Source organism: Triturus cristatus, chromosome 2_2, assembly GCF_964204655.1.
Source record: "Triturus cristatus chromosome 2_2, aTriCri1.1, whole genome shotgun sequence".
Taxonomy (NCBI): Eukaryota; Metazoa; Chordata; class Amphibia; order Caudata; family Salamandridae; genus Triturus; species Triturus cristatus.
In genome coordinates, this window is record NC_140582.1 from 203,919,063 (window position 1) to 204,207,420 (window position 288,358).

Here is a 288,358-nt window from a genome sequence, read left to right on the forward strand (position 1 = left end):
TCCTGCTCCCCCTCCCAATCCTCTTCCTCCTTCACCGACCCTTTAAGAACAGCATGGAGTCGTACGGCTCAGTCGTTGCCGGTCTCAGCATCGGAGGACGCCCGACCGGCTCTGTGTCGTCGGGAATAAGGACTAGGGAGGTGCCGCTGTGAGATGTCGGTGACGCCGAGGACCTCATCGTTGGGCACGATGCCGGGGAAAGTTGCTGTGGAGGTGCGACCGGCATTGGTCCGGACCTGAGGAATGGGTCCAATCGGAGGCCGTGGCGCCTGTGCCAGAGCCGCAGGCATGGGAACCACAGGGGCCACTCCATCCTCTGAGCCTGCAGGGCCTGAAGGGGTGCCAGCAGGGTCAGGCCACCCAAATATGGCACACATGGCAACATAGATCTCCTTCAGTTGGGCGGGGGTCGCTCCCGGACCCAAAAAGGCAGAGTGGGGCCTAGAATGCCGAGGTTTATCCACTGGGTCGTGAGTCGGGTGGGGCGAAGTCGAGGCACGCTTCAACTTATTGTATTTTTTGTGGTGCCTCTTACCGGACTTCGACTCACCGGAGCGGTGCTCGGAACTTCCTCTCGACTGAGACATGGACCAGGATCGAGACTGATGTGGCGACCTCTGCGATGCCGAACGCCGGGCCGCGAGTAACTTTAGGGACCACTCCCTTAAAGCCTTCGGCATCATGGTCCAGCAGTCGGAGCAAGACTTCGAGTCGTGGTCTCACTCCAGGCACCAGAGACACACTAAATGAGGGTCCGTGACCAGCTTTGCATGGAGACAGGCACCACATAGCTTGAACCCCAAAGTCTTCTTATTCGACATATCCTAAACACACTAAGTCGACAAAAGGTCGAAAAAGTCTTCAACGGATCGGCGCTGGCTGGCGTGGAAAGAAAAGAACTGACGTCAACGTGCTATATTACCGATGCGAATGTCACGATGACAATGAACACGACGCCGGCGATGTCACGCAGAGTCGACCGACCCCACCAACAGGCGGGCCGGGGTACTGCTAAGAAAAATCTTCCTGATCCAGCTTGATGCCTGGAAGTTCATAGGTAAGGAATCTGCAGCTAGATATCTCTATCAAATTTGCTGCATACTGGGGGGAAGGTAATGGGAAAATACTTTGAACATGTCATTACCTGTGCTGTTGACTTCATCTACAGATCTACTGGTGATTGTGGTCATTAAAAGTAAATACGAAATCAAAAAGTATTTTGTGCGCTGTTGGTGAAGCGCAGGGGGGCCAATCATTGGCTGAGTACAAAGTTCCTGGAGGTCCGCAGCTGGATACAGATTCTGACAGAATGGACAACAGCGAGTGGTAATCAGAATGGCACAATTTAGAACAGATAAAGCACTGGATGATTTTGAACTATGGAAAGCACTGTCACGTGCACTACTGATTCCCCCCACCCCGACGAACACCCTCCTTGAAACTCTGTATGCTTCATGTCATTGCACTCTTAAGCAATGAAGATCACTGTTTACCGACTGTAACTGTGCAATATGATGTATTCACTTTGTCCCGCAGAAGGCAATATCGTCAGTATCATAATCTATGTTGAGTTGCAATGTTACTTGGCAACAGCAAGATGTGTGTATTTTATGCTCAAAACCCAATAAAGAGATTAAAAAAAACAGTAAATATCTAAGGGAGCCTCAGTTGGTGGAGTAAAAGCCCACATGAGGAAGTTGCAGGTTTTAAGGAGTTGAGCAAGAGGCAATGAAGGCTAACATCAATAATCTGCATTTACCGGCAGACTGAGATCATCTCACTACACTTCTCTTGCAGTGCCATTCTGTTGAAGAAATGGAAATCCTGAAAAAAATAGTTTTCCTAAATCTTTGTTCATAATAACCCAGAGGGCTTTGAGGAGGAGTTTCCTCAGGTGTCCAAGGCAAATTCTAGGTTGGCTAAAACATCAGCTTCCACCTCGTCGGCTTGAGAAGAAGTTTTCTTGAAGAATCCAGTCTATAATAAAGTGGAGAGTTTTCTGACAAGATTCCTTGAAGCCTCGAAATTCACCTGAAGAGAAGGTGAATATGCTGCTTATGAGGCTTAAATACTGTAAAACGGCTTTCAGGTCCTCTTGTATGTCATGAAGAGAGGTAATGCTCTCTGTGATGCCTTAAAGATTCTCACACTTTACACAGATTACGGTGGGAGAAGTACTGGCAAGCTTGTGGTTTCTTTTTTATATGTGCATCATCCATGTTTCCAAAAGATATGTACTGAAGTCCAAGTTGCAACTGTGGAGATGTTTGACAGCAATGTTTTCGATTAAGGCGGTTGTTGCCTACTTGGCATGTGATATAATTTTTCACACAGTTATAGGTGGTACCGTCTTTTATTCTCTATAGTAAAAATATTTCGATTTCAGTATTGTTGAGATCTTCTGGCCTCTATGCATATTTTAATCAGCTTGTGGTACACAAACTACTGCTTTACTTAGCTAAGCTGCTAACATCAATGACCCTGGATTCACTGGGGCTGTGATTCTTCTGTTCCACAGCAAGCAGCCTGAAATGTATTTGCAACTTTTTGCTACACCATATGTCAGAAATAGGTCTGTCCAGTCCATGTTGGTTACAACATCGACCTTGCAATCGTTGGTGGTTGCGTCTTCTCACTGACCTCATGTAGAAGTATAATTGTCAGAAGATAGGACTGAAATGCCTTGTACCGGCAAAACCCACAGGACGTTGTCTACTGATCCGTTTTATCAGTACTAATATACGTACTTTTACCAGTTTTGATTTTTGTTGCAAAATAGTTATATATGCAGTGTTCCACACTGACAAAATAGTTACATATTTACATGTTTGTGTCCATTTTTCATGTGTTTATCTTTTTAAAGTTGCAGCTTGGAGAATCTTCCACCTTGTTTTCTATCCTTGGGACAGGTTGTGCTGTCAGACTGATCTGTCTTTGCAAAGCCCAGAGTTATATTGTGTGTTGTGATCGCTGGGTTAACACATCCTGTTTTCTACCAGAAAGTAATGTATTGATCTAAACCAATTTGTTCTAGGAGTGCCTGAAACAAACATCTGTGCTGAACTCAGCCTTCAGTTCCTGAACATTTATGTGCAAATGAGTCTTCAGCAATCTGTGCTCCGTTAGTCCCACTGTGTGTGCTCCCCATCCTTTTAGGATTGCATCTGTCATGATGGTCACTTTAGGCTCAGGATCTGTGAATGACTTCCCCTGTGCGGAGACTTCCAAAAGTGCCATTTTTGGAAATTCAGCATGTTCTGTGAATCAACCACTTGATCCCAGAGCAATCTCTGACTGTGATGATCAGTTTTGTCACCCCTGGTACCGTAACATCATATGAAATCAGGATTGGAGAAGTAGGTGGATGCATAACATCATCCCCTGAAACTTCTTCACCTCCCTCACAGCCAGAGATTGTTAGATTTGATAGAAAGAAACATTGTTCAGGAAGGAAGCTATCTTTTATATGGGAACCACCACCAACTGCTCAGTTGTCTATAAAGACTCACAGGAGGGTCTGCAGTTGTCCTGGTGTGAAATGAGATTTATTTATTACACTCTAAACGCCTGATGATGTAATAACTGCACCATCTGTGTATTTCCAGCATTTCTCTGACCAGCCAATCCTCAAAGTAGGAACGAACATGAACACACACTAATCCGAAATGAGCTATCGCGGACGAACATTTCGTGAACACTCTTGGTGAACACGCAATGCAAAAGGATAAAGGTATGACCAAACACGGTTTCAAATTGACACTGAACTGTGGAAGATCTTCAGCTCCTGTATACTGGCTTATGAAAGAATTATGGAGCAACTTCCTGTTAACTGAACTTGCTCTTAAAAAAATCATAATACTGTTCTTATGAGTAACTTCATGTCAATCTTTTTTTGCAGAACAAATCTGTCCTTATGTAAAGTGCTCTGACAGGCACTGGGGGCCTCATTTACACGCCCATTGCGCACCACTGTTTTTGATACATCGTCGGTGCAATGGGCTTGCTCATATTTACATGGCCACGTAAAGTCACCCTGCATGACTTTTCATGGACTTGCAAGTATGGGACGCTTTCCAGCATTACAGTGCGTGAAAGAGGCGTTCCATGGGTGTTGCTATGGGTGTTCCCATGCAAAATCCATGGAACCTGACATATTCCCAGATTTCCCGAAGGGAGGCGTAGGAGTGGCACAACGAGGATACTTTTTATTTCTCCTTGTTTTTTCCTCTTTCTATGCGCAAGAGGAAAATACTCTCAAAGATTGTTTTTGTGCAGGGACAACTTCCTGCACAAAAAAAAAAAAATCAGCACCACAACGCAGGCACCCTTGCAACATAGCACAAGGGTGTCTGCATTGGCGCACAGCTGCTGTTTGTGCGCCGGCGCAGGTGAGAAAGATAGGAATGAGCCATATCTTCTACATACCACACATTCCTGCCCATTTATTTTGACGCAAGGAGGCGCAGCAGGAAGGCTTGCTGCGCTTCCGTGGGTCAAAATATAGTGAATGAGCCCCCCTGGTATTTTCAGTCAAAGTTCTCTGGGGTTCGAGCTCCTCAAAGGTTTCCTCGATGAAACTTACAACATCCCTTCTATATAAGGTACACTATGTAGCTCAGTATCTTCTGTGTTTCCAAAGCCAGAGCTTCCTTCTGAAATATGATCTACCAGGCCCAATACGGAGCTTGAACTGTATTGGCCCAGAGGTTGCTGTAAGCCTCATATGCGTCCTCCGGATAATTCCTGGTGGGCAGTGAATACCATGTGCTCATTTGTCTCAGAAACATTGGATTATACGTGGAAAATTTTTCATTTCTTTCATAGACTTCAGTCACAATGCAGTTCCTAAACATTGCATGCATTCTCATATGTACTCTTCCTGGTCAACTTAAAAATAAAATTAAGCATGGCGCTGTCACTTGGTGTGAACGTTAACACAGCAGATTAATTTCCTTTTCTTTTTGTTTCTTGTCCTTCTTTACTTTGAGTTCCCTTCACTCTTATGTAGCTGTTACCCACCAAAAGGGAAAACTGTTTTCAGCAAAAACAAAGGCAAAGGGATATCCTTGTTACAATAGACCATTTTTGTAGACACTCCTTGGCTGAAGCCCACTTCGAACTTATGTTTTTTTTTTAATTTAATTTTTTAAATAAAAGCAATTAAAGAATCCCAGAACAAACAACTGACCTCTAAACAAAGCAGGTTTGTGAATCAATAGCAGGTTTGTGAATCAATACCAGATTCGAAACACTAACTTGACTACGAGGAATGCAAGAAACTGAGAACAGTTGTTATACCCATGTACTGCATCTGTGTATGTTGAGGATCAAAAGTGTAGCAAGTCAATTCCATTTATTTTTATTAAGCTACTCATATAATGCTACTCTACACATAGGGCGTTTGAGAACTTTAAAGAATAACAACCATTACCTGTAACCATGTGTACAATTTAAAAAAGACTTGTGTTAAAAATGTCACTAAACAACCAGTTTATCTTAAGGAAGATTTAATCTGGGGCTGAGGAGGTTGGGGATAGATGTCCAGAATAAGTGATGAGGAGTGAAACTAAAGAGACTGGGTAAAGTCCAAGTGCCTGCGCTCATTTATTTTTTTATAATATTATTAACAATTGTTATGTTTGATATACTGACATACGTGTACAGCACATACTGTTAATGCCGTGAATCACTCAAAATGACGGTCTATTACACCACAGCGTTTCAACACGTACAATCTGTCAGCTCGATCTGTAATGCTTACAGGCATGTACACAACACAACCCCACACAGACTGTAAATAAGGTCACATAATATAACATATATACAATTCTTAATTTACATGTTTGCAATCTTTATTAGGAAGTCAAGTGCTCCGTATAACAGAACTATAAACCATTGTTCATCATGGAAAACTCAAGCAGTTACATACTTCTTAATAAGAATGACAAAGCAAAATGCTACATAGGTGGTGGATACAATGAAAATGATTGCGTCGTCCCTATGCATTACAGTGCAGCAGTGCTATAGAAGTCTAGGTGTGTACACATTCCTTAATGAAACTTTACTCGTGTGACCCTGCACTTTGCAGGACACATTTGTCACCACATGGTATACTCCATGTATCATAATTGCACTTCAAGATGAAGTTTGTTTAAAAAACACACAGTAACGACACGTTACAGACATAGAAAAAATATACCTAAGGATATATATGTATTGGTTTCTTTTGCTATGGAGATTATGGTGTTAAAACAGCAAGCAGTGTGCACAGCAAATCAAGGTGATCAGCAAAGGCAAACAAAACAAGTAACTGGACCTGTTTAGATGGCATAAAACAACCAAAACTGTAAGTGGAAGCAGAAACAGTTGGCTAACAGCTTGCGTAGCTTAAAGAATGTGTTACAATTGACAATACTGGATTATGTGGTGAAAAGTGCAAAATAAGAGTGCTGATTAAGCAAAGAAACCCAGAGACCTAGTAGTATATTTTTATTGAGTCCATTCATGATGAGGGAGACTGGATGGGCTCAGTGGTACTTCTGCAGCCTGCATTTTTGAGCTTTGATGTTTCTAACCCCTTTTGCCTGTACTAAAACATGGATTTAATATTCTATATCTCACAGCAAACCTACTTATGTGGCTTGGTGATTCTCAACCTGAAAGTTTATGTTTCAAATTAAAATACAAAATCTTCGAAGGGACTCCCTCCCCCACACGTCTTTGTGACTTGACCTTTTTACTTTGTACGTATGGGCTAAAAAAAAAAAACGGAGTATTTTTGGCTGAAGAGGCAGGAATGGCTGATGGTGGTACACATAGCACTAAACCTCTTGGCAGCAATGAAAGCATCTTGTGTGCAAGTCACATTTGTCCTCTGTAAGATTATACATTCTGTATTTATGTACTCTACCTCCAAGCAATCTCTTCACTTAAAAAAAAAAAAAAGTATCATCCCCATTTTTAGTACAAGATATTACAACTGATTTTCTTCATATGACAAGGAAGGTACAAACACAGGGTACCTTCATGACTCATTTCCAAAAGAGCCAATCCTTGCATTTCACTTAGTACAGTGGGAGGAGAGACACAAAAACCACAAGACCAAATGCAATCGTAGAGATTAGATCGCTTGCTATGGTGAAGTTGGCAATGCTAATTATGTTTATCATTCATGAAGACCGTACGAAATGATCATGCATGATTATCAGTTTTGATGTATGTAGTTTAGGGTATCAAAACACGCGAAATCGGCTTAGCTGTGAATGGCGTATTTAACACTCCTATAAGGCCACATTATATAATGTAGAAACTACAACCATGTCATGGGAACTTAAATGTCACCTGTGCACTGTAGCACATATTGTTCCATTCACTAATGTGACAAGGAAAACATGGCTTCAGGCTTACCCTTGAAGTCTGACTTGTCAAAATAAACATTTTAACAAGGGAAACACCTTCCTTTTGAAAAAATAAGTGATGTCTATGTAAGCCTTTTAGTAGACAAGCTAGGGTGCACAGTATTTGAAAGTGGACAGGTAAAAATATCTTTTCATGACGGCCCTACAGTGACATGACCCCAGAAGCTGTTTTGACGGTGGAAGGCCCTGGATGTCCTGTGAGAAAACTACAGTACAGGTTAACATTATCGTGTAGGGTTTAGGACCAGCTAGCAAAACAATACAACCACTCTTTTTAGTATTTATTAAAAACCTAATTCAATAGTGACATTAATTGGTTTATAAGTATATAGGAAAAATAACTTTAAGAAAGTTACCTTTTACCTGCTTGATAATCTTGAAGGTTAATCTGCATTTGCTTTCAAGCAGCTCTCAATCAAGCGCATGCCATTAATGAAACATGAAAACTGCTCACATAGCTGAGACGATACCTGGGAGTGTGGAGGTGTTTTCTTTCCCTGGAAGTACGACCAGTTGGTGTGGGCCCAGGAACTTAATTAACTTCAAAGGGTCCTGCCTTGCCACAAGTAAAGGCCAATTCACACCTGGAAAGGTTCCAGCCTTTGTACCCCAGAGTCAGGCTGGCCCCAAAGTCAGTAGCATGAAAGCTACCCCAGAACCAGTTTTTAGTGACCACAAAGGAGTGGACTACTTATTAAACTGGTCATGCCTCTGGGTGGGCACACAGGCACCGCATATGGGGGAAGGGTTCCCCATTTTGGAAATAAGGTGCACTATGGGATTATTTGCAGTAGGGCAAACAGGAACCGATGCAAAAGGGGTAGAGTTGGCCCTGAGAACTTTCACACTATTGGTTAGGGAAGAGACAGGAGTTACCCTTAACCACTAGCTAGTGCCAAGCATAAGTGTGGCACCCAAGGCATCCTCTTCAGACACTCTCTGGACCTGTTGGAGAACAGATGAAGGACTGCACCTTCTGTTTGAGACCAGTGGGGCAGACCTGAATGGCTTGACCTCTCCCTCTTGTACCCAGGATAAAGAAGTGGATTACAAGGCTCAGTTGGCAGACCTCCTGTGTAGCTACAGGAATGCAAGAAGCTTTAAGAGACCTTTCTGAAGTGGCCAGCTGACCAACAGCAATTGGATACGGACTAGACCCTGCTGTTGGACTCCTGCTGACACTATGCAAATCTATAAGTGCATCTCCTGCAGTCCTGGGGTCCTTAGAAGTGCACTCTTGTGGTTGTTTGGGCACCAGAAGAAAGTATGGAAACTTTTGAAAGCATTTCCTTTAGGGGTTCAACGGGAATCGCCAGAAAAAGTATCTGACTTCCAAGGCGTTGGATTCGATTTCAGCTACATCCTTTCAAAAATCTCGGCAACTCCGAAAAAACAACTAAGTCTGCATTGGAACTTAGAACATTTTCAGTGATAAATCTCCAAAGCATCAGCAGGACCAATCTGCTTCAGGTATCCAGACTTCGGGTCCATGGAGGTGGAAGGATTTTCCTTCTCAAAAAGTCCTTTTCTGAAGTGGGACTCAGAAACTTTTTACAACCAATTAATTTTCAGACTTCCACCAGGACAATTTCATTTAGTGTATCTGACCCAGACTCCATTGTGGTGAGCACGAAATTACACCTTGGTACTGGTCTACTGTGACCATTGACTTACATTTGACACATTATTTTTCTTGCCATTTTTTGCTTAGAACTTCAAGAACTCAAATCTCCGGTTCCCCTTTTTGTATTTTTGTCAGTTTGGTGTAATTTTGCTAATTAAATTCGTCTTTCTCTCTATATATAAATTAGGGTGGGATTTTTATTGTGTTGTGTCTTTGACTTAAACTATTTTGGTACTTATAAAAGATTTGCACATTTTTCCAAGTTAAGTCAGCCTGCTCTGTGCTATAGCTATAGGGGTTGAACTCCAGGTTATATTACTGAAACCTTTTACAGGGCCCAACACGTTATTGAATTTCTTACTTAATAATTCACTTTGGTGCATATTTATAAACTTTTAAAAAAGTTAAAACATGCAGAATTCTGATGCTGAGATAGTACTCTTTTTCATATAGTGGACAGAGGAAATCTTTTAAAAAAAGGGGCTAGTAGGGGGGTGTGCATAAATCAATATCCTAAATTAGTCTTTGTGAGATATCTGTGGGGGAGCCATTCAATTGCAATGAATACCTAGCTGGTGATTGGTTCATTTCACTATCATGAGTACTACTGAGCCCAGAACAGAGATACTGACATTCTGATTGTTTCAAGACTTTACTACTCTCAGGCTGTGTCCTGGATAGATATAAACTGTTTTACCTCCTGCAGTACCCATATGACATGGTTAGACCTCTACCAGTGAAGTGTGTCCTTTACAAAGTTGTTTTAGGAATAATAAGTTGGTAAATATTATGTGCCAGTTACTTGTAACACTGATAAACATGGATATGCATATATAAAGGAAAAATATTGAGTTATAAGGGAGGCATATTATCTGATAAAACTGAAATGCATGTTAATACTATCAACTCTCAAGGTCCCAGTGCATAAAATGATGTCTCCTTATCTTTTGTCTAAGACTTTATTTTCATCACTATCATAATTTTCTTTATTTGCCTTGACTAGGAATGGGTGATGTTTTTTTCAACAAAATGTTTAACAAAGGGGAACTGTGAACTGCAGAAAACCGAGATCTGAGGCCACAGTTTTGTAATTGAATAGAATTTGTGTACCTCTATAAACAAAGTTATTGTCTCTGCAAATACAAACCATGATCATCAATGCGTTTTTACCCCTTTGAGCTAGGTCTTTGTCTGAACCTTTGTGGAACATGAATCCAAATATGAATTTGTGAATTCTCTCAACAACAAAGGTTACAAATTAATCATGTACACTTATGACGAAACACTGGCATAAACATAGTGAAGTGTATTTCATCTATAACCTGTCCGATTCTCTTTTGGGCACATTATCTAAGCACAGTTTGTTGATGGGATAAATATTCATGATCGCTGGGCAGGGAAAATGGAAAACAAAAATAAATTACATCTGAAAAGACTACAGACAACTGATGTTTGGTCACTGCAACCAGAAGACTGATTTGGACACATAAATAGGGTATTTACAGCTTACGTTCAGCACTTTCCTTTGTTATCATAATATGTAAGAGCCATTGGCTACACATGGCTGCCTCCCCCATTTCCTCCAGCATTCCCGCCTCCGCCTGCCCCTATTCCATCAATGCCTTCTGTGGACTGAGGTGAGGGAGGGCGTGAGCTCCTTGGACGGGGCTGGCCATTGATTCCAAGCGGTGTCCCCAAGCGATGACTCATCTGGGAGGCAGTGTCATCAGATTCCCAGCGCTCTAACTCCTCCCTCACCAACCGCTCCATTTGGTCACGGTGGATTTCATTGTCACGGCCAAGCCTTTCATCCTGAAATTCAGAGACATACACATGTTTACATACAAAAGGGCCCTTTGAGAATCTGGATATTATAAAGTACTATTACCACATAAACATGCACAACTAATATCTTCACATAAGTGTTCAAAGCAACATTTTTACAATACGTGACACAGCATATATACAAATTAATTTGGATGAAGAATCCTTCTTACATACATTTTTTTTTAAAGTGTATTGTAAGTGGTTTCAATTTCTCCATCTCTAGAAGCACTCTACAATGATACCACATATTGCTTTCTTCTATTTGTGCTACCTGGAGACCGCCCCTTAATAGTCTACTTTTTAAATGAGGACACCCCTCATAATGAATGTAGATGCCACAATTAATGTTTCTGTGTTTGCAAATGATGTGACTTTATGTAACACTTCTTCGGCAGTGGTTCATCTCCTAAAGAATGAGTAGTTTTGCGATTAGGAGGAAGAGTCTAGGTGTAATTTCAACACCGATTCATATCAAGGAAATAGCCCTAGACAATGCCAAAGGTGTAGCTCTTGTAGAATAGTAAGAGACCAACATTGCAAGAACATTTTGGGCTCTTAGGTTAATTGCAAGACACATTAAGCCTGAGAAAGTGGCTATAGATATTTAAGAAATGTACCACTTAAAATTATTGGCAGGATTTATCTGATAAAAGGACAAAGTGAGGGCTTCATTGAACAGAAGCTTGGGATCCGATAAGGCTGGCCCAGCTTACAAAACGTCCTTGTAGACATTTGTCTTGAGTTAACCACAAGGCAGTTGAAGGTCTAGGACCTCCGTCGCTGATTGTATTACCACAGCAAATGGGGAACACTCTTCTTCGTTAGAGGCCCAAAAGGTGATGTCATCCCTTTATCAGGGAAAATATCAAGCCCATCGCCCTCCTCAAAGTCCATGTAAAGCCAGTCATTATTATGAAAGGAAAGGGCGGGGGCAAGGTAAATCATCCCCATCCTCACCATCGTCATTTCCAATTGGTGATAAGCTCTGGTTAGGATTGGAACAAAAAGACAATGGAGCCTCTGAGAGTGTCTCTGCGGTAGTGGAAGTGTAGGGTTAGACTCGGGTAGTGTGGGGACTGGGTGCACGTAGCGAATTTGTAGCACAACCATAGACAGGGGTCGAAGTGCTGGTGTTCTCTGATTCTTCCTCCGTGTCAGCTCCGGTGTTAGACAGAAAGCTGCAAATCGTTCATAAACTTTCTGTGAACCAGGAGGGACAGACGTGGATTTCGCAACACGTATTGAAGTCTGCACCAGAGTCAGTGATGAACTGGCAGTGGGTCCAAAGGGTTCAGACCGCACAGAAGATGGATCAAACGGTGATAATCCAACTGCATTTCCTGGTATGCAGCAGTCGCCAACTGTATAGGGAACTTGGGACACATTGAGATCAGCTGTGGAATTGTCAGATATAGAATGGAGGGATGGCTGTCTAATCCCGCTTCGCCAGCTTATGTTTCTGCATGAACTTAGATATACTGCAAGACTTCGACCATGAAGAAGACTTCTACGGAAGGGGCCTAGGGAGCATGGATGGGTCTGGGCTATTGACCCAGAGCAACAGCAAGACTTACGCACGGCCCGTGACTACTTTCTGTGGTTTGTGATGTACAGCTGTGCGATTCAACATCGCCTATGAGTGCAAGAGGGCACACTCTTCCCAGGACTTGGAGTAATGCCAAAAGCCCAAACACCAAAGACACCTGGTGCGGGTCAGTGATTGACATCTGTTTTCTGCAGTCAGAACATGGTTCTAAGCCTGTAGTTTCTGGAGAGAACATTGTTCCCTTGCTCATTCGATTTTGTTTTTATACCCATCAAAAGAGTGATGAAAGAGGGAGCTTAGCTTCAATTCTGTATTTGAAGTCTCAGTAAGAAGGGAACACACGTTAGCATGCAGGAGATGAACTTATATGCAGCACATGGGAGCATTGCTATGAAATAATTCCGGACCCAGGCGCCTGGAAAATTTTCTAAAGGTGAGGACTCCGCAGTTAGCAGTATCCATCAGAACAGGCAGTTTCAAGCAGATTTTGTACTTCAAATATTTTGTGCTGTGCAACAGCTGAACACTTTGCTGGGTCTTTGTTTAGCATTGCACCTTCATTTTTGCCAGGTTTTCTGTACAAAAATCTTTGCAAGGCATGAGTAAAAGGATGTGTGCCCTCGGGATTAAGAAATAACGTGCATAAAACACCGCACAATAAATATTTTTCTTCTTTTATTGGTTTTTCTGCACAGACTCCTTCAGCCAGCCATGCTAAACGCACTTTACGAAAAATTGATGTTTGGCTCAAGGCATTAAATATGATTCGGTAGTGCTCGGCTGTTAATGGCTACTAAAAGCATCACTAAAAAGTAAGTACATGCAAAAATATTTTTAAACACTGGCTAAAAAGTGCTGCATAACCAGTCATGTTTTTCACCAGTATTTTTTTTTTTTTTTTTACACAGTGCGACAAACGTCCGATGTCAGTAAGTTTAAAATATTCTTGTTTTGTTCACGCCCAGCAAGTCAATTAAATGGAAAATTGTCGGAACATGTGGTAAAACAAATGTAACATTCATGTAGGTTGAAAAGTACAAATAATTTACAATATGCCCCAGAGAGCACGCAACCTCTGTGCAACATTTGCCTGCCAAGGAGAATATCACTGCAAGTTTATACAGTTTAAAGATATAAAACAGAGAAAATTAAATGTTCACTAACTATAATAGGCATGTCTGTCAGTTAGCCGCTTATGGCCAACATACTGTGTAACTCTGAGCCACAGACCTTCATCTGAAAATGGACAAATGATCAGGTCTGTTACATTTGCAGAGCAAGTACCTGCCCTTCAGCAAAGGTCAGTGATGGGAGATAGGTCACTGGAAGAGTATGTTGTGTGGCGAGTCACGTGGTATACAGTGAACAGTATGCTAAGCTGAAAGGGAGTGTAAAAGTCAACTGATTGACTGAAAATGTATGCACAGTTCGCAGCTGTCTGTTCAACACCTGGACACTTGTTTCTCAAGGTGACGCGCTCCATACCGTTGTCGTGGTCACCTCATGAACCTTTTTTTAAGGAGTCTTTGAAACAGATAAACATATTTGTATGTATAGATCTGCGTTTCCACTACATGAACTGAAACTCTTACCTCTGTCACCCCATCAAGCAGTCTGCCCAGTACATCTCTCCTTTTCAGCTTGGCCCTCTCCATTGCTTCCAATTTTACAATCACTGCATCTATTTTGGAGACGATACTTCCAATAGAGTGCTCCATGCGATCCACCCGTCTGACGAGACTGCAAGGTAAAAAAAACCAAATCAAAACAAAGACCTGCTTCAAAATAAATACTTGTTGTGCCTCTTAAATGAGATAAGTGCAAACCTTGTAGCAACAATTTTCAGTATATATACACAACTATCATAAATAAAGCAAAGTACTTGGGTTAAGGAATTGAGTGTTAATTCTACAAAAAAAGTACACTAAGGTGTTAAAATTTAACAATGTTCCAAAATGACCCATTTCCAGCCATTGAGAGTACTGTGGTTTCATAAACAAATATGGATAAAAACCCCATATCTGCAAAACATGCTAACATACCACTAAAACCTTTGTCTAACAGGTTACAATGCAAAAACGAGGAGAGATGTGCCTGCGATAATCTGATCGGAGTTGCTTTGTAAGTGTATCATTCAAAATGGAGATAGAAAGGTGCATGCACAGCTTGAATTTGTGGGTTGTGCGATGCAGTACAAATCACAAACGGCCACTAGTTTTGATAGCTGCCCACTATGGACAAAACCCACCACACAGAAACAGCTACCTATAATGTTTTTTTCTGGTGGATACCCTATCCAACTGGATATTCCTCACCTTGTACAATCATGCCAGACAGAATGTGGAAACTCTTGCAATACCTCCTAAGCACCACCAGGCGCATCCTTTGGCCTCTTGCAATTCCGTCTCACCTCCGGACATGACAACATGAAACTGCATATAGGTTCGGTGCCTACGGACTGATGTTAGTTTTTTATTGTTTTTTCTGCACCCTCAAGCACAGAGTGTGGAAGAAAGATTAAAATGAGCTGACACTGAGCAAGTTTAACTTGGAACTTTACTAATTTCCAAAAGGCCACACTAGAGTGAGGGGGAAGGTGAATGCTGACGAATCTGCGGTTAGGTACAGTGCCAAGCAGAAAGAGATACAGTACCAAACAGAAAGAGTGTTACCAAATGCTAGGATTTTGTTCTTCTGATGGATACTTTTGACCACAGATTGTCCCCTGTGTGAATCACTACAGATGTTTCAGAAAACGAGATTGATCAAGGCTTAGACAAGGCGACCATGACGGACTCAGTCAGGGTAGTGTTAAAAGGCAACAAGGGTTCTGAAGTCAAAGGACCTGGCTGCAAAATTTCAATTATCTAGGTATCAGTTGTAAATTCAGTGCATCTGCTGCCCTATGTACCACCATTGCAAAATAAGCACTGTATTGTGCTAGGAGGCCTAAAGGGGAATCCTATTCAGTCTCTCTGGAAGCATCCAGGCCACTGGTATTTTGTACATCAAGGTATAAGTCAGCATTAGTAGGATGAGGAGGGATCAAGTAATGAGCCTCCTCAATCAATCAATCAGGGGTTTATAAAGTGCACTACTCACCCGTGAGGGTCTCAAGGCGCAGGGGGGGGGGGGTTAGGCAGCTCTGGATCGGTCGATGAGCAAGGTCTTGAGGTCCTTCCTGAAGATGTGCAGGTTAGGGGATCGTCTGATGCTGACCAGGAGTTCGTTCCAGGTTTTGGCTGCGAGGTAGTAGAAGGCCCTTCCGCCTGTTCTGCTTCTGTGGATGCGTGGAGAGTTCTTTTGGGTGTGTGGAAACTGACTCTCGTTGAGGTATTTGGGTCCAATGTTGTGGAGGGATCATCATCATCTTCATTAGGGGGAACATGCTCAAGGTCACCAGAATCGGAGCAAGAAAGAGCGTCCATTCTTCGGAAATATTGCAGGCGAGGGGTACTGAAGAAGAATCATTCTCAACTGGAGGTGAGGCTTTGAAATGACATAGGGTCAGTCTTTGCCGAAGCCAGTTCCAAAACCGGTATTGGAACTGGCACAGGTTTTGCTCGAGTTGGGGGGTGGCACTGAAAAAAAAAGATCCGGTAAAGGCTTTAGCACTGGAGTAGAGGCATTACCCAACACTGAAGGAGGGGTGGGCTGACTGCGTAGAGGGTCAAATCGGCGCTGGGGCAGGACCCACCCGTAGAAGCCTGAATGAAGGCCCTGACAGACTAGTGGTACATTAAGGCACTCTAGAGGGATCCTGAACCTTGAGATCTATAATTTGCATCAGAGTTAGCGATGGCCCAAGAATTCGGGGAAACGTTGGCTTGGAATCAGCAATGGATCCGAGTCAGAGTTAGAAGCCGCTGTCGGGTTCCTCGAATGACGACCTCTGCTTGCAGAAGGAGTAACTAGACATTGTAGAGTTTAGCTTGTTACTCTTCTTGTGCTTTTCTTTCAATTTGTCTCTCAACTTCCATTTGGATTTACTTATGCAGGGTGAACCAGACTTGGAGTGCCCTCTTAACCTAGAGTGCAGTGTTTCATTTGTAAAAAAGTAAGTGCCGAACCCTCGTCAGAAGGCCACTGCGGTTTGCACCACACATTACCACTGTACTCACCCAACTACCTACCATTTCACTGAAGTGGGATAATTCAGATTGTTTGAGGCCACCAAAGCTTTAAGAATGGCTTGGATGGCAGGTATTAGTAGCTTTTAATGTAAATTGGATTAACAAAAAACTGTCTTTCTGCTCATTTTTAAATAGTACAAACACCGTCACCATGTGGCAGCTGTCATACGTGCAGGTTCCGGCAATTAAGTGTTGGTACTTAAGTACCAGTTGAGAGAACCGGAAACTACTGGCTCAAATTAAGCACTGATTGAGACTGACCCAGTTTCTTGTGCTCAATTACTTAGTTTGACTTGCTGCTCCTTGATAGCCTTCAGATGCATCAGGGAGCATTTGTCGCAGAACTTAGCATCATGCTTGGTACCACTATGTCTAATGCTTATGTACGGTCACATTATCTAAAATATGTTGTATATTCTTGATAAAAAAAAAAAATAGAAACGTTTCTAATCAATACCTCATACAGCTATATATATGCTTATTTATATTGGGTCCATTTGTTTACCTTTACTTAAAAATTAATGTAATAGTTTAACTTAAAGATCTTAAGTACTGTCTATTTAAAATCCCCCTCTTGCCAGGTTTAGCTATCAGGTTTTCTCATTCATGGAGGATGGAAACTGAAGCACCTGTTTCCTTGGGCTTGATCTCAGGAAAACCTTATGATTAAGGCAGAATGTAAATTCTGCTTGGATTGCATTGAGCTCCAACAGTGCAGTTTGTTGGTTTAATGGCTGTGTATTTTTAACAGCACCTGGTAAACAGGAGAGACCACAACCCAAGAGGATCCTAGGGCCACATGTGCAAAATGTAGGAATTGATATTTCCTAATTACGATTCTTAGCTAATCGTAATTAGGAAATCATAATTCATAATGTAAGAAAACGTAATAAGTTTCAATAGCAGTTCTTAAGGGTCGTAAATCGACCTACCTATTGAATATTAATGAGGTGGGTCGCAATTTGAGCCCCATTAGAAGTAATAGCCATCACAGGGACAGTGGCCTGCTGGGGGCCTGCTGCGGGACTGCTGCTTAATAAAGCAAACTTTATTTTTTAAACGCAGCCTGTTTTCCTTAAAGGAAAATGGGAGGTGTTTAAAAAAAAAAAAATGAAACTTTTAAGTTTCATTATTTAGGAGTAGGCAATGATCTGTGGGACCACTACTGCTTGCTCTTAAACATATTTTTTAACATTCTTAAAAGCGAAGGCGTCCTTTGAGGACTCCTTCCCATTTGCAAATAGTTACCACTACCTTTTAGTAGTCAATAAAAAAAATTGATGTTTTGCAACTATAATTCAGTCGCAAAACATTCATAAATAGCACTGGAATTCAGTATTTGGAAGAAACCCCCTAAACTTGCCCCTTCCAAATAGCAAATCGCTATGCCAAATTGCGATTTGGTAACAAGTAACCGAATCATAATTTGTACATATGAAAAAGCATTTTTGCAGTCGGAAACGGCTTGATCTGGCCTAGTCTCCTGCTTTTCATCAGATGAAGATGATGGAATCTTTAAGCGCATGCCTTACACTATTTTGAGATCTTACACCACATAAACATCTCATTAACTCGATGACATTGTTCTCCCGTTTGTTTTCTCGATGTATGTTTTGTTAATATATAATTTCACTCTTGTAAAATAATGGATTATCTAGAAATCTTTACCTTACCTCACATGTATATCATGTTGATTGTCCTTGATCGCATGTACATACTATGGTTTCTCACTTGCATGAATTAGAACAACTTCTTATTTCTTAGCTTAAACTCAAGAAAGGTTCTCCAAGACTCCTAATGAGGTGCACAATATCAATTACATAAATAAATAAGCTATTCCCTAAGTGTTTTCAGTGGGCTCCACTATTAGACGAGAAAAATCAATTCCATCTTTGATTTCCTAGGTTATCTCTACATGTTTCCCGCCCACTTTCTTCATGTTTTTCCTTTTGGGATTCAAAAGGTTCTTTCTGAATAATTAAGCTTCATCATTTTTAGTTTCATCATTAATGAATTTGGGGGTGAGTTGTATAGCCTGGAGCCAGCAGTGCGCCTTGAAGTCTCCAGTTGTGACCCTCTAGTCATCATCTACTGGTGTTTGATATCTATACACACGGGTCCTGTGGGCATGTTTGCCAATTAAATCAATAGTGGATTCCTGTAAAGTCCAGAGTAAATCTAATGTTGTCAACAGGCACTGGATTACCTTCCCCCCCCACCCCCCCCCATTACCAGTTGTCCAGACGTGAGCAAATCCACACAAGTCTTGCCTCAAAGAACTCCCTCATTCTTCTCGCCAGAATGCATAAATGCTGATTTGAAGGGCCATCAGTTACTGTTCCATCCTCTGATTGTTTACCATGCTCGATTTTTGTACCCTTTGGGGGTTGCTAATATACTCATTACTCATTACATCAAACAAGTTCACTTATTTGCCAGTACTGTGGTGTGGAGGTAGCTTTTGCTAGGTGGTTTTGAAATGTTCTTATTGGCTACTCTTGCACCTACTGCAGGAGTCCTGGCGGTCGCATTTGGCATTCACCCCCTTCTTTATATCACTTAGTTACATTGTGCGGGGATGGGGAGAGATGCACAATAAGAAGAAGTTACAGTTGTCAGCCCAGATACCAGCATAAGAAGGCATGGGTTAAAAGCACTTTAGATCACAGAATGAGCTGACAACATAGCCTTACATTCACTTTTCACCCCTTCCTCTTCCAAGTTCCGCAGTAGTCTCATGACACCCTCTACTGATCTCCGGGATAGAAGAGAAGACTAAAATCTTAAACATCCAAGATTGCACCCTTTAAGCCAACTGTGGTGCTTGCAGTATTTCTCAGTGCTCAAATAGTATCCATTTAACTAGCTTGCTGGGCTCTATGTGCTGAGCTCTATGGATCTTCAAAAGACCATAATTTGCTTCAAACCGTCTCCTCCGTCACTCCCAGTGGCTCAAGGGCCTTGGGTCACAGCTGACAACTGGTCTTGGTTCAGTCACTAACTTGTAAATTAAGGCTCACGGAAAAAGTGTGTGGGGGATTTCAGGGTTATATATATCACTAGAAAGAAGACGACGTATTGGGGCAGTTCACAGAATGAGCTGGCAATACTCAATTCATAAAATTCAAACCTCAACAATATTAATGAACTTACACTTGAAATTCTTCATAAGAAACTCCACTGGAGCTGCTACCTCTTCTTCGGGAACTGTGCCCACTGTCCTCGTCATCATCCTCTTCAGAGTCATCCAGACTGCGAGGGAAACTGCGGCCACTCATTGGTCGTGGTAGCGAGGTGCGGTCTAGCTCAAGATCCTCCTTGAGTGAATTTGAGAAAAACAGCTTACTGCCGACAAGTACTATGGACAGTAAAGATTAATGCCCTATGCAAACTAAACGAAGAGACAAAACAACTGATGTTACTTTCGTCAGACAGGGATAACTACGAAAACACATTGCAACTGATCTTGTTCAATGACTATTCATCCTGCGATCATTAAAGCGCTCACTTTGGTGTAATACGCAATACCCATTGAATCTGCCCCATCTCCCACCTGGGCAGTGCAGCACAGTTTCTTTCACAGGTATTTGAGTGGCAATGATGCATAACTTATTTTGAGGAAGCACATGTCTGTTACTAGTAACGCTACTAATGATATTCAAAAGTTAATGTGTCAAAAAAATACCCTTTAAAACCCATTTGCTGCTGTTTTGATACTTTCCTGGAAACAATTCATGCCTTGTGACTCCACACCTGGTGAAGCGAATTCCTGTTACTCAAATACCTGAAAGGAAATGACCACCGATTCATTCTGTATTTTGGAATACTAAAGAGCTTTTGAGTCAGTGATTGGGGCATCATTCTTATCAATGGAGTAAGTAGCAAGTCATTTAGATACATATAACAATATGCGTCCCTAACCTCAGATTGTCCAAACCACTGTGACGACCTTGGTATATGTCTCTTAACAGATCCAAAGCCCTACTTAAAGAGTTGGACCAGATAATGGATTTGCAAGCTAGAAACCATGATAAATAGCTCTCGGGCTGGTACTAAACTGAAATGCAATCAGATCTGGGAACAAACATGAAAACTGATTTGGCTTCAAACTCCCAGGAAGGGGTCTCTCTCTAGGATAAATTAATGCACTTAAAATAATGTGACGGGATTTGCACCCATTCAAGGACATTCCCACTCAAGCAAAATAAAGTAAAACTGCAGCACTCTCAGACACACACAATACACACAGCATGGTGTCCTTTAACAAATTCCCTGTGTTCATTTTTGGGGTTTCAACAAACTGTATTGCAGTGTAGGACTCAAACCAGTCGTCTGTATGCAAGTAGTAGTAAAAAACAAAAAAAAAAAACATTCATGATGTTTTTTGGGCAGCACGTCCTCTGACACCACCTGGCATATGACACCACTGGAATTCAATAAACCCATTCCAGAGATGCGTCATTGGACCAACTTTCAGGAATGTCCAAACATCATGGTTCAATGTGGAGCCATAAGAACTGAGTGTTTCTTTACAAAGCGTACTACTGAGAGATACTCTAGTGAGAGCTACCTCTTGTGAGCATGCATGCAGTGAAGTGCCTGGACAGAGTGCTTATTTGCAACACCTACTTTTACAGCTTCGAATCTCCTAATACAATTATAAACCTAACAGCTTTGCTTTTATTCAGACATATCGTCAGGAGTGATGTTCCACACCAAAGCCATATTAACTAATGGTTCAACTTAGCTGCAGGTGCTCTAGTTGAGCTAGCTAGTGCTGATCAACCTATTCCTGTCACTGGCTACAACTTCCTCCAACCTTCTCCGTACACAGTCAATGTAGGAAAGAGCCCCTTTTTGATATGGTCAACCCCACTTTTTGCCTGATGCAATTCTGACAGAAGTGCACTGGGTTCCTGCTAACCAGATCCCCAGTACCAGATCTATTTCCCTAAAACTGGACAATTGTTCCCCAATTGGTAATTGTAGGAAGCTATCACTTTATACAGTATACCAAAAAGAGGTATGATGTGTAAAGAGTCCAGGTATCCCTTATAAGTGGACATGATGAATTCGAAAGCGAGGTGTCCTATCCTTTCAACTTTGGGAGTCTGTAGAGAAGTGTTAGACCTGTCAGCCCTAGGATGGTCTTTCCCTGTTTTTTTCGCCCTTGCCTCATTTTTCCCACCCTCTTTTTCATTGGCCTTGGTCTCCGAGCGCCTTCCCATTGCTAATCAATGCTAAGGTGCAGTTGCTCTCTTCTTCCAACATGGCTGCCACAGGCCCCTGCTACTGCAGAGTGGTCTTTTTAGTAGCGCCCTAGTTGCCAGGAGCTGGCTGGGACCCTAAAACATTGTTGCCACACCAGCCGCCTTTTTCGCCCCTAGTTAGAATAGGGAACCTTCCAGAACAGGGGAGGGGTCTGCTTTTTGCCGCCTGAGAGTGTAGTCACCTGACCTGGGCATATATAAGGGAAGGCGGGAAACTTTTTAGTCAGTTGGGGCAACGCTGACCTGGGGGAACCTACGGGGACTTAGGCGGTAGGGCCTAGTCAGGGACCTATACCACTGGGAGGGACAGGGCTTAGGTGCTGCCTTCCAAGCTGTGTGAGGAACACTGGACTAGCCCACTGATCTGGCCCGGCGGGAGGGGAACCCAGGGATCATCTGCAGTGACCTCCCATCCTGCCTTCAGCTACCAACTCAACCCCCCCGCCCCCTCAAGAAATCCTCCACTAAGGGCGCAGGAACCATCAAGCGCCAAGAAGACCCACTAATTACACACAGGACTACTGGGGATCAACCAGGTATTGGCGCTGTGATACCCCTGCGCACCCTGGCTCCATCTGGGTCCCCGCTGCTGAGTTGCCACTGTCGCGTGACCTGTCCTGCCTAGAACTGAACTGCCCTGCTCTGCTTCTCAGCGCTCCCCCGCTGGGCCTGGAGAAGCGCTGGGTTACCGGCGATACTACTAGAACTGCTGACCGGGTACCGGAGCCCCCCCCCCCCCCTCCCGAGGCGCTGCTGGAGCACTCACCGACTTGGCTCTGCATCGCGTGGGCAGAGCGCCGCTGACATTCCCGGGGCCCACTGAAGGGATTGGGGCCCCCGCCATCGCTGGCGCAACCTGGGCACTTCCTCCGCCGGGGAGGGCCCGGCCGCTGATCGACCCTCGCGGCGGCCCTCAGTCACGAGAGGGCCCCCAGAATCCAGAGTGGGCCGCGCTAGGCCCGGAGGCCGCCATCTCACCTCACGTGACGGGGGGTCCTCCCAGACTCCGCCCCCACCACGCACCCATTGGTCCTCGCGGCCGCGCCCCGAAGACCGCGCTGCCATTGGCTGCTGCGGGTGCACCTTCCTAAAGGCCTGCTGGAATTGGTTCCCGGGCCCCAGGGACCAACGGAGGGCCTGGAGCCGGCTCCCTGCCAGCGCGGGGCTCCCCGGCTGAATCCGAACCTGCCGGGGGCCCCCGCGTACTCCCCGCATATCCCAGACACCGCCGGGAAGCCCACACTGCAGGCGGGAGGGGCTCCAAGGAGAGTGAGCCCCCCGCCCTGCCTGAACCCCGCCCCAAGGGCCTCGAGGAGGCCGAAGGAACAGGTAACCCCCGGGGAGGAGGGCGGAAGGCCGGAGGGAGGCCCTGAGCTCGCCCCTCCCCCGGGAGGACTATCGTTGGGCCCTGTTGGCCCCCACTTACCCCAGGAACGGGAACGGGGAATAATCCGGCCCAAGGCCATGTTGACTCCTGCTCCATGAAGGGCTGATCGTTTGCCTGATGTACGGGATATTTTTGGCCTAAGGAAATACTGTTTGCGGGTGCTACCCAGGTTAAATGATAGGTTTATTCCTGCCTGATGGTAGGCTATATTCTTGCCTAATGAAATATTGAGTAATTGCCTTAAATGACATGTTTATCCTTGATGAAATGCTCTGATGAACTGGCATGTTTATCCATGATGAAATGATCTGATGAACTGACATGTGTATCCTTGATGAAATGCTCTGATGAAATAGAGATACCGTGAGTATTGATTGCCCTGATTCTGATATAGATAAAAGCCATTTGATTTTTACTCAAATTCACGGGCGTGGTGTCAATCATTGCGTGCGTTTCCTGTCTCAGCGGATGTGTGTGCTGTATGGTCACTTTACACCTAAGCTTTCGGGTGCCTGCCTGCTCGCGCCAAGCTACCCCCTGGGGAACTGGTGACCCCAGTTCCTACAAGAAGTATTTTCTCTTTTTCCCTTTCACCTGACACTATATTCATATTTGTCTTGTTTCAGTCTAGGCACTTTACGCTGTCTGTAAAAACCCCATCCAGGTATATTGGCACAGACTGACTAACATTGGAAAAGATATGAAGATAACCAATAGATGAATTTCCTAAGCATAGAATTGTACTCTTATCTTGTGCGGGCCGAGAAATAGTGTATTTCAAATTCAGAAAGCATCAACAGATAAGGTACAAGCCCCCTGCCCCTGCCCCCAAGGGCCTTTCTAAATCGAGGGTTTATCGCTTAGATTAGGAAGAAAATACAAAAGCAACATAAAGCCTATTACATAGGCTCTGTGGGCAAAGCACCTTATAATGGATCCTTCTAGAAACTGGCAACCAGTGCAGGTTACAGTGAACATGGTATTCCCCCAGATTTTGGCCTTCACTACCTTATTTTTGCAGAACGCATTTTTGTTGGCATTAGGCCTCTGCACACTTATTTACTCCTGCTAACCAGTGGTAAAGCCCTTGTTCTCTCCCTTTCAAACATGGTAAAATTGGTATACACCTAATTGGTACCTTTCATTTACTTACAAGTACCTTATAGATGGCACTACATGCACCCAGGGCCTGTACATTAAATGCCACTAGTGGGCTGCCGCACCCGCTATGCCACCAAATAATTTAGCACTGTTAAACATAACTCAGGCCTGCCACTGCAGCCTGTGTGTGCAGTCTTAAAACTGTCATTTTGCTCTGGCAAAATAATACTTTTGCCAGACCTAAACCTTACTTTTTATTAGTCACCCTAAGGTAGGCCCTAAAGGCCATTAGGGCAGGGTGCATGGTATTTCAAATGTAGGGCATATATACCTCAGGTTTACATGTCCAAGCAGTAAAAAAAAAAAAAAAAAGAGTCCTCTTTCACTATGGCAAGGCTAGGCTCTCATAGCCTAACACTGGGTAACCTTATTACAATTAATAAGTGGCAACTTCAGTTTGGGAAGAGCTAAAGAAATACTTCTTCCACTCATTTGAATTGTAATTTAAAATTCCCTTTCAAGGCAAATTCAGATTTTAAATTCAGATTTTGAAAATGTCACTTTTAGAGACTTGCCGTTTCTTCTGCCATAACCAAATGTACCTTTCTGCCAGTGTCACATGGCTGCTACTGCTCGCGTGTATTCCTTCCAGACAGTGGACAAAAGTGCCTTGGGATTGGGAATGGGGTGTTCTTCTCCTGAGCAGGACAGGTTGGTGTTATACCCAGCCCTTCCTGAGCATCAAAGGGGTAGCAAGGGGGCAGTACCCAGCTCCTTCCTGACTGCCGAAGATGCCTACCCTGCCACTAGCAAAGTGCAGCCCACACAACTGGTCCCGTTATCCCTTTGTTTCTCTTGCCAGGCTTAAGCTAGACCTGGGAAATGGGAAGAACTGATCAGAACCAGTTTAGGGTTCGACAAAGGAGGTGCCCGGACTATGTAGGGCCACAAATAGCAGCACCGTGTAGCCCCTGATCGGCAGCTTTATCAAATCCGACATAGAGCCACACATCGCAGAATCGCGCAATTCTTGATCAGGTACTACATGGACCCAATGCGGTGCGACGCAGAACCTTGCATCGCAGCACTGTGTAGCCTCTCACCACAAACAAAAGGCATAACTCCCAACGGAACAAACCTGTTCCTGTGCCCGAACAGCCATCCATCGCAGTCGGTCTGAACTTGCTAGCACCTTGCGCCTTTTGGCACTATTTTTACATTAAACTTTACAAACTCAAACTCCATTTCTACTGATTGAAGTTTTGTTGTTTTGGGGTCATTTGATTTGTTAAAATATTCTCTATTTTTCTAAATTGGTTTGGGATTCTTTTTGTGTTGTGTTTTCACTTTATTATTACTTAAATGATGCATAAATACTTTTCACATTACCTCGAAGTAAGCCTGACTGCTTTTGTGCTAAGCTACCAGATGGTTAATCATAGGTTTATTTTGTGACGTTTGTGTTTCACCCGGATTGTGAATATTACTTGAAGTAGGTTCTCACCACATTCATATACACAAAAAGGAGCATGAGAGGGAAATAACAATCAGGTTGCCCTCCAGTCATTAAATCAAAATGTACCACACCACATTCAACCAATAATCCAATTTCGTATAGGGAGATGAAGCACTCTTTTGCCCTCTAATAGAGGAACTTGCCCAGTGGCTGCAATGAAATTGCCTAACAGTACCTCTGTTCTACTCGAACACCATTTCAGGCATGCAGGCACCAGCCGGAACAATGTCCCATGTGTTGGTGAATGGAAGCTTGAGAGTAAAAAGAGAAAAGAAAGACACCAGGGTACTCGGTAATAGACCACAGCCACTGACAAAACGTGTATCACACATTTTGCTCCTTACATCATTGATATAATATACCCAGTGTTTGTGAAATGCTAAACTATTCATTGCAGTGCACTGGCAAAACAGCTTATGCCAACACAGGTCAACACAAGCATTACTTACCCTTTCCTTCTCAAGATCATCTCTCATCTGCTGGTGCTCATGCTCAGTCAGTTCCTGGTCCCCGTCCTGGTCATACTTGGCAAAGATTGCCTCGATCTCTGCATCAGTGTGGCCTTTTCTTTAATACCACAATTGAAACAAAAAGCCTTTATTTGACTTTTACTAATAAAAACACATGCATGATATGCTTCCTAAAAAAGTTTTTGTTATCAGTAATCAAGAGAACACAAAGCTTAAAACTCAGATAAAATCAACAGGTTGTGGAGAATAAATCCCTTATCCAAGGTTACTAGACACTTTCGTGAAGGAAAAATCTAGATTATAGCTTGCATTTTTGAAGGCATTCATTTTTGGGAGACAATTCTAAATAGACTTAGATTTTATTTATTTACTTGATTTAGAATAGGCGAATTAGTAAAAATGCTTTAACCACTAATATATTTTCTCATAGACCAAGGTTAAATCTCCCTGTTATGCAATAAACATCTGATTTAACACAATGTTTTATGACTGCAGACACATGCAAAACACACTGCTACAGCGCAGCAGAATAGAGGTCAATGGCAAAATAGAAATATGGACATTTTAGAAAGGCGGATTACTGAACGAGATCAAAATATTAAACAAGCTCATTGACTGTGACAATCAAACAATCCTCTCAGCAAGCTTTGTTAGGATGATCAGCTGCACACATACCCTTTAAGATCCTGCCGCAGTTCATCAAAGTTTAACTTCCCTCCACCCTGGCGCAGACTTTCCGATATGTCATCCACTGTTGTCTTTTTCAGTTTCAGTTTGATCATGGCCTTGCTGCAGCCCTAAAGAGTCAACATCCAATTGTGTAATTACTACATCATCTTTGGTCATAGTTGATGAAATGGCAAGGTGTGGAATTATTAGTTGAGTACTTCACAGATTTCCTTTTGCATTAATAAACCTGAAGATTCCAGCTATTCCCTATCTAGAGTGCACATTTGCGACAATTCACAAAGGCAGTTAAAGTATGTGGAATATTACTTCAGCAGTACTACTTCAGTTATTACTAAAAACAAATTGACTAAGGTGCAGCTGGAGATTTCTGCCTATGGCTGTCTTATAGTATGGGCCCAAATCTAAAAAGGCTTGACGTACAATGATTTACTCAATTAGTACTTATAAATTCCAGAAGTACGTCAAGAGTACATGAAGCTGTACTACTGGGTCATTGCCTGATGTACTCAAAATTGTCTTTGTGACCTGGTGCCTAAAACCAATAAAAGGTTGTCAGTTTCAATTAATTATGTACACCATGTTTACTCTACTCATCTACAGCAGAAATAGGCTCAAAACTACTTTAGCCGATTCTTGGACTAAGTCACCACACAACATATGGCCACTCAAAGGTACAGCAAGGGGATCACATACAAATCAAGAGAGGCAAATAATACTACCAACGACTAAAACAATAAAAATGAATAAAAGAAAAAAATGGTCATACTTGCAGACACCATGGATACATTGTAGTAAAAATGTAAAATAAAATGTATTATAAAATAGTAATACATTTCAACAATGCATCCATGCATGTTCATCACACGGCACAAATATTGAAAATAAAGCAGTATAACTAATAAAACACAAATATTTCAAAAATGAAATAAATGTACAAAAGTTATTACTGCAAACCCTGCAGACACATACACAACCCACAATATAAAAAGTAAATGTAACAGATGCAAATACATAGAAAATTACAAATACAAAATTGTTAATGCATTTTTTTAAAAACATGATTCATCTCACACCTAATGCTACTCTTCACACACACCCAGACAAATCATAACACATTGCATGTGCCAAGCAAACACACAGTTTGAATTGTTTCTCTTAACTCCTCTAAAACTCTCACTTTTTGATTTCCATGAATTAGCTTCATCATACTAATTATTGTAACCATAGTTTGTTGAGCTGTGAAAGAATAAACATGCTCCAAATATCCTCCAGGGCAGAGGTTCTTAACCAGTGGTCTGATGACCCGTTGGGGTCCACGAGGCCTACTCAGGTTTCTGCAACTGTTTTACAAAATTAAATCATTTTAGAATGAATACATTTAAATTAATAAAGTACATACAAATAAAGAAGTACAATGAACAACTTTCTATATTTGAGCATTTGTTTGGTGTGTACTTGTTTTTGTGTTTTGTTTTGAGGTTCAAATCTTATAAATTGGTTAGGCTGGGGACCTGCCACTTCCAATAATGACTCAATAGGGGTGGGGGGATGTCCCTGAATTCCAGTAATGATTAAGTGGACATACACAAGTCAAAAGGTTAAGAACCGCTGGTCCAGGACATTTTCAGTTCATGAGAGGGCCAGGTCTTACCTTTCTTATCAGGTCAGTAAGTTCCATTTCATTCTTCTGTTGCGCCATGTCTGTTTTGACCTCCGAATAGGTGTCATTAATAATGGCCAAGAACATGTTCTGGTCATAAAAATAAACAATTTCTGCTTTAGTCATACATAGACAATGTATAAAAAAATATAGGGCAGCAACGAGATACAATGTTTTTCATTTGAGAGAGACATAAACAAAGCTTTGGGGCACACCACGTATATCACTAACATTGTTGAGGACTGTTAAGCAATTAATAAATCAAGGGTTCAAGGTAAAAGTGTGGGGGATAAAACTACATTCTCAGCAAAATGGGGGTTACTGACTAGAGGGAAAGGCTTCTTGATAAATGAATCACAAAGCGGCAGTCACAAGCCAACATCTGGGCAAAGTACTTGGCCAGGCTCTTCGCTTCTGAGATGTACAAATGAGGCCAGATATTTATGAAAAGCAATATGAATACATTTTAATAAGAGCCTGATAAGTGCCAGTGCTTTTGACCTCATCCACCAAGGACGGAGTTGTTTCTTCTACAGATTGGTGATATCACAAATTAACATCAAATCTATTGTTTGCCACTGAACCCTAAACAGAGATCTACAAAATAGGTGACTGATCAAAATATCAAACTGCATGTGCACCTTTGATTGAAGGACTTCTGTTAGGCTCTCAGCAGATCACTTATCGCTATCTTTTTAGCCGGAAGTAAAGATAGACTAAATATTGTCATGACCAGTCCCCACTTTTTTATTGTCACTTGTCCCGGACCATTAACATACGTGTCCAATTGGTCACTGGTTATACTGTTCAACTAATATTATGAACTATGTCAGTTAATAGTCTGGACTTCTCGGGTATCTAACATTCAGAACTCAAGGATCCTACCATTGTAAAAGACATTGTAATGACACACAGGTAGAATTGTATTTTCCTGCTCCATAGTCTCAGCACTGGCTGCCAAGAACCGGCTTATGCATGTACTACTTTCGGTCCCAACAATGGCCTCCCATCGCATCAAAATACTGAATAGCTCAAAAATAAGACTATATACAGGCCACAATGATGAACATGATGCATATATTTAATAACCAGTAACCAAAACTTTACAGCCTCCAGCCAAGCATGATTTAATGAAGAGCCTGAAATGGAAGCAATAGTAAGTATTGCACTTTGATAATATTAGAAGAAAGCTAAAGATTTTAATGTTTCCATAATCGAAAATTAATACAGTTGCAAAACTCCACTCACTTCTGATACTGTTGCCACATACATTTATAAATTACATGCTAATGTTTATTGGACACATGTCTCAACATGAAAGGCACATGTAGACCTTATGTACACCACAGACTTGCTTTGAAAATAAAACCAAACAGTAAGGCTGAGACGCTGCATCAGAGTCAAAAGTGTACTGGATAGTTAATGAAATGGATGTAAAATTAAAAAAAATGAACAAAGTACATACCAAAAGAATGAAGAACATAAAGAACACAAAAGAAGTGAAATAAATTGGTCCCAAAATTCGATTGGCTTCTTCAACTTCAGTAAAATTGAAATCCCCCAAAATGATGCGGAACTGAGTAAAACTAAAAGAGAAAGTGGAAAAAATAAATTCACATAAAATGAAGCATGGAATGGTACACCTGTATTTACAGTAATTTTGCAGGGAGACCAAGTTACCAACAGACACAATCTACTTCGAGAGGGAAGATGAAAACAGTTGTGGCATTCTTCTACCTCAGTTCTTTAATATGCTTCACATTTGAGTAACCTAACAAAGGAGCATTTGTCCTATGCTTACAATATCACAAAAACATAATACTCTTCTTAATCCCCCAAGCTACTGTTGTAGAATTATCCGCAAAAGAAAAATATTGAACTGTAATGCAGTTATACAATGAAAGACTCGAGAATTATTTGGGACACCATCTGACACTAAGGTAATCAGAACTCAAGTATATACCCGACCCAACAACATTTTGTTCTACTGCAACATTGCTTACATGCAATCCTGGAAAGTGCTGAAGTCATCTATCTGAGTTCCAAACACGAGGAAGGCCAGCTGGGCGTACGCTAAGAAAATAATGAAAAACATAATGGCAAAGCCGAGAATGTCTTTGGCACAGCGCGACATGGTGGTAGACAGCTGGCTCATCGTTCTGTTGAAATTGATGAATTTGAAGAGCTGGCAGAGAAACAAGTTACATTTAGCAAAAATGTTTCTGGAACCTCAGATTTATATTCAAGTGGGAGAACAGGCCTGCAAGTTATTACAAAAGCAGAATGATCTACAGTCTCTTCTTAAGGGCATGGGACACACTGTCTCAATACAATTGTTACACGTGTACAAAAGACAATTCACTCTGTGTGGACTAACGTTATGCTCAGATACTGGTATAGTTGTTCCTTCACACTTTAGGCCCACACAGCTGCTTTACCAATCTTTCCTATTGGTACCCAAATAACCTAATAAAAGTTTTCAAAGATAACACACAATATATTGCTTTTTGACCATCTTGTGTAGGTGTCCCCTTGGTGGACTGTTATTTGTCATAACAGATGACGACAGATTTAATCCAAAACGACTGAGCCGAGATCAGTATCAGATTTCAATAAAGGCCACTCTAAGGAGCTTCCGGTTAAGTATCTTAGGATCAAGGAGCCACTTTTGTTGAGGTAATTGCTAAGGGTCTTATATCTTGGGACTGGAGATGGAAATTCCTAGAGGGTATGACAAAAATGGAGGAGCTGACAAAGTAGTCTAGGTATGAAATGGCCATATTAAGTCATTCAACAACTTATGATGTAGAAGCGGACAAAAACTGGGATGGAGGTGGATTTTACAGGCATTTACAATGAGACTAGAATAACCCGTCCTACTACCTTCAGTGATAATTATGGGCCCAATTCACAAAAGTAATCGGAGACAAAATCCTAACTTTACGACTTTCGGTATTCACAAAGGGCATTTAGGATAGTAAAGTTAGAAATCCTATTTTTACGACTCCTAAAAAGTTAGGATCCCTAACTTTACTACTCCTAAATGCCCTTTGTGACTGCATATTTCATTTCCTACCATTTCTACTGGGTAATGCACTATAGAATGTAAACAAATGTAAAAAAATTATAATACAACTATTGCCGATTAATTTACAGTCGAACAGCAGTCGCAAATGGGTCACCCAAAAGCAGAAAACAATGAATTTTACATGACGACACAATTTGGGAACATCTAAACTAGATATTGTTACAAAGAAAATCCATACCTTAACCCATGCAAAGAAAACAGTAACTGCTGCAACATTGTTGAATTGAATTTGCCAATATGCCAGTGGTTCAAAATTAGGGAAGGTGGTCTGCTCCTCCAACAGATTTTTCAGAAGTCCACTGATAGTCGACACTCGGTGGATGTTGATTGCTATGGATACTACGGAGAGCTGAGGTACAAGGAAACATTTACAGAGAAGGATTTAAAGAATGTTTTATATGTTATCCGAGTAGGCGTGTCATGGTTAGATAACTAAGGGACACGTAATAAAAGACTTTTGAAAAATTGGAAGCAAAATACACACAGAAGTCTTGTGAATAGCCTCTAATTTTGCATTGTGACATGTATTAATAGGTCTCACTGCAAAATCGCAGGTCGCAGAACCACTAGCATAATGAATATTAAATAGGCAGGGCACTATTTGAAACCTTATGTGATTGGCAACAAACACAGGAACTGCAGCCTGCAAGGAACAGCATACCACCATTTCTGTGTTTCAATTCCCAAACAGTAAACTTTTATTATTTTTATTTCATGTTTTCTTTATAGGTACAGGTGCTGCTGTGAAAAAAAAATGGAAACAAAAGTTTCCTGTTTTGCAAAACTAGGGGGGCTGGTAAGGAGTCAACAAGGTAGAAAAAAAGTTAATCGGTTTATTCAGTCTCAAGCTCTTCTCACACAGAGGAAAAAAGCCATTGGGCAACGTTCCAAACTGAATAGAACATACCATGTGGGTAGACAACGGGGAAGAGGGAGATGAGGACATACAATTATATTGGAACAATAAGGTTAAAAAGAGGGGGAGGAGCCTAGCGCGCATCCAAGATGGTCGCGTGAGCACAGGGCTCCCCGGACCCTTTCTGCTCCTCGGAATTTATCCTGAGAATATCCTGATGTGGTTTATGGAATCTGGGAGATGAAGACCAGCTGAGCACATATCTCTTTTCAAAAATCAACTCGGACCTGGGAATCCTGAGTTGTCGTCGTCGGAACTTTTGGGACCCACCCGACGGAGGTGACCGGGGTGAAGGTGACCCGTGGGGCCGGGCTGCGATTGAACAACAGCGGCTTCAGCGCGGTGCCAGTTGCCGATCCACCACTTTCGGTTTCGGTTTTGGACTTCAGGAGACCAGCTGGCGGGTGCGCTCGGGGTGGCGAGGTGCTTCCTGGGCCTCTGCACGAGGTTTTCCTCCACCTGCCACTAGAGTGCCTATCGCCTCGGACCCCCTATACCGACATTTTGAGGTCTTCTTGCTGGTGCCCTTACACCTCTTGATTGGAGGTCCCCTTGAGTGACCGTGTTCACATGGGGGGCAAAGGGGGTCCCGAGGGGCGCAAGACCAAGGCCTCCCTCCGCGGGGGAGCGGTCCAGAGCAACAACATGGACCGCTACACCCAGGGCAGAGGGTCCCCTGGCGCTGCTGGCCTCCCCCCGGACGCTGCAGGGGGAGGCACGAACGTCTCTACGGAACTTTCCCTGCAGGACATTATGGGCGCCATTGCTGGCATCAAGGAAACCATCGCCACGCAATACGAGGCCCTGGCCCGTAAGATCGACACCGTCGCGATTGATGTCACCCTGATCCGGGCCGACCTCTCCAAAGCTAACGAGAGGGTCCAGGCCCTCGATGCGCGGACCTCCACCCTCGGTGCGGAGGTGTCGGATCTGCGGGCCGCGCTTGGAGACATCAGGGTGGTCAACGATCATATGGCCCGGCGGCTTGAGGACTTCGAGGGACGGGCCCGACGCAACAACATCCGCGTCATAGGTGTACCGGAGTCCTCCGACGGCCGCCCGGTTGACCTCGTGGTCGAGGAACTTATCCTGCAACAGTTGTCCCCGGCTGGCCTAAGTAAGTTCTTTGCCGTGGAGCGGGCCCATCGAGTTCCGGGCGGTCGGCCACGGCCGGGGGCCCCCCCCGACGCCTATCGTGGCCAAACTATTCCACTACAGGGACCGCGACGCTATTCTGCAGGCCTCACGGACCCACGGCCCGGTTCGTCACGAGAACTCGACCATCAATTTTTACCCGGACTTCACGCAACTGGTCCAGAAACAGCGGATGGGATTCCAAGGGGTGAAGCGTCGTCTCCGCGAGCTGGGCCTAAAGTATTCGATGCTCTACCCTGCAAAACTCCGAGTGGAACATGGGGATCGGACAGCCTTTTTTGACTCTCCTGTGGCCGCAAGTGACTGGCTGGACTCGCTGCCGGACGGAGGTGGCCGTCCCGGACCCTCTGCGGGCACCGCAGGTGACGGGTCCCCTTTAGAATGACTTTTGGTCCTTGATTTTGACGTTTTGCACTGTTCAGTTGGGTCTTACTTCTTTTGTATATTGTGTTTCACCAGGACCTGTGAGGGGGGCGGGCGGGGACGGGTCCCTTTCCTCCTCCGGGGTCTTTTCGTAGAATGGGGTTAGTGGGGCGACAGGCACACTGCAAGTTGGGGGGGTTTTTTGGCCCGCAGGGGTGCAGGGTGGGGGGAGTTGGACTTGGGGTGGGGTTGGGGGGGAGGAGGGGTTGTTTTGTTGTGTGTTTTTTGTTTACAGGGCGAGGTATTGATTTTTGTTCACATCTGGGAACTGTGCTGCAGGCTGGGGGACCCTTGATCTATTGGAGGGGATGGGGGGGGACGGGTTGAGGCTTATGTCATGGAACGTCAATGGGTTGGGGGACCGTATCAAGCGGGGTGTAGTGCTGCAATATTTGCGTCGTTTGACTCCTGATGTGGTGTTTCTCCAGGAGACGCATCTGGTTGGTAATGTTTGTCATGCAATGAACAGGGGGGGATACCGCCTCGTAGCCCATTCTGGTTTCACAACTGGTTCCAGGGGGGTGGGCATTCTCCTGCGAACCTCCCTTCCGGTGGAGATCACTAAGATAGTCTCGGATGACAGAGGGCGCTATGTGTGTTTGATTGGGAGGTGGGAGGGGCAGCCCCTTACCCTGGTTTCAGTCTACGTCCCCCCCGGGCCTCCAGAACTCCAACTTCACTGACTTGGGTCGAATGCTGCTTGACCTTCCGGACAGCCTCCTGCTCATGGGCGGGGACTTTAATTCTGTGGTTTCGGGTGAACTGGATCGTCACCCGCCAAGGACCCTCCCCGCTGCCCAGGCATGGCTGGGTGGGATGTTGGAGACCTTCGGCCTGGTGGATAGCTGGAGATTAATGCATCCGACCCAATGTCAGTTCACCTTTCACTCGGGGGCGCATGGGAGTCTCTCTAGGTTAGACTACTTCCTTATGCCCGCGGCGCAGACTGGTCGGATTAGAGAGGTCAGGCACCTGGCGCGGGGTATCTCCGACCATTCTCCGCTGTGGCTTCTTTTTGACACCGGGTCGCGGTCTGCAGGGCGGATCGCTCCCATTAACCCATGGTACCTGCGAGACCCTACGACTCGCGACAGCCTGGTTAAGGCTATGGACCAATACTTCCTTGATAACGAGGGGTCGGTGTCATCTGCAATGTCCCTGTGGGAAGCCTTTAAAACCGTGATCCGCGGACACGCCCTCTCCCAGATAGTGGTGGCTAAGAAGGTCAAGAGTGAGGCAGTGGTGAGGCTGGAGACTGACATCTCGGGGCTGGAGTCGGCCTTGGAGGCGAATGTCACTCCGGACGGGCTCCATGCCCTTAGCCTGAAACAGTTTGAATATAGGTCCCTGGTCACTGACGCGGCCAAAACTATGTATAGGGAGCAGCAGGGTCGACTGTACGACGCCGGGGACAAGGCGGGAAAGTTGATTGCGTGGCTGGACAAAAAGGAGAGAGTGAATCGTGTGGTCCCGGAGTTGCGTGCTGCGGAAGGTGTGTGTGTGACTGAGCCGGATGAGATTGTGGAATGTTTCGCCGACCACCTCCGGGCTGTGTACTCCCCAGTGACTGACAGAGATGAGGACGACTCTCGCCTTCTACTGAGGGATATTGCCTTGCCCGGCCTGTCCGTTGAGGACCGTGAGCGGCTGGACGCCCCCTTGTCGGCGGATGAAATAGCGACCGCGATCCGCTCCCTTCGCTCGGGCAAGGCTATGGGTCCCAACGGGCTGCCCATTGAGCTATATAAATTGCGCCCTGATAAGCTTGCGCCCTTCCTCAGTCGCATGTTCCGTGAGTCTCTTGCGGCGGGTTCCCTTCCGGCTGACCAGCGTTTGGCCACGATAGTCGTGATCCCCAAGGAGGGCAAGCCGCGAGACCGCTGTACTTCTTACCGGCCTATTTCACTGCTAAATGCAGAGCCTAAAATCCTGGCGAAAGTCCTTGCCAATCGTTTGTTGAGCGTCGTGTGCGATCTTATTCATCCGGACCAATGCGGCTTCATCCCGCACCGCAACACCGCTCTTAACTTGCGGCGTCTTCACGGCGCCCTGGCCAGGGCGGAGCTCCTCTCCGAACCGGCCGTGCTGGTTTCTTTGGATGCCACGATGGCTTTTGACACCATCGAGTGGCCATTCCTCTGGGCTGTCTTGGCTAAATTTGGCTTTGGGGAAGGATTTATTGGCTGGGTGAAGCTTCTTTACACGGGACCCATGGCTCAGGTGGTGGTGAATGGGCGCGTCTCTCGGCCCTTTGCCCTCGGCAGGGGCACGAGGCAGGGGTGCCCGTTGTCCCCTTTGCTCTTTGCTCTCGCCCTGGAGCCACTCGCTGCTTGGCTCCGCTGGGAGCCCTCGCTTAGGGGGATCCGGTGGGCCCCGGGCTTCGAAGATCGGGTCTCGCTGTATGCGGACGATATTCTCCTGTATCTCACCTCACCGCGGCAGTCGCTTAACGTCCTCTTTGACGTTCTGACTTCCTTTGGGAACAATTCGGGTCTCACGATCAATTGGTCTAAATCCTGCGTCTATCCCATCTCTGGTGGTCCTCCTCTCCTGCCGCCTCGGCTTCCGATCCAAATATCCCTGAGCGGCTTTAAGTACCTGGGGATATACGTTTCGCTGGACCCGGTGGCTCGCTATGAGCAGAATCTCCTGCGTCCACTCCGGCGATTGCGAGAGGACACGGCCCGGTGGTGCAGGCTGCCCCTGTCCCCGCTGGGTCGGGCCGCGCTGTTCAAAATGATGTCCCTTCCCAGGTTCCTCTATGCACTCCAGAACTCCTTCGACGTTATCCCGGTGGCCTACTTTCGGGAGGTGGAGAGCCTGCAGAGGAGACTGGTGTGGGACGGGCGGGCGCGTATTGCTCTTGCTAAGCTTACTCTCCCCTGGTACGACGGGGGCATCGCGCTTCCTGACATTCGCAGGTACTATTGGGCCTCGCAGCTATCGGCCATTAACCATGCCACGTATGCGCCTGGCTTGAATCCGGCGTATGAGATGGACAAGTTCCTGCTTCCCGGCGGGAACTATAACAGGGCACTTTACTCCCGCTCGGCTGGCCGGACCCTTACGGGTCCTACTAAGATTGCGGTGCGGACCTGGAGGGCTGCCACTGCGGCCACGGGCTGGAGTGAGCGACTAACATGTGCTACTCCTTTGTTTGCCTCCGACCGCCTGGGCAGCCTCTGGACTACGAAGGGGTTTGACCAGTGGGATACGATTGGTATCAGCAAAGTGGGAGACCTGTGGCATAAGGGCACGGTTAAGACTTTCGCGGCGCTCCAGGCCGAATACGAGCTTACGGACAGGGAGTTCTTCCGCTATGCCCAGGTTCGACACGCCCTGCTCTCGGTCTTTGGGGAGGGGACCAAGATCCCGGTTTCCTCGCCCCTCGAGGACCGCATACTTGACGGACATGTCCCTGACAGTACCATTTCTTTAACTTATAAAAAACTGATTAATCATCGGGCTGACCTCTTTGTGCGCCTCCGGGAGGCTTGGATGGGGGATGGGGTGGAATTGGACGACGAGGACTGGCAGTCTGCACTGTCGTCCCCCAAGGAGGTCGCCATTCCAGCCCGTCTCCGGTTGGTACAGCTCAAGATTCTTCACCGGGTCTATGTGACGGGTCCTCGCTTGGTCTCGATGGGATTCTCCGACGACGGGCTCTGTAAGCGGGGTTGTGGGCTCAGCGCCACCTTTCTCCATATCCTGTGGGAGTGCCGCGAGGTGGCGGACTACTGGCGCCGGGTCCATACGGTTATGGGACAGGTCACTGGGGTTGTGCTGCTGCCGGAGGTGCGTCGCTGTGTCCTGAATGTGTGGGAGCCCAATGATTACAGCGCGGCTCAGACTCGGTGGGCGGCCCTGGGGAACATGATTGCCAAGAGAGATATAGCGCAGCTTTGGGGCGCCCAACGGCCGCCCACCGTGTCAGTATGGAAGGAGAATATGGACTGGTGTATGTTCAGGGAGAAGACTGTGTATGTGGCCCGTGGTAAGCCGGGGGCGTGGGGTAGAATCTGGGGGCAATGGAATGCGTATCGCGGGGGTATCTGTACGCCCCCCCTGGTGGACACTAATATCGCCATGTCCCCCTGACCCTTGATGGTTCCTGGCACCTTTTGGAATAACTACATATGGACGTTCATCTCCCTTGACCCCCCCCCCCCCGTCCCCAGCCTCCCGGTACTCCTTCCTTTTGCCGGCTGCTTAATGGTCTGCACTGGAGTTCCCCGGAGGAAGCCTGACCCGCACTGTTTGCCCTTATGCCTCGCCTTTTGTTTTTCTTTTAGTTTTTGTGTCTGTTGGACTTAAGTCTCCTGTTCCTTTAGAACTATCCGGAGCCACTACGGGGCTGCGCCCCGGGACTTGACTGCAGCCTTGATAAATGTATATTTCATTCTGTACCTAGCGGCCGGCCCTGGTGGTTGTAGGCCCGTGCTTGTAACCGAATTATTGTTCAATAAAAATTTTATAAAAAAAAAAAAAAAAAAAAAAAAATAAGGTTAAAAAGAAATCATACATTTAAGGGGAAAACACAATTTTAGACTGAGTATAACAGCTGGACCAATGGCTGCTCCCTCAGAGGCTGCAGACACAATTCACAAATGGAAAGGTTTTCTGAGTGGGACACCATCCTCTATGCGGATCAGATAAACCTCTCCTTTGAGGTCTCGGCAACTGATCAATGGTTTATGACCTCAAATGAGTTGCAAACCATGGATTCATTCCATAATGAATCAACCCTTTTACTCCTCCCTTCTAAGTGCGAATCGGTATCCATCGGTAAACCCATTTTGCGAGTTTGAAATGCTTTTAAGACTCACAAAATAGATTTACTATTTACTGCAAAGCTGCAAAGCCATTTTGTGGTCACTAACAAGGTGGCTTTGTGAGTCGCACACATTGAAACTGTAAATGGCTTTGTACATGTGGTTCTAAGCTCTAAAAACAGTGTCATACCATTAACAGGACTTCCGAGATCACAAATACCTAATGCAAATGAGAACACATTTCCTAATTGTTCTCTCCTGCTTCGAAACTACACTGGAACAAGATGCAAAAGAGTTGGGGCATAAAATGGGTGCCAGAAGCCCCTGTGGCGGCAGGAACCACGACCATCTAGCCTGGCCATCCTTCAAGATATCCACCCACATTCTTCTTGGAAGACCTTTTACAATCTGAAAGGTACAGGACTCTTATGGACGGGTCACTACATTTGGCGGGGACAGGGGGAGGTCTGACAATTTTTATTATACCATGTGAAGCTGATCACCGGCAAACATTAATATGGCAAATATTTTGTAGAAATTCATTTAAATTAATATACATCAGAAAAATTAAGCTGCAAATTTGCAAGGCATTTTATCACAACATGTTCCAGCACTAAACTTAAGTGTTCTCCACAAATGCCCTCTGTGGAGCAAATGAAAAAAATAATGCTTCAGTTTTGGTCCAAATTCATGCCTTTGGAAATTCTACCAATAATAAGCCTATAGAAATATTAATACTTGCCATTTCTAGTCCAAGAGATACTACAGCCCAATAATACGGATGGTGAATATTTACTGTGCACACCACGTCGGTATCCTGGTTGGAAAAACACTGTGGACTAAAGGAAACCTTCTTACAATAGGCTACAAAAAGAAACCCTCAAAATGACTAGTTTCTTCCAATCTTCCCCGTCTCTTCACCCTTGCTGTGTGTCCACTCCAGATCAGGGGAGCAGTGGTGGACAGGATTACGTGATCCAAGAAAGTATTTAAAGAATTGCAGCAAAGCATCAGTGTAAGCTACTGCCAAACAGAGAAGTACAACACACACAGTTGATGTACAAGTATTACAATCGTCCTTCCTCAACATTACCCCCGCCCGCCGTCGTTCTATGGGATAATTTATGTTGATCAGCTACACTCGACAGACTGCCTAACCTCAGACTGCATGCATGCTACATGGCTTGCATATGTAAGTATATATCCAATTCCAGTACAGTGTGTCCCTGTGCTTTAGGGAAACACTCACATGAACATAGATAAATAAATAAAATTATCTTCCATCACACAATTGAAGCAGTGTAACATACTTCTCAACATGCCATCAGCTGCAAATTGAACTTTTCAGGATTATATGAGTGAGAATAAATATTTCCCCTCAAGGATACATCGCGGTCAAAGGTTTTACACAAGCCTTACATGGCAGACAAAAATATTACTTTTTACAGGGAAGAATAGAAAAACATCCCGTAATATATTTTATTACTACTCAACATCATGAATTCAAAAAGGCTGGACGGCAAAGTCCAACAGTTAGGCTTGTGAAAAATAAATTAAATAGTCTTCTTCCTTGGGCCCTTAAAAAGTAACCATAGAAATAAAAGCACAATGATTTTTACAGAGATGCTATCACATCAGCAGCCATTTATACAGTAGATCCAGACGGACCATATCCCAAGCAATGTAGGCCAATTGCGAGTTCTCAAACTGCAAAAGACATCATCAAGGAAACTGTAAAGATGTACTATCATTTAATTCCTCAATGCATAAATGCCTTGCAAATCAAATCTTCAAATGAGGGGGATCCCATTTCAGGGCTCACGAGATACCAAGACCTTTACCCAATGATCATCTCTTGGTTTGTTGGTTTCCACAACACAATAAACAGAGCAATGTTTTTAAAACAAGAGGGAAGTCCAGGTCCATTCTTACTATGCGGACTAAGTAGGATGCAAAAGCTATATGTATTTATATTCATATTCACTGTGTAGGGTACCTATTCTCACAATACCAATGTAGAGTACCTATCCTCACAATACCCGTGTATAGTAACTATCACTTTGTCATGGCAGAAGCAGATCAGCCTTTATTTATTTAGCTTGAGTATTTCCTATGTGGTGTGTTGTGATTCTGTATCAGTGGGCCAACCACACTGAGGTGATTGTTCTTTATCAGACTGCCGCAAATACTCACCACAATGATGACAATATCCAGACAATTCCACACGCCCCGGAAGTAATGCAACTGGTGGGTGCGGATTTCCAGAATTTCTTCCACTATGTAGTATGCAACGAAGAGGCAGAAAGCGATTTCGCAGATTGCAAGGACAATATCGAAAGGGGAGATGTAATGGATCAGCTTGACCGTCTGAAACTGCCAGGATGTGAGCAGGCCACCGGTGGCTGGGAACTCAACCAACAACCTGTGGAGAAGACAACACAATTCTAAATCACAGCAAGAAGTGTTAATAATTGGTTCCAAGCAATAGAAAGACGCATCCAAATTACCACACTCTTAGAACCTATTTTGCAAGACAGCGATTTAAGCACTTGCCCATGTACATGTCCTGTCGAACCTCAATCACCCAGTAGGCTATTTCTGGAGGATCCAGCTGTTGAATGCCGACCACAGAGTGTTTGCTTCCAATAATTAGGGCTTCGGCCAAACATTTTCTTAACTTATTCATAGCTTCCAAGTGGCACCGTGCCAACTGTGACAGCTCCAGCCACCTCCTACACATGCTAAGAACTGTAGCCCAATACTTATAGTCCCAGAGAGCATAGTGTTGTAGGTAAAAAAGACAGCATTGCTTAGAGATGTGACAAACAGCATGGTCTCAACTGGCCTTATAAATATAAAGCTCTAACTATGCAGGCTAGACATTCTGTTTGGCTCCAGGGTTAGGTTCAGTTATGTCTATATCTCATTGCAGAGGCACACTAATGTGGTGCAAGGCAGAAGTGTAACACGAAAAATAACCAAGAAATACTTTTGTGAAATTAAATGTTTTATCCTTATATGCTAAAGACGCCCTGATACTGATGGAGCGGGTAAAATGTTTCTTTTTCATATACCCGATCCATTTATACAAGTCTATATTAAAACGAATAATAACTAAGTGTAATGAATAATTGAGTGATGTGATGAAATTACACCAAGCTTATTAACCAAGAGAATACACGTGGGAATGCATTTGCATGGCTAAAATAATAAGTGAACTAAGTTTGTACGCATATTAAAGTTGTATGTTTTGCTTAAGCTGTGTTAATGTGATTTGCGCTTAAATAAACCAGCATGAACGGCTTTGGATGTTGCATATGGCTAGCTAAATACATACACATAAGGGTATTAGCAAGGGAATAACACTGTTTTAATCATTTCTATGTATTAATTACGATTTTGTGTTTCTTTGCTTAAAGTTGACTATTTTGCCCTACCAAAAGATGACTGCGAGGTGCCAATGTCCCTGAACGTGAAGCAATTGTTGCCATTTGGGAAAAATGAACTACCAAAAGCCACCTATTCACAATAGACTGATACTTTCTTGACCTGGGAACAGTCTTTCCCATGCGCCTAGTTTATTCATCATCCACATGTGAAATTTTGAGAATGTTTCTTAATGTATTGGGACGTGGCTGAATTCAGCCAATCAGGGGCCTGTGAATAAAGAAAATGTTACTGTTATATGTAAATTTTAGTATAAATATTAGTAGTCTAGAGAGGAATATACACACCCCCTATCCTACATCGCTGCTACTCAGAGATGCTACTCTATGCGACACTTCATGCTGCTCTGCGCTAGAGATCCTTAAGCTGACGGAAGAGGACGAGGACTTTAGGATTCTGATTAACTTTCTGAGGACCGGTTCTGACTTAGAAAATGACAAATAGCCAGAATAGGTAAATATGACAAAAGATAATATGGCATTGTTAGGATTTAACCTGCAATTTAATTAGATAAAGAAAAATCATTATTTGAAGAACTGTGTCGGGTGATTATTTCTTCAAATGTTTATTGAATAATTTGAGAATTAAAGAGTCATCAAATTCTATTACAACTAAATGATCTAGTCGATCTCCGGATGGAGGAACGGGTAGGGTGAGTCAATAGATGAGGTTTCCTCTATCTAAGTGAATAACTGTAGTTCGAGATCAGATATCTCCTCTGTAAGGCACGGCTAGTTTGAAGAGAATGAATGTTGATGTTATGGGCCCCACCAGCGTGTGATGTGTGTATGTGCGTGTGACTGAGAAATCATTCTGTCCGTGGAAGCAGGGGGAGATTTTGTGTCCTGAACTGCACCAATACAACCTCAAAAACATGGCTAGCAACTTGCGGTTACTGATGGACTCTTTGGATGAGGTTGCAAGGATTTTGGGGCTTAAAATAAAGTGGGACAAATCTTGTATGCTTCCACGAACAAAACTCTCTAATGCACAACCTCACATACGTATTACCCATGGGAGGCATGAAATGGCGGGTTCAAAAGCACAAAGCATTTGGGAGGGAACATTATCCATGAAGAAAAACGCCTACTCGATAGCAGCTTTAGGCAAATGATAGCAGAAGCTAGGCAATCACTCCAGTTTTCGGCTTTGCTTCCTCTGCCACCCATGGGTCGTGTTCCAACATCCAAAATGTTGATATTGTCTAGAATACTATATTTCTTCCCTGCCCTGCTGATTGTTCTTATACAGGCCTTTTTCAAGGATTTGCACTCCATCCTAATTTCTCTGATATGGGACGCAAGAAGACGTGGAGTATGCATCACAAAGGCGTATGCCCCCTTAGCTGGGGATGGACTAGGGACCCCCAACTGTGAGTTATATTATGTGGCAGCCCATCTTCAGTGGCTAGTGAGGCGGATGTTTCAAGAACCTAGTCCGGTACGAGACGATGTAATGATGGGCCTGGGAGACATTTCTATAGAAGACTGGCTGATGGACAAGGACAAGAGATACTCCTCAGGAAACATGCTAATGAGGGTAGCACAATAGTGCTGGGACACCAATGTGCAATCGGAAAGTAGACCAAACCAACTCTGCTCCTGAATTGCCATTGTGGTCATTGCCGAGTTGCATCAGGTTAAAAAATAACCACAACGTTCGTCCATGGTTGGAGGCGGGTATACTGAGATGGGATAACCTTTTTGATAAAGGAGTTCTTCATTCGTTGGATGACTTATCTGGGGTGTATTATTTAAGGCAAGATAATTTTCTGTCATGTAATGATGTTATACACCAGCTGACCCACATTTGGGGGAATACACATGAGATGCCCACTACATCACTATTATACATTGCACTAACACATGGAAATAACCACAAAGCCATCACAAACCTATATGTTGCACTGTTGCAACAATGGAACAAGTTAATAAGACCACTCAAAACATGGTGGAGCACCTAACGAAGTAATGTCCTGCCTACTGGGTCTTTCGAACAGCATACAAAAGACTAAATATATAAATGCTTTTGTGGACCTAGCATTGGTGCTAGCGAAATGTCGTATTGAAATGAACCGGATAGCTCAAGCAGTCCTTTAGATATCAGACTGAATGCGAGACATAAAAAAAAAATCAGCATACACTGAAATGGATGTCTCAACTAAATCACAAGTAGTAGGTATGAAAATAAGCGTTCCAAACGGTGTAATAACTACCTAGAGAAAGTAGAGGAAAAATCCTATGTGCATCAGCCATAAACTACTAAATCAGAATTAAATGGCGCACAGGCGTGCAGCATGGTGATCATGGAGGGTGAAGGGAGTATGTTGGTATAGGCTAGGAGACGAGTAGGAGTGTGCTGCTGGATATATTAATCATATTAAACGATTTGGGGAAATGAATATATGCTAATGATGATTGATTGCTCTGAAACCGATGAACAATACAACATGTGCAAGAAGTCTGACGTTCAAATGACTGTATATGGAGGCTGTAGAAGCAACATATGTACACCGAATCACCTGTATGTACCAAGGGCATTTGGCTGAGATCTCAGTTCTTTCTTTATTCTCTATGCTGCTGCATCTTTATTCTGTGTAACTCTGTTTTAAATACGGAAATCAACCAAGATAAACGAAGAAAAATAAATACTTTTGTGAATGCCTAGAATGCAGAATTAGATTCTAACATACAATAGTCCATAGACTATCCGCGCTAGGCTACGCGATTTCAAGGTTTAAGAGAGAAGCATTTTGTTATCAAATGCTTCATTGATAGAAATAGCTGAACTTTAACAGAAATGTAATAACTTGCATGTTTTGGCTCATGTTAGTGTTTTGCTTTCACAACAACAAAACATCTGGAGGAACAACGATTACCTCCACCCCCTTGTAAGTCCAAATAACCTACTATCTCTGGAAATATGCCACAACTTAAAATCAAAACAGCCTACTACCTTTGGCAAAAACCACAGCCTGGCCTGCTCCTCTGCTCTCAGTTGGTCAGTGTTCCGCTTGCTTTACCTGATGATACAGAAGAGGTTGATGTTGGCATTGTACACTGAGAAATCCAAGAAGACTGCTCTGGTCCCCCGGTCCAGCCACAGGTTCTTCTTCAGGGCGTCGATCTGGGCTGCCGTCGTCTCTCTGGTTTTGGAAAGGTCCAGGTAGTAACCAGCCCCACTATATGTCGCGATGAAACCCCAGTGACTGCTTCCATTCAGCTGCTTTTCAGTAGCATACATCCAGCTGTTGGTGCAGAAAACAATATTAAAGCATTAGTCAGGAGAGTGGATAATTATCAATAGAAGCAAACAATATATACGGATTCATACTTCAAATTAAAATTTTAAAATGCTAATATCAATGGTTCTGTTCATGTATAGATATATATTACAGTTTATTCAGTTAATTATTTACTAAATTTTAAGGTAGTCCACTTTAACAAAAGCCATAAATTAGGCAAATAACATGTTTGAAAGGACTGGAAGCAGGTTTTCAATGGAGAAACAATTCTAGCATTTCAGCACATTTCAGTTCAGAATTGCAGCTACGAATTAAAAAAATATAACAAAAGTGACAATCAATAACATGGCATAACAGAAACAAACATTGGCAAAGACAAACGGTCTGACCTTAGCAATTCTGAGTTTTTTATTTTTATGTTTTGCATACACATGCAATAAACATTAAAAGTGTAAAAATAAATAGACAGTAAAAATGTGATTTACAATGCCAATAGCTAAAAGCGAGACCTATTGCATTGCAAATGCTTGTTATATACATTGCTAACATTAGTAGCCGCTTATTTTGAGCTCTGTCCAAGAGACAGATTAAGCTGGCTGACTCTTGAACAGAGCTTAAAATAAGCGGCTACAAATGTAAGCAAATGCCCAGTGTAAGAAGTCAGCAAAACTGTTAAAAGCTAAGCTTGAGCACGTCCCTGGTTCACAGGGTAGCAGTCAACTAAACACTAAAAAAGGCATTGTGGGTAGAACGCAATGCCTCAAATCCCAATCTACTGGGAAGGTGGTACAGTGCTTGAAATTGAAATATAGACATGTAGGTGCTCACTATGGCCAATTTGTTTCCCAAATATGTGGTACTCTGATTTTAAGCACTGCAGTTGTGCTGAGAAGTAGTGTACTCTCTCGTTCAAATCAAAGAAGAGTACGTAGGAGTACTCGACAGACCTGCCCATTTAAGGCACTGCTCTGACACAATAATCTAGACCCAGGATGTTATGGGGTGTTATAGGAGAAACTGTTTGTTCGCCTTTTACTGAGGATTAAAGGACACGGAGAGCGATGGGGTACAAAATAAGTTGCAGCGTTACCTAGAGTGGAGCAGGGTATTTTGGCAAGAACAGTGACAGACCCAATACTGCAATGGACCAGACTCTGCAGATGAGCAAAAACAATGCAGTTCACATGCTGCAGATTATAGAGCACAATCTCTACAAAGAGGCTGGCCTCTGCAAAACCAATGTGACACCAGTACTGGCCCAGCGTGACATCTAATAAACAGAGCCTGCATCCAAGGAGCAGCCTGTTATATGCTAGTGACATCCCAGATCACCTGCACAAGCCGTCTCCTAAATGTAGGATAAAGGATACCAACATCAAGGTTTGAGCTGCTTGCTTCTTCCTGGGTTTTCACTCTGTGTGCTGACATCTGAACGTTACAGCAGAAGCCAACACCAAAGGCAGGTGAACCCACCGAGAACAGAGTCACAACATTCTGAACTTTGGCCAGAGTTTCTGCCCAATGCCAGAGCAGAAGAATGTAGGGAGTACCAAACATTTCGCTCCCAATATGAACCTGAACCTGACTGTGACAATCATTTAGGCTTGAAAATTACATCTTAGATTTAGCCTCGGAAAGCATCATGTATCGTCTGAGTGGCTCACAGCCGTTCACAAAGCCTCTAGAAGCTGTTCCTCATGTCTCAACTAAACTGTGGCTACACAATGCAGTACACAGCAAGCATCAGCATGGCAAGGTTGCAGTGTCATGAGCTGCCAGGCCCTCTTACAATGAATTATTATTACTAATAATAATAAATACATTTTTCAACAAGCGGCCGTGCTGCCGCGAAAGTGATCACGATCGCGATCAAACTTCAAAGCGGCCGTGCACGGCCGCGAAAGTGAAAGTAATCGCGCCGCGCGCGCGCACATGCACTGTAGCTCTAGGCTGGCCTGGTAGCACTTTTTGGAGCCCTCTCAATAAGTCTCGCCAGACCAGCGCATGCGCTGGGTCAGGCGAGACCTAAAAAGGCACTGCCCGAAAACAAATGAAAAACATGGAATGAAAATTGAAGCTTGCCTAGGGCCCCTAGGACTGAAGTGGACTACATTTTAGGTGAATGTGTACACGTGCAAAAACAAAATGCCTTCACACACAGTGATGAGAGCCAATGGCTGAAGTGGGCTGACCCAATGCCATATGCTGTGACGGGCGAAGCAAAATGTGAATAACACTAGACCAAACCAGTGGATGAAGATGTGGGACCGAAAGTTCCTCTAAGTACATGTAGGTGTGTGTATTTTTAGGAACTTTTGGGAAAATGTGAGCCTGCGAGACAGCAAGCTGTCTCTGGTCCATACCTTAAAAAGAGCCAAAGCAATAGCAAAACAAGCATTGGCAAAGCCAATAGGTCTCACCTATGCGAGAGCTATTGGCTTTGGCAAAGTGTTTTAGCAATGTTGTACACCAGTGTGGCTGCCGTGCAGCATGGCTAAACGTTAGTGGTGTGGTGTTGGGTGGAGTAAATTTGGGTAGAGTGGACTGGGATAGAATGGAGTAGTGTGAAGTGGGCTAGAAAGGGGGAGTATGGAGTGGGGTTGGTTGGTTTGGAGTAGAGTGGGGTAGATTGGAGTAGCATGGAGTGGGGCAGACTGGTTTACAGTAGAGTGGGGTGGATTGGGGTAGCGTGGAGTGGGATGGACTGGTTTAGAGTGGAGTAGATTGTAGTGGGGTATATTGGGGTAGAGTGAGGTAGAATGGAGTGGAATAGATTGAGTAGAGAAGAGTGTGGTATATTAGAGTGGAGTAGAGTGGAGTGGGGCAGATTGAAGTGGGGTGGGGTAGAGTGGGGCAGGGGGGATTGGATTAGGGTAGGGTAGAGTGGGTCAGATTGTAGTGGAGTGGGGTAGATTGGAGTAAAATGGAGTGGGGTATATTGGGTGGAATGGGGTGAGGTACACTGAAGTGGAGTGGGGGTAGATTTGGGTGGATTGCAGTAGATACAAGTACATTTAGGTGGATTGCGGCCAATAGGAGTTCAGTAGATCAGAGTGGAGTGAGGTATATTGGGGTAGATCGGAATGGGGTAAATTGGGAAAAGTGGAGAGGGATGGAATGGGGTAGAGTGGGATGGGTGGGTGGAGTGGGGCAGATTGGAGTGGGATAGTTTGAAGTGAGGTAGACTGGGTGGATTAGAGTAGGGTAGATTGGAATAGAGTGGGGTAGGTTGGAGAGGGTAGGGTAGATTGGAGTGAAGCAGAGTACTTGTAGCGGGGTAGATTGGGTGGATTAGAGTAGGGTAGTTTGGAATGGAGTGGGGTGGATTGGGGTAGAGTGGAATGAAGTAGCCTGGGGTAGATTGGAGTGGGGTAGTTTGTAGTGCAGTACATTGGGGTGGAGTAGGTTAGGTTGTGGTGGAGTGGGGTACAGGGAGTACAGTAGATTGGAGTGAAGTTTATTATAGTGCTCTATATTGGGCTAGAGTCAAGTGGGGTAGATTGGAGTGCAGTGGAGTAGGTTAGGTTGTGGTGGAGTGGGGGTACAGGCACAGTGGAGTACAGTAGATTGAAGTGAAGTTGATTATAGTGCACTACATTGGGCTAGAGTCAAGTGGGGTAGATTGGGGTGGAGTAGGTTAGGTTGTGGTGGAGTGGGGGTACAGGCACAGTGGAGTACAGTAGTTTGAAGTGAAGTAGATTATAGTGCACTACATTGGGCTAGAGTCAAGTGGGGTAGATTGGGGTGGAGTAGGTTAGATTGGAGTTGCGTGTGATAGATTGAAGTATTATAGATTTGAATGAAGTGGAGTGGGGTAGATTGGGGTAGAGTGGGGTAGATTAGAGTAGAGTAGAGTGGGGTAGATTGGGTGGACTGGAGTAGAGTACAATGGAGTGTGGTAGATTGGGTGGATTGGAGTGGTGGGATTGGGGGAGAGTGGAGTACAGTGGGGTACACTGGAGTAGAGTGGAGGTAGATTAGCGTGGAGTAGATTGGATGGATTAGAATATGGTAGATTGGAATGGTAGATTGTAGTGGAGTGGAGTAGATTGTAGTGAAGTGGAGTGGGGTAGATTGTAATGAAGTAGAGTGAGGTATATTGTAATGAGGTAGATTGGGTTGGGGTACATTGGAGTGGAGTGGGGTAGGCGGGGCATATAGAGAAAGGGTGTGGAGTGGAGTGGCGAACCATGTCGTAGAGTGTCTTATTGTGGAGTGGAGTGGCATGGCAGAGTGGAGCAGTGTTGTAGAGTGAAGTGTTTTAGAAAGGAGTAGTGTAAAGTGGAGTGGAGTATGGATGGTGTGGAGTATGTATTGATTTGTTTTTATCATATTAAAATATTTGTTTCCACCACACTTCAGAATTACAAAATCAAAATGTGCTTCATGTCTACTGTTCTCATTCTGATGTATTCTGAAATATTGGCACAGTCCATTTTTGTTGTATGCTAGAAAAGATAACATCCTACACCCTGTCCTCTCCCATGGGTACTTTGCAGGATGGATGGTCACATACATTCTCTCACTTTGAAGTTAGCAAAAGAAATGTAAACACCAAGTTACCTTGGAATACAAAGCCTGACATTTGACCTCGGTCTTTGAATGAACAGCAAATGAGACAAGAACAAGATTTAAAGGCCTGTGTGCAGATAGTGAGTACTACTGGGAGAGACAAAGTCAAGCTGGACAGCCTAAAACAACAAGTAAATGACAGAGCCAGCTAGGAAAGATGCACTCTGTTGAGTGGCTCAACAAAAAGAAAAAGATAGGTCCCAAAAGTGCGAGCAGTGTAAGGACACACGTACTTGAGCCATGCTCTATGGGAGAGATCACATGCAAGAAATGGGAAGTGCCGACAGCATAAATAACCAGCAGTAAGCAAGCAACTGAGAGTGGCTTTGAAGCCCACCAATGGTAACTAATGGGAGGGCTCCAAGCCCACTAACAGTAAACAAAATATTTCAAAGAGACAGCGCATGCGCTGCTTACGTGAGACCTAAAAAGACATAATGGCAGGAATGGTTGCAAATGCAGAAGAAAAAAAAGAGGAGAGCAAAATAGACAGTAAATAAAAAAGTAAAATAAATAAAAAAAAGCAAAATAAAAACAAAAAAGTAAAGGGTAAGAAGGCAAGAAAAAAACCATAATGACCATGATAAAAAAGAAAACAATCAAGTATAATAAGAAGGAAAAAGGAAAAGACAGAAAAGAGAAAGTGGTAAAAAATAAACAAAACAAATTTGCTAAATTATCAAAATGTGATGGAGGAATAGAAATTTTAGGAAAAACGAAGTGAAAAAAATAATGATCAAAAATGTCCTATAAAAGAAGAAATACTAAAGATACAAGAAAACACTAACAATTGAAAACAAATTAAACATAAAAGGAATACAAAATATTTTAAATGAAAGGAACAGAAATGAGAACAAGCACTGCCAAAGCCAATATGTCTTACCTTTGTGAGCCATTGGCATTTTTGAACTATGTTGTGCAGCAGAGTGGTTGCTATGCAAAAAATTATTTTTAAAAAGTGCCCCGACACATGGCAACACGGGAGGGGCCGCAGGCGAGAGGACACTTGAGAGATAATGGGGAGGCACATGACAACAAAGGATGGGGCGGTAGTGGCTGGAGAGGCAAACAAACAATGCAAGGTGGGAGGGGGTGGGATCAAATGGACAATAGATGATAGGCAAAGGGGTTTGGGGAGGTAAACAGACAACAGGCAGCGGTAGGGAATGGGGAAGCAAGATGACAATGGAGCGTGGGCGGGAGGGGCTGGGGGCGCAAGCTGACAATGGAGGGCGGGCAGGAGAGGCTAGGAGAGCGAGGGGCAATGGAGAGCAGGACAGAGGGCCTTGGAGAGAAAGCCGAAAGCGAGTGTAGGAGGGGATGAAGCAAGCTGACAACAGAGGGCTGCCACGAAGGAATGGGGAGGCACACTGAATGGAGAGCAGGTAAGAGTAACAGTAAAGTGTATTTGCTACTAAAGAATGCAAATACTAAATACTAAAGAATGCAAGACAAAGTCAAATTCAACTTTGGGCGCATAACGTAGAGATCTGTCTTATTCCAATCAATTTCAATATTGTACCACACTGAAAATTGAATAGCACAACCATTGACCATACAGAAATACTGCAACAGATCTCCTGGTCATCCACAAAAGGTGAGGTAATACCGCACACGGAATTACCACTGTATAGGATATGGTAAGACCTGGGTGCTGTATTAGTGAAGAAGTTTGAATTTTAACCCTCTCAATGAGACTTAACCATGGGCACCTGGGTTTGCAGACTGATTTCTGCAAGTTTTTCCATCATTGGATCCCTTTTCCCTTAAAAAACACATAGTGATTGCTTGTTATAAGTGAAATATGTCCCGTCACTTCATTTTCATTCCTATTAAAGCATGCCAGCTACATCACCCTGACAGGGCGAAAGGCATCAAGTTTTTAATATCTTTGACAGATGTCTGCCAGTTTTAAAAATACATGTTCCTGCTTAGACTTACTGAAGCAAAAACAGTGACTATATTCTTGAATGGAAGTTTGTTCACAAGCAACTTCTGCAAGTCTCTAGGGTATGCAGTATATCACTTGATGAGGGACTGGAGCCAGTTATTTTGATCAAACGTGTCCAGAAAAATGTATACTGTTTTACTTTACAATTATTGCCCACATTAGGGGGTTTGCACTATCTGTAGGTATATATATATATCCATCTAATGGCCAATTCTGTATTTTTTACCCACTACTACTATGTTATTGCAGTTAGGCATACATGAGATCCAGACCCATTAGGTACGTCTACATGTGTGTTTGTTTCCAACTGGATAGCTGCACTGGTGAGACAGTCCAGTGATATTGGTCTATCTCCGTTGCTCAGTGGAATATCTGTTAGTGAGTCTTTAGTGCCTAGGCAGCTTATGGCTTAAACAGGGGTTATATAAAATATTCAATATGACATTCCAGATGTCTTCCCAATATGCCTATACGTGACTGTATTTGTATAGCTTGTGGGGTAAATCACCCACAGCCTATTGACAATTTTAGCAAGCAGGTGTCGATGGTTTTAATCTGTGCATTTTCTCAGGGATCAGTAGTACTCTTTGTAAATGTAAATGTCCAGTATTTGTAAAGCCCGAACAATTACCCGAAGGTTTCAAGGTGCTGGGGTCCGTCGAGAAGATTAAGCGAGCTATTGCCCAGAGTCACATGGTGCTGGGCTGATTTGCCACTGCTGCCGGCAATCGAACAGAGAGCCCCCGGGTTCCGGAGTAAGTCGCCCAGGCTGCTGCTCCACACCTCTTCCTTTCTGGCTAATACTGCTGTTTAGAAGTGAGAAGCAATCTCCAAATACGTGACTGTTTTTTGTCACTTGTTGCTCTTTTTTTTTTTTGATTAAGTGATAAATTTGGATGTGGTGTTCTCAAAGGTATTGAAGTTTTGCAATTTTGTCTGGGGTGACGAAGAACAAGTTACTTACCTTTGGTAATGATCTTTTGGTGGAGATTTTATCTAATCGTAGATTCCTCACTTTGTCAATTTCCCTAGTTGCCAGACATGGTCCAAAAAAACTTAAAGCACAAGTTACTACTTGTGTAACGATATATCTGTAAGAGACGTTAGTTAGTGATAGATTCCTTACCTTAGAATATCCACAGGCGTCAGACTGGATCCGGAAAGTCTTTTCATAGCAGTACCCCTGCGTGTCAGTAGGTGGCATCGTGCGGCTCCGCGTCCGTCACTGGCATCGTATGCGCCGAGATTACGTCACTGAGACTTCTTAGGCGCCACCCATGCGTGCTGATGTTAGTTCTGTACACGACTTTCCGCACCAGGAACGCAGAGCCATGCAAGAAACTGAACACTGGTGCCATGAAACTAGGGCCCTGAAAGGGATGACCTTAACCCTAGGAATCAGTTCGCAGTACGGGGAGGATGGGTGGGGCGGTAAGGAATCTATCACTAACTAATGTCTCTTACAGATATATCGTTACACAAGTAGTAACTTGTGCATCTGAAAGAGACACGTTTGTGAAAGATTTCTTACCTTAGAATAGATACCCCAGCAATACCAACCCCGGAGGTGAGTCTGTGAAAATAGATTACACCAGAAAGTCACGGAGAACAGAACGGCCAAAGAAGCAGTCACTCCGGACCTGACTGTCAAGGCAGTAATGCTTGGTAAACGTGTGCAGCGAGGCCCACGTAGCTGCCTGACAAATGTCCTGCAAGGGGACGCCGCGTCCCAAGGCAGTAGTGGCTGCCGTCGCCCTGGTAGAATGGGCACACAGCCCCACAGGAGGCTCCTTCTTAGCCAATGAGTAACAGGCCTTGATGCAGAAAACGACCCACCGAGAGATGGTCCCCTTGTGCACAGCCCGACCTCTTTTGGCGCCCACGTAGCCAACAAAGAGCTGGTCATCCACCCGGAACTGTTGTGTGCGCTTCAGTTAGAACGAGAGCGCACGTTTTTGGTCCAGACGGTGGAGCCTCTCTTCCTCTTTGGAAGGATGCGGAGGCGGAAAGAAGGTAGGCAAAGTGATGGTTTGCCCGATGTGGAAGGGCGTGACAACCTTTGGCAAGAAAGAAGGACGGGTCCGCAAAACCACCTGTCCGATGAACAGAAAGGAAAGGAGGTTTAGAAGAAAGAGCCTGGAGCTCACTCCCTCTTCTGGCAGAGGTGATAGCTACCAGGAAAGCCGCATTGAGAGTGAGAAGACGCAAAGGACAGGTATGAAGGGGCTCGAAGGGAGCACACATCAGATATGTCAAGACAAGGTTTAAGTCCCATTGAGGCATTATGAACAGCACGGGGTGAAACGTGTGCGTAATGCCTTTTAGGAAACGGTTAACAACCGTCTCCGCTCAATCTCCACTCATGGAGGTGGAGGCTGGACAGGTTCGGGTGGAGGACCGTCCCCTGCTGCTGCGACAGAAGATCCTCCCGAAGAGGCAGTCGGATCGGGGGATCGATCATCATGCTGAGTAGCTCGGGATACCAGTATCTTCGTACCCAATCCGGAGCCACAAGGATGACTTGGGCCCGGTCGCGCCGAATCTTCTTCAGCACTCTGGGCAGAAGTGGTATAGGCGGAAAGGCGTATATCAGACCGCAACTCCACTCGCGACGAAAAGCGACGCCTAGCGAGTGCCACCTTGGAAATTCCAACGCGCAGAACTGATGACATTGCGCGTTCTCTTCGGTGCCGAATAGATCTAACCTAGGCTCTCCCCACTGCTGAAAGAGACCTTGCGCCACGTCCAAGTGCAGACGCCATTTGTGATCCGTCAAGCACCGGCGGCTGAGTTCGTCCGCCCTGGCATTCAGAGAACCTGTGAGGTGTTGACTTGATGTTCCAGCCATGTCCAGAGGCGCAAAGCCTCCTGACACTGGAACTTCAGGTCCCACTGCAGAGCCCGCATATGCCATCTGGCATGTTGCACTAGCAGGATGCAGGAGGCCATCAGGCCCAGGAGCCGGAGGGTCATCCTGACTGAAACCTGGGACAGAGGCTGAAAGATCGGAATCATAGCCTGAATATGCCGGACTCGCTGCTCGGGAGGATAAACTCGAATCAGTATCGAATCCAGAACCGCTCCAATGAAGGGGAGCTTCTGACAGGGACTCGGTGCGACTTCGGTACGTTGATGGAGAACCCCAGCAAATGCAGGAGGTCGGCTGTAGTCTGAAGGTGGTCGACGACTGCCTGGGGCAAGCCCGCCTTCAGCAACCAGTCGTCGAGGTAAGGGAAGACTGACACCCCCGACCTGCGAAGGTGAGCTGCGACCACCTCCATAACCTTCGTGAACACCCGAGGGGCGCTGGTAAGGCCGAAGGGAGCACGGCAAATTGAAAATGCTCCTGGCCTACCGTGAACCGCAGGTAACGCCGGTGGGCCGGCAGGACGGGGATGTGAAAATATGCGTCCTGCAAGTCCAACGCTACCATCCAGTCTCCAGGGTCGAGGGCAGGCAGGACCTGAGCCAGAGTTTGAACTTCTCCTTCTGGAGGAAGCGATTGACATTCCGGAGGTCCAAGATGGGGTGCAGGCCCCCTTTGTCCTTCTTGGGGACCAGAAAGTAGTGGGAATAACAACCACTCCCTACTTCCGGTCCAGGAATGCACTCAAAGGCCCCCTTGGCCAAGAGGGCCGTAAATTCCTGCTGGAGAAGTACCAAGTGATCCCCCGACATGCGGTGGCACTGAGGTGGCATGGCCGGAGGGGAGGATTGAAAGGGAAGGGAGTAACCCCTGCGGATGATCTGCAACACCCACTTGTCCGATGTGATATCGCGCCAGTTGGGGAGGTGGTGGCGGATTCTGTCACCCACCGGCATGGGGTGTGCCACAAAGCTCGGATTAGGGCGGTTAGAGGTAGAAGCAGCGGGGGCGGAGGTGGACTGACCCCCATGCGGATTCCCAGACCCGCCCCTGTGGAAGCCGCGTCCGCGCAGAGGCTGGTTCTGCACAGGCTTGCTGAAGGAACGTGCCTGGGTGCCTCTGCCATGGCCACGAAAGGAAGGAAACCCAGGAGTGGCCGGGCTTTTTGCGGAAAGATCTTTATGGGGCCATGTGTTTGGCCCCATAAAGATAAGAAACCTTTTGCGACGAACGCAAAGCAAGCAAGGCCATCCAAATGGGACGGACGAAAAAAAACGAGCCAGTACGTCACAAGGAGCTCTTTTTCAATGGCTGGCCACCGTTTAGCATAAACGGTGACGCCAGCCAATGGAAAAGAGGGGCGGGGCTTAATGCCCTTTACAGAAAATACCCCATATCATTAAGTCTCGCCAGCAAGACTGCGCATGCACGCAGCCTACGCTAGCCAAGACCTAAAAAGAGGGAGACAAAAGTCTCAAAAGTGTAGTCAAAAAGTGACTAAGGTACGTGCTCTAACCAGATCTGCGCTTGTCTGGCGCGGAAAAAGAAAGAACTGATGTCAGCGCGCATGGGTGGCACCTAAGTAGTCTCCGTGACGTCTTCTCGGTGCATACGACGCCAGTGACGGACGCGGAGCCGCACAACGCCACCTACTGATGTGCAGGGGTACTGCTATGAAAAGACTTTCCGGATCCAGTCTGACGCCTGGGGATATTCTAAGGTAAGGAATCTATCACTAACGTGTCTCTTTCAGATAGCAGTGCTCCTGCACGTTGGTAGCTCAGTGCTACCCTGCATTGACCATTCCGCTCCTGAAGTGAAGAACTGACCATTGTATAAGCACCACCCATGTGCGCTGTCAGTTTCTTTCATGAACTCTTCTGTGCCCTCGGATGAAGGACCTGTAGGTGAATATAACAGACCAGTAAGCAGATTTCTAAATTGGGATTTCTTTAGGTGGGAGAGACCATACCACAGAATAGGGAGGTGGGAGGGCGATGAGAAATTTACGGTTAGATTAGAGTATCCACCAGAAAGAGCATTACCGAAGGTCTGCATCTTATTCTTCTGTTTGATACTTCTAACTACAGACTCCTCAACTTGTTTATAGCTACCAAGCAGTACCTTCCATGGTATGGACCTCATCCAGGTGTGGCGTCAAAACAACACACTAGCTCCCATAGTCCCATCCAGACATCCGTGGTGTCCAGGCCCGAGTGGATGACCAATCTTGCCACATCCCGACCATCTTGAACGGTTTGGGCTAAGGGAGCCCATAAGTCTTCTGGGACTGCAGGTAAGATCTCACCCACCATGTCCCATTGTGTGGGTGTAGGGACTTAGTAAACAGCTTTTGTTAACAGACCTCAAGGCTAGGATGAGTGAGGAGAACATGCACCTGCCAAATGTATTTACACGTTTTGGTTGGAAAGGCATTAGGGTTCACTCTACTGGTGAACGCCTGTACCACCAGACTTTTAGCAGATGGATGCTGTGTTAAGAAGTTCAGGTCTCCTGGAGCAGGTCAACAGTGGCCAGCGACATGTCAGTTCACTCGGGGGCAAGAACAGACTTTAGCCCAAGTGTTCAGCAGTGTGTAAGTGAGGGCTTTATTGAAGGGCAAAAGAGGTTCGGTGAGTATCTGGCTAGGCTCTTTTACCTCTCTCAATACATTTGTCTATACCTCCATAGTGGGGATGGGGAGGTCAATATTCTCAGCAGCCCTCTCAACCACTGTGTGCTTTCCTCTGTTGCAGAGCTGGGTGCGGAGGGGTAGGGGGTTGGAGAGGGTAAGGTGTAATGTCCGTGCGCGGCTGCGCAGCAGTAGAATCTTGTCTGAGTCAGATGGATTCAGTTGAGTCTGAGGCGCATCAAGATCTGGACGTGGCCTCTGTTGAGGGTGCCATGATGCCGGCTCAGAGTCAGACATGGGTCCTGCTTCTTTTTCCGGCACCAATGGTGTTGCTGCAGGCGGCAAAGCTTGAGGGACCGCTGCAAATTTTCGTCGACAGCCCCAACACCGATACAGAACCCAAAGGAGGTTTAAGGAGGCCTGACTGCACTGTGGGCGAACCAGCCAGCGGTCATCAGATTGGAAGTTCCTGCAGATCGTTGGGGCCCAAAAGCACACCAAAGGGAGCCAAAAGTTTGGCAAAGATTGACAGCATGGATTCTCAAAAAGTTTCGACCTTCTGCAATGCCACTGATGGACCTGGGAATTCTGGGTGCCTCAGGACCAGGGATAGAATGGTTTCCTCTGTGGAACAGGAGCCTGGAGGCTCGGTGACAACTTGTGCCTTTTTAGGAAAAGAAGAGGGGCAGGAAGGGGCAGAGTGCCGCATGGATTCTTTTGTTTCTTCTTTGACTAACCCAAAGGCTTTGACAGGGAGGAAGATATGCCTAAGGAATGACTTTCAGAAAACAAGAACAGGAGCATTGCCTTGCTTTTGAATTTGAACAGGAGAATGACTGATGTGGGGTGTTTCTGTGTTTCATCACTTAGAGCTTCGCCTCACATTTTTGGATGACTATAGATTTCATACAGGCACATCTGTTGAAGGCTTTGGAGTCTTGCAATCAACCTGAGTAGAAGAGGCACACCTCACAGACTTTTGCTTGCGACATTCCCTACATGGCGTAAACACTGTCATGTTAGAGGTGCCGCCCCTTGCATACTGGGAAACGTTTGGATGAAAATCTCTTCTCAGAGTGAAGGAAGAAGGAGAAGAGCTCCTGATTCATATCCGATGCATAGAAATAAAGGAACTGATGTCAGCGTGCATGTGTGGCGCTTATAGGCTCAGTCTGGCACTTTCAAGGCTGACTCCATTAACGCGTAGTCGAATGGCAAGATATTCCGATGCGCAGGAGCACTGCTTTTGAGTTTTTTTGGATCCAGCCTGCCATCTGGGGAAATTCACATGGTGAAGAATATGAGGATAGAACAACAAATTAATTACCTTTGGTAATGCTCTTTCTGGTAAAGACTATTTAACCGCAGATTCCTCACCTTTTGACTATTCCCCAGATGTCAGACGGGAATAAGAAACGTTTCCATAGTACCTCTGCACACCAGAAGATGGCAAAGTGTGGTTTTGTATTAACGTCATTCCAGTGACGATTGTGGCTTTTATAGGTGCCCTTTCCGTGCTGACGTCCGTTGATGGCGAGACTGCACTTCCAGACATGCAAATTGGTAGACAGTGTGCGGATTGCTAGATTTGGAATCTTATTATATGGTAGGGTCAAACCAGAGAATGGAAGGCTCAGTGAGATATCTGTGGCTAAATAGAGTCTTTACCAGAAAAGTGTTAGCAAAGATAAGTAACTTGTTCTTCTGATCAGACTTCTAGCCACAGATTATTCAGCTTTTGTATAGATACCAAAGAGGTACCCAATGGGAAGAGACCTGTGGATGAGCTCAAAACAAAGTCCTGTAAGACCGAGTGAGCAAAGTGCCCCTCAGCGAGCTTGGCTGTCCAGACATTAGTGCTTTGATGAACGTATGGAGGGATGCCCACATAGCTGTCTGGAAGATCTCTAGGACAGGGGCTCCGCATGCTAACGCAGTGGTAACAGCTTTGGCCCCGGTGGAATGTGCTTGGAGTCCTTCTGGAGGCTGCTTACCTGCCAATGTGTAGCAGATCTTAATGAGGAGCACAATCCAGTGTGAGATGGTAGACTTCTGTACTGCCCTGCCTTTTTTTGCCTTGCGACCCCAACATATAGAGTGTATCATACACCTGGTGTTCCTTGGTGCGATTGAAAGAAGCAGAGTGCTCTTTTGGGGTCAAAATGATGGAGCCTCTTTAGAGGGGTGAGGTGGAGCATAGAATGCCGGCATAGTGATGGTTTGACTGACATGGAACAGTGTCATCATTTTCAGGGGAAAGGATAACCTAGTTTGCAGAACCAGCTTTTCGGGGAAGAAGGTGGTGTATGATGGATGGAAACACAGCACCTGAAGCTCAATGACACAGCGTGCCAAGGTGATGGCAATTAGAAACATGGTTTTGATGATGAGGAGCTGAAAGGGACAGCTGTGAAGCAGTTCAAACAGGGTCAAAGTCAAATAAGCAAGGGTGAGATTGAGGTCCCATTGGGTCATCACAAAAGGGGGAAGGAGATGTTGCAGTCCTTTCAAAAACCTGTCAAAACTGGCAATTTAAACAACAAAAGCTGAACAGGCAAGAAGGCTGAAAGAGAACCTTTAACAGTTCACAAAGCAAGCCTTTCTGGGCAAGAGACAAAACAAACAGGAGAACGTCAAACACCATGGCCTGAAGGGAGTCAATCTGGTGTGAGCCGCACTAAAGTACAATTTTGTCCCAACAACAGGCGTATACAGTTTTCGGCAAGATGACATCAATCACCTCAAGGAAGGTCGAAGGTGCTTAACTGTCGTCGCTCAATTTCCAATAAAGAGAGGAGATTGCGAAAGAACAGGTGCTGGACCATGCCCAGTTGCTGCAACACGAAGAGGGGTCTGCCGCTGAGTGGTTCAGTAGCCACCACTGCAGATATTTTGCACTCTCCACTGAAATCTGGAAATGGTCTGAGAGGTCCCCTTGATGTTGCGTCCACTGGAACTTCAGATCCTACTGCAGAGTTTACATGGGCAATCTGGCGTGCTCAACCAGCAGGATGGTGTGCTCAACCAGCAGGATGTGGGAAGCTATCAGTCCCAGCAACCTCAGAGTCAACGTCACTGAAATCCAGGACCAAGGCTGAAAGATCGGAATCATAGCCTGTATGTCCTGGACTCTCTTTCCTTGGGTACAGGCATGAAACCGAACCATGTCCATGAGAAGGAGTCAGGTGTGACTTCGGCATGTTGATAGTGAGCCCCAAAGATGACAGGAGGGTCGCTGCAGTCTGGAGGTCCCTGATGGCTGCCTGGGGCGAGTCCGCCTTCAACAGTGAGTCATTTAGGTAGGAGAAGACTGGCACTCCCGACCACCGAAGGTGTGCTGCCACCGCTGCCATCACTTTCGTGAACACCAGGAGGGATGCCAGTGAGATCAAAGGGGAGCACAGCATACCGAATATGCTACACTCCCACCGCAAGCTGCAGGTAGCGCTGATGGGCTTAAAAGAACAGGATTATGAAAATAGGTGCCCTGCAGGTCCAGAGCCACCATCCAGTCTCCAGTATCTAGGGCAGACAAGACCGGAGACTAGGTGAAAATTTTTAATTTGTCCTTCTGGAGGAAGTCATTAAGTGGGCACATTTCTAGAATAGGTTGAAGACCTACACCCTTCTTGGGCAACAGAAAGTAGCAGGAGTAACAGCCACGTCCTCCTTCTGGCACTGGCACCCTCTCCAAATCCCCTTTGGTCAAAAGGGCTTGCTCTTGCTGCAGCAAAAAGGAGAGTGGTCTTTGGTCAGTCACTGGGTGGATGGTGCAAGGTGCAGCAGGGAGGACAGGAAGTGTAAGACACAACCATTGCAGACAATATACAGAATCCACCTGTCCTATGTGATGACTTGCCAACCCAAATAGAAATTGGTGGATTCTGCCTCCCACCGGGTGGCTGTGACCTTCTAAAGGTACACTATATAGATTTGGCAGGCGGAGCTCCGAGGACGGGGGGGGGGCGGGGGGGGGGGGGACTGAGCGGCACGCTGACCTAGGCCACTGGGGCAGTGGGCACCATGAACTCTCTCAAAACACTGCTGGGTTCCTTGATGGGGCTGGGCAGATTGGCGGTAAGGAATGCCCAGTCCAAAGTCACAAAAGGAACAGGGGAATTGGTGTGGCTGGTGAGGCTAGGCAGAGAGGCCCGACGACTGAGCATTAGCCCTACTCTCCTTAAAATGTTCAAGGGCATAGTTAGTTAGTTAGTTAGTTCCCTAAACAAGCAAGTCCCATTGAATGGCATGTCCGTCAGTGAGGACTGGATGTTGCCTTAGAACACAATCAATCGCAGCCACACATGGCAATGAATGGCAATGTTGGGGCCTATAGCCCACCCAGCAGAGTCGGTGGTGTCCAAACCAAAACAAACTGTGAACTTGGCAGCATCATGATCATCTTGGATCACCTGCAACAGAACACAGCAAAGTTCTGCCAGTTCACCAGGAAGGACTTGTGGCACCGAGTCCCAAAGGGCAGGAGTGTAAAGGCCTAACAAAAAGGAGGCATTGATTGAGTACAGAGCCAAACTGGTGGATGAGAATAGGCATTTTTGGGGCTGGGCCGGCTGTTGGGAGGCCTGCATCACGGGGGTCTCTGGAGAAAGGTGTTGCAACAAAAAAGCCAGGTCACATGGAGCAGTACGATGCCTTGTGATCTGCCTGTTAACTGGCGGGCCAGTAAAAGGCTTGACCCAAGCCCCTAGGAGGGTATCGGTCAGGGCTCACTGAAGGGAAGGAGGGGCTCAGAAGCACTCTGGCTTGGCTGTAGGACCTCCATCAGAGCGTTCTTTTCACGTCCATGGTGGGGAGGTGGAGGTCAAGGACTTCAGCTGCCCTACACACAAGTATAACATTCTTCCGTGGCAGGGCCCGGAGGGGAGAAATGGGCCATCTCAGGAAAGGTATTAAGTCCACTAACATCTTGCAAAACCTCATACCAATTGTTCTCGGCATAGGGTTGATCAAACACATCACCCTGGTCATGTTCATTATCAGAGTCAGTCCAAAAAAGGGAATTTAAAGAAAGTTGCAAGCCCAGTGGTAAGCAAATGCCGAAATGGATGCCTTGGCCAGATTCGGGCACCACATTGGTCGCATTCGAACTGATTAGAATCTGCATCAGAGATGACAATCAGGGCCACCACTTCAGGCGGCGAGGTCGGCATAGTCATCGACATACCCAGGTCTGGTGTGGTTGTGGGCATCGGGGGCAGTGTCAGAATTGCCACTGAAGTTCGAAAGTAGGGGGACAGAAGGTCCAGCTGGCACCGAGGGCGAACCTGCTGTCTTAGAGGCATGCCCAACCACAGACATCCAGGCAAACCTGGTGGGGATCAGCAAAAAACATCTGCTTGTGATAGTCATTACAGGGTTTAAAACCTGTCGTCTTAGGCGGTGACATCCCTTATACACTGAGAAAAATGTTATGGAGAAAAAATAAAAAAATAAAAAGCTGGAGAAACGTTCACTGATAGAAGCACTGTAGCCACATCAGGAGGCATGGAAAAAATGCACTGTTGTGAGCACGCTAGAGTAGTGCCTATACAGGTCCTGCACATTATTTCCAGAGTGGAACGCCGTTAGTATGGAGCCACATGACACCACTTTCTGGCATGCAGAGGAACTATGGAAAAGTTTAAGGATCTAGTCTGACGCCTGAGGAATATTCAAAAGGTGAGGAAGCTGCGTCTAGAAATCTCTATCAGAAGTATCTATCAAAAGAGCATACATTTTTACTGACAGCAACCAACACCACAATAAAAGTCAACAGTTTGGAGCTTATACTCCAGCGTTACCTGTCTAAAGATTTGGGGTACATTTTGTCAAGAAGCAGACTTTACCACCTAGATTCTTCCCAGTCTGTCCCAGCAATAAATTTCCCATCGTTTTTAAGCCTCTCATTATTCTTCATGGAAATACATTTGGAATTAGGTATCTTGTACTTTGATTAGACATCTGCACCTGCCAGGTTTCTAAAATTACAGAAATGTGGGTTTTACTGTTCATTGGATTGTGTTAAACTTTTTTTCTTCTCACTATAGATACAGCCATGGTACACCTCATCTACATACTTCTTCTCCAGTGAGCAATGTCTTTTCTCACAGATTCCTTTTCACACTTTCTCAGTTCACACAGTCTGCATTACAACGTCCAGCAGCTTACAATGTTTACTGTCTGTTTTTGGTCGAGCCTAACAGACAGCACAGCTGTTTGGTTGCAAAAGATAGATTGCGGGCTTACCAACAATAGAGGGGCTTGCAGCCAACCCATTGCTTGCCATTGGTTGGCTTTACTGTCACTCATTTGCAAACTTCTAATTCAGTGGCTTGCCTTGACCATCTTGGGTCTATCCTTCCCCCAGCAGCATGTCCAGTTTACTTGTGACCTTCCCCTGCTCACCTTTATTGAAGCACATTTTTCTTTTGTCTTTAGCAATTAGAGTGCATGCGTCTTTCACCTGCTCCCTAGTGTGCTTTTGACAACCTGTGATCTGTGTTGTTCTCTCTGGCTCGTGTGCTTCTCCCCTCACCCCGTTGGTGACGCACTTGCAGGTTTCTCCCCCTGCATTACTTTCTTGCATGTTTGCTTCTCCCCACCAGTTCCATGCTGCTCTTTCTCCTATCAATTTGCTTTTTTCCACCTCCCATGGCCAGACTGGGAACCGAAACTGACCTTGGAAAACAGCTCGGCCGGTCCCCGAGGGTAGGCGAGTTGGAAGCACCACTCCCGTCTCACCGCTCCCGCTTTTGGTACAATGGGACGATTTTGCAGCTATGCTGCAAAACTGGATCCCTAATAACAAAAACGGCCCCACAGGGGTCCACAACCAGCCCCCATCCTGGTGGCCCACCAGGGACATGCCCGGTGCCCGCTACAGCCAGTCCGGACCTGATCCCATCCGAGCCCGCTTGTTGCTTCTCCCATCAGCACCCTCTGTACTGCTTGCCCCACCTGAACCCCTGCGTTGCTTCCCCTCACTTGCACCCCCATGTTGTTTCCACCACGGGCCCAAGTGTTGCTTCCACTCACCAGCTTAAAAGCTTTCACCCTTTCTTTTCGGTTTATTTACCGATCCAACTTGAATCGGTAAACAAAAAGAAAAAAAGTTCCTGCGTCATTGTCAAAGGATTTTTTTTTTTATTCTTCTTAAGACATGTGTACATCAACACTAAAAACCAGTGGCAAACCCAACTGGTCCCAAAGGTAAGACCTATCAGTTTTGCCAATGCTCATGAACATGACCTGTTCCTCTAGAAATTAACTGGACCAGATGAGATTGTATTAAAAAATAACCAGTTCAGTTTGAACAACTGTCTCCTGCCTTACAAGCTTTTTCACCTTTTCACTACGATTTGTTTTCCTTTGCAACAGTTTCTGATCACAAAAAAACTGATATTTCGGTTTGCTGAATATTTGGAGAGATGAATTGAGCACACAATATTATACACAGCAAGCTGGAAATCACAAGATCAGCCAAGTTAGATAGCCAAAGCGACTAAACATAATTATAACTTTAGAACATGTTGATCTGCTCCACAACACCTTCCAATATGTTCAAAGCATTACGTACGCTGTTCCTGTCTGCAACCCAAATGGAGCGGTGTCTTCATTGCCGGGCGAGTACACATCGTAACACTCTTTGATATCATCTTGAAGGTCTTCAGGGATGGAACAAGAACCATTCCTCACTTTCAATTGTCTCATCCGAGGCACCCCTAGCAGCAGGTTCTCGTAGTAGATAAAACTCTGATTTTCCGCCATGGTCTTGTTGTTGTACCACACGTCCCAGTAGAGGCCATCTAAAAGCGGGCCCTCTGTGTACTACCAATAAAAAGACACATTTGAAGATCTGAAAATAGTTATGCTGTTAGCATTCAAGCTAGAAACAAATGAAACCAGAACATAGAAACAAATAAACCACATCTTTTAAACTGCGATTGGCTGACACTACCTTCCTCTACAAGCCTACATTCATTGCCGGGACCTGTTGCATCATATGCAGTGCCATAATAAATGGTGTACCACCCTACTTGTGGAAAACATTCCATGAAATTTGATGAATGGAAAATAAGGACCCATGTTACAAAGCAAAATCCGTAAAGGACAGACACCAGAAGCTATGTCTTTTTAATTTATGGGGGTAGAATATGGGAAAATACCCCTCCGCACTTAAATATGGTAATGTTCCGCCCTCAGGTCAAATAGAACCTTAAGAACCATCTCCTCCAGTGGCACAACATAGGTGATCATTAATATAATTAATTTTCCTACTACTGTGCCCTATAGGGCTCTCCTCCAACCTCATTAAATGTTATGTTAAATCACTTCCTAGTTTCCCACATTAGGCGCAGAGATCTCACACTTTATTGTGGCCTTCTTCTGGATACTCCTGCTTGGAGCTAGCATCACTCGTGCTTGCTGCGAGGGCCATCACCTTGCACAAAGGCTGTGTCCGAGAAGCAGACAGAAAATCACATTTAAAAGAGAACCAACTCAGACTGGTTCAGAACCCTGAGACAGTAGATACATGTCCCCTGTCTGGGAGTTCGTTGTGATTTACTGTACTAAAAAGACATGCACTGGGCTGAACACTGCGCTATTTTATCTGCTGGTTGAGCGTGTAGCTCTTGCCCCCCGCCCCCCTCCCCCCCACACACACACACACACACACTACATCCCTGAGACGCATATGACTGCTCGCCCTCACTACCCTGTGGCCCTCATGAGAGGGGCTGGCAGTTGGAGTAGGGCTGGGTTAGGCATGGTTAATGTGCCGGTCAGCCTCTTCTGGGTGAAGGGTTAGTGCATACAGTGGGCACTCGTTGCAGGCATGGAAAAACACCTTATGACAAGGATAAACATTCATTAAAACAATAATATGTCGAGTGCAATCCGCAGTCCGGTCATTGAAACAGCAGGACAATCTCCTCTCTCAATTCTTTTGAACAAAGACTATTTTGCTGCACTCGGGTAACAAGGACAGCAAAAAATGTAATTACACTGCCACCAAGTGGCAATTTGAGGGAATAACACCTCTTTCAACCCGTTGCGGCGAAAGGCTGCCAAAAACAAACACCTTAGCAGCACTGATTAACCTCAGAGATTCTGTAAGCCGAGAAACACTCCCTCCTGTTTCGAGCTGTTCACGTGTTTCCATACTTGACAGACCACAAGGCACTGCAGAAACACAACCGTTTTACTGTTTCTTAGCAACCAGACCCCGTGTGGTAAAGTGGGGGTATCCGACTACATTCCAAAGCGGTGAACTCAATGACTGGGCCGCTTCCTCGTAGTTTGAGGTAGGCTGCAATGCAACGGTCTAGTGGGGAAGTGCTCGTCCGTGCGTTTTTAGGAAGGAGAGGACGACAAATATTTGGGGGGAAACGGAGTGAGATGGAGGGGTGGGTACACCCTCACTGGATGGACTCCGTGTTATTGGTGCACACAAACGAGCACATCCCCGGCACGCTCGCCAGGCAGCACTTGTGTTTAATAAGGAAAAGTGAGAACTGCGCGGTTGCAGAAATGCGAAAGTAATGCGGTGTCGACCCCAGGCTTTAAGTTGGACGGGTCCCGCCAGGACTTTAAAACGGGTTATGTTTTCCACACAAGCAAAAACATGATGTTTCTTGTAACCCATGTCGATGAATCAATATACCTGGTTACAATGTAAATGTTTTACTTTTGTGTTTAGTCATTCCCTAAGAGCATTTGCTTTTTCTAGACATTGTGGTTGTGTTGTTTTGTTTTTCATGCACCATACGTCTATTGTATTCTGCATACAGTAAACTGAGTCGCCTCCAGATATTTGGTTGAGTTCAGGTTTAGGGTGGGTGTTCATGCCATGGCCTGATTGAAAGCTCTGGTGTTGAGACTCGAGGCAGTGCGAGATGTTGAAATATTGTCAGCACCATTAAACAAGCATTGGCATAGCCAACAGGTCTCCCCTCTAGGACCTTATAAGTGTTTAGGCGGATCTATTGGCTTTGCTAATGTTTAAGCCAAAAGTGAAACTACAGTTTGTGAAAGGACTAGAAATCAGAGATGAAGGGCTGAGGCAAGACAGTGAGAATTAAAGAAGAGCACTGAATGGACAGCAGAGGAAAGAAGGTAAAAATTAGGGAAGAAGAGCTCAGGCAAAACAACAAGCCTCTGAGACAGCTTACAAATGGAATAAAACTGCAAAACGACACGATGGGAGTAACTCTAAGCAGGCGAAATCACAGGAGTAACTCCTAAGCAGGAAAAGCCAACAACGTTGAAAGCATCCTACGTAAGAGCACGCCACCCATTTGCAAACTGCTTCTACGTATAGTCGGATAGAAAGCAACAAGCAGTCCGTCTTTATGTCACTGATGTAAGAATTTGAAAGGAGTGCACAGAGGAGGTAAAAAAGTTCAGACACGAGTGCCTCAGAGGCTGACACAGCACTACAAACGGTTTTGAAAGTTTTTTGAAGCACTTTTTTTTGGAACTGGGCAGACTGAGTCGTGAGTTAACCCTGGTGTGAACACCAATCCGAAAACGTGGTAAAAGCTCTCAATATGGGCCACACTGCATTAATGGTATTTGGGGGTGCTCGCGCCGCTACCTCTCACCCACTGCAGGGCTCCTCACGACCTTACAAGCTTAGCGGTGACAAGATCAGCCTGAGGATCCGCAACCTCTTTGAGTATAAGCAGGATCACCCCTGCCTAACTCACTACGAAACAGCAGTGGACTCGAGGCACTTACCACTATGTGCGCCTCAGCCAGCTTCAGCGGCTTGGGGCTGATGAGCGGGGACACCATGTAGAGCAGCAGCACGAAGGCCACGGTGAAGGCAGCTACCAACAGCAGCATGGTGGGAGCAGGCACCTCTGGGCCACCAGTAGGCAGATAGCACGCACGGCCGGTTGTTTACCTCCACCCCCTCTACATGCAGGGAGCTGCATGTGTGTCCCAGCTGCAGCAGAAGAGCGCTGGGGCAAAGCAGGAATAAAAGCGTGTGTCCCAGCTGCAGCAGAAGAACGCTTGGGCAAAGCAGGAATAAAAAAATAAAAAAACAAGCACGGCGGCAAAATAATGTGCTTACCCGGTGAAGGCAGCTACCAACAGCAGCATGGCGGAAGCGGGCACCTCTGGGCCACCGGTAGGCAGATAGCATGCACAACCAGTTGTTTACCTCCACCCCCTCAACATGCAGGGAGCTGCGCTTGTGTCCCAGCTGCAGCAGAAGAGCGCTCTGGCAAAGCAGGAATAAAAGCGTGTGTCCCAGCTTCAGCAGAAGAGCGCATCGGCAAAGCAGGAATTAAAAAAACAAGTATTGTTAAATAAAAAACATTATTAGTTAAACGTCTCCCAAGAGTAAACGGGAGGAAGAGGGCAGGTAAAGCATAACGAGGAACGTGCCCCGAGACTCTGACTCCACCCTGTGTGATGGTAATCTTTCCACCTCTGTGTGTGCGAGCAACGGGGCAGAGAAAAGCAAGGGGCGCTTCCAGCAACTCCATGATGAACAATGAACAGTGCAACTCTGGTGAGTTTGCTTTTGGATGGGGGGAGGGGAGGGAGGAGCTGCTAGAATTTCCAATAACGAGCCAGCGTTTCCCTTAAACAAAGCTACCAGCACACCCTCCTAGGTAGTGCCAAACCAAGATGACGTCGGCCTGTCCAGATGGCCAGTCCTTAAAGTAGACAAGGCGGTAACCCAAAAGCCCGACTTTCAATCACGCGCCAGTGTTTAACATAAACGTTGACGCGAGCCAATTGAAAACAAAGGCGTGGCTTAAAGTCACTTCCGAATCTGTATCGATTCCAAAAGGCCCTCGCAGAGCGTGCAGCACATGTGCGCTGCAACGCCAGGCGAGACCTAAAAAGACAAGTATGTGTTTACAGGTGAGGAGAGGGTGTGTGGTGAATGAGAGGGAAAGAAAATGCAATAGGGGAAGGTGACGAGAGGAAGTGTACACAGATGGAAAGAGTGAAAGGAGATGAAGTGTGAATCATGCCGATGAAGGTATTTCAAAAAGAAATGTGGAAAGAAAAAGGTTATGCTTTACAGAGACGAGAGAGGAATGGGATGTGCCAGTGAGATCAGGAGTGAGTCAGACACCCTGAAGACCACTTCCCCCTTCCACTAGAGACTAATATCTAAATAAAGGTCTAATATTTTCTGATTTTAAACATTTTAGACCAAATTGCTCACAACTATAACGGTGCTGTTACTCCTTTATCTGATACTTAAAACAAAAAAATCGGTGCTGACAAGCACTGGCAAAGCCTAGGTCTGTCTTGATTTAGGGGTATTTGTTACGAGATATATATAGAGATGTAGCAACAGAACACTCACAGAGAAAAGTCCAAATACTTGCCAGGTGGGAAGCTGTAGCCAGCATGACTTACTTGACGTTTTGTGCAATTTTGTTAATTACAGAGGCTACACCATGCATAAAGAACTGTTTGTTATGCCTCTTTGGGCACACCTCTTTAACAGACCACCCTCCGTTTTTGTGGCGCACTCGCAAATGTTTTACCATTTCTTCACAAAGATGGATGGCAGCTTTGGCCCTATGAAATCAAAAGAGCAAAAATAAAATGCTCTAGCGCACCACAAGTTTACAAGCACTAGAGACCGGCAAGTCAGAGAATTCATGGGAAAAGCGGAGCCGGTGGTTCCACTTGGCTCCCAGAGCATAAGTACGAGGGTTTTAAAGGGACTCAAGAATCAAGCAATCAAACATTTTGTCATACCGAGATTTATTAAAAATACATCAAAATCAAGTGAATATGTGGAGGGTCAAGTTCAATGGAGAATAAAAGAAATATTAGCTTGCATTCATTGGAGGTGGGGTGATCAGTGGAGTGGAGGGGGCATTAGAAAAGGGAAATAAGCCTAAACCACGCCACCTAAACAACGCATGGCTAAACAACGCAGGCGGAACCACGCACGTCTAAACCATGCATATGCCTTTACCACGCATACGAGTGGTTTAGACGTTAGTGGTAGTTAGCGCTCTAGACTTGGGCGGAGGTGACTTCCAGACAGACAAGGAACGGCTTAGTGAGTATGATTTTTGTAATTATATATATATATATATATATATATATATATATATATATATATATATTGGCCAATAAATACTAGAACAGGACCAAGGGGAAGTAAGTGTTCACACTTCTGATCAGTACGCTACGAGACCGTGGCTACTGAATTGAGAATTCACTTCCTGAGCCTTCCCAGAATGTTGAAGTTTATGGTTCTTTTTGGCCTCTATTGTATTCAATTAACCTCGAACAGTTTGCCTTCACTGCTTTAATTGCTTGCATACAGTTGTATATAACCGTGTTGCAATATTGTTCCCCTGTAACAATTTCTACTTATTGAACCAGTGAATTGTACTTTTACAATGCTTTTTCTGTACTCCTTTGTTGGCTGCTACGTGGCCTCCATGCATATATTTCCTCTTGAATTGTATTTCTGTGTCATCTTTGTTATTGGATGGTATATTACAGCTGGCCAATATCTGCTATGTAAAACGCTCTAATGCCATGTGACTTGGGCCTTCTTGGCGCTATATTAAACTAAAACAGTAAATACAATACCTTTGCAGCCGCTGCAGTGCTTAAATGCCTAGCACTCAGAGGTTTGTGTAGTGTGCCTTTAGAAAGACAGATGGATGCTTCAGTTTCTGTGCTCTTGGGGGAAGGAAATATTTAAGTTCTTAGAGTAGTCAGAGAACACTGAGTAGCAGACTGTGTCTGTGATTAAAAAGTAAAGTGGATGACAATAGATTTCCAAACATTTCCTGTGGGCTAATGAATGGGGATAGCAAAAATTAGCAATTTGCAAGAGCGCCTTAGTCAGTGTGAATTCAGGCTTGGCATAATTGACCAGCCTGGATACCCTCACAGGTGAGAAGTAGCGCTCTACAAATCTGTTTGCGGTCTAGTGCGTTGAAAGCCAACAATATTTCAAGAATCACAAGAACAACCATTCAACCTTTCTTAGAGGCCATGAGCCCAGATATGTCAGATTGCCAGAGAGAAATATTTTTTTTTGATTTGTTAAAATCGTAAAAGGGTGGAACATACCACCATGTGGTAAACAAAAACATTTAGAATAAAACATGCCCCCGTGTGCTGGGCAGCATTGCACAAATATAAATGATAAGTAAAAACAGGGAGAGCGCTTTTAAATATACTTGAAGAATAAAAACAGGAGTAGCACTTTATAAGGCAATGGCCCTCTCATTAGAAGATTGGGGCCAGCAAATGACTGTTATTACAAGGGATGCAGCACACGTTAGGGCTTATATTTAATTGAATGAGTCTGTCCCCCCTGTCTCAAGTAAAGTTCTTGCAGTGTCTTGGAATAAAAGGGAAGAGGGGAGGAGAGTAGGCTGTGAAGTGCATCAAGGAGGATCTGGGTCTGGCTGCAAAATGTCCATATGTCCCAGTTCCTGTTTTGCTGCTGCCTTTTTTTCGAGGTCTTGAGCCGCGAATGTCAGGAATTTTATCGTTTTGCAGGAAAGTTGTATCGAAGACCCACAGGCATTTTATCACAGCCGCCCTGCAGGTCCTGATTTGTGTTTCTCTTAGGGTTGGCCTCAGGAGGAACTTCCTTAGATTGTGTAAGGCCTGGCAAATACATAATAGATGTAGTAATGACTCTACTACCTTGTTACAGAGGCGACAATCCAGAGATGGCCATGTCTGTAACCATTTTGGGGTAAGGTCTTTGATCGGAAACCACCCCAATCTCAGTAAGCTTAGTTTCTTCTTATAGTGATCCCTGAAGCATTCTTGTAAATAGGATTGTTGTTTCAGTTGTTTATAGGTTGGCATCACAACCCAGGCATGACTTTTGCCAGCCACTAATGCTTTGTCTATTTGCAATGATGCGTGTTTAATGGCTTTGTTAGAGATTTGTTTAAAAGCAAGATATGACATTGGTGAATGCCAAGCTTTTTCCGAGTTTAGCGATAGAAGCGCTTGCCTAAGGATCTTGCATGTAGACTTGGTCTGCCTAGCCTGTTTTTCGACGTCTTCCCAACAATGATGGGCTACCGTGTTGTCTACAGCGGCCCTCATTCGCCAGTAATATTTGACCAGGGCCCCTTGTCTGGCCGGTGTCTGGTTTGGTAACCCGTATTCCAGGCGTATTTGCGCTTGGGAAATATGGCGCGGAATTAAGAACAGTTTTTTTAACAATCTTGAATGGGCAAGATTTTGCATTTTAGAGTCCTTGGTGTCCATCATTTCCGAGCCATATGTGATTGAGGGCAGAAATTTTGCTGCTACAACCTTTAGTAAGTGACTGGTTGAGCTTCCACTTTTTTTTGTATAGTTTTGAAAGTGAATTGTAGTTGTTTTGATTTTGTTTTCCCAAGGTCTAAATCATGTTTATAGTTTAATTGGCGATCTAGTAGAATGCCCAAATATTTGTGTTCATCCACTTCGTTTAGAGTACAAGAATTTATCCTCCAAACAAATTTTGATTTATTTTGCGAGCCCTAGAGAAGCATAGGACGTTATATGTTTTTAGGTTTATTATTAAATGTGCGTTTGAGATGTACAGCGCGAGTTGCGTACTCAGCCGTTGTAAGCCAAGTGGAGTTTGAGAGAGAAGCACAATATGGTCTGCATATTGCAGGTTCGCTATGGTGGTTTGTCCCAATTTTGGTGGGTCACCCTGGATTGTGCGTAGGTTGCTCTCTAAGTCGGCAGTATAGATGTTGAATAGGCTAGGGGCCAGCACACATCCTTGCTTTAGCCCATTTATTGTTGGAAATTTCTTTGTTAGGCGCCGACCGTCCCCTTTTTTTATTTGGACCCAGGTATGCAAATATAAGTTGATGATTGCTCCCAATAGGTTAGGAGGGGCGCCCCAAGCTTTCATTTTAGCCCATAGTTTGGCTCTTGGCACTTTATCAAAAGCTGCTTTGAGGTCTAGAAAGCATTTATATAGGATGTTAGAGCTGTCATTTGCTTTCTTAGCTAGAAGAGTTAGTGCTGACAAGTTTGTTAGGGTGCCCATGCCGGCCCAGAATCCTGATTGTGTCTTTGGGATCAGGTTTTTGCTTCTGAACCAAGTCTCCAGGTCTGCCAGTAGGTTGGATGCATAGATCTTGGCCTCAACGTCTATTAGGGCTATTAACTTATAGTTGTTTGGGTCTGAGCGAGTCCCTGATTTGTGAATCGGTTGAAGGATGCTGCCCCTCCAGGAGTCTGGAATATTCCCGGTCCTTAAGCTGTTGCAAAACAAGGGGGATAAGAAGCTGGACCAAAACGTAGGATCTTGCCTAAATAGGCCATTTGGTCCGGGAGCCCCGTCCGTTCTCAAGTGGTTTATTGTCCACAGAACCTGCTTTGGAGTTATCTGGTCTGTTTCTTCCCTGTGCTCAAGAATGGCTAGCTTACTGCTTTCTTTATAGGTTTCTCTATTTGTCATTTGTGAATTGATTCTGAATGGCTTTTTTGGATCCGCGGCGGAGGCTTCCACTGATACCAGACTGAGGGTGTGAGGTAAAGCTTTTTGCTTGCTGGGATTCCCGGCTTCTGGTGTTGTTCTCGAACTGAGAGTCTGTTTGAGCTCTGTTGAAATGTCAGTTATGCTGTCTATGCGCATGTCCAGTGTGGTATTGTATGTTGCATCGATGTGAGCGCTCCATATTTGATCTGTCATGTCCGAGTTGAACTGCTGATGCTTGCCGTTAAGCATGAGATTTATATTTGCCCAAAACTGTTTAGAATTTCGCAGCTTCCTGGCATGGAGTATGATGGTTTCGAGGTTTTCCTTATATTTTTGCTTGGCCGCCGTGGTTTCACGTTTTAGCTCCTTTTTAAAAAATTTCCATTGAAATGAGAGTTTCTTGTGATAGTTGGGGGTCCTTTGTTCGAAATGACCTTAGGTGTGTATTCAGCCGCATTTTTATTGAACACATTTTTGGCGTATACCACTTCCCGCCTCCGTTTCTTGTTGTTTTGTGTCCTCTGTACTTGTTTTGGTATCTTTTGTTGATGTTGACTACGAAGGACTTCCAAGCCTTTACTGTATTTTGAGCTTCTACTGGCAGTGATAGGAATGAGCGGCATGTCTCCATTAGACTGGTGAGGTTATTTTCATTACAGTTTAATCGTTGTAAGTAGAAGAGTTGCGTGTTCAGTGTTAGAGGATTCGCCTGCTCCGACCCTTTTGGGGTAATAGATAATGTGAAGATCTGGGGGTAGTGGTCGCTTTCAACCCGTTCCAGGATATGGAAATCTTTTATTTGAGGAAATAGATCAGGGTCTGCTAACGTAAAGTCTATTGTTGAGCCTGTATTCCTGGTGACCCTCGTTAAGGCAGCTGGTCTGTTCAAGGGGTCCCTGCCATTTAGCATGTGCAGAAAGAGGTCTTCCAATTTTGCTGCGCATTTCTTCCCCATGGCATCTTGTCTACTTTGATTGCCATGTCTTGGCTGTATAAAACTCGCTTAATTTCCCTCCTGTCCTTGGATTAGGTTCATATTGAAGTCGCCTGCTATTATCATGTTGTCACTTGGATAGGTGCTTTTCAGCGTTGTAATTGCTGCTATTAGTTGCTTAATTCTTTGCCATTTAGGTTTTCCCATTGGGCATATATAGATAGATTCAGAATTAATAGGCCCATGGAAGGTGAGATATCGACTTTAATGCATTGCATCCATGTTGAATCTAAGTCAATGCAAACATCTCTCCAGAGAAAGTCAGTGGGTATGAAGGTCGATAGCCCTCCTTTTGCCTTACCGTGCTGTGTCTCCCTTTGTGCTGGGATAAAATATTCTTTGTAGCCCACGAGTGGCGAGTTTTTTGTCTGCCAGGTCTCCTGAAAGAGAAGTATTTTGTGTTTGTAAAGAACTCTATAAAATCGTCTTCTTCTAACTTTGAGCTTAGCCCGTTAACGTTCCAAGAACAGATCTTACAACTCTGCTCTTTTCCTGATGTTTGTCTTGGGTTAATTCATTCTACACCCCTCTGTTTTAAAGCCAAGAGAGCTTGTGGGTGCCCCTAAAGTTTGACTTCTTCATGTTGGGCAATTTTGATTGTAATTTGCCTAGGGAGGAGGACTTCCTCTGCCATGGTGCTCCTTTGGTCTGGACCTTTCGCGCCTTTTAGGAGGCTCCGTTTCGGACTTTGTTTCGGGAGCGGACTGGTGTATCGTGCGCGCTCCACCTTTATTAACTCTATGCCCCAGTTGGAGAATTCCTCCCTATGCTGCAGAATTTGTTCTGTAAAGCTGTGTTCAGTCCATGTTATAATTGTGGAGTCTGGGCCTCTTTGGTGAGGTTTTGGTTTGAATTCAATGGATTCCAAATCGCCTGATTTTATATAATGCAGAGCTGGTAATTCTTTTAAGAGTTTTAAAATGGACTGTCTATTCAAGATGTTGTGTGGCCCCCTTGAGCTGTATCGCGGAATTAGTTCAACTTTTTTGCTTGGGATGAGTCGTGTTGGTTCTATGTAGCATTTTTTCCCCCATTGCTTGATGTGGCTGTGCCTGCCCGGGTAGCATCCGGGTCTGAAGGGGCAGTTAGTTTGATGATGGAAGCAGTTTCTCTCAAAGCTGCTGGTGTTCACAACTGGTGGGACGTCTGTTACTCCGGGCGGCTGTGCCAGTTTCTTTCTTCCGTTGGGCTTCGTACTCCTCTATAATTCCACTTGGCTACTATTGGGGGTCGCTTGTATGGTGGAGGAGTTAGTGTTTACTATATTACCATGCGCTGTATCTGTGATTTTTAATATTGCCGGGCTCAATGGTTTAAGTTCTTCTTTCCCTACCGGGATGTTGAATATACTGAACATTTTCCTTGCTTGCTGGATTGTGCTGATTCGTTGGTTTGGGCAGTCTGGAGTTGTGGCCTCCTTTGTTGAGGAGTTGTCAGTTGGAATTGTCCCAAGTACAGGCTTTGTTTTATTTTGAGAGGAGTCTCCCTCTGTCAGGACCTTGTCGTTGGTATCATTAGAATCGATATTGGTTTTTTGAGGATGTATCGCCGGCGGCCCTCGGGTGTTTGATTTGGTTTTTCTTGCTTTTCTCAAGCGCTTTCTTTTTCTCTTTGTGAGAGAGATTGTCAACTTAGATTGTTTAGGGCTTGTTTGGTCTATTTTTTGTGGATCCTGGTTTGGTGGTGCATCCTCTTCCACCTCAGAATGAGCTCGTTCATCTAAGTTGGTTGGCGTTTTGATGTCATCTGGAGTGGAAGAGCTTGACTGCTCTGGTACTACGGGTCTCTCTTCATTGCTCAGGACACCACTTGCCCTGCCACTTCACTCCTGGCTGTCTTATTCATCTCTTTCCAGCCTGGTAGTTTTGCTAATTTCTTTAGGGGAGTCCTTGACGACCCCTAGTATCTGTGACATCAAAGTTGGTACGGTTGCCTATTTGTCAATTATTTGGGGGCAGTACCAAGTATGAAATGTGGTGTCCTTGTCGAGTTGCACCTTCTTTATCATGGTGTTAAGATCATGTAAGTTTGCTTCTATCCCCTGGACGTGGATAGCCAGGATGTTAAGCAGATCAACTTGCATATCTAGTTTGTCTGCATGGTATGAGATTACTCTGCCTGAGGTTTCCATGGTATTCAATAGTTGCGGCCATATGGTGGCCTTTGTAGTGCTCTTCGGCGTTTCCCCCTGTATTTGGGTTAGTAGGGGTGAGTATTCAAGATGCTTGAGGTGCTCTGTGTAGATGTTGTACTCACGCAGTTGTTCACTCCTCTGGGGGGTCTTGTTTGGAGAGCCCTCTTCCTTTTCTGAGCTTAGCTCGTTCGTTTCTAGGGACAAGCACCTGCTTTGTTTGATGTCTACCATTTCATTTACTTTTTGTGGATTGACGGTTTTTATGTTTTTGATATCTAACGCTGAGAGAGGATTACTGTGGTTTTCCGCCATATTATCTTGTTCCAATGGAAATTGCTCTATCATTAAACTGGGAAAATGAACCATTGAGAATGAGCTCGGGGTTTGCTCCACTTGGTCTTGGGTAAAGTTTTCGTTGTGCGGAGTACCTCTTTCTGTTTCTTTAATTGTCGTTTTCTGGTCTGTCCAGTGTCTTTGTTGCGAGGGAACAAGGTCGCTGCATGTGTCGGGATCCCAGTGGACGAGGGCACAAGCCATTTGAGGGTGGATTGCTTGTTGAGCCCGTTATTGGTCGCTTTCTGAGATATCGGCCTTTGGAGGCTCTTGCCGCTGCCCGTGGCCGTTCCTACATCTGCCTCTTTGTTTGTGCTAGGTGGGCCCCCTCTTCCTTTTGTTGTCTTCCCCGGAGGTTTTTCTAAGCCACCTCAAGGCTTCCCTGATCTCATGGTCCGTTATCGGAGGGTTGTTTCTTAGTTGTTGGTTCTTGGTCCCAAGAAATTCCGGCGACCCCCCTAGGCGATGTTTTTCCTGGTTAAGGCTGGGGGTCTTTGGAGCACACTGTGGAGATCCTCTTTTTATTTTGTTAAGGCTCTTGACAGGGCAGGGGACGGATGTCAGATTGACATTGACTTGGTGCATTGCTGGGGTGCTTTATCACATCTGACAAGGGCCCAGAAGCTTACTAGAAAGTATAAGTTGTTTAATTATTTTTTTAAAAGGCCATGTGTTACATTCTGCCTATGCCTTTTGCTTCATCGTTATCTCGTGCAGTTCCCTGTTGGAGCATGGAACACATGCCTGCGTGCTATGACTTGTGTTCTATGTTCCAGAGGCGACAGTTGAAGGAAATACTTGACCTGTTAGGATGCACTGTGTCTCTACTCGAGGAATTTAAATAAATTTCGTTAAATCATCCTCTTGCTTCAGCATCAATACTTTACAAATTTGGCGACGATCTACAAGGAATCCACCAGCTGCTTCTACTTACAGAGACACAGGTGCGGTAGGATTTCTTCGAATTCACCTCTACGTCTCTCTCGGTCTACCGGCAACGTCCATGTTCCAAGGATCGTAGATTCCCGCGATTCCGGAACTTCCACGACGAGTGGTGGCAAAGCTGCTGAATTTCAACTGGTTTCACGGAAAAGATTACGAACGGCTTCACCATCTTGTACGCGTGCGCGTCTCCGAACGCGAAGAGCAAGTAAGCAACGTCATTGGCTACGCGTGACGACATCACGCTGGCGGCCATCTTGTGTAAGTAATTACTACACAAAGTCTACAGTACTTGTTTTGACTGATTTTTCCAGCTGTTCGAAGAGCGGAGGATGTGCGATAACGCGTTTATGCTGCGACTGACATTTCCAGTTGTTTGAAGAGCGGAGGTTGTGTGATAACCCTCATTCTGGTATTTATACATTCTGGGCAAAATTATTTTGACTCCATTTTTTTCAACACAGCATGCGTATTTAACTGATACTTCAGTTCTCACTCGTGTATGAGATAATACATACTTTTTTAATTCTCTCGTCTATGGGAATATATATATATCTTCATCTGCTAATATTTCATGTGATGGGGTTGAGTTACAAACACTTCATCTGGTAATATTACTACATTTACAGTTATTCTGTACCAGCACTCATTTTATTAAATAAAAAAATGCAGTTTGATCCACCTTCCAAGTTCTTACAAAACAAAGGAGAGCCGCCTATTCCCTGGTCAAGGTGGAAAGAAGAGTTCTTCACTTTTTTGAAGGCCATCGATGGGGAACGCATGTCAGCGGAGAGGAAAAAGAATATTTTTTTACACTCTCTTGGTTCTGAAGGACAATTGGTATACAGAACACTTCCTCCTGTAAGGTCCGGTGGGGATTACAATGTTTATGACGAGGCTATTCTACGCATAGAGGGAAGGTTTAAGCCTACTACTAGTGTTGCACTCAATAGATTTAAGTTCTATACGAGAGCCCAAGATGAAAATGAGAGTTTCGACGAATTTCTTACTGCCTTACGTGCTTTATCGCTACACTGTAATTTTGGTCTTATGACTGATGAAATGATCAGAGATCAAATCATAGTCCATGTTAAAAGCAAAAAAGTTCAAGAACAACTATGGATTTTGGGAGATCCTAACTTGGAGGTAGCGATTAGTACAGCAAAAGCATTGGAACAATCAGATAAGTGGATCAAAGCTCTTGACAAGGACACAAAACCCACTAGTTCAGGAGAGGTAAATGTGGTCAATCCCAGCACGTCAAAGGGATACACTACTGCGAAAGGAGATGTCAAATCAAAACAATTTTATTGTTATAGATGTGGCTGTCCTGAACACATAGCTTCATTTCCACAATGTCCAGCTGTGGGCAAAGAGTGTAACAAATGTGGACGTTCTGGTCATTTTTCTAAAATGTGTAGGAATGTTGTCAAATTCAAACCTGATACTAGGAAAAATCTTTCAACTTCTTCTAATGGAGGAAAGGGAAAGATTTCTTATGTTGCAGGTGATGATTCTGCTAATGATCATTCCTTTGGTTGTACAGAGTCTGGTGTTGTAGTTTCCATTCAAGAATATTTTGATATTTCAGAGACTGACAAGATTGGTTCGCCCAAATGTGTGGTTAATGTGATGGGAAGAGAATTGGAACTTATGGCAGACTCTGGATCTCCTTGGACGATCATTACCAAGGAGTATTGTTCACAATGTTTGGGAGAACTTGTTAATTTCACTTCACTATGTAAGCCAGATATTGTTGCTTTTAATTTTGATGGTTCCAAAATTGATTTTATTGGTTTCAGAGAGGTAAGTATTGAGTTTAAAGGTAATTCGGCTACTATTAAATTGTATGTAGCAATTAAAGGAGTCAATGTTTTAGGCTGGCGTGACCAAGCTAAGCTTGGCATTATGTTGAATCCTAGGTCCAAAGAACCTGTTTCTGTACTTGCGTTGTCATTGTCTGGTTTAGACTTCTCACACCAATTCCCTCATGTGTTTTCGGATAACTTGGGAAAACTTAAAGGGTTCAGCCACAGAATAAAGGTTAAGGTTGGTTCGGTACCTGTAAAACAAAAGTTAAGAGGGGTCCCTATTAGTATCAGAACAGAATTAAGGGACATGTTGGACACCATGGTTAAAGATGGTGTGATTGAAGAGATTGAGTTGTCAGAGTGGGTTTCTCCCATTGTTTTAGCTCTTAAGGCTGATAAGAGTATTAGGCTATGTGTGGATTTGAGGGCACTTAATTCAAATTTGGTTGTCGATTGTCATCCCCTCCCGAACATCAATGAGATGTTGTGTATGTTGGATGGTGCTTCTGTGTTTTCCACTCTTGATCTTCGATCGGCCTACCATCAAATTGAACTTACTGATGATTCAAAACATTACACAGCTTTTATAACACCTCATGGTCTCTTTCAGTTTAAGAGAATGCCTTTTGGCCTGGCTTCGGCTGCATCTGTGTTCCAAAGAGCCATGTATCATATTTTTAAAGATTTGGGCTCATTTGTCAAATGCTTCCAAGATGATATTCTTGTGTTTTCTAAAAATAAGGATGAACATTCTCATCATCTTAGGGAAGTGTGTGTTAAGTTAAGTGATTTTGGTCTAACACTGAAAGCTAGCAAATGCAAGTTCTTTTGTGATTCTGTGGAATACTTAGGACACACACTTTCCGGGGAGGGTGTGGTTCCTAAGAAGACCTTGGTGGATGCTATTGTCAATGCACCGGCTCCGGATAATAGGGAAAAACTCTTTTCTTTCAATGGGCTATGTGAGTATTACAGTAAGTTTATACAAAATTTTGCCACAAAAATGGAACCTCTCAGGGAGCTTATGAGAAAATCCTCTGAATTTGTCTGGACTGGTAAACAGGAAGCAGCTTTTAGGCAAATCAAGGAGGAAATTGTCAATGCTCCTACCTTGAAGTCGTTTTGTCTCAATAAAAGGTGTATTATCACTGTTGATGCTAGCCTGTATGGTTTGGGTGGTGTCCTTAGTCAAACTGCTGGCAAGGATGAGTGGTGTGTTGCGTTTGCATCACGGACACTCTCAGAAACGGAAAGAAGATATGCTGTCATTGAGAAGGAGCTATTAGCCTGTATTTGGGCGGTTGAGCATTTTCGTAATTATGTTTGGGGAAGTAGGTTTACGCTTAGAACTGATCATAAACCTCTTGTTGGGATTTTATCCCCTGGGGGTGGTTGGAATTCTACAGCCCGTATTGCTCGCCTTACTTCTCGTCTCCAAGAGTATGATTTTGAAGTGATATATGTACCTGGTAAGAGCAATGTTACTGCTGATTTTCTGTCAAGGTTACCATGCAAGGATGTGAACGTATCTTGTGTTGAACAAGACATGGATGTTGTTGCTTCTATCAAAGATTTTGTTTCTGATGAGTTTTTGAAATTATCTGAGGATGATTGGATGGTGGAAATGAGTAATGATTCATTATGCCAAAAAATACTTGATTGTGTCAAAAATGGTTGGCCTAAAGAGAAATTTGCTTCTCCTGATCTTGCCCCGTTTTGTCGCATATCTTCTGATATAGAGGAAAGTGATGGCTTGCTTTTCAAAGGGGGCAAGATTATTCCTCCTGGGTCTATGCAGAAGAAAATTTTGCTTCTTACTCAGACTCATTTAGGTATGTCCTCTATGAAGCGTCTTATCAGGGCAAATTTTTGGTGGCCTAGTCTTGATAAAATGGTGGATAAGTCTGTCAGGGAGTGTCAGGAATGCATCAACAGTGATCGAATGCTTCATACTTTGTCTGCTCCTCTCAAACCTGTTTCATGGCCGGATTTTCCTTGGCAAAAAGTGGCGTTTGACATCTCTGGGCCCTTTAGAGATTTACCTCCAAATGCTCGTTTTGCATTGGTCATGATTGACTATCACTCTAAGTGGCCAGAAGTCAAGTTTGTGGCTAATGCTTCATCCCAAGTAATTATCACTTTCTTTAAGGAAATTTTTGCACATGAAGGTTATCCTGAAGAAATTGTGACTGATAATGGAGTACAACTTACATCACATGAAATGGAATTGTTTTTTAAAATGTGTAATGTCAAACATTTAACTACTTCTTTATATGAGCCTAGAGAAAATGGTCAGGTAGAATGATTTAATCGTGTTCTTAAGGAAGCTGTTCATTTGGCTCTTAGTTCTACTGAGCCTTGGTTAGAGATTGTTAGGAAGAGTTTGTGGATGTATCGTATTACACCACATTCAGTTACCGGTGTGAGTCCTTTCAGATTGTTGAAAGGGAGAGAACCTTCATCTGACATTTGTCCATGGTGGATAAAGAAAATCAATAGAACCAATGACACCACTGATGTTAAGGGGGTTGCCAAACGGGTTGAGGTTAAACAACTGGCTATGAAAAAGAGGTTTGACTCTGGAATGAAGGTCAGAGTTCCTGATTTTGTGGTAGGGGAGTGGGTCAGAATCAGAAAACCTGGTTTCTTGGTTAAAGGCTATTCCAAATTTTATCATCCTATCAAGGTAGTGAAGGTTTGCAAGAATAGTGTCATTACCCAGGATGGTAGAGTCTGGAATGTAAGAAGAGTTGCTAAATGTAATAATGTACATAGTGATAAATCTATCGTTTCTCAGAGGGCTTGTGATGTTTTAAATGATGTTTCTTATCCTTCACAATCTGTAGCATCCAGAGTTAAGAGCAATGTCAGGGAAAGGAAATTACCTTTAAAGTTGCTATGTTAATTTTCCTTTTGTTTGTGTAGGAGGGGAAATGTGTTACATTCTGCCTATGCCTTTTGCTTCATAGTTATCTCGTGCAGTTCCCTGTTGGAGCATGGAACACATGCCTGCGTGCTATGAATTGTGTTCTATGTTCCAGAGGCGACAGTTGAAGGAAATACTTGACCTGTTAGGATGCACTGTGTCTCTACTCGAGGAATTTAAATAAATTTCGTTAAATCATCCTCTTGCTTCAGCATCAATACTTTACACCATGCTTTTTATGAATTCCTCCACGAAGTGAAGAATTAAGTTTGAAATAGTAGCTAGAGCAAGTTTAGGTTCCTTATATCCAGAATAATGTGTACTTAGAGACAGAAGTTTCTCTATTTTATATAAGTGCCCTTGGTCGCTCACACTCTACTATCTGTTCAAGTTCGTACATTTCCCAGCTGCTGCTGATGTGCTGCAAGAAAATGGAAGAGTAGCACATTTCTTTCATGTTTGGAGGACTAGGGCACAACCGCTTAGATTAGACAATAAAAATTGATCAAGATTCCAAAAATTGTTTATCAGAGTAAATCAGCTCCTAAATTAGTGACATCACATGTAAATAAAACAAACAGCATTCAGGACTTTAACGTTTTATGGCAAATGTCTTCTATCAAAAAGTAGAGCGGCCTGACCCAGATGTTTAATCAGTATGACAGTGAACAAATGTGTACATTTAAAGACATCTTGCAAAAAAAACCCGGCCATTTGTTTTTTTGTTATGGGACAAAAACAGCTTCAGTGAGCTAGCGTGATGCTGGTCATACGTATTTTCTACTGTCCACCCCCAACTGCTCTACAAAATAAAAAGGCAGAAAGGCAAATACGGATACCTTCCAAAAGTCCTCCATAGTCGACAAAGTTTTGAAGTTGGTCGCCTCTCGCTTGGATATGGGGGTTTCCAAGAACAGTTGTGACATCACTTTTGTATAGTAGTACGTGTTCGAACTCGCCATTCCGTAGGTCACTGTGAAAAAAAGATGTAGACAAATACTGGTGTTAAAGCTGTGGAAACAGGTCTTCCTCAAAACTTGTGAGAGTGTGTAAAGAGCGGGCACCTGGTCAGTTTCAGGGCATGTGTTAAAGACAAAGTGCACATGATGTCAAGGACACACGGGAAAGGCTGTTGAGAAACTATCAGCCAAAGTTGAGACACTAGTGGTGAATAGTTTTTACCGTTGAGTTAGTCGGTAAGAAGCAAAAAAGTTAGTCGCACTTGGTGACTGAATTTAGCAGGTGTCTTCATCCGAACAACACAAAACTTTATTGGAATCAGCAATCCTTCAACCCACTGGAGTCACCTAGGTGCGAGAGTGCCATTTCTATGCCAGGTGTTGAGGATAATCATGGACAATGTAATGGATTTGTTGATTTTGACTACATTTATTTGCCTTATATGGATATCCCAAACACTGCATGGATCTGTCGCGTGGAGATGCACAGACCACACAGGCTTCCGCAAAAGCCCAAGGTGAAACCACGTTTCAATGCTCTGCCCAGGCTCGTTAAACATCACACACTGTAGTTAAGGAAAACAGTGGTTCCTTCGGGAGGTACCCTTACATGCACTTACAGGGTAATAAAAGAATCACTGAGTTATTGGGTGGCATTCAATAGGAAATATTTACGTGTAATACAAGAGACACTTAAAAACAGAGGTCACAGTATATAGCCTGAAAAATCTGACTGTCTCTCTCCCAATAACTCGACCACCACACAACTGTATTGATGCATAACGACACAAGGGCTCTTCCCGCTGTCTCAGGCAGCCATTTTGATATTGTATCGATCAGTTTTTGCACACCTCTCTGCACTATGCGGTTTAGTTAATTCAGCTTCATAACACCTTGCTTTACCAGTTTATTTTAACAACAATACATGATTTGTAGGTTTATAACAAGAAGAATACATTTGTAACCATACATACTGTGGCCTCTGTATTAAAGGGATGCTCGTATGGTACCTAAATATTCATTAGCGCACGGTTTCATGTCTCTCAATGAGTCGTCAGCTACCCTACAAGTGTATGTATGGGTACCTTTCGAAGGAACCACTGTTCTTTTCATTGCTTTATTGCACGGGCTTAATGTGCCAACCCCATCGGTGTGTGTTGTTCAACATACACAATAAACACCAATTGCAGTAGCACGATGACCAAGAAGCAGCAGCTGACGTTAGCGGGGAGGGAGGATTTGATGATGGACAGAACCTCTCATTCAGAAACAATCCAGTTCCCTAACTATGTTGAGGAATCATTAAGAGCAAGATACCCACTCCAATGACTACTTCCGGTAGAGCGTATTTCCACTTCCTCCAGACTTATGGGGTACCCTGGCTGAAGTAAAGGACATCTTTTACACTGCAAGGGTTTTTGTGGGCGCAAGGGAGAACGTGCATTAGTAAGTCCCACCCCTTTATGCAGTTAGTTGCTCTACACAAGTGCTTTCTTGTCTTTCAGTCTTCAATTTAGACTTTTGCGTTACCTATATCTTGAGAGAAAAACATGTTTTTGGAAGCCAAGACAAACATTAACTTCAATGTACACGCTTTAACATATTAAACAGTAAGTATGTTACTTTAGATAAGGTTCTAGCTAGTTATTTTCTATCTAGGGAATACTTTTCCGGTCAATGTTTTGGGAGAGGATGTGGCCTAATGGCTAGAGCGGTCGACCTCGAAGCTGGGAAACGGGGTTCGAGTCTTAGCAGAGATGCTCAACATCCTGCGATTATGGACAAATCACTTAATCTCCCCGTGCCAAACAAAAAAAATGAATGTGTTAGTCTGTAACGCAACTGGTGTTCATGTAAAGCCTTCTGATCCCTTCGAGATGGGTTTGTGCTATATAATACACTACCCCCCAAAAAAACCTTTACAAATAAAGTGAAAATGATTTAAAGCTGATGATTGATTCCAGTGCCGAACCCGCATGATGGAGATATATTCCAGACATTTGCCAGTTAGGAACCAACAATTTAGCTTCTAATGCAGAATGCAAAACTCTGAGGGCAAGTCAAGTTGAAGCATTTTGCAAGGCAGTGAAAAGTAAGTCAACGAGGAACCTTTCAAAGAATGGAGAGCTCTTATTTTAATCTTGATGGATATTCAAGGCCAACCCAGACTTCTTCACGGACACCAAACATGGCCACAGCTAGATAGCCTTTATAGGCCTACTATGGAATGCTTGGAGCCTTACAATGAAGTACTTTGAAATATCCAAATCAGTAGCCACTCCGTAAAACAGCTTGTACAAGCGCTTACCTCTGTTTAAGGCCCAACAGAGGACACATCTTGGAGAGGTTGTCAAGATAGTAAGGAGCCGTTTTCTCTACTGTTAGGACGTGTCAGTAAAAGACAGCTCAAAGTCAGAAATGTATTTCTACTGAAAAGATCCCTGCAAGAGTTTGCAGATTGCATTAGCCACGACTAAATTCCAAACTTCGTTTTTTCCAGCATTTTGACACATTTGTTTGCCATCGGCTTCTTGGCAGGGAATGAGTGCATTGATATGGTGCTCCTAGCTGAAACTTCATGACTCGGGTTGAAAAAAACAGATATTGTTAGCATAAATGTGGCAGCGATAACCTTGAACCAGAAGGATGCACTCCTCGGGAACAATGTAGGTGTTAGACAAGAATGAAGATAAGCCTGTGGCCTGGGGTGCCAGATAGAGACCCGTCTCGGCACCTGCTTTTTAGAGCTGCCGGGGCTGAGCACCGGCAGGACCCGGCCCACTTAAAGCCCTTGTCGTGTCAACTAAGCAGTGTGTCTGTTTAACGTTCTGTTGTAGCCCATAAGAATTTCAGAGTTCGTTTCTTTGCTTATAAAACTAAATAAAGAAGAAATCTGCAAAAAAGACAAGTCAGACTCCAACATTAATTGGACCTCAAGAGCGTCGCTAGCGCCGATAAACATCACGCTGCCTGCACTGTGCCGTGTTATTTTACAGCGTGGCAGGTGGCCAAATGCCACTGTGGTGGCAGGCAATGGGACACAGGTGGGCACCCTACATAAACAGACAAAGAAACAAAAATGCAGAGGCGCCTCCCGTGAATTAAAAAATAAATAACTAAACGCAGGGCAAGAGGGGAAGGTTGGCATTTAGCGTGCATCGGTGTTTGCAATTGCCCTGTGGTTTAATATCCAGAAATTGACTTCATCGTGGAAATAAAATCCCGAGGCAGGTTCAGGCGCAGGCACGAAAGAGACTTCACGAGGAATTATTCAAGCGACTAATCGGTTAATACTGGCAGCTCCTACCACTCCAGGGAAAACTTTGTGGGGGAGTAAAGAGAAGACCCGTGCTGCGAGGAAAAACATCTCCCCCGCGCTGATGTGCTCAACCATCATTATATGCTTGCCGCTTCGGGCCTTAATGAGAAAAACCTATACTGGAACCAAGAAACTTTCCTGTATCACCGTATAACAGAAATAATCCTTTAAAGGGAAATCTAGTCAATGAGTTGTACCCAACCCACCCGAAACACACAGGAATTATAAAAATAGAAAAATAAATAGAATTCTCCCATGGCAAAGATATGCGATAGCTACAAACTGGTGCCGGTCTGCTAAAAAAGAACTGGCAATACAGGAAAGAGGTGATGAGGTTCTGATTGGAAACTGGCTATCGACACTTTTAAAAGGGGTCAGATATGCGGGGTCTAGACATAAAGGGAACAGGACATGTCTGTCACTGGATACAGCGGAAATCGGGTACTCATTTTATTTACCACAACGTCATCTGGAAGTTTGCTTTAATGGCGAACGTGCCAACCTGTAATGTGAGCAACAGGCATAATGAAAACGACCACTGGTCATTCGCAATAGTGGAAAGTGGACATGGGCATTACGAGGCCAAAAGGAAACCTTACTAGGCACTATAGACACTGGCAGGGTGCTTTACTGGATAGAATGACAGACATCAAAGTTCATCACAGGCCGCGATGGAAACTAGGACTGCACCCCCCTTTCAGGTTATGAAACTCTGGTCAGCCTGGGTTTCATGTGGCTGTTTCCCTGCACTGGTGTCTGCCTCCTCGGTGTCCTGCCTCTCCTCTGTGCTGTACGCACAGGAGGGCTGGGTGCAAAGCCTGTTCCTCCTTAACTGCTAACTTTGGGAGCCCCTAGAATGTATTTAGCTAAGCAGATGCCCCATTAAAAAAAATACGTTCGTTTATGGTTTAATAAACTATAACACTGCTCAATAGATAATATTTTTTTATTGACCAATTACGTAAGCCACACCAGAACTGTCACGGTCTATTGCTCCTGGCAAAGTCGTAGGGGTGTTCTTTCGGAAACATTTCTACGCTTTATTTGGAAACGATAATATTATTGTCCATCCCTTCAGGCCCTGCTCTTGTCCCTCACCAGCCTATAAAGAGTTATCTAATCCCATTAAAATAAAATACGACTTCGGTCAGGACCCAGACCATTTCTGTGGATCTCCGTCATTGCGTTCTTCTTCACTTAAACTACCTTCCTCCCACAGGCCTTAAGGGACCGCACAGATGCGAACAGCAGCACCTACCTAAATATTTCAATAACCCTAGTCAACCCGCTGACCACCACCATAACACCTGGGCCTAATAAATATTTCTGCTTGCTCTAGACTCTAGAGTAACTCCAGGGTGGTCCATCACCACATAGACATATAGGAGGCGGGTCCATCAACCATCCAATAACCGGATATCTAACTTAGGAGTCTGATGAGCCCCTAATACTTTGTTCGTAGAGGCCAATGTGGGAGTCACCCAACATGTGTAGGGCATGAAATCTTTTGGCCAGTTTAGTTGCCGGAAATCTTAGGCCAGGTTGGCAATCAATGAGCTCCATTGTTTCCGAAAGACCTCATCATTCCCTTGGCTGTTTTTGCCAATTTTCCACACACATTGTCCACCATATTCTACCCATCCACATGATGTCTGTGGGATTAAAGTCGCCCCTAAGAGGAAAGTATTGATTGTTTTGCTACTAGGTGTAAAATGGATACAATTTTCTCGTTCTCTCCTTAAAAAAGCTAAATCTCAGTCAATCGGCTACTAGAAGAATTACTTCAGGGCACTCAGCAAAGCGGGGGCCTGTAGCCATCCTTAAGGTGTCTAACACGTCTCTCCAGAAATCCTTTAACATAGGGCATGTCCATAAATGTGTGCCAGGAAACCAATCAACCCACAACCTCTCCAGCATGATGACACCCCCCTATGGCTCACGGCTCCTAATTTAGCTGGAGTGCAAGGCCACAGGTAAAATATTTTAGGAAGTGGGACCATCCTGCCTGCTTCAGCTGCAAAGTTATTAGCTGTCAGGCTATCCTTTCACTGACGGGCATCTAATGTAATCCCTAGTTGCCTCGCCTTCTGGAATGGAATTTTGTGTTCGAGAAGTCTCCGAGTAATCAGTGGAAAAATGGCATGGCCCTCGACATTATACGAGATGAGGAACTTTTCAAAGAGAGACAGTTCCCAGTTTGTTTGATCGTTTCTACATGTGGTTGTAAAAGCCAATGGCAAACCTAGTGGTAGTTAAATCGTTCTCTCTTATGCAAATCGAACTCCGCTCAAAGCTGGTTTAATGACTTCACCGACCCATCCTTACACACGTCTCTTAAGGTTTTGCAACCTCCTTCCCAATAGCTACAAAAGCAATATCTATCCTTTCCAGTGCAGAAGTCCACTTAACACCATAGTGGGCTAAACAGGGAGAGAAGTTAGGTCAACCCCATCCGCTGACCAAACCTATCCCATTCTCATAGTATCACTCTTACTACTGGGGAAAAGTAAAACTTGGTGTCCCTCTGCGACGACCTGGGGGCCCAAGGAACCTCACAAAGGGGTCCACCACTCAAGGCGTGGCAGTTCATACACCAGCCTTTGTCTCTCTCTCTCTCTCCTCATCCAGTCAACCAGGTATAAAATATGAGTTGCATAGTCATAGCTTGATAGGTTGGGAACTCTTAGTATTCCCTGCATGGTGCAAGTCAATCGTTGGTTCCTACCGATCCTTTCCCTATTACCTTGAAAATGTATTCAATACAGCAAGTCATTAGCCATCTCTTTAACATGGAATGGCATTGCCTGAAATAGATACAGAATTCTGTGTAAGAAGGGCATCTTTACAGCTACGTGCCCCCACCATGAGAGTAGCTTGTGTTTCCAGCCTTGTAACTCTGCTCCCACGGCCCTCTTTCACTTCTATGGGTTTGCCTCCCTGGTTCTAGTAAGAGTAAAGTCTAATTCAACTCCCAAGTATGTGAGGATGGAGGAGGATGACTGAAGGGCAAACGCAGATTGGAAAAGGAGAAGGGATTTTTTGGGGAGTTGAAATATTCAGCCCTCGAGACTTGCTCAAGTTTATTTTGAAACTGCAAATTGTCTGGTATTCTCCAAGTTTACCCATGAGGGGTGAGTGAAACTGATTAGGTCCACCAACAGAGTAATATGCTGTAGGCAAACATGTTTATTTTAAACACATCGACCCCGATTTTTATACACTTGGAAAGGCGTCAGTGAAAGGCAGTGGCTCCAGCTTGGGAGCAAACAGCAGGGGCGAGCGAGGATGCTCTTTTCCCATTAAATATGCAGCCATTGCAAGAGTTGTCCGTTCAGCAGCACCCGAGTCCTCAGAGTGAGGTAGGCAGCCATCACCGACTGCTGAAACCTGCACCCAAGCCAAGTTCCCTCAGGATGCCGTCCATAAAGTCCCAGTCTACCCCGTCAAATGCTTTTTCAGCATCCAGGGAGAAGAACGGCCTTCCTACTACCCTAACTCACAATATCTATAGGGTGAAGGGCTTTCTTTGTATTATCTCCCATGATAAACCCTGCCTGATCAGAGTGGACAATGAACTCAATCAACTCCTGCAGCCGGAGGGCAGCAACCTTTGTTAAGATTTTAGCATCAGTATGAGCAATAAAATCAGTCTGCAGGAGGCACATATGTCTGGTGGATTTTCTGGATTTAAAAAATAAGGAAATGTGGAGTTGGCCATTATGGGCATTACAGGACTGTAATCTGCTATTTCATGGAAGACCCGAGTAATAAGAGCAGCAGCTGATGCCCAAAGGCTTTATAAAACATGGTTCTCAGTCCGTAAAGGCCCGGTGCTCCTGAGAGGTAGAGGCTAGTGATGGCCTTAATGATCTGTTATTTCGTAAGTGGTTGTAATAGTGCATCCCCATCTTTGGATGATATTTTGGGAATGGAGGCACATAATAGATAGGATCTCAGAAGGATGGAGTCCGTAAGTTCCTACGCTTAGGCATCTTTGTAGAATTTGTGTATGCATCTAGCCTTGTCCTCCTCTCAACAACGCACCAGACCTTGATTTCTTTTAACTTCAACTATTTGTTTTTTTGCCTGTTTTGCTCTGGAGAGGTTTGCCAGTAGTTTTTCAGGTTAATTGCTAGCTTCATAATATCTGTTATCCAATTTCGCTAAAAGGTAGTTCGCTTTTTCTGTCTCAATTTCCTTGATTTTACCTGCGACAGGTAGGATCTTCCTCCATGTTTTCTGGGACTGCGTACACTTAGGACTATCCTCTGTCTCACCAAGTACTGATCTCATTCAAAGAAGTTGAGTCTCTCGTAGCTTTTTTAGAAGAGCAGCTTAAACATCCCTGGAGCATGGCTTTTAAGGCATCCCATGCCAATGAGGTAGTAACCTCCCCAACATTATTTTCTACAATGTAGGACTTAACGCTTTGGTATATATTCACGAAGACAACTAGATCATTTAATAGCAGATCAGTTAAACTCCAGGATCCCCTCTTTCCCTCTGAGGTCTGCCTCGGTCTCGCTAAGGCATAAAGAACATATGATGGAGCAGGTTCGGGACTGTGATCTGAACATGTTATGGGTTCTTGAGAAACATCCTTTACCCCAGGAAGCAACCTCCAATATAGTAGTATGTAGTCTAATTATCCGTACCTCTTGTGGGCTGCTGAATAGTGAAACTATTCTTTTCCCAGTGGGGGCCTGTACCATCAGCTATTAACCAAGCCCAATTCTTAAAGTTGGGCTTTTCCCAAAGCCGATAATTCTGACGTGCCCCCAGTATATCCGCTGTGTTTTTACATCCTGCTGCACATAACTTGATTGAGAGCCTAGGACCGACCGCCCACTCTATTAGGATAAGCACTGTTTGATGCACAAACTGTTTTCGTCCCTAATTAGGACTATAAATGGAGGCTAGATTCGGGACTGCCATTCAAATGCTTTCTAACTGTCACCCATCTGCTTCTTTATTCTTTTTTATGATCTACAGCTCTATACCCTGATTTGAGTCCAATGAGACTTCCGGCCCCTGTTACTTTCGTGTCTGCAAAGGAAAATAAGTGCCGTGGGAACCCTTTATCCCAGCGGCTTTTAGTCTACTTTTGTTAGGTGGATCTCCTGTAGGAGACCCAAGTCATTGTTGAGTAGGGTAAGTTCCCGAAAGGATAATGCTACTTACCAGTATGCATCTGTTCTTGGGATGTAGAGCTGCAGATTCGCATACTTTTGCATAGATCGCCATCTGGTGTTGGGCTCGGATGTTTGCACTTTGTTTTTGTTTTGGAAGAAGCCTTTGTAGTCACAAGGTAGGTGACATCTCCCTAGGACAATAGTGCGCATTGACTCCATCCTTAGATTGTTTTTGCCACGAAGGGTTACGATGGAGTAGTAAGAAGTAGAAAGAGATGTCCATGTGTAATGTATCTAAGTAAGATAGCACTGGAACAGATAGAGGAATCCGGGGAGGCGGGTGGGCGAATACGAATCTGCAGCTCTACATGCCAAGAACAGATGCATACTGGTAAGTAGCATTTTCCGTTCGAGGCATATGAGCTGCAGATTGTATACTTTTGCATAGACTATACAGCAGTCACCTCCTTAGTGGTGGCTACCTGTATCTGTTGCAGTGGAGTGTTCTTAATACAGCCTGGCCCACACTGGCCTGTTTTGCCTGCACATCTACACAACAGTGCTTTGTGAAGGTGTGTGGTGTAGCCCAAATTGCTCCTTTGCAGATATCATACAGAGGAATGTTCCCTAAGAATGCCATGGAAGACCCTAGTTTGCGTGTGGAATGAGCTCTAGGGGGAATGGTTAGTGTGCGTTTGGCTTTGATATAGCATATTTGGATGCATTTAACATAACATAACATTTGTATTTGTAAAGCGCATGTTCACCCAGAGGTCGCTTGGTGCTGAACAGATGTTCATTGTTACCCAACTCAAATGGTACTCATTTTATCGACCTCAGATGGATGAAAGGCTGAGTGGACCCGCCGGGGTTCGAACCTGTGACTATGAGGTTGAACACAGGCCCCTGCAATGGACGCATTAGTCCACTGAGCCACCAGACCCGGCTAATTTAACAATCCACTTTGCAATTCCTGCCTTTGAGATAGGATTGCCTTTATGAGGTGGGGAGGAAACCACAAAGAGTTGTTTGGTCTTTCTAAAGGATTTTGTCCTTTCAATGTAGTAGAGTATTGCTCTTTTAACGTCCAACGTGTGAAGAGCTCGTTCTGCCACTGACTCTAGTTGAGGGAAAAACACTGGGAGTTCAACAGACTGGTTGAGATGGAAGGCAGACACAACGTTGGGTAAAAATTTAGGGTTAGTCCTAAGAACCACTTTGTGATGATGGACTTGTAAAAATGGTTCTTGTATGGTTAATACCTGGAGGTGATAGCAACCAAAAAAGCTACCTTCCAAGTGAGGAATTGTAGTTCGCATTTGTGTAGAGGTTCAAAAGGGGGACCCATGAGTCTGGTAAGGACGACATTTAGGTTCCACACTGGAGAGGGCGGGACTCTGGGTGGAATTATCCTCTTAAGTTCTTCCATAAAAGCTTTGAAAGCAGGCACTCGGAACAAAGACAGATGTCTGTTTTGGAGATAGGCTGCTATGGCAGCTAGATGTACCCTAATAGTTGTATATGCTAGGTTACATTGTTGTAGATGCAAGAGGTAGCAGATAATGTTCTGAATAGAAGCATCTAGTGGATTGATTTTATTGTTTGCACAATAAATGACAAATCGTTTCCATTTTGCTGCATAGCATGCTCTGGTGGTAGGGCGTCTAGCTTCTTTAATGATATTTATACAGTCTGGTGGGAGATTTAGGTAGCCAAACTCAAAGAACTCAGGTGCCAGATCGCAAGGTTGAGTTGATTGGGATCTGGATGTCTTATCTCTCCAGGGTTCTGAGTGAGAAGCTTGGGTGAGACGTAGTTTTTGATGAGGAACTACTGATAGCTACAATAGGGTTGTGAACCATGGTTGTCTGGGCCATGTTGGAGCAACTAGGATCATTGTGAGGGAATGCTGCTTGTGTTTCCGAACCACTAACGGAATGAGTGGGAGAGGCAGAAAAGGGTAAGCAAATTTGCCTGACCAGCTCATCCATAGCGCATTGCCTTTGGACAATGGGTGTGGATACCTGGACACGAAGGTTGGGCATTTTGGTGTTTGGGGAACAGATCTATTTCTGGATGGCCCCACATGTGGAAAAATGGAATAAGAACTTGAGGATGAAGTTCTCATTCGTGGGTCTGCTGTGTTTGACAACTGAGCAGATCTCCTATTTGATTGTGTACAACTGGGAGGTGTTCTGCAAGGAAATATATGTTTTGCGGAATGGCCCATCTCCATACGCTTTGACCTAGGTGTGAAAGCTGCAGAGTGTATTCCCCATGTTTCTGTATGAAGTACATTGCTGTCATGTTGTCTGTACAGACCAGGACAGCTTTGCCTTGGAGGTGGAGTTGAAAAGATTTTAACACTAGGTAAATTGCTAATAATTCAGGTAGTTTATGTGGAATTGTCTTTGGGGGGTCCACATGCCCAGGATGGTATGAGTTTGAAGATGAGATCCCCAGCCGGTGAGCGATGCGTCTGCCGTTAGCACTGTCTGTGGAACCGTGTCGAGGAACGGCCGCCCTTTGGAAAGGTTTTGTGTGTTCCACCACTGCAGAGAGCGATGGGTGCAGGCGTCCACAAACACCAGATCCATCAGCTGACCTTGAGCCTGGTTCCACTGACGTACCAAACATTCCTGTAAGGGACGCCTTTGGAGTCTTGCATAAGGGACGAGGAGAATGCAGGAGGCCATCTTCCTGATTACACTCATGCTGGTAGTGAGTGTTGAGGCTGAAATGTTTGGATTAGAACTGGTATGGCGTTTATCCTGACTGGATTGGGATATGCTAGAGCTTTTGAAGGGTTTATTGTAGCCCCTAGGTATTCTTGTATCCTCAACGGTTGAAGATGGGATTTGGCAAGGTTTACTGTGAATCCCAAGCTGTGAAGCAGCTGAATTGTTTGTATATGTGTTGCACTCAGCTGCTGTGTGATTTGGCTTTTATGAGCCAGTCGTCCAGATAAGGGAAGACATGAATATGTTGTCTCCTTAAGTGGGCTGCAACTACTGCGAGGCATTTGGTGAAGACTGAGTGCTGTAGTGACTCCGAATGGGAGGACTTTGAATTGGTAGTTTTGACCATCTCCTAAAAACCTGAGATATTTCCTGTGAGCGGGGTGAATGAGAATATGGAAGTAGGCGTCCTTTCAATCCAGAGTGGAGAGAAAGTCACCCTGTTGAAGTAGTGGGAGCACCTGTTGGAGAGTGACCATGTGAAAGTGGTCTGACTGAATGTAGAGATTCAGTGGTCTGAGGCCCAGTATGGGTCTGTGGGAGCCGTCCTTCTTTGGGATTAGGAAATACAGGGAGTAAACCCCTTGGCTTTGATGAGGCAATGGAACTGGTTCTATTGCATGTTTTTGTAATAGAGAGAGAACCTCTTGTTTCAGAAGTGTTAGATGTTCCGAGGACATGGGACGCTGTCTGGGTGGAATGTTGGGGGGGGGGGGGGGGGTAGAAGTGAGTTCCTGGCAATAACCATACTGGATAATTTGTCTTACCCACGTGTCTGTTGTGATGGAATTCCCGATAGGTAGGAACTGTGAAAGACGTCCCCCGACAGGAGTGGAATGATCGAGCGGAAGTGCAGGGAAGTCACTGTTTAGTGGAATGGGGGATTTGGCTATTGTTGTCACAACCTCTTCCTTTATTATTGTTGCCTCTGTATCCTCTGCGAAAGTATGTTTTTGGGGATGTTTGTAGGAGGAGGAGGAGGGATGTTCTGAACCCATGGTTTTGGAGCCAGCTCTGTAGAAGAAGCGGCGAAAAGGGCCTCTAGGGATAGGAAACTTTAAGGCCCCCATGGACTTAGCAGTTTCTGTATCCTTTTTTATCTTTTCTAGGGATGTGTCAACTGCAGGGCCAAAAAGATGTTCCTGATCAAACGGTTGATTTAAAATAGCAGTTTGAACCTCCTGCTTGAATCCGGAAACCCGGAGCCAAGTGTGTCTACGCAACACAATGCTAGTGTTAATTACGCGAGATGCAGTATCGGCTGAATCGAGCGCACATTTTATTGAGGTGTTGGAATGAGTTTGCCCTCCTGGATAATGTCGCTTGCTTTTTGTTTGTATTGATCAGGAAGGTGTTCCATGAGCTTTTCAAGCTCATCGTAGTAAGCCCCGTCATATCTGGCCAATAAAGCTTGGGCACTGGCTATCCGCCAATGGTTTGCAGCCTGCGATGCAATAAGTTTTCCGGATGCGTCAATTAATTTGGATTCCTTATCGGAAGGGGGGGGGGGGGGGTCTCCTGTACTATGAGTTTGCACGCTTGCGTGCATTAGTTACCACAAGGGAATCTGACCTTTAATGTAAATTGGGTCGTTGGGAGTGGCCTTGTATTTTTTATCCACCCTGGGATTGAGAACCTTGGTTCTAACTGGGTCCTTAAAAACTTCTGGGGCATGTTTTAGCAAGACGTTTAACATTGGTAGGGTGCTTGTTGATTTTTGCGAGGGTGCAAAGGTTTCCAGTAAAAATCTTCATCTACTGGGTCGGAATGTAAGGGGACCCTGTGGTATTGAATAGCCCCGTTGATTAGTTGCACGAACCCAGTGTTGTCATCTGGTGGTGACGGCTTAGATGGATAGAGATCTGGATCGTTATGTGGGTCGGGATCTGTATTGTAATCACCCCAAGTGTCTACGTCATGTGGGATGTTGTGTGAATCATCACCCCCACGTGGATTTATATCTCTACCTGTGTCATCCTCACTACCTGATGGTTGAGGTGAAAATATAAGTTGTGGAGAGTGTGGTGGAGAAATCAATAGATGTGGATAAACTTGAGGGGGAGGAGGAGGTGGGGACGTGTTAGTGCCCATGTCCTGTCATTTGAGAGGTATAGCAGGTTCTTCTGCAGTGTCCAGTTTCCTCTCTTTTTGGAGGCTTGGTGACTAGTTTGACTGTGTTTGGATCAATAAACAGAGTTTTCTGCTTCGGATCTGCCAAGTCAGGTGCAGGCTGTGTGGGCAAAATGTCTTTGTTCGGTGTCGAAGATTTTGGGTCCGAACCTTCTTTGGAGGGAGTTTGTGAGGCCTTCTGTGGGGTCTTAGACACTTTAGGTTTTTGCGGCTCCGAAACGTTTTTCGGCATCGACGATTTTTTGGAGTCGGAAGCCTTTTTCGGCTCTGCAGATTTCTTCGGTTTCGAGTGTTTGTCCTTGTTGTGCTTCGATACCGAGGGCTCTGGCGTCGAGGCTGTCTTCGGCGCGGACAAGTGTTTGACTTGTTGCTTCGGTGCTGAGGAGGACTTTCTGGCGCCGGAATGGGATTGGATAGCCAGGCCCGAGGGCGGGGCGTCTGAATCACATTGTCGATGTCGACCCAAGTCGGAGGGCGAGGGTGATACCAGAGCTTTCGGTTCATTTTTCAGGAGGGGGGGTTTCGGTACTCACGGACAGCTGAGCAGGGGTGACTGTCCCCTCTTCGTCGTCGGAGTCGTCGGCTTCGGAGACGAGTTCTTCATCACCCGATTGTTCCGGCTTGATATTGGTGTCTGCTTCGAAGATGTCCGGAAACGAACTGCTTCCGCAAGACATTTCCTGACGTGGAGCCCGATGATCACGGATGGTTTTCTTCGACCTGAACGATGCACAGGCCTTGCAGTTTTTATCTTTGTGCTCCGGGGAGAGGCAGAGATTGCACACCTCGTGCAAGTCTGTGTGTGGGAATTTAGCACCACACCTGGGGCATTTTTTTAAGGGAGTTCTTTCCATTGACTGCAGGCGTGGACGGCACGGAGAGGCCCAACGACCCGCGTCAAAAATCAAGGTCGACAAGTTTGTTTTAAGATGCGCATCGAAAAAGGAAACGAGATTGAGACAATACCATTGAGTGGAGAGGGATTGCGCGTCGACGGGGGATTCGAAACAGATATCGAACCGGAGCGCAGCAATTCACATCCGAACCCGATAGCGGAAAAAAACAATCTGAGGCCCATGCGCACTATCGTCTTAGGGAGGAGTCACCTACCCCGTGACTACAAAGACTTCTTTCAAGACAAAAACAAAGTGCAAACATCCGAGCCCAACACCAGATGGCGACCTATGCAAAAGTATACAATCTGCAGCTCATATGCCTCGAACAAATAGTTTTGCTTTTTGCTGGGTTCTTCAGTGCCCCAACATTATAAGACGCAACTATAAAGGATGTCATCTCAGACACTTGGACAGGATCAGCACTAATACTCCAGCAGAATAATGCAAAGGAGTCAAGTGTGTAAGTATAGTGTGGGTGGTCATGAAATACCTGTGCCCATTCCCTACCCCAACTATCCAAGAACAAACCACCATTTTCATCCTTCTAAATAAAAAAATCCTATAAAGCCAGCTCACAACAACTAAGTGTGCTTATAGAGAACCTAAAGGCTCATTATACGTGAAGGCTTCGTGACCCTAGATATATAAATTTGGATTTCCTTTATTTTCTCGAAAACTACTGAATGGATTTACACCAAATAAAGAATACTTTCTGGACCAAAAGCTACCTTTTTGTCAAATTTGGGGTAATTCCATCCAGCAGTTCGGGCTGTAGGCGTGTCTAAAAGAGGTGATCTACAGAGCTCTGATTGGCTGCCCACACTTCAACCAGGAAATGTTGGGAGTCATTTTGGGACTCTGCTTCTGTCGATGATCATCTGCTATGAATATTTGGATGACCGCTACAATATATGCGTTTAGCCCATTCTAGCGTGTCGTTGCCATTATCTCCTCATTGTCCACATAGTGATGCGAGCATATCACTAGATCTAGTGGGCAGGGGGAGAGGGGTATGGGGAGCTGTTAGATCCTGGCACGCTCATTAGGGGCCTATGCGCATCTGAACAGGGCTTTCCTTGTTCTGTCTAGCAACGTCATTAGGAACTCCTGTACATATTTGGTGTTGGGGCTTTTTTTTAACCTGCCAGCAACCCCCTGATGCGGATGTTGCAGCACCTCATAGTGTTCTGGAAGTCCTCCTGCTTTTCCTGCAGAATGAATAATTGTTCATCCAATATAACAATGTGGGTCTGTTGTTTCTAGTATGTTAACTACTCCCCAGGTCATCAATAACCTATCTGACATTTTTCAGGCCCTCTTTGACCTGCCCACAGAGGGTCTCTATTTCCGTCTTTATCTTTTGACAAAATTGCATTTTAAAGCTGGATCCCGCAATTGCCTCACCCTCCTCTTCTCTATTGTAGCGTGCTGGTCCATCAATTTTCTTGGTTGTGCCCTGTTGGAATAAGTACTTTCTGTTGCAGTCTTTCTTGGACCTGCTTCCAGCCATGAAGCCAAGTGAGGTATAATTGGGGTCTCTATTGTTTCATGTGTCCAACACCTCAAACACAGCCCATCGGGCTCAGTAAATACTCTCCCAGAGTGGGATTTTCCTTGGTACTCAGAAGGGACTGGAGCATGTCCCCCCCCCCCTCCCAAACGTCTTCCACAGAACACAAGGTTAATTTAACTCTTTAGGGCCAGTGCTGCAATATTTCCAAATTCGGTGGCTCCCGGCTAGCAGGCTCCACTTTCACCTTCACCCCAGTCCCAGCCAAGCAAGTGTTACCACTCAATCACCACTCTCTAATGGGAGCTTGCTCCACTTTCCATGTTCTATTCTGCCACAGTTATGATCTCTCACTGGTCAGTCTCTACCTCCGCTCACACAGGCTACAGCCCTGTCCTGTTACTCTGTTTTCAACACTGCATCTTGCATGGCCATCACCAACCCATGCCCCTTTGGCGTCTCAGTTCAAGGTGAACTTCAGATTGCCATCAGTAGTCACACCACTCCCCCCCCCCCCCCACCATCTCACGGCCAGTATTGCACCTCGTAGGTGCATCTACTTCGTGCCAGTATGGGACGCTGCATTCCCTTTGGCTACAGCAGAGCCCACAAACTTTGCACCCTTCGGCTAGGCTTCGTCCCAGGGCTTGCTGTCAGAACAGAAGAAATCAAGGTAGAACGTTGGCTGTAGCACAATGAAGAGCAGTATCTACACCTTTATGTTTAGTATTCTGAAAAGAAACAACCTATAGTGCAGCAAATCTCTCCTTGACCAACACAGAGTAAATTCAACATAATGAGAAATGATGGCCAAACACCAGGTCCAGTAAGTTGGTGGATAATATGAATGGCCCAAGGTCAGCTGATAAGAAACATCTCTTTATTACTAACAAATTTGTCAACATAAGGACAAGCTAAATAATTTAAATAAACGAATGTGGCTAATAATTTGAATGGCGTTACTGGGAAAGAAGTAATTGTGATGGGTTTAAGCATCTTGCATCCACAAGCATCATATGCAATGCTGATGTTTACATAAGGACAAACAATACCTTTGATTTTAACCCCTTCGCTGCTGCGGACATTCCGCTGCAGCGCTGGGGGGGGCAGGGGGGCAGCGCGGTGGGCCTGTGCTCATGACGGAGCCGCTCCGTCATGAGCCACGGTTGAGCTGTGCTCATGACGGAACGGTTCCGTCATGACTCCGCCCATTTGCGTTGTCCCCCCGCACAGGCGGGGAAACAGCGCCGCGTAGGCGGAGCGGCCGCCAACGGTCGTGTCATGACGGAACCGTTCCGTCATGAGCACACGGCAACCGTGGCTCATGACGGAACGGTTCCGTCATGAGCGGGGAAGGGGTTAAAGAAATCGTCTACAATGTTCAATACACCAACAATTATGACTTTAGGTAAAAAAATATTGAGTATGAATCCAAAGTCATTCTCTTTTTGATCTATGCAAGAGGTAAAGGCTTAGCATGAACAGGGTGATTTGGTATTCTGATGAAAGGACTATGGTGCACCTGTTCGTCGTACTATAAATGGGGATTGCGGACTTAACCTTGAATCCAGTTTTTTGTGATCGAAGAAGTGGAACTACAAATGTCACCAACAGTCTACCCCCTACATATGATTTTGTAACAAAAAGCTCTTCTAAACTGACATGTTGTGCATTATTCTTGTGGCAGCGACTGCCTTCACAGCACTGAAGGTTTGGCGAGTGAGCACCATGTTGACAGCAACAACTTTGCAAAATTATTTTATACTGAGACAATTAACTCCCAAAACGGCCCAAACATGCATGGGGTTTCTTCCTGATTTGGTGGGGTTATTCTACATTTTCCCAGTTTGTGTTTGTTAAGCGATGCAGAACAAGGAAAATGAGTTTTGCCACACTCGAGATCTGGAAATCAACACTGCAAAACCCAAACTTATGTTTTATAACCAGCACAAATCACACAAAGGGAGACTAGTATCTGGGGGGGAGTTCACTTAGAGAAGGTGGACTCCATTGCCTACCTGGGAGTTACTCTTTCAGTTACTATGTCATGGAAGCCACATATTAGTAAGGCGGTTGTTCTGTACACACAGATAGTTGGATTCATATCCAAAGAGCATCGAGCCTCCTTCAGTAAACATGTAGTACCTGCCCTTCAGATTTATGAGATAAAGGCACTGGGGTCTGCTCTCTACGAGGTGGAGCTCAGGGGCTCTGCTAACATCTGATTAGATCTGAGAATACAGTTGAGAACTATTGCCCTCCTACCCCCCAGCACTCCATTTTACCCCTCGTCATTCCACATGGGTGTAAAAGGGAAAGAAGGTAAAACTAGATTGCGTCCAATGCTATATTGGAGGAGGTTGTTGTCTACCCCAGAGCTATCTCATTATGCCACTGCCTTACAGGATATCATTAAGTCAGGTTGTTTAACAACATCCCCTGGCTCCAACACATCAAAACTTCTCTCCATTGTCCTTGACGACTTATTCGAGAAATTGTTGAATGGCTCCATTTCTTCAACTGAGTCTCTGAAAAAGCTATATTGGCCAAAAACAATGTCCGATGATGCCCTTAAAGCCAAGAGTGCCACCTTGTCAGGTGAGTTTCTTGATTTTAAGCTCTCCTGCGTCTTTGAGCAGTTTTGGGACATTATCACCGTGCAAATAGACAGGAAGTTGCACTTTCAATTTAGAGAGGGAACTTTACAGCTGAAATAATTTACCTCTAAATGGCTGGAACCGGAATTTCTGGTTGCAACTTTCTAAGGAAACTGTTCCCCACACCCATTTTGCTTGCCCTTCTTATGCCTGTGTTTGCTCCCGTTGGCTATCACCTATTTATAGGGAGCTAGGTACACGAAGGCATAGCATTGCCCTGCACATACTTAGAACTGACTGCCGGCCGTTATACGCCTGTGCAGTTGCCAAATATCTGGGGGCAATGTGGCTGGTCCGAAGGAAGGCTCATGCCCTTCACGCGTGACAACTTGATCCTTTATATCCACTTTATTGCACTGTTCATTATACATGCTTGCTGTGATAGAATGGACTTTCTGCAACCATATGCCCAATTTTATTTCAATGGCTACTCATGTGAAAAACTGAATTTATATATAAACTAGTTTTACTGTGAATATTCTTTGCTTTAGTTATTTATTATACATTTTAATGTATCTCATGTATACTTTTATGGCCCGGACTGACAAAATAAAGTTATTTTGACGTGACTTGAGTCAAAAGCACACCACCCTCAATAGGACTGGACGACTGTCATTGTGACCTGGCAGTCTCCTGACAAACTGGAGGCTAGGTCTGAGGTTTACACTGTTGGAGCCATACGATGTCCCAATGTATAAACTCAGCAATTCTCTCAATTCTAAACAGCGCGTAGGAACCACAAATGTGCTACATCTGGAGCACTGCTGATTTACGGTGGCGTTTCCACTCTGCCAAACTCTAAATGATGCCCTTAGTACCTACAAATAAGTTTAAAAGTAACCACATTTTAGGGACGCTCCCGATTCACAAAAGAATGGAATTACATTTACTATGGAGTACATCACACTGAGCATACATGGCTAGTATGAAGTTGGCCTAAAAAAATAGACTCCCACTGGTATTTCACTCCTGCACAAATTCACATATGGAATAAGAGGCGCTCAGAGAAATGTTGGCGGGACTGTGGTCATTGCCCCAAATTGGCAAGATTCTGGGAGCAGTTCTTAGATCACATTGACTTAGCATTCGACACGGCTATACCGCGCTTACCCGCGTATACTCTATTAGGGTTGCCTAACCCTCTGACTTTCCCCCTGTGATCGCTCCGGGGTCGGCTGATGGCTCTAGCATTAAATGCAGCTTGCCAAGTGATCCTTTCGCACTGAGGGTCCGAGACAATCCCGGACCATGTTTCATGGTTACACACACTATGGTTTTCTTCAACAATGGAGCGTATGTCTCTCACTGCCGAGAAAAGGGTGGCCAACTACCCTGATTTGTGGGCCCCATTTATCCGAATCCTCTCTGTAGAATTTAGGGAAGTGACCTGCCCGAAATTCCTGCCGATATTGCGCTTGCTCCCCCGAGATGTGCAGAAGTTGCATAGACCTTCCTCTTAGTGTTGGACACAGATAAGTGGCCCCTAGGAGCATAATTAACTGTATATAAGGCATGTCCTCACACGCCAATCAGACGTACAGCCTTGTAGCAAAGTCTTTATTTTAACAATAAACCAATGTTCATCCAGTAATCTGAATTTAACCCATATCTTTGTTTATATTTTCAGCTTCATCCATATTTTATCCAATCACTTAAAAGGCAGCGTTATTGCACATTTTTTCAAATGCCACTGGCATGCCCATCCAGACCTTATCAGTAGCACGTAGGGATTAACAATTCCTCGTGGTTGGCCTCATATATTATCACCCAATGCATTTCGGCCTCTTACAGCCCTTCATCAGGGGTCAGTAAAATAATAGGAATCAACCTTTTACTCAGTTACCATAAAAGTAGACTCATCAAAATAACATTAAAAACACGTACTGTCAGATAAATATTAATCACTGTGTTTTAACCAAACGAATTCTGACATAAATTAATTCTCATATTCCCCCACCCATTTACATAAACTATCATACGCAAAATTAGATTAATTAAATTTAAAATCAATGCGTTTACATCATCTTAACCCAGTAACCAACAACATAAAACCTATAAAGCTGTACCTTACAAGCTGTGACTGTCAACATAATCACCTCCTGCACGCACCCTGTAACACCAACTTGCTCCTTCACCTTGATTTTGCCATCTGACACGTTACACCTGAAAACCCTCTATTTCAAACTACCATGGAGGCGTGGCTCACCCACGTAACAACATCGGCTCAAACTATGAACCTTAAAGAAATATGTACCTCACCCCTCTGCTGAACAATCCACCCCTCACTAACATTGTATACACAAGATCAATCTGAGCAAAAAATATAAATACCCTCTTCGTTCCATTTTCAAACCCTCCAAAGATCGGAGTGAAAACAAAATGAAATAAACATTTTTAACCTGAACGTATAAATCATTGCATTTGTGAGTCCAGAGATAGTATAAACAAAATGTAAATGTTCTTCGTAGCATATTTGTACACATCCTTTCAAACAGTTCACAAGTAACCATATGGGGCTCCCTGTTGAAAACTCAATGTAATCTTGCTGCCTACAAAGTGACTCTGCTACAAAGCTGTGTGTGTGTCTGTTTGGCGCGTGAGGACGTGCCTTATATACAGTAAATTATGCTTGCGTGCTATTTGGGACAGAGCACGTAATCGGTCAGCACTCCTCAATGTTGCCACGAGCAGCCAGAACAGTCACGAGTTGAAGAAGGGGTGCAAGCCATCATTCTCGTTTGCCCCCAGAAGCATACCACGGCTCTATGTGCAACTATTGCATGAATTGGGTGCGGAGGAATTGGGTTGTAGAGGGAGGGTTATATTATTTTCTTCATATGGTTTCTCTTGCTCTCTTCATCTTTTAATGTTTAAAATGGTCCATGCATTGCGGACGGCCCCCAGGTTGTAGGCGTGCAGCTGTGTACTACTTGTCTTATGCGATTTCTGCTGCCGGCCTTTGGTTGAAGGCAGAAAGCTGCGTCACCTACATTGTGGACTCCAATAAACAGAACTGTTCCATAAAAGTATCCACGTTTTAAACAAAAATATATTTTCATCTGGATAAAATGTGCTTTTGACAACCACCTTCTGAAATCAGAGATGAAATACCCCAACTCAAATATCCTGTCTAGAGAACTAACAATAACTACACACTTTCTATAATAAAATACTTGTACCTGTCCAACAACAAGAGTAACCAAGCATTAGAAACTCGCCTGTGAAATGTTGATGGCTTAAAGTGTGACATCAACATTGAACAAAAAGGTCGACAAGTAACGTTTTGGATGCGGTTGGGTATTCTTGGGGCATAGATCTCTGGTGGGGATGCCAAAGATGGTGGCGAATTGTGACCTTGTCCAAAAATGGAGGTCAGAGGCAACACCCACCCTAAGGGAAAGGCAGAGAGGAATGGACTGGTGAGTGGAACAGGAAAAGCACATCTACGTGGCCAAGGGATGCCTGCAGAAACACTCCCAGATATGGTGCAAATAGCTGGACATTTGGGTTTTATAGGTTTGATCTCACCAAGATCTATTGGTGTATGAAGGACATTTCACATAGGGTACCGGTGAACTTGTTGCACTGTTATTGTGTTTTGTTGATTATTTAAATATCAATAAAATTGTTTAATAAAAAAATAAAAGATCCGCAAGTACAATTCTCAAGTGTGCAAGCGAGTACTACCCACATTTGCAAGATTTGAATGGCTAAGACTGTTGGCACATTTGAGGAGAATGGAAGACATACTTACAAATACACACGACCAGAAGAAAAAATAAATATGTGATCAACTCTCGTAAAACCGTTTTCAGGTATTTTTCTCTGCTGGTAGTGTTGCCCTGTATTAGCCGAGTACTCCACAGACCTGAAGCAAAGGAAGGAAGGTAAATAAGTACATTTTGCCTCAAAAACTTGGTGGACATGGAACAAGAGTAATCACTCAACTCAGCTTCCATCAGTGATCTGTGATCATATTTAAAAATACAATTAATGACAAACAATGTTAAAAACAGAACAAAATTAGGGATTCACAAATATGCTAATACATTTTCTTACCAAAAGCCGTAGGTTATCATTAGATGCATGCAATCTAAAAATTAAAAAAAGAACCTTTAGAGGCAGACCTTCTACAGACTAAATTTAATATGAATAAGCACCTTTTTGGCCATGTGCTTTCCACTAAACCGATCTCCATGCATTAATTTTTCCTTTCACATAGCACACCTTATAAGTGGGGTGGCTGTACTACTTAGGTGCTTCTGGGAATCAAAAGTGTGTTAAAGAGCGGAGTGGTCCAGCCGCAAATGGGAGTTTCCGGGCCCTCAAATAAATAATTTAAAAAAATGAGATTTAATTCCACGTCTAGCCACTGGGGTCTATACTCAAGCTTATCCATGAACTAGGCAGCTCCCTGTTTGCAGAGGTAAGCTGTTTGGTAGTTCTTAAAGTTTGGTAGGCCTACTGCTCCTTTATTCTTGGCAAGTCTGAGTTTTCCTATGGAAATCCTTGCTTTTTTCCCTTGCCATAAAAACTTACTGATTACTGTATCTATTTTTTTTAGGAAGATATCTAAAAGCATCATGGGTAACATACTGATAAGGTAGTTTATAAGCAGCGTTATCATTTTGATTCTTTCTATTCTACCCCACCATGTTAGGAATTTAAGATGACCACACATCTAATAGATCTGTGATTTTTTTTATGGATAATAGTTTTGTTTTCCTCTAGAGTAGAAATAAGGTTGCTTGAGAATTCTATGCCTAGATACTTAATCGTACCCGTCTGCCACGTCAGTCCAGAGTACCCCAAAACCTCTCTGGAACCACACAGGTTAAATAGCTTTACCTCTGTCTTGCCTTTTTTGAGGGTGTAGCCCGATACTTCTGTGTAGTTGCAAATAGATTTCATGAGAGCCGGAATGGCTGTGGCAGCTTCTTTTGATACCACCAGTATATCATCTGCTACCTTGAATGTAGTTTTGGTCTTCGAACACATCACCCAGACATTCAACATCTCCCAGTTAAAGAGATATTGTATATCTTATTTGGTTTCCAGGACCCGGATCTAAAGGGGGATGATGACCGCTTTCTGCTTGACTTAATGCGGACTTTGGCAGGTAAAATAGTCCTGTGTAACTGGAAAAGTTTTGATTACATTTCATGCAAAAAAATTGCAAGAATGGCTAACATTCATGAGAGGTGCGGATAATATTGCCCTACAAATCTCCCAATGGAAACTGAAATCTCTTGACGCCGCCTCTATGGTTTCTAAGTCCTATTGAAAGCCATTTTGCGGCTCGGCTCAAAGGAGCTTACAAGCCTCACAGCAAGGATTGGACTACGGCCGGCCTCCCTACCAAACCGCCAAGACGATAAAGAGTTACGGACTATATACAGACAGTGTGAATACCCCTGGACCCCGAATTGGTTCCTTTTATTTATTTAATTATATTTATTTACTTACGCACTTATTCCCTATCAATTTATTTATTTATGGTTGCTTACTTTCCTTATACAGCCATAGGAGGATATGTGATAGAGGTGTTATATACTGTCCCAACTAGCACTTTTGATCACCCTGGAAACTACCTAGACCTATCCAACAGGGGTACATCCATCTGTTTTGGGATGTTATTTCTGCCGTCCCAACTGTTTTGTTTGCAATTCCCAGTGCCAAATAGCATTATCACAACTATTACCTTCTATTCATTCTGACCAATGACGAGAACTTTATTGTATTTTGTTTCGCTATCTTGCCTTGTTTTCTTGGTATTGTTTTTTGTAAAAATCAATAAAAATGTATTGAAATAAAAAAAATGAAAACAAGTTTCAAAGACACCAAGGGGGAGCAGAGTAACAGAGGTGGGTGGATGAAAGAGAAACAACCGGTGAGGGGGAATTCAAAGAGGTGGAGCAGCACATGACAGAGACAGAAACCACACAAACTCTCATGGAATGTGTAATGAGAACCAAAAAAGTAGTTCCCAAAATGCGACTAGTAGAAGGATGCAAGTAAGATAATGAAAAGGATACGAACGACGTGTTAACTGCAGGGACAAACAAAGGAGGAAGGAAAGCCACTTAATAAGAAACGAGCTAATGAGAATGCCAATAATGTCAACCAATGGTAAGCATTGGGCGGGCTTTAAGTCCACTGTAAGGTTTTGCTTTATTTTACACGAGGCATTTGCCTAAACGACACCAACAAAGGATAGCACAGGTAGCAGTTTTACTACAGTAGAAGTTGTATGATGATCCATTTTGTACCAAAACTGCCACAAACCAGGGTAAAATATCACCATTCCATACACTTGCACCAGCCGCGTGAATCAACCCAACTTTCCTGAATGGGTCAAAGACAAACAGTAAACAAGCATTGGCAAAGCCAATAGGTCTCACCTTAAATATGCCTGTTTATTATTTTATTAGCATAAGTTGTTTTTAATGTAAACGTTAAAGGCTACAAATGTGAATTGTAGTTGTTATTTTAATTTGTACTGAAAACATGTATGGCTGAATGAGTGGGTAATTAAGTGTATGTGCAGAGTAATGTTTTAATATAACTGCATGCAGATAGTGAGTTTGTGTTGTGAAAATATAAAACATTGGTGCATATCTGGCTTGTACGTACTGAAGATCATTTGTAATTTAAATCAATTATAATTAGGGCTCTCGGTTTATGGTATTTTGTTTTTTTACACTTCTTTCTGTATTTATCCATATTTATTTTTTGCCAATTTTATCTGCATTTACCCATATTTATTATGGAGTTGGTGAAAAAAATACAGCTGAAACTGGTATGTTTCCACGTTTATTTAACCAATAAATATGCAGTTATGCTTGAATGCCTGCCAGGTTTCAGTGATATGAACAGCTGCAGAAGATAAATCAATGCACTCATATGAAAATATGCACATTTCAGTATCAGCTTTGAGCATATCTACTGCTGTTTGAGCCTCTTTACTAAAATGTACCTATCAATCTACACAGTTGTTGGCCTGGCAGTCATTGCAGAACATATTAAGAATCACTCAAAAAGCACCCAATTTTCAGTTTTTATCCACATTCAGAAATAAAGACTAGAAAATAAATGGTTTTTCTGCCTGTATTTATCTGTAAAAATAAGTAAAAATGGAAATCCATGTTTTCCGTTTTTACTGATTTTTACAGATCAATACAGGCAAAAAACAATGTTTCCTGTCTGCATTTATTTTGAAAAGTAGATAAATACAGAAAATTGTGCTTCTTTTAAGTGACTCTCCGTGCTGTCTTTCATGAATTATAGGATAGCAGCTGAACAGATGGACAGCATGGGAAATTTAAAAACTGTATGAAATTTCATTAAGTAACGGCATATCTCAACATACATTTATGGTGTAATGCTAGTATTTATCAGTGGATGTATTGTTTTGTAATATTTGGCAGCTTAAATAGCTGAAACACGACAGACATCAAAGTAGGAGTGCGCGCTAATCAGTTAAATAGATATGGAAATGTACAGTTTTACAACTTCATTTACACGCAAAACACAATAATTATGGATAAATACAGATAAAATGGCCACTATTATATATGGATACAGACGGAAATGGCCCAAAAATAAATACCATAAAACCGGAAGCCCTAATTATAATGCAATGTGAAGTGTAGAAGTTCATTATCCTAGGTGCTAAGAAACATAAATTAACCTCACATGGGTAATTGTAATGAGAGATGTGAAATTAGCACTGGCACACATACTTCATGTGGCCGAGCGGTCGTCTACTTGGTGCAAACTTGTGCTGTAAAACGTAATATCAGCGCAGGAGCAAACGGAGGGCATATAGCACAGAGGATGCCTACAATTAAGAAAGATCTGGAGGTGCCCAATTTGATATTTTAAAAGGAAGAAGAAAATAGACATGAAATTTCACACCCTGTCCCAAATAACTGAGAAGAAGTGTCAGTTTACACAGGGAACCATACAGGTATATGTAAAGTTGCTCCCACTGGGAAACGAGTTTGAAAGAGGTGCTGGATGTACTGCATTAAAAATCCTTAGCGAAAGTATGATTCTTGGTGCAGTCTTGCAGTTTTGGTGACAAAGTGAGACTTGCAGTAACTTAGGAACGCGTATGGGAGCGGACTTTGGCGTAGACATCTTGCAGAGGGGTCTGGTGTTGGGCGGTCACGGCGTTTGCCGAGTTCCGGACTGGATGTGGCAGAGTCAGGACAGGACGTCTGCTCCAAGGGGAAAATCAGCACGCTGAAGGCTCCCACGTCTTGCATTCTAGGCGTTGTGGAGTGAAGGGCATTCGGTCCCAGCGGTGAAGGTACCGGAGACAAGGAGGAGTGAAGGACAGTATTGGAGCCGGTACAAGGTACAACTGGGGTTGATGGAAAACAATCTCCCCCTACAGTTACCATTTCTCCCTATGAGTTCAGTGAATGAAAAGCTTGGGGCTGAATGTGTTGGAGGAAACTCTGTGCAGGCCACTAGGGAGAGGGATAAAATGAATAATACCCCCTCTGATAGAGAGTTACAAACCCCACATTCAAAGAATGTGCGGGCCTAAGGAAGTTTGGTTACCCTCAAAACCACCCGACCTCAGGTCAAACTTTAAAATCATGGAGCATGTTACTGCTTCTGCACAGGGGAGGGGGAATAATGTAACCCAGTCCCCCCCCACAAGCAGAGCCGTTGTCGCTTGAAAATCGTTTTTCCCTGTAGGTGTGGCTCAAAACGACCAAGATGCCCAAAGTTCCCAAGATGCCCAAAAGGGTTTAAATGCACAGAATGAGGGGGCCCTGAATCAAAGTTCGAGGCAGATCCAAGACAAAAACAGGACTTTTGAGATTGATAATTTGCGCCAAGTGGAGTCCTCCCCGGGGAATCTGTTTGAGAAATTGCCTCTCAATTTGAGGCAAAACATTCTTACGAAGTTCAAAATTTCTGAGGGAAACTAAAGAGGCATTCAGGAAAAGTGTGAGATACTTGAAGAAAAATTAGATTGAATTGCTCTACGTACTACAGTCGTGGAAGGGGAGGTAAAATCCTGGTCAGTAGCTTGATCTGTGAACGCAACAGATATTGCTGATCTTAAAGCACAAAACAAGCAGCTACAGGAGGATATGGAGAGGCTGGAAATACAGACCAGGCGTAACAACCGGAGACTTCTCAATATCCCAGAAGGCTCTGAAAAGAAGGACATAAAAGGCTCCATATGCAAACTTTTGGGCGAAGGTTTATTCCAGGACAGGCCGGATATTGACTTTGATAAAGAGATTCAAAGAGTTCCTAGGAGACCCATACAGGTTAAATCCTGCCTGGAAAACACCCAGGAAAATGTTTATACATTTTCTCATGTATGCTGTTAAGGAGTTAGTCCTGGGGCATGCCTTGAAGGAACGTTCACTGAAATTTGGGGACTTCAGTTATCAAGTTTGATCAGATATTGGCAAGAGAACCACGCAGAGGCAATGGGAGCTAGGCTCTAGGACAAGTGATTTACAGAGTAAGGGAGCCCAGGTCCAGATGAAGTAACCTGCGATGCTTTAGATAATGTGGCGCAATAAAATGCACAATATTAGTAACCCGGAAGAGGTGGATACTTTTTTGGCCCAGATGGAGGGATCAGAACAGTAGAGGCCTGGAGGGTTCCGTCTGTGCTCTGCTGAGTTGAAGTCACCTAAAAGGCAGCAATTTAATCTTAATACAGTTAGGTTTTTCTTTCTTTCTTCTTTTCTTTTTCTTTGTCTTTATAATTTGGATTTCCTCTCTCCACCTGGGGGGTCGCGAAGGGCGGATTTCCTCTCTCCACCTGGGGGGTCGCGAAGGGCGGATTCTATCGCCCAGGGATAGGAAAGGGGGTTCCCATAGGGGTGCACAGGGTGGTGGGAGCAGGGGGGGGGGGGGGGGGGGGGGAAAGAAAAATATCTCCGAGTTTGCCATATGTTCGTATGACCATAGTCCAGTTAATTTAGGATGGCATCAGGCAAGGAGTCTCCATTATGATAAGACGTGGAAGAAGGTTCATGGGAGAATAGGGTGGAATTTTAACGATGAGTAAATCGAATTCTGGACACCTGTAATCTTGGAATGCTAATGGTTTGAGGTCCAGGAAGAAGTTTGTTCGGGTGATTGAATATCTTAAGAATAGTGAGGCGAATATTATCTTGCTTCAAGAGTCATTTGGAACGGTAGGAGTGTAGGTCATCCTTTAATAAATTAGGGTGGGTCCAGGAAATGGTCTGTTCGGACCAGAGAGGCTGCACCAGAGGTGTTGCCTTAATTATTAAAAATAATTCTGGTATAAGGCTGGTAAAATACGAATCGGACCGCTCAGGGAGATGGTTGGTGCCTAACCTGATGATACAGGGGATTTCACTAGTATGTGCTATCTATTATGGTCCAAATAATGACTCCCCAGAAGCCTTAATGAAACTGGAATCGTGCCTTCTGGAAGCCACTGCCCCAATAATACTATGCGGGGAATTTAACATTGTTCAAAATAAGGATCTAGACAGTACCTCAAAAGCTAAATACATGAGTCCCCCTAGAAAATCTGCAATCTTGAAAAATATGATGCTGGAGCTCAACTTGGTTGATGTTTGCCGTAGCAAGGGGGAGGGGGTGAGGGACTTCACTTTTTATAGTAAAAAGTATAGGCACCATTCTCGCATTGACTATTGTTTGGAAGACCAGGAATTATTAGTCGATGTGGAAGAGGTTAAACTTGTTCCTGCCATTCTCTCAGATCATTCAGCAGTTTTTCTGTCCCTAAATCACCATCAAAAATCTGGTGTGGAAAGGTGGGCAGGACCATCCTATTAGATGAGGGGGTGGTATCAAATATCATAGATAAAACTGTTGCCTTTTTTCAGGCTAATAGAGGTTCAGCGGAAATTCAAACTGTGTGGGACGCATTTAAAGCGTATTTAAGGGCAATACTTAGTTTGATTATGGTGGGTAAGAGGCGTACTCTGAAACAGGAAGATGAGGACCGAATCAAAGAGATCCAGCGTAAGGAAAGTGACCTTCAGAAGGCATCACTGGAGGGCACTGGTAGAGTCCCTGCCCTTAGTAAAGAATTAGAACTCTTACAAGCAGAATATCAAGGGCAATTGGATAAAAGACTATTAGATAGGTGGAAAGTAAGCAAGTTGAAACATATCTCATATGGAGAGAAGTGTAGCTCGCTTCTGGCTTAGAAAGCAAAAATAGGTAAGGCTAGGAACTGAATTCGAAATCTGAGAGATGCAGAATCAGGAGCATTGTTGAACACTGATCTGGAAATATGTGCCTAGGCTCAGAGATATAGGAGTACTTTGTATAGAGAAGATCTCTCTCCCAGGAAAGAGAGCATAGAGGCCTGGTTAGATAAGACGGAGCTCCCGCGATTAACTAAAGAGCAAAAGAGGCTATTAGAGGCCGAGCTTATGGAGGAAGAGATCAAGATACAAATTAGGAAGATGGCAGGGGGAAAGGCAGCAGGGCCTGATAACCTTCCTGTCGAGATTTACTCTCAACTACTGGATAATATATCTCCAGACTTGAAAGTCTTATTTATTTTAATATATATAGATAGCGAAATAGTTCCACGGTCATGGGCTGAGGCCACTGTAATGCTAATTTTGAAACTAAATAAAGACCCATTGGAAGTAGACTCATATAGGCCAATTTCACTTTTGAATTCCGACTACAAGATCTTTTCAGGGATCGTAGCCTCTAAGCTAGGGTTGCCCAGGTCATCAAGGGAGTTCTTCGAGACCAGAGAGGTTTTATCCCTGGGAGGCAGCTTAATGAGCTTACTTTTCTGATACTGGGGGTTATAGATTTGGCAAAAACCCAAAATGTACCTGTGACAGCAGTAGCTGTAGATGCTGCAAAGGCTTTTGACCAAGTACACTGGGCCTATCTTTGGGATGCCTTAAAGTGCTTTGGATTTCCGCAGAACACTGAGGGCGGTTCAAAATCTGTGTTACCAGCCCAGAGCTAGGGTGCTGGTGAATGGGAAGCTGTCAGAGTGGTTTGACATCACTCTCCGCTTTTGTTTAATCTCTATATAGAAGCTGTTTGTATCCCTGATTAGAGCAGATTCACCATCTCCCCCTTTAAATTTGCGGGTTTGGTGGTAAAACCGGCTTTGTATGCGGGCAATCTCATTCTTTATACCACTAACCCAGAGGCGGCAATTCCCAACTTAATGGCCAAGGCGCAAACTTTGGTAAGATTTCGGGCTATAAGGTGAATATTGAAAAAAACGAAATCCCGGAATGGAACCATGCCAAGCACAGTTTGGGAGCAAAGGTCCAAATGCGGTATTTGGGTATCTACATAACACAGAAGCTAGATGATGTGCCCAAAACTAACTGGAAAAAAGTCAGTCAGGAGGTGGGGAGCCTATTGGCCAGGTGGGCTAATCTACCCTTAAATATCTATGGCTGTGTCAATCTTATTAAGATGATCGTCCTTCCAAAGATCACTTCTCTCTTTAACTCAATTCTTTTAGCCTTTTATAAAGAATATTTAGCTAAGCTCCAGGTGAAGATAGGCAGTTTCATTTGGTTCTCGAAGAGGTCCAGGATATCCTGGAAAAAGTGGAGGAGAAGGCTGGAGAAGGGAGGGGTTAGCTCTTCCAGATCTCCTGGCATACTGCCATGCATTTCATTTTAAGAACTTTCGTATGCTTATCAACAAAGTTGATCAGTCTCCCCTGGGATTACTTTTTGGGGAAATGTAAGAGATGTGAGTCAAGGGCAGAGCCATTTTCTATTTAAATATGGAGACCCAAAGTTTTTTTTAAAGGTGAGACTGAAGATCTTGACGGGGGCCTTAAGAACCTGGATGTACTTCCGAAAAAAACTAGTAGTACCTTACTATTCGTCCCGGGCCCTTATCTGGGATTCACCAGGAACCCCCGTATGCTTGAGAGACCAGCACAGTCGGCCATTAAAATCTACGAGGTTACTTACCTGGGGAGATCTCAAAACGGCATCTAATCAAGCGAGCTAGGAAGTGTTGCGTAATTGCACTAAGGGGCAATTAACAAGGTTTCATATTACCAAGTCAGTTCCTGCTGGACTACACAGGCCTGGGTAGAGGAGAAAGAGGACTCCTGGCTTGACCAGGCATTGAGCGTAGGTTCCCTGAAAAAGGAAGTCTCCATGTGGTATTGGGTCTTGGTGGAGGCAGAGGAGGACTTTATTGCGGATATCAACAAGCTTTGGGCAGAAGAACTGGAGGGTGGAAATCCTAAGCAAGTTTGGCTCGAATCATTCTTCATTTTACGAGCTGTGGTGAAAGCTGCTGCATTGAAGCGTAACCATCTTTTCACTACCTATAGAGTTTATTGGTCTCCAGCCAAGTTGTCAAGAGCTACAGGAAATCAGTATGTATGCCCAAGATGTATGCTCTTATCGGCAGATGATATCCAGATGTTTATGACGTGTCATAGGATTGCATGTTATTGGACTGAGATATGTAATTTCCTTGCGGAGGTAACAGGTAAACAAATCAAGGTAAGCCCTAAACTTACATTCTTTGTGCTCTATCAAGATGGTCCAGCTCGAATAAATACTGTTTGTTATAAATGTGTTTACTATGCTATACTCCTTGTGAGACAGGAGATTTGTAGACTTTGGAAATCCGGAAGTCCACCTTGCTTCTCTGACTGCCTCAAAAATATAATCTCTACAAGTCAGTCGGATATGGCCTGTGTCCCTAGAAGTCGGGAGAGAGTGTGGATAATGATGGTGGAGTGGAGTCAGCGCTACAGTAGGTCCAATGATTAAGCCAGACCTGCGGTCGGATCTGGCTCCCTCTGTTTCTGGCCTATCTGAGAAGGGAAGGAAGTAGAAACAGCAGTATTCTTGTGTGGTAAAGCGCTTCCCCTCGCCAAATGCAATTACAGTAACATCAGCAAGAGAGTTGGCAGAATAAGGACACACACAAAAAAAAGAAGACTTGATAGTAAGAAGTGCAAATGTCAATCGTAAATCAGCGAAGCGTTAAGATGAAGGGTGAATGTAGACCAGAATGACAGAAAATAATGGTGAACGTCAGTTGTAACCCAGACCTTTGTGAAGCCTGCACGTGGAAGGAATAACAATGTAAAAAAGTTATTATGATGGTTCAAATCAGGATAACTTGTGCATGTGTGTGCAGTTAAAGTTTGGGACAAATGTTTAGTACACAAAAATGGAAACTGCAATGAGAGAAATGCAAAATTACAGCAACCAAAGCAGGCTGTAAATTATGGAAAAAAATGCCACCGTACAGGGATGCAGGTCAATGGAATATGTAAAGCGGAGTGTGTGAGTGAGGGAGCGGCGCCGAACAGGCGTGAGTGGAAACAAGCACCGGAGAGAGAAAAAGTCAATGTGAAGCCCAGAAGGGGAGGCACACTGGATATATTTGTTAAGTGAAATGTTTAAAAAATTGCGGAAAAGCATTCAGTGGGCATGAAGCACATCGGTGAATACATTTATAAATAAACTGTAAAACATGCAAAGGTGCAACATTGTATGGAGCAGGAAACCTGCGAATTGACACAGGACACATAGGGAAAAAAAGCTAAGGAGAGAGCAGCAGGCACGGGGAGTAGGAGGTCGGAAGAAATAGTACCTCAATCACGTCAGGAGCAGCGGATGGGCACTCACAAAGTTAAATCAATCTGTGCTTGGTACGTGCTCAACAGAAATGATCGTAAGTGACGATTGGCCTGCACTGACCAATTAAGGAGGCTGCAAAGAAGAGTGACAAGGAGCCAACAAATGGTAAATAATGGGCGGGCTCTAAGCCCTTTTTGTTAATAATAGTGTCTCACAATCAAGAGTGCATGCTCTTGCAGGCTTTACCCTAAAAAACATTTTTTTTTAAAGTACATCTCTTCTTGGAGTGCTACGCTGGACATCACTGTCACGTGGTTTTAACCAAGCCCAGCATCACTCGCCAAGGCCTTCTGGGATGCATATTATGGCCATGGTGGATAGGTGCAGAGTTTTTAATTGATATTCTTGTAAAGTTATGATGTAAAGAGAAGAAACAAAACATGCTGTAAAGTGCAATGGGAGCGAAAGACCGCCTGTGATCAGTCATGGACCAACGCATCGAGTCAGTCAATGATTACGGGTAATGGCTTCATCTGACCTGTACAGGGGAAGCTTGAAAATAAGAAACCAGTCATTTATGTCACCTTTCAAATATAGTAATATATGATTGGGCTCGGTTTAGCTCATACTTTTTGAAGAACTGTGGTGGGCGACAAAGCGCCTAATTCCTGAAACCCTTGACTCCTGTAGATCCCGAATATACAAGGCCTACATACTGTTCCATGTTGTTTCTACGCATCATTTACTCAGACAGAGGAAAGTTAGAGACAGAGTGAAGAGGCGAGATTGGGATGCCCGCTTTCTGAAAATAACCTCTCCTCTTCTGAGAATTCCTACAGGGCATGTTTTTAAGTGAATGATGTTGCTGACATTAGCATTTTGTAATAAATCCTTCTCGAAATCAGATGAACACTAATGGGAGTCCACCCCGGAGCAACAGAAGCCCAACCATCCCGACACTTAAGCCACAAGAAGGGTTTCAGGTGAACAACAATGCAATTCAAGTAATGCAAATTATGGATTTATTTACTGCATGCAAGGAACGTTTGTGGTTTGGATGGAGGTAGCGGTAAGAGGAATATGTTGGTTTAACAGAATAAGATGGGTAGGGGCAAGTCATTACATTCTGAATATCACATATAAGTGCCAGCACGACCAAGCATGGACCTACGACAGACATGTTCCAACTCAGCTCCCTAGCCCGAGGATGAAAATCCTGATCCTCGGCCCCTGACATCGCACTAACACACTTGATCCCACCACTGGGTGGTAGAGGAGGAGCCTTTGGGAGTTGTGTGGTAAACTTCAGAGTTACTGAGAGTGGGCGAATGGGCCCAAATAGCCCAGCTGCCTGCCCTCATTGTTGGTCAGCCTCGGTGGTGCAGACTAGGGAAAAAATAAGAAAAGTGAGGTGGGAAGCAGGGAGTGGTGGTGTGGGGGTTCAGTGACCTTTGGGAAGAGCGCGATACAGATACATGTGCAAGAAACAGGGGGTGTAAATGCACCTCAGCCAAAGACATGACGACCCAAGCCATGAAAAACATATCCTCATCATGTACTAATATTTGTGGTAATAATAAGAACAGTTCACTTTGAGGCAAAAACACTAGCAAACTGGTCAGGCTGACCAGCACAACATGTGGCGCTCCATCGCAAAGGATGAATTAGGACTCAAAAGATACCATAGGTGACGGAATTAGACAGCAATTCATTTGGCCATCATGGATATGGCTAGTGAAAACGCGCTGGAACAGATAGCGTTCATGTGGAATCTTACAAGTAATATGCGGAACGCCTGGTGACAACTGGTAGAGCTGTTGCGTCAGAGCAGCAATGTAGATGGGAACTTTCCATTTGGCGGTGGTCATGGCTGGCAGTTTTTGCCGCACTTGCCTGTGTGAGTGCCTTCGTTTCAAGGGCAGGTGCCAGCGGTTTTTGACCTGACTTGGGTGCACTTCGGACCTCTCTCCTCCAGGCTGGTGGTTATGTCTTGCCTCCCAGACCTTTGGCGTGCACGCTCACAATTGCCTCGGGTGTTGGCGGGCTAGTCTTCATTGTGCAAAAGCAATTTCCAGAATGGTGTGGGCTCTCACTGGAGGTGGCTCTGAGGCTGCTCAGTCTTCTCGTGACACAAACAAAGAATGTTCTCCACAACATATTGTTTTATTCCAGGAACCACTGTCGGTAAGACCAATCCAAGAAGGAGAAGGCTTCCTGGTTTCTGGCATGCAAAACGTTCCAATCCAAGATGGACGATTTCGTTTCCAGTTCCCGTTGCTTATTTAAGTGTCAAAATCAGCCTTCACTGTATCACAACCCACTTGAAGTATTTTTCGGTAACATCAGTGTCTCTCGTGCCATTATTTTTGACCCTGTCTTTTTCTTATGATCTCCAGCGTTTGTCTCTTTTGGAATTGGGTTCACTTCAGCTAGGTTGTCACACTGTAATGAATGGTCTCGAGTTCCTCCAAGCCTTTTCTGATTCTTTAACCTTTTATAGCATTACTGGCTTTAACCTTTTATTGCTTTACTGGAGTTATTTTCTGCAGTTTGGCTTTTTCTCCAGAATCTGTGGCCCTTCGCTAACCACCGATTCCTCATGTATGCAGTTTCTTTGTGTGAAGGGCACAGTGGCCATACATCGGGCTAGCCCTTTCATGGCCTAAGAAGTTCTCTTGCCATCCAGCGCTTAACAAGTGCTTTACAAGGAGGTTTTTACTTATGTGAATGATCCCACCGACCATGCATGACGCACTTGTAACAGCGATATGTAATGCATCTCTTATCAGTGTTGAAACACATTACAAAGGCAACAACTTCGACCTGACTATATCTGCTTTGTCTTACCCATCATGCCAAGACAAGCTTCCCCCAGATTGGGATGACCAACTTGTAATTTCTATTCATATAGGTACCCCAGGCCCCTACGCAACAGACAAGCCAAACCCTCTAGAACACCTCGATGTTCATTAAAAAAATTCCCATTCAGCATTATTGCATAATGATTTCACGCCCGTCCAAAACCACGGCTGGCCTGGGTACCCCACTCCCTGCAATGATCAATGCACATAAGGATTTAGTGGACACCTATGATTCCTTTGCGTTCGAGAAAGGTCAGATCACATCCCTCTGTACCCTCGTACAGTGAAGGACTGAACTCCAATGGAAGAAACATCCCCAAACAAGTAATGGGGTTTGGTTAATTTATTCTTGTAGGGACAGGGAGGGGGGGGACGTGGTAAGCTGGACTCCTTGTGATATGCACTATGTGATATCCTTATATGCCAGTAAAGTTATTTTAAAAAAAATACCAAAACATGAAAAGGCTTAGTGCAAATGGACAGCACCAGCAACCCACACCCTCCACTAAGAAGAAAGCAACGCACAGGGGGGGGGGGGGGGAATGACAGTCAAAAGGAAATTACTACCTGGAAATCACTGTCAAGGCCAGCAAACAGAGCAAGGCATTATTCAAAAAAGAAAAATACAATTTCAACCCGCTTCCATCTCTACCCATTTCCTACTCCGTTAAGATCTATTACAAGCTATGGGTGAAATGCGCGTTTCGTGGCTGGTTGTTGAGAATTCTGCTGCTCTTAATATAGGACAAGGAGCTCGGGACATATGGGGGTAGGCTGACGGGGTAATCCTGTGCCCATCGAATATTTGCTAGCCAGCCCCTGACACACGAAACATTACTGAAGCGGCAGCCTGTGTGTGGTTCTGCAAGGGGAGGGGGGGGGGTGCCCACCCAGTGCGGAGGAGGGGGCGAGCTCCCGAGGCCCCCCCTCCGCCACTGGCAGGTCCCTGGCATGAGAGCTCAGGACTGGGTACAGAGCATGTAAAAGGGGGGGGGGGGGGGCAGGCTCTGCATGTACTTTGCAGGGGGGGTTCAACTTTCGTTACGCCACTGTCACGCGCATCTGTGAGAAGCAGCAGGCTCTGGGCGCGTTCAGGAGGAGTCAGCTCAGTTCTGTTTGACAGCATTACTCTCTGCAAAAAGTATTTCTCATAAAAAAAATAACAACGGAATGGGCACCTGAGTAAAAGCACAAAACACTGGTTTTGCACTCGAACACAAAAATGTTTATTCTGTGGCATAGGTCAGACCCGCCGTTCTATGAACACGTTTCCATCAAAACCACCTTCTAAAACAATGAACACCAAATGCGCGCAAATAAAAGCGAATGAGCAGGGTGCTAAATATATTTGCAGTTGCAACCTCATCACTGCAATTAAGTTGGCGTTTAATTTACATGTTTAAATGCTTAAATAATCTTTACCACAAACTCCAAATCGACCCCTACAAATTAAAGTTGAGAAGTTAAGTAAAAATATGGAAGTCTTACTGAAAGTTGTATTTTTAAAAAACACACAGTCGAAAAATAGTGACCTTGACTCATCGCTGCGTGGTTCACAAATGAAAAGTTCAGAAACACAAACGCACCGGACAATGGCTTTAAGATTTTTCGTGTTCTAAGTGAATAACATTAACTGATGTCCCTCTTTCAGTGGGTCAATGACACAGTCACTGGCAAACAAGACGGAGACAAAAGGCCAGCCACTGGGCGCGCAGCTCGCCTCAACCATTCTTTCCCCTGACAGGGTCACTCACACACCAAGGCTTCTTCGGATGGTTAGAAAACACCGTCTAGGAAGGGAGGGCCAACCCCCTCGAAGCACAATGAGGCGATTATGACACGGAGTAAATCTGGCAACCTATAAATGTCACAATTGCCTGACCCTCCAACAGTTCACTTATCGACCCATCCGTGGCAGACAAGACAAGGGGCTTTAAATGCGGCCACCTGCTATGGGACTCGCACCCAGTCAGCCGACATGGATTCTGCTACACAAACATACATGTAACTTGGGCTGAGAAAAGAAAAAAAACTATTTTATATATTATCTACTGGCGGTCGCCAGTAGATAGTTATAGTTAGGACCCTGTTTCCATAGGAAATCCGCAACATTCTATTTGGAATAACTTTGGCGCCGGTCGACGAATCCTCGCGAAATTTTCAAAACTAATGGGGCGCTAAGCTCCGCTCCTACCCTGAAAGTCTCGGGGTGATTCGTCAAGCGGGGGCTGAGAAAAAAGGGGGGTCCCAAAACGCGTTTTCCCCATGCATTTTTCCATAGGACCTTTAGACACAGCTACAGCCCGAACGGCTGAACAGAATTACTTGTAATTTGGCAGAGAGGTAGTCCGCAGGTCAAGGAAGTGCCTTTTGTAGGTCTGGTGTAAATCTGTTCAGTAGTTTCTGAGAAAATAGCATTTAAATCAATATATATATCTGTAAGCGCGCTCCGTGCGCTTACGGTAAGCTTACCGTACGCGTATGGTGACGTGCGCGAGCGCGATTCTGATTGGTTGTTAGATCAAAGTAAACATTCGAATCGGTCGAAACCAGGAAGTATCGGCCGCCATTTTCTGTCTCTCGCACTGAAAAACAAAGGTTGATAACATGAAAAGGGGGCAACGAAGAGAGTTGCAGACCCCCTAGCGTTCGTCAGGGGGTTCACAAAGGACCAAAAAGTATGAAAAATAAATTTAATAATTTTTAAAAAAAATCGCGGAGTGCGCGTACGGTAAGCTTACCGTACGCGTACGGTAAAAAAAAAAAAAAAAAAAAAAAAAAAAAAAAATTAACAATCACATTTAATATATAAATCTAAGGACCCCCGAGGGAGAAAAAAACAATTGATATTTTTTTAAAAATGGCGTGGCGTGCACAAAAATTAACAATAAATAGATAACTTAGCATTTAAAAAACCATACAAATTCACAGAAAAAAACCATAGGTTTCACACACGTTATAGTTAGGAATTAGCATTTAAAAAACCTTGCAAATTCACTTAAAAAACCATAGGTTTCACACAAGTTATAGTTAGCTGTACATTTCACTCGTAAAAAACCAATGAATTTCCACGTTATAGTTAGATCAGCTAACTATAACTTGCGCGACCGCAATCCACTGCTGATGACGTCACATATTACATCACTCATGACATGATCAGTGACATCACTCATCACATCAATGATGACATCTGAAATTACACATTGTGGATTGCGGTCGCGCAAGTTATAGTTACCTGATCTAACTATAACGTGGAATTTCATTGGTTTTTTACGAGTGAAATGTACAGCTAACTATAACTTGTGTGAAACCTATGGTTTTTTAAGTGAATATATATATATGTACACACACACACATATACATACATACATACACACATATACATGCATATCTCCAGTTGAACATCTTGTTCCACGTACATATATCTATACACACACACACACACCCCACCCCTGCTTCAGTTCATGTCGATATGACACTGACATCTCAGACTAGTCGCACTACGCTCACCTCTGCAACTGCAAAAATACCCATCTAAAAGAGCCGGTCCTTATTTGCACTGACCCTTTATCTGTAATCCGCCTTCAGAAAGAGTTAGCTCCAGTACTAATTGTACAGTGGTGGCCACTATTTACGGGGGGGGGGAGCCTTTTGTTCCGGGGAAGCTGAAACCAGAAGTACCAAGGCTCCTGACTCCCCTAACCAATCATAAAGCTGCAAAGCAGCGTTGTGATTGGTCTGAGTGCCGTGGTTTGGCGCTCAGATGCGGAATGGGGGGCTGGGCATGTTCTGCACCCAGGCTGTAATGCAGCAGAATATGCAAAGTGCACATGACTGTTACTGTTAGCACGAGAGGGCCGCCCACACAGTCATGCGCACTTTAGAGTGGGCAACCACTTCTCCTCTTGGACTCTGCCCGGGTAGTACAGCCCCGCCCACACCAAGAAACAGAAAACTAAAAATGTTAATAACACTGGTTATTATCATTTTACTTTTCCTTTAACTACTGCTCGCAGAGCAGTGGGGCGACGCTCCAGTAGGGTTCCCCAACCTTTCCTATAATAAGGGCTACTTCTGATCAATGATCATAGGCTACTAGGAAATATGAATAGTGTCACAACAGTGACCATAGTAGCAGAGATTGCAACAGGGACCATCCACAGAATTAGCGACTGTCCCAGCACATCAAACACAGTAACTGAAAACCGTGTCATTAAAAGTTCCATTAACGTTAAATGCCTGCACACAAGTAATGCAATAGCCAAAGTGGCAAGGAAAACATTACAATATCTCACATAACCCCGTACAAATCATCATTCAAATACAAGTTTTAAATATATGTTGGTAATGGTATCATATTGCCTCCTAGTATCAGCCTACCGCCGGTTACTAAAAACAAACACATATTGGGGTATGCATGCCCAATCCTCCCAAAGGCAAGCGACTAAAAAAACAAAACTTTTTGTCTCGAGTTAATTATCATTCATGCTGGGGAAATACAGGTCTGGTCCCCAAACACCACTTTGCCAATTACATCATGTTCTGCCAGGGATAGTTGTGTGCCCATGTATTGCTATCAGATGCCAGGGATAGTCAAAGCCGTGGGGAGCAGTGCTTTATAACTAGGGCTCCCGGTTTTATGTTTTTTTTTTTAACATTTCCATCTGTATTTATCCATATTTATTTTTGGGCCAATCTTTTGTTTTTTATCTATATTTATTTTGTGTTTTGAGAATAAATGGAGTTGTACGATGGTATATGTCCTCATCTATTTAACGGAAAAACATGCACTCATACTTTGATGCATGTCGCATTTTGGCAAATTAAGCCACCAAACATGACAAAAACACTAAAATCCACAAGTCAATATTAGCATTATACACAAATGTATGTTAACATAACCCTGTATTTAAGAATATCTCATCCTGTCTTTTACTCCCCATGCTGTCTATCTGTTCAGCTGTTGTCCTAGGATTCATGAAAGATAGCATGGAGAGTCATTAACAAGAGACGCAATTTTCTGTATTTTTCCACTTTTAAAAATAAATGCAGGCAGGAAATTACATTGTTTTCTGTCTCTATTTATCTGTAAAAATCAGTAAAAACAGAAAACTGGGAGCTTACTTATAAACCTCCCCAAAGCCTGCCGCCATGAATGCGGCTTCACCCTATTGGGGGTTGAAAAGTCTCCTGGCCCCCCATTGGCCAGGTGCTTCGGCACCTCTTTGGCGTGCTTACTTCTGTGAGGGGAAGCCCCCTCTTTCCCCTGGACGCTCTATAGCGGCCTAAACTGGATATTTCCAGGGCCCTGGCGGCTGTTGTGGCGCCAGCCCTCTAGGCCCCCTTTGGGGGCGGCCTATGCAAAATATATGAAACACAGAGAGATTGAGAGAGAGAGAGTGTGTTTTAGCATCATGATTAAAGGAGGTCAAAGCGCTCAATACAGAAGTACTGTCAATCACTTCTTGAACAGACATCTGTGCAGAGGATGGCCACATTTAGCAGAGATGACCCTCGTCCTTCTGAAAAAGCACAGGGTTTGCTGTGTACCAAACCCTGTTATTAGGTGGTTATGTCCAGCAGGTGCGGACCTCACATGCTCACACTGGGGAACATAAACAGGGTGTTTGTGTTTTTGGGAAGAAGGTCTGCATTGACCTACCTTTTGGATCTAGTTTAATGTCACTTGACATATACTCACATATGAGGATTCAAATGCACTCTGGCCCTACTAGCCACAATACTTTCTCAGTGGGATCAGAACAATACCTGTGCACGCTGCATCATTCCTCATGATGGCTCTCATAAATTGGTTCCTAACTGAAGCTAATCTCTGATTTAGAAAAAAGTGAGGAGCCTTATCAAGGTTCAATAGCACAGGCCTGTGGGTCTATAATAAAATCAGTTTTTCCCCCATTCCCTCCCTAGGAAATTTTTGAAAAAGTTAACTGCCATGACTCTAATGCTAGGAACCTATTTCCATAAGTCTCCTGAAAGAAAGCCAAACGAGGGCCAGCAAAGACCCATGACTTAAGTAGGGAACTGCACCGTTTTAACTCACAGGGCTTGGTTTGCTAACCCAGGATACCATGATGCTTACTCACTTACCGGTGTTATCCTGGATTCCAATGAATTGAGAGCAAATCAACCTGATACTAGTCTTTTCTGACGGGCTGCTCAGTACCTCTTGTGGTCAACTCAGGGAGTAAGTTCAACTAATTCACCATTTTACCCTCCCCAGAAGCGGACAACTTTGGAAAGGACAGTCACACTCTAGGACCTTGGAAAGTATTTACTCAGAACAGCACTTGTTAATATGGGTCCCATGTGTATCAGTAAGGGTTCTTGCTACCGACCCAAAACAAGACACAGCACACGGGCAGTTTTAGTTTGAAAGGATTAGTCACTACTCTAGGAAAGTAGTATCTGCTTCCTATGGTTACCCCCACTTTTTGCTGATGTCACACTGTTTTTGGCCTAGTCTGACTGGAATCCTGCTATCCAGGACCCCAGTCTATCTGCTTTCTCCCTTAAATTTCTATGTATGTACTTTCAGTACACTCCAGATTGGATACTGAGGTACCCTTATCAGTCCCTAGTATATGGTACACCATGTACCCAGGGCATAGGTACCCAAGGGGCCTCCCATGGGCTGAAGCATGTATTATGCCACCCATGAGAGGCCATTCAAAATGACACCACAGGTCTGCTACAGCAGCCTGTGTAAGCTGGTGCCTGCACCACTTACTTAGATATAGGTTAATCTATATCTATCTAAATCACTACACTTAAAAACCAGTCACCCCTATGGCAGGCCTTATCAATCCTGAAGGCACGGTGCAGAGTTTTACTTGAGAGGGTGCCACTGCACGAGCAGAGCCCCTATGCAGCCTTCAAAGACCATTTTACGGGGTCGTCTGAGATACAGCCAGACATATAGGTCCAAGTGCATTATAAGCTCGCGGTAAATGCTAACCTTAAAACGGCTGTTTTGAAACATGCAGTGTTTGGAAGTGTGGAATCAAACCTCCCACACCAGTTACTGGTGTGGAGGTATGATTCTAAGGTGTTTGACACCAAAGGGGACTTGTGTGGTTCACCAGTCTACCAGCTTTGTCGACCTCGGCAGCACAAAATGGATGCTGCCAGCCACAGACACGATTCTGGTCTCCTGCTACTGAGCCAAGCTCGAGCAGAGAAAGGCATGAAACTAGGCACCCTGTCACAGGGAGGTGTGACCACCTCCCAGACAGGGTTTAGTGTATTGGAGCTGGGTGGGTGCACTCAGAGTGCCAGAAAGTCTGCACTGGGGGCACATTTGGTGACCCTGTGCATAGTCCAGCTCAAACCAGTTCTGGGAGCCGTTGGCTCCTGCTCTGGCGCGAAACTCGACAAAGGACATGGGTTTAGGCACCCCTCTGTCCTGCCCGTCCCATAGGAGGGTCCCCTGAATCTGTCCAACCCTTTCCCGTGGGTATAAAGTGGGTTACCTGACTATAGGACTTTAGATTTTACCTTGACACGCTTCTGCTAAGAAAAAACCAAGTACTTCGACTGTCTACACGACGCTGGATGACTGAAGAATCTCCCTAGGAGGAAAGGAGTTACTCCCCTGCAGAAGCAGGCACCTAAACGCAACTGACCGGTTTGCTTCTCCCGAGCTCCTAAGGACTCAGAAGATTTCAGCAACACAGGAGGTAGGTTTCCGAAGGTCCCTCAGGTAGATCTGACCTCTCAGAGATTCTGAGACCAGAAACCCTCGTGGGGCCCATGCAACCCAAACCCCAGTGCACCGCGTACATTTGCAAGTGCATATGCTTGTTGGCAATTCCTGAGCTTGTGCATTGGACTCCGTGTAGTCCAGACCCCGAGCAGCATTTTCACAGAAGATATCTGTCCTCCACTCACCGAGTGCTCTGTGGGCTGGTGCTCTGTAATTTCGCCCGAGGTCTCCTCGCGATCCCTGGTCCGTGGGCCTGTGGGTCCTGGCGAGAGTCACCTTGTTTGTTCTTGGGCTTACCTGGTTGTACCAGACGTGCCCTGACTCCATTGCTTGGGGAGTCCCCTGGACCTTGCTAGTCCACACCGTAACCTGTTTACTCTGACAGCGTGGGTTGCATTTGCCAAGACTTATTGGTGCTCAAGCCGCACATCGACCCTTCAGCTCTCCACATCCTTCGTGGGACAGCTCACCTCCGGATCCTGGCCGTCCTCGACTTCTCCTGGTTCCAGTGGCTGCAGAGTCAAGCAACCCTTCTTCACACATGAAGCACCAGACATCGGTGGGCATTAGACTACAGAGCCCCATGTCACCTGAAGTGACCCAGACTCTGTCCTCTCTGCTTTCAGGTTCTTCTCACCTAGAATCCAGGCTTGGATTCCTCCGGACACTCTTCGCCTTCCTGGCAGCAGTATGTCTTTGCAACTCTCCATTGAAAATGACGAAGGTTTCCGACACCCCTTGACCCCTATGCACCAGGCTCCTCTGGGAAAGGTAACACGCGTACCTCAGTACTCACTGGTGTGTTGGCCTTAGAACCTCCTAAGTTCCAAAGGGTTTGCTCAAAGTCCTCGTAGAAGTGTCCTTTAAACTTTAACTTTGCAACCGCGTCTTTCCCATAGAGTTGTACGGAGCACGCAGTTGCGTTTCCTCACTGCACCCGTCCTCCGTGGGCTCCGTGTGTCACTCCTCTGGGTGGTTCCTTGGGGTCCCATCGATTCTACGTGCTCAAGGCACTGTATCTAGTGAAGTTGTGATTGTTATACCATTTTCTTTAGTATATGGTACTGTCTGCCCCTGGAGCCCGCTGTGTATTGTGCTACTTACGAATGTCTATTGATTCAGTATTGTGTGCTTTATGTTCCAATCTCAGGTAGAGATTAATAGACATTGTTTTGTTATATAACTACTGTGTGGTTCTCTTTTCATTTAGTCATTCAGGAGGTGATATTCTGGTTAAACAAGCTGCTTTACATTCCTTCAAGATTAAGCCTGAAGGCTGCTCTCCACAGCTACCACTAGGATAGCTTTCTAAAGGTTATCTTTGACCTCATACATCATAAGGGTCGTGTGGACTGGTACAAGGTGCCCACTTTAATTAGTGGGCAGCATATACCAGGCCACCTTCTCACAACTACCACTGTACTGACGAATTTTTAGCCCCTATTAGGGCTAGCAGAGGCAGAAAATATTGTCCACTGGACTACTAGGACCAACACCCCGCAGCACAAACCGATTGCCAGGGTACACTACCACAGCAGGAATTGTGAATAAGGATTTTATACAACTATAGCAAGATATGATTTCATATGTTACGTTCAAACTTGTATGTATGGTTCATTAATATAAAAACTTTACCATGAAGTTTAGTGCTCTAAGGAAATGCAGTAAGGTGTGAGATCAGTGGCTCCAGTATAAAGGTTTGCTCAGATGTCTGCACAGTTTAGCAATTTGAGACTACTTATAATGCTCCCGGATTATATGCAAATATATGAAGATGCCTGAAAGCAAGAGTGGCTATTGATTGCTTTGAAAATAACGTGTTCACAAAAATTTGTAACGCAAAAATGTTTTATTACTAAACTACTGTGCACCTTTAAATACTATTCCTCTGAGTAACTATTTAAAACGTGCTTAATGCAAGCCAACATTTCAAACTAAATAAATAGATTAGTAATGGAGAATCAGTATAAAACCACAGTGGGCAACATTGTGGTCAATATGACAATACAATTGTGTCCCAAGCCTCAAAGGTCTAAGAAGGTACATGTTCTTGTATCGATGCAGTGTAGATTTACGACTTTCAGGAATATACAAGAATTTACAGAAGTGGGCCCGCAGACTCTACTTTTAGCAAACCTCTCTGTAAATCCCATTTTGACACGAGAAAATATACACATGTATAAATTGGTCATGCGAAAATCTGCTAAACAGCAAAAAAATCACCTTCCCTGCACCCTTTTTTCGAACCTTGGGAAACCTTTATTTCTGCCCCTTTCAGGAGTAAATTTCAAAGTTTAAAAAAAATGTGAAAATAGATTGGATAGGAGTTAGACTTGTCAGTTTGTGGTCCTGAACAGATTCACAAGGAATTCCAACTCTTGAATTCATATTTCCTGTACTTCCAGCCCCTGTAAATAGATTAATAGAAAGGAGGCAAAATCAGAATCACAGTAGAATCCAAACCCTGATGTATTATGAGCCCTGGCATAATCAGCGATAGTATTAGCTGAGCTCTGATATATTGAGAACCCCGCCATAATTGGTTTCCTCACTGCCTGATAAACAAATTTCTGATACATTCTGTGGCTGGGACAAGTAGATACTATATTAAATTCCACAACCTTGGTTGTGGATGCTTGTAAATCTTATAATGAGAGAGGGTAGGAGCAGTAGGAACCTCCATCATTTGCCTCTTGTGCAGCCCTGCACAATGCGGCCATGACCTGGGCCTGTATTACACAGAGACACAATGGCCTAGTCTGTGCCTCCGCAACCTTTACATTAGGTGCAACGGCTGCAGGCTAGCATAGTGTGACCTATTACAGCAATATGGTTTGCCCCCACATCCTAGACGTCCTTCTTCCCACAAGCAACAGCATCCATCGAGTGGACCACGCACACAAGAAGGGCGGAGGCCTCACGGTCATCCGTAAGCATTCTGATCCTGCACGCTAGGCTAGGAAGTAACACTCAATTCCATAGGACTGCTGATATGCCATTTTCTACTCTCTGTAATTCATACTACCACTTTCCATCTCACCTACAGGCCTCCAAGGCAGCATAATAATGTTATTGATTAATTGTCAGATCTCCTCACCACCTGATCCCTCTGATATGCTCCTACCACACTCTTGGGATGACAACACAAGATTAAAAAAAAACACAAGAGACACACTCTTCAACATCAACACACTCAACGTGGTACATCAGGTGACGTACTAACGCACTTCAAAGACCTAACCCATAACCTTATCTCCTCAACATTACAAACAATCCAAGGCAAATCACCAACACCCTCGAATTAGACCGACCACTTTGCTATCCCTATCTCCCTGCTCAGTTTCTTACCTAAAAAAGCAAGGTAAACACACAAATGAAAGAAGGTCAAACCTTCAGATCCTTCTAATACTTCTCAATAGACAACCTAATGCTTGAACTCATCTCCCACCCTATCACATCCAGGTCTGAAGCCAAGACTCTTCTAAACAACTACAACATATTTTTGGGAAACGATGTGAACATCCACTCCCCCATTAAAACAAACAAGCATTTACAATGCAATGGTCTCGGCAATATTATAGGTAGAGCTATTGGTCTTGCTCATTTTTTTTATCATTTTTGTATCCCTAAATAAATGGCATTGTCATTTCTATTGGCATTAGCTTTTTTTTTGCATATGTGATACCTATTGCATTAGCAGATTTTACTATTTTACAGGCAGACACAATTACAATTATCTTGCTGTAAAAGGTGCTTGATTGGAATGGTGCAGCAGGTGCAGTGGCACCGGGGACAGAAGCACTAGGGACCCCACTAAACACCAAATATTGCTAGAACTAACTACGTAGCAAGCAGTCACAAGTGCAGTTACCTTACAGACAATGGGGCCATGATTTGAATGGTGCAGCAGGTGCAGGGGCACCGGGGCCAAATGTTGTCATGACTCCTCTGAACACCAAATATTGCTGTATTTTACTACGAAACAGGCAGTCACAGGTGCAGTTATCTTACAGGCACTAGGAGCATGATGTGAATGGTGCAGCAAGTGCAGTGGCACATAGCCCAAAAGTTGTCAAAACTCCTCTAAATACATAATATAGCTATTACATCAATTAATTCCATTATTTTCCCCTTTCATTTTTCAAAATGTTGCTATTACTTACCCGCACTATACCACTAGTAACAGCACAATATATTGCCTTTTTGTAAATAGCACTTTGAGAGACGTTCTGTAACTTATATTGTACAACTATTCAGCAAGCTACAACTTACAGCAAAAAAACAGCATATTATTAATCCCTTAGGCGAAGCCTAATGTATTTACCAAAGCTTGTTAAATACTGCTGGGTCAGAGACCCTTAAAACCCTGAAGTACACTTTCTAAATGACACAACATAACAATGATTAACAATCCAATTCAGAAAAGGTATATTCATGTTAAGTTAGCACAGCGACCCTACGCAAGGTCAAACCCTGCATGCAAACACCCTTGACCTAGCAGACCTGCTCTCACCGAATCCCATATAGTTTTGACTAAAAATCAGGGGCACACCCTCTCCTCCACTCCCCTTACCTCCCCCTCTCTTTTCTCCCTCCTCTAGCTCTTCCTCACTTGCACAACTCTACAATCACCTTATATACTTGAATAGCTCGCACCTGAGCCCAACATCTTTGAAGTTGCCCCATGTGCTTCCTATAGTAGGCCTGTAACTACCACCTTTGTTATTATTAAAGCAACCTGCAAAACCAGACCTCATGAAAAGCAATGTCACTCTACAACGATCTCAGGTAACGCACAATGGAACTAATTAATGCAAGGTACTGTAATGAATTGTCGAACTAAAATGTGCCATATATCATACCTTGTAATGTGCAAGCGTCCTTTACTTTGTATCTGTTTAATGCTTATCTGCCTCTTTTTTCTATGCCTTGACAATAATACAATAAAATGTTTGAATACAAAAAAAGTTCGTACAGTGAATTAAAGTACCTGCTTCATAGCTCTTCCTGCATGGCACAAGTTTGAATCCTTGATCTGGCTGACTCAGACTGTTATCCTAAAACGATCACCACCGTGTTACCCAATAATAGCATTGCAAATCACTGTGCCTAACCATGAGCATGCGTTATATTTTTCGGTTTTCTTTCAAGTCATTACGCAGAAGGTGTGAAGCAGTGGCACAGATGGAGAATCAGTGGATCGGGATTCTAATCCTCAATTCATGCCTTCCCCACATAGTGTGCTCCTGGGAGAATGGTCTATCTTCATGTGTATAGCTTCCTTTCTTCTTTTTTTTGCAGTTTTAATTCGAACTCGACCCTTCATTTTAGGGACGGGGAGACTAAAGAGTCTGCTGGAAATACAGGCTGTTGACAGGACGCCGAGACTCGAACCTGGGTCTCTAATTCTAAAGTAAGCAGCTCTGGCCATCACGCCACATCCTTCACTTGTGGTGTATACATCAATAACAGCGGATGCCCTGGGACATCAGCAGAACAAAAACAATCTCGTTCATTATTATCACAACGGAGCTGGCATTTAATGTCGCTTGCTTCTATCTATTGTGACTTTTGTTGTATATGTGGCCGCTGCTGGAGTCTTACACTGTGAATCCAAGCGGATCTATTCTCTCTATCGCTCGCTCTCTCCCTCCACAGAAAGGGACATCTGTGGCACATGAAAGGTTTTTCCCCCATACCAACACAGTACAGACACCACAAACCTGTGCGATGTCATTTAAGACCTGTGAAAGGACATTAAAAGGAGGAAAACATTAACATACCGTTTTACAGCTGACATCCATTTGTTATCGTCTTCCACGCTCTGTCCCATTCTCTGCGCCTTTAACCCCTTGTGTGCCCCGCCCTTTCCCCGCCCTGTGCCGGGCGTTGAATTAGCGGGCGGGGTTCATGACGAGATAGTCTCGTCATGGGCACAGCGAAACCGCGGCCCATGACGAGACTATCTCGTCATGGGCACTCAAGGGGTTAATCACTCCAGGACCCTCCTTTCCCATCCATGTAAGATATCCATCGATCTGCGCGTAACTCCCTTTGATGTCACATTTACCCGTGCAGCCATGGTAGCGGGGGGTGCGAGGTGCATGTTTACATTCCTGACTGAGCTGCCGTCGTCCGTCCGCTCGCGGGATGTACACGGAGTCTCGCCCGAGACTTTGAAGTGCAGGGCACGAGACTATGCTGCTATATGATCAATGGAGCGTGCGCCCTGGAGAAATGTGAAGAATGCCTCCTTGCTGCTGCTGGGGGTTGGTTGAGCTGCTGCAGGGAAGGATAGTGTGCCGTTTCCCCTATTGGTAGAGGGGCACGCCACAGCTGCTGCTGGGAGGGTGTCCGTGCAGTGTCCCCTACAGCCACTAACACTGGCTGTGTCCCCGCTGAAAGAGGGTGTGTTTCCAATGTCCACTGAGGCCTCGCCATGGTACCTCTGAGGTGCGCGTGCAGAGCTCTAATGTTTCCTATGTTCATGCGTGAGCAGATCAGCTAGTCCAGGTTTTTTCACGTTGCATTCCGGGACTTGTAGGCCTGTTTTAGGTTATTAAAAATTATGACCACAAATCCTAGAAAGCAAAGCAAACAAGAACTAAGGGCTGTACTCCGTGGCCTTCGGTGTCCTTGATCATACGAGATTCTAATCCCGAACCATCGGCTGCTGCCTGCCTGCCTTAGTGGTTACACGGATGGATCCTCACGGCCAGACAACAGCAAACAAGCTCATTGCGTGACAACACCGCACGGCTTCATTAGCACCTTCAAACCGAGGGGCAGGGGGAGAGGACAAGCACACCACTGCCTTTCTCCGAGGTGAAGCAGAAATGCCTCTGAGAAACGCAGTGGCGTTTTCAGATTCGGGGGCGTGTTTATTTTTCTCTCCTCTTGCCATTGGCTGGAGGAGAGAAAAACACGCCTGAGAAAAGGCGTGGCTAGAAAGTAGAAAGAACAGCAAGGAACACGCCCCCGAATCTGGAAAAGACGGAGCCTATTTGGAGGGACGGCTCTCTCCTCCAATGGCTGGCCTCCGTTTAGGAAGCCAGTCAATGGAGGAGAGGCAAAAAGAGAGGCAGGCTAAGGAGCCACTCTCAAAAACATTAAATCTCCGACTTCCGGTTCTGCCTTCGGCAGACCGGATAGTCCTCGACCTAAAAAGTGCAAACTAAAGCCTTCAGTAGCATGGTACTTTAAAGACCTTGCGGATAATAAATGGTCAATCTGCAGTCAGAAAAGAAAAACAGAACTCCTGATGAACTTGTGATGCTGAAGTCCTGTCTCACAGCACGTGGACAGCTCATCACAACAGCCAGAGGGCACCAGGGTATAAAAATGGGACCTTGAGATTAACTCTTCAATTCACTACTGGACCTGCTGAGGGACGCTCAGAGGACTGCCTGCTGCTGTGACCTGCTGTGCACCACACCAGACTGCTGCTGTACCTGGAAAGATTGCTCTGCTGCCTGGAGCCTGCCTTGAACCCTCAGAGGGCAGACCAGCTGTTAAGCCCTGCATATTCACCTACACTGAGGATTGCCAAACGTGAATCCAAGGGTTAGTTTGCTGGCATCCTGTTCAGAGCCACAGGGATTTAAAAGGCTCCCACCATCTTGAACCTGCACCTGGACCAAGCCCAGAACCCCCAACAGGTGTCCCACTAGTCCTGGCTGTGGTGCTACAGGTGCCCAGGTGGCCAATTTTCAGAACTGAGGACGTAGAAACATTTTGGCCAAAAACTTGTCTGAGAACCAGGAGGAGACCAAGAGCAACCTGTTCGCCAATCCGCCCGCGGTACATCGTCCGTCCGATTGACTTCACGGCTTCTTCCACTTCGTTCTTCTGCACAGCAGCAAATCACTTTCAGTGGTTCTTCGCTAAAGGGGTACCCGAACTTGTGGGACTGTCTTCGGCCACAGCCCTCTGCCTTGTCCCACTGGAGATGTAAACATCCATTTCAGTAACTAAGTTCAAATGTAGAAATCTTCACCACGGCTTCAATCTAAGGCCATCTGACAATGGCATTCCCTCCTCGGACACCTCCTGTGGCCTAGCCCCGCTGAACTTTACCTTCTCAGAATTTCTTCTAAGTCCGAAGGTAGGAGTTGAAAGGGCCCAATCCACTTGGTGTATCCGAACCGCGCTTGAAGTCGGATATATTTTTCTACTTTGCCCGGTCTCCCATGACTAGATGCTCGCTGTCTTTTAGCCACTAGTTTTCACTAAAATTAAAACCAGAAAGGAAACAGCACAACCCAACGCACACTGAGTTGATACATCGCCTACTACTCGAAACACCACGCCGCCGGCACAACAGCCAATTAAGAAGATATCGCCGCAAGGTTAGAAATTACACCAAGCACTTCAGTACGATAGGCACAATAGCCTTTATATTCAACTTGTGGTTTTGGACGTAAAGTGGCGGCGCTGGGCGAGCTCTTAGCTGAACTATCCCGAGTTATGCGTCTCCAGACTTAAAAACAACTGGCATCAGAATAATCGCCCTGACGAAGTTCTTTCTAAAAAGAACGAAACGCATTGACTGCCCGTTGCTTTGCTTCAAACTAAAAAGAAAAATAAAGAAATTTGAACATTGTTATTACTGGATGGACATTTATAAATTACTGTTTTTTTGGATATTTGAACTGGGTGGTGCAACCTACAGTGGGTAAAAGTTTTCACTAAAAGCTTTTTAAATTCATAACTCTGGATCTACTGATTGGACTTTTGCTGATTTGGTGTCAAATAATCCATTACAATTTACTTTATTTTCCTAAATTGGTTTGGGATTATTCTTGTGTTGTGTTTTCACTTTATAATTCTTTGTGTGATGCATAAATATTTTAAACATTGCCTCCAAGTTAAGCTCAACTGCTTTTTGTGCCAACCTACAAAGGGTTAAGCACAGTTTAATTTAGTGACTTTTTGTGGTTCACCCTGCCAGGGATTGTGGCTGTTGCTTGACCAGGGCTCATACCCCAGTCAACCAACAACCCAATTTCTAACACAGTCCCTACCAGTATACAACTAGAATTATATTTTGTGCTGGATTGGTGACCCTATACAATTTGTAAATCGTTCAGCTTAACCGTTTTGTCCCTGAGCTTTTCAGACAGACATTTATAGGTCTTGTTTCTCAGTGCCTCTCTTCCTTCTTTTTCAGTCATTGTAGGAAAATTACAGATGGCAAAATTCCTTGGGTCTTTTATCCACTTTGTTACATGTCGTAACCTCTAATCTTCAGGCAGGAGAAGACATGCAGATTGTCTGTTAGTGGACAGTATCTGCTCATTTTGTATTAATTCCCTCAGTTACTTCCTTAGATTAGTGATTTCGCCAAGGAGTTTATTCATTAGGACCCGCAGCCCAGTGCAATTGTCTCTTCCTACTGACCTTTCCTGAGATGGGACTATTAAATAGTCTTGAGTTCCACAAAACATTTGATGGTCAGGGCCAAGAATTGTGTTGGTTGTCACTATGGCTTCCGGCTTTTTCGGGTCATCTGGGTTCATTGTGTTTCTCTGCTGTGAAGTCTCTCTGTCTAGACTCAAATGGACTCTCTTATTTAGTCTTTTTTTCTTACAAAGGATTGTGGCCATTACTTTAGTCAAGGGGTTAGAGTTCCCTGTAGTTTGTGCCCCTGTTGGAACAGCTGGGTAGGAGACCTTTGCTTGATCCTTGAGGGGGGGGGGCTTTTTGCACTTGTCAATGAAGATGTTGAGTTAAGTGTTGGGAAGATTTGTTTAGCTGTAAATGGAAGAAAAGTCTTAGATTGGGGGTTCAGTTTGAACAGCCCTCGTTGGGTGAAGATATGGTAGGCCAACTGACTCAATTTCTAGGCGCATTGTTGCTTCTGACAATTGTGACGCCCTTGTGAGCCTCAATAAACAAAAAGACGAGATGCAGGGAGCACAAAAGAGCAAAGGGGCAGTTGAATCTGGTCAAACAAACTGAGGGCAATACTGGGTAGCGAGAGTGTGCCAGTTTGCGAGGGTATGTTGGTCACAAGTCAATGTAGGGCTAGACGGGAGGAAATTTGTTATTAGGTTATTTGCAAAAGCTTACTGGGCTCTTCTCATGTCGAGCAAGCATTCGGAGCTACAGGCTGCTGAACTAAACAAAGCCTGGGCTGGTCCCCGTCCTGCTCAACTCTGCTCTGATCAGCTCTTTATTCAAGGACAAGGACCAACATGACCAAGTGGAGTCAATAGCGCTCTAGTGCTAATGGGGACAATCAGGAATTGACAACCCCCCCTTCAGGCTCACACTGTGGAAAATAAAGATTTGAGCTACAGGCGCACAGCAATGCCAACAATCATTAGCGCTGCACTTTCCCCTGAATGCAACACCCATAAGACAGGAGGCAGACATCATTCAGCGGCAAAGGATTACCTCACGCTCCTGGGAAGGTCCTTTAAGAAGTGAGCAACAAGCACAACAACTGCTGAGCAACAATAGGGGCAGGACAGGTCCAACATCAAGCTCCACATCACCTGCTGAACCCATCGTTGACAGAGTCGTTCCACCCACTTACGGTTGTCAACAGTCCGGACTGTGCTCAAGCACAGTGCCAAGTATCCAATGGCCAGGCAAGAACTCCAATACTGGCATAGGAGGCTAAACTGCAAAGAGGAGGAAAGCTGAGGAAACCACAGAAAAGCTACGCCAACTGCTTCCACCCACCGAAGCAAAGCTGCCACATCATGCCATGCCTAGCGACACAAGTATAATGTCATCAGCCTCTTCCTCAGTGAAAAAATACAGAAGATCTAACAGCCCATTGACAACAGAAAGACTGCTTCAGCTCTTACGCCCACCCTCCCCTTTGCTGGTCTGCAATCGTCAGCTTTCGAAATCTTATCTTTCGCAGATCTCGCCCAACACCTCAAAAGTCCCTTCTTGAAGATGAACTAGTACTCTTGTCCTTCATCAAAGCTCTCTCTGGGGATGCTTTCCAATCCCTACAGATCATTGTCAATGCCTTCTGCACTCAAGGCATCTTCCCAGAAGCTGTCAAGACCTACACTAGCCCCTAATGACCTCGCCAATTACAGGCCCATCACTCACTAACCATTCATCGGCAGAGCAGTGTAAAAAGTAGCATTTGTTCACCTCCAAGATCACATGAATGAGAACGGTCTCTTTGCCAACTACTAGCCTGACTTCAGTTCACAATGTTGTGCTCCTTGAGTGAGTCCTTGGAAGGTCCGAAAAGGGCCCCCCCCCCACAGATGTCCCTCTGCAGGTGGATGCGGTCACCTAACTGCATTCTTTTACAGGTGGGTTTCTGCCTCCCACCCTGAATGCAGGCCAATTTGCTGCCTCCACAGTAAAAGGTTTACCAAGGCAATAGGCTCATGAACAGTTACATCGTTATTAGTGTTCTTTAAAGAAGTGAGTCTTCAAATCTTTCCAAAATTGGAGCAGCCCTGATGGAAAGGGGGATGTTCCTGATCCTTGATGGAAACGACCTGCCACCTTGTTTTTTTCAAACCACAATCTGAGGGTCTCTCTGCCTCTGCACCAGTCTTTGTAATACTGTGCGTTTGCAGAGGGAAAGTGTTTCCTCTTTTGCATGATGTTATGCTCCCCTGAAAATTGAGGACGACCCCTCTGATCTCACCAGCACACAATATGTGCCAGGGCCATCAGTATTATAAAAGGCCCCTTTGTATTAATAAATTGCCCAGTGGGAGCAAAAACCCGTTGTGCTCTCGGAGCACTTACTGTAATACAATGTCTGGTAGAAGTCCCTATGGGTGGGCCAACATTTTGTATTTATTGGCCCTTGCATGCCAATGATTAGGGAATGTCAGGTGAATGACTGATCATCAGTCCATCTTAAAGGAACCACAAATATATCCACTGATCAAGAACGTCCCATCAACGTCCCCTCAAAGCGTGCCAACTGACTTTTAAGAAACAAAAAACGAATGTAATGGTTGCATGACGTTTTACTGCAAAAGCATTTGGCCAGGCAGACTAGGGAAAAAAGTGAGTTTCTGGACTGCCCTGGGGAGTAGGTTAAGGAATCCAGCCACCATGTTATCATGTGCTTCTGGGTGCGTTTCTTCTGGTACATTTTTAAAATGGTGTCTCTGGGCTGTGTCCCGGGAATTTTGCTGCTCTAGTGTTTTTACGGTTATCTGGCTGACCACCGAAAATCTTCGATATTTAACGATCACACGTTTATGTTTCATGTTCGTAGGAGACCAAGTGGTCGTCAGCTAAAACAGCACACATTTCTAAACATTTAACTCTCCACTAGGTGCACCAGCCAACCCCAATTTCAACCGTGGGGCCATTGAAGGCTGAAAACGACTCCTCAGCTATGAAATGAGAGGAAATGAGGTAATGTGTTATTTCGCTGGCACTGATTTCAGACACCATATGCGTAACTGGAAAACTTTTCTAACTAAAGAGCACAGACTGAGGCATTGTTGCTGCATCCCTGGAGCCATCAGTAGACCTTTAGTGAAATTATGGGGGCTTTCAAGTGAGAATACTTTAGTCACACGCCATAGGATTTGGCAAGATCTTTGATTTTTCTGAGTAAGACAGAAAAATAGGTTTCCAATTTCCAACTATAAAACCAAACCTAAAAACTACGTAAAGATTACAAATTCTAAAATTATACCTTAAATCTACAATTCATGCACCACCTTTAAATTACTGTGGCTTTATTTATTCTTTCGAGAGAACTCAAACGTAAACTACAGACAAATTATAAATTCTAAACCTATACTTTTAATTAAGAATTTAAGCATCACTTTCAAATTATTTTAACTTGCGCACCTACATACACAGTGTATTGAACTTGGTAGCGACAGTACATTAACTGTAACTCGTGTCTACCTTATGCACTGCTTTTACCATTTTGTATTAGCAATACCACCTACAATAATAGCCTTTACAATAACACTTATATCATTGCAAATCACAGCATATGTGAGAACACAGTGCATGTTAAAGTGGCGAGTTATAGTTAATGTAGTGTGGCTACTCTCTCTCTCTCTCCCTCTCCCCCTCCCGCTCCCTCCCCCCTCTCCCTCCCCCCTCTCCCTCTCCCTCCCCCCCACACACACGCACACACACACACACATACCCTTTGACATAGGTAAAAAGTGAAAAAATAAGTACTAAATGGTGAAGGATCACGTAAAGTATAAATTACATGAACTTATGTAAAATATTTACAGTGTAGCTCACGCCCTCTAAACACACAAGCTTCATTAGGAGGCCATGCCCCTAGTATGCACATCCTTCACTATGTGCACATGGGGGTGTGACCGACAAGATGGCTGAGTGAGAAGTTCTGCTCGGAGCTCCGTCCCACTGCGGCAATATCCAACATTATCCTGCGGTGCCTGCACGGCAACGACCGCACCCGACACATCAGATAGCCCGGGAAAGTTACCTGGGTCAAAAACTGGGTTTCGGGAAGCAGCTGCATGCCTGAAAACAGGCTCGACAGCAGGGCGTGCCCAGGGTGCCACCGTGGAAGCGGAGGAGGGGCCTGCGACGAGTTGCAGAGGCCCGGAGCGGAAAACTGCCTGGCGATGCTCAGACTCTGGGAACGGCGCACCCATTACAGCAAAAGCACGGAGACCTGCTGGGACGGCTGACCGCACAGTGTGAGGCCTGGGGCCACAAGAGAGGAGCCGCAATATGGACCGGGACCCGCCCGGGCAGGTAGGCCCACGGCTCTGGAGGGGCGGTTCCACAACAAACAGGCCTGGAAGTGGAGGGACGCTCCGGTACCCGGCTTCGGGCTTCAAGGCGGACACTGGAGAAAAGGAAACCGTGGTAGATCCCTTTTATACAGGGAAAAGGCCCACCGGCGAAGCCATATTCTGGCAGCTCCTACCAATTGCGACGAGGAAGCGTGCCTGCAATTGTCAAACGGAGAGTAGCCCTGCAGTGTACGGCTGGCAGTGTGGTGACTTTGTATTGCATTGGGAGGATTGTTGCTACCCCACAGGGCAGTTATATATCCAACTGCTGTGGGGCATGCGGTCGGTGGGGGCCCGGGATATAGGGCCCTGGCAAACAAAGGAGCTTGATCTTCCTGATCCTGGCGGCGCAGAAGTGAGCCCTGGGAGAGCCTACGCCTGAGGTCGACGGCTGTCCTGCTCACAGTGGATCTGTGCCGGTGATTCTCAGGAGTGAGACTGGCTGCACCCCGAGGGGGGGGTGACACTGGAGATACTGTCCATCTTGCCGCCACATCTAATAGTGAGATCCGGGCCTCTGTGGTAGAACGCAGTTCTTGGTGGAGGAACAGCAGTCCAGCAAGTAGAGTTGGGAGATACCAGAGTCCTGAGACGGGCACGGAGGTGACTACGTGCCACAGAGCAGTTCAGTGACAGCACTGATCAGCGTTGACATGGCACGCCGCTAATGACCACTATGGGCAAGGATAAAGGCACCAGAGCACAATCCAATAAAATATCAAACTATGCGCAGCCCATCCCACAGGGCCATGTCTTGAGAGGCACAAAAGAAGAAGACGACGCGGAGGTGGCACGCAGGGAAGAACAGGGGGACACTTCGTTGCATGATATCCTGACAGCGGTCCAGAATGCGAGAGATGAGTTGGTGACCAGGATCGACGCAGTGGCGATCCATGTCAACCTCCTCCAGTGAAACCTGTGCAAAGTCTCAGACAGGGTCACTAAACCGAGCAGAAGGTTGATGTACTTCAGACGGAGGTTTAGTCGCTGCAGGAGACAGTCATGGAACTGCAGAGGAAGACCATTAAACTGGATGACCATGCAGAAGACCAAGAAGGGCACTCCCGGAGGAATAACCTGCGATTCGTGGGGTTCCCGGAACGGGCAGAGGGTCCCCCTGCGGAGTTGTTCCTGGAAGACTGGATAATGAAGGAATGGCACCTGGTAAGCCCTCTAAGTTCTTTAAAATTGAGAGAGGACACAGGCTTTGGTCCCTCCTCCTCGCCCGGGAGGCCCACCGAGGGCTCTCATAGCCCGATTCTTCAACTATAGGGACCGGGACATGCTCATGCTATCCACACGAGCCAGAAATGACTTGCAATATGAAGGTCACTGCATTGTGATTTTCACAGACTATACGCAGCGAGTGCAGGATCAACAACGCATCTTTCTGGCGGTCAAGTGGCATATGAGGGATGCTGGAATGATGTATAGTTTCCTCTATCCAGACAAACTCCGGATCGAGCATAAGGGCAGGGCTCTGTTCTTTGGATCTGTCGCAGAGGCATCAGACTGGATGGATACTGTGGGAGAATTGGAGCCTCGCCGTAAAACGCAGCCCAACTTGGGATCACCTAGGACCTCCATGGACTTGGCGAGCGACGACACAAGCAGTCCATGAGGGCACATCAAACGGATACAAGTGGCTCTGGATACCTTGGAGTGTGTGAAGATGGCACGCTGCAGGTGGTGCTGGGAACACCGGACTCTGAGCTAGCCTATTCGGAGGTCATCCCGGACACAAATGCGACTGACTCCCAGAGGAAAGTTGGGGAGAACTGATTCAAGGGTTTCTTTTTGATCACTCAGATAAGTGACTGTAAATGTGATTCCAATTTCCTGTAACTTATCCCTTCTTTTTTTTCTCCCTCTTTTTCTACGTATTAGCAATGAGTGAGGAGTATACGATATGCATATGTTGCAGATGGGAGGGGCCGTGCCCCTTGATAGTGGCTTGGTCCTGTTCGGTGAGCTGGAGGCTTTGGTCTTGCCCCCCGTCGAGTGTCCAGTCACTTGCACAGCACTTATTTTGCAAGCACTGTTCAACACCTAATTAGGGTATCAACATGCGGTGTACTTCAATTTTGGGTACTGCTGCAGGGCATCAATCTGTTGGTTAATAGTTAAGAAGGGGGGGTGTAGGGGAAGGATGGGGTGGTTCACTCTCCACGATGGTGTAAGGGATAGCCATGTTGCACTGCCCAGTGTGCGGGGCGAGTTGCAGGTGTTCAAACTGCTTTCTTTGTGCCTTTTGGCTCTCAAGGGACTTTACGGTATGCTTGTCTGGGTTGGGGTGTCTTGCGCTGTGATCAATCTAACACTGCTATAGCGGGAGGGAAACAAAGAGATGACCTTAATTATATGATATTATGGCCCCCTATCCGACAAAGTTTCTCACTTGGAACACACGTGGGATGGCAATGTTGGAAAAAGGTAGAAGAGTGCACAAATACCTACATCGGTATAAAATTGGTATAGCGGGGTTACAGGAAACGCATGTCTGGGGGAACACGCTCCCATATATCCGTCGCAGATGGTGGGGACAGTTAAATGCCACCTGCTTCTCTGGATTTGCCCGGGGGGTGCTTATTTGAGTAGCCCCGTGACCCTCTTACAGCATATGCACCACCTACTTGATCCAGAGGGACAGTTTGTGACCCTGCCTGGTAGACTTGATGGACATGAGATATGTCTCATAAATGTGTATGCCCCCAACACAGACGCACACACCTTCTTTAGTGACTTAATGACCGCAGCGACCCCCTATCTAGGCAGGGACGTGATCCTCCTCGGGGATGTCAACTGTGTGCTGGACGGGATGATTATCAGGAACCTCCCCGGGTGGGTACTAAACTGGGTATGACAGGAGCCCTGACGGTCGTCATGAGAGAACTAGGGTTAATGGATGCATGGTGGGTCCGACACCCAAACACTAGATAATTTTCCTGTTAAACCCATGCGACTAACACCGTCAGTAGGTTGGACCAATTCTTCCTGTTGTCGGCCTTGATGCCTACGGTCGAGGAGATAGTATACCGAAATACATTTAAGACCATTCCCCTATGCTTTTAGTTTTATGTACTAATATACCCAGGGCGGCAGTCCCCCCCTGGAGGTTGGCGACCGAGGTACTTACTGATCCATCGTAAGCAGGGAAACTGGAGGAGGAGATAGTGACTTATTTCGCGACGAACTGGGGCTCGGCAACCTCAAGGGGAGTGGATGAAGATGGTTATCAGAGGTTTCTGTCTTAGCATGACCTATGAGGTTCGACAGCAGTTTGAGCGAGATATTAAGGTTCTAGAAGAGAACTTGGCCCCGTTGGAGGCGACGCTACCCACGATACAGGGCCGGTTAAATTTTTGGAGGGAGCTACGGAAACAGCTGCTGGCGGCGCTCTGTCGCCTTGAGAAGTTCCATTATTCCGCATATCGACAGCGACTGCATGTGGAGGGTGACAGGTCTGGGGCACTGCTTGCTAAACTAATTAGAAATGAGAAGCCAACATCTCCTATTGTGCAGATGAGATCCGCTGATGGAAGCTTGGTGTATAGTCAACAGAAGATCTTAGATACATTAGCTGATCACCTTGGAGAGGTATATGCGGGCACCCTAAGTCTGATGTGGAACACGTAGCAGAAGTCCTTACCACACTGAACCTACCCCTTCTAGACAACGAGGTTAGCGAATTATTCTATACACCGATCTTGAGGGAGGAATACTAGGAAGTATAAAGTCCTTGAAATCCGCGAAGAGCCCAAGAAGTGATGGCCTACCAACCGAGTTCTATAAGAGGTTTGCACCCCTGTTAGTGGATCGCCTGTTGGAGGTGGATAATGAGGCGCTACAGAATCGTGCCCTTCCGCCTTCTATGAATGAGGCATTAGTGGTCATGATCCCAATGGCAGATAAGGATACTCAACTGCCGGGATCATACAGACTTATCTCCAATATTGATGTAAAAGTCCTTATTGGGATCATGGCGTCCCGACTGCAACCACATATGCAATATTTGATCCATTCTGATCAAGTGGCCTTAATCCACAAAGGCAGCACAGATAACAATTTGCAGCAGCTGGTCTACGTGTGGCACTCCCCCCTACTGCGGCAGGAGGAGTCTGCTTTGGCAATGCTAGATGTTGAACAGGTGTTCGACTCAGTTGGGTGGATATATCTTTGGTAGGTCTGGGGGGGGATGGGTGTGGGCCCATGCTTCCTGAGCTGGGTCTGGCTCTTGTATTCGGAGCCCCGGGCTCAGATTAGGATGGGGAGGCTAGTGTTGAAAGCTTTTAGACTACACCAGGGTACCAGACAGGGGTGTCCATTTTCGCCATTACTTTTCGCCATGGCAATGGAACCCTTAGCGGTGGGCCCACGAGGAGAGATGGAGTCCTGTGGGACCCTGCTGGGTGCGAATAACCATGTAGTGTCTATGTATGCAGATAACACCTTGGTGTACCTCCGTAACCCCAGTGAGGCGATACCGGTACTTCTGACCGTCCTTGACAGGTTTGGGTAAATATCAGGATTGCGGATTAATGCAGAGAGATCGAATTTAATCTCAATGGGGGGGGGGGCGGGGGGTTTGGCTCGCTCCCGGAGGGTGAACTACCTAGGCTGGAGCTTCCGTTGGTGAAAGTGCGCCTAAATATTTAAGAGTTAGATTGGCGGAAACGGTTCGCTTCGATACGCTTCTGGCGAGATTTACCTTTATCCCTTATGGGGAGAATAGCCCGGTCTAAAATGGTTGTCCTGCTCAGAAGCCTTTATACAATGCAACACTCTATTTTTAAGATCACCCAACACTATTTTAGCACCTTAGATAGACTTCTGACCGACTTGCTGTGGGGGCCCAAACGTAGGCGGGTAAGCCTGGCTACTCTCCAAAGAACCATGCAGAATGGTTGACTAGAGGTTCCATGTCTGGAATTTTACAATGCAGCTTCCCAGTTGCAACATGTGGTTCATTGGTTGGATGATGAGTTGGAGTTGGATGATGAGTGGAACTGGGAGAAGGCCCTACTGACAGAGACCTACGGAAATAAAACACTCTCAGAACTGTTAATGATGGGGACGCAGATACCATCAACAAGCCCGTATATTATACAACATGTGGCGGAGATCTGGGGGCTTTTCGTTCGAAGAGTGCTGCAAAAGGCCCCATATGCCCCGGATATGCCCCTATGGGCTGTTCGCCCCTTTTTACAGATCTCCCCGTCTATGTCTGTGCGCAGATGGCAGGATGGGGGATGCCTCCCTATGGGCGACTTATACATTAATAAGCAATATATCACACGCAAACAGGCAGTTGAGGCCTTTACATTGGGCGCAGGACAGTTCCTACAATATGCGAAGATAGCCCAGGTAGCTTGAGAGGTCTGGCCCATGTTTCCCGAAGAGCCCCCCGTGTCCAAGGTGTTACAGACCCTGCTAACGATGGCTAAAGAATGCAGATTGGCATCCCACCTATACAGAGCTCTCAGAGATGAAAAGACGGTTCATGCATTGCCGATACAGGACAGATGGGAGACGCTGACAGAGGGAACTCTAACGGAGACAGACTGGACTAAAATAAATGAAGGGGTTAAAAAAAGTGGGCTCAAATGCACGGTTCAAACTGATCCAATATAATTATATACATCAGACAGACCTCAAACCAAAGATGCTACACAGGATTTACTCGGAACGCTCAGGGCAATGCCCAAGATGCGGGGAAGCCGAGGCTGTATTGCTTCATATGGTCTGATCCTGCTCAGAACTCCAACTTTTCTGGGATGGAGTCTTGGGTGCGTTGCGAGCCGCGACGGAGTGGGCAATGCCACAGGAGATACGGGTGGTCCTGCTGGGTTTACTACCCCAACCCAAAAACAAAACTCTTAGGAGGAAGTTTGTCCTATTGGGACTGGTGTTAGCCAAGCGTTGGATAGCTATTTCCTGGCTAAGTCACAAAACACCTCAAAAAGCGCAATGGGTGTGGGATGTGAGGGAGTGGGCGACAGCGGAGGTGATCCGGATGAAACAGGTTAGGCATGATGAAAACCTGGAAGATGATCTGAGGGCATGGAGGCTCATGATAGAAGATCTTAGTAAGGATGGGGGGGGGGGGGATCCACGGGAGGGGGCCACTGGAATTGTAGGATCGGGTAGTGAGTCGGGAGATCACTCAGAGATAATGGAGGACACACATGTTCGATGTGTTGGATAATGCAGTGAAGTGTACAACGGGCAGACACCCAGTGTTATATTACTGAGAGTTTACCAAACTGGGGGTGGGGAGGGATATAGTTGTGGGTTGGAGGAGGGGATGGGAGTTATAGTTATTTGTTACAAAAATATTTTTGGCTGTGATGTAAAGCTGGATCAGGCACTTCAGTGTTATAGACAAGGGGATTGATGTCAAGTGGCCCATGTCGTTGGGGCTACTGTGTTTATTATGGAACTGATACAAGGCTGTGAAATGTAATGAATCCAGATATGTTTGAGTCTCTGATTGTACGGCACCATTTGATGTGTAACCCCGAGAACGTACGAGAGAACGTACGAATGTCCTGCCACAACTGTCTTAAATGTTAAGAAAGATATATATATATTTTTAAATCCTTCATCATGTGCACAGGTTTTCACAGAGAGTTCCCTACCTGCAGGCTCTCTAGCTTCATTAGGTGGCATACCTCCAACTACACACTTTTCACCCTGTGCGCAGCTCTTCAGGTAGAGCCCACTTCCTCTAGACACCCAAGACCCATTAGGTGGCTCAGCCCCTAATACGCACCACCTTCACCCTGTGCACAGCTATTTATGAAGAGGTCACTCCCTCCAGACACCCAAGCTCCATCAAGTCACCAAGCCCCTAATACACAAAGTCATCACCCCCTGCACAACATTCATGGAGAGCAAAATGACTACAGTCTCTCAAACATGGTTAAGTGGTGAATGACCTACTGTACACAACTTTTGATCTGGGGACAACTCTTCATGGAGAGCCCACACCCTCCACACATACACAAGTCCGATTAGGAGGCCACGCAAGCATGTTGCAAATGCATATACTCATTAGCAGTACAGATGCTCCAGATGTAGCTCACCAAGTACCTTTCAGTCTCAGAAGCCATAGCATACTCTCACACTCATTTGATGATGTCATCACTGATGTCATTGAATATGTCATCATCAGTGATGTAATGTGTGAGGTCAAAAGCAGTGAATGCTGCGATGCAAGTTATAGTTAAGTCAGTCAACAATAACTGCTGAATTTCAGTATTTCTTTCATTCATAATGGTATTTAACTGACATCTTAACTTAACTATAACATCACTTTAACCTTTCTTTTCTCCAGTGGTGTGTATATATCTATACATACACACACACATTTGTCTACCAAAATATTACTTATTTACTATTTTTTTTAAATTAGGGAGTTGTTCCATAATACAGAAGATGGGTAAGCACATAAGAGGATAGGGGATGCTGTTCTTAAGCAGAGGCTAAATAGAAGTTCTAGTTAGGTGAAAACCACTGAAAATCACCAGTTATAGTTATCGCAAGTACTGTTTCGGTCAGCATGAAACCCCTAAGGAATCATTCCAGATAGGCAGTTCTGACACGAAGAAACAGGGGTGTAGCGCTCGGCATCGCAGTGGATCTGAAAATCCACAGAACCCCCCAAAAAATGTATTTGTCCCCATGGGCGGTCACTCTGGGACCCACTCACATGGGCCAGGGGGTCAGGCTGCGCCTAGCCTGCTCCCTTATATCTTATTTAGTTTTATTTTTTTAAGAACTCGTGGACCAAGTGCGCGGGTCCTAAGATGGCAAATGCAACTTTTCCCTCACATCGAGGCCAGCCAATTAGAAAGCATTGTTGAGCTTGCGGACATCCACACGTGCAAAACGTTTTGGATCCGGTTACGAAGCACTGCAGGCTTATCAGTGTCCAGCAATCCACATACCAGTGGAGTCTGGCTTTATTAGAAATCAAGTAATTGCAACACCCCCGGGGATCCTCAACCAGTTATAAGCTCTACAAGCCTGAAGTGGGTTCCCACCGGGAGGATCGCATAGCATCCTTCTTTTACCGGTACAACAGCGTTGATAAATCCACACATGGGATCTTGATGAGGTTACAAAACATTTGAATTTTTGGAAGTCAACTTTGCCTTTGAAAAAGTCCAGGAGGGCGAAACACGTGTCGGCTGCTTCTTGTTGAACAATGATGTGCTTGGATGTAATCATGAATTAAAAGAGAACTGTACACCGTTTATGCTTGGACTGGAGTTGCCTATCAAGAACTGGGAGCTAGAGAAGGAAGTGTCTGTGTTAAGATACGGTGTGAAATATACAAAGATTTTTTAACCTTAATTTCTCAAAAACTACTGAATGGAATTCCTTCATAAATTGTGGGCCAGGTTACATATTACAGAACTGATGTTACCTCCTCTAGGTATTATGCAAAGATCTCTTAACTTTTACCTTAATTAGTACCAATCCACATCTGATCCTGACCCAGTGGATATCAGGACTTTTTTGGCTCTGTCCAACTTGCCTGGTGGGATGATGCACATCATCATCCCGGATGCTCTCTTCATGGTTAAAGAGATTGAGCATGTAATCCAAGACATGCCTGCAGATAGATCCCTGTGATCTGCTGGTCTAACCATACAGTTCTACAAGGAATTAATATCTATCTCTCCCAACCCCAGGGAACCTCCACCTACTGGCAGTCTACGAGGAAGCCAGTATGCATCACATTCACTTTGGGAAACCTTGATAGTTACCATCTTGAAACCAGACAAACTTTCTCAGGGCTGTGACTCAAATATGACTCTCCATATTATTCATCTGGATAATAGAATAGTAGCCAATCTGATTGCTAACAGGATATTCCCTCTGCTCCCTAATATTGTTAGACTTGATCAGTCAGGTTATACAGCACAACTGGTGCACCATATTTGCATTGTTGCATTCAGGGACCCCCCAGTTGAATACAGTGGCTATGTTTTTTTTTTTCATTTAGACGCAACCAAGGGGTTCGATTCTTTGGAATGGAAATATTTATTTATGCTCCTGGAGTAGCTTGGTTTCAGTAGAAAGTTCATCCAATGGCTCAAACTGTTATATGGACCTCCCACTGCTCGGATACATGTTAATGGGGCTATATATCCCCCTCTGTTTACTATTGCCTGAGGTGCCCATTATTTCCTATACTGGTTGCCATTGCTATGGAGCGCATGGGGGCTAGTCTTCCCCAACATAATTCCAAAACTACCTCAACTAGATGGCTAGGAGGTTGGGGGTGTGGTTGTATGCTGAAAACACCAAACTGTATGTTAGAGACCCGGAAACCAATCTTCCGCCGATGCTCACAGATTCCTCAAATATGGCTGCCTTACCAAGATAACAGTTAATTGGTCAAAATCTATTATGTTCCACTAAACATCAACAACAGGTAAATTCAACACAGAGTTCCCATTAGGACAGTCTGCAGCTGCAGTTAAGTATCATGGGCATATCTCTCACTAGGACAGTGATGAAATATGAAATGAGAATTATGCATGGCAATTGCATAGCTGGAGGAGAGAGTACCAGTGTGGGTAAAACTGCCACTGCCTATGGCGGGCAGGATTGCTATTGCCAAAATGCAGATTTTTCAAGATTTCCTTTACCTGTTTATTAATATCCTGCAACCGCTATCCAGACAATTCTTTAACAAGATTTGATCCAACCTCATTATGCTCGTCTGGGCAGGAAATCAGCCTAAGGCAGCATGGGAGATTGTTACATTGTCATTTGAGTGGGGCAGGATCTGAATGTCGGACCTAGGACTTTACTACTACTGTGCACAAGTCCAGTACGTGCATCTTGGACATCACCCTACTCCTTTTCTGCCACATACTGCAATTGGGGAAGACAACGCAGCACCCTACCCTTTAAACTCTATTATCTGCTATAAAATACCTCACAGTTGAGATTGGCACAGCTGTGTGCATGGTTTGTGCCTGTCTCTGCTACTGGGCAGGTCTAGCCTGTGTGTATGCTAACAGGATGCCCTTGCTCAAAACCCGGCACTGACACTTACAGATGACTAATGTACGTGCCTACAGCTGGGGCGCATGCAACAGGTCACACTGGGAGATCTGTACCCGGATGGTCAATTAAGAATATTCTGGATGTATACCACTTGGCATATTCCTCTATGACCAGCTCCGTTCCACATGGAGGGGGGGATACACAATACATTCCGGTCCTCTCCTCCATTGCTCCATGGTCTGGGTGCGATACTGGATACTTCTTTCCCTAAGAAATTGATCATCTGTTTATTTACAACCATGCAAGACAAGGCCCCATGTATGTATCTTGAGGGCAAGATATCTGTGGCTGACTGATTTAGACTCCTCTCCTACAGAGAAGCAAAATGGAGCTGCTGCTGCGTATAAACAGGCCCAATTTCCAATTACGACTAATCCACATTAAAGTTCTCCATAAAACGTATTGCACCCCTCGCTCACTACATAGGATGGGCCTCAGAATTTATGCTGCGCTCAGTGTCGTGCCAGGAACTCCACCTTCCTGCATAAGCCCGATTGTGCCCAACCATAGCTGTCTATTGGTCATCTGTGTTTGATATAATGGATCAAGTAGCCGATTTCCAAACTCAGAGAATACCACTTGTTGCATTGCATGGATATGTTAAAGCTGCCCCGTGAGGGGGGGGGGGTGAGAGAGCTCAAGGCCCAGATGCTTTTGTTGGCAAAATGCAGAGGTGCGATGTTACGGAGCAGGTGAGCCTCCTCGGGTGTAATGCAGGATACATGCTATTTTATTTTGCCAAGAGCAGCTTGATGGGTACTAGGCACCGAGGGCTACTAAATCCCTTCTCAAAAATATTCAGGGATTTTTTTCTCTCCACTTACCTGGTTTTGTGTGTCGACAGGGGATCGATCGCTGGAGCTGGGAACAAGCGGGAGAGGAGTGATGACCCTATTCCGCTTGAGTAGTCCAGATCGTTACCTGCAACATGTCTGCACTGTCAAAACACCGATAATGTCACAAAGATGCTTGTGAAATGTTGTGCGTTACTGTACCCTGCTATCCATTGCAATTGCAGGTTGCGGTGAGATAAGTTTTGAAAATTGTGAGTGCATTACTAAACAACCTACTTGAGATTGTTGTTCACTGTGCCGTATTGTGTTACATCCAGGGTTGTACCACTAATGTTTTGGTTTTCATTTTACCTTCTTTTAAAACTAAAATAAATAAAAAACATTTTTAAAAAGGTACTCCTTAAAGTTACGCTCAGGAAAAAGTCTGGTATAAAATAAAAACACGGTACCTCACAACTTAAGTCAAAACTAATTGTAACAGACATTCCCCACCACTGGGAAATATTCAGTCAATCAAAGCTCTCCAGCTTCACACTTCATGATGGCCTTCGGCTAAAGCATACACCCAAAATGGCCACTACCGAATATTTTTCATTTATTGTGCAGCGAAAAAAAATAATAATAAATGAAGATCCTCCTATTTCACATAGTTCTTCAGGCCCTAGTTTAGGAACGTGAGTGTTGTCAAATGAAACCTTAGTTTATTCTAGAATGATTTAGGTTAACATTTACCACCAAATGTCATTCATTGCAAACTGATAATTCGCCACATTCTGCTCTTCTTTTAGAAGTTACATTCGCTACTTCACGTTCATAAAAATGTCTTACTATATACTTAAAAAACATTCCTGCCACAATCATAAATTTAATCAGATAACAGAGGCCATGAAATGGAAGTTAACTGAGGAATAAAGTACCTTGATATTGATTACGCACATTAGAAGACTCCACAGATATTATGACAATTGACAATATCACAATCTATATAACACATAGCTGCTGTTGCAAAAATGGCCAGTTTAAAACTTAATGGTCATTGTTGAACGTCCCTAACATACTCATAGAGTCCAGCTCTTTTCAATGGCCCATCCAGGTGAACCCATGAGTCCTGCTCTTTTCATTGGCCCATCCATGTGAAAGTCCTGCTCTTTTCATTGGCCCATCCATGTGAACCTACGAGTCCTGCTCTTTTCATTGGCCCATCCATGTGAACCTCGCACAACTGGAAGGCTCCCGGAATGCTACTCCCAAGCTCAGCACATGGACTAAGAAATTAGCATGCAGACTGCTAAAAGTTTTTTCAAACTGTTATTCATTATATACACAAATTTCTATAAGAAGGTTCAGAGATAGCCCTCGAGTTGCCCACTCAGTCTCACCCTCGGTATTGTATCCTGGATATATTGAGAAAATCCAGGATCAAATCCAGTTATTTTCCCGAGTAGCATAGTCTTCTTTCAAATAGCTTTTATTTCGGTTAAAATAATCATAGAAAGCACAATGACATATGATACAAGTGTAAAAGAAAAAACACAATAACATAATACAAGTGTAAAATCTCATGTAAATCAGCAATGTTTGTACATCTGCAGCTTAATAAATACAAGCTAAAAACGACTACAATTTTTAACAAGCATTTGCAATGCAATAGGTCTCACAGTTGTGAGAGTTTGAGCTATTGGCATTGTAAATGGCAATGCCTTTTATTTACGTGTTGGTTTTTAAAACATAAATAAAAGACATTGTCATTTACAATGCCAATAGCTTAAACTCTCGCAAAAGCGAGACCTATTGGGGCTTAGAAGAACGAGGAATGAGAAGCCCACGTCTGCATAATGTGAAGAGGGTTCTTCTTCAACCCAAAACATACAAAGATTCATGGTTTAAGCCACTGGCACAAAAACTTTCAATAACTTTAACGTCTGTGTTCTGAGGATCGGTGAAGAGAACAGGATACAGTTCTTGTAATTTTCGAGAAGAATAAACTTCAAAACCTCACCACGTGGCATTAGAGAATAGACTACAAGGGCCAGAAAGAACTTAATTGACACCAGGTGCAACCAACAGACTAAAACAGGAGGTATTCTTCCCATGTATATTAAAGTTATGAATTTCCCCCCTTATTTAGCAGTTTCCCAATGTTAGTGCTGAGTCAAGCAAACAGCAGACCATTGCTGCGGACTAGTGGGCTGCAAGTGAAGGTCTGGGGGCGCATGTGAAGGACAGGGGGGGTGCATGTGAAGGACGTGGGGAGTGGGGCACAACTGAAGGTCGGGGACGCATGTGAAGGACGTGGGGAGTGGGGCGCAAGTGAAGGTCGAGGGGGGCGCATGTGAAGGACGGGGGGACGAGACGCATGTGAAGGACGGGGGGGCGCAAGTGAAGGTCAAGGGGGGCGCATGCGAAGGACAGGGAGGCGCGCATGTGATGGACGGGGGAGACGCATGCGAAGGACGTGGGGGCGCCAGTGATGGTCGGAGGGGCGCTTGTGAAGGACAGTGGGGAGGCACATGTGAAGGGCGTGGGGGCGTAGACGGGGGCGCAAGTGAAGGTCAGAGGGGGCCGCACCTTGAGTATGACTGATATAACTTATGGTTCCAACAATGTAGGCACAAATACGTGGTGACGCCTTTAGTCATGTGTACCAACCAGTCTTGAGTGTACAAAACAAGCCCTTGCGGGCGGCAGCCCTCAGTAACAGGGGAGTGAGAACAGAACCCGACCGGTGTGAGGGCCTCCAGGGGGTGCGACCGTGGCTGGCTGCGCTCCTACCTCACCCCCCCTCCACTCCAGGGACTCACACCGCGCTTGGAACGGGACACCACGCTTCTCAGCTCAGTACGCAAACACTGCGTGGGATGTAACTTCCAGACACACAGACAGGAAACAACAGGCCTCCATCACCTCAGCACCAGCTCTGGAAATAGGTCACTGCTGAAGGGAGAAAGGCCAGGAGGGTGCGGCCCGGGCTGCCAGGGACGACGGCGGGGCTCGGGGACAGGCCATCGTTCAGTCTGCAGAAAGAGGATGGGAGGTGCCGGAGGTGAGGAGAAACACACTTACAGGTCTGCAACAAAGTCGTTGAAAGTTTTTGTGCCATTCATGGGCCCTAAAGAAATGTAGCACATCACGGCTGAACAAGTCCTGCCGCGCCCGCCCTCCGTAGTATGTCATGGTGCTTGCTCACACATCCCTCCGCTTCATCTCCCCTGTTTCTTTCAACCCGCTACCATTTCCATGTTTCACCTTAACCCGCTGACCCACCTTGCCAATACTTCTAGACCTAGTTTCGGGAAGCCCCTGCATGTGCCCCCGGGATGGCTGTCTCGCGCACAGTTTCCTTCACACAATCATGTCACATCTAGAGTTTGCACATTAGACGAAACCCTAACATTCCACAATTGGTTATGTCAGATGGGAGGCTGCCATCTGCTGGCGAGTAAGAGAAGATGCCGGAGTTATTGATGATAGCAAGGATTTGTTATACTTGCGCGGGTGTGAGGGGGAGAGGAGACGCCGTGCGCATGTCCATCGCCTGTCCGGGCGCGCACATAGTTGGTCTCTCTTCGCGCCCCAAAGCGACGACAATAGAGTCTCGCCAAGGTGAAGCAACGCATGCGCTGCATTCGCTAGGCGAGACCTAAAAAAGGTGTTTGTTCAATTTGGGACATTAAAATTTCAATCCTTTCTTCCAACGCACATGGCTCACAGCAAACAAATATATACTGACGCCAAACACAGTAGCACAGTCAAACATACGCCAGAGACAGACAAACAAGTCCATCCCTGATCTTTCACCAGACAAACTGAAAAGCCTACTTTTTAAGTCTAGCAGCTGACAGCTTTGCGGTCTGAAAGAGCTTATCATCAATTCTTTAACCATATGATAAGTACAGAGAGAGTGGGCTTTGGACCAGCCCAATTGAGTAATAGGCTTCCATCTGCTTTTCAGAGTTTGCTATTGCTTGGATGGGCTTTCCATCAGTTAGTATCATTCTGCCTTCACAATAAGGTTTGGAGATGGTCATCAAGTTGTTTAGTTAGATTGCAGATACAGCATTCACCCTGCAACTGAAAAGCAATATATGTTCTTTGATGCTTCTACTTTACCACCCAATGGCATTTTAATTGATAATCTGTTTTTGTGTAGGTAGTGTGTGCTTGTTGATGCCCTGCCCTGTGATAAAAGACACAGTGCTATTCCCCCATTACTCTTCACATTTGTTGTGGTCATGATATCATGTTGCTGGAATTATTATTTTTTGTCCACAAAGTAAAGATGTACCCGCACATATGCTTTTTTAAACCTACAGCGAAAATACCCATGCCCCCGCCATGTGGTATGTTGTCATCAGTGATGTATTCGATGATCTCATAGAATATTTACATTTCTAAGGTTTATTTAAATGTAAAAGTAAAATATTATCATACCTACTAAGAACTTCGCTTTAACCTTTAATTTTTTTCAGTGAATTTCTACATGTTTTTAGTACATTCACTAAGACTTAATACCCATCATAACTATGCCGATTCACCGCCACACATGGCCTTTGGCCATGCAATGAGTGGGGTTGGCCATAGGGTCTAGCATGAGGCCAGGCCTTGCACTCCAACAACCCCCACTCTCTTACCCCTGGTGCGCATCGCCTGAAGTTTTACGCAAAAGCCCATGGCGGCATCACTGAATGTTGGCATGCTGAATATCATTGCATAGTCTTTATTCAACCTCATTCCTCTGTAATTCACCTCCAGACACTTCATGCCCCTTTATAGCTCTCATACAGGTTCCTACTGTCTCCCTTTGACATGATTTTTCTATCTGTCTCATCTGTGTGTTTTTTCCTTATCTTACTCTGGGTCAAAATTTGATGATGAGAAATAAGTTCTGATCCTCAAAACTCAGTGCAGGGGAGACCACCTGCAACCACCATCACAAATTAAGCAGTGCTCGGCGTTATTGCTTTGTACAGCAGTACCGATCTTTCATCGGATGGTACCAAGTTGCTTTAATGGTTATATCTGTATTGCTTTCCTTCTAATATTGCCTATGTAAATCATGTTGCCTGAGCAGTGTAAAACAAAATGAGGATGTCACTACGTGCTGCAGGGCATAGTGGGACTCACCTATGCTTCTTGACAGCTTTATTTATTTGCCCTCCAATATTATTTTGTTTATTTACGTACCTTTTTAAAGCACATACTGGGCATCATGGGCGTCGGGAGTGTTGCACGCCTTTGTTAGATGTGTCCTGCACTACCCACAGACACCTCTGTTTTGGCTTCAATTTGGTTTTGATTGAAAAAATTCACTCCGTGTATAGTTCTGTATTTGTTTTGTAGAGCAATAGCTTTAGATGTGTAATAGTTTGTACATGTTTTCTTCCTAAAGAAATGAGTTGTAGTATGTTCACCAACAACTTCGATATTTAGACCATAATAATCTACAGCTGTAGTAATTCAACTGTGGTAGGAGACCACTATGGGGTCCGCAAAACCTAATCTGTAGGTATGCGACAGCTTAGAATATTAATAAAATGTAAATAAATAAAGCAGCAAAATGTAGATTTGAAAAATGTCAAACTTTCCTTAAATGTGTAGGAGTTTGAAATTGAAGGTTAAAAATTGAGTATCCTGAGAATGATTCATGGTTACATTGCAAGTGCATTAAACAGATTACAGTATGGACGATGAGTGGTCTCAATTCAATTTAGAAAAGCTCCAACCTTCCCATTAAAACTTAGTTTTTTAATATTTGTTCGTGAATTAAACAAAATATTTCAGCATTTATATATTTTTTGATGAACGCTAGTTTTTGCATTTTCCAATGTATCGTTTTGTGGTTCAAATTATCAACAATAATTAGGTCGGGGTCCCCGGCTCCCAGTAATTACTCATTGGGGGTCCCTGGATTCCAGTAATGATTCAGTTTGGGTCCCTGAGTTCCAGTAATGATTACGTGGGGGACCACGGAAGTCAAAAGGTTAAGGAGCACTGCTCTGCAGTACATGCAAACTTCAAATCTAGTCAAATATTAGGTTTACAATGTAGTCAATCATTCATCTTTTGGTTTAACTCCACATTACAAATTATACAATAAGCATATTTATTAGGTCGCGGGATTTGACTCTCTTGCAAGATCCCTTCAAGGGATTGCATTGTGAAAGCTCATAGTTGTTATCTGCTGGTGTAAGGAAAATGTCTTCGTTAAACAGCTATTCTCTGGAATTGCTAAAGTAATAGTCTAGAAACAGAAAGCATTGAATGAAAGAGTTGGATTAGGTATGACAAAAGTAGTGACGAAGTCGAATTTTCCAAGGCTTGTTAGCCACAGGGTTTTCAGATATTTAGAGCCTAGCTTAAGTCACTCAAGGAGCCTCCTTGCAGCGCTCTTCCCAGCAGGGCCTCTAAACACTGTGGTAATGCTTTGCTACCTTCACAAACAAAGGTTGCAAGTCCCAAACTACATCCGGATACTGAACTAATACCTACTCTTTCTCAAAGCTGCTTTACATTCCCATCTCCCATACACAAGTGTTGGCCCTTTCTCCAACTCTAAAATACATACTGTACCTCCTTAAAATGTGCGCAAAAGACCGGTTTACAAGTGAAGGCGCTATTTATCACACCTCATAAATAACAGTATCCAGGGGTACCTTATTTATCGGGTGCAATAAATAGCGACCATTATGACTTTTCAGGGAATAACATGAGGATTTGGGTGTTTTAACGCATCAAAATGCACATGGCACGGTAAATACAGTACACATTTCTCCTGTTCAATTTCTGCAGGTTTGACATGGCAAAATGTAATGGTGAGGTATTGGATGCATCTGATAATTATTGGATACATAAAATACCTCCCAACACGTAATTCCGAACCGTGCAAAAACAGGGGTAGACACACAGGTCGGAATACATTGACCCACTCATAATCAGGTCCCAGGACTGCAAATATTTGCCATATTTCTGCACGTCCTCCAACCCATATGAGAAGAGCCCCAGTTCTTTGCTCCAGCACTAGTCCTGCCAAAAGACCGATCGAGTGTGTGGAATCACTGCAGCCTGATGCCCAGGACATATTATTTTGGGTCGAAGACAGGTTTTCACATTTATTTTGTTCAATGTACAAGGAGGCCAGATCCAACAGCCTACAACACAAATCCTCTGGCTGCATGGGTAAAGTCCCACAGTACGGGCGGTTATTGGATAGAGAATGGCCTGCCACTAAAACAAGATTTGAGTACACAAGATTCATTAATGCAGAGCCTACACTAGTGAGATGAGCGTTCTAATGAAATACAGCTCTCAGCTCAGCTTACATTACTGACAGTGTTTCCAATATAAATGCGAATACACGTTTGCAAATGTTAACCAATTTGAGGCCATGTATATTGCTACCATCGTTCTCCATGGTTGTTTGCAAATACACGCAGAAGCTTGAAAGCAAGATTGATCATTGCTTGCTTCCAAAATAAAATGTACACAAAACATTTCAACTTTCAAAAAACATTTAGCTAAAATATTCTTCAACTTCAAATAACATTTCTCTAAAGCACCACTTAGGAAAATGCGTTTGATGCATGCCAGTGTTTAAAAAAGCATTTTGGGCAACATGAAAAGAAAACAGCGGCTTCCTTGTTAAAGAAAGTCTCAAAAGTGCACCCCTAGTTCTACAACCTTGCACTGGTACAGATTTACAACTTTTAGGGACTTACAATGGATTACAGTTGCAAGCATGGAAAACGTATTACTAGCAAACTTCAGCGGATCTCCTTATCGCATGAGCAAATACACTGGCGTGTATTTGCTCATGGGAAAATCTTATGAGAGGTTGCAGATCCCCGTTTTCTCTTTTTACCCCAGGAGAAAAACTAATTCCTCATGGAATAACTTCTTTACCTACACCCACTCCAATTTGCAGCCATTGAGAACGTTTTACTCCTCTCCGTGTCAAGACTATGTCAACGTCTTACAGTGTCGGAAGAGATTGTAAAGGAATTGGTAAAAACCCTTAAACATGTAAATTTGTGATGCATACAAACTCACGGGTTATTCCATCCCTAAAACTCTGCTTCTAGCCCAATTCCAGCCCCTGTATGTAGATGTGCGGGAAGTGGCAAAGTCAGACCCTTGCTAAAATCCAAACCCAGATAGACCATTAGCCCTGTCATAATCAGAGGGGCTATTATCAGAGCTGAGATGTAATGACAATGCTGCAATAACTCCCCACCTCACTACATGTCAGACGAAGGGACATTTTAAACACAGGACAAGCCCACTTTTGAAATTGTGTGTTCCTTGGACAAGTAGATATTTTATAAAATGCCACGCCAATAAGATGGACCATGCTGGCATAGCAGGGTGCCCAGTTGTCATCGCTCATAAATAAAAAAGCATAACTCTTGCCACGTTTCTTCCGTCATCCTGCTTTGAAACAAGTGCACATCAGATACCTTAAAAACCCTGCTACCACCTGCTAGTACCACTACCACGAACCAGGTGACACCCGTTTCGTTTGGGGCTTCCTCGCATGCATCTGACAAAGGAAATTAAAATAAAGAAAATCACTTCAGGCGTGTGTTTTATCAACGTCTTCTCAGTCCTGACTTTTATCGCCCCCAAAAAAGAAAACACCCAGCTCTCTGTGATTGTCGGTGTCAAAAGTAATGGTTGCTCTGAAATATTAAAATATGGGTCGACATCTAACTTACCACCCGAAGTTTTAATATAGGTTTGCTTGGCAACTTCCCATGCATTGAAACGCTTTTAATGGCGGTTACCTACCTAGAAATACAAACAAGTGACGCAGAATGTGCACGGCACAAAAAAGTCTCCTCAAGTAAATGCCAAATAAGTTACTAGGGTCCATACCAATTTTTGCATGACTAAGAGTGCATGCAAGTTTAAGGATTTGTGTTTACTTTGCTAACTTCATCACCGTTACCGAAAAAAAACTGCGCATTCACACGGGAGATCTGTTATTGTTTCCACCGAGAGCTTTAAAGTAGAACTAGGTTGAGTGACAGATCCTGCCAGCGGTCCTGCGAGGGGGTGGCACTGTGCCTGTCAGAGCCCACTGTGTGGGTACAAGTTAGTGGGCGTGCCAGAACACACTTGGCCACAGATTGTGCTGTAAGGTACCTCAGGTTTCAGCTTCTGGCCGCAGGGTGTGAGCACTGTTCTAGGGGCGGTTCATGTCGGTCGCACTATGGGACTTTCGTGCCAAGGGCTGTCTGGGTGTTAGCAGGCAACTTACCCTTCAGAAGGTACAAGATCCTTCTTGCCCCCACAGGCCTGCCTTGGTCAGGTGGCGGCGGTAGGTTCTCCACGCTGGCGGGAGTGGCGCATCCTTGCTCTGGGCCCCCTCTGCGGCCTCTGCCTGCGTGGGCCCCGGGTGGGTACCCCGCGCCACCGGCGCCCCCGCTGCTGCTGCACGAGGATGCTACGGAGCCCGAGCGCCTCCCGGGCCCCGAGGGGTGCCACTCCACGTCCATCTCCACCACCATGCCCTCCTCGTCCTCCTCCTCGCCCATTTCCCCCTCCTCGGGCTCGAAGCCCGGGTTATCACGGCTCCACGCCTGCCGGGACCCCGAGGAGGGCGGAGACGGGGTGCCCGCGACGGGGAACAACGGCCGGTCGTGGCGAATCTGCTCCATTTCCAGTTCCATTCCTGCAGCCCGCTCGGGGTCCCGCTGGCGAGCGCCCGGGGAAGGGAAGTAGCCTCCTGCCGTCTGCTCCGCAGCCAGCCTCCCCGGCCACTGCCTCCGGCGCTGCCGCTCCTCCTCCTCCTCCGGGCCGGGCTGGGGCTGCCGCCCGGGGCTGACGCGCTGAGGGTTCACCATCCCTCCTGCAGGAGACGAGGGCCCGCTGCCGGGGAGCCCCTGCTAGAAGCAGCCATCTTCTGCCCCACTTCCCCCTCCTTTTGGGATTACTCCCACTTTCCACGCCCCTGGGTCTGCGATTCTAGGAAAAACAGGCAAAACTGTCCACACGATCCCAGTGTTTTGGCTGCTGTTGCCCGAGTGCTGTGCTGGGAGGGAGGCCGGGGCGGTCGGCAGTGCGTGCCGAGTCCGGGGGCGGTTCTGCGCTACAGCCTCACTTGAAGACCATAGGACAAGACTGTTTTCTTTTCTCTAAAGTCAAAGATTTGTTCCGTGACCTCCAAAATCCTCTGATTTGATGAGTACGTCTAATTGAAATAAATAAATAATTTTATAACGAGCTGACAGCTCAAAATCTGTGCCATTTCACTTAATTCAAAGTCCTCCAAAAGTTTACTTTAAAAAAACTGATAGACTTGCTGTAGCAGTTTTTCTCTGGCGTCAATCGTAAGCGCTACTAATGTTCCGAGACAACCCCCTACGGATTTTGTTGCTCCATAACTGTTGGTGTAACTGTAACAAAAAACACACAGATCCCTAGTGTTCTGTTCTAACCCCTAACCTCTGTCTGGGAGGGGTAAGGCCTTGGATCAGCACCTTTTCAGTATGGGGAACCAAAAGGGAGGCCTAGCGCTAGGGCAGCGGAATAAAGAGATCACTCGCAGTTACTCTGTTGGGCGCGAACTGCCGGTTCGCCCGTCCGTTTATTATTTATATACGCGCTCACGTCAGGGACGTGAGCGCAGCCTACGTGCGTTCTACAGCGCTCTAGCGGAAACGCTAGAGCGCTAACTGTAACATCCCTTCCCAACTCAGTCCTTGACAACAGTTCCTTCATTGCTTCGCTGCATCACTTACTTGGCACGCAAAGTCTCTCAGCCGACTGCTGGGCCTGGGGTTCTCCCTCAGCTCATACCTGGTGGCTCTTCGTGCGCCTGGGGCCGAGGCTTCCGGTGGTACTTCTTGCCTTGGCCCACTTCCTGTGCTGTCGGCGCCACCTGGCTCAGAGTCTGTGTTGCTCCGTGGGTCGGAGCGGGATGTGTCCCCCGAGCCGTCTCCCACGTCGTGGTCCACGTCGTGGTCTGCCATCTCTGGGTCATCCGCGGGCCTCCTCACCACCTTGAACCACGAGATGTTCCGGGTGACCAGGTCTCTCCCTCGATGCGCTGTCACCATGGTCCCTCGGCGGTCGACCACTCTCCAGTACCCTCTTTCATATCGAGTCTTAAACTTTCCTCCTGGCCGGCGCTCTTTGAGGACCACTGTGTCTCCTGCTTGGACTTCTCAGGTTACGGCCCGCTGAGCCTCACTGACCCGGTTGTTTCGCTTTTGGCGCCTTCGGAACGCTTCTTCCTCGCTGAAAGGTGGCGCTACCCAGCCTGGGGCTACTGGCAGTCCATCCCTGCGAGCTCCTTGGAACATCAATGCCCAGGGGGCTTGTCGGGTGGAGCAGTGGGGAGTGCTGCGGTATTCCCCTAGGAATCGCTGTAGCTCTTGCTCTGGGTCTAGTTGTTCGGACACAGCGATGCGTAGTATCTTGTTGATGGTGCGCATAAACCGCTCCACTTCCCCGTTGGCTAGGGGCCATTGCGGCGTGATGCGCCTGTGTCTGATACCGTGTGCCTTCAGGAGTTCTTCGAACTCGTGCCCTTGGAATGGGGGTCCGTTGTCACACCGCAGTTCCTCGGGGTACCCGAACATCCCAAATATCTTCTCCAGGGCAGGTTTCACATGTACGAAAGCGGTGGACGGCAGGGCCTCTGCAATGGGGTACTTCGAGTAGCTGTCCATGATGACTAGGGTGACTCGCCCATCGGGCAGGCTCCCAAAGTCCACGCTGATCATCTCCCAGGGGGTACGCCCATGCTCTTCGGTTATGATGGGCGCTGGTGGTTGGGCTTCCCCTGTCAGCTGGCAAGACTGGCAGCTGCGGACGGTGTCGGTGATATAGTCGTCAATACCCAGGAACCAAACCTTCTCTCTCATCCGGGCTTTCATCTTCTCTGTACCTTGGTGTCCTTTGTGTGCTAGCTGTGTCGCTCTTGTCCGGAGTGCCCCGGGGACGACGATTCGGGAGCCTCTTAGAAGGAGTCCCCCTCTGGTCACACTCAGCTCATGTCGTACTCTCCACATGTGTTGAAGATCCTCTGGGTCTCCACTGGCCCACGAGTTCGTCGTTTGCAGAAACGACTGCCAGGTTCCCTCGAGGATGGTGTTCTTGACCTTGATCATCACGGGGTCGTGGTCGGCTACATCTCGGAGCTCTTCAAGCGTGATGGCCCGGGGACACGTCAGTGCCGCCACCATGTCAAGGTGTTCCTCGGCGTCGTCCTCAGTGTCCCTGTGTTCGGGTTCACCGTCGTGTTCTGGGTGGCGGGACAGGAAGTCCGCCGGGTTTTTGGCCCCTGACCGGTATACTACACTTAGATGATACTGTTGCAGACCAATGGCCCACCGCTCTATGCGTGGGGGCGGGTGTGGTGCTGTTCTCCGGAATAACGGCACCAGCGGCTGATGGTCGGTCACCACTGTGAATGGGTGTCCACACACGTAAAGATGGAAATGGCGGCAGCCCCACCGGATTACCAACGCTTCCCGCTCGATTTGGGAGTATCGCTTCTCCGTGTCGGTGAGGGCTTTGCTAGCGTACGCCAGAGTTGCCCACTGCCCAGGTTCCTGTTCTAGCGTTAGGACTGCCCCTAGCCCTACGGGGCTGGCATCCACTAGGATCTCGGTCTTCTTGGTTGGGTCAAAGTAGACCAGTGTTGTCTGGTCCAGAAGTGCTTCTTTGATCGCCTCGAAAGCCTGCTCTTCGGCGTCAGTCCACTGCCACACCACGTCGGTCTTGGTGAGGCGTCTCAGGGGCTCAGCCAGGGTGGCCAGATTCGGGACGAACCTTCCGCAGTATGTGGCCATCCCTAGAAAGCTGCGCACTTCTGCCACTGACGCGGGGGCCGCGGCCGTTTTGATGGCTAGCGACTTTCGAGGGTCCACTTGGATGCCTTCTTTGGTAAAGACGTAGCTGAAGAACTCGATTCTTTGTTGGAACAGCTGGCACTTCTCCCGGTGTAGGGTGACTCCGTGCTCTTGGAGGCGCGTGAGGGTGGCCCAGACATGTCGGTAGTGCTCCTCGACTGTCTTGGAGTAGAGGAGGATATCATCACTCACGTTCAGGACGCCAGGCAGTCCGACCAGGATGTCTCTAATCGTGTTCTGAAAGATTTCGGCCGCCGATGAGATCCCGAAATGTAGGCGTTTGTATCGCCGTAGCCCCAAGTGCGTGCTGAAGGTGGTAATGTATTGGCTCTCTTTAGCTAGGGTGAGTTGGTGGTACCCCGCATTTAAGTCCAGTTTCGAGAACCATCGGGCACCGTTCCGATCAGAGACAATGTCATCCATGGTCGGTGTGATGTGTCTTTCCCTTGTGATGGCCTTGTTCGGGAGGCGCATGTCGATGCATAGCCGGATCTTCCCAGGTTGTCGTGGCTTCTCGGCTATTACCATCGGTGACACCCAAGGTGTGGGTCCCGTAACCTTCTCTATGACGCCCTGTTCCTCCAATCGTCGGAGCTCCACCTCTACTAGTGGGCGTAAGTGAAACGGGATGCGCCTGTGCCGGAGGGCTGTCGGTTGCACAGCGGGGTCTATGTGAAGTCGTATGGGTGGCCTTTTGATCTTCCCGAGGCCTGAGAACACTCCCTGAAATGCTTCTAGCAGGTCGTCGACTTGTCGGTCTTGGACCACCCTGAGGATTGTGATCAGTCCTAGAACCTCGGCCGCATGGCCGCTGAGAATTGTGTCCACTTCCTGGTTGATGACGTGAACGTCAATGACGATTTCCGCCTTCTTTGACTGTACCGCTACCGTCATCTTGCCCTTCAATGGAAGCGGCGTGTCGCTTCCATAAGCGAAGATCTTGGCCTTCGACGGTCGGAGCTCCGGCCTTGGTCTGAGGCGATTGTATTGTTACACTCCCATCACTGTCACCGACGCACCGGTGTCTATCACCGCGTTCACTTCTGATCCAGCAATCAATATGTCGCAGAGCGGTTGAGGTCGCCGGGTGCTTTTGAGAGCTTTGGTGAACGACACAAGGTACGTCTCTTCTTCATCGTCGGACTCAGTGTCTGATTCCGGGTACTCCCTGGCTGGTTCTCTCTTGGGCCGTGGCTGCGACGATAATGACGTGTGTGATAGTTGCCGTACCAGCTTCCTCATCGGCTTGTCTCGCTTGTGGCTGCTCTGTTGCATCTTCCTGCGGCAGACTGACGCGAAGTGGTTGTCGATACCACAGTTGGTGCATGTTTTCCCTCAGGCAGGGCACGCCTTGAGGGGGTGTTCGTCGTATCCGTAGTACCCACATTGCCTGGCTTGATCGGGGGCCCGCCGGTCGCGGGGCTTAGGCGGCCTTTCTTTCCTCCGGACAGCGTCCGCTTTCTCCACTTTGACCTCTACCGTGCTGGCAGCGCCTTTCACTAGGGCCAAGTCCATTTCCTCTGCACGTGCCGCTGACAGGTCGTGAGTCCTGGCCAGGACGAGGATGTCGTTCATCGTGATGTTGGGTTTGCGAAGTATCATGCCTCGTAGCATTTTACTCCTAATCCCCAAGATTAGCTGCGCCCTGATTTCCTCTTTAGCCCGGTCGCCGACCAGGTGCGTGTCCGCAAGGACCCTCAGCCTCGCGTGGAACGCGTCAACCGACTCTCCTTCACCCTGTTTCGCTTGGCGAAGTTTGAAGTGTTCGTAATCAGGGTTGACCTGGGGGTCAAAGTGTGCGTTCAAGGCCGCAACCGCTGCTGCATAGTCCGTCGGGGGACCCGTGTCAGGAAGGTGCTTGAACAGGAGGTAGATCTCTTCCCCAGCGTAGTGGAGTAGTAGAGAACGTTTCACTGCTCCATCCGTCTCTCTGGACCCAATAAAGTAGTTTTCCAGCCTCCCCAGCCATGTCTGCCACCTCGGAGCGGCGGTCGTGGGGTCCGCGGCTTCGCTGAAGGGAGGCAGCACTCCAGACGCGGGGTGATGGGGCAGTGCCCCTGCAGGGCCGGGCGTCTCATCATCACCCATCGTCGTGTCACGGTCACCGACGTGTGAAAAGGGGACTTCGTGCACTCACTTGGTGCGTCGGACGCCGCACGTGGGCAGGTGCGGCGCGCTGCGCCGTCGGGCGAGACCTCCTCGGCTGTGCAGCCTGGTAGCAGGAGTTCCTGGGGTTCAGTGATCCCATCCTCGTCGCCAGTGTTCTGTTCTAACCCCTAACCTCTGTCTGGGAGGGGTAAGGCCTTGGATCAGCACCCTTTTAGTATGGGGAACCAAAAGGGAGGCCTAGCGCTAGGGCAGCGGAATAAAGAGATCACACGCAGTTACTTTGTTGGGCGCGAACTGCCGGCTCGCCCGCCCGTTTATTATTTATATACGCGCTCACGTCAGGGACGTGAGCGCAACCTACGCGCGTTCTACAGCGCTCTAGCGGAAACGCTAGAGCGCTAACTGTAACACCTAGCACAGTACTTCAGATACAAAGACCCGAATGCAGAATAACATTTTTTCAAATGAGTTTATGAAAAACGATTGGAAGACACATAGAGGCACAGTGCATATTGGTGCAAAAAACGCGTGCTTGGCGGTCTCTTGAGAGGTGATAAATCGTGATCATGAAGCAACATACACATGAACAGCACGGCTAGTGACAGCAAGTTCTTGGGGTTGTATGACAGATGCATGCATGGCTAAACCATGCGTGCCTCAACAACGCGGTCGCAACAAAGAATGCGTCGTAACCACGCATGCCGTTACAATGAATTTCATTGTAAACGCATGATTGATTGGTAAAGGTATATGCGTAGTAAACCTCACATCCTAGCCTCCCCCTCCCATAGTCCTAAAACCCAGCCTCATCCCTGCCCCTAACAAGCATTGGCATAGCCAATAGATCTCGCCTTTGGGACCTTATAAGTGTTTAGCCATGCAACAGTTGATGTTGTTGCACCAAGGATATTGTGCTGGATAACTAAACACTTATAAGGTCCCAAAGGCGAGACCTATTGGCTATGCCAATGCTTGTTAGCTTTCCGATCGACAAAATTAGAATTTCTCAGGTGTATTAGGCTAGACAAAATAACTGCACCAATGTAATCTGCTTTCAATGCACTGTACAAATGAAGTCAATTAATCCCAAAAGTTTATGAAATGAAGTTTAAAAAGCGGTTTAAAGGCGATAAAATGCAGGTTACAAATTTCAAACCCAATTAAATGACCCATGGGAATAGCTGGTGGTGCCGGGCCCCGCTGGAGCAATCTTTATCTGCCATTCATATGTTCCAAGATCAGTGATATAGTTTGTCTGGCTAATGCACCAGCTGCAGAGATGTATAATCTGGGAGTTTAATAGCGTGCCGGGTTAATATACCTGCTGCAGACATCTGCAGGTGTAACTTGTACTTTCCAGTGCCAGTGAGATAGGTACACGGGACCATACATGTGCTGCAGAGACTTAGTGCCATATTCAACTCCAAGGAAAGTAATTCGTAGGGTATTGTAAATTCCTGAGATGTAATCTGTAGGTCACATCTCCCCAGCTACAGCAAAATCTGGGTTAACCTGCAAGACAGGGTGCGTGTGACAACCAAACGGCTCCGAGTGCCATCTGCAAGTACCGTGTTGAGCCCCAGATAGATGCTGGGAGGCTTGGCGTGCGGATCACAGCTGTGCGTCCCCAGAGCACCCTCTCGGCGTCTCCCCCACTAGAGTCGACACGCGGGATACGGTTAAATATAGGTAGAGCAAAGGCTGTGCCTTAACCCGAGAGTTCATGGGCACACATTCCATACACACGTCACTGACATCCAGGCCCTTTTCTTGAGCAGGGGCGATTTCTGAACAGCTTTATGAAGGGCCTATTCCAACAGCGTCCCAGCCACCCACAGCCCGAAGCACCAGAGCTTTTAAAAACACATGCCACACAAGATGGAGGCTTCTACACACGGATTTACAACCTGCGTAAATTTGAGTTCACTACTGCAAATGTTTTTTTTCTACCTGATGTAGCCGAAGCACGTGAGGCGTTACACGCACCTTGTGCACACAGAAACAACAACCACGCATCTCAGGTTAGACTAAATCATCCCTAATAATATTGAACACTGAAAGAAAACCAACAGAACTTGCACTGCGCCCATAAAATGGACCATGCGGTACTGTTGTCCGCATTTGCTTAGTTTAGGGTAGGAGCATGCCTTTGCATACAACACGAGCAATCATGCAGCCACACTCTGCCCTTATTGGTGGGCACTGTTACCCCTGCTACAGGCCTCCCTGTCCATGCAGAGTGTACGGATTAGCTGGCACTGGCAGCCATGGATGCTGTGAAACCCGTATTATATCACCGCTGCCAATGAGTTCACTGGACTTGCATTAAGTACCAGCACTTCTCTATTTTGAGAGAGAGTACCTGCACTTCTCAGTAGAGGTGCAGTCCTTTAATTGGAGAGTACCGAAACTTGCCAGAAACTATCAGGTACTCTAGGTTAAGGCCAATGCCACTAGAATTATGCGGCTGTGGAGTGCCAAATTATGAGGCAAGGTTGAGTAAATTATGCGGCAAGAAAAGCCAAATTATTCGGCACATTTGTAAAATTGAATTACTTAAATATTTTGCCAATTTTAAACTTGTTAACGCTGTCTGGGCATCAGGTGCACCTTTTAAATAGCAGTTTTACACCTACATATAGCAACAAGCTGGAGAAAGATGACCAGTCAACCTTTGCAAAGGGTCTTCCACTGCAAAGCAAAACACGTGCTGCGTTTTTATTACCTTTTGAACCGTCTGAGATAGAAACTATTAATTTTATTAAACTCTGCAGAATATGCAGATGATTGTTTATGTAGCAAATGCGGCAAATCTATAATTATGCGAAAATCACCGCGGCTGCACAATCGCATAATTCCAGTGGCCCTGGATAAGCTACCTGTGCCCCACATGTCTAGCCACGACCAGATTACCTCAAAGAAAGACTCTTGGAGAATGAAGGAGTGAGGACAGCCAAGTGCAGCTCTGGCAGCGCGCGGTCAGAGGTGCTGCTCTCACGGTGTGGCTCCACGGGAGGAGTAATATTATGGGACGGAAATGGCGGGCGCAAAGGGAGGCTCCAGATGATTCACCACACGGACCTCCGAGTTCAGAATGTTGACTCAGTACTGCTCGCAGGGGCCCTTCTGCGCGCACCACTGCTTGGTATTCAGCTCAGAAAGAATTATGTCCAGCAGCAAGTGGGGCACTTTAAACTGGCCCCGGCTTTTTACCATCAGCAAAGTTAACAAGCACGCTCCGCTTTAACTTTCGTCCATCATGAAAGCTTTGTTGTCTTTATGGGGCAATGTGTTTGAAACACATGGCCCCATAAAGATAAGAAACCTTTCACGGCAGAAGGAAACCAGACGAGCCCGTCCAAGTGGGCCGTCTCTAAAAGCCAAAAGCGAACATCACAAGGAGCTCTTTCCCAATGGCTGGCTACCGTTTAGCATAAACGGTGACGCCAGCCAATGGGAAAGAGGGGTGGGGCTTAAAGCCCTTTACAGAAAATACCCAAAACCTTAAATCTCGCCAGCGAGACTGCGCATGTGCGCAGCCCATGCCAGCCGAGACCTAAAAACGACTCTGACCCCCCTCCCCGAGCTCTAAAACCCAGACTCCAGCCCAAAAAACGATCCCAAATCCAGCCACCCCAGAGCTTTAAACCTGCCCCCAGCCCTTAGAACTTCCCCTTCCACCGCACTGAGCCCTAAAATCCAGCCCCAGCACTAATAACTACACTGACTCTAAGCCCTGAAAACTGCCCTTTCCCCCGCCCTTCCCCTTAAAACCTGTCCCCTGACCTAATAACTACCCTGACCCCACCCTGAGCCCTAAAACCGCCCCAGCCCTAAAAACTGCCCCTTCCCCTGCCCTGAAACCTAATTAAAAAGTAAAAAAAAGTACTCACCACGCCACTATTCCATCCGCCAATTGCAGGAAGTCTCCAGACCCCCCCACTTGCTGCAATGCTAGACCGCTAACTGTCTTTACCACGCATATGAGTGGTTAAGGCATATGTGTGGTAAAGGCATATGAATGGTTAGCGCAAGCGTTGTTCTGCTTGCATGGAAAGAGCACGCGAAGCTCAGCCCGCATTGTAAAGGGTGTTTCCCAGTTTTCAGCAATCATATACGGGCCGGACCATGTTTTTAAATTCAATAGTGTTTGGATCCAAATTAAAATGGCAGGATCACAGTGGCGGCAAGGAAAAATAAAATGATAATAACACAATGTTATTATCATTTTATTTTTCCCTGCTGAACCAGTTTTGCGGGGTGGGGCTGGGCTGCTCTGCTCACAGAACAGGGGAAGGAGTGATGAGTGCACACTGTCAGTGCGCATGACAGTTTGGCGAGCCGTCTTGTGCCAGCCAAACAGTCAATCACACTTTGCATGCTCTTCACCGGCTGTATTGTACAGCCTGGGGGGAGAACATGCACAGGCTCCCACTGCCTGTCTCAGCTCCAAACCACAACGCTCGGACCCAACACAATGCTGATGACAGCCGTGTCAGGATTAGTTTAGGGGAGCCTGTGTGCTTCCTGCTTCTGTTCCGACCATAAGAGATACGGAGAAACAACCGAGGAGAGAAGTGGTTAAAAGGTAAGTGTATTTTTTTTCTCCCCCACCCGCCTGCCACCACCGATCCATACCAGCTGCCGCTGCAGGATCATGATTGGGACTCAGTGAGATATAATCAGCCAGGGAGAGAGATTATGGCAGGTAATGCACTTGCTAATGGAGGGGTACAAATATATCCAAAACAGTTGGAATGCATATTTGACAGAGCCAGGCTAGTGGCACAATTTGATATCACCTGGGAAACATAATAAAACATTCTGACACACTGATACAGAAACCTGGATCAGGCACAAAAGAGGATCACTGAACATCAGAGGTGTGATGAGAGATTGCGGCATCACTGGCACATTGTTGCATCTTCTGTGGTCATGCCTCATGGTCCATATATACTGAGTGGACGTGTTACCGGCAATTGACAGAGTGTTTGGGACCCATACACTTGGAAGTGGTTGTATTAGGCATGCAGTCCAAAGGGAGCAGACCTCTTATATCCCTATGGGAAAAACAAATAGCCATGATAAGTACCACAGCAATGAAGACCATCCACTGCACTGCAGGGTACACATAAGGTACCTACATTGGGTGATTGGCTGAACAGACTACGGGAGATTTGTGCAATGGAAAAGATCGAGCTGACCATAGAACACAAGCAGAAACGTATGACCCGACTGCACCCATATGACTACAATCCTCTTAAAAGAATGCTGACGCACTGCCTCAAATTCGTAAAGGTAATGTGCCTCCTACCATCCGTACACATATAAACAAGACATCGCTGGTAAAGACCAAATAGAAGCCACACAGTGTTTAGGTGTTTCTTTCTGTTAGAAATGGGGGTCTCTAGTTGGCAAGGTTTTGCACCTTTATCCAAGTAGGGACCCTTCCTTCTAGTCAGGATAAGGGAGTTACACTCCTAAAATAACCCCTGCTCACCCCATGGTAGCTTGGCACGAGCAGTCAGGCTTATCTTAGAGGCAGTGTATAAAGCATTTGCACATAACCAACAGTAAAACAGTGAAAGCACTACAAAAGCACAACCCACCAGTTTAGAAAAATATCCAATATGTTTATATACTTATGACAAGACCAAAAACAATACAAATCCACAATACAGTACTTAGAAATCTTCAGTTATCAAACTAAACTTGAAATAAAGTTCCTTGAAGTCGATAGCTCTGTCTGCGGCTATCACGGCATCGTGAACAACGAATTCCAAACAGTTCTGGTTCACCGCGGCATCGCAGACCAGCTACGGTATTGGGAAGACCCACAAAACAGTACCTTTAGAAATGAAGGGCGTCGGCGACCTCTGGTTGAGCTCTGAATAGCACCGCGTCCACAGGCGTCAGATCCGGAGGTCGGTGCAGGAGTCGTCAGGCCCTTGAAGTCACACGCGTTGCAGCTCAAACTCCTCGCTGTTGAAGTCAGGAGTGCTGGCATTGGCAGGCGTCAGGTGCTGCAGTGCGAAGTGCAGCGGTGTGGCATGCGGTGCCCTCAGGTCGTAGTGCAGGCAGGTGACGGTCGCCCAGCGGCATCGTGGGACCAGGGCTGCGGTGCGAAGTGATGTGGCGCTCGTCGTGGTGCTGGCATGTCACGGTGCTAGCAGCAGCGTCGTCGTTGCTGAATCGCTGTTGTCGGCTGACGAACTGGAGTTGATGGCACCGGCATTGGTAGGCCATGGCTGGGGTACGGGATGAGGATGGTGCATCATGTAACTTACAAGTGGTGCCCTCGAACCACGGCGCCAGCAGTGGCGTCGATGTTGGCGTGGAGCGGCACCGTTGGGGATACCAGGGCGACAGTGTGAAGTGAGGCGGTGCGGAGTGCGGTGCCCACAGGTCATGGTGCAAGCAGCGGCTCGGTGGTGGCATCAGCTCGCGGCGCCGGTGAGACCAGGGTGGTGGTGCGGCGGTGCCTTCAGGAAATGGAGTCGGCAGTGGGGTCGTAGACTGCATCAGGTTACCTTTTCTTCTGTTGCAGCAAAAAAAAACACTGTCCCCAGTGCTGAGGACAGAAGAACTTGAAGTCTTTGCTGTTCTTGAGACTTCTTGTACAGGGGGCAAGCTCTACCTCAAGCCCTTTGGAGAAACTCGCAAAAAGGAATTGCAGAAAGTTCAAGTCCACTCCTTTCACTGCCCAAGACAGAAGCAGCCACTGTAGGCCAACACAGTAAAGCACACAGCAAAGTGGTGGTTCCTCCTCACAGCTTCTCCAGCTCTTCTTGGCAGTCTTCTTGGCACAAAAGAGTTCTAAAGTTTAGGGGTTTGGGCCCCACATTTTATAGCCCAAAATCCTTTGTCCTCTCAAGCAGAGAGTGTATGTGCCCAGCCAGAACCAGTTCTGTCTTCTCTGGTGCAGCTTCCTAGCAGGAGGTGGAGACCGCATTGTCAGAGGCAGACCAGGCCCATTCAGGTAAAAGGAAATCTCCTCCCCCTACTTTAAATGCAGCCCAGGTCTATTCAGCCAATCCCTGTCCCATCTAGACTCACTGGAGCCACTGCTCCTCCCCAGCCCTTATCATCCCAAAGCTAGACAGTCAATACACATCCTAGCAGAGGCACACTGGGTGGCTAAGTAAGAAAATACCTACTTTCTAAAAGTGGTATTTTCAAACACAGAATGCAAAAATCACCCTCACTAAAATGCATTTTAGCATTCTGATTTCAGGCATACTAAACTTTATTTCCCTATCTGGTCCCAATGGGAAGTTATATATATATAAGATGTTATAAATTAACTCCCATGCTTTCCTACGGGACAGATAGCTTTTCCATAGTGAAAAACAAAATGCACTGTAATTTGCTACCAGGACATGTCACACACACCAGTACATGTCCTACCTTTAACATACACATCACCCTGCCCACAAGGGTACCTTGGGCCTACCTTAGGAGTGACTAATATGTAAGAAAAGGAAATATTAGGGCCTGGCAAGTGGGTGCACTTATCTGGACGACATGGCATTTACAAACTGCGCGCAGACTCTGCAGTGACAGGTCTGAGTTACCTTTTATAGGCTACTCATATGGGTGGCACAATCAGTGCTGCAGGCCCACTAGTAGCATTTGATTTACAGGCCCTGGCACATTCAATGCACTTTACTAGGGACTGACAAGTAAATCAAATATGCCAATCATGAAACACCAATCCATAACACAATTTACACAGAGAGCATATGCACTTTAGCACTGATCAGTAACAGTAAAGTACCCCGTGTCCTAAAACAAACAATGAAAGGTCAGGAAAAACTGAAAGGAAGAAACAAAAAGTTTGGGAATAATCCTGCAAAAAGGGCCATTTCCAACACTTTCTGTTAACAATGATGCAAAGTTATGCTCCCGAACAATCCACTGGAGGGAGAGTGGGAGGAAGGGTTGAATTGTTGGATAAGGGTGGGGTGTCAGGGGGGGAAATATATAAATTGGCGAAGATATAAGTAATCACTGCTCGATGACAAATGGTTGTAGGCAACAATATTTGTTAAAATGTTGATAAAGAAATGTAAACCATAAAATTAAACTAAGCAAGAGAAGGGTGACAAAGCTGATGTTGCACACAGACTTAGACTCTGCAAGTATATCATGACGGTCCAGGGAGAGGTGGAAAGACCAAATCATGCTGGTCACCAAGCATGAAAAATGAATGACTGGCGCTCATAAGCAGGAGAGCATCATTACCAGCACTGAAACATTATCTATTCTTTATTGCATTTGGTAACACTTTAATGATGTGTATCATTGCTGTAGACACAAACATACCAGAAGGGAAGAAATTACATTCAGCGTACATAGCAGTCACCTGAGGTATTTTTCGCCCTCCGGTTCATGCTTAATTTCGTACAGTTGGAATTACAAATTAGACTGATTTGCTTCTCATCCTGTTGAACATCATCAATGTTTAACTACTTTAATAAGGGGATATAAAGTTGCAATGTTGTTGGAAACTTCATCTTAAGCTAGAAGTGCCTTCACACTGGTAAAGAGAGTGTCTTTATTATTAGTTTTCATTATGTGAGACCAGGCACTGGCAGGCAAGGCAGATTGGAGTACCAACGATGCAATTGGATTATCTTGAACTAACGTGGTGCATGACAATTTCTAGCTCGTTCCTCTTCTTTTCATTGCATACTGTATCTCTTTACCTCTTCCATCCTTCTTTGCCAGGAAAATCTTTCTTCTTGATTTTTCTCCTTTCTTTCCAAAGCTTTTTACTCGCAAGTCGTATTCTCATTTCCAAGCCTTTCTGACCTCATCTCACTTTCCTCTTTTTATTTTGGTCTCATATCCCTTCTCTCAATTCTTATCCTCCTCAACCTCTCTTGATTCTACTTCCACTTTCCTGCAAATAAATTTCCACTCTAATAGTTAGTTCATCTATTTTCTTTCCCTCTCCTCCCCTTCTTCCCTCCATGTCTCCTTTTCCCTGATTCCCTCAGGGTTTCGCTCATTTGCAACATTGTTTAGATCTCTCCATTTTTTCTTCTGTCCCTCTTCTCTATCATTCCTTCTAACCTTTGTCTTACTTCTATGCCTTCTCCCTCTTCCTCCTATTCTCTGCTCTGCCCAATACCACCTTTTCATTGCACATCCTCTTTTTCTTCCATCTCCTTTTTAGGTCGAGCCTAGGCAGCACATGTGCTGCTCTTCCAGGCATGCTGTATTCGAGTATGTACTTGAAGTCCCACCCACTCTCCGCCCATATTTATTGATTGGCTTGTGTCATTGTCCTTCCTAAATGCTGGCTTCTGATTCATTAATAGGCTTGTTAGTCCCTCCTTAGTACCACCTTGTTGTCATTTGTAACCCCCCCATGAGGACTGGCCCTTTTACTTCGGTTACACGGTATGTTTATTTAGTCTGTAAGCACTATTTTCTTTAATGAGTTTCTGGCACTGCAGGCGCGACCTGCTTTCCTTCAAACTGGAATGGCGCGGTGAGCAAAAAAACAATGGATTTAGGCCCAGATCTCTGTACTGGGGTGAATGTATGACATTGTTCTGCATTCTGTCCATCAATAGTTATTTTTGCATTTGTCACCCCGAGTGGGACGGGTATGCTCAGACGTGAGTCCTGTGCTCTCCATGCCACTGGAATTAAGCTATCCTGGCTGAAGAGGGGTGAAACCCCGAAACCGGTCCTAGGATGCTTGTTTCCAGTCCAGGGAGGACCTGGCTTGGCAGATCGGGCTCGACTGTTCCCATGAGGCACAGGGTCAAGACTGATTTGCATATGGCTGGGTTCAAACTGGAACGGCATGGTGAGCAAAAAAACGATGGATTTAGGCCCAGATCTCTGTACTGGGGTGAATGTATGACATTGTTCTGCATTCTGTCCATCAATAGTTCTTTTTGCATTTGTCACCCCGAGTGGGACGGGTATGCTCAGACGTGAGTCCCGTGCTCTCCATGCCACTGGAATCAAGCTATCCTGGCTGAAAAGGGGTGAAACCCCGAAACCGGTCCTAGGATGCTTGTTTCCAGTCCAGGGAGGACCTGGCTTGGCAGTTCGGGCTGGACTGTTCCCATGAGGCACAGGGTCAAGACTGATTTGCATATGGCTGGGTTCAAACTGGAACGGCATGGTGAGCAAAAAAACAATGGATTTAGGCCCAGATCTCTGTACTGGGGTGAATGTATGACATTGTTCTGCATTCTGTCCATCAATAGTTCTTTTTGCATTTCTTCAACATTGAGCACGCCATACGCACTTTAACATTCAAAGTAGCCCAGGACAATCGTGGCACCTTCTTTGCAATGAAATAGGTCTCGCATTTACGAGCGTTTGAGCAATTGACATCATAAATGACAATAGCTTAAACTCTCGCAAATGTGAGACCTATTGCATTGCAAATATGTTTTGGGAAAAACGCCCCATCCAGCGCTTTCACTTTAATGTCAGCCACGCCCTTTTCTTTAGACGAGCTGCATCTAATGAAAGGTGCGAGGCTGCTGTTAAAGTGAAACCGCGGCATGGGGCACTTGTACAAAAAAAAGCATTTGTTTGTCCACTTGACAAACAGATGCTTTTTTTCTAGAAGTGTCCCATGCGGCGCTTTCAGTTTAATGGTGGTCGCACCCCTTTCTTTAGACGCGGCTCATCTAAAGAAAGGGACGTGGTTGACATTAACATGAAAGTGCGGCATGGGGGCTTTCCAAAAATTGCATTTGCAATGCAATAGGTCTCACATTTAGGAGAGCTTAAGCTATTGGCATTGTCATTTACAATGCCAATAGCTCAAACTCGCGCAAATGCGAGACCTATTGCATTGCAAATGCTTGTTATCCCAGCCTCCTTTCTCCATTTATGTATTTCTCTCCCTCCTCCTTATTTTTAAAGGCACAAAAATGACACTAGAGCTATTGTGTGTGAGGAACGTTGAAGCTGGATACCACGGGCCTGATTCACTTTTGTGTAAGTGTAAGATTTTTTGCAATTCACAAAGGAATTTTAAGAGTAGTATCTTTACGTTGAGGAGTCTCTGCACTCGTGGCGGAGACTCTGCACATAAAAAGATAGGCACTCATAAAGATACTACTTGTAAAGTTCCATTGTGAATTGCAAAAAATTGTAAACTTATACAAAAGAGTAAGTTTACCTTTGTGAATCAGGACCAAAGTACGGTTTAAGAGTAATGAAAAGGCCAGAAAGGGTGCACTAAATTCCATAAGCCATCGGGTAAGAAAAGAACTGGAAAAGGCTTAGGTAAGGCTGGAGACCATATATGGGGCAGTATTATATACTGTGCCAAAGGGGTGCAATGGCACCTGTTTTCTGTCTCATCGGGGCACTGTAGGATTACAAAAGGGGCAAAGGATGGTTGTTCGGCCCCTTCTGTAATTCGGTGCACATTTAGCGCTGTTGCTATCATAAGAGGCTGTTCCGGCTGGCATGACCAGATGCAAATGAGGGAATCACTTTGCCTCTATGCCCATCCCATATTATGGATTTGGGTATAGAGGCAAAGTAGTTGTCAAGCAGTGCATTGACTGTGTACTACAAAGAAGTGTGCCACAGATAGTGCACCTCCAAAGGACACCTCTTGAAAGGAGGTAAAGGCGATCCCACGGATTCTCCCAGTCATCTTGCTGCCAGTGGAATTCAGTTACTCACTGCCCCCACCTGCAGGGGGATCTCGGTCCCCCCATTGAAGTGAAGGTCTGGTGCAGCCTACATTATAAAAGACAGAGTAGCTGCTTCAAACAGCTACTCTGCCTTTCATTAGTCTGGTGCCCCAAGGGTAAGCACATGTTGCCTAAAAAGGGCAGTACGTTGTATGTACAGGGCACACTGTCCCAAGGCCTGAGGCACCTCACAAATCAAGCACGAAGAGTGTGCACAAAGTATAATACAGACCTAAGTTGGTAACTAAACAATGAGTCGCAAATGGCTACAATGGAGGGAGACTTACAGTCCTCATCTGCTATCATGGTTCTATGGTGCACAATAAATATCTCTATGAGTTTAGGCTAGTACTTCCACCCCACAGTGATGTCATCAGGATCGAACCCCTTACAGTCTTTTTCTTGCTCTGTTCCAAGACATGTGTTGAGTGGTCATTTCCTGTGATCTCACTGTCTGGTAATTTGCTGTCATCGTTATGTGAATAGTTATGTAGATGTAGGAAGGTGATGTAGGAAGGTGGAATCTGACTGCATGGTTACCCCCACTTTTTCCTGGTGTTTTGCTGGTTTTTGACTTAGTCTGACTGGGATCCTGCTACTCAGGACCCCATTCTATCTGCTTTCTCTCTAAATTGGTATTGCATGTACTTTAGGTACACTCCAGGTTGGATTCTGGGGTACCCGTATCAGTCCCTAGTATATGGTATACTATGTACCCAGGGCATAGCTACCCCAGAGGTCTACCAGGGGCGGCAGCATGTATTATGCCACCCCTGGGAGAACATGCAAAATGACACCACAGGTCTGCTACAGCAGCCTGTGTAAGGTGGTTCATGCACCCCTTACTTAGATATAAGTTCACTACATCTATTCTATATCACTGCACATATAAACCTACCAGTCACCCCTATGGCAGGCCTTATCAATCCTGAAGGCAGGGTGCTGGGCTTTATGTGAGAGGGTGCTCCTGCATGAGCAGACCTACTCTGCAGCCTTCGGAACCTATTTTCCGGGGTTGTTTGTGATGCAGCCAACCATATATAATTAAGTGCATTATAACCTCGCGGTAAATTCTAACTTTAAAACTACTGCATAGAAACATGGCGGGGGAGGTATGATTCCACCCTCCTAGAGGGACAAATGTGACATACCGGGCTACCCGGTACCAGCTTTCTCGACCTGGGCATCACAAAATGGATGCTGCCAGCCACAGACACGAGTCTGCCCTCCTGCTGCTGAGCCAAGCTCGAGCAGGGGAAGGCATGAAACTAGGCACCCTGTCACAGTGAGGTGTGACCACCTCCCAGACAGGGTTTACTGTATTGGGGCTGGGTGGGTGCACTCAGAGTGCCAGAAAGTCTGCACTGGGGGCACATTTGGTGACCCTGTGCATAGTCCAGGTCAAACCAGTTCTGGGAGCCATTTGCTCCTGCTCTGGCGTGAAACTGGACAAAGGACATGGGTGTAGCCACCCCTCTGTCCTGACCCTCCCATAGGTGGGTCCCCAGAGTTTGTCCCACCCCTTCCTTGGGTATAAAGTAGGAACCCCTGACTACAGGACTTTAGATTTTACCTGGACTAAACTCTGCTGCAGAAACCAAGTACTTTGATGATGTGCACAACGCTGGATGACTGGAGAATCTCCCTTGGAGTAAAGGAGTTACTCCACTGGAAGGCAGGCACCTAAAATGCATCTGACCGGTTTGCATCTCCCGAGCTCCTGAGGACTCCGAAGATTTCTGCAACACAGGAGGAGGGTTCCCGAGATCTCTGAGGTTGATCTGCGCTCTCAGCAATTCTGAGGGCCGTTTCCCTTGTGGGGACCGTGCAACCCCAACCCCTGTGCACCGCGTACATTTGCAGCATCAATTGCTTTTTGGTGATCCCTGAGGCTGTGCTTTGGGCTACTTGTAGTCCTGACCCCGAGCAGAAATTCCACCGAAGATTTCCGGAGTACACTCCATGAGTGTTCCGTTGGCTGGTATTTCGTGATTCAGCTCAAGGTCCCTTTGCGATCCCTGGTCCGTTGGCCTGTGGGTCACTGTGAAGGTAACTTTGACTTTCCGTGGGCTTTCCTGGTTGCTCCAGACATGCCCTGACTCTCCATGGCTTGGAGAGTCCCCAGGACCTTGCTGGTCCTCACCGAAGCATCTTTCCTCTGCCCACGTGGGTTGCAGTTGCCAAGGCTTGTTGGTATTCAATCTGACACTGACCCCCCAGCACTCGACATCCTTAGTGGGACAGCTCACCTCCAGACTTTGGTCATCGTCGACGTCTCCTGGTCCCCTTGGCTGCAGAGTCAAGCTTCACTTCTTCTCACCTGAAACATCTGACATCAGTGGGCATTCGTCTATCGTGCCCCTGGTCACTGTGAAGTGACCCAGAGTCTGTTCCCTCTGCTTTCAGGTTCTTCTCACCTCGAATCGAGGCTTGCATCACACCGGACACTTTTCATCTTTACGGCGGCAGCACTTTTCTGTATCACACCATTGAAAACGACGAAGGTTTCCGACATAACTTGACCCCTATGCACCGACTCCTCTGGGATAGGTAAAACGGGTATCTCAGTACTGTCAAGGGTGCTGACCTTAGAACCTTCTATGTTTAACTGGGTTTGCTTAAAGTCTTCTCCGAAGTGTCCTTAATCTTTAAAATTCCAACCACGACTTTCCCATAGGATTGTACGGCGCTCGCGCCTGTGTTCACACACTGCACCCATCCTCCGTGGGTCCCCTGTGTCACTACCTTGGGTGGTTCCTTGGGGTCCCAGCGATTGTACGTGCTCTAGGCACTGTGTCTAGTCAAGTCGTGGTTGTTATACCACTTTCTTAGTATATGGTTTGGTCTCCCCCTGGAGCCCACTGTGTATTGTGCTATTTACTGTTGTTGTAGTGATTTATTATTGTGTGCTTTGTTCTCTAATCTCATAAAGAGGTTAGTAGAGAGTGTTTAGTAATAAATACATATATTTTATATATTCCTTATGTGGTTCTCCTTTCATTTGGTCATTCAGGAGGTTCTAATCTGGTAAAGCAAGCTGCTATACATTCATTCGAGAATTAGCCTGAGGGCTGCTCTCCATAGCTACCACTAGGACAGCTTTCAATAAAGGTTGTCTTTAACTTAATCATCAATAAGGGTTGTTTGGACTGGTACAAGGTGCCCACTTTAACTAGTGGACAGCATATACCAGGCCAACTTCTCACAGTAGAAATCTGGAAAATCCTACCTCTATGGGCTTGGAATATTGACAAGTATTTATAATATTGGCAAGTATACCATAGCCTCATATTAGCTGCTCCATGGTCTTGCCTAACCCTGCGCGGTGAAATCCGCTCCGCATGCGGAGTTTGCTTAGTTTCCTGCACTACGTGTTACGTTGCGATCGCGGAGTTCCCAAAAACTCTGATTCGCATTGCGTAGCAGAGTTTTTTTCCTTGCTTGCGTTCGTCAACATCAAGTTGGCGACCGCGAGTGAGGAAAATCAACCGCCCGGCGAGATTTTTCCTCGTTTGCAATCTTTAACATCAAGTTGGTAAGTGTTGAAAATCAACATACCGGCGAGATTTCTCAACGCGGGGGGCGGCAGGTTTCTCATTGCGAGTGGTCACGTATGCTCGCGTTGAGAAAGCTGCCGCTCGAGTAAAAATCTACTCGAGCGGCAGAAAAGGCAAGCAGGGACCGTTTGCTCTGTGCATGTTGCCATTCGCAATGATTGCACAGTGCGGACAAGCATCCAGCACTATGCAATCACCGCGAACAGCATTTTTCTATTGTACTCTGCCGCTCCCGTAGCTCTGTGTAGTGTTTTTTTGCACTTTGCGTAGTGCCGCGTAGTGCAACTCCATGAACTCCGCCCAGGGTTAGTCTTGCCACTGTGTGCGCTGTGTTGTTCAAGGTAGTCCAAGGGCAGCTTGAGAAATAGAGGAATATTAAAGGTTATGGGTGATTCCTTGAAGATTTTATGTAACGGCTCACAAAAATACTCATCATCTCAGGAGGTCAATTCAACACATGAAGTTGTGACGCTTCTATATTTGAAGTCAAGAAGTGCAAATGGGAAAACTCATCCCTTTGAATAGAATCTTACTAGTCATAAAATAGGCAGCATCTTTGGGTACTGAGTCAAACTGTGAAAAAAACCCTCATCCTCCCCTGTAGCCCTAGACATGTTTTCTACAACATTGTGAACTGTACTCTACCCATTCTAATTTTCAGAGTACGCCCGCTTCCTTCTGAACAGTGGTACAGCTATCATTAGTTCATCAAATGAAGTGGCAGTAGGGTCCAGGGCATCAGGGTTCCTCTACACCCTGAAAATTGCTGTATTTCAGTACCTCAAGGTAGATTATTGGGTCAATTTACCTTCTTGCATTCGTGTCCATTGTACCCAAGGCACAACGATAGACCAGGAGGTATTTCTTAAGTTCACTTTGACTGTATTGTTTGTTGTCACTATCTTTTCACAATCAAGGTCTAGAGTCTCTCAGTTTCATCTTCCAAATGAAGATGTTTAATTTTCTTTATTCGTTTTAATACATATTATCTACATTATAAACATTGTGGCACAAAAATTGAATTTCATTTGTAAAATCCTGACATTCCAAACATTTTAGAAAATGTGCAGTGTGTTTAAACATTACAGTTTACGTCAAAGAGGCAAAGTAAATGTAGAAAGCAAGAAATGGTTTCAATGTTCTTAACTCTATGAGGGTATAAAACCAAATATACTCACCCTGCAGATGTTAAAACGTATGATTTCGGAATTTGACACTGTAATTAATAGGCTAATAGACACAATCATTGTCCTTCCTGAGGACCTGGCCAGGAGGCCCTACAAAATCAATTCAGACCACTGCAAAGCCTACCATGGCTTTAAAGGGTCTCTATACGAATGAACAGCTACGAGGGCCAATAATGAAGGCAAAGGTTTTTAACAGCCAGTATAGTCTGAGAAAAAAAAATTATAGTGCTTTTACAAATTATATCCCGTTTTATAAATTAAAAGATGAAACTTAGAGATAAGCATTGGAATGTTGGGTTGAACAATTTTTATTAGCTATAATTGGCCCTCTGTCACTCCCTGTCTTCAGTGTAGCACTCAGCATTCCACATTTTCCATAATTGCTGGTCTCCTGAATTTTTAATATATCCTTGACATTATTTTCTCATTCTACTCCCCTATTTTTCAAACAAAAATATTGCAGTATACAATAGGACCCATATATTTACTGCCCTTGATCACCCAGGTCAGGTATGCTCCACTATGCAGCAAGGTGAATGCTGGAGGGTTAAGGTGACCTCAGACACATACATTGTGCAGAACATGGTGATTGGTCTGTGGGGCCTAGTGCTCCTCAGGTGGGCACAGAGGACGGCACCTTTTGAACCAGATAGTGAATGGGTCATATAAACATGCACTAAATTTACTAGTGATGATTGCTGCAATATGTTTATCAACTGCCTTGTTATATTTCAACCTTTTTTGTGCAGAGTCAGCCAACAGTCAGCTCCCTCACACCCTTCCCAGTGCGTCTGTTGTTCACTGGCAGATGCTGTGGAGGGTTGAAAGGAAACCTCCGGTGTTTTCACTGGAGGTTTCCATTCTCAGAAGTCATAGGTGAGGCTGAAGTGGAATCCCTTCTGCTTTGCCCCCCACCCCTTGCCATACCCATTTATGACATCATTACGCCGTGATGTGAGCTGATGTCACAAATCACCATCAGATCGGAGGAACAGCTTGTTAGGAAGCTAATCCCATGGCCAGTGGGGTTTTCTCTGCCCAGGATGCCTCCTCAGGTTTGAAGAAGCTGTAAGGTAGGAGCAACTCAGGAACCAGATCATTGTATTCAAATCAGTGCTTGTAAACGGGACACAGCGTCTCAGGAGGAGGTACGGGGTAACCAGGACTGGTGGTTACCTACACCCCCACTATCTTATTCTTTTGCCCACCCGCAGGACGATTGGGGTATATGCGAGAATACTGAAGTGGATACAGATTACGAGACGGGTCCCTTTAAGCGGCACTGCCTGTTCGCGGAAGCCACGCCCCCGTCATCACGTGGTTACACAGGATTGGATATTGGGGCGGAAGACCAGGGCACGGCGTGTGACATCACCGAAGAGTGGATTCCGGGAGACAGAGATCGGAGACCGGAGGAGACGACCCAGCGGAGCTACCAGACGGGGACTCCACGACGGAGCCTAGAGGACAGCCAGGAGGCCAACGTACTCACGCAGCGCCGCGCCACTCCCCTGGAGGAGGGTGGCTACCCCAGGTACGGGAGCGGGTCAGGGGCTTGATGGGGTGGCGAAAGAGCCTTTAGACCGCCGTATTCCCCTTTTCTTTTCCCCTACCCCTGCACTACTCACACGTGACACTGAGTTCGTTGTACAGCACTAATACACAAGAGTAGGTGTGTCCTCACTCCCGGTCCCGGTGTTAGGGTGTATACGCGACGCACAGTAGAGTCCTAACGGTCCTTTTCTCCCTTCCTTCACATACGTCCTGAGGGTCCTGGAGTACCGGAGTGCCAGCGGAGAACGCCCCCATAGCCGGAGAGAGGACCAACACCAACGTTGCAACCACGGAGCCACCAAAGAAGGAGGAGAGACTGCCTAGCAGATTTAGACGTGTGACTTCCACAATAAAACCTTACGTTAAACGACCTGGTCTGCGTGCTGTTAATCCCACACCTCTACAACTGGTGTCAGAAGTGGGATCACCGTCCATCAGTACTCCTGTGATGGAAAACGTTATTCAGCACCTCATAAAAGGCCAAGAGAAGTTGGAATGGGCGGTGGGACAGCAAATTGCCACGTCCCAACAAGACAGGGAAGTGCTTCAAAAATTGATTACCGCCCAAGTGGAAGGACTACATACGGCCCAAACAGAGTCCGGGCTCCATACAGCTCCGGATCGCCGCTCCCATGCACCGCATCCGACAGGGGTCACGCTGCAAAAATACGTAGGAGGAGAGGACCCGGATGCCTTTTTCTCCAATTTTGAGCGAGCAGCAAGGGCCTATGGGTGGCCCGAGGACAAATGGCCCTTTTTCTTGGCCCCCCTTCTCTCAGGGGACGCACAGGCTGCATACCAAGTTGCCAACGCCACAGGGACATCCCCGTATAACGAGATTAAGGCTATTATTCTAGACCACTTGGGGCTCGATGAAGAAGCGTACCGAGTGCGTTTTCGTAAGGAGAAAGGGACCCCAGGTGAAAACCCCCAAACTCTGTTTTTTCGCCTAAAAATGCCAGCGGATAAGTGGCTAAAGCCGATAACCAGTACCAAAGAAGAGATTATGGCCCGCATCTATCTGGAACAATTCCTGGAAGCTCTTCCCTATGGGACCCAGAGATGGTTACGGCAGCATACACGCTTGACCCCCGAACAAGCCATCGAAATGGCTAGCACTTATACGAGGGCCCAGCCGAAGACCCTCCCGTGGGACACAGAGAGGCATACCAAGACCGGACAAAACCTAAAAGCAGAAAGGAAGACAAGAGGCCAGTTCGAGCCCCGAAAACCGATGCCACTTCGTATCGAAACGCCAGCGATAAAAGGACCCCAGTGTTTTGAGTGTGGGGAGTGGGGCCATGTCGTAAGAATGTGTCCCCGGAAAAAACTATCAGAAGAACCCATGGAGGTTGGATACCTACCCAAAGCAGTCCTTTACTCCGCCGAAATGGGACCCTCCTTCTATGTAAGCACCAAAGTTAATGGCAAAACGGTAAAGGCCTTGTTAGACTCTGGGTGTAAACAGTCTGTCGCCCAGAAAGGGTTGGTACCTCCTAAAAACACCCTTCCAAACACCCTAGTTCAGATTAGGTGTGTCCATGGGGACGTGAAGCCGTACCCAGTTGCAATATTGACTCTAGAAGTAGACGGTCAAAGCCCCTGTACTGTAAGGGTTGGGGTGGTGGATTCCTTGCCTGAAGATCTGATAATAGGGATAGATAATCCCCAGTTCATAGAAATATTCCAGACCTACTTGCACCCTCAAAAGACAGTGATGTCTCCACCTTGTGCTGCCTATAATGTACGGGAGCCCTGGCTCTTAGACCGGAGTTTTAAGTTTGCCCAGGCAAACGATTCAACTCTTTGTAATGCCTGGGAAAATGGACAGGCTAATACCGATTTCCCTCGTCAGGTCTATCCTCGTTTTATCATCCAAAACGACTTGTTATACAGAGAAGGGAGGGAAGGCGAACACCCCCAGCTCGTGGTACCCCTGCCCTTCAGAGACCAAATCTTATTCTATGCACACACGCATCTTACAGCCGGACATACCGGCGCCGAAAAAGCCACTCAGAATATATTAAGGCATTTTTTTGGGCCTGGTATATATAAAGACATCCAGAGATATTGTCAGTCCTGCGACGTATGTCAATTAAAGAACTGTCAGCGGCCCCCCGCCGTTCCCCTGCAGCCCTTACCACTGATTGGAAAACCGTTTGAACGGGTAGGTATGGACCTTATAGGCCCACTACCCAAGACACCTAGGGGACATGCCTATGCGTTAGTCATTGTAGACTACGCTACACGGTTTCCAGAAGCTTTTCCGCTCAAATCTCCAACAACGAAAAACATATCGGAGAAGCTGATTGAACTGTTCTCCCGGGTGGGCTTCCCGCGAGAAATTTTAACCGATCAGGGGACACCCTTCGTGTCGAAACTGATGCAAGAAGTGTGCAGTACGCTCAATCTGCATCACCTAAAAACATCCGCATACCACCCCCAAACTGACGGTTTGGTCGAAAGATATAACCGTACCCTCAAGTCCACACTGAAAAAAACTGCTTTCCCTCGAAAGTACGGACTGGGATCGTTTGCTCCCACTTGCCCTTTACGTAATTCGAGGCCAAGTACAAAGCAGCTTGGGCTGCTCAGCATTTGAAATGTTGTACGGTAGACAGCCTAGAACACTGCTGGAAATCACTAGAGAAGCGTGGGAAAAAGAATCCACTGAGGAACATAAAACCTTCCTAGAGTATACAACACAACTGCGTTCTCGGATTGGTAAAATACGAGAACTAGCTCTCCTAAACCTAGAAAAACATCAGATGTCACAAAAGGTTCAATATGATAAAGGAAAGAAGCTTAGAACCCTGAAGCTAGGTGACTGGGCCCTGGTCCTTCTCCCATCTTCTACGAAGAAGTTTCAGAGTGAGTGGACAGGTCCCTTTAAAGTTATAGAAACTCTGGGAAACACCACATACCGGCTACAAGTGACCCCCAAACGAAGACAGTGTTATCACATAAACCTGTTAAAAAAATGGATAGGTCCTCCTCCCAAAAACGCGCATGGTATATGGCCTACCGGGAGAAATGAGTCCACTCTGCCACAGATGCCCCTAAATCCGGAACTGTCCGATGACCAGCGGACAGACCTCCTACTGACCCTGAGCCCCTTTTCGGCCTTGTTCTCTGACCTTCCTGGCCGAACCACCCTGGCCGAACATAGAATTGACACGAAGGAAGGGCTGACTGTCAAACAGAGACCATATCGCATCCCGCGGCCAGAAAAGGGATGGTGAAAAAAGAGGTGGAAGACATGTTACAGCTAGGCGTCATTCGCCCCTCCAAGAGCGCTTGGGCATCACCCATCGTCTTAGTCCCGAAACCTGACGGCACAACCCGTTTCTGTATGGACTTTAGAGCTTTAAACGCCATTTCCTGCCTGGATGTCTATCCGCTACCCCGAGTAGACGATCTCATAGAGAAGTTGGGGGAGGCGAAGTACATTACAACTTTCGACTTGACAAAGGGTTACTGGCAGGTGCCATTGAGGGAACAGGACAAACAAAAAACTGCCTTTGTCACGGATGAGGGACTGTATGAATTTAATGTACTACCTTTTGGCCTGCACGGGGCCCCGGCCACTTTTCAGAGATTAATGAACACTGTGCTGCAACCCTATACCGCATTCAGCTCTGCGTATTTAGATGATATAGTAGTGTTCAGTAGCTCTTGGGCCGAGCACTTGAAACACCTCACTATCATACTTACCACCCTGGGCAGAGCAGGGTTACACATTAATGCGAAGAAATCTTGTGCAGGATATTCGCGAGTGAAGTATCTAGGATATGTCCTGGGAGACGGGGTAATAGCACCACAACAGGAGAAAGTGAAAGTCATCAAAGCTGTCCCTTTCCCTGCAACAAAACGGGACCTCAGGGCGTTCCTTGGCCTTATTGGCTATTATAGACGTTTCATTCCTCAATTTGCGGAGACTGCCAGCCCCCTGACCGATGTACTGAGGAAAGAGGTGAAACAAACCGTCCTAGCACACCCCACAAAAAGAATGCTAGAGGCGTTTGTCACATTAAAGAATGCCATAACCACCGAACCTGTATTGGTCTCTCCTGACTTTCGCAAGGAGTTCATACTGTCCACAGACGCGTCCAATTGCGGACTAGGGGCTGTTTTGTCACAACTAGGAGAGGATGGGAAAGAACACCCTATTTTATACCTAAGTAGGAAGTTATTTCCACGAGAAGTCAAATATTCAACCATAGAACGGGAATGTTTGGCTATAAAATGGGCCATAGACAAACTACACTATTACCTGGATGGCCGACATTTCCAACTATACACTGACCATGCCCCCCTTCAATGGCTGAACAAAACCAAATCACAGAATCCCCGGGTCCTAAGATGGTTTCTGTCTTTACAGCCCTATTCCTTCACCATCAAATACCGTAAGGGCAGTGACAATGTGAATGCTGATTTTCTCTCCCGTGTTCCCCCTCTCCCCGATCGGGAGAGTCTAAGGGGGGAGGTGTGTAAACGGGACACAGCGTCTCAGGAGGAGGTACGGGATCACCAGGACTGGTGGTTACCTACACCCCCACTATCTTATTCTTTTGCCCACCCGCAGGACGATTGGGGTATATGCGAGAATACTGAAGTGGATACAGATTACGAGACGGGTCCCTTTAAGCGGCACTGCCTGTTCGCGGAAGCCACGCCCCCGTCATCACGTGGTTACACAGGATTGGATATTGGGGCGGAAGACCAGGGCACGGCGTGTGACATCACCGAAGAGTGGATTCCGGGAGGCGAGGGGCGGAGACAGAGATCGGAGACCGGAGGAGACGACCCAGCGGAGCTACCAGACGGGGACTCCACGACGGAGCCTAGAGGACAGCCAGGAGGCCAACGTACTCACGCAGCGCCGCGCCACTCCCCTGGAGGAGGGTGGCTACCCCAGGTACGGGAGCGGGTCAGGGGCTTGATGGGGTGGCGAAAGAGCCTTTAGACCGCCGTATTCCCCTTTTCTTTTCCCCTACCCCTGCACTACTCACACGTGACACTGAGTTCGTTGTACAGCACTAATACACAAGAGTAGGTGTGTCCTCACTCCCGGTCCCGATGTTAGGGTGTATACGCGACGCACAGTAGAGTCCTAACGGTCCTTTTCTCCCTTCCTTCACATACGTCCTGAGGGTCCTGGAGTACCGGAGTGCCAGCGGAGAACGCCCCCATAGCCGGAGAGAGGACCAACACCAACGTTGCAACCACGGAGCCACCAAAGAAGGAGGAGAGACTGCCTAGCAGATTTAGACGTGTGACTTCCACAATAAAACCTTACGTTAAACGACCTGGTCTGCGTGCTGTTAATCCCACACCTCTACAGTGCTTTATTCCAGACAGTGCTGTGGGATGTCTTAATAAATAGTCTGCAGTATTAATATCTTTACCTGGTTTATGTACTATGTTGGAGTTATAATCCATCGGTCTCATGCCCCATCTTTAAATGTGCGGTCTAATTTTTGCATTTGAGTTACCAAATACAGTCTGATGATCAGTAATAACTACAAATGGCTTCCCATATAGAAAATATGATAAAGTTTGCATGCCCAAACAACTGCCAAACTTTCTTTTTCTGGCTGGAAATAAGCTTTTTTCAAGTTTATACAAATTTCTACTGGCATGAGATATTACATACCACAAACTTTCTCTTCCAGGTGTGTTGTACAAATATTGTTGCCAGTCCTACTGGACTTCCATCCATTATTAGCTCTGTATGCATTTTTGGATCAAAATATGACAGCTATGTCGCAGATGAAATGTCTTTTATAATTTTCATGAACGGCATTTCAGATGAGTCATCCCATTCAAATTTGTTTCCTTTTTTTGTTAGCTCACATAAAGGGGCACTTTTAATTGCAATGTATTTGATACATCATAAACAATACCTGACCACACCACGAAATGAACATAACTCTGATAATTCCTTTGGATGCAACATGTTGACTAAAGACGAAAGTATACTTGAATCCCTAAACAATCTATCTTTTGAAAAGATATGACCATAGAATGTTAATTCTGATTTATCTACCTCACATTTCTCAGCATTTAAAATAAGACCAGCTTCACTTAGATATTCACATACTGTAATTAAAGCGTGCTCATGTTCCTCTTGAGTGTTTAAAAAAATGAGAATATCATCGCTATAATTCATGCAATTTTTCACTGGTCTGCTGGCATTCTTTATTGTTTCCTGAAATATTTCAGCAGCTGGGCAAATTCCAAAGCTCTACCTTTTCTATCTAAACAATCCTAAATGGATAGATATTGTTGTTACATATCTTCATTGTTCACCAATCTCCAGCTGATGATAGCTTTTGCATTAGTCTATACTCTAAAATATCACAGGACCACTGAGGTTGCCTATCATGTCATCCAAATGTGGTCTTGGATGTCTTTCACTCTCAATTACCATTTAGGGAATTCTCATATCTACACATATACTGATCTTGTCTGTGTTTTTCTTTGGAACAACAACTATTGGAGAAATGTACGTGATGGGCCAGCTGCTGGTCCAATTATATCTTGTTTTAATTAAGAGTTTATTTCTTCCGCCACTTTTTTCTGTAGATGTATTGGAACTCAACTGTGCTACTGGTTTAACATATTTATTTATGTGCAACGTAATCTCTTTTCCTTTCAACTTGCCTGGATTTTGGAATAGGCCTGTATATTTCCCTAGAATTGGATGTTGCATTGTGATATGAAATGCCATTGCAATCAAGCCAATAAGTAGAGCAGTAATATTACTTAAAAAACAAGGACCCCGACCTTCTCCTTTTAGAACACTAATTTCATCCTCACTTGTCATGTTTCCATGTGAACTTTCCTTTATTACTGATAGGATTTCTGGCTCCCCATTGAAAAATGTTCACATTAGATAAATTTAATGTAGGTTTGTCAACCATTTTCACATATTCAGATCCACATATTAGGCTGCATGTCATTCCACTATCCAAAATAAACATTGCTCTATGCGAACCCACAAGGATATCGAGTATAGCTGTGTTCTTTATATGGTCCCTTTGTATTGAACATATTTGTTCAGAATTTATATCAGATGTTTACTGTATCATGTAACCGTTCCATTTAATTATCTTCTTGCACAGACTCAGTCTCATGAGCCTCCATTTGTCACTTTTGTTATCTGTTTTTTCTATCCTTTAATATCTCTGTTTGACATAATCTCCATCTTGGGTTTACACACAACTGCAAAATGGTTAATTCTTCTGCATTTCCGATATATTTGTTCCAAAGCTGGACAATTTGCTATGTGAGTAACTTGTAAACTACTTCTATAGCACTGCTTTTTTCTCGGTTTTAATTAGTGATTTAATTGACATTTGTTAAAGTTGTTACATTGTTTTCGAACCTTCCTGTAACTTGTTTACTGCTTGAATCTTTGCTTGTGCCTCTGTGCGAGCCATTCTTAAAATAGCTGGGAAATCATATGTTTTCTCTAATAGATTTTTTTATACTCTCGGGAACTGTAGCCTCAAATTATTCTCAACCTCATAGCTTCTTCGTTACTGAATTTTTCAAATTCACAGAATATAACTAGTTTGTTTAGCCTTGTAACAAAACTGTCAATTGACCCATCTTCTGTTTGATAGGCAGTTTTTAAATTGTAACTCTCTAAATCTATATTGTCCAATACTCTGCCTGACTTCAAAATGGCCAACGGGAGACCATCTTATTCAAAATCTTGTGGTACTTTACAAGCAACTGATTTCCTCCTCACTGCTCCGACACATTTCCAGCACAGTTGCCCATTCAAACTCAAGCGCCCAAACATGAGGCATTCCAAACAGCATAGTGCACATTTCATCAGAGCTGGGAGTCATACCTCAAAAGTGGCCTCGTCCAAATGAAATAGACCTTCACCATAGCATAGAAGATCCAGGGCACGCTACCACACAGTCCACACCTCGTCATCGCCAAATTTATAAGGTTTTGGATTATATTTGGGCAGATTTGCCGGACTACTGAGCTAGCACTCCACAATATCAGTGCTGGGTGTGCATATTCTGGACTCGAGACCGTGAGACCACTACTTTTATCATGGAGTAGACTGGCTTCGCCAGTTATTGGAGCCCCTTGTATTCTAATATTACCACATTGGATGAACTTTTAATGAATACTCTGGACGATTGAGAATTTATATATCCAGGCCTGATTTATTGCATATTTGTTACTGATTCTGGTTCTTTTGAAATATTGGAGATCCTTTGGATCATTACTTGCATATTTTACTGCCCTGAGGAAGTTCCATTGTATGGAACGAAACGCGTTGGCTGATGTCCCATTTTTTTTTATATATTTGAAGAATAAAAGAAACTATATGGACTTACTCAGATGACCTTGACTTCATCTCTGGTGCACCCACTTTTGTGAAAATGTATAAGGTAGGGACAACTCAGTATTCAAATCACTGCTTTATTCCAGATAGTGCTGTTGTGCTGTCAGTCTAGCAACATTCTAGTTTCTAACCGCCAACTTCTAATCATAACATTTCTAGCACAGCTTCAACCTGTGTTCAATATTCTGTTCTTAAAGGTATAAAACAAAAGAACAGGAGGCATTGTTGGAAAGGGGAGATTCTCCCCTTTCCAGCAATGCCTTTCCCAAAGAAATTACTGCTTGTGGATCGTGGTCGTGCCGCGTTCCACGAGCTGCAATATCACTAGACACCAGGGTTTTAGTATTTTGAGGAGTTAGACCCATTGGTACAAAGGCGGCCCCCTGGGAACATATATCATTTTCAAAGAGATTTGCTTTCCTCGGTGGGGGGTGGGATGCAGTCACGTTCCCATGGAGAGAGCAATCACACCTCCTAGGGTAAAACATGTAAACAGAATGATTGTGTAAGGGTTAGCCTTTTATGCATATGGGAAGACCCCAGGAGGCATATTAATTTGGCCATGGAGATGTTTGTTTTGACTCGCATGGGAAAGCAAAGCTCTCCATGGCCAGAAAAATTAAAGGGATCTTCAGTAATGTAACTGGTGCTCATATAAAGCACACCAATACCTTTAAATCGAGTTCACATCACATAAAACTGCCCAAAAAATAAAGACCTATGGGTGGCAGCCCTTTCTGCATAAGGGAGGACCATTTTGGTCATGGAGATATTTGTGTTCCCATGGGGGGGGGGGCGTGATTGGGCCCCTTAGGAGAAAACAAACATCTCCATTGCCAAAACATTGAAAGTCACATTGTGTAATGTAACTGGCACTCACGTAAAGTGCACCAATACCTTCGGGTGGAGTTTGCACTACATACAACCGCAAAACAAAAACAAAAAGCAGTATAATGTATAGGAGTTGGCCCTTCTGACATATCTACTGACCCCCTGGGGGCATATCATTTTTTTTTTCAATGTGTATTTTCCTTTGAGAAAACATACATTTACCAAAACAAAATTTTTTGGGTGGGGGGTCGGTGCTCCTGTCGCACAGGTCGACCCCCTTCGGGACCATTGGCTCCCACCAATTATAAAGTTTTGTATTAGCTGTGACAAATAAAGCATTGACAAATAGGTCTGGGTCAGCGCTCCTGACACCCAGGACAACCCCCTTTAAGCACATTGGTTCCCCCAATAATAAAGTTTTGCATAAGCCGTGACAAAACAAGGATTGACAAATAAGTTTGACGATCGCTGCCAGCATTTTGGCTTAGTTGTTTAGCTGTCTGATTTGCTAATGAGCGACACATTGTTGTGCCTGTGCTTAGTTTTTTACTGTGTCTGACTCCATTGTTAGGTCTCGCTGAGCCAGCGCATGCGCTGCTCTGCGAGAAATTTAGTGTGTGGGTTTTCAAAGTGCTGCCACAGGCTTTTGGTGGCCTAGCGCTTGCGTTCACGTGAGCGTGCACGCGCGCAGCCGCCATGTGTGTTTCTGTCAAGGCTCATTAAGCCATGTGTGCCTCAATGAGCTTTCACTTTCATGCTTGTTTAATCTGTGCCTTGCAGGAAACTTTCTGAGTTGTGAATCTTTAAAGTAAACAATTCGTCGTGTAGGGTGTGGCAGTTAACCAGCAGAATTAACAATTGACTCGTGATTCCATTTATTAAGATTAAAAAAAAAATGTTTTCACATTTTCGAAATGCGCCTCCATTTCCAGGCACGTGGATTCCGCCAGTGAGATTAAGCTAATGTGTCTGTGTCAAATGACGAGTGGTTCATAGACATCTCTACTTTTCGGAGACACGTCATTTATGAAGTCAAGATATCTACTGTGTTTACTAGACGGCAAAGTCACGGACAGCTGCAGGCGAGGTTCTAAATCCGTCTATTGCAAGTGCAGGCTGCTTCACGCCCACTCTCTTCATGGTGTGTGACCGACAGGACGCAAATAATTCATAGAGCGGCAGAAATGGCATTATAGCTCTGAATGCCTATGGGTTTAGGCGCTACAAAATGGTATGGATTAGGCCGAAAAGAACAAGGAAAGTGCACTGTAATGTGACAAAGTCACAAACTTGTGTGACTCCCAGGTGGCGGCTCTTGCACCAAAACTACCTGTATTTGAATTTATATACTTTAGGAGACAAAAAACCAGGATTTAGCTGTATAAAACCGTCATATGAAATTTAGAAATGTTTTTGAAATGTTCTAGTTACCAATAGATAGGCAATACCAGTAAAACTTCATGATGCGTTTTCCACCAGAATAAGATAAATGTAATCGGCACACCAGAAGTAGGCCGCTGGTTTTCAACCCAATCCTGTTTTGTGTATTATTAGTAATAAACAAATAGCTCCCTTGATGCCCTGGTTAAAAAGTCATCAAGTTTGCCCGCCTGAGCTCAGGTGTGTTCAGCCTCCGAGGGAAGGCCTCCTTACCCGGCAACACTGCTTTTTTCCACATAAGCAAAGGCCTGCCCGGCAGCGCACCGGTGTCAGCAGCGTGCGGTGGTGTTTCATAAACAAGCATTGAATATGCAATAGGTCTCGCCTTTGATTAAGTTAAAGCCATTTGCTTTGCTAATGGTATTGTTTAGTAAAGCAAATGGCTTTAACTTAATGAAAGGTGAGACTGATTGCATTTTTAATGCTTGTTTTTAGTTGACTCCTAACTAAAATTGCCTCTGTTGCATGTGAGTGTCAGTGCCATAATAAATGAACAGTGGCAGGAGTATGCTCACACCTTGTACTTTGAAGTATAATGTAGTATTGGATATGTGACAAGGTAATGCTTTGTTTTCTTTATCCCGTTTTTAGTGTCTTTGGACAAAGCTGCATCTGCATTGATAAGCTATTTTTTGTGTGTTTCTACTGCCTCACCAGTCTCACAGATGCACACACCCACTGATTAATAGGCTAAGTGCTTTAACACTTTGTCACACATATCATACAGTTGCACACACCCATGAACTGATAAGAACCAAACGGGACATGCGACAAATACATCTATTGGTCATATGGTGTGACTGCACCATGTGCCATGCCAGCGGGACATCTATTGGTAGCATGGTGTAACTGCATCAAGCTCTGTGCTACAGGCACATCTATTGGTGGCATGTTGGAACTACATCATGCTCTGTGCGATGAGGACCGCTATTGGTCATATGATGTAATTGCACCATGCTCTGTGCTAAAGGGATTTCTACTGGTCGTATGGTGTAATTGTCGCATGCTATGGGGCATCTATTGGTCATATGGTTAGACTGCACTATGCTCTGTGCTGCAGGGGCATCTACTGGTCATATGGTGTAACTACACCATACTCCATGGACATTTATTTGCCATATAGGGTAACTGCACCAAGTTCTATGCTACTGGGACATCTATTGGTCATGTGGTGTAATTGCACCATTGTCCATCCTACATGGACATCTATTAGTTCTATGGTGTAACTGCAAAATGCTCCATGCTTCAGCAACCTTTATTGGTCATACAGTAGAACTAAACCCTGCTCCATGCCACAGGGACATTTATTGGTGATATGGTGTAACTACACCATGCTCCACGCAACGTGAGACAACTATGGGTCATATGGTGCAAATGCATCATCCTCTGTGCTACGGGACATCTATTGGTTTCAAGGTGTAACTACAGCATGTTCCTTGCTACAGGGACATCTATTTTGTCATATGGTGTAACTGAGCTATGCTTCGTGGCAAAGGGACATCTATTGGTTATATGGTAAAATTGCACGTGCTCCATACTATGGGGCCATCTCTTGGTCATATGGTGTAACTGCACCATGCTCTGTGCTACGGGGACATCTATTGGTAGCAATGTGTAACTGCACCCTGATCTGTGCTTTAGGGACATCTATTGGTGGGAAGGTTTAATTACACCATGCTCCATGCTACAGAAACATCTATTAGCCATATGTTGTAACTGCACCATGCTACAGGGAAATCTGTTGGCCGTATGATGTAACTGTACCATGCTCCATGGTATAGGGACATTTATTGGTCATCTGGTGTAACTGCACCATGTTCGGCTTTAAGGAGACATCTATTGTTTATAACTAACCATGGTCTGTGTTACAGGACATCTATTGTTCATATGGTGCAACTGCACCCTGCTCCATGCTATGGGGACATCAATTAGCCATATGGCGTTACTAAACCATGATCCATCCTAGGGGAACATCTATTGGCCAAATGGTGTAATCATATAATTCTCGATGTTAGGGGGAAATGTATTGGTCATATGGTATACTGCACCATGCACCATGTTACGGGGACAGTTATTGGTGGCAGGTTGTAACTACTCCTTGCTCCGTGCTACTGGAACATCTGTTGGAAAATATTAAGTAACTACATCATGTTCAGTGCTACAGGGTCATGTATTGGTCATGTGGTGTAACTATGCTTTGCTCAGTGCTACAGGGAGATCTATTGGTCATATGGTGTAGGTGCACCATGTTCCAGGGACATTTATTTGTCATATAGCCCAAATGTGCCATTCTCTGTGATACCTGGGCATCTATAAGTCATATGGTGTGACTGCACCATGCTCCATTCTACTGGGACAGCTATTGGTCAAATGGCGTAATTGCACCATGCTACCTGGACATCTGTTGGTGAATAGGTGTAACTACACCATGCTTCATGGTACAGGAATATCTATTGGTTATATGGTGTAACTACACCATCTTCCTTACTTCCAGGACATCTACTTGTCATATGGTGTAACTAAACCATGCGCTGTACGACGGAGACATATAATGGTGGCAAGGTATAACTACACCGTGCTCTCTGATAGGGGACATCTATTGGTCATATGTCGCAACTGCACCATGCTTCATGCTATGGGAACATATATTAGTCACATGGTGTAACTGCACTATACTCCATTCTGCAGGGATATCTATTGGTCTTATGGCGTAACTGCTCCATGCTACATGGGCATCCATTGGTCATATGGTGTAATTGGAACATGTTCCAGTGACATTTATTTGTCATATAGCCAAATGTGACATTCTCTGTGATACAGGGGCATCTATAAGCTATATGGTGTGACTGCACCATGCTCCATTCTACTGAGACAGCTATTGGTCATATGGCGTAATTGCACCATGCTCCATGCTAACTGGACATATATTGGTGATATGGTGTAACTACACCATGCTCCATGGTACGGGAATATCTATTGGTCATATGGTGTAACTACACCATGTTCCGAACTTCCAGGACATCTACAGGTCATATGCTGTAAGTAAACCATGCTCCATGCTACATCGACATCTAATGGTGGCAAGGTATAAATACACCATGCTTTCTGATAGGGGACATCTATTGGTCATATGCTGCAACTGCACCAGGCTCCATGCTACGAGAACATATATTAGACACATGGTGTAACTGCACTTTGCTTCATTCTACGGGGGCATCTATTGGTAACAACATGTAACTGCACCTTGCTACAGGGATAACTGTTGGTGATATGGTGTAACTTCACCATGCTCAGTGCTGAAGGACTATCTATTGGTCATGTGATGTAACTACATGATGTTCAATGCTACGGGGACATTTCTTGGTCAAATAGATGCTCTGTGCTGCAGGGACAGCTATTGGTCGTGGGGTGACTGCAACATGCTCCATTCTACAGGGACATCTATTGGTCTTATGGCGTAACTGCTCCATGCTACATGGGCATCCATTGGTCATATGGTGTAATTGCAACATGCTCCGCGCTTCGGGGCTTCAGTTGGCATATGGTGTAACGTGCACCATGCTCCATGATACAGGATCATCTATTGGTCATATAGGGTAACTAACCCATGCTGAATGCTACAGGAACATCTATTGGTCATATGGTGTAAGAGCACCATGCTCCATGTTATGGGGACATCTATTGGTCAGATGGTGTAATTGCACAATTCTCTGTTCTACACTGAAATCTATTTGTGGCAAGATGTAACTGCACCATGTTCTGTGCTACAGAGACCTCAGTTGGTCATATGGTGTAACTATGCCATGCTCCGTTGTAGGAGGATATGTTTTGGTCACATGGTGGAACTACAACGTGCTCCATGCTATAGGGATATCAATTGTTCATGTGGTGTAACTACACCATGGCTTGTGCTACGGGGACATCTATGGTTTGTGCTACAGTAACATCTACTGATCATATGGTATTACTGTACCATGCTCCTTGAGACAGGGACATCTATTGGGCATGTGGTGTGACTGCATTGTGCTCCTTGTTCTGGGCATATCTATTTGTGGCAAGGTGTAATGAACATTGTTCAGTGCTATAGGGAAATTTATTGGTGGCAGGGTGTTACTATACCATGCTCCAAGCTCCGGAGACAACTATTGGTCATGTGGTGTAACGGCACCATGCTCTGTGCTACGGGGACATCTATCGGTGACAAGATGTAACCGCACCATGCTCCGTGCTATGGGGACATTCATGTCCTAAGTTGCCCAAAAAGATCATACCCAAATTAGGCCTTTTTAGACTTACATGTCCCATAGTAGTCAAGTACTTGGTGTATCATTTTAAGGAACACTTGAAGGGAACTTATTCATGTCATGTTGATCCATTGGCAGGAACCTGAAAGGTACCCAGTAAAACCTACCCTAATAGAGAGAATTTCAAACCAATAGGTAATTCTCTATGTTAGTTATCTCTGGAAAAACAATTGTTTTTCTTGAGTCCCCTCACTCACCTAGAGTTGCCCCAGGGTGACATGCTTCATCATAGGGGTCCTCCCAGGCATCTACTGCCTGAGGCGTGCTGCAACTTGCGAAGTTACGTAGGAGCACTTTTTGTTTAGACTATGTGTTGTGCTTAGTGTGTGGAGTGACTTATGTGAATATTAAAACCGCCTAGATAGTGAGCTCTATTATTTAATTGTGCTCCTATCCGGTCGGTAAAATTAAAATGGGGTGAGAAACAGGGAATAGAGTGACTATAATGTGTAACTGGCCCTAATTACTCGGTCGACATGTTTCGTGGTTACCCCAACCACTTCTTCAGGACCACACAGGGACCAGCCCTATGCGTGCCACTCCGTGAATAAATATATACAGTGCTAGTACTTAATAGGTACTTGAAACATACGTACTAAGTATGTTTTTGTATTATACATACGATTTCATGTGGAAAAGTAATCAGATGGTCACATGAAGATGTATCTATGGAAAATAAAACACAGCAGATTAGATACATATACCTGTCCTTTGTGTGACGTGGACAGGTTAACGATCCTGCAAAAAAGTGACTATTTTTAAGAAAAAGTGCTCTCGTGAAATTAACCGTGATTAAAAACATACAGACAAACAAACATATAACACTTATGGCGTCTGTTTTGCACTCCACCTACTTAGTTGGAAGTACGAATATACTCCATGATGTTGCCGAGGTGGAGGGGCCTGTAGAAACCTGGTATAGAAAGGTAAATCGCAAATTATTGCGGGGAACCTGTAATGTAGGTAGTATTAGGAATAAAGACCGCTAATGCGTCTTTGAGATATGCGCTGCAGCACCCTGTGGAGAAAAACAGTTCCTATCTCCTTACTTGACTCGGCCGAACCTCCTGCCGAATGACCTGCTTAGCCCCAGCTACACCGCCTCTTGGTGTGTGTGTTCGCTGTATTGTTTTTAAATAGTCATCCACCCCGCCAAAACCGGTTAATCTCGTGCAGGCGGTGACTAGACTGCTGATATCTGTGGGGGCCATGTTGCGTGTGGTATACTTGGCAAACGTGACGTTTCGCAGACTTATTGGCGCGAGCGTCATGCTGCGTGTGATTGTTAACGAACATGGTCAGGCGCCATATTGCGTGTGGTCCGATTGGCAAAATGGATGATTTGTAGACTAATGGCGTGAGGGCCATTCTGCGTGTGGCTAATTCGCAAACACTGTGATGGTGATAATTTACAATGTACATAGACATATGTCTTCTGTTGAAGGTATTTTTACAGAAAACTGCAGGTTATTTACCAAAAAGAACTAAAGGTACGGGTACGATTAATACGGTACAATCACGTGTTATTCTAAAATGGAGTTGTAATAATTTACTCCCTGCTGTCCTCGTGCATATATCTTGATATATATATATATATATATGGAAATGTATAGTGATGCTGCTTCTACATAGTTAGAGATCTATTCTGGTGATCAGGTAATTCTCTATATTTGGTAATCGGCGTCATTTGTGATTATTCTTTTCTTTAGGGCAATTGTAATATCCAGAAGGCGTGTAGTCTTTTTTCAGTGTATGTTTAGCGTCTCAGCATACTCCATGGGATTTTATCATTGAGTCCGTCGTCATCAGTTCGTAGTTTATAGACCCATCGCTGTTCTTTCTCCAGGAGTCTTTGTTCTAGGTTATCTCCTACTGGGATTTTCTCTATGATTATCCAATGCATGTCATTAGGAGAATGCTTTTTTTCAAGAAAATGATTTGTCATTTTTGTACTCGCTCTATGGCAGCGAATTGTACTGCGGTGTTCACAGATACGTGTGCATGTCTTTCTGGTGGTCATGCCAACATAGTGCATTACAAGGGCATGTAATCAAGTAGATTGTGCCCGCAGATTGGCAGTTTGTGAACGACCTGAGTTCCCAAGTCATTCCCGTATTGAAGGTAAAAGATTTCGTTTTCGTTGTCACATGGCACACACTGCAGTTACCACAGGGATGGTGGCCTGTGGGTAAGGTACTTGATTGTGTCTGTTTCAGGTCCATTTTTGGGCGTGTGTGTACCAAGATATCTTTTAGATTTTGACTACGTTTGTGTGAAAACATAGGTAAGGGTATATTCATACCCCCACTGTTAAGGATGGGCCAATGTTTCTTCACCACTTTTGTGACTTTATCTGACATGGTATTATATGTAGTGATACAAATTGGTCGTTTCGTTGCGTCTGAATTGTCTTTTCCGCATGATTCCAGTAATGCTTCCCTATGGCTATTACCCACTCTTTTCTGCGCATTTTTTATTCTTGTTTTCGGGTATTTCCTTTGTTTTAGTTTGACTGCAAGGTCCTTGGATTGTTCCTCATAGTCAGCTCTCTCTGGGCAGTTCCTTCTCAACCTTAAGAATTGCCCGAAGGGTAAGTTCTGCTTAAGATGCCTAGGGTGGAAACTGTCAAATCTCAGCAGACAAGATTCAAAACAATATTCAGAATAAGAATATGTGATTAACAAATCTCACTAGTTAACGGTAAGACACATGCGCCTCTTATACTTACTAATACTTCATCGTGCTATTGCACAGGGACATTGAACTCTTGTAAAAAAGTTAAAAGACATTACGAACTCAGTAAAGTGTACAAGGTCAAGTGTATTGATATTGTTGTGTCCCATACTGATTTTAGGACAGATAGATTAGTCTTATTCGAAGACAAAATAGACTTATGGTCCCCAGTGCTAGGAACTTAATATTTGGGAAAAGCCAATGAAAGACAAGCAATGAACTATGTGTGGAGGCCTAGTCAATATTTATGAGAAAATGCATAGTGTTCCAAAAGCGAATTGAAACATTCTTAAAAAATAAACAAGATACAACTCCCCAAAGCAAGAAACTGGTAAAACACAGATGCATGTTCGTGTTAAAAAAAACAGAATTAATGCACATGAAAACCAATATGATTATCTGAATGTCTAACTGTTTGAATATGTGTTTTTAGAATTAAAAGCATCAGGACGTGGCACCATTTCTCAAGTTGGTGGGGAACGGGGTAGTGCCTGGTAGGAATAAAGCCAGTTACAAAGAAGAGTTGTAAGAGGGAAGAGAGGAAGAGAGTAAAGTGGGAAAATGCTAAATGCAATATTATTTTTTACAACAGTGAGAATAAAACAGCTGGAGGTCCCGTGACTCAGGGGCGGCTGGCACTGATCAGAGGTAGGGAGGCATGCGCGAGAAGTAGGGGGCTGGAGGGGAGGAGGAAGCAAGGGAAACGGGAATAAAAAAATGAAATTAACACTTACCTTCTTGCGGTTTTTTTGCCTCAGTAGTCCTCCCTTGCTCAGCCTTACCGGAAGCACACCCAGGCGACCAGTCAGCCACTCACAACGCTTCCTTAGCAGCGTTGTGATTGGTCTGAGCACTGTGTTTCGGTGCTCAGATGCTGACTGGGGGCCTGGGCATGTTCTCCACGTAGGCTGTAATGCAGTCTGCATGGAGAACATGCGAAGTGCGCAAGACTGTTTTGGGTGGCCCGAGAGGACGGCCAAGTAGTCACTGCGCACTGTAGGAGGGTTCTACCACTCCTCTCCTGCCCTCGCCCCTAAAGCAAAGTGGGCAGTAGTAGGAGGAAATAAAATGATAAAAACGCACGTTATTATCATTTTATTTTCCCTTTGTGTCACTGCAAAAAAGCAGTGGGGCGACATTTCTCCGCCTTAGCGCAGGAGCTGCCACTGCCGTGAACCTGGCGATGCTCACCTGACCAGACGCTGAGACGGGCCTCAGCTTTTTTTCTCTTCTTATCCACACCTCCTTTCCCCTGTCCTACTGGGGGGCGCCTAGTGGTGAGCTATCACTGGGCATCACTAGTATGTAATAGGAATTGTGGATCTCCAGCACTGTGGCTCCCTCAAGAAAGGCCCAAGCAAATACAACCTGAGTGGAGGTGCTGACTCACTGGCTCTTATGGCTACCCCCCGGGGTATGCCTTTAAATATGTTTGATCTTCCTACTGATTTACAAGAGGTTATTTTTGTAGGACGTGTTGGGTTGGGTCGGGTCTTATGAATGGGTGTTGTTCACTAACTAGTTTGGTGGTATTATTAGTGAAATATTATCTTCACGCAGAGTTCACGTTGCCATTCCACCTTGTTTCATATGCTCAATGTACAGTCCCAGTGTCATGGTATATGGTACACAGTGCAACATTTGTTCGCTAGAACTTTGCTCAGACCACAAAGTGTAGTGGGGTAACATCCTTTCGCTTACGTGGAATGTCAGAGAGCTAAATAATCCCCACAAGGCCTGACATAAAATCTCCTACTTGGACTGTCCAAGGTTGAAGTGGCGTTCCTCCAAGAAACACACCTCACCAGCAATCAGAAACCATATTTGTGGATACAGAGCGTTGGCCACATACTCCTCTTATGCCAGAGGAACAGCCATTATTAAACAATATAGTGGTTCCTTTAGGATAAGACCCCCCAAGGATGATTTACTTTGATCTTGGGTATTTTGTGCAGGAAACATATCACACTTGTAAGTAGTTATGGCCCCAACCTATATGATCCTGGCTTCCTGCAGCTGATATGGAGCAAATATTTATCTATGACGACTCATCAGAACGTGCTGCAGGGAGAATATTTTAATCTTATACACAATCAATGTCTTGATCGTTCTCACCAATCAGACAGCACTCACCACTCAGTTGTGTCAACACTACTAGACATAATGGAGACCTAGGGCCTGTATCATATTTGGAGGACCAGACATCCAGCGCCCAGGGAGGGTACGCACACATCATCATCAGTGCATGGCTCATGGTCTAGATTTGATGACTGGCACAATACCCGGGGCATTTTTGTTTGAATTAAACTTCCGGAAGTGATGTAGGTGCAGTCTGGTAAGCATTGGAAGCGTATATCCAGAGAGTCTGCTTAGCGAAGTAACACAGGATCAGGAAAACACTTTGTGGCCATTACAACAGACTTGAACTAGAGATGCACTCACTGTTAATGATCTACAAGTGTCAGCATAGCACACAAACCCTAGCAAAACTCACTTTGGTAGCTAACCGGGAGCTGAAACCCCTGGATAAGCATGCCAGTGCTAGGATGTACGCTGAGGGCTGCATACCAGGTAGGAATGTTGATGGATTGATGTGTCCGGACATGTTTTAAGGCATGGGCAAAGTGGGCTCCCGCCCAGGGCACCAGCCTTTCAAGGGAGGCCCCTGATAGAGCAAGCTCTGTTCTACAGAGAATCTTACCCTGATGACCTTGAATAATATTTAAAAAGATTGTTTAAATACAGTTTTTCTTTAATTTATTTCTAATCTGGGTGATTTATGACAGTCTATTACAGACATTTTGCAGAGAAATGTTGTGTTTGGTGCATGCAACATCCATAAAAAAGGTACTTTTAGATCAAAACGAGACCTCACATATGAGAAATGGGACGGTGTCACAGATATTATTAGCAGTAATGTTGGTGAGCTGCTGCTGTGTTACAATAGTGAAGACTCATGGTACTCTCCCTGAATATTAGATGTAAACATATTTAGAATGAGGACCACTGTGCCTATGCTCTGTCAGTAAACTGGCCAAAGAGGGCATGAAGGAGCTGATATTGGATCATAAATTCAAACCTGTTCCGAGAAGGGACCCCGAAATACATTTGGTCCAGAGCCCCCAAAATCATTAAGATGTCCCTGCTTGTGCCGCCTCCGATTAATTATTATGAAATCTGTTTATTGGCATTTTGTTATTATAGACACAGCATAAATCATAAATGGAACATCTCACAGGCAATGAGTCAGTGCCGCCTCCGATTAATGCACAATATTGTACAGACTGAGGGAGAAAATGTCGGGTTAGTGAATGAAGCTGAACATATACTTTCGAAATTCAGTGCATATTGCTCAAATCTATACACTTTCCATGAATCCCCATTACAAGCTGCACTCTTGTGTCTCATTGGTCTGAATAGACAGTATCCACCAACAATGTCTTAATTCGCCTATAACAATGGATAGAATTAAATCCACTGGGCCTCCTTAACAAAATAATTATGCATAGCGACGCACAAGCCATTTTGCTGCGCCAAGCTTGGTCATTTTAAAAGTTCAGGGATGCGTCGTACTAACAAGAATATGACAGATCTGTGTGATTTCCCCTGTGATGGTGCTCAATTAGCTGCCATTTGCCAGTGCAGGCACCCTTGCGTCATGTTGCAAGGGTGCCTGCATTGAGGGGATGATTGGGGATGATTGTTTTTGTGCAGGAAGGGACACCTTCCTTCACAAAAACAATCACAATGGTATTTTCCTCTTTCTATGCGTGTTGCAAAATGCAGCACTCATAGAAAGAGGAAAAACAAGCAGAAATAAAAGTATTTCTCCTCGTTGCACCACTCCTAGGCCTCCCCAGGGGAGGTGTAGGATTCAGATTCTATGGATGATGGCTTGGAAACACCCAAAGCAACCCCCATGGAATGCCCTTTTCAGGCAGGGTGACACTACATGGCCTTGTAAATATAGGCAGGTCACACTGCGCTGCCAGTGCGTCAAAAAAAGTGACACACTGGTGGCGCAATGGCCTTGTAAATGAGTCTCATTGTTTCTAAACCACCGAAGTGTAAAGTTTCTGACAACAATGGACTCCCTAGCGAGTTCTATAAAGCAATTCAATTCAAAAACGTTATTTGGTTTATATGCATAAAACCATAAAAGTACACAATAAAAACATTACAATCAAGAGGTAGATTAAAACAGCCCAAGTTCATATGCGGGTGCTCCTTCCCCACACAGATTTTCCGTGACAATTGGGGTTTGATGGTGTGGAACCATCTCTTAAAAGCTGGTCATGGCCTATATAGAGGTCCAAGAGTCGTTACTAATCATATGGCTTCAAGTCCCATCCAGTTTTATTCAGTATAATCAATAGAATTCATATTATACAATCAGGCTAAAAGGCAATACATTTAATCTTAAGTCTCATATGTTAGGGCCTAGAGGTATACCATTTTTTTTCTTCTTCGTAAGGCCATTGTAAAAAATCCTATGACAGATACACAGATCTCGCTGTTTTCCAATTATAATAAAAAGCATCCTGATAATAAATTTATTTACAAGTTTTAAAAAGCGGGGCTAAAAAACATTTCCTAAGATCCTTATAAAAACTGTAGAATAAGATAAAGTGCATTGTGCTTTGTCCTGAGTTGCCGTCACATTTTTGAAGATTATTTGTCCATGGCACACTTTTTGGAAAAGCAAACCATGAATGCCGTATTCCTAGTCGTAATGTCGTAAGATAAAACCTATGTTGGGTGTTCTTGACCAATGTCAAGTAATTTGGCTGACCCTGTTGTACATAGTGTGGCAAGTGCCTGTCTACTGGGTGTCGTTTGTATTCTTTACTATCTCTCTCTTTTTATCTCTGGCCCCTGAGTATAGTCCTAACGTCTATTTTGGAATAAATAAGGACATGAACTGTATCCTTGACTCCAATGGCGGGGTTCATTTTTCTTAAATAGGTATTTAAGTAGGACAGCCATGTTATTTTCTTCTAGGCATCTAGCCTGAGACAATCTAAGATCATTGTGTTTGTAAACTGTGTACCTGTTTTGCTCCATATATTTAACCACAGAATAATGGGTCTAATATATAGGTTGTCCTCTAAAAAGGGAACTGCTGCTTCCTTATGTGTTATGTACGTTGAACTTGATTTCAGGGTGGCCAGTAATCAGGCCAGGAAAAAGTTCTCTAATATTTGCAGCTTGACACAGTTTGTGTATCCCCATAGGGGAGCACCATAACCAGCACTTGGGAGGCATTTGCTTTTGTACAGCGTCAACATTTCTCTGATCGGTTTTTGGACTATTTTGCTCGAAAACCTAAAAAATGATTCTATCACTCTTAAAGAAATCATTTTAGATCAATTTAATTGGCTTTTAAAGGGCCCTGGTTCAGTGAACTGGATTCCCAGGTATGTGAATATTTGTGTCTTCGCTAACCTCTCCCCCTTTATATGAAGTATCCTCTTTTTTGCTCTTCCGTTTCCAGCTACCATAGTAACAGTTTTCTTTAAGTCAACTTTCATACCTTTGTTATCCATAAATTTAACTAAATTATCTATCAAGAGTTGCAGCCCATTGGCTGGTCTAGATAAGAGGACTGCATCGTCTGCATATGATCTAATGGGGACGGTGTGAGATCTGACCATGGGGATATCAGCTTTAGTTTTTTGTAGACATTCATCCACCCCATTTATGTAGAGTGAAAAGATCAAGGGGGCAAGGACACAGCCCTGTCTAATACCTCAGGTCAATTTAAAGCTTTCTGTGCATTCCCCATTTGGTCCCTATCGCACCTGCTCCATAAGGTAGGAGTACCATTGGGACAGGTAATTAATAATACCCTAAGGTGCTCCCATATCCACAAGTGTTACCCAAAATTTGTTTTGATTTACCAGGTCGAACGCACTGCTAACATCTGCAACACATAGGTGCATCTGTCCTATCCTTGCTACTGTATATTTATTAATTAACAAGTGTAGGTTAACACATTATTCTATTGTTCCAGTATCACTCCTGAACCTATATTGTGTATCAGTAAGTATGTGTTTTTCCTCCATCCATTGTTCTAGCCTACCCAGGAGGATTCTGCCCATTAGTTTAGCGCTGGAGCCCAAGAGGGATATTGGACGATAACATTTCGGGTCCCCTCTATTACCTTTTTTGAATATTGAGACTATTGTACTTTCTGCCCATGAAGCAACGAGGAAACACCGTCTGGGCCTGGGGCCTTCCCGTTTGCTGCTTTGTTTATTGTGTTAATGACCTCTTCTAGAGTTATGTCAGAAATATCCACAGCTTCAATTTGATATAAATGTGTACTTGGCAAATTTAAAACACTACTTTCCGGATTAAAAAGTGTATTAAAATGTTCCATCCAGTCCCCCTGTTGTACGAGTGCCTCAATCCTTTGTTCTCCTCGCTCTTTTAAAAATGGCTGATTTAATATTTTACAGATAAAAGAATTATCTTTTGATTCGGCAGCCTGGAGCAAATCTTGCCAGATTTTTTCATTCAACTCTCTTTTCCTCTTTTCAAATGCGGTTTTATACATAACTCTTAGTCTGTGGATTTTTTCCCTGTCTCTTGGCGAATCCCGTAAGACTTTCTTTAGTTCTCTATTCATCGAGGAACATTTTGTATTAAACCAACTCCTCTTTCTTTTCCCTCTGGTCAGACATCTAAGTTTCTCTGAAATTGTAGCCATAATTTTACAGAAGGCTTCCATAATACACATCGGGGAGGACTTAAAATCTGTGCAAATATAGAAATCTCTATGGGTTTCTGCCATAATTTCCCCTATTATTCTAATACCATCAATGCTTGCCCATCTTAAAGTAAGACCATTTCTACCCTGCATTTCAATTTGATTCGTATTTTGTGAACTATTTGGTCTTGAGATATTTATATTAAGGACCAGTGTCAGGGTAGCATGGCCACTAAGGGCACTTGAGGTTACGTCAAAGGAGTCTATTAGGCATTGGCCATTTTCTGTCACCAGACTATGGTCAATGACAGAGCATATGCCATTCCCATAGTATGTTGGCACTAACATTTGCTCTTCACCAATACACTGTTACAGGAGAACCAAGCTATATTTAAAAATCAGTTAATTCAATGCTTCGCCATATGGATTGTGCAAAAATTGTAACATGCCATGCTCATTTGTTTGAACATAACCACAGCTTTCAGATCCCTGCCTATAGCATTTACTAAGATTAAAATCTCCCAACCTTAAAAAAATAGTCGTCCTTAATATAAGTTAGGAATGATTCAATGTCTATACTTAAATCCATTATAACAGTTACTTTGGTCTTTATCAAAAACATTATTATATAAATTAATTATAACCAGATTAACCTTTTCCTCTGTTATAAAGTGGATACATTGAAAATAGGGGGAGAACAAGTAGGACCTCAATACTTTTAATGAAGCAGGCTGCCCTTAGCCCGCCCTCCCTCTGAATGGGTTTGACAGGGTTAGAAATAAGATAAAACCCTCTACAAAAAAATCATCTGGTGACCATGTCTCTTGTAAACAGATTAGCTGAGCTGGACTGGTGACTTCCAGCCACTCTGGGTTTAATAGTTTGTTCTTTATTCACGCAATATTCCAAGCCTTAATTACAATATTGAGATTTCCAGTTTTTGGGCAGATTGAAATACCCGGGTCAAGGATTTGTATTTCATGTTCTATATTGTGTACATCAATAGGCAGGTTGACTGACTCAGTCATTGGGCGAGTTGGACAGGTTGAGATACCCAAGTCGAGGTTCTGTACATCGATGCGATTCCTGCTCTCGCCTCTCTCCTCCACCGGTTGTCAGTCCTGATCATCGTAGTACAAAAGGGATAGGAACCGGTTCAGCTTTGGAATTGTGATCTGTGGTCTATTGGTAAGTTTTGATTGTTGTCGAGTAACATTCTTCCCAATTGGTAGTACTGCATGTATAGAGGTATCAGTCCTACCTGCAAACATTTCTGGCCTATAGAAAAATCCCAAAAGCTCAGCTCGAATTTTCCCAGTAGTGTTCTTGGCACCAGTTGCACATGTAAGGCCAGAGAGGAGGGTTCTTGCCACAAAGGGAGTATGAAAGTTCACCACAATGCAATCATCATCACTAGTTTTCCTTGAAGGGCCTATCCATCTTACCATTATGATTTCTTGGGCAAGACAGGTTGTGCTCCACAATTGTTTGGCTAACCAGTGTGCCACCTTATTTTTAAGCTCAAAACAGCTCTCTGTTACAATAGGCCTTAAGATGGGTACGTTTCTCAGAATGATTACAAAAGGCATAGCTCCCAGCGAAAGATGTAAACATATTTGGGGTCTTGTATTTTGGGGTTGGTTGTAATCATTGTTTGCAGTAAAAACTGGCAGTTGTTGGATAGGAGTAGTGTCTAAGGTTGCAGTTGCCACAATGTTGGTTTGTACAGCTCCCCTTATGGTAGACTGCCCAGAAGGGCATTTCAGATGATCTAGTTTTTCCTTAACAGTTTCCTCAGGTAGGGAAATCCCAGATTTGATGGCCTCCAATTCCTTTTTAAATGATTCCTCTAATTTTGTCAATCTATTTTGTACATTCTTTAGAGAACAATCTGTTATTGGACCGGGTTTTAACAATTTATCTTTGGTATTAGATCAAGGTGTCTTTGTTTTGTCTATATTTCCTTTACTACCTTCCTCTTTTTTGAGTCTCTAGGGAGTGTGTCTGCCAACTGACAGATTTTCTTTGCTGGAGGAGAAGATGGCTCCCTGAGCGGGGAGTCCTCACTAATCCTCAGGGAATTATTAAAAACACATGGTGTCACGGTCCTTTCTGTGAAAAGAGACTTCCCTGGCTCCATTGCAGTATCTTTCTCAGTCACTTTATCCATGGCATTTTGTAGGGCGGATTTAGTTGTGGCCAATCTTTCCTCTGTGTTGGTGATTTCACTATTCAGTAGGGCCATAGCATTCGTCAAATGATTGGTAATTGAATTAGTGGAGGTAGTCGGTTTTAGAGCCCTTTTTCCCAGTACCTGTGGTAATTTATTGGTAATTTATGTTTTCCCATTGTCTATATCTCGTTGTCTAGTTATTACTAAGTTTAGAGGTAGCAAAACAGATTAGAGAGTGTAAAAGCGATAAAAAGAAAATTGTACACGGACATATCTGGCCTTCTATCCCTTCTTGTTGTTCCACTTCAGCACATACCACCAGAATTTGTGGTTCTATCGCAGACAGAATACGGAGGGCTAACAGCTGAGGGACCGAGTCCCACCCCAGCTGTCAGGAAAGGCAGTTGCGGATCAGTAGAGCCCGTTCATTTTATTCACGTAGTATAGTCAATATTATAGTGCAGAAGTCAGGGTCGGGGGGGGGGGGGGGGTGTTCGCCTCCTAACCGGCACGTCCATTGACTGTGTCTTGAAGAAGCAAAGAAGCGCCTGCTTTCCCCGACACCTTCTCGAGTGTATGATAAAATGTGGCAAGTCCACACCTTAGTGATGTTCTTTAAAGCATACTCTCACCTGCTGGCCCCCAGACTATTGCAGTTATATGAAGAAGTACAGGTATCTAGAGCCATGCCGCCCAGGCTCTAAGGGAGATTTGTTTTAACACTACTGAAACCTGGGAAACCACCAGGACCATTCAACTAATCGAGGGAACTCTCCCTTATTAATATTGTGCCCGGACATTTGCGAAGAATCTGGCCAACAGATTACTCCAATTGCTGCCAGACAGGATTATGCCTGGTGAGGTAGGCTTCATTTCCAGGAGTTCTACGTCCTATGGTCTGCGTTGCCTGTTTGCCTTGAGGACTAGCTAGATCCAAACCTTGAAGCCTTGTCATTCTTTGTAGACGCCACTAAGTTTTTTGACTCATTAGAATGGGAGTTCCTGTTTGTGGTGCTGATAAGGATGGGCATACAGTGGGCTATATGAGCTGGATCACATGGTTGTACTCTGAGCCCACAACTAGAACTCAGATTAATAGTCGCCTTTCTGCTCCTATGACCATTGAGAAGGCCACCCATCAAGGATGTCCCTTCTCCCCAGTTTTGTTCGTTGTGGTGCTGAAACCACTGGGGTGTGTGTGATTAGACAGAATCAGGCCACCAGGGGAATACATTTTACTTCCTGCAACTTTAACATCTCTCTGTACGTGGACAATATCACACTATATTTACGCAACCAAACAATAAACCACTGCCCGGCCAGTAAGGAATACACAGCATTTAAATGGTTAACAGTCATCTTTATAAATTGGAAAAAGTCCATGATATTTCGGCTACCCCTGGCGCTCCACCATACACCCTTAACTTCCCTCTCACCTGGTGCATATCCTCAGTCAAGAACCTGGCAGTTGGATAAGTTAAGACAAAGCTATAGTTATACGGAAAACTATGTCGAAAATCGTAGACCAAGTTGACACTCTCGCTGCCAGGCAGACTAGTCTTTATGAATGTGGGTATCCTTCCTAGATTTCATTACAAGACCGGAGGCTACCATTATGCTTATCACTTTTAATGTGTCTCCAAGCAGCCGCATACATCATAAAGTAAGTGTTCCAAATAGAACGTTAACAAATAATAAAAGGCATGAGCCCACAATATTCAGCCTCTTTTAAATGCGGCTCCAGGCAGATAAGTTCTCGTATACATTTCTCTCTAACTTGCATTTATATTGTAATTTGTTTGATGTACATAACTACACTTCTGTTTTACCTTACCATAATCCTTATGTGCCATGTATAATCCTTATGTGCCCGTATAATTTTATGATTTTATGTATCCGTGTTCCTCTTTGGGTGCTCTGCCTCACATCCGCTCTGTTTTGGGACTCGCCCCCCCCCCTCCTTCATTACCGTCATGTCGACCTCCAATTTATGGAAGTTGGATCATGACCACGCGCCCATCCTCTAAATAATTTATATTTCGGTGTTCTATCACGTCGAAGCCTCCCTACCAAAACCCGGACTTTACTTTCCCGCCGCTCCGCTCTCATCCGCTAACAAAGTCCGATGTGATTTTACTAAAATTTAACACCGGCGCACATCGGCGCCTCCCCACTTTAGCAAATTAGAGGAATGAACCTTGGCAGCACGACGCTAACGTCGTCGCGTTGCCAGGGAACATTCCTCGAATCCTTCTCCTGCCTTTCAGGCAGCTTTGCACGCTCTACTCGTTTCATGGCAACCAATACGTAAAAAACCTCCGGTGATCGCGCTCGAGGCCATTACGATCACCGGAGGAAGACAGTTAACCAGCTGGACAGTTTTTTTCCTGCCTCATCTTTACCTAAAAATAAATAAATAAGGGGAGAGGAGAGATAGATATCATCTACACTAATTTAATTAATATCTATAAACCCTCATTCCCCTACCAAAAAAAAAAAAGGGGAAAGATACAATTATTTATTAATCCTCATTATTATACTATATTTAAAAAAAATAAAAGGGAGAGAGAGAACTTATATTTCAATATATAAATAATAGGAAAAGAGAATACTCTACTCAACTTTCCGCTCCCATTTTCACCTATCATGTCTGATTTTGACTCAGACGAAGCAGAGGCTAGTGCACCTACCCCCAATTTAAACAATGAGGCTTTTAAAGACATCATTCACGAGCAAATGAGATCCTGCATGTTGGAGACCTTGTCTAAAGTGATTACATCTAAAGGATATTAACTCCCTAGACCAACATACTCTCACTAACGAAGATCTCACTCATACAAGGGGAAAAAGTGCCAAAAAATGTAAAAACTTAGATTTTTTCCCCAAGAGCACTGGAGGTCCTAGTACCTCTACCTTTACGGGAGGTCACCACACCTCTTTTTCCTTGGGTGTACCTAGCGGCACAACATATAAACGTGTCCCCAGCGGCACAATACATAAAGGTTTCCTCAGCGGCACAAAATATCAAGGTGTCCCCTGCGGCACAAAATATCGAAGTGCTCAAAACAATGACCTCGTTGATAACGATGATGATCTCGATACTGATGATGCCTCTGATTCACCCGATGAATATGTCCTAGATCTAGATCATGACGATCTTGTATTCAACTCTCTGGATGAAGACCTCCCTCACTCCTCTAAAGATACCATCTTAGACCCCCTAGGTCAAGAAATGTTCTCTCCTCTTAACATTAAACATCCCAGGAGCTCAGAATGGGTTCCTCACGACCACGTGAGCAAATTCATAAACAAATGGCTAAGAAACCCTCTTGACAGGGATGCTCGTAACCTATTAAGAGCCGAATGTTCCTGACCCTCCATCGGAGATAAAACTTGCCAGACCCCAAATCTTGATCCAGAACTCATCAAGTACCTCTTCAAACTCGGAAGAGACCCTAGAAAGGGTATGGAGAGATCCCTAAAAGGCTGCCAAGATAGAGTCCTTGACATTCTGGGCCCGCTTGCAAGAATTATCGATATCACAGAAGAAAGCTACATTAATGGCACTCCCCTTAACACAGAACTCATTAGAGGACTTAGCCAGAGAGCTCTCGTTCTATTAGGCAACGCTAATGCCAGCCTCAACTCTGAGAGGAGAAGAGTAGTCCTCACCAAAATTAGCCCGAAACTCAGCGACCTAGCAGACAAAGAACCTTCTATCAACCCCAAAGGCTTGCTCTTTGGCGAAGACCTGATTAAAACTCTAGGGAAATATGTCTCCACGTTTACAGCACTAGATAAAGCTCACCAAAACATGAAGAGGGTATTCAACTCAAATAACCTTTTCGGGAGGGCTGGTAGACGGGGCCAGTCTTCCGGCCGATTCAACAGGAGCCCTATCCTAGAGGAAGAGGATATGGCAGAAGGGGATTCACTCCCTCAAACACTCCCCAATTCTTTTCGCAAAGAGGAAGAGGATTTCGCTCCAGAAACTTCAGATCCCGCGGAGCATCGATCGACAACAACACCCAAAGTGAGTACAATCCCTACTTCCCCTCCTCACCCCCTATCCCCCAAAGTAGGTGGGAGACTCAGACTCTTTTTCAACAATTGGAAATGAATAACCCAAGACCCATGGGTTTTAAATACCGTGAGGGGATTCATGATAGACTTTACCCAAACTCCTTACCAATCTTCTTTCCCAAAAGAAATGTCTCTTACCCTAGATCAGGAAAAGATAATAGAGGAGGAGATCTCCTCCATGCTTCAGAAGGGCGCAATAGTAGAATTGCCCCTAGGGATGCTAAAATTTATAAGCACCCTATTCCTTGTCAAAAAGAAAGACAAAGGTTGGAGACCCGTCATAAATCTAAGAGACCTCAACAAATACCTTGTTTACAGACACTTCAAAATGGAGGGCATTTACCTCCTGAGGGACCTACTTCTAGAGGGAGACTGGCTTGTAAAATTAGACCTAAAGGACGCCTACTTTACCATTCCCATGGCCAAAGTTCACCAACCCGTCCTTCAATTCCTATGGAAAAACCATCTTTTCCAATTCAAAGCCCTTCCCTTCGGTCTCTCTTCAGCCCCCTGGTGTTTCACCAAGGTAATGAGATCAATCGCTTCATCCTTAAGAGAAAAAGGTATTCGCATGATACTTTACCTAGACGATATTCTCATCCTCTCTCAGGACCACTGTCAAATCCTTCAAGACCTGAAAACTGTGATGGAGCTATTAGAAAACCTGAGATAAGTCAATCCTTTCCCCTTCCAAAAACTTAGAATTCCTAGGTTTTTCTGTAGATACCACAAAATGTCTGTTACTCCTTCCTCCAAGGAAAATATAAAAAATAAAGAAAGAAATAAGACACATCCTAAAACTTCAAAAATTTCCCCTAAGGGAACTAGCCAGATAACTAGGTCTCCTTTCCTCTTCTATACAAGCAATCTTTCCAGGCCCCCTAAATTATCGTGCACTTCAGAGAGTGAAAGCCAGAGCCCTTCAATCGGGCCTCTGGTACAGAGACCTCATCTCTCTAGACCAAGAAGCAAAAGTAGAACTGATCTGGTGGTTAGACAACCTAGAGGCATGGAATGGGAAAGCAATATTTGGCTCAACTCCAGAATTCGTTTTAGAATCAGATGCCAGCCTTCATGGCTGGGGAGCCTGCTTCCAAGGCCAGAACACTGGTGGAATCTGGTCTCTAGAAGAATCCTCACATCACATAAATTTCCTGGAATTGACAGCAGGTCTCTATGCCTTGAGGAGTTTCAAACAATTCATTCAGGGCAGGTCCATCATTCTAAAAATGGACAATATCTCCGCTGTCGCCTACATAAATCGGCTAGGTGGAACCAAATCTGCAGACCTCTCCAACCTAGCCAGGAAACTCTGGATGTTCTGCTTGGAACACAAAATTTCTCTAAGAACCGAATATCTCCCAGGCAAATCCAATGTATCCGCAGACTGGAACTCAAGATTCCTCTTAGACTTCAGCGACTGGAAACTCAACGTTTCCGTCTTCAATTCCCTCAACAATTTTTGGGGTCCTTAGGATTTAGATCTCTTTGCCAGCAGACTAACCTTCCAAATCGAGAATTATTACAGTTGGATGTCAGACCCGGGTGCTCTGGCAGTGAATGCCTTTCTGCAACCTTGGAAAGGCAGAAAAAGCTACGCCTTTCCCCCCTTTTCCTGATTCAGAGGATCTTTCAGAAAGTCAGACTCCATCGATGCTCGATTGTACTTATCACTCCCTTTTGGCCCTCTCAAGCCTGGTTCCCAACTGCCCCAGAGATGAGCTACGACCTTCCATTCCTAATTCCCTTCCTTGTGGACCTTCTTACAGACATAGACGGTCATCTTCACCCCATGGTTCAATCAGGGAAACTGAACCTTCTTGCCTGGAGAGTGTCAGGAGATCCAATGACCTCTCAAGACTTTTGTCAACAGCTTCAACTCTCCTCGGCGAATTTTGGGCCCCCGGCACACACTACCGATACAACAACATTTGGAAATCTTGGGTTCGTTGGTGCTTGGAAAGGAACCTGGATTCCGTTCAAGCACCTATCGTTGACATAATCAATTTTCTGGTAGAACAATTCGAAAGATGCCTTAGTTATAGATCTATCAATTGTTATAGATCTGCCATCTCCGCTGGTCATTCCCTCGTCAACGGTAAGACAATTGGCAAAAACGCAATTATGTGCAGAGTTCTCAAAAGCATCAGACTCAGAAGACCTCCTAGACCCAGATATCAATCCCTCTGGGATGTCAACTTAATTCTTGACCTCTTTACGAACTGGCCTATTAATACGCTCCTAAACAATAAAAACCTTTCCATCAAACTTGCTACCTTACTTTGCTTAATTTCCTGTCGTAGAGTCTCCGATGTTAAAGCACTTGAAATATCTAATAGATCTTACAACATGTTCGGAGTAAACTTTGATCTCTTCAAAAGAACCAAGACCATGTCCAATTCCATCTTTTACTCTCGTTTTGATTCTTACCCTAAACTCTGTGTGGTTGACTGTATGAAAGAATACGATTCTAGAATGAATTCTCTTCGTCCTCCTACTGGGACTCAATTACTCATCTCCTTTGTTAAACCCCACAAACCTATCTCTTCCAGTTCAATTTCTAGATGGGTTAAAATTGTGATGAACCTAGCAGGTATCGACCTTAATATCTTCAAACCCCACTCTATCAGAGGTGCAATGGCCAGTAAGTCATTCTGGTCTGGAGGTAAGTTAGACGATATACTTAAAGCTGCTGACTGGTCGAATGCTAGAACATTCGCCCAGCATTATTGTAAACCTATTCCTCATGTGTCCGACGTAGTCTTACAAAGCTACCAACAAGCATAATGGTAGCCTCCGGTCTTGTAATGAAATTGCGATTCTCCTATTAACATGACCAGAGAATCTGGATTTCATTAAAGACACGGAGGCTAACATTATCCCTCCCTCCTCTTTCCCTCTAGATGTTTTATCCTTCTATAGAAATTATCTATTGTTTATTATTCGAGATATTAAACACATATTGACTTGACATCAGTTTTATGCTCTTGTTATACTTGTACTAATCTCTTTGATTGCTCATACCCTAATCCTTTATTTTATCAATATTTACTCACACATCTCTATTTTTGAGATAATCTCTCATGACTTCAGGACTCGAATTTCTCCTTCTTCATCCTCGGTATCCTGCCTTCGATGATGTTCTACGTTTTATCAAGATGTTGTTTGCATCCCTTCATTCCTTAAAGGATTTTAAACAAACTTATCCTGTTTTTAAAAGAGGCTGAATGTTGTGGGCTCATGCCTTTTATTATTTGTTAACGTTCTATTTGGAACACTTACTTTATGATGTATGCGCCTGCTTGGAGACGCATTAAAAGTGATAAGTATAATGTTAGCCTCCGTGTCTTTAATGAAATCCAGATTCTCTGGCCATGTTAATAGGAGAATCGCAAATACTATACTTGTTCTAGAGCATCCCAATTCGGCTCAACCAACACTTTTTTCAACAGTCTGAGGCCCTGTATTATCATGATGGGGTGGACAGGCAGACGGTCTAGTATTAAACGGGAGGTACTCTCACTACCATTTAAGCAAGGTGGATATGCGACACCCAACTTTGAGCTCTACTATAGCTGTGCACAGGCACAATTTGCATATTACTGGTTATATCCTCCTATGTTCATGGTCCATCTGGTGATCAAGAGTGATACAGCTGACTCTATACTACTTGGTGCCCTTATTGGTCAGAGCCATGCCATGCCCGTAGCCACAGGGAGATCAACTCAGTCTTGCAAGTAGACTCCCTGGGACAAACCCCACAAACGAACATCATCTCCCATCCTTTATGCCTCAGAAGAACCACTATCCGCTTTACCAGCATACTAAAGAACCAGCATCCCTCGACAGGCTGCACAGCTGGGGATCAACAGTTCTTGCATATGTATTCTCAGGCAGTAACGTCTTGAATGTTCAGTATCACCTTTAGGCCAAACCACTCAGGTCTAGAGATCTTGTTTTGCTCTAGACTTTGAGCATTATGTACGGCAAGTTTTCCATCTTTTTCACATGACCTAAATACTCTTCCGACAAATAAGTTTATTTTTCTGATGGAACCCTAACGTGGTTTCCAAGTCCGGAATGTGTTCATTCTTCAATGCACCATCTGCGACAAGGAATGGCTCCACCGCTGCACCCAGACAGTGATAAGAGTAGGCTGAAATTCACTCTTTTTAAATTATTACATCAAGCCTACAGCACTCTCCAATGCTAATGGATTGAGATATTACAATAAACGTCTGCTGCATGAGATATGCATCCTGAGGCAGACTTCTTCCACCTTGTGTAGGACTTCCTACTAGTAAATGGCTACTGGCATGAAGTATTCACACAAATCACCCCGATGATCCCTGGACGTCATTTAGGGGTTGCCAGGAGACACATCTGCGACCCCTGGCTTGCCCCTTTGCGACCCCTAGACTCAGAGGTGGCAAAATCTGTGCCAGGAACACGTTGTCAGCTCCTCTTTTGGGGGATCCACTTTCTTTTTTTCTGTCAACTTTTTTATTACGATAATAGTGAATAATGTTTCCTTATTCACTGTTAGTGTAATAGAAAATGGATCACAAGTAGCTGGAATATGGCCTTCCCTGGCAGCTGAGATAAGTTAAAAACAAAGTGCTTTTACATTTACGTGTGCGTGCTTGCGGGTGAGTGTGTGTTTATGTGAGAGAGAGGGTGTATTGTAAGTGTAAATGTGTGTGTGTGTAAGTGTAAATGTGTGTCTGTGTAAGCTTATGTCTGTGAGTGAGATTGAGGGTCAAAGGGCGTGTGATGTCACTTATGATACCCCTAGCATTTTGGTGAATTTACCTTCATATGATGACTGAGGTGGGCATCCAACCATCGCCCATATTGGCTCAGTTGGGTTGCACAACGAAACCGCCATGCCTTGCCAGGCAGCTTGTCTAGGTGGCTTCTTTGTTGGCTGGAAGTATAGTATCCTACAATCCCCCTGGCCATTGGCTCAAGGATATCTGGACCCAACTTCAAACGTACCTAATGAAAAACTCATTAGCCACTATAATACCAGAGGAATCACATAGCAGGGTTGTTGAGGTACTCTATCGTGTGATGTTAATGCGAATAATGGCTCTATGTTTTTTCATTGCGTGATGGCTGTTGAGAGCCATTGAGTACACATGTATGCTCTGTCCACCCCCTTCCTCTTCCCTCATGCGTGATGGCTGTGCCTTGCATTGCCCTGCTTGCTTTTCATTATTCACCATTACTAGAACACCTGCTGTATATTAGTTTGAGAAATATTGTCCTCTTTGTAAGTTTGACCGTAGGATCTAATAAACAGAGTGCATTCTGTTTATACATACCAATAACTAGTGAAAACATATGAACAACAAGCATTGGCATAGCCAATAGGTCTCGCCTTTGGGACCTTATAAGTGTTTAGCCATGCAACAGTTGCATAACTAAACACTTATAAGGTCCCAAAAGCGAGACCTATTGGCTATGCCAATGCTTGTTTTAACTGCTGCAATCTATTGAAGCCTCACGGAGAACATCAAAGCGGCCGCAAAAGTGAAAGTAATCGCGGTAAAGCGCGACGCGCCCGCCCGCGCACATGCACTGTAGATCTAGGCTGGCCTGGTAGCACTTTTTGGAGCCCTCACAAAATGTCTTGCCAGGCCAGTGCATGCGCTGGGTCAGGCGAGACCTAAAAAGAAAGTGAAGCAGAGTGCTTTAAGAGTTGCTTTTTCAGACATCTGCCATCTCCATGGTGGTTGTGCTGATTGGTCGGTTGTGGGTTTGTAGTCTAGCCTATATGAAAGTATTAGGCTCACATGCAAGTTGCAGAGGAATGCTCCAATTGTATGACAACAATCATGAAGGTGCCCTTATGTGCAGAGTGTGACATAAAAGTGTAAAATAAATTATTTCAAACGTGTGACCAATGCATTATCATCAGTGTGGGAACAGAAAGGGTAATATCTTCAACAATACTCAGAGCTGCACCATGCAATAGTGTAGATTCCTGTTAATGGAGCAATAAAACAGAGGGTCTTTATCAACAGAAAGTGGTAATATCTGATCAACGGTACCCTCCCTATGACTCATGTACAATACAGAATTACAAATGGGTGGCAAAGTAACCTGGTTATAAACCATTTACAATACTTGTATATCACAATGGATGTCTCAATTGCTCCCCCCCATGAATATTAGGTGATAAAATGCTGAAAGTACTTTCTAAAAAATGGTTGATACCATAATGACTGGTCTCCGAGTCTTTGCCTATTTGTGCAACATATTCAACTTCCATTCTTGAGAGAGAACTTTGGAAATATCAAGATAGTTAATGTAGAATTCATACATCCAGCTATGTCATCACCAGTTCCTGAATAGATACTCTTCAAAGGTGAAAACCAACACTTTTTAATATGTGTTTATTAATGCTGTAATCACAAGCACAAACAAATTGGGCATGAGCAGTTTATAGGATTATAAGGAAAACAGGTTCACATGTAAATGCAAGTCTCTATTTATATTTGATAGACATTATACATCATTCCTATGTTAGAGAGAAAACTCCCAGAGAACTCAAGCTCAAAACTCAACAGTCAACCAGCAGAACTAATAACGTATTGTCCAGGCCTGTACTTACTAAAAAGAAAGTACTTTACTCTCACAGCAAAGTGAAATGTTGCATATTTCAAACAGGAATGCACTTACCAAGCTGTACTCTCATCTGTGAATCTCACTGAAGTGCTACACCGTCTAAGGCACCCTCTCCCAGTCCTCCTAATGTTTACAGTCCCTCAAATGAAGTATGGGCATTGTGATTGACTGACTGGCTAATGTGTAGATCATTTCAACAGTTTGTGCTGCTACAAGTTCACACAGGCAAAGTCTTTGGTTCTTAATGGTAGATCTGCCTCTGCTCATTCAGTCTCTCAGTCTTTTCTCAGCGAGGCAGTGTTTTAGGAGCTTGGTGAAGATGGGGCTCTTGTGGTGTCGCTCCTGCAGCAGTTACTTCCATGATGTGGGACTGCAGAGACAACTTTACTTGGCACATGGGCTGCTGGGCAGTAATTAGTGGCAGACCTCCATGGTGGAGACTTGTCTTCAGCAGGTGCAGCATTCTGACTGGACACCGACTGGTAGTTTATCTCAGCATTTGCAGCTCCTGGCCAGGATATCCAGAGTATGACTGTCTTTAGCAGCTATGGCCTCTCAGGGTGGATCATGGATTCCACAACGGTGGTGGCAACTGCTCCAGTTCTGTAAAAGCCTCAGCATTAGGCAGCCATGCATCAGACTCTTAGGACATGGCATGGTTGCCCGATGATACAATGTTGCTCTTTTGTTTAATATCTTGGCTCAGATCAGAATGAAAACTGGAAACCAAAGGGCACACCCCTCTTAGGAAATTCCTTAACTTTAGCTGAACTACCACTCACACCTACCATCTACGAAATATGAGGGCTCAGGAGTCCTTTGCTAACACAGACTTGATTGAATTTCTATAGGTAGCCTTTTCTCCATCCTCCCTCACTTCATTGCTTGGGTATCCACCTCCAGTCACAGGAATGCAGTCAATAAACTTCAACTGTCTGGTGTAACTGTATCTACTCTCCATAATGTGCCATGCTAAACCAAGTGCCATCCAAAATGCATCCCACTGTTCCCAGCACTCAGGCTTTTACCACACATGGAGTCTTACTACTTTACACTAGCTCCATATCCTCCTCACATAGACACAATTGATACACAAATGGAATGTCATCTCAAGGGTCTGAGAGGACACTAAAACAGAAATTTATGAATGTGAGGTCTGTAGACTGTATTTGTATTTGCCAGAGAAAGAAGTCATGGTAAAAAATGATAATTATGCTAACACAGAGTATAGAGTAGCAGGGCGCAAGAGGAACCCTCACTCACCCGAGGGTGACGTGCTTCATCATTGGGTCCCTCCACACACTGGGACCACAAGAAACCCAGTGTGGGCTGCAACTTTCCAACAGGAAAGGAGCAGGAGTGTTATAGTAGAACGTCTATGTGTTGATCCCTCTAGGGTAAGGGTGAGGGGCACAGTGCAACTGAAAAAGTGGTTTAAAACTATCTCAATAAGGACAAAACAACTTTATTCCTATGTCCTAATGGATAGAGGTTAAAAGCATAGTGAGACCGGGTTATAGCTATTCACTCTGTATACGGTCAACATGTTTCTGCCATATGTGACTTAGATTTTCCACGCATTCTTCAGGACCATAGCGTATTATCACTCTGCTGTATAAACGTGTACAAATTATAATAGCAAAAATATCTAATTTATACTCAGGCCTATATCTTGACCAACAGTACACAGTAGCAACGAGTTGATGAGTGGGTCAGACGGCCCTACAAAGAAATTGCAAATAGGTACATATCAAAGATATGCATCAATGTACATTTAAAAACATCACAGTGCACCATCACTTCAAAACGTGTGCACATACTCCCAAAGATTGTATGTTGGGACCTTACCCAGGGGCTGTATATAAGGTCCGACTTTACCATCTACTGAGTCTCTTCACACATTGAGCTCTCTAATGAGGTACAACAATATAGATGAAAAAACCCAACATAAACACACACATTTCAGTAAGCTAGAAAACACAACCCTATGGTGGACAGATAAATACACCTTGTCATCGGTGAGTCAATAGGTATAATTAAATGCAGATACAGTAGGAAAGAAACGGGGCCCAGGGAGCCATTTTTGCATTACTCTGGTGAGGCGCCCATTGTTTTCTCATACAACTCTGACTGTGTTATGATTATATCTCCCATGGGGTAATGGCCTTTGTTGGTCATTCAAAACCACTAATACTATTAAGGCTAAGCAAAATACATGCCTTTTAGGACAAAATATTGGGTGAGTGGATGTTAGCTATAGAGATGGCTGTGAACAATGAACCATGCTACAAAGTGGAGGTCTGGCTGTTGAGTGTCAAATGGCAGCCAGATCACAATATACAGAAGGTGAAGACCACAAAAATTGTCACAACCAAGACCGCAGCTCTTGTAAACCTTAAACAAAGCTCTATGTATAACCTCACCTTGTATGTAGTAATGAGTGTTCTTCGAGGACTCTTGCAGAAGTGATTGAAGCCTCCAGAGTCTGAACCTCGTGGACCTTCTGATCCTAGTCCCGTTGGGCTTTTAATTCCTGATCCTTTTTATTCCCTACGATCCCATTGATCTAGGGCCTCCGGTTCCTGCTAGCCAAAGTCCTCCTTGGTTATGGTCTTCCAAGAATTTTCCCTTCTACTTCTATCCCCCCAGTTCTCATTAATCTGATCTCTGTGATCCCAGTCCTCCAGTCCCTCATCCACCTTTTATTTTTCTCTTGACCCTCTTTTGCCTCCTACTCCTGGCCCAGGTCTTCCTGGTCCCTCTGGTCCTGGTTGGTCCTCTCATAGCCTCCTAGCGCTCCTGTGTTGCTGGTCCAGGGCATTCTTTTCCCCCTACCCCTTGTCTTTCTGTCCCTTTGAGCTCTGGTCCCCTGGGTCCGGATGCCCTGTTCCACAAACTCTTGGTCTGCCTGATCATTTTCACCTTGGACCCGGTAGCCCCAGTCAAGATCTTCTGGTCACATTCTCCTTATCCATTTGTTCCCGCTCCCCTCTGGCCTTTGTCATTCTAAATCTCATGAATTAGGCCCACATGTTCTTTTTTGTCTATGACTCTTGGCTCTGGTCGTCCTAGGCCTCCTGGTGGTCCACCTCCTCGTCCTTATTCTCCTACTGGTCATCATCTTCCTCCTGCTTCCTTCCCCAAAACCCCACAATGACTTTAGTCAGGTAGAGTCTCTAAGCCACAGATTTGTATTTATTTATTTATTTGCCTTCCAGATTTTTGGGGTGAGCCAACACTATCAAGGATAGAAATGAGGACCTAGTAGAGACAAGAACCAGCCCTCTTAAAACACTAGTCAGCATGTTACAAACCAAGGGCCGGATTTAGATCTTGACACACATTAAGAAACGGACAGCTTATGGTTTGGAAAAAAAAATGTTTGTTGATGTAACTGATGAGACAGAAAAAACAATCTTTATAGAGAAGCTTTTATTTTGCAGTTTTATATAGCGTGAACTCGATCAAAAGTATTGGAGCACTTTACATGAGCACCGCCAAAGACGTGGTCAGGCCTGTCTGGCGGGCTTTGTTTTGATGTTCCCGTGGCAGTGGCCCAAAAATAGACACCACTATGAGAATGCCAAAAACAGTACCTGCACGGCATAGGCTAATAAGTCCATGCAGTACAGGAACTGGGGTGCATACATACAGGGGGGCACATGTCGTGCCCCCCTGCATGCACTGTAGGGCACAGAGGCCCAAGGGGGACCTTCCTCTCCGACAGGTTTTTACATAGAAGAGGAATCGCCATGAAAAGCATGGCAGAGAGGAAACTCCTAATTTGCTTGGCGGGACCATGGTGGTCCCGCCAGGCATATTGATGCCTCCTGAGAGCTGAAACACCACGAACCAATGGTGGCTGCAGCGGGGCAATGGCAGTCCGACCACCCTAATTGTGATAGGGCAGTCTGGAGACTATGCCGCGCCCCCACAAGTCTGGCGGTCCATGGACTCGGAATTAAACCCTAAGGGTCTTTTTTATGAGGCCCCTTGTGCCGCCGGAACGTCACTTTTTGTGATGTTCTGTGGCGCAGGAGCCAGCTCCATAATTACAAGGTACCACTAAGCCACTTTTTTTGGCTTAATGCTGCCTCGTAAATATCGTTCCCTTTAAAGAAGCTTTCTGCATTAAAGGGGCATGCAATGGGTTTTGCTAGGGGCATTCTCTGCACCATCCGTGGCTTGTTGACACTGCTACAGATTTACGAGAAATCATAAATCTGATGCTGCGCCAAAAACATGTGCTCCAGGGGAGGCGTAAGGGAGGCACAATGAGGAGAAATATCTTTCTGTTCATTTTTCCTTTTTCTATGTGTGCTGCATTCTGCAACTCACATAGAAAGAGGAAAAAGTATCTTGTGATGTTTTTTGTGCAGGAAGGTTTCCCTTCCTGCACAAAAATAATCATCCCCACAACGCAGGCACTCTTGCACCATGGTGCCACACAGCAGCCCATTATGCACCGGCGCAGGGAAAAAGAATAGGAATGCGCCGGCATATTCCTGCCCATTTCCTTTGCCATAAGGCTTGCCGCACTGCCTTATGTCAACACCTCATAAATGAAGCCCTAAGTGATTTGACCGGAATCACAGAATGTTGAGCAAGCACTGAGACTTCAACCTGGTTCTCCAATCACAAAGTACGCAGTTCTAGCTGTTATGCCAAGTCTGATGCCTGATTAGGATTAGAGAATCGCTGTAAGAACTAAAGGGATTATTTGCGGGATATTGTCGGAGCGCGGAGCTGCCCTAAATTTAGCAGTGCTGCGCTCCGACACTTTCAAAATGCAGAGATGTGCCATAGTCACAAGAATACGGTCTAGCCCTGTGTTTTTAATAGCGCTGGCATTAAATTAAGCTGCCAAGCGCAACGCAGACCCCCTTGCACCATAGTGCAAGGGGGTCTGCGTTGCAGGGAATGATTGTTTTTGTGCAGGAAGGTGTCCATTCCTACAGATAAACTATCACTAATGGCGATATGTTACTTCTATGTGTGCTGCAGAAAGAAGCACACATAGAAGTAGCAAATCATCATTATTTAATGATTGTGTATGTGCAGGAAGGGACACCTTCCTGCACATAAACAATCATTAATAGCATTTTGCTCTTTCTATGTGTGCTGCAGAAAGAAGCACACATAGAAAAAACAAAAACGAGGAGAAATAAAAGCATTTCTCCTCGCTTCGTCATTCTAAAACCTGCTCTTGCATGGCATAAGTTTTCGGCGCTTCCTCAGATTTACACCTCCTCGGAAATCTGGGGAAGAATAAAAAGCATTGGTTATTGCAGTGGAACGGCCACAGCAACACCCATTGCACGTCCCTTTCATGCTAAGTGATGTCTGTAAAGAGCCTTATTTGGAAGGTGGTGTTAAGTCAGAAAAAGTGGCTTAAATTCACCTTGTAAATATGGAGAAGGGAATTTCGCCACCAGAACGTCACTAAAAGTGATGTTCTGGTGGTGATACCTCTAATTGTTTTGTGAAAAGAGTAATCCAAGTTTTTCACGCCCATTACTGCCCCGAGGGCACAATTCATGCAAGAAATACAAAAGTGCCCGGTGGAAAGCCCAAAGCAATGGAACTGATTCCTCACTGCTGTTTTATAATTCTTATTATAAATAATAGAAGTGGGCGAGCCGACAAATTAATGGGGAGAGCCGAGCTACAGCCGAGCCCTGAAATTGTTTGCTACATAAGTTTTACAACAAACATAGCTGTCAGGTTTTCAGACTGCTGGTGTGTGACATTTCCGTGGCTTCAGCGTGCATATAAGTGACATTCCATTGCCAAATGTGTAACATGTCAAGTGACACATTAACACAAGTAAATCCAACTATGAAGTCTATTAAAACAGACAAACATCGTAAATACCTCCATTTTGAGCAATATGAAGCTCTGGAAAAGCACTGTTAAGTTGCAAAATTGCACAATGTGAAATCCTGGCTTCCCAACTTCACCAAACTGAGTGATCCTATGCAAATATTTTATTTCACTGTACCTCTTTTTCTTCATGATCACATATTCGAGCGCCTTCAAATATGTGAGTTCATGATATGTGCTGTAGAAAAACATTCTTGTGTTTTATTTAACGGAGTACTTTGCTCCACATCTATAATAAAAATCTAGGCCAAATACAGAGTGCACATGAGAAGGACGAGATTGGCAACCATCCTATGATTGTAGCAGGCTGCCAAGGGGCGGAGCACAGGTTCCTCATGTGCACAAAGGCCAAAAGAGTCTGAAATATTTAGGACTTCCTACAGCCAGCGTTGGGTAGCAATAAAGTGAGGAAGGAGAAGCTGTGCCAAAATCCCAGCCTCCAACAAATGTGTCATGACAAGGTGTTAGTATATCCATGCTCCTTTTCTCGACCTGGAAGGCTCTCATGGCCGGACTGGCCATAGCGGGCACCTGGTATTTTCACAGTGGACCGGAAGGGTGGGGTCTATTTTTGTCAATGGGGGCTGGTTTTTCAGCAGCGCTGTAATATCGGCCCCCTGTAACAAAAGCAGTAGCAGTGTTTCCACTACCAAACCCCCCCTCCATCACCCCACCAGGAGCCGGTCTGAGTTCATTGCCAGGGCTGGTTTGCATTCCCAGTCCAGCCGTGGAGGCTCTGACAATGTACCCAGCAGCTGCATGTTCACAGCTGACACTGGGAATCACACCGTAAGTCTAAGAAAGCCTCCAGCAATTCTGAGGGGCAGAGAGGAGCTGAAATGCGTGACAATGCATATCAGTGCAGTGATGCGGGAACCAGCACTGAAATGTTTTCGTGTCATTTGTGATGTGTGACACTTGGCAGGGCTGAACAAACATCATGTAGAACATGATAAAGTCTCTTCAAAATTCAATTATTTGTATTTATTTTACATGTGCCAAACCATTCTTCAGGCTACAATCTTAGCCAGGTTAGATTATGGCAAATATCTTTATCTGGGTGCTTGCATTCTACGTCTCCAAAGAATTCAGAATGCTGCTGCACGTGCTCTGTTGGCACACCCCAAGTCATGTTCGGTATCTCATTTTCTGCCTAAACTTCATTGGCTGCCAATAGCTAAAATAATTCAGTTTAAGTCTCTGTGTGTAACCCATAAAATGTTGACTCAACAAGACCCTCCGATTTTAGGGGATCTGTTAGTCCATTATGTTCCAAATCGCCCTCTGCGCTCTGCCAACTCGGGATTGGTCTGTACCCCCTGATTTCAGAGAGCCAGAGTTGGTGGTCGCTCTTTTAAGGTTCAGGCGGCCCACCTATGGAATTCCCTTCCGATCTCCATTAGAGAACTTCAGAACCATTTGGCATTTCGAAAGGCCATAAAGACCTGGCTCTTTCCAGCGTAACTGTTTTGTTTACTTGTTTACTTGAGTGGTCTCTTGACACTTGTTCTTTGGGTAGCGCTGGGACGCCCCATTGCTGGGGCAGCTATGCGCTATATAAATTCGTAAATAAATAAAAATAAAATAAATGTGGAAGCTTTGACATTAATACGTCACATTATAGCACTGCATTGAGAAGTACTTTCTTAAAAGACATAACATTTAAACATGAGTTCGGAGTTAAAATTCCAGTGTCCAGGAAACAGGGCTACTCAGTATCTCAGCTTCTGTGACTGAGCTAAAGCTTCAACTGGCCTCAAAAATCAATATGCCAACAAGGAGACTATTTTTAGGAAAGTAGGATCTGCTTCTTATAGTTACCCCCACTTTTTGCTTGATATTTCACTGTTTCTGACTAGTATGACTATGATCTTGCTAATCAGGAGCCCAGTCTATCTGCTTTCTCCTTTAAATTGACCTACAGGTAATTTGGTACACTCCAGATTGGATACTGGGGTACCCTTCTAAGTCCCTAAAATATGGTACCCATGTACCTAGGGCATAGGTACACCAGAGGCCTCCCATGAGCTGAATGAAGTATTATGAGACCCAGGAGAGGCCATGCAAAATGGAACTACAGGTCTGCTACTGCAACCTGTGTAAGATGGTGCTTGCACCACTTTCGTTAGATATAGGTTCACTATATATATAGGTCACTACACTTAAAACTTATAAGTCACCCCTATAGCAGGCCTTACCAATCCTGAAGGCAGGGTGCTGGGGTTTTAGAGAGAGGGTGCCCCTGCATGAGCAGAACCCCTCTGCAGCCTTCTGAGACCATTCCCCCGGGTTGTCTGTGACTCAGCCGGACAAATAGGTATAGGTGCATTATAAGCTCGCGGTATTGCTATCTCAAAAATGGCTGCATAGAAACATATTGTGTTTGGTATTAAACACCTTTGAATCATACCTCCACACCAGTAACCAGCGTGGGAGGTATGATTCCACCCTTCAGAAGCGAGCTTCGTGGGGTCACTGGTCTAACCGATGCCAACCTTCTCAACCCTGACAGCACAAAATGGATGCTGCCGACCAGAGACACATTTCTGCTCTCCTGCCGCTGAGCCAAGCTCGAGTAGGGGAAAGCAGCACAACAGGCATCCTGTTACAGGGAGGTGTGACCACCTCCCAGACAGGATTTAGTGTATTGAGGCTGGGTGGGTGTACTCTGAGAGTGCCTGAAAGTCTGCACAGTGGGCACATTTGGTGTCCCTGTGCATAGTCCAGCTCAAACCAGTTCTGGGAGCCATTGGCTCCTGCTCTGGCGTGAAACTGGACAAAGGAAATGGGTGTAACCACCCCTCTGTCCTGACCCTCCCCTAGGAGGGTCCCCCGAATCTGTCCATCCCTCTTCTGTGGGTACAAAAGAGCTTATCTGGCTGTAAGACTTTAGATTTTACGTGGACAAGATTCTGCAACAAGAAACGACTGACCTTCAACCGTCTGGACACTCTGGACTTCGCTGGACTTCGACTGGGCCCAACTTTGTTGTAGGAAGGTGGAATCTGACTGCATGGTTACCCCCACTTTTTTCCTGGTGTTTGAATGGTTTTTTACTAGTCTGGCTGGGATCCTGCTATCCAGGACCCCAGCCTATCTGCTTACTCCCTTAAATGACTGGTGTGCATATTAGATGCACTAGTGATTGCATACTGTGGTACCTTATGAGCCCCTAGTATATGGTACCCTAGGTACCAAGGGCATAGGTACTTCACAGGACTACTAGGGGCTGAAGCATGTATTATGCCACCCCTGGGAAGCAGACAAAATCTGACACCACAGGCCTGCTGCTGCAGCCTGGGTAAGGTAGTGTTAGCACTCCTCACAGAGATATAGGTTCCTATATCTCACCATACACACACATATAAACCTATCAGTCACCCCTAAGGCAGGCCCTATCAATCCTGAGGGCAGGGTGCTTGGTTTCCATGTGAGGGGGTGCCTCTGCCTGAGCAGGGCCCCTCTGCAGTTGGCAGGGTCTATTCCCTGTGGTTGTTTGTGGATGCGGTTAAACCATATATTCTTAAGTGCATTATAACCTCCCGGTTAATGCTAACTTTGGAATGACTGCATCAAAACATGTCGTGTTTGGTGTCAAACAACTTGGAATCATACCCCCACACCAGTAACTGGTGTGGGAGTATGATCCCACCCTTCTAGAGGGGACGACATGTACCTACTGTGGTAACACGGTAGAAATCTGAAAGAGCCCTGGCATCACAAAATGGATGCCACCAGCACAGACACTGGGCTGCCCTCCTGCTGCTGACTGAAATTCGCAGTGGAGGAGGCCCAACAATAGGCATCCTGTCACAGGGAGATGTCACCACCTTCCAGACAGGATTTAGTGTATTGGGGCTGGGTGGGTGCACTCCTAGAGTGCTTCGAAGTCCTGCACTGGGGGAGCAGTAGGCTCCTCTGTGCATATGCCAGCTCAAACCGGTTAAGGGGCTACCTGTCCCTGCTCTGGCATGAAACTGGACAAAGGGAAGTGGGTGTAACCACCCCCTACACTGACCCTCCCAGAGGAGTGGTCATAGAGCTAGTCCCACCCATATATTTAGTATCAATCAATCAATCAATCCACTTTATTCGATTAATTAAAATCATAAAAGTACAATCCACAACAATACACAGACAAAAAAGACATTTAAATATAAAGTGTAAGAATCACTATCACTTAAGAATTCATCATGTGCAAATTTTCCAAATTTAAAATTTCCATGAACCTAATTTAAGCAGAGTTCCTTATAAGGTCCCTGTTATTCTTGAACCTCATAAAAATACAATGCACAACAATACACAGACAAAACAGACAATTTAAATATAATATATAAAAACAATATTACTTATGAGGTCATTCTGTGCAAATATGCAAAATGTAAAATTGCCGTAGGCTTAATCTAAGCGGTATTCATCATAAGGTTCCTGTTTTTCGTAAGCCTCACGGCAGCAACTAAAACAGGTGCAATATAGAATATATCCCCTGGGTTGCACAACGTCTGTAGGTAAACTAGCGCTGGTCTAACCTGTGAAAAACCCCTATCTCTCAGAATGGGTAACAAAAATTTCATGCGGATGTCAGTATAAAAATGACAAAACATAATAAAATGTAGGGTATCCTGAGGTGAGAAGTTATCACAATTACAAGGTTCCGCATCCTCAGGCTTACACCACTCCGGAAAATCCCCCAATGAGAAATGAATCAAATTAAAACGGAACCTAGTTAGGAGCCAGCAATGGAAAGGCTTATTCACCAGTACCAAGTATGGTTTAATGTGAATAGTTGTTTTTGTCAAAAAATTAGTTCTAACCAGAGGTTTGCTTAGCTCCTGCTCTTCCCGCTCCGACATCAATAAATTCTTAAAATTCAATTTCACCCACAGAACGTCTTCCTTCCGGATCTTATCTGGTGTTTCATATAGATCAGGCCGTCCTAATTTAGATAACATACATTTGACATAGGACAGCCACTTGATTTTATAAGACTTATCTAAATTGACACAATCCCTTAGAATCTGACGATTCAGGGATAAATCGGGATTAAGCCAAATTTTGAGCCAGCAGAGCAACGGAGCTGTACTCAAAATATCAGAAACGTAGCCTAAACCCAATTCCTGATGTATAGCAAAGGTTGGGGTAGATTGTGGTAGGGACAGGAGACTTCGTAAAAATTTGTTTTCAGCTATCTGAATCCCGGGCTGATCTTTAAATCCCCATATAGAGGCGCCATAGCTTGCAATGGCCAAACATTTTGCTCTATAAGGGCCTCATGTAGGTAAATAAATTTTACCGGTTCTTAAATACCGAGCCGTACCGAATCGGTAAATTAGAATCGGTAAGTTATATGTAGGTAAAAATTCGGTAACAGTTACCGATTCGGTAACATTCGGTAATCACGAATCGGAATTCACCGAATCGGTAAATACCGAGGTGGTATTTACCGAATCGGAAAATACCGAGGTGGTATTTACCGAATCGGAAAATACCGAGGTGGTATTTACCGAATCGGAAAATACCGAATCGGTATGTACGGATTCGGTAAATAAAATCACATGACTTGACGAAACAGCTAATCCTGTGCAACGACAGCCCACCCAACCAGGAAGTGCCCACACCCAGGCAGGTGTACATAATTAGCCGAAGTGGCCACACCCAGGCAGGTGTACATAATTAGCCGACCCTGGAGAGGCTTGGAGTGCAGAGGAGAGGCAGGGAGCCGTTGCATGTGCGAGCGGGTAAACGAACAGCATGTCCAGCCAGAGAACACAGAAAGACGGAGGGGAAAGGAGGAGGAAGCTGAAATTTAGCCCCAAGGAACTCCAGGTGCTGGTGGAGGAGGTGGTGAAGCAGCACCAGAAGCTGTTTGGAAGGCAATCCCTGCAAGTGCCTGAGGCGGAAAAGCGCAACATATGGCTGGCCATCCAGGCGCAGGTCAATGCTGTGGGAGTGACCCACAGGGACATTGAGGTCCTCAAAAAGCGCTGGTATGACCTGAGGATTGTAACCAAGAGGAAGATGGGCGACATCCAGAAGGAGGCCAGCCAGACCGGAGGTGGAACCAACAGGGCACCTGCCCTCACCGAACTGGAGGAGCTGGTGGCGGCCACAATCGAGCAAGAGAGCGTCGTGGGTCTTGGGGACGCCGACAGCTCTGCCAGAGCCGCAACACACCAAGGTAAGACGAAAGCACAGCAATGTAGCCCCCCCTACCCCTATCCCACATCCCCCATTGTGAAACGAGAATCACACTGCAGTCCACACGTGTCAGTGCAGACAGGCAATGCATTCCGGGAGATGTAGTCAGGGCAACACTAACCATGACGTAAATGTTACAGGGCAACAAGGCATGTCACGCACTCGAGGCACAAGGAGACAGAGGACATATTGGAATGTGAAATGATTGATTGTGACGCTTGCAATGCAGCCCTTCGGGGACACTGAGCCAATGTTGTATTTCTGTCCACAGATGTGACATCATGCAGGACAGGGCATGCTGCAGGAGAGACGGCACACCGGCCACAAATATCACCTCTAGCCAGCACAAGTTCAGACCAGGGAGCAGGCCCACTGGCAGCCGCACCACCAACACAGCCAGCCTCGCCGCACCCAGAGCCAGCATCACCTCACCGAGAGCCAGCATCACCTCACCGAGAGCCAGCATCACCACAACCAGAGCCAGCATCGCCACTCATGTTCGAATCACCGGCCACATCTCCGCTTGCAAGTGTGAGAATGAGGAGGCGTCCAGCAGCCAGGCTACGAGCCTTAGACACCTCGTCAGACGACAGCATGGGCCCAGAAGACCGCACCGGGCCCCAGGAAGGGAGCCATGCCACTGTGCCCCACACCTCACAGGCAGCACAGACGGGAGCAAGAGGGCGCCGCAGGTCGCGTGTCCAGAGTCCACCAGCACCCACTGACGGCCATGGTGTCTTCTTGGGGCTCGAGGGCCAAATGTTGAAACAACAGCGCCTGCAATCAAAGGCAGTCATGTCAGTCCAGAGGCACATGCGGGTGATGAAGACAACATTAGTCAACATGGACAATAACATTAGCGGCATGGCTGCGGGCATTCGGGACATGTCCCAGTCAATCCAGCAGTTGTGCAGCAAATTAGATGCTGACATCGAAGCACGGCGCCGGGAACGCCAGAGAAGGGACACTACCAGCAGGGCACTCAGCCGTCTGGCAACTGCGACTTCTCTACTGTGCCGGCGCTCTGTGACGATGCAGGAGGGCCTAACACAGTGCTGCAGCGACCTGTCTCGGGGGATGGTGCAGGTGACATGTGCACTAGGGGTGCTATTGACTAGTCAGGCGTCGACAACTGCTGCAGGGGATGCTGCGGAGAGCATCGACACCAGCAGCAGCATCACACCCCCCGTCCCAGAAGCACGCAGGAGCAGCAGGCGGCTTGAGGTTGGCTCTAGTGAGGATGCACAGGCCGTGCAATCCACCACTGCAGCGCGTATGCGCAAACATTGATGTAGCCCTGCTAAGCCACTTCCCATTGGGTGACGTAACCCTGGACATACTCCTTGTATAGATGGTATATTGCCTGATTGGCCTGTTCATGTGTTCATGGCGTGGTGCCACATTAAAACTACGTCAGGACTTCTCACAACTCGCTGTGTCCCCTCACTTACTCAGAAATAGTTGCATGTGATCTCTGCCCGTCTCTCTCTCCCATCGATTGCAGTTGGCACTCTAGCTGCGTTGCCCTCTGGCTGGCCTGACTCATCCTCGTTGTCCTCAAAATATGTTAGTTCCACATCTGTACCTTTTTTCGTGGCAAGGTTGTGCAGCATTGCACAAGTGGCAATAATCTTGCAGCAGGTGATGGGTTTGTACTGGCGTGCGCCTCCGCTCTTGTGCAGGCAGCGGAACCTGCTCTTCAGTAGTCCAAACGTGCGCTCCACCACATTGCGTGTTGTTTTATGTGCCACGTTGTATCGTCTCTCACTCTGGGTTGCTGGGTGTAGGTAGGGAATGAGGATGAATGACCGGCATGCATATGCACTGTCGCCTGGATGAGTAAAAGGGAACCATCAGTAACATGCCTCTATACACTATGATTTGCAGGTTTCAAGGGGCGTCACTGTTACTTACCTAGCAGGTATCCCTCTCCCAATTCTCCGGCACTCAGTCGTGTGTAGATCCCACTATTCTGGAAGATGTAAGAGTCGTGGGTGCTCCCAGGAAACTTTGCAACAATATCTGTGATGATGTTCCCTGCATCACAGATCACCTGCACATTGATGGAGTGGGTGGACTTCCTGTTCCTGTAGATGTGCTCTGTGTCAGCTGGTGGACAGATTGGGATGTGTGTTCCATCAATACAGCCGATGACATGGGGGAACTGTGCCATGTGATAAAAGTCTGTTTTTGTTTTCTGCAGTGCAGCCTGTGTGTTTGGGAAGCTTATGTAGTGGTGCATTCTCTGCATCATGGCATCCAGGAACTTCCTGAAGAAACGTGACAGGCAACTCTGGGATACCCCACCCACCGCAGCTATCACCACCTGATAACTGCCGGATGCCAACAGATGTAGGCTGCAGAGCACCTGCACATGTGGGGGTATGGCGTGCGCCCTTCTTATTGGATGGTCCAGGAGTGGGTGTAGGTCCCTGATTAAGTCCATGATGGTTTCGGGGTGTAGCCTGTACCTCTCATGTATCTCTGCATCAGTCAGCTGGAATAGTGTGATGCGCTGTCTGTAGATTTGTTCCTCCCGTCGCCACACCCTCAGTCCTGCTGCCTGTAGACGTAGGCGCCTTGCAATGACGTACATGGCGGCCATGTTGTCCACGCTGTTGCATTTTGGGATTGCCTATATGCATTGTTGATGGTTACCACCTGCTTTCAATCCGTGTTAATTACCGACTCTTATTTACCGATTTTCCTGGATTTCTTAATTACCGAGTGCTCCTACATGTCATTTTAAATTTTACCACTTCATATTTACCACTTCATGTTTACCGAATCGTTAATTATGTATTCGGTAAATCTGATTCGGTATTTTGGAATTCGGTAAATATGAATCGGTATTTACCGCCTCATATTTACCGAAAAGTGGTTTTTGGACTCCTACATCTCACTTGTCTGAATACCGGTCGGTAACGGCATATTTACCGAAAATCGGCCGTTACCGACCGGTATTTGGCTACCTACATGAGGCCCTAAATCTTTAAAATAGCCTCTATGGGTCTGGCCTCCAAACGCTTTACAAACCCCAATAGACCTAAGGAAGATCGGATAACTGCATTTTAAAAAACTTTGTGTCGGGGTATCCAAGAGGACCTATCATCAAATAAAACCCCTAAGTAGGTAAAAGAGGACACCGAAGAGACTTCCAGACCATTACAATAAAACAATTTAACTTTTCTGGATCTAATACCTGTAGACATAACATGTGACTTTCCAATATTCGCTACCAAATCCAAACACTGCATATAAGCTCCAAAAGTATCTAGCAGCCGCTGAAGCCCTATCGCAGAACGGGCTAAGAGGACAACATCATCCGCGTATAGGAGAACCGGAATTGAGCAGTCCCCTACACGCGGAATATCCAAGGATGCTTCCAGTAAGGTCTTATCCAGATCATTAATATAAAGGGTAAAAAGCAGGGGCGCCATAATGCAACCCCGGCGAACCCCTCTGCTTGATTTAAAAAGTTTTGTACAATTACCAGCCTGGGAAATCCTGACTGAGGCTTTAAGATCTTGATGAAGGTTGGCCAGAAAATATACTAGACAGGGGTCAAGGCCCTTATCCAGCAAAATATTCCATAGCTTGGACCTGTTAACCAGGTCAAACGCAGAGGATAGATCCATGAAAGCCATCCTCAGACAACCTTCCTTAGCCATGGTATATTTTCTGATCAGTAAATATAAATTAAGGCACTGATCCATGGTGCTACGACCCTGCCTAAACCCATACTGGAGGTTAGATAAGATCTTCCTGTCACTAGCCCAGTCTGTGATTTTGGTCAGGATCACCTTACCTAATATTTTTACAGAGGAGTCAATCAGGGATATGGGTCTGTAGCACCGCGGATCCCCTCTCTGGCCCTTTTTAAAAACAGGGATGATAGTCGATTGGGACCAAGAAGCAGGAAACCCATGAGAGCCAGAGGCATTAAAAACATTGGCCAAACTTTTTGCCCAGTATTTGGGTTCACTTTTATAAAGATCGGCAGGAACACAATCTGGGCCTAAGGCCTTATTATATGGAGGTATCTCTAATAGCTGTCTCAACTTCCTCCTCGTTAAAAACAAGCTGCACTGTGGATTGAGAAAGTGAGGTCCTGGTAAAGCTATCCAGTGCCTCATTAGATTCATAAATGGCCTCAAAATGAGACAACCACTGGGCCTCTGTGATATTGTTTCCCAAAATCTCATTATCCTCACCACAAAAAAAGGGGTATTAATGATTGCCCAAAATCTTGAGCTATCCTTTATCACATCGGTGGATGGTAATGCATTCCACGCTTCTGCCTTGATCTCGGCTTTCCGACTATGCATTGCTATCTTATATTGCTTCCGCAATCTAGCAATTAAAACCCTATCCCGAGGTGATTTTTTCAAGGCGAGGACCAAGGAGCGATGAGTTCGGGAACAATTATCGTCAAACCATCTTAGACCATAAGTAATTCTCGGTTTGGTCTTAACGGTTAAGTCACATGCTATCTGTCTACAGATACCCTCAAAGGCTCTAAGAACCGCATCGTTGGAACTAAAAGAATCAGTACAAATTGCGATATTTCCTATGCATTTCTCACACAGATCCGTTAAAAAAACATCAGGCACAACTTTGGACCATCTGAGCCTCCTCCCCTGGTCACGTAATTCCATACTGCGAGGATCCAGGTTCCTACTGCCTTTACCCATGAAACCACAACTCTTGTGCAGTTCGAAAATGACAGGGTTATTATCACTAAAAGGTGATACCTGGGCATTATAAGAGACTACCTTACCTAGCAGCATGGGAGACAAAAAAATATAGTCAATGATGGTATCTCTGATCTTAGATTTAAACGTAGGGCACCGATCATGACTATTAACAAAACCAGGTTCAAAAAGATCTACTTCAGTCTAGAGAGACTCAAGGCCCTCACCCCGTATTGAGTGTTCAAAATGGGGGATCGTTGCGTAATTATAAACATATGGATCATGAAGTAGACAGTGCAAGTCACATAAATGAATATTAAACTCACCCATAAGTGGTATGTAATAAAAAGTGGATTGCTTTGACCTATAATCTATTAAAAACGATTTCAAATTATTCAGATGTTGGTTCAAAGAATCACACTCCCCAGAGTTATAAAAATTCACAAATAATAACTTTGGGCAGTTTAGCTTAGATACTTCTATAATCAAACAATTAACAGAATCCATCTCAAGCTTTTTTGAGAATCCCAATAAATTCAACGAAAAGAGGAACATAAGCCCACCCTTAGCTCTACCTGCTAAAGCTTGACAAGCAGGTAAGAAAAAAGAACTAAAGCCGTCCAACCAAAAATTATCCCCCCTATCCCAAGTCTCATGGAGAGCGATTATATTAAATGTTTTAATAAAATTTAACCAATTTGGGTCCTCTCTTATTGTTCTTAAACTTGCAATATTCCAACTCAGAATTCTGCAATTGGAGGGGTTTTCTCCCCCAATATCAGCCCTAACCAAGATATTGGGACTTAAAACAGGTGGACAAACCTCAGCACCAATATCACCACCAACAGATTTATTAGAACTTGATGCTGATAAATAATCTTTTTTCTCCTCTAGTCAGTCGTTCATATCCAACGCACAAAGTGGGGCAAATCTGTTTAAAAGAGGTAGGCCTACCTCATTAGGTGGTAACAATAACCCAGGCAATTTTGGTGAGATATCCTGCCCTCCAACTGGACTTACTAGGCCTGGGGCAAAACCTATATTACGCGACTGGCCCAACAAGAGCTGATGTGAGCTTTTAACCCCAGCCCTGACCGGGGCGCAATTTGCGCTTACAGGTGGGTAAAAGTAACCCAGCGGTAAGGCCCTTATACCTCCTCCATATGCCTCAGTGGCATCCCAGAATAACCTGTCAACTGTATCCCATTTATTAAAGTTAATAATTAAACAATCACCAGGAATTTGTTTCGGTCGATAGCCCACCCAAGACACCCGTCTGGTCATTATATTATGGTCGGATATATTGGGTTGACCCGTACAATAATTGTCGCACCAATATTTAGATTTACGCATCAAACCCTCTGTGGATTCATTGTCGGATACTTTAAGAGGAGGGACCCCAACTGAAACCGCAACCAAAGGGGTAGCTTCTGCGGGGAGATCAATCCTACTATCACTCAAGATTTTAGAGTTCTCAAGATAGACAGGATTCACCCTAGAAGCTTCCGATAATTCCCTCGATTGCGAGGTATCAACACAGGAACCAACATTAGAAGCTTTTACTGTCCTTAAGATCAAATTATTGGGATCTTCAAGCCCACCACCCAAGTTCAACTTTGCTCCCCCCCCCCCCCGAAAGAGTCAACAGATGAGGTCCTTGAATCTTCCCTCGCATAGTGGTCCTAGTTGCTTCTAGGGGTATAGAAGTAGGTAGTGGGTCTGAGTTCACAACAACTTCCGAAGGGGACAATTTGTCCCTCAAACATGAATCCACAAAAGTATCTAGACGCTCGCATTTTTTCTTTAGGTCAGCCACACAAGAATTCATAGTGTCAATGACATCTTTGGCTATAGCAGTCAATATGGATTCAAATTGGGTACTAAAAATATCCTCCATAAGGGTCCGCAGTGTCAATTGAATATTTTCATCAACCCCCGGTACCATCTTAGGAATACTGTTTTTACAGCCCTTGAGCCGCTTTGTTACATTTTTGTTAGAACGTTTAACCCCAATGGGCCCCTCAATAGACACTCTTTGAGACCTCTCATCTGTCAGGGTGGAAGCCCCAACCTTACGTCTACATTACCTGGGGCTGCAATGTCAGTGGGCAAAGTTTCACTCCTCATTATCGGGCTCCTGATCAGGATCACCGGTTCCAAAGGTACAGGGGTAGGCGACTCCATAACCCTAGAATTGGTCACCTTGCCAAAATCCTCACTTACGCCCAAGCCCAATTCCTTCTCCGCGTTGGCTATCTCTTTGTTTAAAGCGCCCACAGCAGAAGTCAAATATGATATTATAGATGGAGATTTTCTGGGGATTTTAGCTTTTAGTCCCCCCTGACCTTGATTACCCAGATGTTTGCCCTTACCCATTTTTACACATTGGAGGGATGGCCCAGCCCAGCCTCTTACGGCCTCTGACGGGCGCGGTCGGGCCCGCCTTTGGCCCGGGCTTCGCCCGGGCAAGCCCGCACGCGACCCGCGCTGTGGGAGTGCCTTGCTGCTTTTAAGGGCCTCTGGCGCCCTCTAGTGACACCCTCCACTGGTGCCGTGCACTGCCCCTGGGAGAGGAAGTCCTCTTTGACCAGCCGTTCCCCTCACGGCGATGGCAGCGTCGGTGGAATGGAGCAAGGTAGGGGGAGGATTGCTACGGCAGGTGCAATGAATGTAGATTAGCCGTTCCCCTCACGGCGTCGGTGATTCAAGGATTAGTGCGTCCCGCGCTGCGGGAGTGCCTTGCTGCTTTTAAGGGCCACTGGCGCCCTCTACTGACACCCTCCACTGGTGCCGCGCACTGCCCCCTGGGAGAGGAAGTCCTCTTTGACCAGCCGTTCCCCTCACGGCGATGGCAGCGTCGGTGGCGGTGGAATGGAGCAAGGTAGGGGGAGGATTGCTACGGCAGGTGCAATGAATGTAGATTAGCCGTTCCCCTCACGGCGTCGGTAATTCAAGGATTAGCGCGTCCCCTTTAGTATAAGATGGGAAACCTTTCCATTGCAAAGTAGATAACCCTGGACGATGCTCTACAAAGAAGAATCCTGGCCCTTCGGCGTTCCACTACCTTTGGAAGACAGAAGAATCTCCCTTGGAGTCAAGGAGTGACTCTCCTGCTTGGCAGGCACCAAAAACTTAAATCAACAGTTGCAAACTTTCCCGCTCCCGCCGGAGTCCGAAGTCCCTGCAGCCCTGGAAGTGAATTTCCTGACTTCTCAATGGCCATTGTGAGTCCCCAGCAGAGCTGAGGCGAGTGGACCCCACGAGTGACGAGGAACCACAATACCTGGGAACCGTGCACTATTGTCGAGTGCAACCCCTTCACGAAGATCTACGAACTTGTGCTTTAGACAACTTGTGGCCCAAGCCTCCAGCAGGTTTTGAAGTGAAAATCAGAGGCCTACCCCATCCCGAGTGACCGTGGGCTCCTGTGAAGCATTTCCTCAAGAGGCGTCTTCATGATCCCTTGCCCGTTGGCTTGTGGGTCCCCCGAAGACTTTCTTATTGACTAAAAGGGCTCCCCTGGTTGCTCCAGGCCGCCCCTCACTCACCCTCACTGGGTGAGTCCCTCAGACCTTGCTGGTCTGCACCATCAACTTTCTTCACTCTACACGAGACTTGCTGTTGCCAAGGCTTGTTGGCTCCAATCCGGCTGCAAAGACTGCCATCAGCTGTAGATATCATGGGACACTCCGAATCCAGCTGCTGGTCATCGTCTATCTCTCCTGGACCTCGTGAGCGAAGAGTCAAAACACCCTTGATCACCTGAAATCACCCGACATCCGTGGGCATCCATCTTCTTGACCCCGGGTCACTGGCAAGTGACTGTGAACGCTGTCCCTTCAATTTTCGGGTTTTCTACATCTAGAATCCAGCCTTGGATTCCACCTGACACTTCTTCAGTCTTCGCAAGCAGCAAATCTTCTTTGGTCTCCATAGAAAACAGCGACGCGACCCGACACCAAAAGACACCTATGCACCCGACTTCCCTGGGTGAGGTAACTCGTGTACTCTGGTGCCCTAGTGTGTGTTGGCCCTCGAATTACTTACCTTGTAAGTGGCTTGCTTGTAGACTTCCTCGAAGTACCCTAAAACTTTACAAATCAGACCGCGACTTGCTCCATTGTAATCAATAGGGAACCCGCGGCTGTGTTCACACACTGCATGCGTCTCCCATGGGTCTGTTACTTACCTGCTTTCACTGCAGTAGTAAAGCCCCAGCGATTCTACAGGCCCTAGGCCTTGTCATTCTGCAAGTCGACTTTCCTAAACCTCTTTTTTAGTATATGGTCTGGTACGCCCCTAGGGCCCCAGCCATATTTGTGCTTAACTTATTGTGAAACGTTGATATTTTAATGTGTTCCTGGCTTCTAATCTCATAAAGAGATTAGTAGAGTGTGTCTAGAAATAAATACATATATATTTGATATATATACCTGTGTGGTGTCCTTTCATTTGGTAATTCAAGAGATTCTAAGGTAAAACAAGCTGCTTTACATTCCTCTGAGACTTAGCCTGAAGGCTGCTCTCCACAGCTACCACTAGGATCCATGCCAACTTCTCACATTTGTCTTCCTCTCTGTCCAAAGCTTTGTCTGTGCCCTTGCTCCATACAGGCTCTGTGCAGGACCTGTGGTGCACTAAGGACAACTGAAGAATCTCCCTTGGATTGAAGGAGTTACTCCCCTGCAACTGCAGGCACCGTAATGCAACTGACAGGTCTGCTGCTCCTGAGCTTCAGCAGAACAGCAACACAGGAGGTGGGTTCTTGAAGGTCCCTGAAGTCAATCTGCCCTCTCAGCAAGTCTGAGGACAGTATCCCTCGTTGGGGCTGCATAACCCAAACCCCTGTGCACCATGTCCATTTGCAAGTGCAAATGTTTGTTGGCGAATCCTGAGCCTGTGCATTGGACTCTGTGTAGTCCTGACCCAGAGCAGTATTTGCACCAAATAAATCCAGCCTCCTCACACCGAGTGCTCCGTGGGCTGGTACTTTGCAATCCTGCTCGAGGTCCCCTTGCGACTTCTGGTCCTTTGGCCTGTGGGTCCCCTTGAGGGTCATATTAATTTCTGTTGGGCTTTCCTGGTTGCTCCAGACGTGCCCTGACTCCCCATTGCTTGGTGAGTCCTCTGGACCTCGCTGGTCCACACTGTAACCTGCTTGGCCTTCCTGTGTGGGTTGCTTTTGCCAGACACTGACCCCTCAGCACTCGACATCCTTCGTGGGACAGCTCACCTCCGGCTCTTGGTCTTCCTCAACTCCTGGTTCCCGTGGCAGCAGAGGCAAGCATCCCTTCTTTGCACCTGAAGCATCCGACATCGGTGGGAATTCGTCTACCGAGCCCCTGATCACTCTGGAGTGACCCACTCTGTCCCCTCTGCTTTCAAGTTCCTTGCTTCCAGAATCCAGGCGTGAATTCCTCCGGGCCCTTTTCACCTTCACGGCAGCAGTACTTCTTCACAGCCCTCCATTGAGAATGACGGCGGTTTCCGACACTACTCCAGACCTATGCTCCCGGCTCCTCTGGGATAGGTAACTCAGGAACTACGGTATCCACAGGTGGGTTGGCTCTCCAACCTCTTGCATTCCAAAGGGTTTGCTCGAGGTCCTCCTAGAAGCGTCCTTAAACTTTAAAACTGTAACCGCGACTTTCCCATAGAATTGTACGGAGAACGCGGCCATGTTATCACACTGCACCTGTCCTACGTGGGGACCCTATCTACTCACCTTGGGTGGTTCCTTGGGGTCCCAGCAATTCTACATGCTCTTGACTGTGTCTTGACTCAAGTCATGATTGTTATACCACTATTTTAGTATATGGTTTGGTCTCCCCCTGGAGCCCACTGTGTATTGTGCTACTTACAACTGTTCTATTGATCTCGTATTGTGTGCTTTGTGTTCTATCCTCGTGTAGAGGATACTAGAGAGTGGTATATTGATAAATACATATTTTTATATAACTATTGTGTGGTTCTCCTTTCATTTACTCAATATAGGAGGTGATATTCTGGTAAAACAAGCTGTTTTACATTCCTTCAAGATTAAGCCTGAATGCTGCTCTCCATAGCTACCACTAGGATAGCTTTTTAAAGGTTATCGTTGACCTCATACATCATAAGGGTCATTTGGACTGGTGCAAGGTGCCCACTTTAATTATTGGACAGCATATACCAGGCCAACTTCTCACATTGATGCTGCAAATTGGCCAGGCATACTAAACAAGTGCCCTAGGGGTAGCACATGTTAGCAGCTTAAATCTCTCACAAGGCTAAATATGGTAAAAACATTTGGGTCACTCAGACCAGGGGTGCCCACTAGACCCACTGGTTATTACTACCTACAGGGGCTCTGGGATTTGGGTTCAGGGTCATACAACTTCTTCAAACACTATTGTTTCTGGAACTTAAAGATATAGAAAGGTTAACATGCTGCTGGAATTAGTGGTCAAGCGTCAGCCAACCTGACACAACCCTAAGACCTAGGGTCACCCCTGGCATGAAACACACTGATTACAGGCCTCCCAACGTCAGAAGAGTCGAGCAATGATTTATCACCCGTCGCAGTCTTTTAGTGATCCAATTACAGCCTTGACCATCAAATGAAGCAGATGTCTTGGTACAGTCCAAGCCAGATGGGCAAAGAATCTTATGACTTCCAATCCGGCTCAATACCTTGAGTCACTCTATATGCAGATTGTGACAGCAGGGTTAGAAACTTGACTTAGTTCCAGAGCACTGCATCTCCAGTCTTCCTACTTGGGCACAACTAAGCAAGTTTTTTAATGGCTTAAGCTAGGCCCAAACCTTAGGGAGATAACAGTAAAACCTAGAATGCGGGTCAGATGTTATCCCAAGATAGTTCTATAGAGCTTCTTCCTCAACACAGATAAACACAAAGAAATCTTCCTAGAGGATGTCTTGTCTAGTTCAGAAGGGCACCTGGTACCCGGATCAATGGAAAAGGGTCCAATTTCTATAGCACTAGTCAACCACATCTGGATACATCTTCACTGGCTTTTCCAGAAATAAGCTAATTATCAACTAGGCAAAGTAAAGTGTATTCCAAAGGACACAGGGCAGATTTCCTCTGCACTCTAGAGAGCTCCAGAGCACAGGGTAAAGTGGAAGCCAGAGATATCCTCACATATTTGTATCAGGTTTGTGATGGGTCAAGCAGTCATGCAGGGGTTTGGGTATCTCAGAATTAAACCACTGTGTCACCACGGACCGTGATTAGTCCCACAGTGCAGCCCGCTTCTTCCTCGTGGGCCGCCATACAGCCCGCGGTGCATCCCTCTTTTCTTCGGGCGGGTCGGTGCTGCGCGGCGGTCTGCTGTTGCCGTTTTGATGTTGCGGGTGCGTCCCATGGTGCCTGCTCTCTTTCTGTGTCGGGCACACCGCATACCTATGCGGTGGCCCCTTATCTGACAGTTTGCATGACAGAAATGCTGCAGCTCCGGTTTTGGAACTATAGCTGCCTATTTTCACATGGGTCATTATATTCCTACCTTCCTTTCACTGGATATATATTTCTTTCTTCATTTCTTCTTGGGGCGATCTTGCCTTCCATGATTCCAAAGTCTTCTTCCCAGAAGGCCTTGGGAAGTATCTGCTCTACAAATTCAAGATGGTGACCTTCCTATTCCGTCCACTATCCTTTTCCTTATCCAAGATGGTGGTTACTTACTTCCGGTTTGGTCACTTCCTGTTTGGTCCCTTCCTATTCATGGGTTTTTATAGGGCTGCATCCTTCATTTCCTTGCGTTGCAACACTCTTTGCTCCTGCTGGTGTGTCCTCACTACTGTTGGTATCCTGTGCTCCTGCCTGGTGTATCTGTGATTCCTGCTGGTGGACCTTGTACCTGATTATAGTCTTCTAATGTGGTTTGAATTTGTTGCCTTCTAATCCCTCCTTACTGGTAGCTTCTTTCCTTCCTTTTCATTCATGGAGTCCCCACTTCCATCAGAGGTTTTTCCCTACGGGTTTTTTCCTCTTGGGACTCCTTTTGGAAGGCACGGTCTGCTTTGACCTTTTTCCTTGTCGGCAGCACTGTGACTACCAGAAGGGTTCGCCCTTACCTGGGACAGACTAGAACCCTCAAGAACCGAAGTCAAGGATCTCTCCAACACACCAGAACCGGTAAGAATACTACAAGCCATGACACCTGCAGGGAAAACCTTCAAGCACAACAACGGTATAATCGGTCATGCTTTCTCCAGCAGGGATCTTGCATTGCAAGAAACAAATTGTGGATTTTCTACAATCTCCACAATGGGTTACATATTTCTGCAAGGCAGTAGATATAAGAAGGGTGGCACATCCAGTAATGCAACATGACAAGAAAACCTTTGTGCTGCAAAAGCACATCATGGGTGATCACATACAGCACAGTAAATGGACAACCTTTATGGTAGAATGAACAGATTAAACTGCACCCATAACACAAAACCGAAATTCTCTGAAATTCCATATTTATAAAATGAGTTTACTGGTAGATATGATCAAATGTCCCAACAAATGAATTTTATGGCATCATGCTGTGAGAGGCAAAATAAAAATCACAATAAATATTTCATTGATCTTTGTTCCATTAGTTGGATTTCCTGTACACGTTCAAGCCCAGCCAGATTTACATAGTTGTTCTCTGGGTTTTTGGAATACAAAAGTTTTGTTTTTGAATTTATGTTAATTCTTCAATATATTTATAGTTTGTTTGATCTAATTACATATTCCTCTTTACACTATTTATTTCGATTGACCCTTCAAATGTTGCTTAAAATGGAGTGTATGCCTGAGATGTGCCTTGTCTTGGCACCATATGGAATGAGTGTTTTTTCTTTATCATAACCAGATAATCTCTCAGGGGCATGACCTAGTGTACATGGCGCGAGGACCCTTATACCTGAAATCCCCATGGGTTGCCCCAAATCCAGTGCATCCTGTCACTTCACCAAGCCTTATTCTCTTTAAATACACAGGCAGGTGACTGCTGAGGAACGTGTGTCACCAGGGCCGATGGTGGAGGTTCAGTGGTGTGTAGAGTGAATGCCAGACAACAGACATCAGCAGTAAGAGATGGCAGCAGCTCTAAAGATGGTAGTAATTGTAATGAGTTGGGCTCTGCTCGGGTGGGTAGCGCTAAGGAAAGCCCATAGTGAATATAAGGGAAACAGAGGAGACACACCAAAAGCATTCAGCCCCCCTAGGATACAGAGGTTGCAGGACACTGATCAAAGGAAGTGTACATGCAGCTGGTTGTATTGAGCATATCACACAGCCCTGTGCTGAGCTAAATGCTCAAGGACAATGGACTAGGCTTACTGCCGGACTGTGAGGTGGCAACCGGATCATCTATGGTGCTCCTCACCGATGACAAAATGAGTGCTGGGGTTGTGCCAGAAAAGAGATCATTGTTGAGCTGTTGTGTCTCTTCCAGGAAAATGGCCCAGCTTGGATGATGGCTCTACTTTGCTAATCTACTGGTGTGAAGGGGCACAGAACACTAGGACAGACTATAAGAACTGGCAACATGAAGGCGCAATGTTACGAGAACAGGAGCCACAGAGCCTAATCAATAATTTATAGGTCAGAGAAGAGTGTGACAATGGAGGGAGGCAGGAGATCATACATCAGAAGGATGACTAGCATACCGATAAACTCTGCAAGATATTGGAGGAGATAGGGGCGACGATGAAAGAACTTGAACACAAGAACGATACAGTGAGAATTGTCGTGGTCTCCTATAAGTTGACCAGAAAAACGTCCTAGTTGAGTTAAACAAAATGAGGCTGTTGCAAAATGTGTTCCACCTATTTAACATGCCCAGATTTGCTTCCTTTTTTTGATCACTAGGTTTTGGACATTTTACGATGGGGGAATCTCATTATATGTGTCTCACCCTTCGTTATCACATGGCTAATAGACTGCACCTGTTTACCGCCAGTGTCCACCTTTTAAGATAAGGCCAGTGCGACGCAGCTATGGTAAGGGGCACTTGGTTGGTTACATGTGAACACACATGCACACACGTTCATGTGTGGAGGATGATCATGTGAGAATACTGTTGAGCCCAGCCCACTAACGGTGCACAGGTAGTATGGGGCAGAGGGGACACTACAGGGTTAGATATTGACTTAGGATAGGCCTTATAATATTAGTGGGCGCTAATAGGTAAAGTCAGTGTGATTTGCTGTTTTGTCTGCAATAACACCCTATTTTATACATAGAGGGAAATCTGCGTTAGAGTGCAGGTTCTCTTCTCTTAGGCCTCCAAATGCCATGAGGTATGAAACTGGAATGGAAAAGGTGCACCCAGTTCATATTGACCGGATCCAAGACCATGCATGTACATCTTATAGGCCATCTAGAATTTGTCATATTTCTCAAGCCAAACTCAGAATCAGAGTCCTAGCTTTTTGTTACCCTGCTGGGCCAAGTTAAATACTCTGTTCTCCAGCAAAAGGAACAAAGCCCCCCCCCCCCACACCAAATGAGTGATTAACTGTGCTTCCCCTAGCTCCTGAGGAGGAAGGGGTGACAATGAAAATCTGCATCTGTTAATTACCTGTCACACTGTACCAGGACTACAGACAACACAGGCCCCTCTGAACAATGGCGCAAGCCCAGACAACTGGAGCCCACACAGGAAGGGGCTCCTCTTTGACATTTTGGTGGGAAAGGTCCTGGCATTAATATCAGTGAGGGGTGAAGAAGAGAATCCAAGAGTAGATGTGACCAGGGACTCCTCTGTGACACCATCTTGAACTGTCCTAGCATGATGCACAGGAGGGGTGGAGAGGTGATATGGCACCTTGGGATTGGCCAGGGGTGCCTGACTTCTAGAACCTTCCACCCCCTTTTAAAACTCTCTTCACAAGGGAGAGAAGGGGCTGTTGGTTGTTTCTGGTTTTTCTTGCTGGACCGTGGGGCTGTGACGGCCATGGATAACTGGAAGGAGGAAAACCTCTGATGCCCAAAATGACCAAGGACTCTGACCCTGTTGACCCCCAGGACCAGTGGATCTTTCTAAGGGCCAGTGAGGCCGGCCCCAGTGGATCTTTCTATGAGCCAGTGAGGTCGGCCCCCTTAAACTCCCTGAGGAGCAGTTGGGGGAAAGATCTGGAATTCTGCACCAGAGACAAAGACCAGGAGGAAAGCTAACGCAGGGATTCTGTGGAACCATATCCCTGCAAATTACATTGCTTTTGAGGCCAGAAGGCCAACTGGAACTGCTACTGGTAGCTAGAGCTCTACAGCAGCAGTAAAATGAGGCTAGGATCATTCAAATTGACCCAATGGGGCCCGAATTACGGCTGGTTTTAAGTTGTGACATTTGATCCCCACCAAGGACCAAGTGTGTGAGGCTCTGCTGCACGGTGAGGAATTGCCTCTGGGGTGGGCCAGGGACCAGGGATTGATGCAGGATTGCTTTCCTGTAGTGGGCCCAATGAAGAGGTGTGCATGGGGCTTCCTACACATATCTTCAGTTGCCCACGGAGGTCCCCCCTCTCCCCAGGGGTGATGCAGCCAATATGTGGTGCAGCGAGGGCCGAGGCAATCCAGAGCCCCAACTCCAGAACACTGGACACAGGAGGGGCCAGAGAGCACCTCCTTTGCCCCCGTGCTCATGACTCAGTGGGCAGAGAGTACCCGACAGCTGGCATTCTGCCCTCATGGATGCGGGTGAGAGAAGTAAGGCAGGCTGGCTCCCACATTCGCCAAGAATAAAGACTGCGCTCGAGGGAGCTAGCTGGAGTTGCAGGGGCCCTGTGGCTTCCCTACAGCCCCCACTGTATAAGCCTGACTTGGGAATGTCCCAGGTGGGACTGGGCAACCCTACTTAAAACAAAAAAAAAGGAAGACCAAAGGGGAAAAAGACCACATGGGCTCGCAAGCACAGCGGGAGAACCTCTGTGCAAATATTCACTGTTTTAGGCTCTAGCACCCCATTATGGCTTGAGGGGTTGTTCATTTACAACTGTTTCTTGCTTCGTGGTGGCCCCAAAATGGGCAGGGGCACCACCAAAATATATCAAAAGGTGATTGGGTGCTGCAGGAAAGCAGAAGCTCCTGCTGCCTTAATTTTTGAAAAGTTACCCCATGCTTGAGGGGTTGAGAAAGCCATGACATCTCTAGGATTTATATATATATTTGTTTAAAGCACTCCCAAGGATGTTTTTCTTCACAGCTGGGAGTGCAGCACCTCTAAGGTCTAGTTTTATGGCTGCATTTTATGTGGTCTGAAGGTATTCAAAGAAGACACATAGGGGGCCGATTCACAGAACTTATCTGAGATAAAATCCTAAACGTACTACTTTCAGTATTCACAAAAGGCATTTAGTAGTAGTAAAGTTAGGGATCCTAACTTTACTACTACTAAATTCCTTTTGTCAACTCCGAAAGTCGTAAAGTTAGGATTTTGTCTCAGTTTAGTAGTAGTAAGGTTAGGAGTTCTAACTTTACTACTACTAAATGCCTTCTGTAAATACCAAAAATAGTAAGTTTAGGATTTGATCTCAGATTAGTTCAGTGAATCTGCCCCATAGACTGTAGCACTTTCTGAGGACTGGTTCTATTGCAGTATTTTATGTGGCCTGAAAGTGGTGCTCTCTAGGGGCTGTGTTTTTTTTAGGGTTGCATTTTATGTGGACTGAAAGTTTATAAAAAGCACACAGACACATGTTATGTTCATTTTAAAATGCTTTATTGATATAAGAATTTTGACAGTGATTACCGATCAAGAGTGATATGCTTTATTGATAGAATAGTTTCATTTGCACATGGTTAATATTGGATCCTGCATTGCACAATATGATGGTGTGTTTAACATGTGGTCTGTTCTTGTAATATGGTGAAACCTTGACAAAGCCAATATTGTGATCTGTTTACTAGCGTATCTGGGGGTGGGGGTACTGTGATTTTGAGGGTCTTGACGTTTTACGGGTCAAATGTGATTTCATAATATCACGTAAGGTATTTTCAAACTGCTTTAGGTCTATATTTCGAAATTACCACACAGTATTTAGTAGTGTATATGTAATAAATGCACTTTTCCTTTTTCTAAAGAAAAAACACAGATTGGACAATCTTTCATTGACTTTAATTACTAGCCCATACCAACTCCCTTGGACTGCTCTGCTTTCACAGGTCTTCCACTTTTGGTAAATCTAGGACTGCGTCAAAATCCATGGACGTTGCGTGGGAACACCCACATAACACTCATGGAATGCCTCCCTGGCACAGAGTAATGCAATGATTTGTGCTGCGTTGCATTACTCTGGATGTATGAAGCCACTCAAGTCCATGCAAGGTGACCTTGTATGGCTTCATAAATTGCAGTTTGGGCTTGAGTCGCACATGCACAATGTTGGGTGGTTCAAGCGTGATGCAACTACACTCATAAATGAATAAATCAATCAATCAACATTTATAAACCGTGACAAATCATGGGTCAGCGTCAGCGTCCCAAGGCGCTTGAGATGTCGACTGCTGCGTGGTGGTCTGTTCACTCAAACATTCAGGACTTGAGTTCCTTCCTGAATTGCTAGAGTGACGGTGTGGCATGAGGTCACGTCTGTAGCCAGAAGTATATGTTTAGGGGGGCATGGCCCTCAGCTATGACCAAACATTAAAGCTGTGATCTTGAAGTGCGTTATTTCCCAAATACTGGTTGTACCACTGTTAGGCCTGGTCAGGGTTCCGTGGTGTACTTGGGACGCCAGGTGGGGAGCGGCCAGGCAGTGCCCCTACAGCCCAAGATTGAAGCCATCCTGGCTTGGGAGCCGCCCAAAACCCAGACAGAGGTGAGAGCCTTTTTAGGACTACAGGAGGTTTGTCAAGGGGTATGGCAACATCGTTGCACCCTTGACCGCGCTGACTTCCAGGAAGCAGCCTAAGAGAGTGATTTGGACTGACACCATTCAGAAAGCTTTTGAGGCCCTAAAAACTGCCATGTGCACGGCACCCATGATCTTGGCACTCAACTTCTCCAGAGAGTTCATAGTACAAACAGACGCTTCTGAGCATGGTGTGGGGGCTGTTTTGGCACAGATGAATGAGGAGGGCCTAGATCAACCCGTAGCCTTCATCAGTAGGAGGTTACTTCCACGGGAACAGATGTGAAGTGCTATTGAGCGTGAGGCATTTGCTGTGGTCTGGGCACTAAAGAAGCTGAGACCATACCTGTTTGGGACTCACTTCCGGATTCAGACAGACCACAGGCCCGTCACATGGTTGAAGCAGATGAGGGGTGAGAATCCAAAGCTGTTGAGGTGGTCCATTTCCCTACAGGGGATGGATTTCACGGTGGAACACCGCCCTGGGACAGAACACGCCAATGCTGATGGTCTGTCCAGGTTTTTCTGCCTTAGTGATGAGAACTCCCAGGAGGTAGGGTAGTTCTCCCCACATTTCAGGTGGAGGGGACACGTGTTAGACCTGGCACCTTGGCGTGGGTCTCCCTTTCATTTTTTGCTGTTGCCTCATGTATTTTTGCTAGTATGTTAGATGCTTTGGGCACTGTGCCACCGCTGTCTAGTGCCACAGTGCAAGTGCTCCCTATTGTAAATTGATGTATGAATTAGTGATTCCATGATTGGTTGGTTTGGTTTACCTGTCAGGCCCTATTACAGTGCACCAGAAGTGCCCAGGGCTTGTAATTCCAAATGCTGCTGGTGGGTTTGCAGCACTGGTTGTGCCACCCACAGAAGCAGCCTGTAAAAGGGTGTCTAAGGCCTGCCATTGCAGAGCCTGTGTGCAGTTTGGTACTGTCATGCTGACTGGGCAAGTGCACCCACTTGCCAGTCCCTAAAACTTCCCTTTTCTTCATATCAGATAGTCCTATGGTAGGCCCAAGGGCATTGTAAGTATAAGGTAGGACATGCCCTGGTGTGTGTGGCATGTTCTAATAGTGAATTACAGCCATTTTCGTTTTTCACTATTGCAAGGCTTCCTGTTCTCCATAGGCCAGCATGGGCAGTTTGATTATTGTATTTTATAATCCTAAACTGACTCAGGGAACATGGTAGAAATTCAAATTTAGTATGCCTGAACTCAGAATGATAAAATACATCTTTTAGTGAAGTTGGTTTTAACATTCTGTGTTTGAAAATACCACTTACAGAAAGTAGGTATTTTCTTGTCTAACCATTCAAACCTCCCTCTGCTAGGCTGTGTATTCCTTGTCTGGAGTTTGAGTGACAGGGCTGGGGAATTCCAGGAGACATGGTGAAGCAGCTCAGTGGTGAATAGAGAGATCTGCAACTAGATGGGAGGGAGGAGTTGCACCTGGGACCTGAATAGGGCTGTGCCTTCCCTCCACAATGCTGGCTCCACCTCCTGTGGTGCGTCTGATGTCTCTGCCCTGCACTCTGAAAGGAAAGAATGAGTCATGTAAACTCCAGGACTGACCAGAACTAGTTTGGACTAGGCAAAGGCCTCTCTGCCTTCAGAGAACAAAGGAAAACTTAGTATAAATATTGGGACCCCAACCCAAGAACTTTAGATCACTTTGGGAAACAAGAAGAAACCTTTGCTGAGGAGTCGTGAAGAACCAGAACCTTTTGGGTCCGGCGGCGCAGGGTACGCCTTAATCTCCTGGGTTCTCCTGCTTCAGCTAACAGAGACACGGGGACACTCTGTCGGCATAAAAGATCAGATTTTATTAGCTGCAGCTAGTACAGTTGTCCTAGAAGTACACACGGTATGTTCTCAGGAGACTGCCACTTCACTCCGTGGCGTACAATCTTATATTGGTATAGAAAACATATACATTAACCGGAAAACACACCTATCATACACATTGAGAGCCAATAAGGGAAGTTTGAGATAGGACAGAGCCAATAGAAAAGGTTGGAAAACAAGGTGTCGAGTAACTCGAAGAAGTCTCTCCTTCAACTATGTTTGCCACCCCTCCCCACAGGTTAAGGTATTAACGTGTCTGCAACTGACTTGCAGGTGGCGAGATACGTTTGTGTGTTTTGGAGGACAGTTGTGAAATGAGAGAATACGAGCAGAGGACAGCGAAGGCCAGAGGATAAGATAAAGTCAGAAGAGAATAGTGTTAACCAACAGATAGTTGAGACAGGGATTAGAAAAACCAGACAGGGATTAGTGTACTCGGCCAGTCCCTAACACCAGCTTTGTAAACAGAGGCAGAAGGCTTATTTTGACACAATATTGCAGGAAAAGCATAAAAGACTTCGTTCGCCGTGCTGCCTGAGTGAGGGCAACACAAAATGGCGGCGGTTTACAAAATGGCGGGTCAATACGATCGAGATTGAAAACCGAATTTTCTCAGTCAAACCAGGAGAAACTAAGGAGAGACTATCCCTAAGCTGAAGTGCTGCTAGGGAGATTGGCCTGCAGTGGTTGCCTGACTGCCAAAGAAAGGAAAAAGGACTTTGTGTGCATTTTCATTCAAATTGTGTAAGGATCTCCAAGGGCTTGGAAAAGAGCTTGCCTCCTGCTGAAGTCTCAGGGACAACAGACTTCAACAACCAGCTCCCCAGATTTCTTTGGAAGTGCCTGCTGATGTTTTGGGCCTTCTGAGGGCCTGCGTGTCGCAAGGTGATGGAAACGCGACTCACGGAGAAGAAGCGTGTCACCATCGCAGCCGCTGCCGTCGCATCCCGGAACAAGGGTGACACCGCTGTAGCTGACGCACTGCACCGCACCACTAGAAGCGTCCCGCAACACTAAAGAAGCGTGTCGCCGTCGCAGCCGCTGTAGCTGTTGCATTGCACCGCATCAAGAGAAGTGTCTTGCATCGAGGAAGAAGTGTGTCACCGTCGCAGCCGCTGCCGTCGCTTCTTGAATGTCGCCGCTGTAGCTGTCGCATTGCACCGCATCAGGAGAAGTGTCTCGCATAGAGGAAGAAGTGTGTCGCCGTCTCAGCCGCTGCCGTCTCATCTTGGATGTTGCCGCTGTAGCTGTTGCATTGCACAGCATCAAGAAAAGCGCCTTGCATCCATGGAGAAGCGTGCCGCGGTCGAAGCTGCTGCCGTCGCATCCTAGAGCAAGGGTGTCGCCGCTGCAGTTGTCGCATCGAGCAGAAGCATCTCGCAACATCGGAGAAGAGTGTCGCTGCCAAGGCCGCTGTCGTCGCATCACGGAACAAGGGTGTCGCCGCTGCAGCTGACGCATCGAATTGAGTCTTCTCGCAACCTCGGAGAAGCGGGCCGCATCAGGAAGATCTTCACGTCTTTATTTCTTTGACCAAACTTTCATCGCATCACCATCGTTGCAACACTTTCGTTGCCCTGCATGTTGCATCTAAAGGTACATTGAACTAAAAGTGTCGCATTTGAGAACTAAGCTAAAACTACCATCTTTAAGTAACAGTATTGTGGATTTTTGTCGTTTATGATCTTGTGGTGAATCTATATAAAGAATACTTATTTTTGATATAAAACCTCTGTGGTGTCCATCTGTAGTGTTGTCACTTGCTTACTGTATGTGTTCACAAATGCTTTACACACTGCCTCTGAGATAAGCCTGTCTGCTTGTGCCAAGCTACCAAGGGGGTGAGCATGGGTTATTTTAGGAGTGTACCCCCTTACCCTGACTAGAGGCAAGGGTCCCTATTTGTCACAAGTACCTGCCTGTGCCAACTAGAGACCCCCAAATCTAACAACTACTAAATATTGACCACCCCTTCAGAAGATCGAGGTAAAAGAATATGAAGGACAGAATATCTAATGGTAAGTGCATGTAGGGAAGTATAGATTTACTATTCCTAACTCCACATCTATATACCCAGAAGATATATATGTTGCATAGGTACATCTATGGCATAAGGAATGGAAAAACTATACTTACGTACCTGTTGATGTTTTTGATTCAATATTCCGTCATCGATATTCTGGTTTTGATATTCAGGGTGCATACAATGTGATTCTATGTGAAGGAATATGTGGATTTTGTGAGGTATATATTAAACGACACTCAATCAGCATTTTATGATCCCAACATTAACTCTCCTATCAATTAGATGGGATTTAAAATAGAAGGATGTAAAGTAAAGTAGGCTGTTTGGCAGCATAGTGTATTTTCTGACCTGTCCCAGCTTTGTGTAAAGCATAGCTTATCACATTATTTTATTTTTTTAAATAAGCTGGCCTCAGCTCAGAGCCCTACCTCTGACACTCTTACTTGAAGTGCTGGATGTACAACCTCAACACTGAAAACTATTTTGCTGGAGGATGTCTTACCTGGGACATTCTGCGTCAGGAAATCATCACACCTGAAAGTTAGGAAACTTCATCTACTTCATAAAATGTGGGGTCTCTGACCAACTTTATAAGTGAAGTTTTAATTTAACTTGCCACTAATTTAAAATAACTTTACAAAGATCTTGGAATATATCCATCAAGAACATATTTTGAAATCAGTAGTGAACAGTGTATTTTAAACCTTTTAGGGATGCCACAATGGTGAAAACAAAAAAGAATTTAGATGTCACTTTACAGGGGAAGTTGGAAAATCCCACGATTAATTTCACTGTAAGGTGGTGACAAAAGATGGATACTTCAATTGCATTTCATTAAAGCACCAATAAAAACTGAATGGATCTTGAAGCAGGCTCTGACATTGGCATATACCCCTCATAGTTACAGGCAGATTGTGCCAAAGGTGTTGTACAAAAGAAGACCTTTGTTGGACATGGACCAGCAAGACAGGTAGGCATGGTAAAGGACACGTGATTGTGTGAGCCCGTGATGGGTCTACTTGAGGTCTGTGACCCACCTGAGGTCACCAACAGCAACACTGCCTCTAGGACTCTGAGTTGTGGTTTCAGGAGCATGCTTTGTTATAACTTCTCTCTTTGATGATGCTGCCATGATACCCCTCACTTGGATGCTACAGAGTCTTCCGCTTTCAGAATTATGGCCCTACTCTACTCTTTCACATGCAATCACCTCCTTAACATAACTTTAGCTTCTCAGCCAGTAGGTTGTACTTTTCATTGACTATACCAACAAATGCAGACATGGTTGATATGCATTAGAAGAGAAGGTGTCAGCACTTCTCACAAAGAAGATATAGTCACAAATAACAAGGTGGTGCCATTGTTAAGCACTTTGCAAAAAGCAGTGTGGATCAAGTAACAATGGTTAGAGCTTATTATAAATGTAAAGACCACTATTCAAGACCCTTTTTAGAACATAAAGTGCAAAACTGCTGTGAAAACACATTGGGGCAGGTGTATTTGCAAAAATATGATAAGCTATAAATTTGACTTAAAATCGCCAATCACCATTTGTTGGAAATCGCCCATTTTGCAGGGTTATCCCTAAACCTTTTGCTTTTTCCTCCTATTTTTTCCTGACCTGTGTGTGTTAGTTTTAGGACTCTGGGCACTTCACCACTGCTGATCAGTGCTAAAGTGCATATGCTCTCTGTATAAACTGTGTTTTGATTGGTGTTTCCATGATTGGCTATTTGATTTATGTGTCAGTCCCTAGTAAAGTGCACTGCGAGTGCCAGGGCCTATAAATCAAATGCTGTTGGTGGGCTGCAGCACTGGATTGTGCCACCCATGCAAACAGCCTGTAAAGTGTGTCTAAGGCCTGCCAGGGCAGAGCCTGTGTGCAGTCTGGGGTTGCCATGTCGACTTGGCAAGTGCACACACTTGCAAGTCCCTAAACCTTCCATTTTCTACATGTTAGTCACCCCTAAGGTAGGCCCAAGGTACCCCTGTGGGGAGGGTGCATTGTATGTGATAGGTAGTACATGCCCTGGTGTGTGTGGCATGTCCTGATAGTGAATTACAGCCTACTTCGTTTTTCACTATTGCAAGGCTACCTGTTCTCCATAGGCCAGAATGGGCAGTTGGATTATTACATCTTATAATCCTAACTGACTCAGGGAACATGGTAGAAATTTGAATTTAGTATGCCTGAACCCAGAATGATAAAATACATCTTTTAGTAAAGTTGGTTTTAACATTCTGTGTTTGAAAATACCACTTTTAGAAAGTAGGTATTTTCTTGTCTAACTAGCCAAACCTGCCTCTGCTAGGTTGTGTATTCCCTGTCTGGAGTTTGAGTGACAGGGCTGGGGAACTCCAGGAGACAGAGTGAGTCCGCCCAGTGGTGAATAGAGAGATCTGCATCTAGATGGGAGGGAGGAGTTGCACCTGGGACCTGAACAGGACTGTGCCTGCCCCCCACAGTGCTGGAACCACCCCCTGTGGTCTGTCTGATGTCTCTGCCCTGGACTGTGAAAGGAGAGAAGGAATCATGTCAACAGAGTTCTCCAGGGCTGTGCCTTTCCTCCACAATGCTGGTTCCACCTCCTGTGGGGTGTCTGATGTCTCTGCCCTGCACTCTGAAAGGAAAGAAGGAGTCATGTAAACAAGTGCTCCAGGACTGACCAGAACTGGTTTTGACTAGGCATAGGCCCCTATGCCCTCAGAGGACAAAGGATTTTGGGGTATAAATAGTGGGACCCTGATCCCAAGAATTTAGATTACTTCTGAACTAAGGAACCTGCCAGGAAGAAGGACCGGGAAAGCTGCAGGAGGAGTACTGCCCCTATGCTGCGTGTTGTGGGGTTGGCCTGCAGTGGTTGCTTCTGTCTTAGGGAAAGGACTGTACTGTATTTTCGTCATCCTGCTGTTAGAATTTTCTCCAAGGGCTTGAAGTAGAGCTTGCCTCCTGTTGGAAGTCTCAGGGATAGAAAAGACTTTATAGATCTCGCTGGAATCAAGGAACCTGCCAAGACGAAGAGTTGGAAGAGCAGCCAGGAGGAGTACTGCCCTTTTGCTGTGTTGTTGCTTTGTTGGGTTGGCCTGCAGCTGCTGCTTCTGCCTTGGGCAGTGAAAGGACTGGACTGAACTTTCTCTACTTGTGCTGAGTATCTCCAAGGGCCTGAACTGAGCTGGCCTCCTGTTAAGAAGTCTCAGGGACTGCAAAGACTTCACCAACCTCTGGGTACCGCTCCTGGAACCGCTGTTTCAGTTGCCACAGAGAAGAGGGAACCGCGCCCAACTCCGTCATGACTCCTTGGTCTCACCGACTCCGTCACCGAGCCGCTGCCTGCACCGCATCGAGAGACACCGCAACCTGCATCGCCTCGCTTCACTTCGCTGGCCTGGGCTCACCGACACGGTTGCTGCTGGCTCGACACCCGTGTCCGACTCGTCACGCACAGCTGTCCAGCTCGGCCAGCGCCAATTCCCGCCAACAGACTCTGTTGCTTGCATCTCAACTTGCGAGCACCGCATCGAGCACCGTCTCACCCGGCACCGTAGGCCTTGGTCTCACCGACGCCGTCTACACGATCGTCACCTAGCCGCTGCTTGCACCGCATCAAGGGACACCGCAGCTTGCACCGCTTCCACCTTGCGCCGTGACCGCGACAAACGCCACAACCGGCTCTGTCACCTGCACCACAATCTGCCAGCACCGCATCGAGCACCGACTCACCCTGCACCGCAAGCCTTGGTCTCACTGACGCCGTCTGCACGATCGTCACCGAGTCGCTGCTCGCACCGCATCGAGGGACACCGCACCGTGCACTGCTTCCACTTTGCATCGCAACAGCGATGAACGCCAAGACTGACTCGCACCGCCGTGTGGGTCACACTAGGAAAGGTACTGTGAACTAATTTGTCCCGCTGTTGCTGGCCCGTACCGACGCGGTCAGCGGGACCTGCGAGAGTCTGTTGTTTTCAGCATCACGGTAGGCTCGGACCGAGCTACCGACTCGTACGAACTGTGTTTTTCAATGTATTTTGCAACTTAATGACATTTTGAGAAGTAACTATTTCTGAAGTACTGTATGGTGGATATTTACCGTATTTCGTCTTGTTTATATACAAATATTGGATATTGTTTTTAAAACTGGTGTGGTGTCTGTTTGTAGTGCTTACATTGTATTTCTGTTGGTTTTGTGCAAATGCTTTACACACTGCCTCTAAGATAAACCTGACTGCTCGTGCCAAGCTACCAAGGGGGTGAGCAGGGGTTATTTTAGGAGTGTAACTCCCTTGTCCTGACTAGAGTGGTGGTTTCTGCCTGGCTTGGGTGCAAACCTTAGCCAACCAGAAATCTCATTTCTAACACCATTTGTCTACATGTACCTATCATTTCACTTCTTTGGGCTCTCTCTTACTGTCTCTATTCACTTCCAGTCTCTGCCCTGCTGCCTCTCTCAACCTTTTCCCCTCTATCCCTGTCTGTTTGCTGCTGCATCTATCTCCCCATTCCTGTCTCTCCTGCTCTATCTTGCTTTGTGTTATTTACTTTCCTTTTTCTTAATCTTCTTTGCTTTTTTACAACTTCTATCTTCTCTTCTATTTTCTTTGTACTTCTCAATATTTTTATTTTCTCTCTAGCCCTCTTCTTCATAGACCATGTATGGCACCTGAGACTTTCTCTTGGCTGTGCATGGCTATGAGCAGCACCATGCGCCTTTCTATGTCCACTGTGCTTTTCGCTGTTCCCCAGTCCCAGAAGCCTATTACCCTGTGGGCCTCCTGGAATTGGAGAAGTCCTCTATGATCATGGAGCAAAGATGATAATGCATGTGGCCATCATATCCCCGCAGCTTGTCATCAATTATTGTTGGACAGGACACTAGGCTACATATTTTTGGTGGATTTGAACTGCTTTAGGGCAGATGAGCCATTGGTGTCCACCGCACTAATTTCACGGTGTGGTGGACTTTAATGGGTCATCGACAGTACTGAAAAAGAAAATACTTCTGGTAAAAACACCAGAAACGTTTTCTTTTCCAAAATCAAAGATGGTACGTGAGAAAAATGCTTCCCACAAGTCCCAAGTTTGATTTTTGTTTTGCTGTATTGCGCAGCACACTGTGAGCACTGATGTTACACAGCAAAACAAAAGTGAAAGCATATCGTACTAATGGAATATGCGGGGATCCAGATCAGATCAGATCAGAATACGCTTTATTCGATTTAAGAAGTAGTAAACCATAAAAGCACAATACATTAAAAAAACATGAGTTACATTATAATAATTTATATTAAAAAGAGAAATCACGAACAGTTTAAAAGAGAGAGGGGCCATCAATTGTCATCCTATATCTAACCACCCAATTATTTGGCTACGTGATCAATCACAGTTCCGTCATTTAAACATTGCAATTTTGAAAAAGGAGGTCGGCATCGTCTCAGGCCATACACTTTTAAAATAGGCAAAATCCATTTTTTCCTAGGCAAAATATAAAACTTACATAAAGACCATAACATGAATTGTGGACAGTGCAGACGTGTTATCGAAGGGACATAAACATAAGGAACGAGACCAGTCATTTATATTTGGAAAAGTGACCATCATATGAAAAATTCCAAGACGTAGAAGGGTCAATAACAACCTATCATTAATTCCTAAGGTATCTATCAGGTAGGGTTGCGTTCCTGGTTGGGTCAAAAGTAATTGATGTGCTCTTACTGATGGTTTCATGATATTTGTAGCCAATCTGATGGTCCCCAAATGATCAGTACATAACAGCTTTAATTAATTCCTGGTAACAAGATTCAAACTGTCAGCCTTTGCAAAGTACTCTGGATGTCCTAGGTCATTTTTTTTTTAACATACGTAATCCAGGGAATATGGCCTGCACCATAAAGAGACAGACAGTCGTTAATCACATCCCGATTCAGACTAGTGGACGTGCCAGTCCAAACCTTATGCCAGAGCAGAATAGACTGCATTTTAATATGGTCAGACAAGTAAGACAAACCCAACTTGGCATGGCAAATAAATGTGGCGATGCTATTCGGTACCGCTAAAAGATATCTTAAAAATCTATTTTCTACTAGCTGCAAGGACCCAACATTAGCATAGCCCCAGATGCCGGCTCCATACATGGCAATCGGTATGCATTTGGCTTTATAGATTATTAGTAAGTCAGCAATTGGGCGCTTTCTTAACTTTCTAACAAAATGTATAAATGCACTGGTTGCTTTGCAAAATAGCAATTTTCTTGACTCAATAGCTTTTGCCCATAGACCCCTTCTTTCAAATACAATGCCCAAGTAAGAAAAATGATTAGTAAAATTGAGTTTCCTGTTGTTAATATAGAAATCTCTGCATTTAACATTAGGCTTGCAACATTTCTTTGCAAATGTTTTATTAATATTTACGTTAAGGTCAAGATTTAACATATAGCTAGAGATAACTTTTTGTAGAGCAAGAGGAGTACGAGCCAATAGGACAGCATCATCCGCATATAACAATGCTCCAATTGGCCGTTTACCAATGCATGGTAGGTCCTGGCATTCGCTTCTCAATGTTGCTCCCAGGCTATTAATATAGAGGGTAAACAGAAGGGGGGCTAGCACGCACCCCTGCCGCACCCCCTTCTTAACAGGGAAACTGTGGCTGAGTTCGCCACTTCTTCTGTAACACACTCGGGCCCTAGCGTCTAGATAGGACTGCTTTAAAAAGTTTAAGATTGGAGGATCCACCCCCATGGGCTCTAATATGTTTCAAAACTTCTGGTGGTTAACGTAGTCAAAAGCTGAACTCAAATCAACAAAACACAAATATAAACTCCCCCTTTTGGCCTGCAGATATTTTTCCAGCTGGAGGTTCAAGTTCAGGCTCTGTTCAACAGTACCCATACCGTGGCGAAATCCATACTGTAACTCTGAAATTATACCATTTTCCTCCACCCAGAGCTGCAGGTGATTTAAGACAACACGCCCGGCCACCTTTACAAAAGAATCCAGGAGTGATATTGGTCTATAACAGGCCAGGTCATCGCGACTGCCTTTCTTAAAAATGGGGACAAGTATGGACTCCGTCCAGGCAGCTGTAAATCCCTGGGTACAACAAGCCTTTAGGACCATAGCTAACAGTGGTCCCAAAAGCGTGGGTCAAGATTTAAATAGATCCACAGGAATACTATCCGGGCCCGGGGCTTTGCCACCCATGCTCGCGTTTATAGCTAAAATCACCTCATTGATGTTAAAATCAATCTCGATTGGAAGTTAGTTTGAAGGGCTTATTCTAGAGCCCTCTTCGTTTTGAAGATCTACCATATTACAATAGAGACTAGAAAAATGAGTCACCCATTGATCCTCCCCTATTGTTATTTCAATACTGGGTGGATTCCTGGAGGCGAGAAATGGAGCATTCACCGCCTTCCAGTAGCCTTTCATATCTTTCGGATCTGAGGCTTGCTTAAGATTTTGCCATAATTCCAATTTTATGGCAATCTTACGCTCTTTGAGGGATAGCTTATACGCTGCTCTTGCCCTTTTTATAGCTCCTGGATCTTTTGTGGGCTTATGTAAGGCAGTTATCAAGGCTGCATGTGCTTTTGAGCATTTAGAGTCGAACCAACCTTTCCTACTATCTACCCGGTTCTTGCTTTTTGATAACAATTAGTTTTGTTTGGACTGAGATATGTTTCTTAAAGAGCTAAGGACATCTGACTTGTTGGCAGTTTCATCGAGACAGACCAAGAAGTCATCTTTACAACTACTTAGGAGAGACTTACATAGGTGTAACGAGTCAACACCTGCCCACTTAACTGTATAGCCATTCAGTCTATTAATAACAATATCTTCCGCAGGTTGAGTGGCCAATCTTTTACTAGTTAACACATTTGCAGGAAGATCTATAAAAACATTAATGGGGTAATGGTCACTAAAAGCACCAGGATGTATTTTAAAGTAATGTATTCTGTCTGCATATCTGTTTGATACTAATATGTGGTCTATAACTGAGGACAGACCACGGCCGTTAAAAGTACTGCTAAACGGGGTTGGTGGTGAACATAGGTCATTTACAAAACCCAGGTCCAAGGTGTATTTAAGCAGATTAAGGTGGTCACCAAGAGCAGAATGCAAAAAATGGGACGAGTTATTATCATCATCTAATGCTATGCCACAGACATCTCCTGCGGCGTATGGGCAAGGTCCAGAATTAAAATCCCCGCCCCAGATTATGCAAATATCTTTATTAGTGCTCTTTTGAATACTATCCAGGTCTTTCTGTTAATGCTTTAAGAATTTGTTCAGTGTCCACGACAGGTATAGTGTTATAAAAATGTATTAATACTGTACTGTGGGAGTTATCTATACATATTTTAAGCACCTGGTAATAGATGTTAGACTCCACAAGGTCTATCTTACATGCATTCAAACTATAGGAGATATAGGTGCATAGACCACCCTTTTTCCTCCCCTGACTGGAGGGAGCTGCCAGGGTAAAGAAGGTTTTATACCCATTAATGTGTTGTATATTGTCTACCCAGGTTTCTTGGATGCATAAGGTATCACATTTGTAAATAAGTTCCAGCCAGGCAGGGTTAGTCAGTTTGGCCTTAAGGCCCGTCACGTTCCAAAAAAGAATTTCCATTTGGTTAGTGTTAGAATCCGGGGTCTCTGGTTGGCGCAGGTATGCACTTGCGACAAGCAGGGACCCTTTCCTCTAAGTCAGGGCAAAGGATCACCTCTTTAAAAATAACCCCTGCTCACCCTCTAGGTAACGTGGCGCGAGCAGTCAGGCTAGATTTCCAGAGGGCATATAGGTTAAGCGTTCAAGTTGTCCCACACAATAATCACCTCCCCACCACACAAAGACACAAGGCTGTATTTATCAAAAATAGGATTCTTTATATAAAAGGTTTTCTTTCAGGCAGGTTGCATAAATACAGTTCTCTTGGTAAAATAATCCAGTTACTCTCAAAAATGCTTTAAGGGCAGTCCACAGGTTTCTTAATGGCACAGTTCTGTTTAAAATAAGTTCTTTAGGTCTTCGGGGCACTTCGTAGCGCCTTTGGGGTGCTCTGGGCAAGGTTTTAACAGGACCTTGCCGTTTCTCACGCTTCCCGCGTGAGCCGGAGTACGCTTGCCGATTCTCACGCTTCTCGCGTGAGCACCGGCAATGATTTCCAATGCAGTACGGCTCAGACTGTCAGGGACGCTTCGTACCTCAAGGGAAGCACCGGTACGGTGCGAACTCGGCTGAGTACGGTGCGAACCAAGGTAGGTTACCAGGGCAGTAGCTTCAAAATAGTACGGTGCGAACTCAGAGGCGTGGAATGGTAGTACGGTGTAAGCAGTACGCTTCAAGCAGTATGTTTTAAAGGCGATCACGGCTCGTACGAAGCAAGTACGAGCCAGACAATGCACACCACGTCCCCGATACTTCGATGGCAGGTACGGCTCAAACACTGGCAGTACGAGCCAAATCCACAGCCCAAGGTCCACACAAGGCACTTACAATGTCAGTACGGGCCGCGCTAGCGCACCAGACTGGGTGATTTTGAAGGCAGGTTCGCTTCGTGCACCAGATACTCTCGATGAGAGTACGGTCCGTACCAAAGAAAGTACAAGCCGTACGTGTAGCGTGAACTCACCAAAGCCTTGCAGTCTCTTACGGGGGGGTTCGGGGCGGCCTCGCAATCCAGCACCAGGGCGTCCCACGTCGCGCTGCAGTCTCTGATGTTGCAGGGACGGCGAAGCTTTGTGGGGCGTTTGGACAGGTCACAAGTCACCACGAAGGGGGCAGAAGCAGGAGGGCAGCCTCGGGGTGATGTCACAGCGCAGCGCGCTGTTAGCTCCGTCTGGATGCAGCGAACCAGGGCACCATTAGGTCTTGACAAAGGTCTCTATAACCCGGCGGGGATCACAGGGGTTCAGCGCTCAGACACATAAATCTTCTCCTTGCGTTGCGAGCTACGGCTCGAGGGGGCAGCTGCTTACTTTGCTCGGGCTGACAGGCCTTTACGTTGCTCACAGCCACTCCAGCAGCAGAAGTCGCGTTGCTCAGCGAGATCAGGGGATGCACCAGTTCTCCAGGGTCAGCTTGTAGAATCACTTCTAGGCACCTCTCCTCTTCTTTCAGGAAGTAGCGCCCACTGTTCCTGGGGCGCAGATCAGGGGGCAAGTTCACTAGCAAGCCCTTGGAGATTGTTTTCAGCACAAGTTGATTAAAAGTCTTTTCTGTAGTCTTTTCTTCCTCTCCTTCCAGCAGCAGGCACCCACTGCAGGCCAGTCTCTTAGGCAGAGAGACAGTATTCCTCCTTCAGCTTCTCCAGGTCCTTCTCCTTCAGGCAGAGGTTCGTCTTGGCGTCAACAGGATCTAATTTCTTAGGAGCCAGCCTCCTACTTTTATAGCACAATTCTTTTGTTCTTTAGCGCCAGGGGGCCTGGGCCTGGCTCAGTCCAGTTTTTGGAGCACTTTGTTGTGGTGACTCTGCGCTTTCTTTTCAGCAGCAGGGCAGAGACATCAGCCGCTCCACAGGGGGCGGTGCCGGCTTTGTGCTGGCAGAGCACAGGTCTATTCAGAGTCAAAGGTGTACTCCTCCCACCCATCCTGGTGTAATCTCTCTACCCACCACCTGGCAGCCAACCTGTCTCTGGGGTTTCCCCAACCCTGCTCCTTACTGTTGCTAGGCAGAACACACACACAGCGCAGAGGCGGACTGAATGGCCAGATCAGTAAATACTAACTTTCTAAAAGTAGTATTTACAAACACAGGATATTAAAATAAACTTTACTAAAAGAAGTATTTTATTATTCTGAGTCCAGGCATACTAAACATGACTTTCTACCATGCTCTATGAGTCCACTGGGGTCACAGCGTGTAGTGACTCCAGCAGCCCATTCTGGCCTATGGAGAGCAGGTAGCCTTCAATAGTGAAAAACGAAAATGGCTGTAATTCACTATTAAGACATGCCACACACATCAGGGCATGTCCTACCTTATGCCTACAATGCACCCTGCCCTTGGGCCTACCAGAGGGGTGACTAATATGTAGTTAAGGGAAGGTTTAGGGACTGGCAAGTGGGTGCACTTGCGCAGTCAGCGCGACGGTACCAGACCGCACGCAGGTTCTGCAGTGGCAGATCCTAGACACATTTTACTAGGCCGCTTCTGTGGGTGGCACAACCAGTGCTGCAAGCCCACCAGCAGCATTTGTATTTACAAGCCCTGGCACTCCTGGTGCACTTTACTAGGGGCTGACAGTAAACCAAATAAACCAATCATGGACACCAATCAATGTATACATTTTACCATAGGGAGAGCATATGCACCTTAGCACTGGTCAGCAGTGGTAAGGTGCCCAGAGTCATAAATCAGCCAACACCAGGTCAGAAAAAATACAGGAGGAAGGCAAAAAGTTTAGGGATGACCCTTCAAAAAGGGCCAGGTCCAACACAACCCCCTTCCAGCCAAAACGCAGGGTAGACCAATCACCACCGTGATGGTCTTCCCTGCTTGGGGCGATAGAACAAGGACCTGGCCCGCAACTGCAGGGGCAGACTCCAGTTCTACGCCAATCTGAACCTATTGGACTCCCTCTGTCCATACTCTCAGGGCCCACCAAGCCAATCCATGGGGAACCCTTCTCCTCACCTGTGGACACCACCTGTGCAGCACCTAACCTTAACTGGCCCACAGGTGTGTCCCACCAGAGAGACAGCAAAATGCTACAGTGGCCACTGACAGTAGTCAGGGATGAGACCCAGGCCGTATGCCTCTCAGGGCTCTCAATCCTCTGTGGTGCCAGGGAGCAGGGGCCAGTAGCCCCAGGTGCTTGGCACCCTTTGTCCATTCTCCCCCTTGTCAGGTCAGGTATGACATCCTGGCACTGACCCACCAGCCCCGGGACTGTACCCAGCGGCTGGACCAAAGACTGGGGTGGCCTCTCCCACACCCGGTCCTCCTCCTTGGGGCTCTGTACCCTCCCACCTGGAGTGGCACCCCCTTCCAGAATTGCCACGGCACCTGTGGCAGGTGTCCTGCGCAATTCGCCCACCAGTTCAGGGGTTCTATCCTGCAACTGGGTGCCCAGGTCAGGGGGGACACCCTGAACCTGGCCCTTCAACCTAGGGTCTAAACCCTTCAGTTGAGCCGGGGTCAGAGGCGAGGACTCCCTCCCTCTGCACCCCCTTCCAGAGTACTGCCCACTCCCAACTGGCGTGGTACCCCTAGAAGCAACATGGGTCAGGACACTGATTACAGTGGTCCCACCCTCCAGGTCAGACAACACCTGAACCTGGCTTCCCAACCCTGGGTCCAACCCATGCGGTTGAACGCTCGCCTGGCGCACCAGGACTTCCCGGGGAGCACGCATGCCCCCCCTGAGGGTGACACATAACTCATGTGTCGTGTGACAGTCTGCCTGGCGCTGATCTCCAGACCCCTGTCCATCTGACAGTGCCTGAAGATCCCCCAGGACAGAAGTGGTGTCACCATGGTCACTCACGGGGGACGCAGCCCTTCTGGCTGGCCCCTGACCCACTGGTTCTTCCACTGGGGACTCTTTCCCCCTCTCACCCCTCAATCTGGACCTCTGCACCCTCCCAACTGGAGCGGTACTGCCAGACACCAGAACTGATGGAGGCCTGCTTACAGACACTCCCAGCTCACCAGACACTAGGGGATCCCCCTCAACGGGTGGCCCATCAGGACAGCCTAGGCTCCCCGCCTGGTGTTCCCTTAAAGAACCATCCAGGCTCTGAGACTGGGTTTCGGGCACCTGGGGGCACGCAGCCCCACACTCACTCCTTCTCCACTGAGACAGGACGTGAGCCCCTACACCCCTCCCACTACCATGGGACCTAGCTGGGCTACTCTGCACCACTTCCACCACTCTGGGTTGGAAGATACCTGAGCCACTCCCCACAGGGTCATTCCCCAATGCCTCTCCAGACCCTCTGGAATCCACCAAAAGGTCTACCTCCAATGTGAGCTCTCTGCGGTCAGAGAACTCGGTCTCCAACAGGTGTTGACATAGCTCTGGAAAACAGGGACTTAAAATATGCTCTCCCACAATTGGATCACACAGCCCCCTAGCAGGGTTAACCAAACTAGCCTTCACCTTACCATCCAGTGCCTCACACACGTACTCCACACCACTCTCCTGAGACTGGCAAGACAGTATCTGACTGTCTCTGTCACACAACCCACACTCTTCTGGGCGGTCTTCACACTCACCTACCAGGACTTCAATGTTGGGGGAACCCCTCTCCCTGCGCCTCTCATCTAGAGCCAGTAGAGTGTCCCTCCCGCCACTAGGACTATGAACCCCTGCGCCAGTTACCCTATTCCCTTCAGGGATACTGCGCACTACTGGAGCTACCTCATGCCCTTGAACCTCCTGGTGTGTGTTAACCCCCTCCTTCAAGCCAGGCGCCACATCTCTGGGTGTGTGTACTACTCTTTCAGCACTAGAGAATTCAATATTGCTGCCACCATCTGAGCTGGATTCCTCCTCCCACTCAGAAAAGCTCAATCTCTGAGCTACGCACCTTTCTTGCTGCTGGGATGAGACACTCATGGCCTCAAGCCTCTCGAGCTCCATATCATATTTCTTCATTAAAAAGTCATGCTCCATTTGCATTTTCTTTTCTTCAAGAGCCAGCTTCTTCTCTTCCAGAGCCAGTTCCAGTTTTGCCAAAGTGACCTCCTGTTCTCTTGCGGCCTGCCTGTCTGCCAGCTCCCCTGGCGACAGGTTTCTACCAAAGCTGTGGACGCTCTCTGCTGGTTCCACTAACACAATCTCATCAGTTGCATTCTGTGACTCCATCCAGGCTTTCAGCGCCTTGTAGAGATCTTTCTTGTTCCTGCATCCTGCATGCGGAACCTTGAACTTCTTGCAAAAGTACCTGAGTTGCTTTTTTGTGTAGTCGTCCAGTTTTGACGCATCCCACTCCCATTCCATCTCAGAGGCTTCAGATGCTGTGCTGTTTGAGCCCGGCATGGCTTCAACGCAAGGGATCTTTTCTTGGCAGGCGAAATTAAATGGCAAAGTTCTGTGGCTTAAGCTACTGGACCGCCTACTGTGCAATGGTTAGCAATCACTGCGCAGACAATTAGAACGCAAATCCGTAAATCCGCACCGCTGCCACCAATGTTAGAATCCGGGGTCTCTGGTTGGCGCAGGTATGCACTTGCGACAAGCAGGGACCCTTTCCTCTAAGTCAGGGCAAAGGATCACCTCTTTAAAAATAACCCCTGCTCACCCTCTAGGTAACGTGGCGCGAGCAGTCAGGCTAGATTTCCAGAGGGCATATAGGTTAAGCGTTCAAGTTGTCCCACACAATAATCACCTCCCCACCACACAAAGACACAAGGCTGTATTTATCAAAAATAGGATTCTTTATATAAAAGGTTTTCTTTCAGGCAGGTTGCATAAATACAGTTCTCTTGGTAAAATAATCCAGTTACTCTCAAAAATGCTTTAAGGGCAGTCCACAGGTTTCTTAATGGCACAGTTCTGTTTAAAATAAGTTCTTTAGGTCTTCGGGGCACTTCGTAGCGCCTTTGGGGTGCTCTGGGCAAGGTTTTAACAGGACCTTGCCGTTTCTCACGCTTCCCGCGTGAGCCGGAGTACGCTTGCCGATTCTCACGCTTCTCGCGTGAGCACCGGCAATGATTTCCAATGCAGTACGGCTCAGACTGTCAGGGACGCTTCGTACCTCAAGGGAAGCACCGGTACGGTGCGAACTCGGCTGAGTACGGTGCGAACCAAGGTAGGTTACCAGGGCAGTAGCTTCAAAATAGTACGGTGCGAACTCAGAGGCGTGGAATGGTAGTACGGTGTAAGCAGTACGCTTCAAGCAGTATGTTTTAAAGGCGATCACGGCTCGTACGAAGCAAGTACGAGCCAGACAATGCACACCACGTCCCCGATACTTCGATGGCAGGTACGGCTCAAACACTGGCAGTACGAGCCAAATCCACAGCCCAAGGTCCACACAAGGCACTTACAATGTCAGTACGGGCCGCGCTAGCGCACCAGACTGGGTGATTTTGAAGGCAGGTTCGCTTCGTGCACCAGATACTCTCGATGAGAGTACGGTCCGTACCAAAGAAAGTACAAGCCGTACGTGTAGCGTGAACTCACCAAAGCCTTGCAGTCTCTTACGGGGGGGTTCGGGGCGGCCTCGCAATCCAGCACCAGGGCGTCCCACGTCGCGCTGCAGTCTCTGATGTTGCAGGGACGGCGAAGCTTTGTGGGGCGTTTGGACAGGTCACAAGTCACCACGAAGGGGGCAGAAGCAGGAGGGCAGCCTCGGGGTGATGTCACAGCGCAGCGCGCTGTTAGCTCCGTCTGGATGCAGCGAACCAGGGCACCATTAGGTCTTGACAAAGGTCTCTATAACCCGGCGGGGATCACAGGGGCTCAGCGCTCAGACACATAAATCTTCTCCTTGCGTTGCGAGCTACGGCTCGAGGGGGCAGCTGCTTACTTTGCTCGGGCTGACAGGCCTTTACGTTGCTCACAGCCACTCCAGCAGCAGAAGTCGCGTTGCTCAGCGAGATCAGGGGATGCACCAGTTCTCCAGGGTCAGCTTGTAGAATCACTTCTAGGCACCTCTCCTCTTCTTTCAGGAAGTAGCGCCCACTGTTCCTGGGGCGCAGATCAGGGGGCAAGTTCACTAGCAAGCCCTTGGAGATTGTTTTCAGCACAAGTTGATTAAAAGTCTTTTCTGTAGTCTTTTCTTCCTCTCCTTCCAGCAGCAGGCACCCACTGCAGGCCAGTCTCTTAGGCAGAGAGACAGTATTCCTCCTTCAGCTTCTCCAGGTCCTTCTCCTTCAGGCAGAGGTTCGTCTTGGCGTCAACAGGATCTAATTTCTTAGGAGCCAGCCTCCTACTTTTATAGCACAATTCTTTTGTTCTTTAGCGCCAGGGGGCCTGGGCCTGGCTCAGTCCAGTTTTTGGAGCACTTTGTTGTGGTGACTCTGCGCTTTCTTTTCAGCAGCAGGGCAGAGACATCAGCCGCTCCACAGGGGGCGGTGCCGGCTTTGTGCTGGCAGAGCACAGGTCTATTCAGAGTCAAAGGTGTACTCCTCCCACCCATCCTGGTGTAATCTCTCTACCCACCACCTGGCAGCCAACCTGTCTCTGGGGTTTCCCCAACCCTGCTCCTTACTGTTGCTAGGCAGAACACACACACAGCGCAGAGGCGGACTGAATGGCCAGATCAGTAAATACTAACTTTCTAAAAGTAGTATTTACAAACACAGGATATTAAAATAAACTTTACTAAAAGAAGTATTTTATTATTCTGAGTCCAGGCATACTAAACATGACTTTCTACCATGCTCTATGAGTCCACTGGGGTCACAGCGTGTAGTGACTCCAGCAGCCCATTCTGGCCTATGGAGAGCAGGTAGCCTTCAATAGTGAAAAACGAAAATGGCTGTAATTCACTATTAAGACATGCCACACACATCAGGGCATGTCCTACCTTATGCCTACAATGCACCCTGCCCTTGGGCCTACCAGAGGGGTGACTAATATGTAGTTAAGGGAAGGTTTAGGGACTGGCAAGTGGGTGCACTTGCGCAGTCAGCGCGACGGTACCAGACCGCACGCAGGTTCTGCAGTGGCAGATCCTAGACACATTTTACTAGGCCGCTTCTGTGGGTGGCACAACCAGTGCTGCAAGCCCACCAGCAGCATTTGTATTTACAAGCCCTGGCACTCCTGGTGCACTTTACTAGGGGCTGACAGTAAACCAAATAAACCAATCATGGACACCAATCAATGTATACATTTTACCATAGGGAGAGCATATGCACCTTAGCACTGGTCAGCAGTGGTAAGGTGCCCAGAGTCATAAATCAGCCAACACCAGGTCAGAAAAAATACAGGAGGAAGGCAAAAAGTTTAGGGATGACCCTTCAAAAAGGGCCAGGTCCAACAGTTAGTCCTAGGCACACACTGAGATACATGATCGTTGTGGGGAAGGTCAACAGTGGAAACATTAAGATGACTATTTGATGAACAAGTGTGGGGGTGTTTATGATTTGTTGGAGTATTCCATTCTCAGAATAGGAGTCAGCAAGTATATCTCCCACCTCATCAACAACTTGCTGATCATTAGCCAAGGGCACTATACATGGCAAACTTAGACTGGTTGAATTATTTCTTTATTTCTAGAAATTTGGGTTTGGACCATGTGGCTACTTCTATTTACGAGTCAGTCAATATCCTCCAAAGAAGAAAGCATATCACATCTATTAAACAGAGGTAAACTGAATTGGGAGTGATTCATGAGGTGAGTTTAACTCTGTTGTATAACGTTGAGGGGGTGATTTATTGGAGGATAAAAATAGCCCAGAGGCAGTACGTTTATTCCATGATTAGTCACATGAATAGAGTCTAGTCTACGCAAAATCTCTTGTGTTAAACCTGGCGTTCGAAATGTAAGGACAACGCAATCTCCAGAGAATGTTTTTTTCTCTTTTCCCCACCCATCCTACTCTTCTTACCATTTTAAACTCCCTAAATAAGGCATCTGTTAGGTCAGATTTAGATCCAAGCCAATAGAGGGCCTTATTTCTTAAGGACTCCCAAGATTCAGTTGACTTTAGGGTAAGTTGCGGTACATTCGTCAATATTATTGTGTAGGGAGTGGCCTCTGATGGCAGATTTAGGAGCACCTCCTCCCCATTTTCCCTCTCCCTTGGATTTACACGGGGATTAGGCGACGGTAAGAAACCACTAGGCCCTGTTTGGGCTGGCGCTTTATTTTCATTTAAATTAGGAATGCTCTTAGAACCAGCGCAGTCCCCAGGAACTGGTTGTGAAATATCAGCTAGAGCGGACTGAGCTGTCCTTCAGTCATTCAATATACTTCTTGGGCAATTTAACAAGGTGTTATTTGAACTTACACCCTGTACTTTACTCAACAAGTCCTCAATAGCAGATGTCATAGCCAGCAATTTCTCTAGAGGAACCAGGGCTGACTTATGATGATTGGGGGGATTGTCAGATCCCAAGCCCTCCCTCTGGGCCTTGTGGGTCTCAGGGGTAGTATGGGACTCAATGTGTCAAGGCAAATTGATCAATGCACCGTCCAAATGCTCAAGACGACCATGCAATAGAACAAAGTCTATCGATTCTTTAATCCGTCCGATATCAGTGTCCAGAGCTATACCAATAGCCCTAGATAACTTGTCCTGAAGAGACCCCACATCAAGAGCGGGTTGAAACGTCGTCGACACTGACAAAGAGAGGGCAAGAAAGATTCATCACATTGTTGAATGCCCCTCATTGTTGTTTTTATGACCTTTGATTTAACACTCACGTAATTTTCACTTCTTAGGCTATGATCACCTCACTGGGTTGCACTACCTCACCTTTCAAATTGTGCGTGTAGTATAATGATAAAAATTGTTTCTATGGTAAGATTGTTAATTACAATCTATGTTTATGAAATAAATTATATTTACTTTGGCTGAAGTAAATACTTGTCCAGGTTCCTTCAGTATTAATTTATAAGCATCTATGGTAATTGATTTCTGCAGTTCTCAATTTATTTGGAAAGTTCTGTTGATTTAATCAGTTGTGAGTACTTCTTTGCTCTCTATTGGCAAATGTGGTAAATTTAATAAGTTCCTTGTGGACATTGTTCTTGCTTTTCGCAAAATACCCAGTTCACAAGGACATATGGGTCGCTCTTGTGCTTTGAAATACTGACCTGTTCAGCGGCATCACAGAATCACGTGTTACCATGTGAGACCACTTGCAGACTTGCTAGGAAGAGGAGGGATTATTTAATGCCCAATTCTTGGAGGCATTGCTTCACCACTAGAAACGACCCTCTGCACCCCTGTGGCGTAGTCAGGAAAGTAAAGTACTGTGGCGTTATCCACTTTCACCTCCCCCCGCTTGCTTACCTACCTGGGGACAGTGTCATGATCCCTGTAGTAGGCAGAAGAGAAAGGGTCTAGTACCTGTCCCCGGCGGTGGCACTCGATGGGCCTGCTTCTCAACAAAGAATGGGGAGAGTGCACCTGCGAGCAGTAGGTCATTAAACCATGTCTCAGTATATGTCTCTGCACCAGCTCCTTCTGCTCCCTCGGGCAGACCCGCCACCTTCACGTTGTTCTTCCGGGAGTGGCCCTTTGCATCCTCCGCTCTTCTTTCTAGTGACTTCACAGGTGCCATTAGCTGCGGTACCTCTAACTCGAAGAGCCAGGTCTTGAGTTCTTTCCTGAATGGGGTCAGCGGCGCCAATTGCCTGAGGTGCAGAGGCAGGGTGTTCCAGGTCTTGGTGGTGAGGTAGGAGAGAAACCTTCCTCCTGTTCTGTTCTTGTGGATTCTAGGGACAGAGGCGAGGGCAAGTTGGGAGGATCAGAGTTGTCTGGTGGGTACATGGATGTGTGGCAGTGGTTCAGGTATGTGGGTCTTTCATCGTGTAGAGCTTTGTAGGCATAAGTGATGAGTTTGAAAGTGACTCTCTTGTTGACTGAGAGCCAGTCTGGCTGTTGCGTTTTGGATGTTCTGTAGTTTCTTGAGCTGTTTCTGGGTAACGCCGGCATAGAGTGCATTGCCGTAGTCGAGTCTGCTGGTGATGAGTGCTTGGGTGACCATCTTTCTGGATTCTGTGGGCATCCATCTGAATGTCTTTCGAAGCAGGAAGAGCATGTGGAAGCAGGCTGAGAAAACTGTGTTGATTTGACGATTCATAGTGAGTGATGAGTCCAGTATGATGCTGAGGTTGCATGTCTGGTCCGTCGGGGTGGGGGGAGCTCCCAGAGTGGCTGGCCACCAGGAGTCATCCCAGGCTAAAGGCATGGGTACCAGGATGAGTACTTAGTTCTTGTCCGAGTTAAGCTTGAGGCAGCTGTCTTTCGTCCAGGTATCAAAGGCCTTAATTCCACTGTAGAAGTTGGTTCTGGCAGTTGTGGGTTCATTGGTGAGGGAAAGGATCACCTTGGTGTCGTCGGCGTAGGAGATGATGTTGAATCCATGGCTTCTGATGATGGCTGTGAGGGGGTCATGTAGACGTTGGAGAAGGTGGGGCTCAGGGAGGAACCCTGGGGTACTCCACAGCTGATCTTCTGTGGGTTCTGAGAGGAACGGCGGTAGTCTGACTCCCTGGGTCCGGCCGGTGAGGAAGTAGTAGATCCAGTCCAAAACCTTGTTGTGGATGTCGGCATCATGGAGTCTTGTGATTAAGGTGCGGTTGGAGAAGGTGTTGAAGGAGGCTGAGAGGTCTAATAGGGTGAGGTTCGCAGTCTTGCCCAGTCGAGGAGGGAGTGGATGTCATCTGTGGCAACGAGGAGTGCAGTCTCTGTGCTGTGGTTGCTTCGGAAGCCTGATTGGTAGGTGTCTAGGACATAGTTAACTTCAATGAACTCATAGAGTTGGGCAAGGGTGGCCTTCTCTATGACCTTGGCTGAGAAGGGGAGGAGTGAGATTGGTCCAAAGTTCTTGAGGATTGTCGGGTCTGAGGATGGCTACTTCAGCAGGGGGTTGATCTTGGGGGGTTTCTAGTCATCAGGGAATGTGGCAGTTTTGATGGAGCAGTTGATGTTGCTACAAAGCTGGGGGGCAGCGGCTGCTCTGTGGAAGATGTGGTACGAGCAGCGATCCGTCGGGGCACCTGAGTGGATGCTCTTCATGGTCTTGAGTGTGTCCTATGTTGTGAGAGAGGTCCAGCAGAGCACGGTCTGTTGGGGTGCGCCTTAGTTGTGAACGATGGTGGCGGGCATGGTGGCTGAATCTGGGGTGTCAAAGCTGTTGTAGATCTTCCTAATCTTGTGGTGGAAGAAGGTGCCGACTTTGTTGCAAAGGTCTTGGGAGGGGGGCACGTCTGTGGTCTTGCTGGGCCTGGTGAACTCATTGATGATGGTGAAGAGTTACTTGCTGTTGTGTGTGTTGTCGTTGATTCTGTCTTGGAGGGTAATTTTCTTATTGTTTTTCAGGAAGAGGTGGTGTGCATTAATGGCGGATTTGAAGGTTGCGTGAGTTTCCATGGTTTTGTTGTGCCTCCATCTCTTCTCGAGATGTCAGCATGTGCGTGTGGATTTGTGGAGGGTGTGAGTGAACCAGCTGGCCTTCTTGGAGTGTTATTTGCCTAGTCTTTTCTTGAGGGGTGACAGGGTGTCAGCGCAGTTGGAGATCCATTGGGGCGGTTGCGCACTGCATTGTTGGCGTCTGTGGACATTGGAGGAATGGTGATGTGGAGGGAGTTTATGAGAAGTTCTTCGGTGGCCTTGATCCAGCTGCGACGGGGGGTGATGATCTCGGTGGTGTACGGTGGGCGCAGTGAAGGCGAGATGTACGCAATGATGGTCGGTCCAGGAGAGTTTGGTGGTATGGCTGTCTTTGAGGTTCCCGATGGTAGGGAAGATGGGGTCGAGAGCGTGTCTGGCTATATGGGTCTGATGTTGGTGAGGTTCTCCATGAGGGAGGTCGTGTTCTGGTCACTGGGGTTGTCCAGGTGAAAGTTGAGGTCTTCGAGTAGGATGTGGTCGGTGGATGCCAGAGCCTGGGATGTGATGAGGTCTATAATGGCATCGGTGAAGGGGGGTCAGGGGCCAGGGGGTCTGTAGATGAGGGTGCTGCGGAAGGTGGTGTTGGGGTTGGTCTGGATCTGGAAGTGGAGGTGTTCCATGGTTGCCGTTGGGTCATCAGAGTGCATAGTCAGTCGGAGTGTGCTTTTGTGGATTATGGCGATGCCTCCTCCTGGGTGGTTGGGGTGGTCCTTGAGGGTGATATTGTAGCCGTCGTAAATGGCAATGGCGATGCCTGGTCCAAAGCAGGGGATGGTCCAGGTTTCTGTGAAGAAGGCGATGTCTGGAGAGGTGGGGATGAGGAGGTCCCAGATTTCTGTGGCGTGTTGGTGGAGGGACCGCACATTGAGGAGGATGCAGTTGAGCCGGTTGGGTGTGCTGTTGGTCAGCTGGGTGGCGTGAGGAGCTGGTTTGCTGGTGTGGCAGAAGGTGTGGTTGCAGTTTCAGCAGTGGAAGTGTCCAAGGGTATTCTTCTGTGATGCTAGATGGCAGGTGGCATGGCCTCCAGGGTTGAAGGCGATGAGGGTGCTAGAGTTGTAGCTTTGGAGTGTCCGGGAGGCAGGGTCCCTGGCATTGTGCACAGCCGCACAGCAGCCGCCGTTTAGTAGTATTGCAGAGGGGCTGGACAGCGGGGAGGTGGGAAATGCTGGAGTGGGAAAGGACACTGGAGGGGGTGGGGCCGCAGGGGATGGCAGTGGCAACGAGGAAGAGGACAGGGAAAAAGGAACTGTAAAAAAGCACTGAACAAACAAAGCCAAACAAACCAAAAAAAAAAGCCAGAGGCAGAAAAGCAACAGAGAAGAGCAGAAAGAGGGACAGAAACAGCAGAAAAGAGGGACATGAGGGTAGTCAAGCAGCAGAGCAGTGATGCTCTACCACTGAACCACCAGGGATGATGCGCAGGCAAGAGCCTGCCGGTGGAGGACCCTGACCTTGGGAGCAGAGAAACCAGCAGCAGCAGATGGGGACAGCTGCAGCAGTTACAAGACGCTGCTACACTGTGGAAGGTGCAAGTCCACTAAGGGATAGTCCCCGGTACACCCAAAAACGCACTAACAGGGGGTGAGGAAAGGCAGCACCACCCGGTCACCTTCCTCGATCTAACAGTGGCGACCGGACTCCTTGTTCCCCAGTGCCCCACTGAGTAATGACAGATCAAGCTGCATGCCCAAGGGCCTGGCCCGAACCTACCTCCGTGCCCCTTGTACACGCTGCCACCATCAGTCGATATCAGTGACTTGAGCCAGTTAGTAGAGTCTCCCACCAGTCTTGTGCGGTCTCCTCAGTGATGTGGGTCCTCCGTAGCACAGGGATTGCTCAGGGCACGGTGTGCGCCACCCACAGGCACTAGGCAAGGGCCCGACATGACCCCCAGGTCTCCTCCGCTCCCCGTCTCCTCACCTAGACATAGAAACTGGGGCTTAATCCACAGTGCTCTCTCCAAATCTGTGACTCAGCCAGCAGGAGCCTCAGCCATGCCAGATTTCACAAGCCTGGGTACAGCAGTCAACACCGAGTCCTCTGGGGAACCTCCAGATGCAGGTGATGCAACAGGGCCCTCTTAGGCACGAAGTTGTGGTGTTCCCACCACACAAGTTCGGTGCAGCTCAGGGGCCTCACCCTCCACAGCGTCCAGCCAACACCATCTCCTTCAGTCTGTGATGCAGAACAATGTGGCCCATCATCAGCAATCTCCTCGGTGCACCTCGGTGTAGTGGTAGAGCGTGTTATGCAATGCAGACCTCCCCACGTCACAGCGCAGGAGCACCTCTACAGATCACAGCTCCAAGGGGCACCAGGCGGTCTTCTCACACAGGTCAAGAATGTGTCTCCATGCGACCTGCCAGACTTCGCCACCAGGTAAGGGCGATCGCCGACTTCTCAATGTATACCACCGGGGCCCACAGGATTGGGCCCGATGGGGCCTCCTCCACTGTCAGGCCACAGTAACTCCACAGCATCGGCGCCTCCCACTCTGGGTCTCAGAGGCAGCCCCTGCGAGGACTCCAGGCCCAGAGGATTGTTCGTGCTTCCAGGCATCAGCCGCCATGGTGTCGCAAGGATGGTGCAATGAAAAGTGCTGCATCACTGTTTTTCCCCAGTGATGCACCACTTTTCATAAATGAGGCCCTGATTCTGTATTTCCTCTGCCCCTGGTACTCTGGCTGGTTATCCTGGCTGTTGAGGGGTTTGGGGGGGTTGTTGACCTGTGCTGAACTTGGTCCTGGCTGCTCCATTCTGCATTCCGGTGTTTTTAGTAATTTTTTTCCTAAAAGATGTATTTGTCAGCTCTTTTTGCCTCTAGAGGCCGAAAAGTGATGTTGGGCTGACTAACGTGAATTTTTATGCAGCTTATTGGCCAGCCGGCACTTTCTCCAATCTAGCATCAAGATTTGTATCGCTGTGACTCTAGAGTCAGTGGCAATTTTCACTGCCGCCATGTAACGATGTATTGTAAATACGTTGCAAACATAGCAATAGATTTTTCCAATAGACATCAGTAAAAAAAATAGCTGCTAAGCAACGTCAAAACTGCTTAGTGGCAATTCTTGTAAATATACCGCCAAGTGCCTTCTACACAATGAAAACACTACACTGCATCCTCCCATACCTTGGATACCAACAGAAACTGCAAGCCATTCTCACACTTGTAATCTCCGAGCTTGAGTGTGCCAACAGCCTATACCTTGCACACCCACATTCATGATACGCAAAATACAACTCATCCAAAATACTGCTGCAATATTTCTTCTCTGCCTTCACCCAAGAGAACATATGACTGCAGTCTTGCACACACTCCACTGGCTATCTATAGAAAGAAGGGCAATGTTCAAGGGACTTTGCATTGTTCACAGAGCCTCAGAGAAAAAGGACCACTATACTTTTAAGCTAAATTCAAGCAATGCAAACAAATCAGTACACTGGACTCCAGGATTCCACCACTTATCATATCATGTTTCCATAATTGATCTATAGGAGGCACTACTTTCCCAGTACAAGCTGCCAAGCTCTGGAACACCCTACCAGCCAACATTTGTAGCATCAAAGAGTCTATACACTTAAGAAGATGGTTGATAACATGCCTATTTACAAGACAACTACACCACCACACATTACTGCAACAGAACCTGAAAAGACAGTTGCACCCTCAAATTCAATCTTCAACTTACGATCCACAGATTGGAAAAAGCCCACCTATCAAACCACTTTGGTAGGCAGATAAGTTAAGGAGAGCTGCTTTTCCGGGGTATTATGTAGTTATGTAAGTTCATACATAACATTTCTGGCCTACACTAAGACTAATACCATAACACTCAGCAGTCGGTAGCCAAGTGGAACTTACACATCTGACATTCACATAAGACATATCTGCTATGAGCGTTGTCCATAACCAGTACTGTGCAGTCAATAAACCAACCATCACTAAATGAACAGGCATGGAATAATTGAATAGATCTGTCATACAATGCAATTCCATTGAAAGACTTTAATCTAGTTCATGACTGCAGGTCCTATATATCTATACACAATGGCCGTTTCTTTCAGATATGAGACGATGGTAACAATGCACATCCCAAAATATCTCTCCACTTGTCTCTCCCTCCAGCAATGCCAGCTCTGGCCCAGAACTTTACACTAGGGGGCAAAATTATTAAGATTTTGCGTCTGGCTTGCGTCACTTTGTGGTGCAGCCTGATGCAAAATCATTTTTGGTATATACTGAGCAATACAAAGCCACCTTGCTTGGCTTTGTGCAGTTCAGTAAATACAGAGTAACGCAAGGCAGCGCATATTGCTGCCTTGAGTTACCTTGCGTTGGGAAGGAGTCCCATGGGTGGAGCATAGGAGTTCTCATACCCCCACCTATGGAATTTGGTGCATTCCCAGATTTACTAAAGCTAGTAAACTTGGGAATGCGTCAAAATGCTATGCCTTCCCCTGCAAGGCATAACAAGGAAAAATTTCCTTATTTCTTCCTCATTCTATGTGTGCTGCATTGTGCAGCATTCATAGAAAGAGGAATGTGCCTCTATGGAATGTATTTGTGCAAGGCTGCCTGCATTGGCGCTAGGCAGCACACAGTACATCAACGCTAGGAGACGGCAGAAATGTGTCATATCTTTGTAAAAATGGCCAATTTCTGCTATCAGCATTTCACACTGGAAAGCAGCAAGTTATTTCGCTGCGCTGCGTTGAGTTATGTGAAATGTAGGTAAATATGCCCCAAAATTTCTGATTGGACAACCCAGTGCAGTAATCAGCTAAGTAGACTATAATCATAGGAAGTGCCATAATGGAACCCACAGAGCTGTTCAAAGCTGTCAGTTTACTGAAAAATCATAAATTGAACGCCTGCCTTTCTCACACGGCATCATCCACCGCACTGCTACGCACTGCATCTCAAGACATGATAACCACACCTCGGTGGTCATCACGCACGACATGGAACCACTTCCCTCATTGGATCTCAAAACAAAAACAACACTCTTCTAACCACATGCCACCCTATCTGGCTTAGCTTGCTGCCCATATAGGCAAGCGAATCAGTGACACACACATGGGTAGTATGTGCTATGCAAATGCACAATACAATACTTCTCTCTTGTGCATCACAAAGATTTGTTTTGGTCCTTTTACAATCTTTGTTTCCATTGCACTTCAGAATTATAAGTGTTTTTGTAACTGCTGGAATATGTTGAATATTTGTACAGTTAATTCACAGGTATTTAAATTTTATGTGGATTAGAAACAAATTGACATCCTGCAGTATTTCTTTTTGAAATCTCTGTACACAAGGCCACTGGAATTATGCGATTCTGCGGCCTCAGTGTTTACTGCATGATTATGAATTTACCATGTTTTCCACATAATACATAATCTGCTGCATAATATGCAGATTTTAACAAAAAAAAACATTTTGTTTGAAGCTTATACAAATCAAAAGTTACTAAAAATGCTGTGCACATGCTGCTAAAAATGCTACGCATATGCTGCTGTGCAGTGGAAGGTTCTTCGCAAAGGTTGACTGGTCACCTTTCAGTTACTTACAGTGAGCTGTATTTGGATATGGAACTGGTACTAATCAAGTGAAATCTTTCCCTAGACAGTGCTAACATGTGCAAAAATGAAAAAAAAAATTAAGTGATACTATTAAAAAATGTGTCGCATCTAACAGAATAATTTGGAATTTTCTTGCCACATAATTTAGTCAATATTGCTGCATAATTTGGGCCTCCATTGCTGCCTAATTCCAGTGGCCCTGTCTGTACCACAGAGAGATTGTCACATAGTTCACTTTGCAGTCAAAGGAAGAAAAGTATACAGCATCTTAACAATAAAAGGATAAGCATCTGTTTGTCAGTAGACAGCCTGACATTTATTCATCCTGTCTTGCAACAAGCAGCAAATGTACCAAGATAAAACCAAAATTGAAATGCGTTTTTATTGCTTATTCACTCATCTTCTGAACGCCTGCACTTCTATATTGTACCAGGTGTCTCGTCGCTGGGGGGGGAGGGCAGAGATTGTAATGAGCTGGCCTGGCCCTCAAATGCCTCCCGTGGCTACAGCCCTGCATGAGGTGTAGGGAAAGATTGTTCCAGGCCTTGGCCGCCATGTGCATGAAGGAGAATCCTCCGCTGTTGGTTCCACAAATCCATGGGGTGTGTGTGAGAGGGAAGAGGATTGAAGCTATCCTGGTTGGTGGAAGGTTAGTCGTTTGTTGATGTATGCTGGTCCTTCATGATGCAAGGCCTTGTAGCATGGGCCAGCATCTTGAATAGGCATCTCTTCTGGATCGGGAGCAGGTGTCATTTCTTGAGGTGGGGTGTGATGTGGTTATTCTGGGAAGTTCGAGGATGAGTCTTGCCGCTGGGTTTAGAATTTTCTGGCATCTCTTCTACAGTCGTTTAGTGATTCCTACATGGAGTATGTTTCCGTAGTCCAGTCTGCTGGTGATGAGGTTCTGCGTGACGGTCCTTCTGGTGTTGACTGGGAGCCACTTGAATATCTTGCAGAGCATGTGAAGGGTGTGGAAGCAGACACAAGTGGCTCCACTGACTTGTTTCTTCATAGATAGCTTGCTGTCTAAGATGATGCTGAGGTTGAGCGCATAGTCTGGGGGGTGGGCTGAGTTCCATGGACCTCCATGCATGAGTTCATGATGAGGTGTTGTTCCAAAAGATGAGAACTTCGGTCTTGTCTGTGTTGATTTTGAGACAGTTGTCCTTCATCCAGTCAGAGATGTTCATCATGCATCTGTGGAAGTTGGCTCTGTCGGTGGAGGGGTCTTCGGAACATGAGAGGACGAGCTGGGTGTTATCAGCATAGGAGATGATGTGCAAGCCATGCAATCTGTCGGTGTCAGCTAGGGGGGGGTGATAGACCTGGCACCTTGGCGTGGGTCTCCCTTCCATTTTTTGCTGTTGCCTCATGTGTTTTTGCTGGTGTTAGATGCTTTGGGCACTGTGCCACTGCTGTCCAGTACCACAGTGCAAGTGCTCCTATTGTAAATTGATGTATGAATTAGTGATTCTATGATCGTTTGATTTGGTTTACCTGTCAGACCCTAGTACAGTGCACCAGGAGTACCCAGGGCTGGTAATCCAAATACTGCTGGTGGGCTTGCAGCACTGGTTGTGCCACCCACAGAAGCAGCATGTAAAAGTGTGTCTAAGGCTTGACATTACAGAGCCTGCGTGCAGTCTGGTACTGCCATGCTGACTGGGCAAGTGCACCCACTTGCCAGTCCCTAAACCTTCCCTTTTCTCCATATCAGATGCCCCTATGGTAGGCCCAAGGGCAGGGTGCATTGTAAGTATAAGGTAGAACATGCCCTGGTGTGTGTGGCATGTTCTAATAGTGAATTACAGCCATTTTCATTTTCACTATTGCAAGGCTACCTGTTCTCCATAGGCCAGAATGGGCAGTTTGATTATTACATCCTATAATCCTAACTGACTCAGGGAACATGGTAGAAATTCAAATTTAGTATGCCTGAACTCAGAATGATAAAATACATCTTTTAGTGAAGTTGGTTTTAATATTCTGTGTTTGAAAATACCACTTTTAGAAAGTAGGTATTTTCTTGTCTAACCATCCAAACCTTCCCCTGCTAGGTTGTGTATTCCTTGTCTGGAGTTTGAGTGACAGGGGCTGGGGGATTCCAGGAGACAGGGTGAGTCAGTCCAGTGGTGAATAGAGAGCTGCATCTAGATGGGAGGGAGGAGTTGCACCTGGGACCTGAATAGGGTTGTGCCTTCCCTCCACAATGCTGGCCCCACCTCCTCTGGTGCGTCTGATGTCTCTGCCCTGCTCTCTTAAAGGAAAGAAGGAGTCATTTAAACAAAGTGCTCCAGGACTGACCAGAACTGGTTTGGACTAGGCAAAGGCCTCTCTGCCTTCAGAGAACAAAAATAAACTTAGTATAAAAGAGGGGTCCCAAACCCCAGAGAATTAGATCACTTTTGGACAATAACAAGATATTGAGGAGAGACTATCCCTAAGCTGAAGTGCTGCTTGGGGGATTGGCCAGCAGTGGTTGACTGACTGCCAAAGAAAGGAGAAAGGGCTTTGTGTGCATTTTCATTCAACTTGTAAAAGATCTCCAAGGGCTTGAGAGAAGAGCTTGCCTCCTGCTGAAGTCTCAGGGACAACAGACTTCAACCTCCAGCTCCCCAAGAGTTCTTTGGAAGTGCCTGAAGTTGTTTGGGCCATCTGAGGGACTGCGTGTCGCAAGGAGCTGGAAGCGTCTCGCAACAAAGAAGAAGCGTGTTGCCATTGCAGCTGCTGCCATCGCATCGAGGATGTCGCCGCTGTAGCTGTCGCATTGCACCGCATCACGAGAAGTGTCTCGCAACGAAGAAGAAGCATGTCGCCATCGCATCCGTCGCATCACGGAACAAGGGTGTCGCTGCTGTAGCTGTCGCATTGCACCGCAGAAGCGCCTCGCATCCACGGAGAAGCGTTCCGCCATCGGAGCCGCTGTCGTCGCATCACGGAACAAGGGTGTCACCGCTGCAGCTGACTCATCGAGTTGAGCCTTCTCGCAACATCAGAGAAACGTGCCGCATCAAGAAGACAACATCTTTTTTTCTTTGCACCAAAATTTCATCGCATCACGGCGTTACTCGCCGCATCGCCCCTAAAGCGCAGTAAGGAATCAATGTATCACCATTGTTGCAACACTTTTGTTGTCGCATCCAAAGGTACATTGACTCAAAGTGTCACATTTTAAGATCTAAAAAGAACTAAGCCAATTCTACCATTTTAAAGTAACAGTATTGTGGATTTTTGTCGTTTATGGTCTTGTGATAAGTCTATATAAAGAATACTTATTTTTGATATAAAACTTGTGTGGTGTCCATCTGTAGTGTTGTCACTAGATTACTGTATGTGTTCATAAATGCTTTACACACTGCCTCTGAGATAAGCCTGTCTGCTCGTGCCAAGCTACCAAAGGGGTGAGCAGGGGTTAATTTAGGAGTGTACCCCCTTACTCTGACTAGACACAAGGGTCCCTATTTGTCATAGGTACCTACCTATGCCAACTAGAGACCCCCAAATCTAACAGGGGTCATGTAGGTGTTAAAAATGGTGGGGCTGAGGGAAGATCCCTAGGGGACTCTGCAGGTGATCCTCTTTGGCTCCAAGCTCAATGGAAACAGATGGATCCATTGGGTTCTACCAGTGAGTTATAATGCAATCGATTTGAGGGCGTCTCCCTGGATCCAAAAGTGGTGGATTATGTTTAAAAAATATATATATATATATTTTGAATGACATAAACAATACTTATATTGAACTGCAGTGCAATTTCACACACATCTGAATATGCATTAGCTGCATCATGAACATAAGTAACATGCGTTAAGACCATAGTCTTCACAACAGAGGGGATATAAAATACCATTAGATTTACATGATTTCAATGCTGTGGGCAATGCAAAATGAGGTACTACATGTCCATACAACAAACCCTCCCCACCACCCTCCAACAGATCTGTCATACCCTCTGCATATCACAATTCTGTAAATAGCGGTAATAAGAGTGGAAACGGTTCCTGTATTCAAGCTGTCGGAGGAGATCATACTCCATGTCAATGTTGTGTGAGATAAATACAAAAAAGGGATGGGGGAATGCCAGGAGTGGGAGGCCCAATCAGCTAATAACGGCCACCAACCCACGTCACAGAATAAGTCAGTGTCTTCTTCCTGTGCTTTAAAGAGTTCTAGAATGGCATCCCACTCCATAGCTATGGGATATTTGCCCAGTCCTGGATATTCCTCCCCATGCAGCAATGAGCGCTCAAGAACCTCAGTGCCAGACTTCTTCGCACCAGTCAGTAGGGGTGCAGTGGAGGACTTCCAGCCGCGCACCTGTCACTTGGCAAGGAGATTCGCTAGGTCTTTAAAGTGGGTTTCAGTTTTCGACGATTTAGGTCTAGTGTATAGTGTATAGTCCCAGTATGCAATATTCTACTGTGCTCCAGTGTATTCACCCCGTAAGGGACTCAAGAGATACCCTAATTTCCTCCCAATTAGAGAGTAATGTGAGGAAGGACCAAAACACATGTAGTCAATCTGCACCTTCTGTTTGATAGCACAGGCATGAGGAAGGGATCACTGGGAAGATCCTGTGTAATTTGGAGG

At 45.4% G+C, this 288,358-nt stretch overlaps 1 protein-coding gene across 2 annotated transcripts; it reads right to left on the reverse strand.

The window, feature by feature from the left end:
• Positions 1-5,822: 5,822 nt before the first annotated feature.
• PKD2 (polycystin 2, transient receptor potential cation channel) lies at positions 5,823-162,410 on the reverse strand. 2 transcript variants are annotated; one of them, XM_085641181.1, is made up of 15 exons: positions 161,702-162,410; positions 106,403-106,516; positions 84,147-84,280; positions 65,285-65,535; positions 45,466-45,690; positions 41,190-41,418; positions 31,909-32,079; positions 30,646-30,827; positions 30,108-30,228; positions 28,634-28,732; positions 26,968-27,089; positions 26,272-26,389; positions 19,702-19,862; positions 14,008-14,155; positions 5,823-10,854 (listed from the first exon to the last, which is right to left on the reverse strand). In XM_085641181.1, the coding sequence occupies exons 1-15, from the start codon at positions 162,285-162,287 to the stop codon at positions 10,597-10,599; spliced, it is 2,919 nt and encodes a 972-aa protein (XP_085497307.1). In that variant the 5' UTR covers positions 162,288-162,410; the 3' UTR covers positions 5,823-10,596. The 2 variants fall into 2 exon arrangements, with proteins under 2 accessions (XP_085497307.1, XP_085497306.1); XM_085641180.1 differs by having other exon boundaries at positions 19,702-19,865; positions 161,702-162,409.
• Between the last annotated feature and the right edge of the window lie 125,948 nt (positions 162,411-288,358).

What these genes read in the sequence shown, in the direction of transcription:
- PKD2 (XM_085641180.1), bottom strand. Translation starts at nt 162,287, where the DNA reads ATGGTGAACCCTCAGCGCGTCAGCCCCGGGCGGCAGCCCCAGCCCGGC. An exon ending in CTATGGAGGACTTTTGGAAG is followed by an intron (nt 65,536 to 84,146) that starts GTATCCGTATTT and finishes TTTTATTGGTAG; the next exon opens with TACACAGAGGGCCCGCTTTT. An exon ending in TTTTCTTTGCATGGGTTAAG is followed by an intron (nt 30,828 to 31,908) that starts GTATGGATTTTC and finishes TTTCTCTGCCAG; the next exon opens with CTCTTCAAATTCATCAATTT.